Source organism: Manis javanica, chromosome X, assembly GCF_040802235.1.
Source record: "Manis javanica isolate MJ-LG chromosome X, MJ_LKY, whole genome shotgun sequence".
NCBI lineage: Eukaryota > Metazoa > Chordata > Mammalia > Pholidota > Manidae > Manis > Manis javanica.
The window spans coordinates 20,583,179-20,871,536 of record NC_133174.1 but is presented as its reverse complement, the minus strand read 5'-3'; the positions used below and the strand labels follow the sequence as shown (position 1 = coordinate 20,871,536).

Sequence of the window (288,358 nt, the reverse complement as noted above, 5' to 3'; positions counted from 1 at the left end):
GTAAGTGGAAAAATGGTAAGCTTTAATTGAGAATTTTTATATTAATACAAATTAAGTGAATGATAAAAAATGCCAGGGAACAGAAGATTGTTTCATATGGCTCCCTGTTAGATGTGGATTGCCAGTGTGGGAGAAAATCCTTGTAAATCTTAGCATTGCTCCCACACAACCACCTACACAGATGATCGCTTGACTTTCATGCTAACAATAGATATGTTAGTAGAGCTCTCACCATCTGCAAAAAATGAAGTGCACTTAAAAAAAAGTAACTGCAGCAGACAGTAGTAATTGCTTATATATTGTGATTAGCATTTTATATTTACATTTAAAAGGTAAGACTAAGCAGTGATGGCTCCTGGCTAAAATAAAGTTAGTCCCTGTGATAGCTCCCAGATTAAATAAGGTCAGTCCGAGATAACAGATAAACTTTTGTTAGGAAATGATTTTAAATTTCTTTTTACTTAAAATTGATTTCTATCCAAGAATTCCGAGTAAAATGTAAATAAATTAAATGAATCTTATATACTCACTTCTCCTCCAGTAATGCTTACAATCATGTACATTAGTTATAAACCCCTCTACAAAGTCTAATTGTTTAAAATGACCTAATTTTTTAATAGGATTCCTTCAAAGGTACATTTATTTGAGTTTTCCTGCTTTTATATCTATTTTATTATCAGTGCAGAATGAGTATTGTAGAAAATAAGCTTTATATCATTTGAAAAGACAGTCTTTGGCTGCTTTACTGATGTTTTTTTTTCAAGGATAGAAGGGTTCATGATTCTATTACTGGGACTTACTAGAGGATTCTAAGGCAAAGTGTTAGAAAATGAGTTACTGGGTTCTTCGTGGGGAACAGAGGGCTTAAGGGCTCATGTGTAGACCCTGCTATACTTGAAAGGCTGAATGTGACAGAGAACAGAACAGGCATGTATCTGATGAAGGCTCAGTGAGATCCATTTCTCCCAACTCAGCACAAACAGGTGCAATACCACTTTGTACTGGCAAAGCTTCCATGTGTTTCCAACCCACATGTTTCTAACATTTGGCCAGAATAATCTTGTCCTTTCATACAAATGACAGAGACAGTCTACATAATCTGTGAGAGCTACCATCGACCTCAAAATATCCTAAATAGCATTGCCTAAAAGTCTATGATGAAATGTTCATTTCTTTGTTATAAACATGGCCTTTTCCAAGCCTATTTTAATGCAGCTTATTTTAGAAAGAGTAGTACATTAAGGCAATAATAACAGTATGATTTAGGTTTAAGTAATTTTTTCCCTCTTAAATAAATTATACTTCTGGAAACTTAAGATTAGGAGGAAAATGAAACATAATCTAGTCCAAACAGTTCATTTTACAGATGATAAAATTGAGGCTCAGTAAAGGCTCACACACCTAGTTAAGCACAAATCCAGAATGAATCCCTAAGACTTCTAACTCTGGTCCAGTGCTTTTTCCATTATACAATCATAAAATATTAACAGAGCAGTGGTCCCTTGGTGTGAAGGTGAGGGGGTACTGGAAGGGAATAGAAAGCAAGAGAAAAGAAGGTATGCTGATCCTGTGCAATTATTTTTCTAGGATTGGTCCACATAACAGTCATTAGCAGGATTGAATTTAATTAAGTCAGTGTTAGATATGTAGTTCAGTTGGCCACACTGGTACCTTTTTGCCAAAGTTTAGCAGTAGGAAAAAGTCTCAAAATGTCAGGGCTACGAAAATTTGCACTGACATCATTCTTACCTGAAAAGCTAAGAACCTAGAATAAGATAGGAGTGGTTGTTCAAATATATTGTCTACTAGCCAGTTCTGCAAAGTCAAATTGCTTAGGATTGGAAAGTAAATAATAGGAAGATCATCTTTTCTAAGGTTAGGGTGTTAATATTTCTCCTGTATGTCAGAAAATAAATTAATTAAAACAATCAGGCTCAAAGGTGTACAATATAACAAAAAAATTCAGTTCTTATAAGTATATATATTTTTCATTTCAAAACATCTACAAAGTAAGTTAAATGAATAAGAGTAGCCAGGAAACTTGAAATATGCAATAAGTGATATTATCATATATTTAGTAATTTTTAATACATTTGAAATGATAAAATATCTCTTTTTTAGTCGTTTTATTATTCTCTTAATTAGTTTTTATTCTAACACATGAGGTGGACCCATGGGACTTCAGGAAATTAATTTTTCTTCAGTAGCTAGCTCCAGTTATACAGTGTACGATGAAAAATAAAGTCATAAATTGAGTAAACCAGTTAATGAAAACTGCATTGTGTATAGTAGCCAATTAATAGCGGTTTGTTAGGTAAAATGTTTCTTGAAAGTTGAAAGGAAATTGAAATTTTTTAGTTTTTTTTCCTTTTCCTACTTGGAAATCATATCTCTAGATTTCTTTGCTTGGGAAATTGACTTCTAATAAGATAATGAAAAGAATCAGAATACCCAAAAAATCTCAACTTAAAAATTCAGTGGCCCAGCTTTAGCCAGGAAGGTGTCATTGAAGTTCAAAGGGGAAGCTGAACTTATACTACACCCATCTGTAATGAGGCCCTACTTTTGTTAGGGTGGTGTAAATGCATCCAGTGAGAAACTGAATATACACGCCCATCCAACCCTCATGCTACATATCAATGGGAGACTACCTACTTAGAAAAGAAAATTAAATAGAATCCAGAGTCTCATAATATAGTGTCTCAGATGTCCAGGGTACAATAAAAATATGACTTGTTATACCACGCACCATGAAAGTTGCAACTTGACTAAGAAAAAATAATCAACAGATGCCAACACTAAGATGAATCAGATGTTGGAATTACCTGACAAGGACATTAGAAAGCCATCATAGAACGGCTTCACTGAGAACACATGATCATTTCAATGATGGAGAAAATGCATCTAACAAAGTTTAACAGCCATTCATGACTCAAACTCTAAACAAAATAAGTCTAGAAGGAATCTGTTGCAAAACAGTAAAGGGTATATATGAAAATCCTGCATCATAATCAGTGGGGAAAAACTGAAAGCTTTCCTTTTAAGGTCCAGTACAAAGCAAGGGTGCCCGCTCTTACCACTTCTATTCAACATAGTACTGCAAGTCCTAACCAGGGAAATTAAACAAGGAAAAGGAGTAAGTCATTCAAATAAAATGACAAAGAAAGACAAATACTTAATGATCTCACTACATACAGAATCTAAAAAAATAGAACTCATAAAGCAGAGTGGAATGGTGGTTGCCAGGGGCTACACGGAGAGGTTAGTAAAAGGGTACAATCTTTCATTTATGCAGGATGAATATGTTCTGGAGGCCTAATGTACAGCTTGGTGACTATAGTTAATGATACTGTATTATGTACTTGAAACTTGTGAAGAAAGTTGATCTTAAGCTTTCTTACCACCCACATAAAATCATAACCCTGTGAAGTGATGGACATGAAAACTTTTAGCCTCTTGATCCTTTCTGTTCCATCTGGCTGCCACCACACTACTGGTTTTAAGTGACTGTTCATTCAGTTTTGCATCAATCCCTTTAAAAGCACTTTGACTTGCATTCTCAATTTATTCATTTCCTTATTTCTTTCTTGCATATGCCTTTCTAAACTTCACCATTATATCAATCATAACTTTTAATATTCACATTCTTTACTTTTGCTCCAGTGCTGCCATGTTTTACTGAGAAAAAAAATTATACAGTTGCTAATTAGCACCATTAAACTCACGATTTCCTGTCTTTTCTGTCTCTTTAACAATACTTAATAATTTCATTTACCCTAAAAAAGTGACTTCCACTTTCCTTGTATTGATTTTACCATCCCTTTGCCACCTTCTTCAGGCCTCCTTTCCCTAAGTAAATGGTTTTGCTACATCAGGAAGAAAATGCAGGACATTGTTTACTAAATGTTTCACATGTATGTACTCTATCACCGAAGGTATGTATAGGCATACCTACTCTCACCTGTTTCCATCTGTTCTGGAAAATGTGTCTGTTTTCCTCACAAAAGCCAAACTTTCTACCTGCATCCCCCTTTTTTCTGGACTCCTGGTCCCAAGGATTATCACTTTTCTCTTTAGAATATTAAACACCTCCCTTCTCTCTTCACTCCTGTACTATCAATTACCTCTGCCTATCTTCCAGGAACCAAAACCTCAAAATATATATGACTAGGTTCATTACCTTTATTCCCAATATCATCTTCCTTCTATTTTCACTATCTTGCATAGAAATTTTATTTCAACTTAGTCTTCTCAGACACAAACCTTGCTCTAATCCCTCAATTTCCCTCATTCTCCTCACCATAAGGTGAGCTCAGGTTGGGAAATTTTCTGTTCTACTTACCATTGTACCCCCATAGCCTGGAACATTGTCTGCCATTAGTTGGTGCTCAATAAATATTTGATGAATGGATCTAAACTTCCCTTGAAAGAAGCCCTCCAGTTAAATAATTCAGCTTGACTTCCATGATTTCTCCTTAGTTTATCCCTTTCTTTGTTACCATTCTCTATCTTTTATGATCAGGTCTTAATCATCTGTCGTCTGGATTATCCACTAGCATACTAACTAGGTAACCACCTTGAGTCTTTTTCACTCTGCCTTCTCTCCTGTTTTCTTATTTTTTGAAAGTACAGTTGTAACTGCATCCCTCAAATATAGGGACTTATTATTGCCAAGAAATAAAAAGTCAGTGGTTTTATACACCATTTCTCTTCTGTCCCAATGGGTTTTTTCTTCCTTTATAAAAATCAAACTTTCACTCAAAGTTTTTTAGATAGTTGCATGAATCCACAGTTTCCTTCATGTGTATTTTTACCCTCTAAATTAATCCATTTTTTTGCTAATATGTACAATAATTCTACATAGTTGTAACGTGTACTATAAGGTCCATTTTGTAATTATTTTTGCCTTAACATTTTATTTGCACATGAGCTTTATCAATATAGCCTGCATATGGTTCACTATTCTATCCAACTAATCTTCTAAAACATTTCAGAAATAGATAAAATCATCAGTCAAATAACATAGTTGTATAATACAAATACATATCCTAGAGTAAGAGGTAATGAGTAGCCACAGGAAATGCTAATCCAAATAAATCATCAGGGGAATAGTTGATCAGGAATGTGACTATATGCTTAAACAACAAGTCCATGCAATAAAATGACTACATTACTTTTGGTCACTCTACTGTGGTTTTTAAATGTCACTTGACTAAATTAACAATTTTTCACCTGGATGTTTTTCCTTTTTTAAAAAATTATTTAGGTATAATTCACATACAATATTGTATTAGTTTTAGGTGATCAACATAGTGATTAAGCATTTGTGTGCATTGTGAAATGGTCACCAACACAGTCTAGTTACCATCTGTCACCTTACAGTTAAGATAACATTTTTTACTATAGTCCCCATTCTGTGCATTACATCCCCATATTTATTCATTTTTTTAACATTTATTTTATAACTGGAAATCTGTATTTCTTAATCCCCTTTACCCATGTCAACCTCCCAACACCCTCCCCTCTGGCAACCAATCTGTTCTGTGTATCTACAAGTCTGTGTTTTGTTTGTTTTGTTTTTTAGACTCCACATATAATTAAAAACATGTGCTATTTGTCTTTCTCTGATGTATTTCACTTAGCATAATACCCTCAATGTCCATCCATGTTGTTGCAAATGGCAAGATTTCATTCTTTTTTATGGCTGACTAGTAATTCTACTGTGTATATGTATCATGCCTTTTCTGTCCATTCATCTATCAGTGGATGCTTAGATGGTTTCCACTTAGATGGTTTGACTATTGTAAATAATTCTGCAATGAACATAAAGCTGCATATACCTTTTTGATTTAGTGTTTTCATTTTCTTTAGATAGACATATAATTATTGAATTGCTGAATCATATGGTGGCTGTATTTTTAATTTTTAAAATTTTCTAATTAAAATTTTTTTTGCTCAATACTGTTTTCTATGGTGGCTGTATCAATGTGCATTCCCATCAACAGTGTGTGATGGGTCCCTTTTCTCTGCATCCTTGCCAATACTTGTTATTTCTTGTCTTTTTTATAATACTCATTCTGACAGGTGTAAGGTGATATCTCATTGTGGTTTCAATTTGTATTTGTATTTCTCTGATGATTAGTGATGCTGAGCATCTTTTTCTTGTGCCTGTTGGCCATCTGTATGTTTTCCTGGAAATCAAAGTCCAGAAAGGGTGTGGTCTGATTAGGAAATTCAGCTACCATGCAGGAGGACATCAGGCGTGAAAGACAATGGTGAGAGGTTGGTAGTTACCACGTTTTGGTGGGTGCTTCAAATAATCCCACAGATTGTGGACATAATACCAATATAGACGGTGAAAAATGAAATCTCATTTGCTTTCCTGGTGTGTATTAAAGTAAGGGAATTAGGAATTTCTTGCAGGTGCATATGCCAGCTCTCTGGACTCAATCCCAAATCAGCCTAAGGACAGCCTGATGGAAGGAGTGAGGAATATATAGAAACTCAGTCCTCAGTGTCAGTTAGCACATATTTGTCCAAGAAACGGGATAGGATTAAGCCTCCTTGTGGGCAAGCCGGAGAGCAATGAACTCATAGAATGAGGAAGACTTAAGTAGAGGAAAAACTTCCTATGTCTTGTCTCATCATTGACACTCTACAAGTTACCTGACAAGGGAAATGGAACTGAGCTAAAATTTTAAATGAAGGTGAGAAAACTATAGATTTGAGGAAGATGGTTATAAAGGGAGGCTAGCAAGGAATGTTTTCCTGTGGGAAAGGAAGGAACAAGCTCTGAGGTCAGATTGAACTGATTTTATACCATGACCTGGCTACTTTAGCACTTTATTAACTTCCTCATAGTTGGGAGGATTGAATTATTTTTAAAAAATATTTGTACATGTCATTTATTGCTGTCTTTGACATTGGAGGCATTCAGGAAATTATTACAGTTATTCTTCAGTCAAAATATCTCATTGGAGTAGGAAATGAAGTAAAGGTTTTGTTCAAATTCTTTTTCTCTGGCAATTATTTATAGAACCCATGAGGAACTTTGTGCTGATTGATGAACAGAAACTTTTACAGGAATCAATCTTGGTGAGTCACCATACAATTAAATTCAGAACCATGGTGGGAAAGGAAGTCAAAGGAATACATAATGTAACTATTCAGTATACAAACGAAACTCTGACAAAAAGCAACAGCAAGTCAAATTTTGAAAATAAAATGTAAAAAGTCAATAACCTACAGGAAGCCAGGGGACTATTTAAAACCATCATTAAAAATTTGAGATAAATGTTTTTAAAAGTAAAACAACCAGCCATTCAACACAGTTTTCTGGATTCTTCACCTCCTTCCATTACTGGGTTTTATAGCCCAGTTCAGGCTCTTACTCCTCTTCTCATATGAACTATGGCAATATTAATCCAACAGTTACTGTCATAATATGTTTGTTTCTGCAGACCATCCACCACACTGTTGCATCCATCTCCATCTTTCTGTCCACCTATCCATGCATCCATCTATTCAAATATTTATCCATCCACAAGATGCTGTGTTCAATATTGGTGATCTATTAAAAAAATAAATCTATTTAAAAAATACATAATTTGCTATTCTCAATAAATAGTTCTGTGAGGAGGGCACATAGGTCATAAAATTATAATGCTTTGTGATAAAATAACCACTTCTATGGATTGTTTGAACCGTGCTATATCCATATATTGAAGTGTTGTCCAGCTATGCATATTAGTAAGTAAAAAGGGAGATTAAACAGTACATAATGTTGAACTCACATGTGGATATCAATTTACTATATGTGTGTTATACAATATATCTTAGATAATTATTTTTATATGTATATATGTTCACGAAAACATCAACAGTGATATTCATCCTAGTACTAACAGTTTTCTACTGGACTGTCGTAGTTGTGGGAAGTTTTCCCTACCTCTTCAGTCTTTCGCACATTATTTGAATTTTTTGTGATAAGCGTGTATGCCTGTGTAAATAGACTTATAATTTAAAAGCTGAGCAGACAGATAGTATCAAGTTATGCTTGACTTGGGGTTTAAGTGAATCTCAGCCCCACCTCTTCCTAGATATTATTTGACCTATCTCTGCCTCACCTCTTCATATGAAAAATGGAGGAAATTATAGTGCCTTCTTTGAAGAGTTGTTGTCAGTATGAAAAGATAATCCAGCTAAAGTCATGTTCCATAGTATCTAGCAGAGTTAGTGTTCAGAAAAGTTTAGTGATAGAAGAAGGAGGAAGAGGCGTTTGAGAGGGAGGAGAAGAAAAAATAATCCACTCCAAGTCTCTCCTACCAGAGACCTGCCTCAATAAGAAGTCTCACAAAGAAGCAGCAGAGTAAAAGGACTCCTCCTCTCTTTTGAGCTAGAGTGTTTTCTCACATTTTCCCAGTTGAACTTCTATTATTATTATTATTATTATTATTATTGTTATTATTATTATTATCATCATCCTGTCACTTATTTGCATCTTTCAGGTGGTTCTCATGATTGTTCCATGTGAACCAGGGACCAAATTTTGCCTGTGGAAAGAATGGAGTAATAGGAAATTGATAACAGGAGTCATAGGCCATAATGTCAAAGATCTGCCTCACCTCTAAGGACCCCATTTATCAAATCCCAACTTCACACACGAATGGAATTAGGTGTGCATAGAATAAATTTCCCAGTAAGATGTCCTGTCCCGGCGTCTGGTACCAGTTGGTGTTCTTTGTGTGGACTCTTTGAGCTCCTGAGGATATCTAAGTGTTCTGTTCTAGCAAATAAAAGCAGTATATCTGGAGTATCAGAAAATGATAACCCATTAAAATTTAAAAGTGTCTTCTAGTGATGATAAACCTCTTTCTCCAGAAGAAGATACATTTAAATTTTGTTCAGAACAATATAATTGATGGTGCTAAATAGCGGGTACCTGTGACATCCAATTATTTAAAGATAGTGGACAGTAATCTCAAAGCAAACAGTGCTACGAGAACTATGAATTACTAAACATAAGTGTTAGAACAGGCTAACAGACATTCAAGTCAGAGAACACACTTAGTGAATTTGGTAAAGATTTTCCAGGAGGCCAGGGTGTAACCATACCACATTTGAGGACTTTGGCTAAGAGGGCACTGGCCTTTGTTAACTTGGAACTTGGAAATCTTGGATCTGGCCCCTTCAGAACATATCTAGGCACACACAGAATTGAACTTGACTGTCTGCAAACTTTTCCCACATAATGGTGCTATTGCAGGAAGGGGAGAAAATTAAGGTAACTGCTCTACTCCGTGGATTGAACCAAGCATAGATAGTAGATTTCAATGATACCATATCTTGATGCAGTCTTGCCTCAAGGTGAAGCAGGGCCAGCCTCATGGGTGTACAGCGTGTGCATCTGCACTTAGAAGGGTCCCATGCTTGATTTAATTCTCTGCTGTCAGTGTCTTGAAATTCTTTATAATTTTTTTAAAAGGGGTCATACATCTTCATTTTGCACTGGGCCCTGCAAACTGTGCAACCTGTTTTGAGGAGAGGTTGTTCTATCAGGCATAAAGATCTTTTGCAAGATACTTCTATTGCTGGTTCATAGCACAGAAGCATCGGAGCCTCAAGACTAAGTGGACCATATTGGCTGGGACAACAGACATCTCACTGGTGTTCAGTGTGGCCAGCCAATGATGCTTTGTGGCAGGGGAAACCTCTGGAAATTTTATGGAAGACTGACCAGGGTGGAGAAATTGGATTTCAGACATTACTGAATTTCCCACAACCCAGAAAGACTTGGCCAGAGTCATAAATAATTGACTTAAGGAAATAACAAATTTTATTCTCTTTTGCCTGACTTTGTCGAATGAGATCCAAACCTATTATAAGACAGTAAACAGTCTTTTGCAATACGAATCCTGAACTCAATACTATATACTGTACGTATTTGAACTAGCCACTTAAAAATTTCATGAATCAGTTTAAAAGCTGGATTTGATCTGCATGTCAGAACTCAACTACATTTTAGAGTGTAGTGAAATATTGTTCATGTAAATGTTTTTTTTAATTAGAAATAATATAAAAATAAAGTAAGGGTTATTAGTTTCATTCTTGTTGCCACACTTAGACTTAGGAACGTTAAATTGATAGGAGGGAAGTGCTGTAATAAAGTGGAAGAGATTTTTAATTAAAACACCTTATTTTGGAAAGATAAAGGCTTAAAGAATATGCACTGAAATCTTTAACATCATACAAATAATGACATAAAAATAATGTGACTTAATACATCAATCATATTCTTGAGTGATAGAGCAAGGAAGCCTTCTTTGAAACATGCCAGAGGTCAGTTTCATACAATGGAGAGAAACCTTAATTCAAACAGTAGACTAATTTATTGAGTTCACCAATCCTAGTGAATGTAAAAGCTGAAATATGAAAAAAGATTCAATCTGATATGAGATAAATTAGTGGTGATAAACTAGTAAGAGTACTGAAGAGACTCCAAAATATATAGGTGTATAGTCTTAAACCATGACGACACCATCAAAAAAGAAAATCATTGGATTTTGCTAATTTTGCCTAGCACCTAACAGAGAGAATACTTGCCGAAATTGCAATAGGCATGTTTGGTAATACTTAAATTCTTAATTTGTGCTCCCTTTGAATAAAAGTATGCTCAGCAAAGTATATTTCAACCCTGCTAACACCACTTATCTACCCCATACTTAATTTTAATCAGAAAATAGTTTTGCATCCTAAAGCAGCCAGGTATATGATCATCAAAACAAAAATCTCAGAAGCAGAATTTCTAGTTCAGTAATAATATTTATAAATTGAAATGTTAGTATTCAGCAATATCACATTATACACCACATAACCCAGACAAGCATGGCAATATGTTTTTATCCTCTTTAAAGGAAAAGAAATCAAAGCTTAGAAAGGTGAACTCATTTTCTCAAGGAATCTGAGCCCTCTAATTCAGAGCCAAGTGCTTATTAAAGCCTATAAAATGGGTTTTATTAACCAGTCTAGTAGTAATTACATTCTGACTTTTAGTGGCTTTGTTTTAGTCTGTTCCACCCCTCTCCCACTCCTCACCCTCCTGGGGAGAGGCACTGCCTTCCTCAAAATTCAGTGGTATTCTCCCCAAATCCCTCTTCCTTTCTCTTCCCACTGCCCCAGCTTTTGGGAGTGTTGTCACCTGACCACTTATGGATGAGTCCCCCTCCAGAGAGTACCCTAGTTGAAGTGAACCACAAGCCTAAGATGAGACCCCATTCTCAGGAGCAATCCTCAATTAATGACTAGTAGATTCAGGAGTATAAAGCCCTGGGCCCCTACTTCAATTCAGAATAACTCTGCAGAAACATCCCACCTTCACTGCTTTCTCTGGACTGGCTGAGGTTTTTGTGGTGACTGCGTCTCAGCCCAGTATCTCCTGTTATCCAGTCCTTTCTAACCTTTATCACAGATACTGATTTTAAGAGCACTTTTACATAAACTTCTTGTACGCAAATCTCCTAGAACTTGCTTTCCAGGGAACCCATCCTGAAGCAATGCTCTTACTGTAGGGATGAGCACAAGACCTAGGCAGATCCAATCATAGTACTTCTTTCACCTATGCATTGTGATTGCTTCAAGGCCCGGCATTATGACCCAGGCTTACAGATGTTTTTCAAATTTGAGCACGGTAAAAGGCTTCCTTATCTCTTGGATATAACCTCTAAGAGTGTAGGACTCCATCTACTGCATATCATGCTCACTGCCACGTAGTGTAAGTGAATAAAAGAAGTAGAAAGAAGGGATAAAAAGTTCTGCACCCTGCCCTTTTTAGCATAGTATATAATTGAGCCCATGCATTAGCCTTTTTGCGTAAGTTAATTCAAGTTGAATTTCTATATGTAAAATCAAAGGTCTCTGATGAGTGAATACTTGTATCATCAAGGTTTATACAAATACTTAAAAGACCACTCATTTATTAAGGAAGTTGGAAAAATTCAGGTGTCTTCATATAGTCACCATTTACAGAAAAGGAAATAAGCTATTGTTCTCCAGAAACCAGTTTAAAAAGTGTACAGAACTACCTTAACTGATTTCAGACCTCAGAAAGCTGAAAACACATTGTTGTAATATGAAAGAATGAATAAAAGCTGCCGGGATGAGATAATTAGGCCCTTTCTCTTCTGCTTGGGGATTTATCTTTGTATTCGTTTGAGTCATAGCAGTTGCATAAATGATTATTTCTTTGAGAATGTAGGTAGACCTTTATCAATCCCTTTTAAAAAGCAAATTTCCTTTCCATGAATAGCTTTCCACCAATGAACTAATAGAAACATATGCCTTTAATATATTAGCAGTTTTTGTGAGTTTGATACAAAAGAGATTTTGGTGTCTTGGGCATTTGCTATCCTTTAATTCCTCTCTATAAATCTCATAGACATATTTCCTGGCTGAAATCTAAATCACTGTGTGTATCAGTAAAATAAAGTCATACTGGATGAGGGGATGGGAAGACACAGAAGAACCTACAAGTATGCCTCCTTTTGTCCCTTTGCGTTCAGTCGCACAGCTTTCCAGTTCCTCAGCACCTTTTCTGTCAACAATTACTACCTCAGTGTACATTAGTTTAGCAAATATTTCCAGAGAACCTATTATATGTCAGGAACTTTGATAAGTCTTATATTGTGTTTAGCATCTCCCAGAAATTTTTCTCCTCTAATGTGCGTCGTTTTGTGACAAACCTTCTATAGCTTTTTTTTTTTGCAAGAACTTTTACTTTATTTTACTGTAGGAATATACAAAAGAGACAAATACTGGTGGGAAATGGAAGCACTGATTCCTAAGCCAAATTGACAAAGAATCACTAGTTACTTGTCCTTCCCTCTTTCCTTCCCTCCCTTTCTTCTTTATTAGTAGTATCTATGTCTTGAATTGCTTAGGTTTTGACTCAATAGTTTCTTGCATGACACCTGGTGTGGCAGCATATCTTTGATATTTTGAGTAATATTACATGTATAGCTTTTTTTAAGTGCCTTTGACATATTTCTTACACTCTCACATATGAATATAGATTTGACAGGTTATGTATATCTTGATGAAAAAAAATATTTCCCTTCAATACTTTAAAAATGTTATTCCCTTCTCTTCTCAAAACCAAAGATACTATGATGTTAATCTAATTCTTGTCTCTTTGAAATGCATCTGCACTCTTTCTGATATTTATCTTTTCTTTTTCCTTTGGCCTTCTATATGCCTTTTGAATTTAAAGTGTCTTTCACCTATATTTTGGAAATTTTTAAATTTTTATTTCATTTAATTTTTTAAAATCTTTATTTTTTATTGAAATATAGTTGATATACAATATTATATTGGTTTCAAATGAACAACATAGTAATTCGACAATTATATACATTATTGAATGCTCACCATAAGTGTAGCTATCATCTGCCAACATTCAAAGATATTAAAATATTATTGACTGTAATCCCTATGCTGTCCTTACACCCCTGTGATTAATTTATTTTATAATGTGAAGTTTCTATCTTTTCACCTTCACATATTTCACCCAGCACCGATTCTCTCCCATGGTAACCAACAGTCCATTTTCTGTGATTATTAATCTATTTCTATTTTGTTTGTTTTCTTTATTATTTCTTCAAATCTCTCTCTCTCTCTCTCCTCCCCTTCCCTTCTAACTCCCTTTTCCTATAACTCTCTCTCTCTCTATCTCTCCTCTCTTTTATAAATTTTCCTCTGCCTCTCTTAGTATATGTTACTAGTAGTCTGTATTTTACATTTTTAAACTTTTCTTTTACACATCTTCCCCTTACTGCTTTCAGGAAGGGTAATTCCATTTGTTGTTTACTTCACAAACACATCTATTTTGTTCCTTATTTCAACAGTCATAGATTTTATGCCCTAATAACTCTATTATATACATGATTGTTCTTGTTGCATATTACTAATATTTTTAGTAATTTAAATTAATTTGCATGTGATCTCTTTTTTGCAAACTTTCAAGGTTTTCTCTTTCTCCTAGAATTTTGAATAATCTCAGTAATTTGATATAGTGTTGGGTATCTTTTATCCATATTCTAGGCTTTTGGTGGCCATTTTACTCTGGAGCTTTATCACTCAGTTTGGGAAATTTCACTGTTTGATAATGACATCTGTTGTCTCTATTCTCTCCTTCTTGTACTGCAGTCAGATGTTGGAACTAGTCAATTGTTTACCTATATTCTTATTTTTAGTTTCTCATTTTCCATCTCTGTCTTGCTCTTCCTCTTCACTTTTTTGTGAGATTTTTCTCAACTTTATCTTCCAGACCTTCTGTATAATTTTCAATTCTGAATCTTAACTGTTATTATCAAGAACTCTTTGATGTTCTCTAACATTTTTCCTATTTTAATGAAATTCTGTTTTTAGTTTTTGGATTAAATAGTGCTCTGTGGATATTAATATTTCCAGTTTGCTTTTCTATATACATTGTGTTTCCTCCATTTTCCTTTTTTCTTCAAATCAAAGTGCATATTTTTGGGAGAGGGATTAAAGATGGCGGCATGAGAGGTGAGACAGGGGTTTCCTCCTAAAACCTCATATAATATGAACATATAATTAATACAGCTAATCCTGAAAGAGCAACAGGAAAGAGGACTTCACCAGACTGCATACACCTGGAGAAAAGAGCAAACCTCATGGAATAGGGTAACGTACCAAAGCTGTGGCCTGGTGGGACCCAAGCCTTCCCCCACCCCAGCTCTGTGGCGGGAGGAAGAGAAGTGGAGCAGGGAGGGAGTGGAGGCCTGGGATTGCTGAACACCTAACTCTGGAGATCTGCTCTGGGAGCACAAACCTACATTTCATGGTGCTTGCATGATACTCTCGTGATTAGGGGGTTGGAAGGCTATGACAGGCAGAATTCCTGGAGAGACTGAAATTCCAGCCACTTGTGGAAAGCCAAGATCCATACCCGGCAGCTCTGGGACAGTGGAGACAGGCATAGCAGCTGGGAGGCAGGAAACACCACATTCCTCCCCCCAGGCACCAATACCACTCCCCTGCAACCCCGAAATTGCTTCAGGGGCTGAGAAGTTCCAGAGAGTAGAGCTTCTGGGCACTACAGGGTGCAATATACAAATATGAAATTCCAAAGGAACATTTTCAAGAATTGATCATATACTGCACAACAAAAAGAGCCTCAGTAAACTCAAAAAGATTGAAATTGTACCAACCAATCTCTCAGACCACAAAGGTATGAGACTAGAAATAAATTACGCAAAGAAAATGAAAAAGCCCACAAACACATGGAGGCTTCATAACATGTTCCTAAATAACCAATGGATCAATGAGAAAATAAAAAACAAAATATGTGGGATCCAGCAAAGGCTGTATGAAGAGGAAAGTATATTGCAATACAGGCCTACCCCAGGAAAGAAGAACAATCCCATATGAGCAGTTTAAACTCACAATTAACAAAACTAGAAAAAAGAAGAACAAATGAGGCCCAAAGTCAGTAGAAGAGGGACATAATAAAGATTAGAGCAGAAATAAATAAAATTGAGAAGATTAAACCAATAGAAAAAATCAATAAAACCAAGAGCTGGTTCTTTGAGAAAATAAACAAAATAGATAAAACCCTAGCCAGACTTATCAAGAAAAAAGAGAGTCTACTCACATAAACAGAATCAGAAATGAGAAGGGAAAAATCACTATGGACATCACAGAAATACAAAGAATTATGAGAGAATGCTATGAAAAACTATATGCTAACAAACTGGATAAGCTAGAAGAAATGGACAACTTTCTAGAAAAATACAACCTTCCAAGGCTGACACAGAAAGGAACAGAAAATCTGAACAGAATAATTACCAGCAACGAAATTGAACTCATAATAAAAAACCTACCTAAGAACAAAAGACCTGGACCAGATGACTTCACTGCTGAATTTTATGAAACATTTAGTGAAGACCTAATACCCATCCTTCTTAAGGTTTTCCAAAGAGTAGAAGAAGAGGGAATACTTCCAAACTCATTCTATGAGACCAGCATTACGCTAATACCAAAACCGGGCAAAGACAACCAAAAAAAAAAATTACAGACCAATATCCCTGATGAACATAGATGCAAACATACTCAACAAAATATTGGTAAACCGAATTCAAAAATACATCAAAAAGATCATCCATCATGATCAAGCAGGATTTATTCCAGGGATGCAAGGATGGTACAACATTCGAAAATCCATCAACATCATCCACCACATTGACAAAAAGAAGGACAAAAAACACATGATCATCTCCATAGATGCTGAAAAAGCATTTGAAAAAATTCAAAATCTATTCATGATAAAAACTCTCAACAAAATGGGTATAGACAGCAAGTACCTCAACATAATAAAGGCCATATATGACAAACCCACAGCCAACATTATGCTTAACAGCGATAAGCTGAAAGCTTTTCACATAAGATTGGAAACAAGACAAGGATGCCCACTCTCCCCACTTTTATTCAACATAGTACTGGCAGTCCTAGCCATGGCAATCAGATAACACAAAGAAATAAAAGGCATCCATATTGGCAAGGAAAAAGTCAAACTGTCCCTGTTTGCAGATGACATGATATTGTACAAAAAAACCCTAAAGAATCCACTCCAAAACTAGTAGATCTAATATCTGAATTCAGCAAATTTGCAGGATACAAAATTAATATGCATAAATCTGCAGCATTCCTATACACTAACAATGAACTAGCAGAGAGAGAAATCAGTAAAACAGTTCCATTCACAGTTGCATCTAAAAGAATAAAATACCTAGGAATAAACCTGATCAAGGAAGTGAAAGACCTATACTCTGAAAATTACAAGACACACATGAGAGAAATTAAAGAAGACACCAATAAATGGAAACACATCCCATGCTCATCAATAGGAAGAATTAATATTGTCAAAATGGCCATCCTGCCTAAAGCAATCTACAGATTCAATGCAATCCCTATCAAAATACCAACAGCATTTTTCAACAAACTAGAGAAAATCATTCTAAAATTCATATGGAACCACCAAAGACCCTGAATAGCCAATTCAGTATTGAGAAGGAAGAATAAAGCTGGGGGGATTATGCTCCCCAACTTCAAACTCTACTACAAAGCCACAGTAATCAAGACAATTTGGTACTGGCACAAGAACAGACCCAGAGACCAATGGAACAGACTAGAGAGCCCTGATATTAACCCAAGCACATATGGTCAATTAATATATGATAAAGGAGCCATGGACATACAATGGGGAAATGACAGCCTCTTCAACAGCTGGTGTTGGCAAAACTGGACAGCTACATGCAAGAGAATGGAACTGGATTATTGTTTAACTCCATACACAAAAGTAAACTCAAAATGGATCAAAGACCTGAATGTAAGTCATGAAACCATAAAACTATTAGAAGACAACATATGCAATAATCTCCTGAATATAAGGATGAGCAACTTCTTCCTGAACACATCTACTTGATCAAGGGAAACAAAAGCAAAAATGAACTCATGGGACTACATCAAACTAAAATGTTTCTCTATGGCAAAGGACACCATCAACAGAACAAAAAGGCATCCTACAGTATGGGAGAATATATTTGTAAATGACATATCCAACAAGGGGTTAACATCCAAAATATATGAAGAACTTGCATGTCTCAACACCCAAAAAGCAAATAACTCAATTAAAAAATAGGCAGAGGTTATGAAGAGACAGTTCTCCAAAGAAGAAATTCAAATAGCCAACAGATACATGAAAAGACGCTCCACATCACTAATCATCAGGGAAATGCAAATTAAAACCACAATGAGATATCACCTCACACCAGTTAGGATGGACAGCATCAAAAAGACTAAGAACAACAAATGCTGGTGAGGATGCGGAGAAAGGGGACCCTCCTACAATGCTGGTGGGAATGTAAGCTAGTTCACCATTGTGAAAAGCAATATGGAGGTTCCTCAAAAAACTAAAAATAGAAATACCATTTAACCCAGGAATCCCACTCCTTTGAATTTACCCAAAGAATACAAGTTCTCAGACTCAAAAAGACATATGCACCCCTATGTTTATTGCAGAACTTGTTACAATAGCCAAGATGTGGAAGCAACCTAAGTGTCCATCATTGGATGAATGGATAAAGAAGATGTGGTACATATACACAATGGAATACTATTCAGCCATAAGAAAGAAACAAATCCTACCATTTGCAATAACATGGATGGAGCTGGAAGATATTATGCTCAGTGAAATAAGGAAGGTGGAGAAAGACAAGTGCCAAATGATTTTCCCTCATTTTTGGAGTATAACAATGAAGCAAAAACTGAAGGAATAAAATAACAGCAGTCTCAGAGACCCCAAAAAGGAACTAGTGGTTACCAAAGGGGAGGGGTGTGGGAGGGTGAGTGGGGCGGGAGGGAGAAAGGGATTGAGGGGCATTATGTTTAGTACACGTGGTGTGGGGGATCACAGGGATAACAGTCTATCACAGAGAAGGGAAATCGTGAATCTGTGGCATCTTACTACACTGATGGACAGTGACTGCATTGGGGTATGGGTGGGCACTTGATAATATGGGTAAATGTAGTAACCAAATTGTTTTTTCATGTGAAACCTTCGTAAGAGTGTATATCTACAATACCTTAATAAAAATAAATAAATAAACAAAAACATTATTTTAGTCTGTCTCTTAAACTAAGATATTACAAAGCCTCTCTTCTGATCATCTTAACTCTAGGGTTATCAGATGTCAAATCCAGCTTTAATTATAATGGGTCTCCCCAATGTTAGTTTTAGAACATTTTTTTTCTCTGTGGAAATTAAGAAAATAATCCTCTGTTGTTCTGCTGGTGAATAGTAATACATAGGTATACCTCACATTCTGGTAGCATAAAGGGATAAGGGAGCTGAGAATACCCACAGTTCAGTGGGTAGATTTAAACTTAATCTTGCTATTTTCAACCCTGCATGTCATCTGTGAACCATGTTTTCCACTGATACTAGTGTTGTCAACCAGACCCACACTGGTTAACATTTCCAAGAGGCAAATCTCCCTGCCCCCAAGTTGGCAGAAGGGAAGAATAACAGTCAACTGACTTTACAACATGGAAAAGGGACACAAGAAGGGACTCAAAGATCTCTGGATATAGGATTTCAAAATGTCCTCAGAATGCCAGTCATGTTCTTCAGTTCCATGGGCCAAGGTATAAGGTATTTTCCAATTGCTGAGCCACTCTTGGGATTCCACAGGAAAATATGGCCTCCTTTCCCCTGTGAAGACTGTTGCTTTGTCATTTTCTTTGCTCTGCTTAAGTCAAGTATTCATCCTCCATCTTTCTGCCTTTCAACATTTTTGAAATGACTTCTGTGCTATATAGTCATGTTCTTAGTGATCTTGTTTGTCAATAATACCATTAAAAAATAATTTACTGTCAGTTTGGTGTCACTTTTAGAGGAAGAGGATATATGCACATGCAGTGAGACCAACAAGATTAATTACAATGTTGTATTTGTCACCCTGTTTCATGCTTTATGATTGTAAGCTTCTTCAGTATGTTTTATTTTTCCTCTGATCTTTTTAAGAAATATATATTAACCAATTACTCCTTACTATGAGATTGTAGAAATCATTAATTATTTTAATTCTGCTATTATTTGAATGTTTATTTTTCCATCAACACCTATAATGTATCAGTATCCTACCCTTCAGTAGGATAAGGTAGAGCATAATTCTTATCAATGAGCACAGAATAGCTTTCAATTTGTTTGTGTCATATTCAGTTTCACCAATGTCTTATAAAATTTTCAGAGTATAGATCTTTTACCTCCTTGGTTAAAGTTATTCCTAAGCATTTTATTCTTATAGATGCAGTTGTAAATGGGATCAATTTCTTAATTTCTCTTTCTGTTGGTTCATTATTTGTATATAGGGAATGCAACAGACTTCTGTATATCAATTTTGTATTATGTGACTTCACTGAATTAATTTATTCTTAGTATTTTTGGTAGAGTCTTTAGATTGTCTATGTATAATATCATGTTATCTGCAAATAATGACAGTTTTACTTCTTTCTTACCAGTTTGATGCCTTTATTTCTTTTTCTTGCCTTATTGCTGTGGCTAGGACTTCCAGTATTATGTTGAATAAAAATGGTGAAAGTGGGCATCCTTATCTTGTTCCTGATCTTACAGGAAAAGCTTTCACTTTTTGCCATTGAGTATGATGTTAGCTCTGGTTCAAAGGAGTGATCTTATCCTTCAAAACTGTCAAATAATTAAAAAAATATGAAGGACTATATCAATACCTAGGAGCTATTTAGATAGACATAAAACCTAGAGCTTTGAGGTTTACTAGCATAAATTGATACAAATATTATCTCCTTGATCACATGGATGGTCCAAGAAGCACCAAAAAAAAAAAAACCCTAAACCATCTAACAAAAACCCAGAATTCATGTAGCCAAACTAATTTGAATTTGGGAAAACTCTACTGGATACAGCTCAGTGAAAAGCTGCTAACAGTTTAGTTTTTATCTAATTTACCTAAAAGCAAGCAAACATAACAAAATTAATCTATGCAGGTTTCCCTGGGCTTCTTCATGTTAAATTCTAATGGAATATGGTAAGAAGGCAACATAAAAAAATTCTAAATATACCATACCTTTTGCAAATATAGCATCTTCAATATCAGATATTTAGAAGTAAAGAAAATGGTAATATAGTATTTATTATAAGGTAATTTCCTACTTCTGAAATACTGCAATGTGCAAAAATGAGTAATTCACAGAATTAGTGAAATACAGGGTGCCCCAGTTTTCACCAAGGAGCACTGCTGTGGCCAGAGCCTTCAGAGTAGTGTTCTTGGTTCCTTTCACTTTTCAATAAAATACCTAAGTTAAACTTAGTTGATATTTCTGTATGGATTCATTTTTTAGAAAACTACCTGAAATACTTCTAATCACTTTGATATGAACTGAGAGAAATTGGAATGTATATTTTATGTAAGATATCAAACATGCACTAAGCCATTTAGGATTTCTTTCCAAGCAGGATGTGTATGTGATTACATGTGTTTAAGAAATAAACCTCAAAAGTAGGATCAATATTGCTATACATTTTAAATTACCATTAAAAGAAAAACATCTTCAGTTGTTTCTGAAGTGTACCTAATGTTAGATAGGAACTATCCATGACTGTTGTGCTTATTAGTGAATTCAGGCAACTCAGGATTTAAATAAAACCCGAGGTGCCAAATTTGGAAAAGCACTGCATGCTAACATACATTGTTTCATAGACTATAGTGTTAGAGATGCTTCTTAAATTATTATTTTTAATTAGCTTCTTAATGTTGTTTTTTTGATGTGGTAATGAACTTTACCTTTTTTCCCCACTTTTTAACTTTACTGAGGAACAATTAGCAAATATAATTGCATACTTAAAGTATACAATATGATGATTTGATAGACATGTACATTGTAGAATGATTGAGGTGATGGGTGCATTAATTATCTAGCTTTGCTTGTGATCTACAAAATATATACACAAAATTAGTAAATCTTACTGAAGGTAAAACAAGTGAATCATCCAGACATGATTACAGTTAAAATTATTGGTAAAACAGTGAAATAAGATTTTTAAAAAGTAAATTGCAACAAAAGTTACGTACATATTTGGTGACAAAATCTGCTAAGCTGTAATTATTTTAAATCAGTGGTATGGAAGATAATTGGTAGTGGAAATCAAAGACTAGAGAGACAAATAAAAAATTAAAGGAATCTTAATGAGGGTAACTTCAAATATGTTATTTGTTAATGACTTGAGATATCACATAGAAAATGTTTCTGAAGTTTTAAGTAGATTACTCAGAATATTTAGGAGAAAATGGGACTCATTCTTTGCCCAAAATATCAATAAACTCAACCTTCTGTTGCTTCTGAGATAAATTTATGTATCTCTATTCATGTTATCCTTAGGTCTTAACCTCCTGAAACCTCATTTGTCTTAACTCTTCATTGAGCTTTTTTTTAAAATTATAACTGTGTACTGTGATTTGGTTTTCTTATTTTTTTTCCAGTGTTATTGACAAATAATTGACATATATCACTGTATAAGTTTCAGGTTTACAACATGATGGTTTGATTTACATATATTGTGAAGTGATTACTAATAACTGTCATCTCATATAGATAAGAAGCAAACAAATTTTTCCTTGTGATGAGAGCTCTGAGGACCTAATCTCTTAACAACTCTCCTATATATCACACATCAGTGTCAGCTATAGTCATCATATACATTACATCCCTAGTACTTATTTACCTTATGAAATTTATACCTTGTGACAACCTTCCTCCAATTCCCCTTCCCCTACCGCCCACCTCTGGTAAACACAAAGCTAATGTCTTTTTCCAGGAGTTAGTGTTTTGTTTTGTTTTTTTTTTTAGTTAGAGTCCACATGTAAGGAAGATAATATAGTATTTGTGGTTCTCTTTCTGACTTATTTCACTTAGCATAATGCCTTCAAGGTTCATCCATATTGTCACAAATGGTAGAATTTCCTCATTTTTATGGTTGAATAATATTCCATGTGTGTGTGTATGTGTGACACACACACACACCTACACACCCCAGAACTTATGTTTTTACCATGTCTTCGCTATTGTAAATAATGGTGCTATGAACATGGAGGTGCAGATATCTTTTCAAGTTAGTTAGTGTTTTGCTTCCTTTAGATATATTCCCATAAGTGGACTTGCTGGATCATATGGTAGTTCTATTTTTAATTTTTTGAGGAACTTCCGTGCTGCTTTTCATAGTGACTTTCCAATTTACAATCCCACCACAGTACACAAGGATTCCCTTTTCTCCACATCCACACTAGCATGTGTTATCTCATGTCTTTTTGATGATGGCCATTCTAACAGGCTTAAGGTGATAACTCATTGTGGTTTTAATTTGCATTTCCCGAATGACTAGTGATGTTGAGCATCTTTATATTTACCTGTTTGCCATTCATATATCTTCTCTGAGAAAATGTCTATTCAGCTCTTCTGTCATGTTTTAATTGGATCATTTGGGTTTTTTGCTTGCATTGTATGAGTTCTTTATATAATTTTTTTTATGTTAACCTCTTATCAGATACATGGTTTGCCAATATTTGTCCCATTTTGTAGGTTGTCTTTTCACTTTTCAGTGTTGCTGTGCAGAAGCTTTTATTTCATGTAATCCCACTTGTCTGTTTGATTTTGTTCTTTCTGCTTTAGGTGTGATTTCCAAAAACTCATTACCAAAACCCATGTCAGGGACATGTTTTCCTATATTTTCTTCTAGACATTTCATGGTTTCAGGTCTTATATTTAAGTCTTTAATCCAGTTCAAGTTCATTTTTCTGAGTGGTGTAAGATAAGCATCCAGCTTCATTCTTTTACATGTGAATATCCAGTTGTCCCAGCACCACTTATTGAAGAGACTGTCTTATCTCCACTGAGTGTTCTTGGCTCCCATGTCAAATATTAGTTGACCATACACGTGTGGGATTATTTCTGTCCTCTTGATTCTGTTCCATTGGTCTATTTGTCTGTTTTTATGCCAATACCATTACTATAGCTTTATAGGATAGCTTGAAGACAGAAAGTATGATGCCTCCTTGTTTGTTTTTCTTTCTCAGGATTTCTTTGGCTATTTGGGGGTATTTTTAGGTTCCATATAAATTTTAGGAGTGTTTTGTTTTTCTACTTCTGTATAGAAATGCCACTGGAATCTTGATAGGAATTACATTGAATCTATAGAAAGCTCTTGGTAGTATTGACATTTTAATAACATTAACTCCTCCAAACCATGGACATTCCATGGACATGGAATATTTTTCCTTTCATTTGTGTCTCCTTTGATTTCTTTTATCAGTGTCTTATAGTTTTCAGAGTAGAGATCTTTTGCTTCCTTAAATCTATTCCTAAGTATCTTATTTTTGATGCTCTTATAAATAAGGTCAATTTCTTTATTTCTTTTCCAGAAAATTCATTATTAATGTGTAGAAATGCTGCTGATTTTTATGTTGATTTTTGTATCCTGCAGTTTTACTGAATTCATTTATTAGTTCTAATTTTTTTTTGATTGAATCTTTAGGGTTTTCTATATATAAATCATGTCATCTACCAATAGAGACTATTTTACTTCTTACTTTCTAATTCTGATGTCTTTTATTTCTATCTTGGCTGATTGTTCTAATTAGGACTTCTAGTGTTATGCTGAAATGGAGTAGTGAGAGTGAGCATCCTTGTCTTGTTTCTGTTCTTAAAGGAAAGGCTTTTAAACTTTCACCGTTGAGTGTGATGTTAACTGTTATATATGGTCTTAATTATGTTGAGATGTGTTCTTTCTGTGCCTAATTTGTTAAGTGTTTTTATCACGAATGGATGTTGATTTTTTTTCAAATGCTTTTTCTGCATCTATTGAGGTGATCATATAATTCTTTCATTCTGTTAATGTATCATGTTGATTTAGGTACATTCATCCATCCTTGTATCCCAGGGTTAAAACCCCTTGATCATAACAAATAATGTGACCTTGATTTAACTTGTTTTGCAGATTCTGGAATTTTTCTTCTCCTTTTTCTTTTCTTTTTTTTTAATTTTAATGTCTTTTCTTGTGGAATGCATATTGAAAGTAAGTTAAGTATCTAAATATTACCATATTCATAAAGGAGTACCCCGTCACATACAAGGAAAATCTTTACATGGCAGGAATAACTAATACAGTTTTGACCAAGATGGCCTTGGCCTTAACGTTCCCCTTATTTTAACATTCCCCTCCCTATAGTGGCATTTCTAAATCAAAGTAAATGTATTTAGATTTAAGAGATTTTGAAAAATTATTCTTCGAATTGAGAGCACTGGTTCATTTTCCTACTCATAGTATATAAGAATAAAATGTTACCACATCCTCATCAGCACTGAGTATTATAATTTTCTACATAGTTATATTAACTCTTTTCCTGATGAATTTCTAGTAGTCTAGCTAATTTACACAATCCTTTCTTATGTCGAGATTATATATCAAATTTCCTCATGTTCTCATTGGGGGCATTGATGTTTTCTTTTTTGTGTGTTTCAATGTTTGCTCCAATAAATTGCTATTTGCATTTAAGTAGAGTTAATTTCCCAAATAATTAGCCAATTGGTTCAAACCACTTATTAAAAATATGCCATCTTTATCATATGCTAAATATCTATAGATACTTAAATATGTTTCTAAACCATGCATTCTGTTTATTTGATCTTTTCTTCCCTATATTTTCCCTTCCCTGTATTTTCCATTTAATTACTATTCATTTTCTTCAATTTCTTCATGATTTGATTTACATATTCCATAGACTTTAGTAGTATTCTTGACAATTTATTGGAATATACTATTGATATTTTCAGATCACATTGAATTCATGTATGGTTTAAGGATATTTGGTTTTATTTTCAAAAATATTTTTTCTAACAATAACAAGATACATCATTTTATTGTAAAACTCTATGTTCCTTAGTAGGATTTCATCTCTTTGAGCTTATGTTCAGTGTATTTACTGATAGTAATTTTCCTAGATATCTAATCTCCTTGTTTCTCACTGTAAATGGAATATTTTCCTTCTATTATAATTTCTAATTGGTCATTATTTGTATATAAGAAAACTATAAATGGGTTTATTTTGAGGAGAAAACTTTTTAATTTTGATAAAGTCAAATTTAATGATTTTGTGATCACCCTTTTGGTGTTAAGTCCTGAAGATATTTGCCTGTGTTGTCTAAAAGTTTTATAGTTTTACATTTTATAATTAGTTTTTCATATATTTTGAATTAAATTTTGTGTATAGTTGTGAGAATTATGTTGAGATACTTTTTTTTGCCTATGGATATCTAATTGCTCCATCACAATGTGATGGAAAGGCTATCTGTCCTCCATTGAATTGCTTCTGCACCCTTTTTGTTATTGTCATTTGGAAATTTTGTCTGTGTTTTATGGGTTGTTTTTTTTTAGATTTCTTGGGATTTTTTATGTGAACTCTCAGGTAACCTCCAAATAGAAACAGTTTTATTTCTCCCCTTCTGATTTGCATGCTTTTTATTTCCTGTTCTTTGTTTATTTCACTGGGAAAAGATTTACAGCACTAGATCGAATAGCAGGTGTAAGAGCGGGCATCTTTTTGCCTTGTTTCTTGGGAGGGAAACATTCATTCTTTCATAGTTAAGTAGAATGTCATCTGTGGTATTTTTGTAGGTATTCTTTAACAATTGAGGAAGTTCCCTTCTATTCCTGGTCTGCTGATAGTTCAGATCCTCAGAGGGGGTTGGATCTTGGCAAATAGTTTGACTCCATCAGTTGATATAATTCATGTTTCTTTTCTTTAGCTTGTTGATATGGTATATTACATTAAGTTTCATACATTGAGCCAGCCTCGAATACTAACACCACTTCATAATGGTGTACAATTCTTTTTTGCATTATTGAATTCTGTTTGTTAATATGTTGATGGGTATTTTTATGTTTAAGTTCATGAGAGATGCTAATCTCTAGTCCTTTTTGTGCTGTCTTTATTTGGTTTAGGTATTAAGGTAATACTTGCCTAATGAAATGAGTTAAAGTTTCTCTTCCGCTTCCACTTTCTGGAAGAGTGTGTAAAATTGGTGTTGATTCTTTAAATATTAGTTTTCTCCAGCAAAACCATCTGGCCCTAGAGATTACTTTTTTGAGAGCTTTTAAATTTCAAATTAAATTTCTTTAATGGTTATAGCACTATTCAGGTCATCTGTCTCATCTTGGTTGGATTTTGGTAATTTGTGGATTTTGAGGAATTTATTTTTCTTCTAAGTTGCTGAATGTATGAACATAAATTTGTAGTATTATTTTTCTTAATGGCTGCAGAACTATAGTGATATTCCCTCTTTCATTTCTGATATTGATGACCTGTGTCTTTCCTATTTTTATCTTTGTCAGAATTTCTAGAGGTTTGTCAACTTTGTTGACTTTTTTCAAAGAACCAAACTTTGTTTGATTGACTTTCTCTCTTTTTCTGTTTTTAATTTCATCGGTTGACCATATCATTTGCTTCCTTGCTTCTTGCTTTGGGTTTAATTTGCTCTTTTCTGTTTTCTTGTAGTGTCATCTTAGATTATTGATTTGAGATACTGGTTATTGGTATGAAAAGTGACTTTTATTTGAAATGTGAGCTTTTGGGGGTTTTAAGTTATGAGACTGGATCTTATTAAAATCTGCAGGTCCCCTGCACCAGAGGAAGTATGGTACCATCTCCTTATGCGCAGACTGGTTGTAAGGCTTGGGGAAGCTCCACATTCCCCACCTGGCCTCTGTAAACACCTGATGAGGGAGGGACACCTCACTACTGCTAGGCAGGTTTGGGAGTTCTTACTCTCCCCTAGGCCTCTGTTGATGCCACCCTAGCTGGGAGGGGCAGCATGCCTCATTACTGCTTCTCTCCACTTACACTGAAAAGGGGTGACGTCCTCACCACTGGAACTGGTATTGAAAGCCTTTACTCTCCACTATGCCTACACTGACTCCATGCCATTGAGGAGGACAAAAGGCACCTTGTTGCTGCTAGGCGAGAATAAAAGTCTTGGCTCCTCACTCAGCCTTTTCTGACCCCACCATGGTAGAGGTTAAGCGGAGGGTTTAGGATGCCATGTTATATCCTGACAAGAGTAGAGTTCTAGTTTGGGGTGGAGCCACAGTTTTTGCTGGGGTGTTTGGCTAGACTAGAATGATTTTTGTATAAAAGTGTTCTGTCTTACTATTACTAGACTGTCCCTTCCATGTTCCTTTGACTAAAAACAGCTGGCTTTTCCCTGGGCTTTTTTTAATTGTCTGAGCGCATTGGCATTTCTAAGTTGCCAGCCTCTTCAGGACTCAGTCTGGAATATATGAGGTTAACAGAAAACTCAGGGCACTCAACCACTGCCATTCCTTGAGTCCTGAGGTCTGTAGCTGGTCTGCTGCTCTCCACTTCTCAGAGTCTCCATATGTATGTTTTATATATATAAAGTCCAGGATTTATATGTATGTATATATATATATATGTATGTATATATATACATACATATATATATATATGTGTATATATATATATATACGTGTGTGTATATATATATATATATATGTATATATATATATATATGGCAAGAAGACGACAAATATGTCTAATTCCACCTCCAGATTTCTAAGAACTTATCTTTTTAATTTTCTACTTATGATCATGTCAAGATTTTCTAATTTATTATCAACATCTTATTATATTTAGTCTCTCATTTGCTCCTTATCCTGCATTTATTAGTTCTTTCAGAATGTTAGTTTGAATTGCAATTTTGTCCTTATCATAGAAGTCCATCATTTGATCATCTTTTTTTTAATGTTTTCTTTTCACTGAATGTATTCATTTTAATTCTTCTATATCTTGGCTGTTGTGAATAATGCTGAAATGAAAATGGGAGTGCAGATATCTTTTCCAAGATATGAAAACAATCTAAATGTCCATCAACAGATAAATGCATAAAGAAAATATGTGATATGTGCATATATATGTTATATATGTATGTATATAGAATAGTATTCAGCCATAAAAAAGAAGGAAATCCTGCCCTTTGCAACAATATGAATGAATCTGGAGGGCATTATGTAATGTGAAATAAGTCAGAAAGAAAAAACAAATACTGTGTGGTATCACTTATATGTGGAATCCTAAAAAAAGTCAAATTCATAGAAACAGAATAGTATGGTGGTCACCAGGGACTGGGGGAGGGGGTGGGAAAATTGGGGATATATTGATCAAAGAGTACAAATTTGCAACTGGAAGTTCTCAGGATCTAATGTACCGTTGGGTGGCTATAGTTAATGATACTGTATTATATATTGGAAATTTGCTAAAAGACCTAAGTCTTAAGCGTTGTAACCACACACAAAAAATAACTACATGAGGTAGTGGGTATGTTAATTTCCTTGACTGTGGTGGTAAATATTTCACAATGTATACATATATCAAACCCTCATGTTGTGTACTTTAAATATAAATAATTTTGTTAATTTTACCTCAGTGAAGGTAAACATTCTTCTATGGGAAAACCATTTATTCTGGGGATTGTATTTGTTGTTTTGTTTGGTTATGTCATAGTTACTGTTGCTCTTTTTCCTCCCCTCTGTTTTTTCCAAATTATGCTCCTGTATTTCTCTGTGTTTTTTGTATTTTTGCATATTTGTCATGGTATTTCTTTTCATTTTATTTTTAAGATGGGAAGCTCCAGGAACAACATCTGTTTGCTCAAGTTTAAAGTGTGTGAGTTGTCTCAGAGTTTCTATAGGGAAGTGTATACTAAGTGTAATATTCACATTTTTGTTTCTTAATCCAATTACCTTTCAAAATTAGTGGTGGCCAGAAAGACAGGGACAGAAACTTCCAGGAATTGGTACAGCTCTTGATTGTATTTGTCATTTTCTAGATGGCCTTTCCAAGTAGTAGTATTGGGGATTATGGAGAGGTTAATATTTCAATGTATAAAATTTCTGAAGAAATATAATTTATGGGGTTATATTGTTTTTGTTAATTTTATTAGGTCCAAGAAAAGTAGACTTCATATTCTGGAACATTCAGAGACATGATATATTTCTTTCTTTAACTCAAAAAAGAGTAAGATCACTTATAAAGTGATTTGGTCTTCCTTTAATTAACTCAGCCAATTGGTAGCTCTGTTGAACTGTTGTATGAGGGGATTCCTCACATGCTTTAAATTGTTCTTTTAAATCTATGTGGAGCCTTGGGAACTTTGTTTTAGATAGAAACAATTACCCTAAGTTCTCAGACTCTCTTCTCAACCAGTGGAGGTAAAGATAGGTGAAATCTGTCAGGAAATTCTCTGAGATTTGGAAATGGGGGAAAAAAAATACTAATGGGCTTGACTTTCTATTTTTCTTAATTGATGTGTAGTTGATATACAATCTTACATTGGTTTCAAGTATACAGCACAGTGATTCAGCAATTGCCCATATTATTAAATCCTCACCCCTCAAGTGCACTTCTATTTGTCAGCATAGGAAGATATTACAGAATCATTGGCTGTATTCTCCATGCTGTACTACCATCCTCGGGACCAACTTATATTATGATTGAGAATTTTTGTGCCCCTTTATCCCCCTCACCTTTCCCACCCACCTCCCACAACCCTTCCCCGACGGTAACCACCAGGGGCTTGACTTTCTATTGTCTGGACTGTTTTACAATTTTTCAGAGCAGAGGTTAAATTGTAGACTTTTTTTTATCTGGTAGAGATGAAAGTGACTTCCGTCCATTGCAGCAGATAAACCCCTACAGGTTCATAGCCCTGTTAGACATTAACCAGTTTTGTGTCTAACTCAACAATCTAACACTACCATTTCTTTGTTAAATTGCCCATATACCTAGCATTTCAAATGCTCTGTGGGCTTTTTTTTTTCTTTTTTACCATCTCACTGGTTTCCTCACTAATGAATTAGCATCTTTGACACTGTTCATTTTATGTTTGCCTTAGATTTATAATGTAATGTTTTTGAAATTTATATTTGAACCATTTTGGAGGTTTCTCTGAAGTTCCCCTGTAGACTCATCTGTTGAAGCCAAATAAACTAAACCTTGTGGACTGGTTAAGCCCAGTCCTGTCTTCTGACTGCTGAAGTTAATTCCAAATGGCAGTAAAACTTTCACTTTGCTGGGGGTTTTTTAGTTCCTTTCCCCCCCTTTCTATTGATTTTGTGTTCTTGTTTGTTCCTGTTTTGTATTCACCTAGGTTTTAGTCTCCCTTGGTGGCAGCAGTGCTCACAAATTTGGTCTTATGCTCTGACCATTTGGGTGATACTTGGCAAATGAATGACAGTGAGGCTATTCTTTGCTGTGAGAGAGATGACAGAATATGGTTTGTCCCACTTTTTGCTTTTTTGTGTATTTATGAGCTTAAGTCAATTAAGAATTTTGTATCCTTTAGAAGGAAGAAAAGCTGAAATTATTAATTGGGGAATTTTGGTGTTTGATGTTGACCTGTGGCTGAAGCCGTGAAATAGAAGCTATAGGTTCTCTTTGTGCTTTGGCACCTATACTTGATATAAGGACTTTACCTCTCATAATGACAGTGTGAAGTGTTTTCCTACTTCCATGGAGTACAAATAAATTCAATTATGTCCCTTAAATGTAAAGGAGTTCTGTTCTGATTTATTTATAGAGACGAATGAGCCTTTATATAAATCTAATGTCCCTCTTTACAATCACAGAGAAAAAAAACAGACCTAGTAAGTCTAATGGTGCAATAATTTAAAAAAATTCTTCTTATGCAAATTGCTAGGTCAGAAACAATTTTTAATCAAAGTTTACATAATTAAGGTGAATCTTTAGAAAAATAGACTAGATTAGTAGTATTGGCTAAATAGTAATTATTTGTGTTTCCTCTAAGTCTATCAGTATGGTGTATAATCCAAGCATTTTTGTTTTTTAGGTTTGGGCTTACTTTCTCTTGAAGTGATAAGTTAATGTGAATTTCTAGGCTTTTTATAATGGTTTACTGGTCAAATAAGTCAACATTACTCCTAGAAAATATTTAAGGTTGTGAAAAATATTAATTTATGTTCAGTTAAGTGGAATCATTTTTATGACACATTTTAATATCAATGGTGATTGTTTTTGTAGTGTTTCAGTTTAAATATATTTACCAAGATCCTTAGACAATAGACAAATTTAGATAAACATTAAGTTAATGAGTAGATGCTGATTAGATGCCTCGATAATTTCTAAATAAAATTGAATACTCACCAATTGGTTACTAAATATAATTTTAAATTTGTATTTTTTAATGATTTTTATATTCCTTATAGTGGCTGTATCTTTGGGCAATATTTTTTTGCTTTTCTTCTTTTCATTGAATTATACTTACATATAACATTTGTAGTAGCTTCAGGTGTACAAAATAATGATTCAGTATTTGTATACATTAAAAATGATCACAGTATGTCTAGCTACCAAAGTCACAATACAAAGTTACAAAAAAATTTTTCATTTTTTCTTCTGATGGTAACTTTAAGATTTAGTTTCTTGGCAACTTTCAAGTATGCACTACAATATTATTGACTATAGTCCAGCTGTACAATTACATTCACACGACTTATTTATTTTATAATTAGTAGTTTGTACCTCTTGACAACCTAAACCAGCTCTGCCTATCCTATAACTGCTTCCCCTCTAGCAACCACTGTTCTGTTCCCTGTATCTATGAATTTTGTTTTATTTGTTCATTTGTTTTGTTTTAGATTCTGTGTATCAGTTAAATCATATGGTATTTGTATTTCTGTCTGACTTACTTCACTTGGAATATGCCCTCACGGTCCATTCGCGTTGTTGCAAATGGCAAGATTTTATTTATTTTTATGAGACTAGTATTCCATTATATATATACCATATCTTCTATATCCATTGATCCTTCAGTGGACACTTAGGTTGTTTCCATATCTTGGATACTGTAAATATGCTGTAATTAACATAGGGTGCATATATCTTTTTATAGGAGTGTTTTTGTTTTCTTCAGATAGATATCCTGAGTAGTGGAATTGCTGGATCACTTGTCAGTTCTGTTTTTAATTTTATGAAGAAATTACATACTCTTTTTCTATACTGGCTACAACAGTTTACATTCCCACCAACAGTGTAGGAGGGTTCCCTTTTCTCCACATCCTTGTCGACACTTGTTATGTCTTGAATTTTGGATAGTAGCCATTCTGACTGGTGTGCTCTCACTGTGGTCTTGGTTTACATTTCCTTGATGATTACTTATGTTGAGCATCTTTTCATGGGTCTGTTGGACTCTGTATGTCTTCTTTGGAAAAATGTCTGTTCAGGTGTTCTGCCCATTTTTTAATTGGATTGTTATTTTTTGCTTTGAGTTATATGAGTTCTTCATATATTTTGGATACTAATACTAACCCCTTATTGGATATATGATTTACAAATAATTTCTTCTATTCATTAGGCTTTTTCATTTCTTTGATAGTTTCCTTACTGTACAGAGCTTCTCAGTTTGATGTAGTCCAATTTTCTTATTTTTGCTTTTGTTGCCTTTGCTTTTGGAGTCAGATAAAAAAAATCATCACCAAGACCAATGTCAGTGAGCTTCTTGCCTATGTTTTCTTCTAGGAGTTTTATGGTTTTAGGTTTTACCTTCAAGTCTTAATCCACGTTGAATTAATGTTTGTATATGATGTAATGTAGTGTCCAGGTTCCATTCTATTACTCTGTGTCTTTTGATTGGTACATTCAGTCTATTTACATTTATGTTGATTATTGATAGATATGTACTTATTGCCATTGCAGGCTTTGGATTCGTGGTTACCAAAGGTTCCAGGGTAGCTTCTTTACTATCTAACCATCTAACTTAATTCTTTTATTAAGCTATTATAAATACAGTCTGATGATTCTTTATTTCTCTCCCTTCTTATTCTTCCTCTTCCATTCTTTATATGTTAGGTGTTTTATTCTGTACTTTTTTTGTTTTCCTTGACTGCTTTTCTGGATAGTTGATTTTATTTTTTGTCCTTAGTATTTGGTTGGTCTTCTTTCTTTGCTGTGTTTTTATTTTCTCTGGTGACATCTATTTAGTCTTAAGTGTGCTTCCGTCTGGAGCAGTCCATTTAAAATTCCCTGTATAGGTGGTTTGTGGGAAGCAAATTCCCTCAACTTTTGCTTATCTGGAAATTATTTAATCCATCCATCAAATTTAAATGATAATCATGCTGGATACAGTATTCTTGGTTCAAGGCCCTTCTGTTTTATAACATTAAATATATCCTGCCATTTTCTTCTGGCCTTTGAGGTTTCTGCTGATATAGCCTGATGGTAGCCTCATAGTTTTTTGTTTGTAGGCAATCTTTTTTCTCTCTCTGCCTGCCTTTAATACTATGTCCTTGTCTTTGATCTTTGCCATTTTAATTATTGTATGTCTTGGTGTTTTCATCCTTGTGTCACTTGTGTTGGGAGATTTGTGGTCTTCCATGGTCTGAGAGGCTATTTCCTTCCCTAGCTTGGGGAAGTTTTCAGTGATTATGTCTTCAAAGACATTTTCTATCCCTTTTTATCTCTCTTCTTCTTCTGGTACCCCTGTTATGTGAATATTGTTCTTCTTGGATTGGTCACACAGTTCTGTTAATATTCTTTCAATCCTAGAGATCCTTTTATCTCTCTCTGCCTCAGCTTCTGGGTATTCCTGTTCTCTGATTTCTATTTCATTAACAGTCTCTTGTACCTTGTCCAGTCTGCTCTTAAGCCCTTCTATTGATTGTTTCATTTCTGTTATCTCCTTCTGGACTTCATCCCTTAGCTCTTGCATATTTCTCTGCAGGTCCATCAGCATCATTATGACTTTTATTTTGAATTCTTTGTCAGGATGATTAGTTATATCTATCTCACCAGGCCCTCTCTCTGGGGTTGTCTGAGTGATTTTTGACTGGACCAGACTCTTCTGCCTTTTCATGGCAATAGAAGTGGTCTCAGGCAGGTAGCACATGTGTCAGCTGGGAGAACAAAGTCCCTTGCCCTTCACCACTGCCTGTGCTGGTTACCTGCACACCAGGAGCAGACTCTGGGACAATCTCCTGAGCTGCTGTGGGCGGGGCTGCCCTCAGGCTAGCCTAGAGCACTGTAGGGGGTCACAGCCGCATCAGGTGTGTTCTCCTGGTGCCCCTTCATGCCTTCCAGACCTTGCTCTGGCTTCTGCTGCCTGTGCTAGTTACCTGCACACCAGAAGGAGACTCTGGGACAATCTCCTTGAGCTGCCATGGTTGGAGCCACCCTCAGACCTGCCAAGAGCACAGCAGGGAGTTGTAGCCATGCTGGGCATATTCTCCTGCAAGAACAGCACGCCTTCATGCCTTCTGGACCTTGTTACAGCTTCCACTGCTTGTCCCAGTTAGCTGTGTGCTGGGAGGAGGATCTGTGGTGGCTGTGGGCTCGGCCGCTTTCTGGGTGCTCTGTAGCTGTGGTGGGTCAGCTGGTTTGCTTGCAGTGCCTGCCAGGGGTTATGAATGGCAAGCTGGTTATCACTGTGATGGGCTTTGGGGCTGCTTTACCCCCAGGGGGTTTGGCGGCTGGAAGTTCCTCAAGATTCCCAGCTTGCTGGGCTGATTGTGCTGGAATGATTTTGTCCAGCTGTTGAACCCTTGTCCCTTTAATACTTTTAAAAAGCACCCGCTTTTCTTTTGTCTCAGGGGAGCCGGCTGTGGAGACCTGCTTGCAGATTTTACTCTTCCATTTCTCTGATATCCAGCACACCATGCAATGCATGTCTGTGCTCCCGGTGCAGATTACTAGGGCTGGTTATTTAGCAGTCCTGTGTTTCCACTCCCTCCCAACTCCAACTCCTTTCCTCCCGCTGGTGAGCTGGGGTGGGATGAGTCCTCGGGTCCTGCTGGGTCACAGCTTTGTGTCTTACCCCCTTCGTGTGATACTGAGTAATCACAGATGCAGATGTAGCCTGACTATTGTACTGTATCCTCTCATCTCTCTTTTAGGAATAGTTTTATTTGTTGTATTTTCAAAACTATATGTAGTTTTGGGAGGAGATTGCTGCCGCACTACTCATGCTGTCATCTTGAGCTGGAAGTCCTATTCTTTTTAATGCAATTGTAAATAGGATTGTTTTCCTAATTTCTCTTTATGATAATTCATCATTACTGTATAGAAACACAACAGATTTGTGTATATTGACTTTGTACCCTTCAACTTTACTAAATTCATTTATTACTCCTAATAGTATTTTGCTGACATCTTTAGGGTTTTCCATGTATAAAATTATGTCATCTGGAAATACATTTTCCTTCTTCCTATCCACTTTGGATGCCTTTTATTTACTTTTTTCTCCCTAATTGCCCTATGACTTCCAATACTATGTTGAGTAAGAATGTTAAGAGTGAGCATCCTTGTCTTTCCTGATATTAAAGGAAAAGCTTTCAGCTTTTCACTTTTGAGGATCATCTTGGTTTTGTTATATAAGTCTTTATTATGTTAAAGTACATTCCATCTGTACCATTTCAATTAGAGATTTTTTTCATGAATTTTGTCAAATGCTTTTTCTATATCTATAGCAATGATCATATGATTTTTGTCCTTCATTTTGTTAATGGGGTGTGTCATTTTGTTTGGTTTTCAGTTGCACCATCCTTGTATTCCTGGAATACATCACACTTGATTGTGATGTATGATCCTTTTAATATATTGTTGGATTCAGTTTGCTAGTATTTTGTTGAGGATTTTTAACTCTATTTTCATCAGGGATATTGCCCTGTCATTTTCTTTTTTGTGTGTGTTTTCTGTGTCTGGTTTTGGTATCAGGATAATGCTGGCCTCATAAAATGTGTTTAGAAGTGTTTCCTCTTCAATTTTAGGGAATAGTTTGAGAAGGATAGGTATTAAATCTTATTTAAATGTTTATTAGGATTCACCAGTGAAGCCATCTGGTCGTGGACTTCTGTTGATAGGTTCTTAATTCAGACTCAGTCTCTTTAGTACTAACAGTCTCTTCAGATTTTCTGTTTCTTCATGATTCAGTCTTAGAAGAATGTGTGTTTCTAGGAATTTATCCATTTCTTCTAGATTACCCAATTTGTTGGTCTATAATTGTTATGGTAGTCTCTTATGGTCTTTTGTATTTCCTGGTATCAATTGTAACTTCTCCTCTGATTTGATTTATTTGATCCTTTCTTTTTCTTAGTCTTGCTGAAGGTTTGGTAATTTTATTTTTGTAAGGAACTGGCACTTAGTTCATTGATCTTTTATTTCTTTAAATCTCTATTTAATTTTTTTCCCATTTGATCTTTACTATTTCCTTCTAATAACTTTAGGCTTAATTTGTTTCTTATTTTTTCATTATTTTAGACATGAAGTTAGATTTTTTACTGTTGAATTTTCAGATTTTTTGAGGTATGCCTGTATTGTTCTTAATTCCCTGTTTGAAGTGCTTTTGTGGCATTCCATAGATTTTAGTATTTTTTCATTTATCTCAAGGTAATTTTATTTCTCCTTTGACCCATTTAATTGTTCATCAGCATGTTGTTTAATCTCCACATATTTGTGATTTTTCCAGTTTTCTTCTTATAATTGATTATTAGTTTAATACCATTATCATTGATAAAAGATGTTTAATATGATTTCAGTCATCTTAAATTTACTGAGACATGTTTTATGGCCTACCATAATATCTTTCCTGGAAAATGTTCCATGTGCCTTTGAGAAGCATGTGTATTTGGATTTTGGATGGAGTGTTCTGTATACAGTGATTAAGTCCATCTAGTCTAATGTGTTAAGGCAGTGTGTCCATATCCATTTTCTGTCTGAATGATATATACATGGATATAAGTGGGATATTAAAGTCCCCTACTTTTATTGTACTGTTGGGAATTTCCCACTTTACTCCTCAATTTTATTCCATAACATTAGGTGCCCTTACAGTTGGGTGCATAACTATTTATAAGTGTTATATCCTCTTGTTGGGTTGATTCCTTTATAATTATGTGATGTGTTTCTTGGTCTTTTATTAATCTTTGTTTTAAAGCCTATTTTGTCTGATATAAGTATAGATAGTCCAGCTTTCTTTGGGTTTCCATTTGCGTGTAACATATTTTTCCATCCCTTCACCTCATTTCACTGTCATTGCACTCTCAAACTCACATCTAAACTGAGGTTCTTATTGGAAACATAATCATGGGCCTTGCTCTTTTATCCATTCAGCTACTCTGTCCTTTGATTGGAGCACTTAATGCATTTACATTTAAAGTTATCATTGATAGGTATGTCCTTATTGCCATTTTATGTATATACATTTGTGTATGTACTTACTGATTTTGATTGCTTTGTAGATTTAATTTTCTATTCATGCTCTCTACTATTGTGGTTTGATGACCTCCTTTAGTGTTATGTTTAGATTCCTTTCTCATCATCTTTTGTGTTCCTACTAGAGGTTTTTGCTTTGTGGTAATCATAAGGCTGACATATAACTGTGTAGATAGATAGATAGATAAATAGATAGATAGATAGATAGATAGATAGATAGATAGATAGATAGATAGTCTATAAAGTTGATAGGAAATTAAGTTTGAACACATTCTAAATCTCTACCTTTTTACTCCTCTCCTCCTATTTTGTTTTTGATGTCATATTTTACATCTTTTCATATTGTGTATCCCTTAACTAATTATTATATATTTTTATCACTTTTATCCTTTAATCTTCTTACTTGCTTTATAAGTGGTTAATCTACTATGTTTATTATATATTTACCTTTACCAGTGAGATTTATACTTTCATATGTGTTCTTGTTACTAATTAGTACTCTTTTTAATTTAATGAAGTTCCTTTAACATTTCTTATAAGCTGCTTAAATGGTGATGAATTCCTTTAGCTTTTGCTTACCTGGATATGTCAATCTCTCCTTCAATTCAAACCTTGCTGTGTAAAGTATTCTTAGTTGGAAGGTTTTTTCTTTTAGCACTTTGAATATATCATGCCACTCTCTTCTGGCTTACACAGTTTCCACTGAAAAATCTGCTACTTGTCTTATGGGGGTTCCCTGCTACATGACAAGTTAGTTTTCTCTTGCTGTTTTTAAGTTTCTCTCTTTATCTTTAACTTCTGACATTTTATTTATAACATGTCTTGGTGTGGATCCTTTTGGATTTGTCTTATTTGGACCTTGCTGGGTTTCCTGGATCTGGATGTTTGCTTCCTTTTCCAGGTTAGGGAAGCCATTTCTCCAAATAAGATTTCTGCCTCTTTCTCTCTCCTCCTTCTGGGACCACTATTATGTGAACATTGTTCTACTTGATGATATTCTATTGAACACTTAAGCTTTCTGCACCTTTTAAAATTCCTTTTTCTTTTTCCTACTCTGGTGTATTCCACTGGCTTGTCTTCTAATTCACTGATCCCTTCTTCCTCTTTTAAATTACAACTTAAAATAATGTGGTTGGTTGAGACTTCACTAGGAGGAGTAGTACAAGATAAATATACTTGTGTGTGTAAGGCAGCGGGATATAGTTTTGTTTATGAAGAGATGAAGAGGTTCGTTTACTTTAAAAGTTCTAGTTGTTCCAGAATGTCAAGCAAATTAATGAATGACCAAATCTAAGAGTATATGGAAAATTGTAGAAAGTTAGAAGAAAGGTAGTTTTTACTCTACTTAGGGCATAATAATTGAACATGAAAAAACAGTGAAATATATTAAAATTTTGCAATGGTTGGCTCATTTTCAATGTTTATACAAAAAAGGAACATTGAAACTTTTACTGCCAGGTATATAAATGCAAGACTAGACATCTTAACAGGAGGCAATAAAGATTATTATTCTGTAGGCAATTCCCTATTTAACCAAAAGAGTTTTATCTGTTTTCTCTTGATTATTTAAAATAATAACAAAACATTGATAATTTACTTGTCATAAAGATAAGCTTCCTCATAGCTGTTAACTTTTTATTTAATTATTTTAAGATACTTTATTGTCATTTTAATTAAATAGGTAACCATATATTGTTTCTCAGGTACCCCATCATCCTGTATTAATCACTTGACCAAATCTCTGACAATTCTTTTGATCTTAGTGTCTCAAAATAAGATCCAATTGAGAAAAAGATAAAATTTCAAGCTATCTTTCAATATTTAAAGAAATATTTCAGATTCTTTAAGGGGCCCTTGGAAAATCACAAAGATTTGGTATTTACCTTGTAATAGAAAAGATGGTGTCAGTGGGTTTATAGGTCTATAGTTCTTAATTATCTCAACACTATGGTAAGAATTGTGTGAAAAAAATCGTCACATCTGAAGTAATGCTCAGCCTTCCTAGGGTTAAGTTTGTAAAGATAAGATATTATAAATGTAAATTACAGAGATTGTACATTTTATGACAAGGCCTTAGAGATTTGCCAGTGCTTATGCTGTTGTAATGCATTTTTATTCTTAGAACCATTGATTAAATCTTTATGAAATATTTACTGCACCCCAATAGAAAATTATGATATTGGTTGCACTGTGATAAATTAACCACAGCCTCTGTCTCATTATGAAACACTTTTCTGCTTCTTGGTATTTGCCTTCAGTTCCTGGAATAGGATAGAAGCTAAAATTTGAGTCTTTAATGGAGAAGGATAGTCTCAAAACCTATGGAGAGGATTGTAACAGGTGATTTGAATGTCTGATACATCAAAGAGTAGACCTTTGACTACAGGCTTGCCACCTGACAATGCCTAAACAACTTTGATTTTATACCATGGAATAAGTTGGGATTTCCCAGACTCTTTTTAGTCCAGACATAGGCAAAGTTTACAAAAGCTGATGGTTGACCTATGACCCAATGGGACAAAATTCATCACAGAGGAAGAAAATCTTATTGTAATTATTTGTTTGGAACAGTGTTGGATTTTTCAATTTTCAATTCTTAATGGTATGTAAAGAAACCCTGTATCATTTTTCTTGAGCTATTTCTAACAGTCAGTTTATTAGACTATGCTTCTGTAAACTTATGTGAAACATTTTAGTGGTATTTCATTCTTACTGGCCTGTCATAACTTAGAACAAATATTTTTTACTTGAGTGTCTATTTTCATGGCAGTATTACTTATTTGCATAGTTTCAATAGGAATCTGTCCTCCTTTTTACCCAGATATAATGGACAAATTGATTGTACAACCATCACCATACCTAGAACATCATATCTGCAAATTATTCTCATCAAATCAGGCATATGCCTACACTTAAAGAACAATATTGATTGTATATTGAAATGCTCACAAAGCCCTCCCAAGAAAGCATGCTTGGTATCTGGGTTATAGTTCCAGTCTCACAGGTATAAGAAAGGTCACTTTTTTAAAATTTTGGTATGATTAATCTACAGTTACATGAAGAACATCATGTTTACTAGGCTCCCCCCTTCACCAAGTCTCCCCCCCACATACCCCTTCATAGTCAGTGTCCATCAGCATAGTAAGATGCTGTAAAATCACTACTTGTCTTCTCTCTGTTGTACAGCCTGCCCCGTACCCCCCACACACACATTATACATGCTAATTGTAATGCCCTCTTACTTTTTCCCACACGTATCCCTCCCTTCCCACCCATCCTCCCCAGTTCCTTTCCCTTTGGTAGCTGTTAGTACATTCGTGGGTTGGGTGATTCTGCTGCTGTTTTGTTCCTTCAGGTTTTCTTTGCTTTTATATTCCATATATGAGTGAAATCAATCGGTACTTGTCTTTCTCCACCTGGCTTATTTCACTGAGCATAATACCCTCTAGCTCCAGACATGTTGTTGCAAATGGTAGGATTTGTTTACTTCTTATGGCTGAATAATATTCCACTGTGAATATGTACCACATCTTCTTTATCCATTCATCTACTGATGGACATTTAGGTTCCTTCCATTTCATGACTATTGTAAATAGTGCTGTGATAAACATAGGGCTGCATCTGTCTTTTTCAAACTGGGCTGCTGCATTCTTAGGGTAAATTCCTAGAAGTGGAATTCCTGGGTCAAATGGTATTTCTATTTTAAGCATTTTGAGGAACCTCCATACTGCTTTCTATAATGGTTGAACTAATTTACATTCCCACCAACAGTGTAGGAGGGTTCCCATTTCCCCACAATCTCACCAACATTTGTTGTTGTTTGTCTTTTGGATGGTGGCAATCCTTACTGGTGTGCAGTGATATCTCATTGTGGTTTTAATTTGCATTTCTCTGATGACAAGAGATGTGGAGCATTTTTTCATGTGTCTGTTGGCCATCTGAATTTCTTGTTTAGAGAACTGTCTATTCAGCTCCTCTGCCCTTTTTTAAATTGGATTATTTGTTTTTTGTTTGTTGAGATGTGTGAACTCTTTCTATATTTTGGATGTCAACCCTTTATTGGATCTGTCATTTATGAATATATTCTCCCATACTGTAGGATACCTTTTTGTTCTATTGATGGTGTCCTTTGCTGTACAGGAGCTTTTCAGCTTGATATAGTCCCACTTGTTCATTTTTGCTTTTGTTATCCTTGCCCAGGGAGATATGTTCATGAAGAAGTCACACATGTTTATGTCCAAGAGATTTTTGCCTGTGTTTTTTTCTAAAAGTTTTATGGTTTCATGATTTACATTCAGGTCTTTGATCCATTAATTTACTTTTGTGTATGGGGTTAGACAGCGATCCAGTTTCATTCTCTTACATGTAGCTGTCCAGTTTTGCCAGCACCATCTGTTGAAGAGACAGTCATTTCCCTATTGTATGTCCATGGCTCCTTTATCATATATTAATTGACCACATATGTTTGGGTTAATGTCTGGAGTCTCTATTCTGTTCCATTGGTCTGTGGCTCTGTTCTTGTGCCAGTACCAATTGTCTTGATTACTGTGGCTTTGTAGTAGAACTCGAAGTTGGGAAGCAAGATCCCCCTGCTTTATTCTTCTTTCTCAGGATTGCTTTGGCTATTTGGATTCTTTTGTCATTCCTTTTGAATTTCTGAACTATTTGTTCCAGTTCATTGAAGAATGCTTTTGGTAATTTGATAGGGATTGCATCAAATCTGTATATTGCTTTGGGCAGGATGGCCATTTTGACTATATTAATTCTTCCTAGCCAAGAGCATGGGATGAGATTCCATTTGTTAGTGTCCTCTTTAATTTCTCTTAAGAGTGTTCTGTAGTTTTCAGGGTATAGGTCTTTCCCTTCCTTGGTTAGGTTTATTCCTAGGTATTTTATTCTTTTTGATGCAATTGCGAATGGAATTGTTTTCCTGATTTCTCTTTCTATTAGTTCATTGTTAGTGTATAGAAAAGCCGCAGGTTTCTGTATGTTAATTTTGTATCCTGCAACTTTGCTGAATTCCGATATTAGTTCTAGTAGTTTTGGAGTGGAGTCTTTAGGGTTTTTTATGTACAGTATCATGTCATCTGCAAATAGTGACAGTTTGACTTCTTCCTTACCAATCTGGATTACTTTTATTTCTTCGTTTTGTCTAAATGCCGTGGCTAGGACCTCCAGTACTATGTTGAATAACAGTGGGGAGAGTGGGCATCCCTGTCTTGTTCCTGATCTCAGAGGAAAAGCTTTCAGCCTCTCGCTGTTCAGTATGATGTTAGCTGTGGGTTTATCATATATGGCCTTTGTTATGTTGAAGTACTTGCCCTCTATGCCCATTTTGTTGAGAGTTTTTATCATGAATGGATGTTGAAGTTTGTTGAATGCTTTTTCACCATCTATGGAGATGATCATGTGGTTTTTGTCCTTCTTTTTGTTGATGTGGTGGATAATGTTGATGGATTTTTGAATGTTGTATCACTATTGCATCCCTGGGATGAATCCCACTTGGTCATGGTGTATGATCCTTTTGATGCATTTTTGAATTCGGTTTGCTAATATTTTGTTGAATATTTTTGCATCAAGTTCATCAGGGATATTGCTCTGTAGTTTTCTTTTTTATTGGGGTCTTTGCCTTGTTTTGGTAAGAAAGGTCACTTTTAAATAGGCCAGGATCTTAGACAAATTTGGGGACAATGCCATTTTCTCAAATTCTATTTTTCTTTATGTCTCAATGAAGAATTTGTAAATATAATTGTATTATTTGATTATTTTTTAAATACAAACTTGTAATTGTATTATACTTTTATCTCTAGATTGAGAGGCAGTTTCTGATATATAGATTTACTCAACTGTGGTTTCTTGAAACTACACAAACAGGGTTTTCCATCAGGATTCATTTGTCATGTTACAGTAGTCTTTCTTTAAATTATGAAAGTATATGTCATTTCATAAAATTGTTTCACCAATTGCTAGGTCTGAGAAATAATGCTCAATATTTTGTTGACTACTTTGAAATTTTTTTCTTTTTTTGAAAATAAGGCTGATATTTATAATAAAATAATAAACTATTTATGGAATTTTAAAAACAGGCCAACATTTAAGGGTTTGTTTTTACACACAAATGGGAGCATTTTCACTGAAATTAAGATGGCATAGTCTAGAAGAAATCCTTTCAGCAGTGAATTTGTAGAGAATTGGGACAGATAAAGTGTACTGAGACAAAATCTTTGCTTCCCTAAATTATTTGTGTATTTCACTGATTTAATGGTGAAATTCATCATTATTACAGAATAAAGGATTATTACAATCATAAATTATGATTTTCATAATTTACAGGCATTTATTCATAAATGATTTATGCATTAGTAATTGTAATTATCATTTTATGCTAGGACAGATTTGTTTGCACAAAAATTTACCTTCAAATGAATTTTGTTATCAGTAACAAAGCATGTCATATTTTTAGAAACTCTGTTACCGCACAGATTTTTTAAAGTGTAACCAACCTATATTTTGGTATACATTTTCAAACAAATTAGTTATTTCTACTTATGTTTCAGTCAAGATTAGCAGTTTTATGGGGCAGCAAGCACAATCTCAATTCAGTCACCTCCTTCAATTTTGATTCAGATACAGTTCTACCAAATTATTTTTTCATTTATTGTATTATAATATCTGCCTTCTAATTAAAGAGCCTTAAAGTCCAGAGGGAATCCATTTTTCCAATGAACAGTCTCATTAATTCAAATTCCAGTATCTTAAATATCTTGCCACGAAGGGATTTGCTCATTCATGCGAAAATTTCTCTCAATTTATTACCACATTTACAAGCAATTAAAAAGAAAAATTTCTCCCATTGCTTTGTCAATTAAATCACATTTATTTCCCAAAATAGAAATTTTATAACCCACAGTTTTATAAATTTCTGAATGCTTATGGAAATCAAAAATTCCCTTTTCCTAAAAGCAAATGTTATTTGTGTATGTAACATTTCTGGGTTTGATCATGAAATACAGTATCTTTCATTCAAGTAATGTAAGTCCCATATTTTTTTATATTTCAGCCTAAATGTATTTCAGTGTGTTTGTACCCATATAGAATTGTTGCTTGCAGTGCCACCATGACTAAGTACCAATGTAAATAGAGCTTTCAGTAAAAGCCTCACAGAGAGCAACATCTCTTGGCACATTGTCATATTTTGCAAACAGAATTTAAGCTATGTGATCTGACAAGTATGAGTGCCAGGGTATTTATGGAAGCAGTGACTGGGGTGTATGATGATAGGTCTGTATCCTTTGTATGAGGCTTTCAAAGCAAATTCTAGAATAGTGTAGTGGATGAGTATATAGTCTGTGGATTAATACTGTGTACATTTAGGTCCTGCCTGGCGGGAGGGGGTCACACTACTCATCTATACCACTCATGATAGCATAGATGAGTGGTGTGATTCCAGGTGATTGGTTGAAACTCAGCTTTCTCTTCTGCAAGGATGGGCATTTTCTTAATACAAAGTTCATAAAAGTATTGAGACTATTATACATGTAAAACATCTGAAATTGTGTCAGGCCTGAAGTCTGTACAGGTGTGCTATTTTATTTTATTTTAATTTTTTATTTTGGTATCATTAATCTATAGTTACATGAGGAACATTATGTTTACTAGGCTCCCCCCTTCAACAAGTCCCCACCACAAACCCCATTACAGTCACTGTCCATCAGCGTAGTAAGATGCTGTAGAGTCACTACTTGTCTTCTCTGTGTTGCACAGCCCTCCCCGTGCCCCACCCCCACATAGTACATGCTAACCATAATGCTCCCTTTCTTTCCCCTCCCCTTATCCCTCCCTTCCCACCCATCCTCCCCAGTCCCTTTCCCTTTGGTAACTGTTAGTCCATTCTTGGGTTCTGTGAGTCTGCTGCTCTTTTGTTCCTTCAGTTTTTTCTTTGTTCTTATACTCCACATATAAGTGAAATCATTTGGTACTTGTCTTTCTCCACCTGACTTATTTCACTGAGCATAATACCCTCTAGCTCCATCCGTGTTGTTGCAAATGGTAGGATCTGTTTTTTTCTTATGGCTGAGTAATATTCCATTCTATATATGTACCACTTCTTCTTTATCCATTCATCTACTGATGGACATTTAGGTTGCTTCCATTTCTTGTCTATTGTAAATAGTGCTGTGATAAACATAGGGGTGTATCTGTCTTTTTCAAACTGGGCTGCTACATTCTTAGGGTAAATTCCTAGAAGTGAAATTCCTGGGTCAAATGGTATTTATAGTTTGAGTTTTTTGAGGAACCTCCATACTGCTTTCCACAATGGTTGAACTAATTTACATTCACACTAGCAGTGTAGGAGGGTCCCCCTTTCTCCACATTCTCACCAACATTTGTTGTTGTTTGTCTTTTGGATGTTGGCCATCCTAACTGGTGTGAGGTGATATCTCATTGTGGTTTTAATTTGCATTTTTCTGATGACTAGTGATGTGGAGCATCTTTTCATGTGACTGTTGGCCATCTTCATTTCTTCTTTGGAGAACTGTCTGTTCAGCTCCACTGCCCATTTTTTAATTGGATTATTTGCTTTCTGTTTGTTGAGGTGCATGAGCTCTTTATATAATTTGGATGTCAACCCTTTATTGGATCTGTCATTTATGAATATATTCTCCCATACTGTAGGATACCTTTGTTCTATTGATGGTGTCCTTTGCTGTACAGAAGCTTTTCAGCTTGATATAGTCCCACCTGTTCATTTTTGCTTTTGTTTCCTAATGTCCAAGAGATTTGTGCATATGTTTTTTTCTAAGAGTTTTATGGTTTCATGACTTACATACAGGTCTTTGATCCATTTCAAATTTATTTTTGTGTATGGGGTTAGACAATGATCCAGTTTCATTTTCTTACATGTAGCTCTCCAGTTTTGCACCAACTGTTGAAGAGGCTGTCATTTCCCCACTGTATGTCCATGGCTCCTTTATAGTATATTAATTGACCATATATGTTTGGGTTAATGTCTGGAGTCTCTATTCTGTTTCACTGGTCTGTGGGTCTGTTCTTGTGCCAGTTCCAAATTGTCTTGATTACTGTGGCTTTGCAGTAGAACTTGAAGTTGGGGAGCGAGATCCCCCCGCACTTTAGTCTTCCTGCTCAGGATTGCATTGGCTGTTCAGGGTCTTTTTTGGTTCCCTATGAATTTTTGAACTATTTGTTCCAGTTCATTGAAGAGTGCTGTTGGTGATTTCATAGGGATTGCATCGAATCTGTAGATTGCTTTGGGCAGGATGGCCATTTTGACCATATCAATTCTTTCTAGCCAAGAGCATGGGATGAGTTTCCATTTGTTAGTGTCCTCTTTAATTTCTCTTAAGAGTGTCTTGTAGTTTTCAGCGTATAGGTCTTTCACTTCCTTGGTTAGGTTAATTCCTAGGTATTTTATTCTTTTTGATGCAATTGCGAATGGAATTGTTTTCCTGATTTCTCTTTCTGGTAATTCATTGTTAGTGTATAGAAAAGCCGCAGGTTTCTGTATGTTAATTTTGTATCCTGCAACTTTGCTGAATTCCAATATTAGTTCTAGTAGTTTTGGAGTGGATTCTTTAGGGTTTTTTATGTACAACATTATGTCATCTGCAAATAGTGACAGTTTGACTTCTTCCTTACCAGTTTGGATTCCTTCTATTTCTTTGTTTTGCCTAATTGCCATGGCTAGGACCTCCCATACTATGTTGAATAACAGTGGGAAGAGTGGGTATCCCTGTCTTGTTCCTGATCTTAGAGGAAAAGCTTTCAGCTTCTCGCTGTTCAGTATGATGTTGGCTGTTGGTTTATCATATGTGGCCTTTACTATGTTGAGGTACTTGCCCTCTATACCCATTTTATTGAGAGTTCAGGTGTGTTCTTGATATTATCATATACTTTGCATCCAGATGAATATTTTTTATATAAATACATGCAGAAACTATTTTTATCAATCGCATGTGTGCATATATATGTGTGTGTATATGTATGTACATGAGGTTATGTACATATATATTTTTACCTTTGCTTAACTCTCATTCATTTACAAAGACTCATTTCTGCTCTATTCATTGATGCCACTCTGGCATATTTTAATAGTCCTTACCCCAAATAACATCCAAATAGTGGTTGATTATCAAAACTGTCCTACTGAGGTGATATTTAGATATCATAGCATAAAAGAGCTTAATACCTATTTATATTCAAATGTTCTTAATGAAAGTACATCAATATTAAGTAATTCTAGTGGTAACAGTAGAAAGCTATTATAGGATACCATAATTATAATGCAGTGTGGAATCAGCAGTTATATTTCAAAATAATAGGTTTTGAGTTAAATAGAATCTAAACAAATGTATTTCTAAAGGATTTTAACCTAAAGGGTTTGAATTAGGATGTTTTAAAATGGGTTATTTTTAGAAAGAAAGAAAGAAGATACAAAAAAATGAAAGATGAGGGGATAGACAAGAAGAGAAAAGCTGTTTTATACAAAGAAATAATTTTATTATAATCTGTTCTGGCTTGACTGCACAAAGAGTACTGTAAAATTCTAAGTGCTATATTTGCCATGAGACACTGAAAACCTGGAATACTTTCAAGAGTGACCTGGATATCAAACTCTTGAAACGCTGCCCTTGATTGCCCTTAGAACTGTACCTAAATTTAAATCTAGCACTGTAGTTCAGCGCCTTACTCCTGTGGATGATAAAACGTAAAAGAATAAAATAACCTTCTGTCTTGCCAATGGGTTGCAGCCCAGGCAAGTTCACTATGGATTCAATGTGACCACAGAAATGATAGTAGAACGTTTTTGGGGTGAAATGGTTTATTATTCAGCTTGTTCTCCCAGTAGTAGGTTGAGCATTAGAGTTGTCTCCACCCAACAGTCTGCAGGTCTGTAGTCCTCTGTCGTCTCTGCCTCTGCCCAGAGCACTGGGCTGACCTCTTTATATAGTGACTCAGTCAATAATAGCTTATTGCCTATGGGTGTGGAAGCAGTAGCCTAGGAAGAGGCCAGTTACATCATCAGGTGGTTTAGGTTCAGTGAGGATCCTGGCCACAGGAACCCCAACTTTCCCCACACCTCCATACGTAAAAATAGGTGGTGAGGTTTGAGGGAGGATAAATCATCCATTTTATTCATAGACTGTGGTTTTATTTGATTGAGCAATTGCTGTTTGTGATTAATTATATGAACAGTACTAGTTCAGTGTTCCACAAGATGTAATATGCATTGTATAACACAAAGTGCTCTGATCCTAAGAATATTTTGAAACTCTGGCCTAAGCAAGCTCAAAGTTTCTTTATTGTTTCCTTGGGCCTTTACTCTGATAATCTATACAGTGACATTCCAAATAGGGAATGTGGTTTGCAGCATTTTCCACACTTAGATGATAATAGAACACTTGTTCTCTGGACAGTTACTTAAGGCTGGCTTGGAGAATAACCTCACGTCCAGTCTTAAAAGGACTTAGTTCACACTTTTAAATAGCTCAATATCCCTTTATTATTTGATTTGCACATTTTCTTTATACTTTGCCAATATATTCCACTCCAATCCCATATCATCTTATCATGAGGTATTTTAATGTCCTTGAAGCTGGAACTGCCAAATCCAATTGAATTTTTAAGAACCAAAACTGATTTTTACTTTGACTTTAAAGTATAGCTTTATACCTTTTTTTTTCCTACTGCAGCCACTCTGTTCTGTGTAAGAGATAGAAAGTGGCCAGGTTTGGCCAGGGATAGGGGTGGGAGTTTCAGTCAAGGTCAGCAGTTTTATGGGGCAGCAAGCACAATCCCAAGTGGCCACAGGGTTTCCATCTCTGGCCCAAACTCCCTTCATAAATGCTGCCACCAGTCATCCCATACCACTATATGATAGTGCTAAAAAGAATGCATCTTAGAGTGGAGTGTATGTAAATCTGGGATGGAAGCCATACCTACTGGCTCCCACTTCTCTCTAATTTCACCTCCAAAATGAGAAGAGACAATTCTTAATGGAATATTACATACGGCCTGGACTAATAATCTTGATTGCACCTAAGATGGAAAAAAAAGGCACTGAGCCCGTGAGTTTTCTTCTACACTGAGAGGTTCTCAGCAGGTAGCTGATCAACTCACATACCTGAAAACCTTTATCATCTCATTAGTTTCCAACTGTCTGCTTCTGAGTGCTCTCCCACATCATTTAGCTAAACCCTCAGCTGGTCTTTGTCAGCTCTCATCAGGAGATGGACATCCCAATGATATTAAATCAATTTTATATCACAATATAAGTCAAACTGTAAGTTTACTTGGCCAGCACCTATGAAATACTTTATAATAACTGAAATTCAGCATTTCCCAAACCTGTGCATTGAAAATGTTGCCAGATGAAGGCCCATAATGGACTTAGGAAGACCAATTAATTCGGATACCATTTCATCTGTCAGGATTGTTTAGCAATATCCAAGTGATCAGCCATGTGTTGCTTCCAGGTGTTTTGCTCAATTTCCAAACTTTGTTGGTATTTTTAGAAGAGTTAACACATCTGTCCCCAACCTTGGCTTCACATTACACTAATCTAGAGAGCTTTTAAATATATCAGTGCGTAGGCTCCATTTCCAGAAATACTGATTGAATTGGTCTGAAGTGAGCCCCAGGCATTGTTATTGTTTAAAAAGCTCCCCAGGTGATTCTGGTTTGAAGCCATGGTAGAAAACCACTGGATTTATAATAACAGCACTTGCTTGAACTACTCTATGCTTTGTAATAAGCTTCTGCTAGGTCAATTAAAGTGTATCATCAAAAAAATGATATTGTGTGCTTTAATCTTTTTTCAACCAATACATATGTGAACTACCCCTAGAAAATCTGTATTTGAATACTCTCTTTAGTCTGCTTTTTATCCTTCATATAACAGATTGTTAGCCTCAGAACATATACATTAAACAACTGATTATTTATTGAGCACCTAATAAGACTACCTTGGATTCTGTGAAAAAAAAGTAAGAAATGTTTTGGGAAGAAGGCATATTAATCTGAAATACTGACCCATCATAAAAAATTTAATGATCCTTGTCAAATTAGAAATAGAGAACAGTATTTACCAACCTAGCTAGCTAACAATTGTTGAACTTCTTTCCTCAGGTCTTAAAAGTGAAACAACCCTCAAAAGGATGAGGTGAGAAAAGCCCCAGTCTAAATTACTACTATAGATGAAGTGGGAAGGGATATTAGGTCACTAAAATTGGTCTTATTATTCAAAGACCAGTGATTAGGGATCAGTTACAGACATAAGTGCTATTGGAAGATTACAAAGCTAGTCCCAGTTATATCCTATTCCTGTATCCACACATTGTAATGCTGCTCTCCTTTCATGTTGCATTTGGCCATGTGACTGACTTCCCAGCTGTCGGTGTGCCAGCTCTGAACCTTCCATATTTCTGCTTGTCTCTTAGGCCTCTGTTGTAACCATGGGAACATGCCCTAGCTAGCCTGTTAGAGGAGAAGACACGTGGATGAGTTGCCCCAGTGAACAATCACCTGACTCCAGACATGTGAGTAAGCTCAGCCAAATTCAACAGATCCATGTAGTCGGCCCCCAGTTGACTCTGCACATGAGAGCAATACAATCCAAAAGATGAATAATCCAATAACTTAGGAGGAAAGTTATGAATAAGAGCCTGTGTCTATTATTTTATTCATCTCACTGGGTTTTAAAATGTGAAAATTTTCCAGAATAAAATCACCTAATTGCTACATGCATGAATATTTAATTCACAGATAGCTTTAGGAGTGTTACTGAGTAGTCTGTAGAAATACATCTACCTTTGTATGTTATCTGCTAGAGAACTACCGAAATCTTTTTACATGGCAAAGCTTTATTTTACGACACATATTTTCATTTGCCTTATCACCCAGAAAAATAGGAGCGAAGATGAAATAACTGTCCTTCTTAGTCTAGGAGTTGTGCTTGGAGAAAAAAAGGTAATAATATCTTCTAAACTTAATTTGCTCATTCCTTCTCCAGGGTTTTCAAACCATGCCCAATTGCTCTTACAAACAGCTCAAAACATCTAGGTTTATTAGAATATTGATACTCTCACGAATAGATCCACTAACACAGCCAGTAGATTTTTGCACAAATTCGAGGAAAAATGGTACTCAGTGAGCCTTATGGAATAAATAAGTAGCAAAGCATCAATAAAGAATTTAAGGAGGGGCACAGTACAGGCACAGAACTACTTAATTCACTCTTCTCACTAAAGTGTTCTTTTAAGTTTGTCATCAGACTTTCTCTCTATTCTTACTGCCACTAGTTATTCATATAGGCTTCACATAGCAAATGCTTGTCATACCACCTGATTTCAAGGGCATAGGACTGAGGGTTATTCTTTTTCCTTGGTTTGTAACACATGTTCATTGTTGGTCCAGGCATGACCCTCTTTTATTATTCATTTAGTTATATATGGATATGTTTATATTTACTTATTTCTTTATATTATTAACAATAACCTAAGAAATCATAATTTCACATGAAAAACAGAACCATGATAATAAATTTAAATATGTGATCCTATACAAACTCTTCTCCTGCTCACCACTCACCTAATGGAATTGCCATCTGAATCCTCTGTTCATTATTTCCTGACTTTAAATGGCATGAAGCTTTAATATATGTATTCCTAAAAAAATGAATGCAAAGATATATAGACATAAGTATAGCTATTAAATATATAGCCTGTGTGTTATCTTTCTTTTATTTTTATTTTATTATCATTAATCTATAATTACATGGAGAACATTATGTTTACTAGGCTCTCCCGATCACCAAGTCCCCTGCACAAACCCCATTACAGTCACTGTCCATCAGCATAGTTAAGATGTTGTAGATTCACTACTTGTCTTCTCTGTGTTGCACAGCCTTCCCCTTTCCCCCACCCCCCACATCATACATGCTAATTATAATACCACGTTTCTTCTTCTCCGCCCTTATCCCTCCCTACCCTCCCATTCTCCCAAGTCCCTTACCCTTTGGTAACTGTTAGTCCCTTCTTGGGTTCTGTGATTCTGCTACTGTTTTGTTCCTTCAGTTTTTCTTTGTTCTTATACTCCACATATGAGTGAAATCATTTGGTATTTGTCTTTCTCCACTTGGCTTATTTCACAGAGCATAATACCCTCTAGCTCCATCCATGTTGCAAATTGTAAGATTTGTTTTCTTCTTATGGCTGAATAATATTCCCTTGTCTGTATGTACCACATCTTCTTTATCCATTCATCTACTGATGGACACTTAGGTTGCTTCCATTTCTTGGCTATTGTAAATAGTGCTGTGATAAACATAGGGGTGCATCTGTCTTTGTCAAACTGGAGTGCTGCATTCTTAGGGTAAATTCCTAGAAGTGGAATTCCTGGGTCAAATGGTAAGTGTATTTTGAACATTTTGAGGAACCTCCATACTGCTTTCCACAATGGTTGAACTAACTTACATTCCCACCAGCAGTGTAGGAGGGTTCCCCTTTCTCCACAACCTCACCAACATTTGTTGTTGTTTGTCTTTTGGATGGTGCCATCCTTCCTGGTGTGCGGAGATATCTCATTGTGGTTTTAATTTGCATTTCTCTGATAACTAGTGATGTTATCAGAGCATCTTTTCATGTGTCTGTTGGCCATCTGAATTTCTTCTTTGGAGAACTGTCTATTCAACTCCACTGCCCATTTTTAAATTGGATTATTTGCTTTCTGTTTGTTGAGGTGCATGAGCTCTTTATATATTTTGGATGTCAAGCCTTTATTGGATCTGTCATTTACGAATATATTCTCCCATACTGTAGGGTACCTTTTTGTTCTATTGATGGTGTCCTTTGCTGTACAGAAGCTTTTCAGCTTGATATAGTCCCACCTGTTCATTTTTGCTTTTGTTTCCCTTGCCCAGGGAGATATGTTCATGAAGAAGTCACTCATGTTTATGTCCAAGAGATTTTTGCCTATGTTTCTTTCTAAGAGTTTTATGGTTTCATGACTTACATTGAGGTCTTTGATCCATTTTGAATTTATTTTTCTGTATGGGGTTAGACAGTGATCCAATTTCATTCTCTTACATGTAGCTGTCCAGTTTTGCCAGCACCATCTGTTGAGGAGACTGTCATTTCCTCATTCTATGTCCATGGATCCTTTAACATGTTTTAATTGACCATATATGTTTGGGTAAAGGTCTGGAGTCTCTAATCTGTTCCACTGGTCTGTGGCTCTGTTCTTGTGCCAGTAACAAATTGTCTTGATTACTATGGCTTTGTAGTAGAGCTTGAAGTTAGGGAGTGAGATCCCCCCCCCACTTTATTCTTCTTTCTCAGGATTACTTTGGCTATTCAGGGTTTTGGGTGGTTCCATATGAATTTTTGAATTATTTGTTCCAGTTCATTGAAGAATGTTGCTGGTAATTTGATAGAGATTGCATCAAATCTGTATATTGCTTTGGGCAGGATGGCCATTTTGACGATATTAATTCTTCCTAGCCATGAGCTTGGGATGAGTTTCCATTTGTAAGTGTCCCCTTTAATTTCTCTTAAGAGTGACTTGTAGTTTTCAGAGTATAGGTCATTCACTTCTTTGGTTAGATTTATTCCTAGGTATTTTATTCTTTTTGATGCAATTGTGAATGGGATTGTTTTCCTGATTTCTCTTTCTATTGGTTCATTGCTGGTGTATAGGAAAGCTACAGATTTCTGTGTGTTAATTTTGTATCCTGCAACTTTGCTGTATTCCATTATCAGTTCTAGTAGTTTTGGGGTGGAGTCTTTAGGGTTTTTTTATGTACAATATCATGTCATCTGCAAATAGTGACAGTTTGACTTCTTCTTTACCAATCTGGATTCCTTGTATTTCTTTGTTTTGTCTGACTGCTGTGGCCAGGACCACCAGTACTATGTTGAATAACAATGGGGAGAGTGGGCATCCCTGTCTTGTTCCCGATCTCAGAGGAAAAGCGTTCAGCTTCTCGCTGTTCAGTATAATATTAGCTGTGGGTTTATCATATATGGCCTTTATTATGTTGAGGTACTTGCCCTCTATACCCATTTTGCTGAGAGTTTTTATCATGAATGGATGTTGAATCTTGTCGAATGCTTTTTCAGCATCTATGGAGATAATCATGTGGTTTTTGTTGTCTTTTTGTTGATGTGGTGGATAATGTTGATGGATTTTCGAATATTGTACCATCCTCGCATCCCTGGGATGAATCCCACTTGGTGGTGTATGATCCTTTTGATATATTTTTGAATTCGGTTTGATAATATTTTATTGAGTATTTTTGCATGTATGTTCATCAGGGACATTGGTCTATAATTTTCTTTTTTGGTGGGGTTTTTGCCTGGTTTTGGTATTAGGGTGATGTTGGCTTCATAGAATGTGTTTGGGAGTATTCCCTCCTCTTATATTTTTTGGAAAACTTTAAGGAGAATGGGTATTATTTCTTCTCTGTATATCTGATAAAATTCCGAGGTAGATCCATCTGGCCCGGGGATTTTGTTCTTGGGTAGTTTTTTGATTACCACTTCAATTTTGTTACTCATAATTGGTTTGTTTAACTTTTGTGTTTCTTCCTTGGTCAGTCTTGGAAGGTTGTATTTTTCTAGGAAGTTGTCCATTTCTTCTAGGTTTAACAGCTTGTTAGCATATAGGTTTTCATAGTAGTGTTTAATAATCCTTTGTATTTCCATGGAGTCTGTCGTGATTTTTCCATTCTCGTTTCTGATTCTATTGATGTGTGTTGATTCTCTTTTTCTCTTAATAAGCTTGGCTAGAGACTTATCTATTGTGTTTATTTTCTCAAAGAACCAGCTCTTGGTTTTGTTGATTTTTTCTATTGTTTTATTCTTCTCAATTTTGTTTATTTCTTCTCTAATCTTTATTATGTCCCTCCTTCTGCTGACTTTAGGCCTCATTTGTTCTGCTTTTTCCAGTTTCAATAATTGTGATGTTAAACTATTCATTTGGGATTTTTCTTCCTTCTTTAAGTATGCCTGGATCTCTATATACTTTCCTCTTAAGACTGCTTTCGCTGCGTCCCACAGAAGTTGGGGCTTTGTGTTGTTGTTGTCATTTGTTTCCATATATTCCTTGATCTCTATTTTAATTTGTTTGTTGATCCATTGATTATTTAGAAGCATGCTGTTAAGCCTTCATGTGTTTGTGAGCCTTTTATGTTTTTTTGTACAATTTATTTCTAGTTTTATACCTTTGTGGTCTGAAAAGTTGGTTGGTAGAATTTCAATCTTTTGGAATTTACTGAGGCTCTTTTTGTGACCTAGTATGTGACCTATTCTGGAAAATGTTCCATGTGCACTTGAGAAGAATGTGTATCCTGTTGCTTTTGGATGTAGAGTTCTATAGATGTCTATTAGATCCATCTGTTCTAGTGCATTGTTCAGTGCCTCTGTGTCCTTATTTTCTGTCCAGTGGATCTACCCTTTGGAGTGAGTGGCATGTTGAAGTCTCCTAAAATGTATGCACTGGAGTCTATTTCCTCCTTTAGTTCTGTTAGTATTTGTTTCACATATCCTGGTGCTCCTAAGTTGGGTGCATATATATTTCTAATGGTTATATCCTCTTGTTGGACTGAGCCCTTTATCATTATGTAATGTCCTTCTTTATCTCTTGTTACTTTCTTTGTTTTGAAGTCTATTTTGTCTGATAGTAGTATTACAATACCTGCTTTTTTCTCCCTGTTGTTTGCATGAAATATCTTTTTCCATCCCTTGACTTTTAGTCTGTGCATGTATCTGAGTTTGAGGTGAGTCTCTTGTAAGCAGCATATAGATGGGTCTTGCTTTTTTATCCATTCTATTACTCTGTGTCTTTTGATTGGTGCATTCAGCCCATTTACATTTAGGGTGACTATTGAAAGATATGTACTTATTGCATTGCACACTTTAGATTCCTGTTTACCAAAGGTTCAAGGTTAGCTTCTTAGTATCTTACTGTCTAACTTAACTCGCTTATTGAGCTGTTATAGACACTGTCTGGTGATTCTTTATTCCTCTCCTTATTCCTCCTCCTCCTTTCCTTATATGTTGGTTGTTTTATTCTGTGCTCTTTTGTGTTTCCTTTAACTGCTTTTGTGGGTAGTTGATTTTATTTTTTGCCTTTAGTTAGTATTTGGTTGGTCTCCTTTCTTTGCTGTGATTTTATTTTCTCTGGTGACATCTATTTAGGTTTAGGAGTGCTTCTGTCTAGAGCAGTCCCTTTAAAATACCCTGTAGAGGTGGTTTGTGGGAGACCTGTATTCTCTCCAACATGTTGCATTATTAGACAATTTCACTTGAATTTTCATGAATCCGAATAGAAAAAAAATTATATATCATTTTGAATTTGATTTGCATTTCATTTATTGGAACACAAAATTTCAAATTTATTATCTGTCAAATGTCTGTTCTTTATTTCCCTTCATTTTTCTTTTGGTTGCTTGTGGTTTACGTAGAAGATTTTTCATATTCCTAATATTGTCTGTCTTTTGTATTTGTCAATATCATTGACTTTTCCTTTTCTTTAAGGTATCGCTTGATGGTAATTTTCAGAACTACAAAAAGTTAATAGCACCGTGAACACCATTCATTCTCCAATCCATTAATATTTTGCCACATGTTTCGCCTTCCTGGCCAGAGCGGCTGTGGCATGGCTCTCAGTGGAGGGTGCTGCTGGGGATGTGCTTGTCTGTCCCTCATCGTGGCTCTTGGCCCCTTCAGCAGATCTTGTGCATGAAACCCCTACAGAAGCAGTGGTGCTGCTCTGGGCTTTGTGAGGCTCCCGGGGAATGCCAGCAGTGGGGTAGCTCTAGGAGGTACCCCCTAGAAGAGGACAATAGGAAGGAGAGTCTCTTCCTGCTGGGCCTTACTACCCTCAGACCCTAGGGACCTTTCTCCCAGGTTGGAGCTTACTCTTCTGCCCCTGAGGCATGAGAACACTGGGCCCAGACAGCAGGCACGAGTGCGGGCAGGAGAGGATGGGCTGTGCGGTCTCCTGGAGGAGGGAGAAGCCGAGGGCCTGAGGCTCCTCGGCAGCGAGATCCCCCCTTGGCTCTGACCCAGGCCGCCTCCCTCTGCAGGATCTGGGAGGGCCCCACTAAGGTCCCCAGACGATCCCTGTTCTCAGGGTCAGCCTGTCCCCTGGGGACCCTTTGGAGGAAATCTGAGCGAGCTGTAGGTTGCAGACCACCAGCCCTGCCTGAGTGTTCCTGAGCTGATGGAAGGCACAGGCAGTGCAGCCCCCGGTGTCCTAGGGCAGGGGGTCTGCCCAGTTCTTTCAGCTCACCATGGCAACAGTTGATGGGGCCTGGGTGCCTCCCTCCTGCTTCTCTGGAATTGACAGCTCACTGCTCCCTGGGACCCACAGGAAGGAAGTGAGGGGGACCTCAGCCCACCGCCCCTGACAGGGGTAACCAGTGCCACCAGCTGTGTGGGACCTCCCTTGTCCGGGCGTTGTTGGGTCCTCAGGCCCTACTTGGCTCTCTCCTGTTGGCCCCACGAAGGGCCTGGGACCCACTCATCTGCCCTCCCGTGGCTTCACCTGCAGACCAAGGACCTTGCCTCCCTTAGATGTGACATACAGGAGCGGTCGAGGAGCCTCTGCCTCACAATTCTGCCCTGAGCTTTTAAGTGCTGAAAGGATGGCAAGACTGAACTCTTGGTTTTCCTCTGTATCCGGGGATTTGGGAGGTGGAGCCTCCTCAGTTTGTCTGACTCCTGGAAGGACCTGCGGGTCCTCTCTCCCCCAGAGTGGAGGATGTCACCTCACCTCACAGTAAGGGCCTAGGCTTGAGACCCCGTAGAAGGAAGTGAGGGTAGCTGTGCTTGGCCACACTTGCCTGTGCCCTCCTGAGGCAGAAAGCGGTGGCAGGCCCATTCAGGCTTTCTGGCGGTTGCGCTGCTTGATTCTGGGAGGGCCTGTGAGTCATCCTTCCCTTGCCCTGCCACCGACCTCACTTCTCAGTCACCCCAGACAGGAATTGACCACCGGTTTGTTGCCTGCGCTCTGCGTCCCCTCTGTCCAAGCCCCTCCCAGGACTTGGCAGTAAGGGAGTGTTGAGGCACTGCCACCATTGTTGTGGTCTTCGTGTTCTGCTCTATCCCCGGGATCCTCCCCGATTCTTGGCGCAACGTGGAAATGTTTCCTTTGTGGAGTCATCCAGCCCACAGACCATTGCCCTCACCACCCCTCATCTCTCTGCCACCTGCTCTCCAGCCCAACTTCCCTGCTCAGATAACTGCTTCTGCGGATCGACTTTCAACAGGGTTGGGGCAGAGCAAGAGGATTTTGAGAGCCCCTGATCCTTTCAGGTTATGGGACTTTGAGTATGGAGATGATCATCAGATCACTGGGTATTCAATTTTTTCCCTTTATTCATGCCACTCGTCTATTCAGCATTATTACTGTGGCTCTCTATTGCAAATCTGTGCTTTGGGAACAGGGTCGCTTTTATCTCATGGGATGCATTTTGGCATGATGAGAAGATAAATGAAAAAGAGCCACAAGCTGTGGTTCAGCCTGGGGGAATGGAAGAGTGTAGGATTGATCTAGACCACCCCAGACTAGAGCTCTAGCCCCAGTGAGGTCACTTACCAGTCTTGTGAACTTGACAACTTGGCAAGTTATTCACCTGTAAAGGAAGTTGACTAACACTTGTCCTGTGGAATGTTGTGATGTATGTACTATCTTGTAAAGTACTTGGCATACCGCTCAAGAAATACTGGGTCTTAGTGAATGGCACTTAGGATTGTTATGAACCTCCAAATTACCACCCTCCCATCAGAGTTTATTTTTAATCCAGTAGAAAGAAAAGACAATATAAGCTCAAAGAATGCAAGTATCTTTTACCTTTATTGAAATACACTAAGAGAAAAAATGCAAACCATGAATTCAACATCCTTTCCTTTTTTTCAGTTGTTTTTCTCTCTGAAAACAGCTTAATTTTGCCCACTATTTTGTGGTGGTGGGCTTTCACATTTCATGGCACTATCCCCTCTACAGACCCAGCCTATCTATCTAGATCATCAAGCAAATATAGATGGTTAAAACATTTCTTTTACACTTCACCACCACTGAAACTCTCGAGTCTGTTAAATCAAGAGCAATCAACAGAGGCTTGTTATGTTTTAACATAAATCTGAAGGCAAATTAACTATTAGGGGACTCCAACACTCAACAAACACTGAAATAAACAAAAGTAAAACACTGTGCTAGAGCACTTAGCACTTAGAACTGGGTGCACACATTGTTCCCTGCAGACCTTATTCCTCTCAGCTACTTAGGAGGCTGCCACTCTCTTCCCCCCACAAAGTGACAGAGCTACCCCAGTGCTGCCTAGATGTTGGAGGAGCTGTGGGAAGTTGCCCCAGAAGGCTCAGGGGCCTTGGCAGCAGAGGCGGCCCTGAATCCCTTCCGTTCCTGCTCATCCCTCAAAGCCTGATTGTAGAGGCTGGGGAAGGAACTTGGCACTGTGTCATAGATCTTGGCCAGGAACTCGAGCACCCTCATCTTGCTGGTTTCAGCATGGGCCCTGTCACCCCACAGGAACTCATAGCAGGGTGGGTCGCTGCCGGGTACCTGGTGGTACTCCAGGTATTTCTGCTGCACCAGCTCTTTGTTGATGAGCCTGCAGGGTTCCCCAATGATGGGGTGCCTCCTGCCAGCATAGACCCCCAGCGTGTTGAGGAACTCCCAGACCTCCTTCTTGGTGGCACGGTTGCCCTTCATGAAGATCACGCCCAGTAGAGACATGAGGAAGCCGCTGGTGGAAAGCCCCTTATCACTGCTCAGATTTTCATCACCGGCAAGGCCCGTGCTGACCAGGGTGTAGACGTGCCTTTTGTGGTTGACTTCCTTCAATTCCAGGCCAAAGACCAGCTCCATGCGCCTGGAGGTTCTCCTGAGGAGCTCGGGGAAGTAGTGGCTGTACTTCATGCCGATGATCTTGATCAGTGCAGCCTGTGTGATGGAATCCTTGGTCTTGAACTTCTCCAGCAGGGATTCCATCATCATGTTGACCTTCCTGCTCAGCAGATCCCTATGAGCATTGGGCTCAGGTGGTATTGCCTGGAAGGAGCCTGTGCCCTGCTCATCTTGGCTGGCAGCATCTTCCGGGTCTCCTGGGTCAGAGGTGCCCATGGCAGCATGAGGCTCTGTCTCCAGGGTCAGAGCCATGCGTGTGCTCACAGCAGAAGAGCTCAGGGAAGATTCCATGGATGAGGATGAGGAGGGAGGCTCCAGGACCTCTGCTGCTGCCACAGCTTCCCGGGCACCCTCCGGACCACGGGGGTGCCCCTGGCCCTTGTGGCACTTCTCCCGTTGGTGTTTCTTACTCTTGTACCTGTATGGCATGCTGGCACCGGGTAGGGACTGTAGGCAGGGTCGTGGATAGGAGGGCAAGTTGTGTGATCACCTGGAAGGAAGAGAAGAGGAGGGGAGAGAAGTAGAGGGCATGAGCGCCCTCAAGGCTGAGATGCCTGATGCTACATGGGGGCTAGCCAAGGCCGCCACCCCCTGGCCTCCTGGTCAGCCTGTCCTCAGCCCTGAGAACCTGGGGGGGGAGTCATGCCAGGGCGTCCATGGCCCATGTTCTGTGGCTGTTCAGAATGAAACCAAATTCTCATGTTTGCTGATGGTGGTCCTGGGACCCTCCCTCCTGTAGACTGATGCCCCACTGCACCTTAAGAGCAAAGCTCTAATGTCCCCCAGGTCCACTATGGGACATTATATGATGTCTCATCCTGGCAGAGCTTTGTGGTATTTCAAGGGTTGACAGGACTGGATGGGACAGGCCATGCACTCACCCCAATGCCTGGCCTGATCTGGAAATCCTCCTCCTGCTGACCTGTAACCAACCCCCTACCACCCACCAGGAACACACACACACACACACACACACACACACACACACACACACAAGGCCCCTCTCCCATGACACTGCACACACACACACACCCCCCAAGGCCCCACCGCCAGGAGCATGTGCATGCGCGTGCACACAAACACATATGTATATATGTGTGTGTATATATATATGTATATATATATATGCATATATGTGTATGTGTTACACATATATATGTGTTATATATGTATTATATATATATGTATATATATTATATATGTATATTATATATATGTTATATATATAATACACACACACACACACACACACACACACACACACACACACACACACACACAGCCCCTCCTCCGTGACTCGGCTGAGGACAAAGGGAAGAAGCGCCTGAATCGTCAGGCCTGCCCCGCACCCTCTCAGGCTGACGTCAGGAGTAGCGCTTGATTTTGCCCTGTTCTGGGGCCTGTAGTCCCTTCAGTCCTCCCAGAGGGCCCCTCTTCCCTCCACAGGGCCTGGGATTTCTCCCTCTGCTGAGCTGAGCCAGAGGCCACCAGAACTGGGACAAGCCTTGGGCCCTGAGGCCCCCTTGCGGAAAGTAATTGGACTTGGGACCTCACGGCCCTGCCGAGTCCTCCCCGGACCATGAGTTGGGGCAGGTGGGGCTGTGGCTGCCTCTTCTCTGGGGTAAGGGGTTTGGGGGTTATCGGGGGCGCATCCTCACAGTTCTTACTCCAGATGCCTGGCACCTCAGCATCTGACGAGAGACGTGGGGCTTGTCTGTGTGCTTGGCCGAGACATCAGCTCTCACCCAAGGCCTCCGCCGCCATGACCACCCATGGCCTGGATAGGCGGAAGTTAGGAAGGGCTACTACCGGTCCTGCGCACCAGGCCTCCCACTCGGGGTGGGAGGTGGGGTACGGTGGGCGGGAAGGGGTTTTTTGGCTAGAGTGGGGGCAGTCGGGGGAGGGACCAGCTTGCTTCTGCTGATAGTCCCATAAGGCTGGGCCTGGGACTTGAGGCTCTGCTGAGCTGAGTCAGCTGGCCTCCCGCTAAGCCTCTCATTCCCCTCAGCACCCCCAGGAGGGAGTATTTGGGGGCCTTCACCTAGTACCGTGACAGGGTCTCCCACAGGTCTGGCAGTCGGGTTGGTGGGTGCCCCTCTCAGCCCTTTCTATGCCTTCCCTTGACTCCTCATAGGTGCTGAGCTACCTCCTCTCTCGTGACAGAGGCCAACTCCTTACCTGAAAGATGTCAGTTCTCAGAGCCCGGCTTTGAAATGCGTGTACACCTCACCTGGCCACAGCTGCCTGTCGCCTCCCGAGCTTGGCTGCTGCAGGTGTGTGTGGTGACGGGACGGAGGGGATCCTGTGGGATCCCATACCCCCTACGGTGTGTAGCTCCGCGTCCTCCCTCAGATCCTCACAGTGACTGCGGGCAGAGAGCCTGGGGTCCCTCCCTTCTCTGATGTGACTCCATTCCTGTCCTCTACCTTGGTACACAACATCCCAAAGGGCAGAGTGAGGGGCTCCTTAGCCTGTGCCCTCACACTGTGTGATCTCTCTTTATGGACATGAGGCTCATTGCCCAGATGCTTCTGAATGAATTTCTGGCCTCATGTTAAATTACTTTGGTCTTGTTATTCTATTTTAGTTCATGCTTTATATTCTGTTAAGATGACCGTTAACTAGGGCCAGTCCTCATTCGCTGCTGAAGTTTCAGCTGCTTTAGCGCAGCCGGTGGACTCACACTGCCACCACCAACTCTGATATCTGGTTATTACCCATGCTTCTGGTACGTGTGCTCTTGAGTTTCTGCCTCCCATCTCTCCGGTGAAGTAATAGAAACTCCCTGTCCCCAGGCACTCGGGAAGAAACACGGGCTGAACTTCCACATCCTTCCTCCCAACCTGACAGCTGCCCTTACTGCAACTACAGACCTGTCTCCTCTCCAGGGCCTCATCGCTTCTGCCCACGGAGCTTGTAGGCGGGTGGAGATATGATGTCCCTCAGAGTTTCCTTTGCTGTGAGTTTCTGTTTTTGTTCATACTGGTTTTTCTTCACTCCTTTAATTTTTCCAGGGTTGATTTTGGGCATGGGGAACAGTGGCCTGAGTGTGGCTGTCATCTCAGCTGCTATGGGTGAGGCCCTAAGTCTACCAAGGAGTTAAGGGTGACTGATAGGTTTAGAACGTGTGCTCCTCGTGAGTGCGCATGGCCTGTGGTTCTTGCTGACGCTTCTTTTTCCTGAGTCGGTCAGGAAATGTTTAGACTCGCTTCTTTAAAGAGTGTGGACGTGTTTGTGAGGTGTGTTTCTAAGTATGTTTTTTTATATCGTTTCTGCTGTGTGTGGTATATTTGTCATTACACGACCTAAGTAACTGTTGATTTTCCTTCAGAACACTGTCCAGATTTTGCTCTGATGATCTTTTTGGTACCAGTTTTCTGAATCCCTTGCACGTTTCAGTATTTTCTGTGCCTGTTCCCTTAGATTTGTTGAATTAGAGGATGAAACTGTTCCTGTTATTATCTTTTCCTTTTTACTCTTCATACCTCTAATTTCTTTGGTCTTCTAGCATGGCTTCTGGCTCTGTACTAGCTCTGGTTTTCCTGTTTTAGTTCAAAGTGTTTTTAAATGTCTCGTCAGATTTCCTCCTTGGCCTATGTGTTACTCAGAAGTGTATTGTTTCATCGCCAAATACTTTTGATTTTCCTGCCGTCTTTGTGGTATCAATTTCTAGTATAATCAATTCTATCTTGGTCTGAAAGTGTTCTTTGGGTGACTTGTGCTCTTTGACATTTGGTGAGAAGTTGTAGGGCACAGAATGGGATCTTTCTTGGGGTATGTTCCCTGGGAGCTTGAACAGAATGTGTTTTCTGCTGTTGTCTTAAGTGTGCATAATTCCCAATACCATGTGCATCTAGTTAACTGATGGAGTTGTTCAGTTCAACTGTACTTTCCTGATTTTCTGCCTGCTGGAAGCATCCATTACTAATAAAGGGATGTTGAAGTTTCCATCTCTAAAAGATTTGTTTCATCAGTGTTTGCCTCATGTGGTTTAACAGTGAGTTGTGTGGTCCATACAAATTACATTTACTTTGAGAGTTGACCACTCTGTCATTATTTAATGCCCATCATTAATCCTGGTATGTTTTTTTTCTTGCCAGCTTGTTTATTTACTTATTATTAATTAATTAGTTAAAGGTGTCATTGATAGACAATGTTATGAAGGTTTCAAATGAACATCATTGTGGTTTCAACATTCACCCATATTATCAAGTCCCCCCCACCCCACCCCATTGTAGTCACTGTCTATCAGCATAGTCAGATGCTGTAGAGTCATTACTTGTCTTCTCTGTGCTGTACTGTCTTCCCCGTAACCTAACACTATTGTGACTACTAGTGTAGTGCCCCTTAATCCCCTTCTCCCTCCCTCTCCACCCACCCTCACCAGCCCCTTCCCTTTGGTTACCACTAGTCCATTCTTGGAGTCTGCGAGTCTGCTGCTGTTTTGTTCCTTCATTTTTGCTTTGTTACACTCCACAAATGAGTTAAATCATTTGGTACATGTCTTTCTCCACTGAGCATAATGCCCTCTGGCTCCATCCACGTTGTAGCAAATGGTAGGATTTGTTTTCTTTTTATGGCTGGATAATATTCCATTGTGTATATATACCATATCTTCTTTATCTATTCATCTACTAATGGACACTTTGGTCGCTTCCACATCTTGGCTATTGTAAATAATGCTGCAATAATCATAGGGGTGAATATGTCTTTTTAATCTTAGAACTTGTTTTCTTTGAGTAGTTTCCTAGGAGTGGAATTCATGGGTCAAGTGGTATTTCTATTTTTAGTTTTGTGAGTAACCTTCATATTGTTTCCACAATGGTTGAAATAATTTACATTCCTACCGACAGTGTAGGAGGGTCCTGCTTTCTCCGCATGCTTGCCAGCATTTGTTGTTTCTTGTCTTTTGGTTGTTGGCCATCCTAACTGGTGTGAGGGGTCGTAGCATTGTGGTTTTAATTTGCATTTGCCTGATGATTAGTGATGTGGAACATCTTCTCACGTCCATGTGGGCCATTCGAATTTCTTATTTGAAGAAGTGTCTGTTCAGATCATCTGCCCATGTTTTAATTGGGTTGTTTGCATTTGAGGGATTGAGGTGTGTGAGTTCTTTATATATTTTGGATGTTAACCCCTCATTGCATTAGTCATTGATAGACATGTTCTCCCATATTTGTGATGCCTTTTTGTTCTACTGATGGTGTACTTTGTTGTACAAAAGCGCTTTAATTTGATGTAACCTATTTGTTCATTTTTGCCTTTGATTCCCCTGCCCAAGGAGATGCATTCAGGAAAAAGTTGCTCATCTTTACATTCAAGAGATTTTCTCTCTGTTTTTGTCTTTGAGTCATGGTTTCGGGACTTACAGTCAGGTCTTTGATCCATTTCAAGCTTACTTTTGTGAATAGAGTTAGACAGTTTCATTCTCTTACATGTAGCTGTCCAGTTTTGCCAGCACCATTTGTTGAAGAGGCTGTCTTTTCCCACTGTATATCGATGGCAACTCTTTGCTCTAATTAGTTGAAGAATGCTGTTAGTATTTTGATAGGTATTGCATTGAATCTGTAGATTGCTTTAGGCAGGATGGCCATTTTGACAATATGAATTCTTCCTATCCATGAGCATGGGATGTATTTCCATTTATTGGTGGCTTCTATAGTTTTTCCCATGAGTGTCGTGTAGTTCTCAGGGTATAGCTCTTTCATCTCCTTGGTTCAGTTTTTTCTGAAGTATTTTGTTCTTTTGGATGCAAGTGTAAATAGAGTTGTTTTCCTGATTTTCTCTTTCTGCTAGTTGATCATTAGTAGATAGGAATGCATCAGGTTTCTCTGTATTAATTTTGTATCCTGCAGGTTTGCTGAATTCAGTTATTATTAGTTCTAGCAGTTTTTTGGTGGAATCTTTAGGGTCATCTGCAAACAGTGACAGTTTAACTTATTCCTTACCAATCTGTATGCCTTTTTTTTCATGTGTTGTCTGATTGCCATGGCTGTGACCTCCAGTACTATGTTGAATAAAAGTGGGGAGAGTGGACATCCTTGTCTTGTTCCGATTTTGAGGAAAAGCTTCCCGCTTTTCGCTGTCAAGTATGATGTTGGCTGTGGGTTTGTTGTATATGGCCTTTACTATGTTGATGTTCTTGCCCTCTATACCCATTTTGTTGAGAGTTTTTATCATGAATAGATGTTGAATTTTGTCAACTGCTTTTCAGCAGCTATTGAGATGATCATGTGATTTCTGTCCTTTTTGTTGACGTAGCATGTAATGGTGATTGATTTTCAAATATTGTACCATCATTGCATCCCTGGAATATATCCCACTTGGTCATGATGGATGATCTTTTGGATGTATGTTTGAATTCAGCTTGCTAATATTTTGTTGAGGATTTTTGCATCTGTGTTCATCAGGGATATTGGTCTGCAATTTTCTTTTTCTGTGGTGTCTTTGTCTGGTTCTGGTATTAGAGTGATGCTGTCCTCATACAATGAGTTTGGAAGTATTCCATCCACTTCTACTTTTTGGAAAACTTTAAGAAGGATGGGTACTAGGTCTTCTTTCAACGTCTGATAAAATTCAGTGGTGAGGCCATCTGGTTCAGGGATTTTGTTCTTAGGTCTTTGATTGCCAATTCAATTTCAGTGCTGGTAATTGTTCTGTTCAGATTTTCTGTTTCTGGTCAGTGTTGGAAGGTTGTATTTTTCTAGAAATTTGTCTGTTTCCTCTAGGTTATCCAATTTGTTAGAATGTAATTTTTCATACTGTTGTCTAATAAGATTTTGTATTTCCATGGTGTCCATAGTGATTTCTCCTTTTTCATTTCTGATTCTGTTTTTCTGTGTGCACTACCTTTTTTCTTGATAAGTCTGGCTAGGGGTTATCTATTTTGTTATTTTTTCAAAGAACCAGCTCCTGCTTTCATTGGTTCTTTCTATCATTTTATTTTTCTCAACTGTATTTTATTTTTGCTCTGATCTGTAATATGTCCCTCCTTTTACTGACTTTGGGCTTCATTTGTTTTTCTTTTCCTAGTTTCATTAATTGTGATTTTTAGAATGGTGGGGATTGTTTTTCTTTCTTGATGCAAGCTTGTACTGCTGTATACTTTCCTCTTAGAACTTCCTTTTCTGTATCTCATAAGTTCTGAGCTGTTGAGTTGTTGTTTTCATTTGTCTCCATATACTGCTTGATCTCTGTTGTGATCCATTGATTATTTAGGAGCATGTTGTTAAGCCTCCATGTGTTTGTGGGTTTTTTTGTTTTCTTTGCATGATTTATTTCTAGTTTCATACCTTTGTGGTCTGAGAAGCTAGTTAGCACAATTTCAGTCTTCTTGAATTTACTGAGACTCTTTTTGTGGTCTAGTATGTGATCTCTTCTGGAAGATGTTCCATGTACACTTGAGAAGACTGTGTATTCTGCTGCTTTGGGGTGGAGTGTTCTGTAAGTGTCTGTTAGGTCCATCTGTTCTAACGCATTGTTCAGTGCCTCTGTCTCCTTACTTATTTTCTGTCTTTTTGATCTGTTTGTTGGTGTGAGTGGTGCTTTATCATCTCCTAAAATGAATGCATTGCATTCTATTTCCCCCTTTAATTCTGTTATTTGTTTCACATATGTAGGTGCCCCTGTATTGGATGCATAGACATTTATATTGGTTATATCCTCTTGTTGGACTGACCCCTTTATTGTTATGTAATGTCCTTCTTTGTCTTTTGTTATTTTCTTTGTTTTGAAGTCTATTTTGTCTGATACAAATACTGCAACTCCTGCTTTTTCTCCCTATTATTTGCATGAAATATCTTTTTCCATCCCTTCACTTTTAGTCTGTATATGTTGTTGGGTTCAAACTGAGTCCCTTGTAGGCAGCATATAGATAGGTCTTGTTTTCTTGTCTGTTCTGTAACTCTGTGTCTTTTGAGTGGTGCCTTCAGTTCACATACATTTAGGGTGATTATCGACAGATATGTACTTATTGCCATTGGAGGATTTAGATTTGTGGTTACAGAAGGTTCAAGGGCAGCTTCCTTAGTATCTGGCGGTCTGTTTTAACTTGCTTAGTACGCTATTTCAAATAAAATCTAAAGGTTCTTTTTTCTTTGCCCTTTCCTCTTTTTCTTCTTACTCCACTCTTTATATATTAGGTTTTATATGCTGTACTCTTTGTGTATCCCTTGACTAACTTTGTGAGTAGTTGATTTAATTTTGCATTTGCTTAGTAATTACTTGGACTACTTCCTTTACTGTGATTTTATTTTCTCTGGTGACAGCTGTTTAGCCTTAGGAGCACTCCCATCTAGAGCAGTCCCCTTAAAATACACTGTAGAGATGGTTTGTGGGTGATGAATTCCCTCAACTTTTGCGTATCTGGAAATTGTTTAATACCTGCCTCAAATTAAAATGATAATTTTTCCTGGTAGAATATTCTTGGTTGGAGGCCCTTCTGTTTCATTGCATCAAACATATCATGTCACTCCCTTCTGTCCCATAAGGTTTCTGCTGAGAAGTCAGCTGAAAGCCTGATGGGCTTTCCTTCATAAGCGACCTTTTTTTCTCTCTTGCTGCTTTCAGTACACTCTTGCTGTCCTTAATCTTTGCCCTTTTAATTATTCTATGTCTTGGTGTTGTCTTCCTAGGGTCCTTGTGTTGGGAGTTCTCTGCACTTCCATGACCTGAGATACTATGTCCTTCTCCAGACTGGGGAACTTTTTGGCAACTATTTCCTCAGAGAGGCTTTCTATCCCTTTTTCTCTCTCTTCTTCTTCTGGTACCCCACAATGTGAATATAGTTCCATTTGGATTGGTTGCACAGTAATCTTATTATTCTTGCAGTCCTAGGGATCCTTTTTCTCTCTGTGCCTCAGCTTCTTTGTTTTTCTGTTCCCTTATTTCTGTTTCATTTATTGTCTCCTCTACCTCATTGAATCTACTTTTAACTCCCTCCATTGTATGTTTCATTTCAGCTACTGGGTTTTGCAAAATTTCTCTCTCTTTCTTGATCTTAGTTCTTGAATATGTTTCTGTAGCTTCATGAGTATGTTTATGATTTTTATTTTGAAATCATATCAGTAAGATTTGTGATTTCAGTTTCACTTTATCCTCTTTCTGGTGTTTGAGGGATTTTGCTTTGTACCAGATTCTTTTGCCATTTTTTATTTCCAATGATTACTATAATATAATAACTTTGTGTAAGCAACACCCTCTATTTCCCAAAAGCTCTACTGTCTGTTGTTGCCCAGCCCCTAGAATGATGGACGGGGTTGCACACACATGGCTCTGGTGCCTCTCAGGAGCAAAGATCTTTTTCCTGTTTCCTGGCTGCAGTGTCTCCCTTGACTGCCAGGGCCAGTTTTCCAAGTGTGTAGGGAGGAGCCCCTGCATTATATCCCTGTAGGTGCTGTAAGTGGGGCTGCCCTCTGGCTGGCCTTGTGCAATAGTCAGGGTAGCTTGTTTGTGAACTGTTGCTGGCCCAGTGGAAGGAGTGGCAGGCTGCCTATTTTGGTTGGGGGCCTCGATGCTGCATTGCCAGCCATGGGCATGTAGCTCCTGACATGCCTGAAAGTTCCAAACCTGCTTTTCTGAGTGTGCTGGGGTGATTTTGTCCACCTGTCCTTTCTACCATATAATCCTTCCTCCTTTAGTAGCTCTCTCACTGTTGGGATTTCTTTCAAAGTGCCCTCCTTTCTTTTGTCTCTGAGTGGCAGGTTGTAGGTACCTGTTCTCCATAAGTGACTGGAATCTTAGTCTCTCTGAGTGTTCTGCTTGCCTTTGCTTTCCAGCCCCTCTAATCTTCATGCACTGTGTAATATGGGTTAGTGCTCCCAGAGCAGATCTCCAGGGGTGGGTGTTTAGTAGTCCTGGTCTTCTACTCCCTCCTTGCTCTGTTTTTCTTCCTACTTCCTGTGAGCTGGGGATGGGGGAGAGCTTGGATCCTATCATATCATGGCTTTGCTACTTTACCCTTTTCAGTGAGGTCTTCTCTTTTCACCAGATGTAGGTAGTCTTTCATAGTCTTCTTTCAGGATTACTTGTATTTGCTGTGTTTTTATGTTATCTGTGGTTTTGGGAAGAGGTTTCTTCCTCACTTCTCATGCCAATATCTTGTTTAATCTGATTTGATGTCTTGACTGTATCTGCAAAGTCCCTTTACCTTTGCCATATTCTGTGGGTAGAAGGAAGTTGCAGGTTCTGTCCATACTCAAGGTGAGTGTATTACACAGAGCATGGAGTACAAGGGTTTGGGAATCACAGGAGTTAACACAACCCTTAAAAAGAATCAAAGAGAAGGTCACTTTAAAGTTTCTGAATTTGATCTATTTTAAAAATCAAATGCGCTATACCATTTTCTTAATTTCTCTTCTACAGTTCTTTTTGTTTTGTAAGCTGATTTAGGAAATAGAGTTGTATTCCTCCAGGGTAAATAAGCAGTGTATATATGTAGTGGATGGAGAGAGTATGAAGGCTAGATTTGTGATGTCATCAATAATAATACTTAACAATTTACCATGTGCCATGGATTGTTTAAGTATTCTACACACATAATTTCATTTAATATTCACAACCACCCCATGAGGTAGGTACTTTTAATATATGAAGGAGAAATGTCATAATTTAGAAGATCTACATAGGATTGCCTAGTAATACATGTGCCCTCAAAGCTTACTATGTGCATGTAGTTGTTTAATCAAGATTTGTTGGCCTAATATTTTAAAATATTTATGATTGACATTTAGAGTCTCCAATACTTATGTAGTCATTAAACCAAAGGTTCTTGGAAAGTTGTATGACTGAAAGTTGTATGACTAATAGCAAGTGGCTTTAGGTGTTCTTTGTTTCTAAATGTGACCCTGCTTTTTCATTTTTTGAAAACTCAAGTTTATCACCTCAGTTTTCAAGATCTCCAAAATCTTTCCTTTAAAATCAGGACTTATAAGTAGATCATCTGTAAGGGTCTATCTGTATTTGAGTAAACTACATTCAAAATGAATGGGGAATTTTTCACACAGGGTGTACCTAATAACTAAAAAACATTTCTAAGTATATTCACTACATATATTTACAGTAGGAATGATGCTGGGTATGCGCAGTTTATATTTGGGTAAGAGTTTTGCAACAAGACAGACTTAGGTTTGCATTACAGCCCTGAAACTTATTAGTTGCAAGTGACTTTGCCTCTTTGATCATCAGTCTCCTCTCTTGTGGAAAGGAAAGTGGAGAACTGCCTTGCCAGTCAGTTTTGGGAATCAATTAAAATAACTTACATTAAACAATTAGTGTAATGTCTGGGGCCATGATGTTGCTCACTTCCTTTTCTCATTTTGAAAAAAAAATAAAGGAAATGTAAAAGAACAACCTATAAACAAAACCAAATTAATTTTATCTTTATATAGCAATTCAAACTTTGAAAATATAAACTTAAATTTTCCTTTGGATGCTTATAAACATATAACCCCCTACAATAGGGGTGTGTGTGTATGTGTACAGCTATTGTGTGAATAAAGAAGCTCCCTTGTTAGCTGAATGAATCTTATAAGTTGGAAGACTTGAATATAAAATATCTCCCTAGGTGATTATAAAGGAAAGTCATATGTACATTTCTGAATGTTCCATTGCACACACTTTAATTGCAGTAGTATTTTAATTTCTCAGTGTTTGCAGTTTTATAACTGAGACTTATAAAAATAGTCTATGCTATACTATATTGAATGAAGCATTTCAGCATTTAAGAAGATGATATAATAAGAGTTGTAAACTACATTAAGCTCTTTTTGTAAGGCAATTGCTCTTTAATTCCACCTTCACTGCCCATAGACTGAAAATGGTTTGAAGATTAACACTGTAACTAACTAGCATGGGAGATTTTAACACTTGCTTGCAGTGTAGAGGGAAATCAGTTTCTGTACATCTTCTGAACTAAGCTAAAATCTGTATCTAGAGTATTCCTATTAAGCGGCCATCTTATCAACCTTGCCTTTATATGTTTCATTCTAATTTCTTTGTGGGATACACTTGCTCATATAATCAAAAATAAACATGGATATGTTATGCTTGTAGGATTATTCCTTTGTGGCTATTGCAGGTATTAAGAAAGCACATGGTTGAAAAATTACCTTTTTAGAAATCCTATGCCCACAGTATCTGCTTCTGTGCTTTCCCATGCTCATTTATTATTACTTTCTTTCCCATTTTTTATCTACCTGTATTCAGAGAAATTAATATCATGCTGACTCAGCTTTGTTTAAAGAAATTAAAAGACTGATGAGCACAGAATCTGTTTTTCATCCAAGCTCTCTCTAAACAGGACCACTTTTTGAATGAGTGACTGATATTTATGAGGCTCTAGCCATCAGAATTTGTCAGGATTGCACCAAATTTACTAAAATATAATAAATAGATGTTGGGACCATTTTGCTTTGAATGAACAGAATGAACTACTTGGCATATATGTTAGAAATAATTTTGTTCTCACCTTAAAAATACTAGTTTACATGTTCATAGTTTGAGGTTTCTCCTGTTCAAAACTGAAAATTGACAGAAATCTAGACCAAACAAATATATTTCAGTCAGTTTCCTAACCTATAAAATAAGGAAGTTGGGAACTAATTGGTTTGTAAGCCTTTTTCTGAGTCATGTTCTATGGTTTTAGCTTTCCAGGCTCCCATATTTCTTAATCAAATAACTGAAAAAAATTTGGCACCTTTTATTTCTTTTTTACTTTATTCATATTCTAATTTATTTATAATGAGCTTGTTTCATTATTTAATAAGAGTGCATAAAACGGGGTCACCTTCTTCCCTGAAAGTAACTGAGGACAAAAACATGGAAAAATAAAGAAGTAAATACTCAAACTTGGTGAGATAACAAACAAACAAACAAACAAATCACCAAATCCATAATGAATTAGCTTAGTATTTGGACCAAGTCATGATGGCAGCTTCCAAGAAATTACATGCCTTTTCAATTCTCAGCCTATATCTTACAGAGTTGTTCTTAAGTTGATAGCCTACTAAAACGGCCATCCGTTGACTCACAAGGTCATTTACCATTGACAGGCTAGAGAAGTGTGACAAAATTCATTAGATACTAAGAAGTTTTCAGGGGAAAATGGTGATCAAACAAATAGCTAGACATACCATCAATGGAGGAAGCAGAATTTAATTACAGTCGAGCATAGACCAACAGCGGGTGAGGATAAAGATCTATAGTTGCTGATCTTGATTAGCTGAAGAGTAGTGGAAACTAAATCATCATATAGAGGATCACTAAAGTGCTGGATTCCCTGAGAGTCAGGCCTTCTACCAACTGGTGGTAAGTGAAAAATACTACTAGCTGTGAATGTCAGAAAGAGTTTTAATTCTGTTGATCTAAATCTAAGATATTTCCTAAACTCATCCCCTGGGTCTTTTCCCCTCATAGTATTTAATGAAAATATGCTCAGTTGGCACTCACTACTCATTTTAACCACATTTTAGTTTGTTCTTCTGTACTTCAGGGTCTGAAAAACTAGAAACTGTATTTCCCAGCTGCCCTCTAGGTAGGGACCTGAAACTTAATTATTTTTTGTAAGTTAGATGCATTTATATGTATTTTGAAGTAAAGAAGAGTTCTTTCTATTTTTTCTTCTGTTAGCAACATCATGTTTCTCCTCCCTCATAACACTGAGTGTTACTTCCTAGCATCCAGGGTGTCAATAGGTAGAATGTGGGTTATCTATTTTGTGTTGATCTATCAAGAATGGCATGAGTCTAGAGTCAAGATTGGAGTCAGTTAATGACCACTCAAATAAAGCTATGGTGGTGTGTTCTTGAACAGTTTCAGTAGTGAAATCTTTCTGATTAGCTGTAGTCTTGATAATAGAATAGGTAGCAACCCCACTGATGGGTCTGTTCTTTGTTGCTCTTTGTAGAAAAATATATGCCAGCCCATTCCTTAAAATGTCCCAATTGGTTTTAAATCTTTTCTTAAAATAACTAGAGACATTTATGTTCTGTAGAACTGGAATCTGCTTGAAACTTTGACCCAAAAGGCATTTAGTTATTCAAAGATGAATTATAATTATAACATAGCCAGTATTGTACATATGCAAAAGTAATGCAAATAAATAAAAGAGTCAAAACATTTTAAAAAGAGCCAAAAACAACTTTAGAAAAAAGTTACACACATTAAAATCTCATTTAAAAAGCTACATTGAATCAAGGATATTAAAGAAAATATGCCTTCTCAGAAACTAGGCTTAAGAGATGTGATATGATTTCAAAGAAAAGAAATGAGGATAAATGAAAAACATAAACTAACAGAATGCAAAAAATGAAAGGAAGAAAAGTAATTAACAGTGATATTTGAATTGGCAAAAATAGAAAGAATGAAGAAAATGAGATATAATTGAATATCCTTAACTGACATCTGTTAATTCATGTCCATTCAAGTAAATATAAATGTGAATGGTCCTAACAGAAAATACATCAAAACCTGTACCCTAAATCAGAGACTGTATCTTCATTTGAAATGCCCACAAGACAGTTTTACAAAATCAACTGTATATTTGTTCACACACATCAGTTAGAATCTATAATTATTGTCTAGTAAAAAGTAAGCATACCATATTCTCTTTTTATAATGTAATGAAACCACAAATCAGTAGTTATAAGAAAAAAACACTATGACTTAGGAAATAAACACACACATGCATAACTTTTAAACACTATGATTGTGTAAAAGGAAATAAAAATTTGAAGTCGTTAATATCTAACAATCATAAGCAAACACTGTATATCAGTACCAATAGGATATGGCTAAAGCAGTGCTCAGTGTTCTAATAACTTAAAATATTTTAAATCTTAAAAAGTGTGGCTGATATTGTTAGTTTCCTAACCAACAGCTCCCTACCCCCTAATTACTTGCTGGCAAAAGTTTCTTTCCACACTTTAGGCTTATAATAGCAACTGCTTTGTTGGATATAGTTGAATTTGCACAAGGAGCTGGGAACTGTTCTAGCTCCATATTAGACATGAATGGCGATAACTCTTATGTGGTGAGAATGGTAGAATAGAAAGGAAATACAAGGTGGCCCTTAAAGATATCATTGAACTGCTAAACCAGCTGTGGAATCACCCTGCCTGCAGACTTCTTGTTATGTGAGATAATAAATGTCCTTATTGTTTAAACCACATGTATGAGGATATTCTTTTTCAAAAGAAAGTGATACTATAAACAAGAAAAAGTAATGAATTAAGCATTCAATTTAAAAGAAAGAGAGCAAGAAAATAAATATAAGGCAAGGAAATGGAGAGAACACAAAAAGAGCAACATAAATGAATGTTTAGTAAACCTGAAAAGAGACATAAAAAAACAAACTGAAAATTGGTCATTTGAGGGAGAATGGAGCAACCAATAAGATAATCTACTGACCAATTTAATAAAAATTAAGAAAGTACAAATATGTACATTTCAAAATGAAAATGGAGGAAATAACAGTTAAGAAATGTAAGAAAATATCTTCCTCAAATCTTTGCAAACAAGCAGAAAGTATGAATTAATTGCCTATTTTAGGGTAATATTAATTTTAATAACCCTTATCTCAGCAATAGATAATCTAAGCATTCCCATTCTTTTGAATGCTTGACATTTTTTAAATATAATTGACAATATTTTTAAAGAACTAATCTCAAAAAGGAATCAAGCTTTAGTAATTTCGCAGAAAATTGCTAGCAAACCTCCAGGGAGTATAAACCCAAATCTCCAGGGAGATTTTAAACTGTAGAAAGCATAGAGAACAAGGACACTTCTAAATCCTTTTTACCAAACTAACGTAATTTATATACCTGTTATTTCTCATTCTTGCGCAATTCCATTGGCTAAGTACTACTATAAGACTGCAAAATAATTAAGATGTTCAAAAATATATTTCACAATATTAATTGGTGAGGGAGAAAAATATATAATTCTCTCTGTTGGTGTACAAATGGATTTTATAAAATTCAAAACTAATCGTAATTTGGAAAAGGGTAAGTCACTTTTATACAGTAGGAGCATATAAATATTTTAATGTGGATATAAAAAGGTAAATTTATGATTACTTGTGAAATACTACATGAAATTTTATTTAGGAACATGAAAAGTATTTCTATTATCATCACCATTATTTTGCATTGTTACTGTATTATCAGCCAACGGAATTAAGCATGCAAAAAAATGAGAAATACATAGAATAACCAGGAGTAGAAGATCTTTTATTATTTGGTAATATGGTCACATGCTTGATGACAAAGGAAAATTAGCTTAATGGGCATTAGAATAGTAAAAATTATAAAATGGTTATAAAGTATATGATGGCAGGGGTCAGCGAGTTTTTTCTGCAAAGAACCAGATAGTAAATATTTTTGATTTTCTGTGCCATATTGTCTGTTTTAACATTCAACTGTTTTTTACATGAAAGCAGCCATTGGCAATATGTAAACAAATAAGCATGGGTGTTTTCCAATAAAACTTCAGTTACAAAGAGGAAGAAGGGCTGGATATGGCCTGAGGGCCTTAGTTTCCTGACCTCTGAATTGATGTATAATAATTAAAATCTCTCTTAGATTTGCACAGCATTCACTTAGAATGTGTAATGAAATAGAGCAACCTCACAGTAAAAAAAAGCAAATACAGTTAACAAATGTGAAAGATTTATATGAGAAAACATTAAAATTCAATTGAAGTTAAATTTTTAGAGCCCTAAGATTGCTTTAGCCTTGCAGAATTTATATATGTCATTTCTCTCCAAGTTAATCTAGAAATTTAATATAACTCTCATAAATAATCACATAATTATTTTCAATATATTTAACTTAGTGTTAAAAAAAGGAATGGTGAATAATTACTGGTACTATACTATATTTGTGTTGATAAGTGAAAGGACAGGCAGACCAATGAAACAAAATAGTTCAGAAAGATATTTCCAAAATATGAAAATTTAGCAAATATTAAATGTACTGTTTCAGATTAATAGCCCAAAAAACGTTTGAGAACAACTAGATTGAAAACAAACGATATTCTTTAAGTATCTACTTTATAATTTTACATTGAACAAGAGATTTATAAGAACACTGATAAACTAAAGCTGTAAAACAATCGACAAATCTAAATAAACAAGCATGAAAGCCATGATGACGATGATGATGACGATGTTAGCTAATATTTGCAAAGCACTTAATATGTACTAGACATTTTTCTAAACATTTAAATAGATGAGCTCCATAATCTTTCTGAAGACTTTGTGGTATTAGTCATATCCCCATTTTACAGATACAGATCTGGCACAAACAGGTCAAATAGGAAACAGTGGAGGAATTTTCTTTAAGGCAAGATAGAATATGCACAGTATCAAAATACAAATGAAACATTCAAAAAGCATTAGCTAGATAAATGGCAAAGGGCTTATTTTATTGACATATGAATTCTTTCATATTAATATTAAAAAACAATTTAAAAATGGGCAAATGTAATTGCATGCAATTTACCTAGAAAATAATATGCAATATATGAACAGGTATTTTAGAAGACTCAAATCCTAAATAAAAATGCAGAATAAAGTGCAGATTTTTGTTTATATTTACACAGATCTGAAAGTTTATATAATTCATTGTAGATAGTCTGTTGGAAAAAAATGAAAGCAAAAGAAAGAAACAATAATTTCCAGTGCAATTCGTCAAATCAAAATGTTTAAAATACACATAATGTTAGTTTAGTCATTTCATTTATCCTACTATACATTTATAACCATGACTGAAACATGTGTAAAAATATGTGAACTGTTTGTCATTTCATCATTATTAATTAAAAGCAAAATCCTGGAATGGGCCTAACAGTTTTATAGTCATAATTTGGTTGAAAATAAATTGTGATAGCTACAACTGTAATGCAAGGTGTTAAAACAGATGAGATTCCTGTCTGTACGGTGATATGGAAACATTCTAAGAAAATATAAAACTACACATACATAAACATATAAAGTGCATATAATACTCACTTAAACTTTTTTGAAAAATATGGGTGTATGCTTGGGATATTTCTGAGTGTTTCATAAGAAACTTAATAGTAGCTTCCTGTGAGGAAAGGGACTGTAGGTTTATATGTGCAACTTGGTGTATTTAGGGTTTTTTTATTTGTTGGTTTTTCCAAATAAAAAGAACTTTAAAAGATGCTAAAATAAAGGTTACTTGTATGAACTTATATAGTGGAAAAATACTTTTTGAAACAGGAATGGTTATAAAATATAGATATACCTAAATATTTGTTCGATGATTTGTTTTCTGAAGAGGTAAATCCATGGAAAAGTGAAACTTTTCTTGGAAAGAAGCAATTCTGAATACCCTTTAAGTTTCTTTTTCTATAGCTTTAGACCCTATATATACATATGTGTAACTTTTCATTCACTGAAACTTTGATGAATATAGCAATATTTTCAATATTTTCTATTTATGATAACAGTGCAAAACACTGAGCTGCTTTTAATGACTGTGAGGACAATTGTTTGCTTGGAAAGGACTTTATTGCTATTTTGTTATAGTAAACATTAGCGTGCCATGGTCCACTCTCTCTTTTCTCACTGTTTTCCTTCTTTTACTACCAGCTAAAAATGAAACACCATATGCATGTTTAACAAACACAAGATGAACACAAAAGGTTTTTGTTCAAGTACAGGGTTCAACAATAGTGCTTTGTGTTGAACTTGGTTTTAGTTCTAGCTGTTTACTGTTTTATATCATTTCTAGCAATTACCACAGTTGAAATAGATCTAAGCTTTGCCTGAGGTAATGTGTAAAATAACTTCATAGCAAAACTATAGTCTGAATATGTATAGAAGTTTATGGGAGTAGTTTTTCTGTTCTTTTGGTTTGAGTAATGGCTTAATTTAAAAATGACAGCTTTAAGAGGAAATGTTAGCAATGAGTAGAGAAAATGATAGATTGTGATCTCTAAAATGAATGCAAGAGACATATTCCCATCCCCTGTTAGTGTGGAGATTGAAGCAAGTTATCATTGTAAAACCCAAAAGGTAAGGGAGCGATCCTTTTGAATTTGTCTTCAGTATAGCGACTAGGAGAAATTTAGTAAATATTCACATGTAGGCATTTCCATAGGATGACAGCATGCATTTATGGTTACAGATAATATATACTCATGTGTTTACAAGCTAACACTTCAGCTAATACATATATGCAGTTGCAGGCCATTGTTATTATGAAATTATGGAAGACAGAGCATTAGGCCCTTAGTTAAAAATATTAATTATCTGCCAAAACATACATCTTTCAGTAAATCTTCATCACTGAAAACAAAAGTTATTGAGTGCATCAATTATAATATGAAACAGGCAGATATAACTAAGCTTTACATTATCAAGTTATGAACAAAGAACATTAGGGGACAACATTTATAGAAAAAGAAAGAAATGATATCTTTCCTTCTCTGTTTTCCTTTTCACCCACCACTAAATATTAGATTTAATTTCAGAGAGTATGAATATATGAAGAAGCATATGTTCTTCCCTGTGTGTTTTGTAAAAAAGAATAAAATTATGGTAATAGGGCATCTATGTGGGAGAAAATCACCAACATTGGATAAGGTAAATGTGGTTATTGGCCCCTTGTCCTTGGTCTGTCATAAACATAAATCTTTTATAATCTTCAAGAAAGTTAACTTTTCTTGGTCTCAGTTTCTTCATTTCATATATTATTTAGCAGAATCCTCTTAAAATTCAATTTTAAGGCTTTTCCAGCTCTAAAATTATAATCCTAGTAATATTTTGTTTATGCCTACAAAGTCTACAAAGGTATAGCAGAAGAAAAAAATGCCTTAGAAGATCTGTTACAAACATAATAAATAGCCATGAATATGTTACCCAAAGGACAGTATAAACTTCACTTTTTCCTTCCATCTTTCAGTGCATACAGGATCCCCTTCAGCTGGGCTTCCTTCTCCCTTTTCACTCTGTGGTTCAGTCTTGTCTTTCCTCACCTATCAGGATCAAGGCCCTTCAAAAGTATTACAAGGCTCCCTAGGTGCCGGATTACATTCTTTTCTCTTTCTGGGAAGGAAAAAAAATAGACACTAACTCTATATTATTCAAGGGTTTTTACACCCTTTAAGTGTTTTTGTAGCAGACAAACCCACCTTTCTTTTGCTCATATTTGCAACTATTCATAATGTAAATGCACAGCAGCATTTTATTTTCTCTGTCTCTTTGTGCTTTTTCCCCCTTAGGATGCCACACCCATCCAGAGATTAAGGAAAATATGAAGGATAGAGGAGGTGAACTAGAAAATTTCATAGAGGACCAATCATATTTCTTGGCTATACACCATAGTTTGGAAAGCCCTCTATAGGACCGACCACATCAATCATGAAAACAAGTGTCTCACAATATGTGCCTTCAAGAAGTTTGCATTCTAATAGGAAGTATATGGCATGACATAGGTAGAAATAGTAAGATAACTAAAATGTATACCAAAAAATGAGAAACAAAACACCTTGAAACTCCAGTGTCAGTAAGATCACAGTGGTTTCCATAAATATTCTGTGACTTACAAGGGAGCAATATTCTAGTTTCCCAGCTTCTCAAGTAGATTTCAGAAGTCTCTAAAGGGCAAAAAAATCCACTTTCCATTTCCTCACTTCCTCAGCACCTATCAGTGTCTCCCATATAAAAGGTGGAGTGACTCTTTGTTGATTGATTGGAGTGTACAGCTACAGAATTGCACTATGAAGGAGGGGAAGTCCTGTGGGATTGTTACTCTGCACCTACTTTGTACTGAAAGGATGCTCATGGCCCAGGCTCTTACTCCAAGCCACCATCACACAAATCAAGAGAAAATTAAAGGCTCAAAATCCCCATGGAAGACAACTCCTGGAATATACTTTAATCAAAATGTTTCATATTGAGAGAACTTTCTGTCAGTAGTTAAATTAGACATAAAATGCTAAGAACACTGGGTACATCAGCATTTGTGTATGGAGTGAGGTGGTGAGGGAAGACGACATAATTTTTGAGGGTTCTTCTTGTACAGAGTTAAAAAGTGCTTATATTTAATCTCTGATGAAGTCTAAGCTCTTCCGTAAATTGTCTTTCCCCTTGGGAAATATGTTTTATTAAAAGAACATTCCAAGATGTAACTTAATGAGTAAGGAGAAATATTGATGAGAGAGTAAGTGTATATGTGTTTGCCAAAATTTTAAATAAAAATTCAGTTAAATCAGTTCAGCAAATGTTATCCCACATCTACTATATAGAACATACTAACCTAGGTGCTCTTCTCATTAAAAAGAAGTAAATAAAAAGACAAAGCAATACCATACATACTAGTGAGGAAAACTTACTGGCATTTAAAATTTGCTTTGCTAAAGAGTATGATACAGGTTTCCTCGTGTCTTATTTGTATGTCGCTGGTCTTTTTAAGGAGTAGAATAACATACAATCTCTGGGTTTTTTTTGTTGTTGATATTATTCTTTCTTACTATTTTTAAAGTAAGTAAGCATTTTTCAAAAGAAATTTTGACTATAAAAAGAGAAGACACATATGTAGTAATATTTTATAATTATGGGATATATATATATTTATTATTATATATACTAATTATCCCTTATAAATTATGGGATAAGTATACTTATAGGCAATTTTATGTAGATTCCTAAATTTAGCTCCATTGTATGACAGAAAGGCAAGCTTAATTGTGAACACGCACATTTTCATTTTGACTTTGTTTTCACATCTTAATTTAACATCCTAAACACACTTTTGACCCTGTCTTCCCTTGCTGGACTTGTTATGAAGTTGGCATAAATTTACTGTGTCCTATAAAATTTTCAGGGAATGATCTTGGGCCTGAGTCTTAGGCACTGTAACCTGTGTCTTCTTTATGTGAAACTGTTTGCTATTAGATTTTTACATTGATAATAACCTCAACAAGGATATCTTTCTTGGGCTATTCACTACTATTCATTCTCCTTGGGACATTCAATGTATTTTTTTAAATTTTCTTCTATGTATTCATTCATACAAATATGGCTTTAATATGTAAGTTCACTGAAAAATGTTTATTAAGTACCTATCCTGTGCCAGGTATTTTTTTGTTGTGGACAAACATGACTGTCTTGTAAAATCCAGAAACTTAGAATATTCCGAATCTTGTCTGTCTCCCTCTAAGTATAAAGCATAACTTAATATTCTAAACTATGTGCTGAAGATTTTTAAATAACATAGTTTATTTCAGTCAGATAGACTAGGCTGTTCTGCAGCAACAAAAACCCCAGTTCTCCAAAGATGATGATGGTAAAGTTGATAACTTGTTTATTCTACACATCTGTAATGGATCACTGGGAGGCTCGGGAAGTGTTTTTTGTTTGTGTTAGTTGTGCATGGAGTCAAACTGACAGAGCAGCCACCATCTGGAATATTGCTGGTCATCAGCAAAGTGGAGAAAGGAATCTATGGATGGCAGCACATCTGACTTAAATGAGTCAGCTCAGTAGTTGGCACACATTACTTCTACTCAAAACCAAGCAGCTACATCTAGCCACACAGCTCCTATCCAACCATATGGAAACCTGTAAGTAAAGTCCTACCTACCATGTACACAGCTAGAGGAATCACCAGAAATATTTGTCAAAAAGCACTAGTAACCAAAGAACCAGTAATATTTGATAAATAATCCCCACCTTTTGATCACCAAATATTTGACTCATCGTCTTTCTCTCATACAAAATACATCCATATCTCCTCCCAAGGAGATGAACCAAAGGCCTCTTTTAGTCAAGGCATCAATTTCAATGTCCAGGATAACAGTTGGTTCTATCACAGAGATTGACATGTGCTTATCTTATGTAGGTTTCCTTTGTGGCAGAATCTACGAACAAAAACAAACACGAGTTATCTCTTCACCCACCCCGTGGTATACAGTGCAGGAACAAGTTTAGTAAAAGGCAATAAACACTCCTATTGGGGAAAAGTAAGAATAGAAGATGTGTTGAGTGGTTAGCAATTCTGAAATGTTACTGGGCAGACATCTGAATGCAGAGAATATTCCTTGATTAGACTTGTTTTTTTTCTCCCTAGGAGGTACACCCTGGCCATTGATTTTTAAAACCCTTTTCTGCATCCTGTGGTGGTTCTTACTTTTTCATTGCTATCTTTGTCCATATTTGAAACTGAGATTTGAGGTGACGCCCTTCTGGAGGGCTCTGCAGCTTTCTCATCCTGCTTTGTCTCTTTCAAAGTTTGGAAGCCTAAGTAATACTTTGTGTCTCAAAGAATTGTAAACATTTTTACTACAAGTTTGTGGTTTCTATTTTATTTCAGTATGTTCCATATCTAAACACACACACACACACACACACAAGGAGCTTCATGAATTCCTTACTCACCTTTGCATTTTCATTTTTGACAAAATGACTCAACCCTCTTCCCACTACATCTCGTCCCTTAACTTTTTATTTTGAATTTATAGAAAAGTTACAAAATAGTGCAGAGAGTTTCCACATACCTTTCATCCAGCTCCCCCTAATATTAACATCTTACATAACAAAGGTATAATGATCAAAACCAGGAAATTAACAGTAGTAACTAGATTACAGACCTAATTCAAATTTCATCTCTTCCAGTTTCCAATCCGGCACCCCATATTGTATTAATTGTCATGGCTCCTTATCTCCCCTTATCTGTGGCAGTATTTTGCTGTTTTTCTTTCTTTCATGACCTTGAGATTTTGAAGAGTACTCGCTAGGTGTTTTGTAGAATGTTTCTTAACTTGAGTTTGTCTGATGCTTTCTTGTGGTTAGATTTAAGTTACTCATTTTTAAGAATTTCACATTTTTTTAGGAAAATCACAGAAGTATTATCTATAGTTACTTTAGAAATAGATAGTCTGTCTCTCTCTGTCTCCTCTCCCTCTTTCCCTCTTGTTCTCTCTCCTAATTGTGGGGGCCTTGTTTTAACAGTTTTTTCCTTAGTCCTAAAGGTAATACCTTGTATTTGAGGGTTTTGTTATAGCTGCGCCCTTTCCTAGAAATCAGTTTTATGTCAAACATAATGGACTAGCTTATGTTAAGAAAACTGTAGCTTGCATATCTCAGTGCTTAAAGAAACAGCTCATTTCTCACCCATGCTACATGGCCATCATAGGTTGGCAGAGACGCTTTGCTTATGGTAGTCTCTCAGGTAGTCAGGCTGATGAAGTAGCCATCACTTTCAATGTTTCTAGTCATCAACAGCAGAGAGTATGTTACATAAGCAATTAAATGTCCCAGGCTGGAAGTGACACATCATGCTAATGCTCTCAGCTCGCTGCTTTGATCTAGTCATATATCACTTAACCATGAGGCCACCAGGAAGTCCATTCCTGACATGTGCTTAGAAGGAGGAGACCAGAAATATTTGATACGCCGCATCAATGATGACCACATTCCTACTACAATACTTTATACATTTCAAAATTATTTTACATTATTTTCTGATTTTGCACTTCATAATGGAAGAATCTGAAAAAGAGCTAAAAAGCATAAAGGATAAGCATTGAATTATTCCTAATTCAACCCTCAAATTATGCTTGAATGTTTATGTTTTACTCCCTTGTATTTGCTTTTCTCCATGCGTGTAACTAGGATCACACTTCAGAAACAGATTTATATACTGCTAAATTTCACTTGCTGAAAAAGTTTTGCCATTTCAGCACAAATTCTTTGAAGTGATTGATGTGTTAAGTAACTGTAATATTTCAGCTCATATATGCAAAGGCAAAGTCATTTATATTTTTCTTTGTTTTATATATCATTGTTTTTAATATTCTATTTTAAAACTGCTTGATGTAATCTATTTAAAATACATTCTTTCTGTTTTTCTACTTAATAACATAGCGTATGAAAACTGGAGAGATTGGGAGTTTATGTGTGGTGCTTGGTTTATTATTATTCCTGGATGTTCTCATGAATAAATAAAGTTCTTGCTACACCACACCTTAGAGCACATAGTGTTCTTACCTGTGAAGCAATTTGATCCTAATTCCAGAACATCACCAGCTGTGCAAATGAATTGTAAACTGTCTTTTAAATAATAAATGTTTTGCTGTTAATCTTCTTGGGCCAAGTATATCTGCAAATTCTTGTGGTTTTCTTTTATTTAAAAACCACATTGTGGCAGCCACGAGAATGAGGCTCTCAGATCTCTCACTGTAGGGAGCATAATTGACAGAGGGCCACAATTGTTCTCTGAAATCTATCATGATATTGGCACTGAGATCATGCTTGCCATGAGCTCCTTGCAGCCAATGACTGAGTGTGGCAGGGATACTAAGAGACCCATTCTGGGAAACACAGGACTCCTCTGACAGTTGATTTTGGCTCAAGGACTCGCCATCAGCTTTGCTGAAACTTTGTTAGAACTGCATTGCAATCAAATATATTTCCAGCCCAAATTTATCTTCTTTTCTCTTTCTTACATGGGAGTTAGAACTGTCTCATAGTGATACTGCTCGTCCAGTCCCCTCTGATTCTTTCCCCATTTTTCCTTTGTAAGTGTTTTCCCCAATAAATCTCTTGGACATCTACTTGTTTATTGGCATCTGCTTCTCAAAGCATTGTAACTAAGATATACATTGTTTTCTCTGTTGCTTTAGAAAGAACATGGTACGTTTTTTGCTTTACTGTTCCAGACTTTAATGACAAGGATTCTAGGTGTTTGCCATGTGCTGCGTGATCAGTCAGGCCAAAATGTGCAATCTCCAAAAGAATAGATTACAGGAATGGATTTTACTGGGGAAATTTACAAGGCAACAGTAGCAAGAGGCGGCATAAATATCCTGAAATTTCCACCTTTCCACAAAGAGGCATGCCAGGGTCAAGTGGAGGGACACTGCCTGCTTCTTGCTTTTCCTTGTTAGGGAGCAAATATGAGAACAAATGCATAAGTGTGGGAACATATTGGTGTAGTTCCAGGGCATCAGGGTTGTTTGGGAAAGCTAGCTTCCCTGCCTCTGGAGACACTGAGGCTCATGACAGGTGTGTTGCCCCTCCTTTCAGTAGTAGGAACTCATCCATCCTTGGAGAAGCTGAGTGAAAATATACCTCCTCCCACTGAGAGAAGAGGAACACCCTAAGTCTCAGCCAAAAAACTGTCTGGCAAACTGAAAGTAAGGCTCCCAGGGTCATGTTTGAACACTTCTACTCATAACACCTCCCCTACTTTAAAATGTTATTTGCCAGTAGTTCAAGATACTATTTTTCATGATATGGAAGTGTCCTTATTTTATATTCATAGAATTTTTAATATTAAGCTGGCCCTTCATTCCTGAGAAAGCCCTATTTTTTTCTCAGCAGATAAATCACTAATGAACAATTGTGTGTGTTTTCATGAAATCAGGTATTCTCATTTGTATTTACTTGAGATTGGGCTATCGTAGAGCCATGGTTTTATGTAGATGTGTGTATGTGGGTATGCACATGAGCTCGTGCATGTCCATTACCTTTGCTAGTTATTGACACCTAGCTCCTGCGCCATTCAAAAACAAATTGCTTGGCTTTCCATTATTTTCACCAAGACTAAAGCATTTATTTAGCATGTGAATTATCAAAACAGAAAACCACAAATCATCTTTACTGAGAACATATTTGAAAATGTTATGTATTTTACTATTTCTTCATGCCAATTTGTTTCAGTTTTGTCTACTTATGTCCATTTAGATAATTTATATTTTCATAAATATTTATTTTTTAAAATTGACAGAATATATGCATTCTCTATTTTTAAACAGCTTTGTACTTCTTTCTCTTTTTGCTTCAAATCTTATCAATTTTATTCTATCATTTGATTTGCCAATATTTTATATATGAAATTCTTTAAGAAAATAAGTATTCTATTTGGTATTCTAATTGATTTTCCATATTCTAATTTATTATTTAAATGTTCTGATTTTTTTCCATGCTTTTCTTGTTAATTTTTTCTTTCTAAAATTGAACATTTCTTTAGTTATTTAAATTCTTTTTTTGTCTAAGGAACATATTTAAGCCTATGAACCTGTTTTTCAGTAAGTAGTGCTTTTACCAATTGTCCTTTGTTTTAAAAAGTAATATTCTTATTATTTTATGGATTATCTGCAATTATATTTGCTTATGCTCTTGTAACTTACATATTTTAAATGTAAAGAATGCATGCTTGCTATAACAAGTCAAGCAATATGAAGATTTATAAAGAAATTTAATATCTTCTCTACCCTAGATTTCCAGTGTTACAAATTTCTTGAATATCCCTTGTACCTATTTTGTGCTTCTGTAGATATATTCACATATACATAAATACATAGTTCCTCCCCTTCATCAGTGCATTTATAAACATGGGATTATTCTATACGTATTACTTACTTATTTTAAGATTTTGTTTTTTTCTTCATAACATGCTATACATTAGCCTTCCATGATAACATATGCAGCTAGCTCAGTATTTTTTTAAATTAAAGTGTCATTGGTATACAATATTATGAAGGTTTCACATGAAAAACATTGCAGTTTCAACACCCATACTATCTAGTTCCCCTCCCCCAACCCTTCTGTAATCACTGTCCATCAATGTAGTAAGATGCTATAGAGTCATTACTTGTCTTCTCTCCGCTAGCTCAGTATTTTTAAATAATCACCTAACATAGTCCGTTGAAGGATTTAGGTTCAGGCTACAAACTATTTCTCAAGCAAGCTTCATTACCCTTTGTAACTAGTGAAATTCTTTACATGTTCTGCCAGTTGTTTTCAGTTAATTTAACTTGGGGATGTTAAAGGATTTTTGTTTTGCTTTTCCTTTTTCCTTTGTCTTTGGCTCAGTAGATAGTATTTGGAAAGAATATGATTCAAGATATATTGGTCATTTCTAGCCAGATCAGTTTTAAGTTAGTAGGCCCTCTAACTTTTGTATCTGTGTTATTCTTTTTAACAAGCCTTGCCCCTCCATCTTTTTCAGTTGTGACAGTGTTCTTTCTCAAAGTTAAAGCTACAAATCAAACTTTTCAGCAGGATATATAAAGATTTCCACGGCATCTCCTCTCCTCTGTCTAGCCTCATCAGCAGCTATTCCCCATTTCCAAACAGATACTAGCCAGTCACTTTCATTTCTAGATTACTTGCTCTTCTGTACCTCCTTATCTAAATTCGTGTTTTTATTTTTGCCTTGAGTATCCTTTCTCCTTTTCTATTTTTGATTATTTCTTACACACCCTCAACAATCATCTTAGAAAGCATCACTTCCATAAACCTCACTCCATCCCCTCCCCATCCAATTCTAGGCTTATTTGTTTCCTTTGCAACTGCATGTAATAGTATCTGTCATCTGGTTGTTGCTCTATTTGACAGTCCCAGAAGTGCTTCCTGAATTTCCCTGACTCCTCAAATTCTCAGTATGTATTTCTTCTTTTTTGTCTTGAACAGCAACAATCCATAGCACAGACCACAGAATTTAACATTTAAACATAAATAATGAGATACATGAAACATGTACATATACATATTTATTTATATAATAGATAGTGTAAAGATAACACATATTAATGTAGTCTTAAATCCCTAATATCTAAACACAGAATGCAATGGTAATCAGTGAATATATATTAGATCACAGATACACTTTCTTTACTTCACAGGGAAAAAATAGCCTTATATGTTTTTATTTTCTTTATATCACGTACAATGAAGTTTTTAATAGCCAAGTTTTAAGAAAGCGACATGGATACTTTATATACAGATAAAACAGGTAGACTTTTCTGCCTGTGAATGAATACCATCCATTAATTAATACACTGGCAATTCACATTCAATTATATCTTAAGAAAAAGGTAATGTTCAGAATTATTTAAGAGGTAGAAGTTTCATTTTGGAAAAAAATGTATGAGAAAAGGACAAAATTTTAATATGAATATACATTCCTTTTTTGTTTATCTTTGGAGGCATAAAAAGAATAAACATCAAGGAAAGAGAAAAATTAGGAAAGTAGATAATTTTATATATTAGGTATGCATGTATTTATTGCCTTATAAATTATAATATGAGAACTGAGGAAGATAACAGGGTTTATAACATTGAGAAAAGCTGATAAAATGGCTTGAAGACTCAGGCAAAGCTAATAGGCCCCTTACAGCCAGAAAATTTTACATTAAATTAGTAATTCTTAAGCTTGGGGAAATATGGTAGAGACTAATTTGAATGAGAATGTTACATACCTATAGAAATATAATATGAATCAGAGAATTATCACTTCCCAAACTATGCAAATTATCTGAATTTTTCTGAGCCTTAGTTCCCTTCATTATAAAATGGCACAAGATAGCATGCACATCTCCCAGGTTTGTTTGAATAAATGACATAAATACAATGCAGGCCCAGCAATAACACATATTAGTGTATAATCTGATTCTTATAGGAGGGAAGGATTATAGTCCACAGTCCATAGTACCAAAATCACTCATTGTCATCCATAGTTAAGGTGTATACTTGCAAATGATTTTTTTTTACAAATAATTAGTAAATTGTAAATCCTACAGAAATGATAGTAATTATCCCATAGAATTACTAGTAGTAGTATCTAATTTATTTAGCGGTAAATTTTTGGTTAATAAAATCAGTCTAAATTACTGAGAAAATCAAAACAAGGGCTTAAAAGATTTACTTTGTGTTAGTCAAATTAATTACATTTCTTTTTTTTCTTAAATAAAGATAGCATTGATATACCTGTTAATGGCAATGATCTCTTACATTTTGTAGTGAGCAACTTAAGCCTAACAAAGGAAATTTAAAATTTTCAGAGGTGAAATGGGAAAAGACCATGATTTTCGAAACTATGGAAATCAGCAATTCAAGCTATACCATTTACATAGCTGAGTATAATGTATATCATGAATCTTGCTCATCTCCGTTTCTAGAACATAGCCTGATGAATAGTAGATGCTTAATAAATACTGGATGAATGAACTTTGTATTGTGTATAAAGGAGAAAGAAATCACAAGGAGTACAATTATTTAAGAACAAAGCAATTCCATCAACCACGAGCAAGTACATTGCTATATATTTACCAAAAAAGGGTTACATGAGATTAACACATTGATACATTATGAAATGTGTAATTCTTTTATAGAAGACCTGCATTTGAGTAAGCACATTTGGGATTTGAATGTAAATATAAACTCTCAGTGGACTCTGGGACAATTTAGTTCAGTCTAAGCCACGGTTTTCTTATTTAAGGTCAGGAATTTGGGTCGTATATTCCTTCCAGCTGTGGCATTCTAAATTTCTAAGTTTCTGAGTTTTAGTTAAATAAAACTGATTCATTAAATAATCTGGGCTTTATGGCTATATATGGGAAAAAATATACTTAGTCACAGTATCAGTAGTATATAATAAAAATAATTTGGGTATGTTTTTTGTAGTTCATTTTTTCCTGTGTCTTACAGAAGGCAGGCATATTTTCTTGATATTTATTTTTTCTTGCACTCTACAAGCAAAAATAAGTGCCAATGACTTCTTTACAGGGTGTAAGAATGATTCAGTATAGGAGATTTGGAAGTTACAACAATAAGAGCAATTTCTCCTTCTAAATCCAGTGTCTGTTATGGTTCCCAAAGGATTGAAAAGTGTTTTTAAAACATTGTGCAAGTTCATGTTCATGACTGATTCCTATGAAGAATATTGTCCTCATACAGTATCTGTATAATACAGAAAATCTAAATTGAAGTTTGACAGTACCTATCTCTCCATTTTTTAATTGCCAAAATAAACCTATTAAATTTGCTGAAGCACAGTGTTTATGTAACCACTTTCTGAGTTTTATCTCAGATGTTGCACAGCACCACGGAAGAGTATTATCTGCTCCTCACACAGTTAACAAATCTAGTGTGCCAGCTTCAAAAAGTTACATACACTATGGAAGGAGAAATTCATAGAAAATTAAAAGAAAAAAGGGAATTTTTAAATTTTAATGTAAATTTTAATGAAGATTAGATTTTCTTTTTCTCACTTATTACAAAAATTGTGGGAGTATTTGAAATGACATTTAGCACATAAACTTTATTTGGGTGTATTTTAGTTAAATTCTTAAAATTATTCACTTTTTGGCTAAGAAGAAGTAAGAAATATCAGCCCCCAAAAGTAATTTTTCACAACAAATAACTGAAGAAAGGATTTACAAGGAAGGTACCATCTGAACTCAAATTATAGCACTGATAATTTCAAGCCTGAAGAAACCTGATTATAGTGTTTGCTCATCTTACAAGACAGGGAAATCCTAGGTAACAGGGGTGAGAAAATGTAGTCTGAAAATCTAATTGATTGTCTATGTTTAAAATAAATAACACAAATAACAAAACACAAGAGAACCTTTTTATTATCACACATTTATATGTTTTAAAATCTGTATTTAGACCCCTTGAAGTAATAGAATTTACTTGAAGAAATTCTAAGTACCTCTATCACTACAGAGAGTCCCAGTGTATACATAGGCAAAGTCAAAAGTCCCAGTGTAAAACTGCTGAAAGTATTTAATTATATCATTGCATGATTTGCCAAATGTGATAAAAATGGAGCTGCATACCTACAAGGAAAGAATGGTTCATTTTCATGTCTATTTTTAACTAAGTGTGAGAAAATAGTCTTTTTTTTAACAGAAGTTCTGAAAACGTTCAAGAACATAGAAAATTAGAACTTTAATGGTAAAAAGAATATTGAATGACATTTGACTACCTTCCACCTTTCCCTCCTCCACTTTAAAGATCTGGTAACTGAGGTTCTAGAAGGATAAATGACCAGACTAAAGTTTTCTATTAGCCCATTTGAGGGCTAAAATACAATTTTATGACACTCTGTACTTGGTTTTCTTTCCTCACTATACTGATTCCAATATTCAGCTTTCTGGTTTTTTTTCTTATGTATGTTATGTGATTTTTCTCTTCATTGCTTACTAGGAAAGCAAGATTAGTTAACCAAGCATGCATGTTTGGTTCTCCAGACAATTCCCAGGTGCTATGACTGTGTCCAGGATGTCAAGATTTTACATAGTTCTGTGAGTCTGGACAGAGGCAAAAGCCGGGTGGCAGGACCTTCTCTTTTGTTCTTCACCAGCCTGATATTGTCACATGGTCTTGGATTCCTATTGGCTTGGCTTCCATCCCTGCCTAGTGACTAGCAGCATGATGAGAAAACTCAGGTTGAGGTTTCTCCCTGGGGATTATCTCTTGATGTTTTCATTGTTGATGCCTTGGGCTGACGTTTCATATCTGATATCCTCTCGCTCTAACTTCTGCCAGTGAACATTAGTAAATAAAGTACTTCCAAACAAGATGTCAGTGTGACCCAACTGTGTAGTTTGGCAGGTCAAGAGATAGGATTTTGGTCCTTCACCTGATTTCTCATCCATCATCATTCATATTTCTGGGATGACACATGGTACTGGAACGTAATTGTTAAGAGTTCAAACTCTGGGTTCAAAGCTAGCATTATGTCCTTGAGGGAATAATTCAAGTGTTCTGTGACATTTTCCTCATTAAGCAAAGTATAGCGTAATAAAACATAAATAACAGAACTGTTGGAAGGAAAAAATGGCAGTTTATTTGAAGAGGTTAGCATTATGTCTGACAGTGTAGTGCTTGATAAAATGTAGCTCTGATTACTACTATTATTGTGGTGGCTTTCCACTCTCCATATAGTAATTACTATCACCATCTCTTTCTCTCTTAGAGTTTATTGAAATCTGCTGTAGAGAAAGGAGGGGTTTTGGTTTACTTGCATTTAAAGTATCAACTATACGGGCTGCTAGGTATATAAACTCTAGATAAATTTTCCACTCATTCACAGTCCCAGCAGTTCTCATCTGAAATAGAGATTGTATCAGAGAATTGTTTTAAAAAAAATTAAATGAGAGCTGACAGTCAAAGAGAAACTCGAAGATTGAGTTTAATGTTAAACAATATCAATGGCAATTTGCCGCTGTGAGTATGGTGTGTGTGTTAAAGAGCCCAAACATCTTTGTAAATTTGAATCCTCAAAGCTAATAAAGAACACAAATGAAAATGATAATGTTGCAGTTTCAGTAGACTGGGTTTTGGATTATTTTATAATTACGATGTTATGGTTTTCTCTTACTAAAATACTAACAATTCTAGGCCACTAGAATTCTGGCCACTAAAATACTAGGCCACTAAAGCCTAATAAGCTGGTTGCTTACCAACTATGGTGAGCACATCTTTTGATTTGCTCCTGTGCTTTCAGAAAAGTTGAGAGTGTTTTTGAAGCAGACACAGAGAAAGGAGCCTTATTTAAATGATATAATCCATAAGTGAAATAGAGAAAACAAAAAAGCTTTGCTGGTGTTCAGGGCTCCTCTATCTCTGCTTCAATATGCACACTTTTATAAAGGCCCTCTCCAGAAATAGAGCTCCTGTGAGATGCTTAAAATGACACCATCAGTGGTTACGCTTGTCTTATGTTTTTTCAAAATAAAAATATTTCTACAAAGGATAGTATATCCAATCTCTTATACTGTGATTTTGTTTCTTACTAATTGATTTTTCTTCCAGAGCTAAAGAAAGGGGCTGACAGAAGGGAAGCAGAAACAAGAACGGGAGTGGGATAGATTGTATTATTTCTCAGAAATATTTACTTACTCTCCCTATTCAAGGGGTAGAGTGTGTTTCCTTATCCTTTGATTTTTGGGTTTTTTGATGTGACTTGCTTTGGCCCACAGAATGCAGTGAAAATAACAGCATGCCTGGTCTGAGCCTTGTTCTTACAGAGTTTTGTATTTTTTTGCTTGCAGTCTTGTGCTTTTGCCATTGCTATGAGGATATTTTTGAGATAGCTTGTCAGTTCAACAAGGAGGAGGGAGATGCATGAAGCAGAGCTGCTCACCACATCTGGCCTAAATCAGGTGATCTATACCTTAAAGATTGATACATAAGAAATAAATGCATTGTGCTGTATATAACCAAGATTTTGTGTTTTCATACAGTGCGTCATAGCAATACATACTGAAAACTGGTTTTGCTTACTCTCCACAATTTTTCAAGTTCCTTTTCCCTCACCCAAGGCCTGAAGAAACTCATTGAATAGAATATAGTGCAGACATAACCTGACAAATATTTCTGTTCATTTTCCAGGCCCAAGTAAAGCCTCCATGTTTGTTTTCTTTTGGAGTATATCAAATTGCCTCCTTAAGCTTGTTGTTTTTAGTTGCTTCTATTGTTTTTAATCTTCATCTTTTCATGAAGATTCTCTTAAAACAGTGATCAATCAAGGGTGTTTTACTTTTCTCTTTTGCTCTGTTTTCTTGAATCATCGCATGGTGATTTATACAAATTGACTCTGTCTAGGATTGCTATTCAAATTCCAGGTCCTTAGTCTTAATATTTTCTTCTTTAGCTCCTTGTTACTTACTATTTTGTATTGTGTGCAGGAAAAAAATCATTATTGGAGCTTTTACAAAGTGTATGAGATGGAAATAAAGTGTATTCATCTTTATTTTGATCCTTTCAGACAGGCTCTTTCATTGCTTGTGAAACTTACCAAAAAATTGGGCATGTTGTTGAGGGCATCTCCAACCTCTTTAATCTCTGTAAACATGCATCAGTTACAAAGTAAACCAACTTAATCAGATTAAAGTATAGATTAAAACATTAAGTTTACTCCTCCTCTTTTAATTCAGGTGAATCCTACTACAGCTTTGTAAAGGGAGATTCTAGAATTTAGTTACTTGGTAAGTCATGAAAAAGTTTCAGTATGTTAAGTGGGACAGCTCAGTGGAAAAAGGCAGACCTGGCATAAGATTTTTTCCACATGTCTCTGCTATTTGTTTGGTTTATTTAAAAAATGACTCATACTGGAATATTTTTAAAACATGCTTTTTCTCTTATTCAGGCTTCCTTCTTTTATGGTATTATTATAATTTGACAATTATAACTATTACAATAGTAATCCTTTCTTACTACTCATTATTGATACCATTAGAGAGCCTCTAATCTCCAAAAGAGTCTTTCCTACGCCCACTTTCAATTTTGATACAAACTTGAGCACTCTGTTATCCACCTAATATCAAAGTTACATTTTCAAATTCAAACCAGATTATCTCATTTTGTCTTTTTTTATTTATTTATTGGTATCATTAATATACACTTAAATGAACAACATTGTGGTTACTAGATTCCCTCCATTATCAAGTCCCCACCACATACCCCATTGCAGTCACTGTCCATCAGTGTAGTAAGATGCTATAGAGTCACTACTTGTCTTCTCTGTGCTATACTGCCTCCCTGTGCTCCTCCCCCCTACATTATGTGTGCTAATCATAATGTCCCTTTTTCCCCTTATCCCTCCCTTCCCACCCATCCTCCACAGTCCCTTTCCCTTTGGCAACTGTTAATCCATTCTTGGGTTCTGTGATTCTGCTGCTGTTTTGCTCCTTCAGTTTTTTCTTTGTTCTTATACTCCACAGATGAGTGAAATCATTTGGCACTTCTTTTTCTCCACCTAACTTATTTCACTGAGCATAATACCCTCTAGCTCCATCCATGTTGTTGAAAATGGTAGGATTTGTTTTCTTCTCATGGCTGAATAATATTCCATTGTGAGTATGTACCACATCTTCTTTACCCATTCATCTACTGATGGACACATAGGTTGCTTCCATTTCTTGGCTATTGTAAATAGTGCTGCGATAAACATAGGGCTGCATATGTCTTTTTGAAACTGGGCTGCTGCATTCTTAGGGTGAATTCCTAGGAGTGGAATTCCTGGGTCAGATAGTATTTCTATTTTGAGTTTTTTGAGGAACCTCCATACTGCTTTCCACAAAGGTTGAACCAATTCACATTCCCACCAGCAGTGTAGGAGGGTTCCCCTTTCTCCACATCCGCACCAAAATTTGTTGTTTGTTTTTGGATGTTGGCCATCCTAACTGGTGTGAGGTGATATCTCATTGTGGTTTTAATTTGCATTTCTCTGATGATTAGCAATGTGGAGCATCTTTTCATGTGCCTGTTGGCCATCTGAATTTCTTCTTTGGAGAAGTATCTGTTCAGATCCTCTGCCCATTTTTTAATCGGATTAGTTGCTTTTTGTTTGTTGAGGTGCATGAGCTCTTTATATATTTTGGTTGTCCATCCCTTATCAGATATGTCATTTATGAATATATTCTCACATACTGTAGGATGCCTTTTTGCTCTGCTGATGGTGTCCTTTAATATACAGAAGCTTTTTAGTTTGATATAGTCCCACTTGTTTATTTTTGCTTTTGTTTCCCTTGCCCATGGAGATATGTTCATGAAGAAGTTGCTCATGTTTATATTCAAGACAGTTTTGCCTATATTTTCTTCTAAGAGTTTTATGGTTTCATGACTTATATTCAGGCCTTTGATCCATTTTGAGTTTACTTTTGTGTATGGAGTTAGACAGTAATCCAGTTTCATTCTCTTATATGTAACTGTCTAGTTTTGCCAACAACAGCTTTTGAAGAGACTGCCATTTCCCCATTGTATATCCATGGCTCCTTTATCATATATTAATTGACCATATATGTTTGGGTTAATATCTGGACTCTCTATTCTGTTCCACTGGTCTATAGGTCTGTTCTTGTGCCAGTAGCAAATTGTCTTAATTACTGTGGCTTTGTAGTAGAGCTTGAAGTTGGGAAGTGAGATCCCCCCTGCTTTATTCTTCCTTCTCAGGACTGCTTTGGCTATTCAGGGTCTTTTGTGGTTCCATATGAATTTTAGGGCTATTTGTTCCAGTTCGTTGAGGAATGCTGTTGGTATTTTGATAGGGATTGCATTGAATCTGTAGATTGCTTTAGGCAGGATGGCCATTTGACAATATTAATTCTTCCTACTCAAGAGCATGGGATGAATTTCCATTTATTAGTATCCTCTTTGATTTATCTTAGGAGTTTCTTGTAGTTTTCTCTGAATAGGTCTACCACTTCCTTGGTTAGGTTTATTCCTAGGTATTTTATTCTTTTTGATGCAATTTTGAATGTAATTTTTTCCTGATTTCTCTTTCTGCTAGTTCATCATTAGTGTATAGAAATGCTACAGATTTCTGTGTGTTAATTTTGTATTCTGAAAATTTGCTGAATTCAGATATTCTAGTAGTTTTGGAGTGGATTCTTTAGGGTTTTATATGTACAATATCATGTCATCTACAGACAGTAAGTTTTTTACTTCTTTCTTGTTATCTGGATACCTTTTATTTATTTGTGTTATCTGATTGCTGTGGCTAGGACCTTCAGTACTATGTTGAATAAAAGTGGGGATAGTGGGCTTCCTTGTCTTGTTCTGACCTTAGAGGAAAAACTTTCAGCTTCTCACTGTTAAGTATGATGTTGGCTGTGGTTTTGTCATATATGGCCTCTATAATGTTGTTGTACTTGCCCTCTATACCCATTTTTTGTGAGTTTTTATCATGAATGGATGTTGAATTTTGTCTAATGCTTTTTCAGCATCTATGGAAAAGACCACGTGGTTTTTGTCGTTCTTTTTTTTGATGTGGTGGATGATGTTGATGGATATTCCTTTCATCCCTAGGGTGAATTCCAGTTGATAATGGTGTATGATCCTCTTGATGTATTTTTGAATTTAGTTTGCTAATATTTCGTTGAGTATTTTTTAATCTGTTTTTTTAATCAGGGATATTTGTCTGTAGTTTTCTTTGTTTGTGGGATCTTTGCCTGGTTTTGGTATTAGAGTGAGGCTGAATTCATAGAATGAGTTTGGAAGTATTCCCTCCTCTTCTATTTTCTGGAAAACTTTAAAGGAAATGGGTATTATGTCTTCTCTGTATGTCTGATAAAATTCAGCAGTGAATCCATCCGGTCTGGAAGTTTTGTTTTGGGGTAGTTTTTTGATTACTGATTCAATTTTGTTGCTGGTAATCAGTCTGTTCAGATTTTCTGTTTCTTCCTGGATCAGTCTTGGAAGGTTGTATTTTTCTAGAAAGTTGTCCATTTCTTCTAGTTTATCCACTTTGTTAGCATATAAATTTTCATAGTATTCTCTAATAATTATTTGTATTTATGTGGTGTCCATCATGATTTTTCCTTTCTCATTTCTGATTTGGGTTATGTGTGTAGATTTTCTTTTTGTCTTAATAAGTCTTGCTAGGGTTTTATCTATTTTGTTTATTTTCTCAAAGAACCATCTCTTGGTTTCATTAATTTTTACTATTGTTTCATTCTTCTCAATTTTATTTACTTCTTTTCTGATCTTTATTATGTCCTTCTTTATGCTGACTTTGGGCTTCATTTGTTCTTCTTCTTCCAGTTTCTATAATTGTGAATTTAGACTATTCATTTGGGTTTCTTCTTCCTCTTTAAATAGGCCTGGATTGCTATGAACTTCCCTCTTGAACTGCCTTCTCTGTGTCCCACAGAAGTTGGGTCATTGTACTGTTGTTTTCATTTGTCTCCATATATTGCTTGATTTCTGTTTTAATTGAACATTGATCCATTGATTATTTGGGAGCATGTTGTTTAGCCTCTATATGTTTGTGAGCCTTTTTTTCTTTGTACAATTTATTTTTAGTTTTATACCCTTGTGTTCTGAGAAGTTGGTTGATACAATTTCAATCTTTTTGAATTTACTGAAGCTTTTTGTGGCCTAGTATGCAGTCTATTCTGGAAAATGTTTTGTGTGCACTTGAAAAGAATGTGTATCCTGCTGCTTTTGGGTGGAGAGTTCTGTAGATGTCTGTTAGTTCCATCTCTTCTAATGTGTTGTTCAATGCTTCTGTCTCCTTACTTATTTTCTGTCTGGTTCATCTGTCCTTTGGAGTGAGTTGTGTGTTGAAGTCTTGTTGAATGAATGCATTACATTTTATTTCTCCTTTTAATTCTGTTAGAATTTTTTTCACATATGTAGGTGGTCCTGTGTTGGGTGCATAGATATTTATAATGGTTTTATCCTTTTGTTGGATTGACCCCTTTATCATTATGTAATGTTCTTCTCTGTCTCTTGTGACTGTCTTTGTTTTGAAGTCTATTTTGTCTGACACAAGTACTGCAACACATGCTTTTTCCTCCCTATTAATTGCATGAAATATCTTTTTCCATCCCTTCACTTTTAGTTTGTGTGTATGTTTGGGTTTGAAGTCAGTCTCTTGTAGGCAACATATAGTTGGGTCTTGTTTTTTATCCATTCAGTGACTCTATGTCTTTTGTTTGGTGCATTCAGATCATTTACATTTAGGGTTATTATCGATAGGTATGTACTTATTGCCATTGCAGGCTTTAGATTCGTGGTTACCAAAGGTTCGAGGGTAACTTCCTACTATCTAAGAGTCTAACTTAACTCACTTAGTATGCTATTACAAACACAACCTAAAAGTTCTTTTTTTTTGTTTTCCTCCTTTTCTTCATCCTCCATTCTTTATGTATTAGGTATCATATTCTGTAGTCTTTTTCTATCTCTTTTTATTACCTCTGGTGACAACTATTTAACCTTAGGAACACTTCCATCTATAGCAGTCCCTCCCAAATACACTGTAGAGATGGTTTGTGGGAGCTAAATTCTCTCAGCTTTTACTTATCTGGAAATTATTTAATCTCTACTTCAAATTTAAATGATAATCTTGACTAATAAAGTATTATAAAGTATTCTTGGTTCGAGACCCTTCTACTTCATTGCATTAAATATATCATGCCACTCCCTTCTGGCCTGTTAGGTTTCTGCTGAGAATTCTGATGGTAGCCTGATCAGTTTCCCTTTGTATGTGATCTTATTTCTTTCTCTGGCTGCTTTTAATAGTCTGTCCTTATTCTTGATCTTTGCCATTTCAATTATTATATGTCTTGGTGTTGTCCTCCTTGAGTCCCTTGTGTTGGGAGATCTGTGCACCTCCATGGTCTGAAAACCTATCTCCTTCCCAAGATTCAGGAATTTTTCAGCAATTACCTCCTCAATGACACTTTCTATCTCTTTTTCTCTCTCTTCTTCTTTTGGTACCCGTATAATATGAATGTTGTTCCATTTGGATTGGTCACACAGTTATCTCAATATTCTTTCATTCTTATAGATCCTTTTTTCTGTCTGTGCCTCAGCTTCTTCATATTTGTCTTCCTTAATTTCTATTTCATTTATTGTCTCCTCCACCGTATCTAACCTGCTTTTAATACCCTCCACTGTGTTCTTCATTGATTGGATCTCCATCCTAAATTTGTTCCTGAGATCTTGAATATTTTTCTGTACATCCATGAGCATGTTAATGATTTTTATTTTGAAATCTCTTTCAGGAAGATTCATGATGTCAATTTCTTTTGAATCTTTCTCAGATGTATTCATAATTTTGCTTTGAACTGGCTTCCTTAACTTTCATAATTTGTCTGTGGTGCCCTTTAGTGCCCAGAAGCTCTACTCTCTGGAGCTGCTCAGCCCATGGAGCAATGTTGGGGATCACAGGGGAGTGGTGTTTGTACTTGGGGGGAGGAAAGAGCTGTTGCCTGCTTCCCAGCTGCTATGCTAGTCTCCACTGCCACAACCAGTGGGCCGAACACATAGGTGTAAGCCTCTATGCTTTGTGTTTGTAGGCAGGGCTTCCTTCTGGCTAGCCTTATACCAGGGCAGGGGTTGCCAGTTTGCAAGCCTGAGCCAGGAGCAGGCTAGCTGGGAGGAAGACCCACCAGGCTGCATATTATGGTGGGGGGCCTTGGAGCTGTGTAGCCAGCCAAGGGCATGTAGTGCCGGAAGATTGTTTAAGCTCCCAACCTGCTGGGCAGAGTGTTCCAGACAATTTTGTCTACTTCTCCTATCTCCTGAACAGTAAGCTCTGTGCAATCCTTGCCCCTTTAGTAGCCCTCTCAGTTTTAGGAAGTCTCTCAGACTGCCCACCCAGATCAGCCAGATATGAATCCCTGTTCTCCACAAGCAGCTGGAATCTCCATCTCTCCAGGTATTCTGCCTATCTTAGCTTTCCAACCCCACTAAATCACCAGAGCACTATGCAATGTAGGTTCGTGCTCCCAGAGCAGATCTCCATGTCTAGGTGTTCAGCAGTCCCAGGCCTCCACTCCCTCCCCGCTCTGTTTCTCTTCCTCCCACCAGTGAGCTGGGGTTGGGGAAGGGTTTGAGCCCTGCCAGGTCATACCTTTGGTATGTTACCCTGTTCCATGAGGTCTGCTCTTTTCTCCATATGTATGCAGTCTGGCACAGCCTTCTTTCCTGTTGCTCTTTCAGGATTATTTGTATTAATTATATTTTCATATTATATGTGGTTTTAGGATGATGTCTCTGTCTCATCTCTCACACTGCCATCTTTCTATCTCATTTTTTACTTAAACTCTTCAACCATTTCCAGTTGTACTCGGAATAAATTCTAATGTCTTAAACATGGCCTTAAATTCTCTGTTTCTCTTGCTTTTCTTTTATGTCAGCTCTGCTATCTTCTTTCTTATTCTCTGGAAAATTCCTTTTCTGGAAAACTCTTATCTTGGGCCTTAACAACTGGAAAAACATGGAAGTACAAGAATGCGTGGAATATTTAGGAAAGGAAAAATTGTTCTTTATAAATGTGACATAGGGACATATCAGGAGTAGATGCAAAGATTAGCTCATGTTTTCTCATGTTCTATACAATGTATGTGTTTATGTTTGCATAAGTATGAGTAATAATGTATGCATTATATAAATGCATGTGTTATGTGTTTCTTGGTTAATCAAGTTAAAATATAATAAATTCAATTTAGCAAGTATGATCAAATGCCCTTCAATATGGTGATATAAATTACTTAACCTATTATTTAGCTTCAGGTTGCTCATCTAAAAAAATAGTAATACCTACTTACGGGGTTGTTGTATTTCATATATTTTTTTGGTAAGGCGCACTAAGCACAACACATTGGAGCTATTCTGTGCACATCAGGGAGTTAACTGCAGTGAGAAATGTTAAACACAAAGCAGATATTTTACTCCCAATGAGGTTGTGAACTCCCTCAAAACAAAATCTTTAAAGGGCAAAAGGGCTAAGTACCCATTAACCTATTCATATTTTACTTAAATGACTAAAAATAGTAAAACCTTCTTGACCCAAAATACCATTTCACAAATGCAGACTTCTCCTATAAGGTCACTAAGGAAAGTTCTGATGGTGAGCATTGACCACAAATATTTAAATAACTAAATTTGCCATGTTTGTGTGGTCAGAACTTATTCCCCTTTAGGTTCAGCCACTGTATGTATCTCTCTGATTAAGCATATTAAGCATATGTTCCATTATTAACTAACATTTTAACTTGATTGTCTTTTGCTAATAAAGCTTCCAGGAGCTCCTTAGCCACTGCATTATTCATGAAAACAGGTTAAAATTACTATACTAATTTAGTTTTAAAAATATTATGGGCAGGTCAGGTAATGGAGAATATTGTAATGCTTAAGGGAAAAGAGTATAGAAAACATCTAAGAAAACAAGTTAAGAAATTAGTAGTCTACATACCCCTTTGTATAGAGCTTAAAAGTTTAGACTTAAAAAATAAACTGAACCTCTTCTTTATAAATTTAAGTTGCAAAACTCATGAGGACAGATTATTTTATCTGATAATGCCTCTGGTAACTACTATAAATGCAACTTGTACTATTCTAACATTCAAGGATTTTGTTTTGGCTAGAATCCATCATTGGAATAAAAGGTTATTAAAAACAAGTACAACTTCAAAATGTTGAAGATCTCCTTTGAACTTGTAAAGGCTTACTAAAGAAGAATGCAAATAGTATTTGTGAGTTTATAAACTGAGTAATGCATTTAATAATAATTTCTTCTTAGAGAAACTTTTTTATTATTCTTTAATTTAATTTATTCCAAAACAGAACTCCAACCATGGAGGTGTCTATGGCACAGTTAATCACTTGGAAAAACAGGGCTTCCCTAGGATATAAGCTTAAATATTTTATTCTCTGACATTTGGTGGCTCTTAATGAACAAGAGAGAAGTAGAGGGAGAATGAATATAGTACTGGCATAGTTCACTCCATTTGGTGTGAAATGTAGGTTTAAATCCTGGGTACTAGTTTCATGATGCTGGGCAAATTGCTTAACCTCTTCATGTCTCAGTTAACTTCTGGGTATGATAGTAATGGTCCTTGTGATGATTTGATGAGATAATAGCTATATGTTGTTGTGTTGCTGTAGCAGATTGAGTTTCCCAGGAAGCTAACTGACTTGAAGATTAAGTTCATTAATGAGTATTCTTGGGATAAATATGTAGAAGGGAATATACAGAGGTAGAATTAGGCAAAGAAAGAATCTGGACAGCAATGCAGTCTCAGTGGAAGTCTCAGTCAACCCATGGGAAGCTCTGTAAATGAACTGACTCTTCAGAGGAGTCCTGAGTTTGGATGAGAGGAATGAGTCTTTATGCCCCTTTGTATATCAGTCATTAGATCTGAGTATTGACCGACTGAGGCTGTTCTCTTTAGCTGAGGCAACCACTGAAGAGGGCTTGAGAGCTTGAGGGCTGTCAATCAGTATCAGTACTTTCAGCACCTGGAATAATCTACCCTTCATTTCTGAAGGGGATCTGGGCAGCACTTTAGTGTCCACCACAGTTGGTCACAAAATTAACTGTTTAACAATATATGCTATAAGGAGGGTCTTCTTTCATATTTCAAAGAGATCTCGGAAGTTCCATTCTGCTTATTTTATTTTATTCAGCTGCAATGTTTTTCTACTTGAATTTGCTCTTCTATACTGGCTCAGTCATCTTATGAGATATCTTACATATCTTATATCACTTAATTTTCATAATAAATGGTCAATTTTGTATCATTTTCAACAAGTTACTATGATAAAATTGATGTCAAAATAGAGTATATAAACTTTTTAATTTATAAATCTATATAGTGAAATAAAAATTCAACCAAAATATATTTTTTAATCTAAAGCCTATGAGGTATTTTATTTAGAACTTTGGTGTGGTTGGTGTTTGTTATAGTTCATAATTTATTCATTCTATTTTGACAAAATCTTCTAATGCCTACAGGATTTTACTTCAGCATATGCTGTAGGCAAGTTATCATATTAAGATTAAATGCTAGATATTTAAATTTTTTATTTAATTTTGTAAGTAGGTTAATTGCATAGATTTCATTTACTTGTTAAAAGTGTTTCATTTGAATATACGGACAGGTAGACCTAGACTTTTCATAGACATCTGATAAGTATTCTTAAATCTTACATAAAATATATTGGCTCCATAATTTCTTGCTATACTGTTCACTTATTTTGATTTAGAAGCACCGTGAACTGACTAAAATGAGGAGTTACCTACTGCCAGTATCCTAAATAGGATAAAGTGGAAATATCACAAGATATAATGTGATATGCACATATTCACTGGTCTTCAAACAAATGCATTTTGTCCTCTGAGAAATATTAGATAGAGAAGCATAAGCAGTACACCATGAGAAAGTAGCAGAGAAGAGGTGGGCTTTTTGAAATAGCACACTTGTATGAGGCAGGGAAATGGGTAGCATATTCAATGAAGGGAATGTGGAATTAAGGGCATTTCTCCATAACCAAGAGGCTAGAAAAAAAAGCCTTGGAGGTACATAAAAACTGAAAATTAGATCCAAATGAGAAACAGCACAATGTATCATGGGCATACAATTCTCAAAGCAGACAGATGATAAGAATGGCTTTTCTTCTGGCCTGTCACCAAGAATTGCAATCATATGAAGCATGTTGGAGCTGGTTATTTTAGAAGGCTTCCAAAAGTGTTGTTCTTAACAGGTTACTGGTAGAACATAACAGTATCAAGTCTCCAGGTCATGGAATCAGAGATTCCCACTTCATCACATGAGACTTACTAGAAATTTTCCCCAGGCTATGGCACCAGTTTTTCAGACACTTTTAGCTTCTGATAGTGATATGATCTTTTCTTAAATATCTTCTGTGAGTTTGTCCTTAAGGAATTTTAGAGGTAAATTAGAATTTGTTGCATTGAGACCTGGTTGCTATAGTCGGATGAACTTTAAAGAAGAAATTCTTGGAGCTGCCTAGGTCATTCCCAACTTTGCTCTCCCTCACAAGAACAACTGACAGCAATTCATGGACAAGACACCACCGAGACAATCCTAGAACATGGGGGTGAGGTTGAAGCACCCCCTGCATCACAGAGACCAAGGCAGACTGTATTAGAAGGGTAAGGAAAGTGACTTCACCCTGATAGTATTACCCTTCCCCAAGACCACTGCAGCACCAAACAGGTGTTTTTAGAGGCAAAAAATAATAATAAACATAAAGATCAATGAAACAGAATTGAAAGCCTGGAAATAAACTTTTGCATATAGGATCCGCTAATATTTGACAAGGAAGCCAAGAATTCTCAATGGGAAAAGGAGATAGTTTCTTCAATAAACAGTGCTGGAAAAACTGGATAACCACATGCAGAAGGATGAAATTGGACTCCTGGCTACCACTCACAAGAATTAGCTCGAACTGGATTAAAGACTTAAACCTAAGACTTGAAACTGTGAACTTCTTAGAAGAAAACATAGGGTGAAAGCTCCTTGACATCTATCTTGGCAATGATTTTTTCAATATTATACCAAAAGCACAAACAAGAAAAACAAAATAAGTGGAACTACACAAAATGTAAAGGCAACCTGTGTAACGGGAGAAAATACTTCAGGAACATCTACCTGATAAGGGGTTAACATACAAAATATGTAAGGAACTCATACAACTCAATAGTAACAAATGAACAAATAAAAACCCACGAACATTCCAATTAAAATATTGGCAAATGAGCTGAAGAGATATTTTTCCAAAGAAGACATACAGATGGCCAAAAGGTATATATGAAAAGGTGCTTAACATCACAAGTCATCAGGGAAATGCACCCCAAAACCACAAAGAGCTATCACGTCACACAATTAGGACGGCTATTACCAAACAGATAAAAGACAGAAAGTGTCAGTGAGATCATGGAGAACAGGGAAACTTTGTGTTCTGTTCGTGAGAATGTAAATTGTTGCAGTCACAATGGGAAACAGTATGGAGATTCATCAAAAAATTAAAAATAAAACTACCATATGATCCAGCAATCTCACTTCAGGTTATAGCCAAAACAATTGAAATTAGGCTCTCAAAAAGATATCTACACCTCCATGTTCATTAAAACATTATTCATAGTTGAGACATGGAGACAATCTAACTGTCCATCTATAGATGAACTGAAGAAGAAGGAGTGTTACATGTATACAATGCATATTATTCAGCTGAGAAAAAGGAAATCCTGCCATTTGCAACAACATAGATGGACCTTGAGGGCATTAAGCTAAGTGAAGTAAGTTCAACAGAGAAAGACTAATACTGTATGACCTCACTTATATGTGAAATCTACAAAAGCCAAGCTCATAGAAACAGAGTAGAATGGTGGTTGCCAGGGGCTGGGAGTGGGAGAAATGGGGAGATGTTAGTCAAAGGGTAAAACTTATAGTTAAATATTAATAAGTTCTGGGGATCTAATATACAATATGGTGACTATAATTAACAATACTATATCATATACTTAAAAGTTACTGAGAAAGTAGGTCTAAAATAGTCTCATCAAAAAATGAAATGGTAATGATGGGAGGTGTTGGAAATATTAACTAACCCTACTTTGGTAATCATTTTCCAATATATAAATATAAAATCACATTGTAACACCACATTGTGTCAATTATAGCTCAATAAAGCTGCAAAATAACAAAATAAAATGCAAGGCTTCCGAATTGAGGCCAGCCCTCAAGTAGACAAGGACTTGTGCTAGAATGAAACTCAGTGCACTGCTTCCTTCTTTTAGGAAGTCATACAGTGAAAAACAAAGTTAGCTGAATGAAATAATGTACTTAGTGATATAGATTATTTACATTTGGGCATAAGCTCCTTATCTCATCATAATCTGGTCATGGACAGGCAGCCATGAACTTGGTATAGCATAGTTTTACATATATCATTTAATTTAATCCTCAAATCTACGTTATGAGATATAATTATTAACCTCATTTTACAGGGACTTTCCATCCAGAGAATTAGTGTGTTTCTCTCAAGTGTGTGCACTTAGCAGTTGCTGGTTGAAGATTTTCAGTGCAGACTAACTCCATTGTCCTCTTGTTTAATTACTGTGCTTTACTGACATTTGGGATATAAGTTGGCTTTAGAAGCTTTTATACAATAACTTTTTAAATGAAATCCCATATATATCCTAACACACAAAATAGATGAAAGTAGATGTGTTTAGTTTGATTTGGGAAGGTGTGGAATTTGATATCTACTCAGACTCCATCAGCCCCATTTGCCTTATTCTGGACCCTTCTGGACCAGATTATCCTAGAGATTGGCATAATTATTAGAGGCCAAATAACTTTCATTTTGTTCACTTGAGAATATAACCAAGGTACATATGTATACATATAATCTGGGTACACAGAGTACAAAACTGTAGAGAACAAAGGAAGTCTTTGCTCAGAGGTTCAGGGGGAACACTGATAGAATCAACCCCCAAATCCAACAACCTGGGAATATGTTAGCTGCTTGTTTCAGTGTCTCCTTTAAGTCTCTCTTTGCCATATTTTTATTGGTACAAAGAATCATTGATAAAAGCAACATTAATTGTCAGTCTATATCACTTTAGCTAAGCTGATGCATGTTAATTCTATTTTAAGATTTTTTCAGAGGATGTACAAAGTATATCAGTATTTCTACCACTTTTTTTTTAACTCCTTGTTAGGGTCAGTTGCCTTAGGTTAAAAAAAAACGTGTAAATATGTTGTTTCTTTCACCGAAGTGAGCTTCTTTTAAGGCCTGGAAGGATAAAGTTTGAGTTGCATCTGTGATCACTGACGCTTGTACACTGAAGTTTGCATGCAACTAAGTTTCTACATCATACTGAAGGGATGATCAACAAATCTGTTAAGACTACATTTCTTCTAGGCAAAAGATAAAGATAAAAATATTGAGTTCACAAAGAGACTTTGCAATGTGAAAATGTATTATATGCAAATAACCATGGTATAAAAGTATTTATATGACAAAACCTTATTTTCAGTAAAATAATTTTATACCATATTTATAAATATTCTTAATAAGTGATCAAGTAAAATAGGAGCCCATTGTTGCTAATTATTTGGAAATATTTCTTAAAATATGCTTCCATTACTAAAATCATACTGAAAAAGCCACCATCATTTGAATAAATATTCCTGATTATGCAGTTTACCACCAAGAGGAAATGCATTATTAAATATCAGGGCTTTTGCTAGTTTTGCTTACATTCTGCTTGGTAGTAGTTACTGCCACCTGCCATCCCATAATTTACACTCCACTCAGACCTAATGCTTGCAGCTTCTAAAACAAACAAAACTCTTTTAACTCTTGGGTGCCTGCTGACACTTGTTTTTATCTGAGAACCACACTCTGCTTTTAATAGAGCAATTAATGCTCCCTGCTACAACAAAACCCCCACAATCTCATTGACTTAACCTATGGAGATTTACTACATTTCATCAAGTCTAAGCTGCCATCTATTGTAAGCTGCATTATTTTGGGTAATGCAAAGGAAGAAAACAATGCATTCTCCCAGTTAAACTATGGCACAGTGCTTCCTTAGCACCTTAATTTCAAGCAGCTTCCTTATTACAGAGAAGCTAAAATGTAGGGAGGAAAAGTACCTGAGAATCAATGCAATATTGCATTCTCCTTGTACTTAATGTCCTGAAGATGACCTAGCTGTAAAGGGTCTTCACCAGGCTGTAACTAAGGCATCCTGACTCTTTCCATCTTGAAGCTCCACTGTCCCTTGAGACTTCTGAGTTTTCCATAGGATCCCTTCCATCTGGATTAGCAAGAAGCCACAAGAGAAACAACATAGAGGGTGGCAGTGGTTATTTCAAGAGTCAGGTCTAGGCATGTCTTAGACCACTATCAAACACATACATCTGGCAACACTGATCACATGACCCATATATATTTTTCCCTTTTTTGTTGAGGTACATACAACAAAATACACAAATCTTAGTGTACAACTCAGTGAAGTTTGACATGAGTATACACTAATAGCACCATCACCCAGATCAAGATATCAAACATACTCACTAAATTTTTTCCCCTTCACCTATTTCACCCATCAACCCACCTCCCTCCCCTATGGCAGCCACCAGTTTGTCGTTTGTGAGACACATGATCCATCTAGATTTATGAGAAGGAAGAATGTAGTCTTCCTGTGGTCCCAGAGGAAAATGAAATGGTGTGAAAATTTACAGAGCATCACCACTCCAATTCAGCTCCTATCACTTAAATTCATTTTTTAAGACTTAGCACAAGAATTACTTCTCTATTCAATTTTTTCTTACCACTCACAATCCAAGTAAAAGTGATGACTCTTCCTTTGGTGCTGTAGTAGCCTTCTGATATAAAATTAATAACCATGTGTGTTTGCATTAGACAACATTATTGTCTGCTTGGACTGCCATCACAAAATGCCACAGACTGTATAGATTAAACAATAGAAATTCATTTTCTCACAGTTTTGTAGGCTGGAAGACCAAGATCAAGGTTTCAGTAGGGTTCCTTTCTCATGAGACCTCTCTTCCTTGCATGCAAACAGCTACCTCCTCACATATCCTTTTCTCGCTGTGTGTGCACCGAGCAACAGATCACTGGTGTCTGTTCCTTTTCTCATAAGGATACCAGTCCTATTGGATTAGGGCCCCTCTCTTATGATCTCATTTAATTTTAATTACCTCCTTAAAGGCTATACCTCAAAATACAGTGACATTGGGTGTTAGGGCTTCAAAGTATAAATTTGGGAGGGACATAATTTAGTCCATAACTGATACCATGTTCTGTTTTATCAGTGAATCCCTTTTGCATGAAAGAACTTCAAAAATTAATGTATTTGTTTAATTGAAGTGACGAAGGGAAACAGTTGGGTTTTACTTCTAGAATTTATAGTATCTGTGTGATTTTGAGTAAATTAACCTCTTCAGGGACAAGTTTTTTCAAAAAATTTTGGGAATTACAGTAGATGATCTTTAAGTCTTCTTAAATGCTAAAATTTTTATTCTGTTTGAAACCTACAATAAAAGTCAGTAAAAGGTCTTAACTCTCGGTCAGAGCTCACAATTTTGATGTGCACTCATCCGTTTAAAGCAAGAGATCGTATTCCTCAATTGGGTCACAGTTTGCATTTATGCAAATTCATGATTGAATTTGTGATTCTTATTTTTGTAACTACATCCTGGCACATGCTGAAGACACAAAACGCTATTCCAATTTCCCTTGTTATTGACTTGTTTCATGTATATATTCTACTTCCTTTTTACAATCAGGGAGTTCTTTAGCAAGTAAGTCTTTGCTCAGTTAGTCCATTTCTGCAGTATAGATAGGTAGATTGTCACATTTTAAAACACTAGTGAATGATATTCACATAAAAATAGCTTTCAAAATATAAGCAATTCATCTCCTTTGAATCCTCCCAGGGTCACCAGTGACTCTAAATGTTACTTGAAAAATGCATTTATTTTAGTTAGAATATGTTGTTGAAAAAGCTATAATCAGCTACAGCACTGTGAATGAGTCAGGATAATGATAAACGATATTTCATCATACAGTTAGAAATCATCAACAGTGGTGAGTTACTATTAGTTTTGATATCAGAGTTAGTATTTTCATAAAATACATTAAGAGAACAAAAGAATACTCATTTATTTTTCTAAGTAGGAACAAGTTAGAGCAAAATACAAATATTCAAAAGAAAAATTTATCACTTTAGATTTCAAAATGTTTTAAAATTTCTCTTTAATATATTTTGGACCTTTTATTATACTTCTCTGTTCAAATCAGTAATTAGATTTTTAAAAATCAACTTACATGCATGGCATATTTGAATGCAAATCAAACTAAAAAGACTATATATGTATACATACATATAAATATATTAAATGTACCAATGATCAGTAGCATTTATGGAGCCTCACTGTATACCAGTCTACCATATTCAGTGATTTGCATATATCACAATAAATTCTCACAGTAAGCAATTTGAGGTAGGTTGTGTTAACATCCTGTTTTGTCAGTATGGAACCCAACATACAGAGATATTATGCCAAGATTATACAATTAGGAAGTTGTGCAGCTCTGACAGTTTGACTCCAGAATTTGTGTTCTTTCAACCATATTAAACTATTTCTGCTAACAGTAGGGCATCAATTATGTGGTTCATATCTAGAGTAAATAATTCATAGTAAATTTAATATTTTTACGTATGGTTGTAAGTAATTTTTATAGTACATAATTAAGAACAGATTAGAAATCTTTTTTTAATTTTTGCAAAAAACGTACAGTTTAACCACAAAGAAACAACAGACAAACACCCTACAAAATATTTATACTCTTCAAAAATGTCGAGGTCAAGAAATACAAAGAAAGGCTGAGGAACTGCTCCAGAATGAAAAAGACTAGGGAGACATGCCTAATAAACATACAGCATGATCTTGAATTGGATCCTAGACTAGGGGTGAAGGGGAATAGATATAAAGGAGAGAGAGTATTGGGAAAATTAACAAGTTTTGAACATGAGCTAAAGTTTAGATAACAGTATTGTATCAATGTTAAATTTCCTGTGCTGTGGTTATATAAGAGAATATACTTGTGCTTAGGAAATACACACTGAAGTACTGAAATATGTGTGTTTGACTGTGTAAGGAGAATGTGATAAAGCAAATGGGATAAAAATCAAGTATAAACAACTGATTAATCTGATGAGGAGTATACAAAATGTTTTCTTGCAAATTTTCTGTAAATTTGAAATTATGGAGGACATTTTACAAAGTGAAATAAGGCAAACACAGAAAGGCAAATGTGTGATATCTAATATACAGCAGGTGACTGTAGTTAGCAGTACTGTGCTGTATACTTGACATTTGCTAAGAGCATAGATCTTAAGTGTTCTAACCACAAACAAAAAGAAAAAAAGAAAGAAAATGTTAACTGTGTGAGGTTTTATTATATATAATATGTATATATTATGTAGATATTAATACATATACATATATAATATGTATATATTTATTAGCTTGATTATGGTGATCATACAGAAAGTATCAAGTTGTACATCATACATATATACAGTTCCTATTTGTTAATTATGTCTCAGTAAAGCTGAAAAAATAGAAAAAAAAATACACTGAAAAGATGGAATAGAAGGAAATATCAATTCTTTAATTCATAAGCTTATAAAAATATAGATTAATAAACCGTCAAGCACTAAAGCAGGCACTAAGGATCAAATGAAATTGAAACTAAGTGTCTTCATCAGGAATGTAATTATCTGAGAAAAAACGTTTGAAAGTAATAAAACCTTCAGTTAAATAGAGAAATAGGATATATTAGTTTAATTGCTTTTTAATGAAAAAACTATCAAGAGAATAAAATAACAAATTCCAACTAATAATAATATTAAAATATGTTGGCTTATTTCATAGGAAATAGCCATTTTAATCGTAAGAACATTTCCTTTCTTGTGGGTCTTTGGTAACTTTTTGACTAATACAAGTTAGGTACTTCCACATTTATTATTATTTTAATTCAGATAATCATTCTCTGAGCTGCGTTATTTTCATTTTTGTAGATGAGGAAACTGAGGCTCAGCGAAATTAAATAACTTGCTTAAGGGCTCATAGACATTATGTTTCTTACATTTCACACCCACACATCAGCCTGATTTTAATTCCATATTTTTTCTACCTTAACTCTCTGGAATTTAGTGAAAGGTTTTCATTAAAATATAAAGAAAATTGAAATAGCCAAGTCCACTTTCAGTGAAAAATGAGATGGAATTCTTCTTAGTGGCAAAATAGATTTTGAACTTTGCTTTGTAATGAAATTCTAGCCCTTTACTAATTAGAAGTTGTTGATCTTTAAACCAGGGCTCATTTCAGTCCTGGTTTACTGAAGGAAAAAAATGACTAAAATTGGAAAGAAAGAACACAAGGAATACTGCTTATATAATAATGTGCAACATGTAAAAGTGGCAGATTAATTGAAAGTTTTCACTTTTGGTGTAGTTGCTCTATACTGAATAGTTTCAGAAGCATTTGGCTTGAAACCAAATGATTCCTCTAAGACTTTTTTTCTACCCCCAAAGCACCAATACACCTTAAGAAACCTTTGCTGGCAGGAGTCTCAAAGCTGCTCTAACATTTTGTATGATAAAATATCTGACAGAAACTCCTCTCACTGGGACAACCATTAGAAGCCCAGGAAATATGCCAATACAAAAGTGATCCATCAGCTTAGGAAGATGTGTCCTTGGCTTTTCCATTTTATTTTAAACAGTATCATAAAATACATGTATGTCATTGTCATTGATATCAGAAAGCATTTTTTGAAGTGTTACAGACTTATTTACTTAACTGTGGAGTAAAGAAAACGACTTATCATGTTAAACAATTATTTAATCTATTATTGAGTATACTGGTGCCAATTTAGCTATAGAGAACAGCAGGCTGTGGCTTCCTATAAGGAATACTGTATGTCCATGTTCTCACTCTACTTGCTTTTCTAAGACATTGTGTGACATCTTTGGATCTCAGTGCCTTGTTTATAAATGGAACCAATATGATTGTTGTGAAAAGAACATAAAGAAAATGTTCTTGAATATACTTAGTATACTATAAAGGCTTATGCAAATGCTGTGTATTGCATTTCTCTCATGATAAAAGTTGATATTCTTGTTGTAAAGGAAAGCTGATAAACAGCTAAACAGACAGTATGGCAGTAAAATCCCAGAAATTCTCATCTTCATCTCTATGAAATAGGGCTGCCAACACAGTGCACTTTGCAGCACTGTACAAAATAAACAACATATTTTAGCCCTTTAAAGCTTCACACATTTAACTTAGAAATACAAAGTAGATGTGATAGATAGGAATCTAAGTTGACCTTCAGTGTCCTTTGCATAGGATCACTCCTATGTGATCCTATGCTCTTGAGTATAGGTGGAACCTGTGAATATAATGAGATATTACTCCCATGATTATGTTAGATTTCATGACGAAAGGGGTTTTGCAGATGCTTTTCAGGTCTCAAATTAGTTGATCTTAACATAGGGAGATTATCCTAGGTGGGTCATACCTAATCTAGAGGAGCCCTTAAAAGACACTGAGCTGTTCTTAATGCAAGTGTGTGGGATTCAGTGAGAGGGAGAGTTTCTGTTACTGACAGATGACAATCAAGGGGACTATGTGGCAAAGAATGTGGGAGGCCTCTAGGGACTGAAAATGCCCCCAGATGATATCCATCAAAGAAATTGGGACTTCAGTCCTATAACCATAAGGAATTGAATTTTGCTACCAACCTGAATGAACTTGGAAGAGGATTCCCAAGCTCCAGATGAGAATGCTGACACTTTGATCTCAGTCTTGTGAAATTATGAACAGAGAACCCAGTCATGATAGCCCAGCTTCTAGAAACTGTGAGCTAATAAACTGGTGTTTTTTTAAACTGTTAGATTTATGGTATTTTTGTACAGAATAATAGAAAACTAACACAACAGATCAGCACTTAGAGAGTTGCTTTTGAGTATCTGTTATTTGAGAGTTGGAGACAGTTTGACTGCAACATTTTTGTATATAAAGTATTTGAAATCCTAGCATGCTGTTCATATTTAATGTGGTTCAGATCCTCAGGATTCAGAGGAGTTAAGGGGAAGAGAGTACACAGTGGGTAGACAGTGATTCCTAGGTTCTACTACAATAACTCTGGGGATGTGGCCTCCAATGAAAGCTACCAGGGAACATCTCTCAATGGGTACTGGGAAAAAGTTAATTAAATCAAAACTACTTGGTTCATACAACAAATTCTATGAAATTTTATGGATGTGCCACATGAAAATGAGGTAATGTTCTTTCTAAAACAGACTTAGAAAGATATATGTGTTTGTGTGTGTATTTGTATCACCAAAGTGTCAAAATTACCCTAACCCTTCTTACAATTCCTACAGCTTTTATTCAAAATGGTAATAACATACAATATTCTGGAGGAAAGAGAGTAGAGAAAACCTTATCACAGAGGTGGTGTCTGTTTTTAAAATATTTGATATTCCAAAATGGTCATGATCCATCTTGCTGTCATCTTGAGCTATACATCCAATATTTTTTTTAAGAACATTATGTGTACTAGGGTCCCCTCTTCACCAAGTCCCTCCCACAAACCCCATTACAGTACTGTCCATCAGTGTAGTAAGATTCTGTAGAATCACTACTTGTCTTCTCTGTGTTGCACAACCCTCCCCTTTCCCCCAGCCCCCACATTATACATGCTAATCATAATACCCCCTTTCTTTTTCCCCACTCTTATCCCTCCCTTCCCTCCCATTCTCCCCAGTTCCTTTCCCTTTGGTAACTGTTAGTCCTTTCTTAGGTTCTGTGAGTCTGCTGCTGTTTTGTTCCTTCAGTCTTTCTTTGTTCCTATACTCCACATATGAGTGAAATCATTTGGTGTTTGTCTTTCTCCGCCTGGCTTATTTATACCCTCTAGCTCCATCTATGTTGTTGCAAACGGTAGGATTTGTTTTCTTCGTTTGGCTGAATAATATTCCATGATGTATATGTACCACATCTTCTTTGCCCATCTACTGATGGACACTTCAGTTGCTTCAATTTCTTGGCTATTGTAAATAGTGGCTTTTGGATGTAGAATTCTATAGATGTCTACTAGGTCCATCTGTTCTCATGTGTTGTTCAGTGCCTCTGTGTCCTTACTGATTTTCTGTCTGGTGGATCTATCCTTTGGAGTGAGTGGCATGTTGAAGTTTCCTAAAATGAATGCATTGCAGTCTATTTCCTCCTTTACTTCTGTTAGTATTTGTTTCACATATGCTGGTGCTCCTGTATTGGGTGCATATATATTTATAATGATTATATCCTCTTGTTGGACTGAGCCCTTTATCATTATGTAATGTCCTTCTTTATCTTTTGTTACTTTCTCTGTTTTGAGGTCTATTTTGTCTGATACTACTGCAACACCTGCTTTTTTCTCCCTGTTGTTTGCATGAAGTATCTTTTTCTATCCCTTGGCTTTTAGTCTGTGTATGTCTTTGGGTTTGAGGTGAGTCTCTTGTAAGCAGCATAGAGATGGGTCTTGCTTTTTTATCCATTCTATTACTCTGTGTCTTTTGATTGGTGCATTCAGTCCATTTTTATTTAGGGTGACTATTGAAAGATATGTACTTATTGCCACTGCAGGCTTTAGATTCGTGGTTACCAAAGGTTCAAGGTTAGCTTCTTTAGTATCTTACTGTCTAACTTAACTCGCTTATTGTGCTATTTTAAACACTGTCTGGTGATTCTTTATTTCTCTCCCTTCTTATTCCTCCTCCTCCATTCTTTATATGTTGGTTGTTTTATTCTGTGCTCTTTTGTGTTTCCTTTAACTGCTTTTGTGGGTAGTTGATTTTATTTTTTGCCTTTAGTTAGTATTTGCTTGATCTGCTTTCTTTGCTGTCATTTTATTTTCTCTGGTGACATCTATTTAGTCTTAGGAGTGCTCCCATCTAGAGCAGTCCCTCTAAAATACCCTGTGGAGGTGGTTTGTGGGAGGCAAATTCCCTCAACTTTTGCTTTTCTGGGAATTGTTTAATCCCTCCTTCATATTTAAATGATAATTGTGCTGAATACAGTATTCTTGGTTCAAGGCCCTTCTGTTTCATTGCATTAAATATATCGTGCCATTCTCTTCTGGCCTGTAATGTTTCTGTTGAGTAGTCTGATGATAGCCTGATGGGTTTTCTTTTATAGGTGACCTTTTTCCTCTCTCTAGCTGCCTTTAAAACTCTGTCCTTATCCTTGATCTCTGCCATTTTAATTATTATGTGTCTTGGTGTTGTCTTCCTTGTGTCCCTTCTGTTGGTGGTTCTGTGTACTTCTGTGGTCTGATCAATTATTTCCTTCCCCAGTTTGGGGAAGTATTCAGCAATTATTTCTTCAAATACACTTTCTATCCATTTTTCTCTTCTTCTTCTGGTACCCCTATAATGCAGATATTCTTCCTTTTGGATTGGTCACACAGTTCTCTTAATATTGTTTCATTCCTGGAGATCCTTTTATCTCTCTCTACATTAGCTTCTATGTGTTCCTGTTCTCTGGTTTCTATTCCATCAATGGCCTCTTTCATCTTATCAATTCTGCTTATAAATCCTTCCAGAGATTGTTTCATTTCTGTAATCTTCTGGACATCATCCCTTAGCTCTTGCATATTTCTCTGCAGCTCCATCAGCATGGTTATGAGCTTTATTTTTAATTCTTTTCAGGGAGATTGGTTAGGTCTATCTCCTTCTCAGGGTTTGCCTCTGTGATCTTTGTCTGTATCAAATTCTTCTGCCTTTTCATGGCAATAGCAGTATTGTGGGGAGCTGGCGTGTGTGTTGGCTAAGAGAAAGTCCTTCTTGCTGGTTTGTGGCCTTCCTCTCCTGGGAGAGCAGCGACCCCTAGTGGCTTGTGCTGGGTCGCTGCGCACAGGCGGGGTTCCTAATTCTTGCCCCACCGCGGTGGAGCTCCATGGTTGCTGTGGGCGTGGCCAGCCTCAGGCTGCTTCTCCAATATGGCAGAGCCGTGTCAGAGCAGGAACAGGCGGGAGGCTGTTTATTGCTGTGAGGGGCCTCTGAGCTGTGCTGCCGTCCAGGGGGATAGGGGGCCCGGAGTTCCCTGGGATTCCCAGCTGCTGGGCTAAGTGTCCAGGGATGCTTCTGTCCAGCGGTGGGGTCCCTGTCCCTTTAAAACTTTCAAAAAGCCCTTGCTTTTCTTTGTCCCGGGTGCACGCCGACTTCAGGGACCCACTCACAGGTCTTACTGTCCTGTTTCCCTAGTATCCAGCACCTTACACACTGTGTGCTCTCCAGTGCAGATGGCTAGGGCTGGGTGTTCAGCAGTCCTGGGCTCCCTCTCCCTCCCTGCTCCGACTCCCCTCCTCCTACTGGGAGCTGGGGTGGGGGGCTCTCAGGTCCCGCCAGGCTGCGGCTTGTATCTTATCTCCTTCGCAATGTGCTGGGCTCTCACAGGTGTAGTCTGGCTGTTGTCCTGTGTCTTCTGGTGTCTCTTTTAGGAAGAGTTGTATTTGTTGTATTTTCAAAAATATATATGGTTTTGGGAGGGGATTTCAGCTGCTCTACTCATGCTGCCATCATGGTTCTCCCCCCACATCCAATAATCCAATATTTTAATCTTATGTTATTTTTCTTTCTCAACCTAAAGACTTAATTATTACTATTATTTTTATTGAGGATAATCAGTTACATTAACATATCTTTGGTATTCAATTCAATTATCTGCAAAGCCAAGAAATGAAAGAAGGTCATATTAAAAATTGCTTATTAAAAGTTATCCTGCCTTAATATCAGAGCCACAGCAATGGTTAGAAGATGAAACATTTTCTATTCTCAGTTATTTCCACATTTTCCTCAAGCATTAATATTGGACTTCCAGATGTTTAGTTATATTTCAATACTCACAAATCCATAGTTTTAATAATTCCTCAATTTGATTCTGTGACAGCTGATTCATTGATCTACCTTTGAGAATCAATTGGCATGATCACTGATGAAGGAAACTACCAGTGACGGAGAAGTAATTTGAATCTGACCTATCATAGTCAAGATGAGAAAGTTAATCAATTCTTCCTGTGGAATGAATCAGTACTGACAGTCAACTCTTGGTATAGGGATTTATTCCTCTTGAAAATTATTTCCTAGGCATACAGTGCTGTTTCTGAAGATTTTCCTGTGGACCATCACATCGGAATAACCTAGAAATCTTGCTAAAATGCTAATCTCCTAACCTGTGTTTAGGGATAAAATTGCATAGGCTTAAAGACTTTGGGAGCAATTAAATGAGCTGTCATATGCAAAATGCATAAATGAATGCTTGGCAAATATTTGGCATCACTGTATGCATCTTCCTACATCTTATGCTTGACTGCTCCAATTTAGACATTCTGCACAGGTGGAAATTCTGAAAGGGAGAGATCTACTGGTCTTCAGATTTTCCCAACTGACTGAGTACAACTTTTATAGCTAAATTGCTACTAGTTTTCATAGCTTAACTACATGTAAATTCCCATATTTGACCTTGAAAAAATTAGAAACTCAGAAAAGATGAACTAAACATTATTTAAGCCCTGAAACAGGTTAATATATCTAATAAAAATCAATGAAAAATCCTTATTGATGTGAAATATACAGTTTAGATATAAAGTATAATACAAAGGAAGTCATTTCTTTTAGGAATACCTTAAGAATATCTGAAAAACCTTATGAAATTGCATCAGAAACATTTTTTTAATGATACTTCAGGAAAACATATATATATATATAATTTTTAAACTTTATGTTATATATTTATATACATAAGTTCAGATTTACTTAGTACAATAAAAATGAGAGACTTGCTTATCATTCACATCAAGTTGTTGATTTCATTTTGAATTGTACTCTATTCGGATTAAATTAATAGAAACTTCTCAGTACAGATCAGCAAATGCTAAGTGATTTTCTTTTTTTTTTCAAAGTTCCCCAATTGTACTTTTTTCAATGTTTTTTATTGAAGTATAGTTGATATACAATATTGTATTGATTTTAAGTATACAATATAGTGCCTTGATAGTTATATACATTATTAGATGCTCTCCTCAACTAGCATAGTTACCATCTGTCAACATAAAAGATATTAAAGAACTATTGACTACATTCTCTATGGTATACTTTCATCCCCATGACAAATTTATATTATGATTGAGATCTTGTGCCTCTTTATCCCCTTCACCTATTTCTCCCACCCACTCCAAACCCTCTCCTGTGGTAACCACCTGTAACTTCTCAGTATCTATGAATCTGTTGCTTTTTGTTCATTTTGTTTTGTTTTTAGATTCCCCATATAAGTGAAATCAATGGTGTTTCTCTTTTGCTGCCTGGATTATTTCACTTTGCACAATACCCTCTAGGTCCACCCATGTTATCCCAAATGGTAGAATTTCTTTCCTTTTTATGTTTGGATAATATTCCAGGGTGTGTGTGTGTGTGTGTGTGTGTGTGTGTGTGTGTGTGTGGTGTCCATCAGTAGATGAATGGATAAAGAAGAGATTGTACATATGCACAATGGAATATTATTCAGCCACAAAAAGAAAAGAAATTCCCCCATTTGCAGCAACATGGATGGATCTAGAGGGTATTATACCCCATCTTCTTTATCCATACATCTAAGTGATTTTCACTTGTTCTCAGCAGATAATTAGGAGGACAATAATTTTTTTGGCCATCTTAGATCAAATATCCCAGTATTTTAGATGGAAAATATCTAATATTAAATAGCCTCATATACTTTGCTTTCATAAACAGAACAAAGGAAGATGATATAACTTGCCTTTGTTAATTTTAATTCATTGAAGAGATAATTTTGTACTTAAATAACTTTGAGTTTCAAGAGTGTTCTTTAATTCAAGTTCCAAATTGGTTCTCCACATACCAAGAGATTTATACCTAACAAGTGTGTAAAATTTTGGGACAGATGCTGTACTTTTTATTACTAGCCTGTGTGGTCCTCAACTATTCCCCGCTTCCAAAGTTTAGGGACTTTTATGTGAGTGGGGGTAGAGTTAATATGAAACAGGAGGCCTAGCCTGCTAAAGGGAAAATGATTTCCTCAACAATTGATCCTTTCAAATTGAAGTATGGGTAGTTGCAATTAATTGGGATCTCCTTTCCCAATCTCTCCCACAGAAAAGACCATGTCTTCTAGTAGTAGCATTGCTCCCATGGTGTCATCTCTTGGCAGTTCCAAGCCTGAGGATAAATAATGCCCTACCAATGTCAGAGGAATCACCTTGGAAGAGAACACAAAGCAATAAACAAACATTTGAACACTTCATTTTGCCATGCAGTTTTCTAAATAGTTTACATATATTAACTTTGTTTATATTCTCAACAGATCTGTGAGGTGGGTAGTTTATCCTCATTTAGGTAATTGGGATAGAGAAAACTTAAGTATTCTACCCAGTGTCATATAAGAATGAACTGGTGGTGAGAAGATTTGACCCTAGGCAGTCTGATTCTAGAGCCCCTGAGCTTATGATTTATATACCTCATAATTGTAGGGAGTTGTTTAGTCCTTAATAACTCATCTTTCTCCTGTCAATAAACTATTGCTATTGAGTGGCACTCCAGTTAAATCTGGGAGCAAAACATTTAGCCTAAATTACTGTCTTTCTTATTGTCTGTCATATGCCTTTAGTTTCCCAGCACATTTAATCATTCAACAAGTGTTTATTGAGCATCTACTACATTTTAGGGGTTATTTGAGACTTGAGGTTAAAGATACAATTCAAATGCATTTTGGTATTAGAGTCAACTATTTAAAATACAAGGTCAAGGAGGTATTAGAGGCATCATAGATAGTATTTGTTGGTGAGCAGAAACAGATAAGGTCCTCAGTTCTGACTTGGACCTTAGGAAAGGCTTTCTTTAGATTTCTTCTCTAAAGTTACTTGGTATTATAATCAATATTAACTTAAGATTTTGATTGCTAACATCAAGAATCTTATAGCAATCATATTCTGCCTTTATATCAAGACATAAAAAATGAGACATAAAATTTTTGGTATTATAAAATAGTATCTATTTATGTTATTTTGAAACTTGCCCTACCAGTTCTCATTCATAGATCTGCTAAGCAAATGCGTAACTATATACATTCTTCATCCTCATCTAGAGTCTGACCTTATCCTGATATCACTCTGGTACTCTACTTGTCCCCACTAGGAAAGAAATGTTGGAAAGGTCCTTTAAACTTACAGCACGGACATTTCTCTACCACTGTTGCTTGTCTCTCAATCTCTTCTATAAGGGTGTCTTAGTGTTTTCAGAAGGTGTTTTACATCATTCCATTTAAATGGGCATGCGCATGTTGTCTGCAGCTGTGTGCATGTGTGTACGAGTGTGCATGCAAATTGGTTTTAGGGTTTGGGAAATGCAATGGTTTTGTATTGTTAGTTGTAGAAGTAAAATTATCTGAAGTGCCTGCGATTCCCATGCCTGGTTTAAGGTATGGCATAAGTTGATACAGAACAAATATCAAACCTTGAATTATATTTTAGGTTAATATATCATCTTTATTTTACAAGTATATTTATCTTTACAGTGATTCAATCAGAAGAGAGTCAGTCTCTTCTGAGTGAATCACCTGTACAGAAAAAGATAGAAGTGGTTATATTAAATCATCTAATAGGCAATTAAATTTAGGGGCTATTGAAAACCTTACCATAATTAATGAAGTTTATAGTAGAGACTTTTGGTACTCTATATCCAGTTCTCCTCCTTCAAGAAACACAAAGGCACTATGCTTCTGTACTCTTCTGCAGTTCTGTGGGACTACTGTGAGTGGTTCTTGCTGATGGGTTGTGAGTGACAGTTACATGTCTTGGCTCACTTCTAGACTGAGGAACTTAATTGCCAGAGTGAGATTCTCTAGTGCTTTTCTTTCCTTACTAGTCTAGGAGACTACCTGTTCCAGATAGGGGGAGGAAGGTGGAGCCCTCATCACCCTGGTTTGGTATGTCACTACATGGCATATTGCTGACCTGAAGAGTTGCCCAAATCCACAAGGAAATTTGCAAATTGTGTTAAGCTAGTGATATTGGAGGTTGTGTGTATAACACCCTAACTAGTCTGTCCTGTTTAATACATATTACAAGATATCTTACATTATTCTAAGTACTCGTTTTAAAACAGTCTTAGCCACTTGGGATTCTTGTTCTGTTTTGAATGTCTGGTAAAATTTAAAATTAGGTAGCTAACAATTACAGATGTATCATTGATTATAGTTTTATAAAAGGATTCCAAAGATAGGCCAATTGATTCTCAGTCTTTAAACAAATTGAATGAGGAAACTGAGGCATAGCAAATTTAAGTGACTGTCCAAGGACTCAGAAAGAGGTGAAATAAAGATGATTTCTCTTACTTCTGTATTCCTTCTTACTAGCATTAATAAACATACTCTTATTTTTTATGTGAAATAACCATTTTATAATAAATCTGATGACAAAAGGAAGAATGGTTTGACATATTTGGATCTCTGTAAATTCTTTAAATAATCCCATAACTGTTTTTTAGTGGTATTAATCTCTTATAGTCAAACAATATAAGGATGTTGTTTATAGCTTTGCAGTGTGTTCTACATGGTTATTTGGTGTGTCCATCAATAAAGATGGTTTGAACTACAAAGAGCTCCCCTGTGAGAATTTAATTAGGGAAAATGGATTTTGATCATGTAAAACCTCAGGATCATAGCTATAGTAGTGATGCCTATAGTACATCAGCTTGACTCTATATCTTAAAAATGTAGCTGTGATCATTTGCTTATTTTCAGGGAAAGTGGCTCTTACTTTCATCATTGACTAAGGGTAGAAGAAAAAGAAATTCCCCTTTGTATTGTTTTTTTTCACCCATACAGTTTTTAGTGGTTAAATTATAGATGGAGTATTATAGCACATACACATTAAATGTACACCCTAATAAATATACCTTCCCTCCCACCCATAACAAGTGCGTGTGTGCACGGTATACACACACAGATCACAGATTCAGTAAGTGTTCATTTATAGCACAGTTCATATAGAGCAGAAAAATGCTTGTATTTGTTTTTTCCTTTCTAGTTTGCTTTTCTAAACAATTCAGGATATATGACAATGAGATGACACAGATATATTACTCTGCAGAGATATGTCCATTCACAACATTGGCAAGTGGTTTGAGATTGATGACACAGAACTGCTCCAGCAGTTGATCAGGCATTGTATGCTCTTCTCCTTTAATGAAAGAAGGAGCTACACATGGATCATAATTATCAGGAACTATCTGTGATTGTCAGTGACAAAAGGAAATCATATTCAGTTTCACTGTGTGCATAGTAGATATTACTGCTAAAGATTAAAAAAAGGTAATGCATTGTAGTTACAGAAGGAATCATTAAAAATTAGCTGAGATATTTAGAAGATGCCACAATAGGAAGCAAGAGTTCATGGCATTATCCAAGGTGATGATGATTTTGGCATTGAACATGACTTACATATTCATGCAGTGGTAAATGTATCCCTGTTTAAGAAATTATTTTTTATAGAAAAAGGCAACAAGTATGTAATCACTGGTATTAAGTGCAATAGGGGAAATAACTAAGCAGATGAAATCTTTCTAAACATTCTCCAGGGTTGTAAAAATATGCTTAGTATGGCCATATTGTTGCATGTATGGCCTGTTTCCCAAAAAATAGGAAGCACAAATACTTTAAAATGTTTCAGTGTTAAAAAAAGCAAAACAAGTAATTGTGTTTTTAGCAGGGAATAGAGCTGTACGTAATTTTATCTAAATTCTATAAATTAGGATGACTTTGTTGTTTTAAAATCTCAAGTTCAATATTATTTAACTTTAAAGTGGAAATGAAATACAGAAATGCTATTTACACTGCTGGATATAAATTTTCAAAGATTCATAATAATGGAAGGGAATCTGGAAAATGCTGTTTTCACTTAAATTTGGATTTGGAATTATAATCACTTATTCCCATCCCCAGCATACAACTAACTAGGTTTTCTATTACATTGTTCAATTATCTTAGCTAAACCAGGCAAATGTTAGAGGGCTTCGGTTTATGATAACTTAAAAATTTGCTGAGGAGAAAGCAAGTAATCTTCCATCACATTAATCAGTTGCTACAATTGATGGCACTGAACAGAAAGAACAACCAGATTCAAGAGCTGCAGAATTCCCACTGGATACTGCAGTTTCATTGCCCCAGCTGTTCTGCTTTGGCTGTGTGTACGCAGCAGCAGGGTTTGGTCTCCCTAACCACTCCCTAGTTGTATACTCATGCTGTACTCTGAAGTCCCCTTCCAGAGAATCTCCATTTGATTGTTTGGTTTGTTTATTTACTAGTGTGCCAATTACAAATATGTTTCTTATAAGTCTAGAAAGTAAGTTAATGCATAATGGGTAGTTAGCTCTAAAGATAGATGAGCCATCAATACATGTTCTCTGGAGGCATTCCAAAACAGAAGTGTCTGATGTATCCAACACCGGGCTTAACAAGGCATTATAATAATTGAAATAAATGCTATGTTTGGTATTTTTACTATTATTATTTTACCTTATGATATTTTTGTTTATTTCTCCTTTTTGTTGTTTTCCTGGACTCAGTTCCTTTACACATTTGTATTTTTCTTTGCCATTTAGAAGGCAAAAAACTCTTAAAAATTCTGCTGGAAAGAGGATGACTGAAATGTTTGACATTAACAAGTATTATAAAAAACATGGAGTTTTAGAGCACTTACATTGCTAGTGGTGATTTAAATCTGCACAACTGTTTTGAGGAAAATACGTAAAAGTATTTACTGAAGCTACACAGCAACTTAAGCAACTTATTTTACTCCTGGAGGTATACCCAACAGAAAAGTCTTCATGCATGTACATGGCATGTATGAGAATGATTACATGTTTTATTCATAATAGCTAGAAGCTGGAAGCAACCTAAATGTCCATCAAAAGTGGGATGTGTAAACAGATTATGCTACATTTATGAAATAGAACACTTCACATTAATGAAAAAGAACAAACTACCAATGGATGCAACAGCATGGCTTAATATCCAAGACTTAATTCTGAAAGATGTCAGACACAAAAGAGTACGCACTATACGTTTCCATTCACAGGAAGTTAAAAAGACGAAGTTAACCTGCTGCGATAGCTCTCAGAAGAGTATTTATTATTGCAGGAGTGTGCTACTACCCGGCGGGGACACAAGAGACTCTGGGATTCTAGAGATACTCTGTAACTTGGTATGGTTGGTGGTTACAAATGTGAATATATGTAAAAATCTATGGAAATTAAGATCTTTTTTACAATTTTATGTAAATAATTCCTCAAATTAAAAGTATATTGGTAGTTATATATAAACTTCGATAAATATTGAGTAAATATGTCCTTTATTGACAACCTTAAGAGTGAAGCTGGACCTTCTGATATTTTCCAGGCCCATATATGGAAAGAAATTGATGCCTTTTCTCTAGATGTTGTTGGTATAGTCTGGAATTTCAGACTCAGTGTCTTAATTTTAAACATTTTGGTTTCTGTGTTTTTATTAATTTAAAAATTTAAATTGCTTTTGATTTCTCTTTTTAACATTTATAACAATTATTTTAAATTAATATTTTGCTAAATGGCTTTCATTCCTGCCAGTCCATGTCACCCTTGTTCTTTTTTTATTTAATTCATCTCCAATTTTTAATTCATCTCCAAATACTCCTTCAAGGTTGAGTGATTTATTTTCTAAATCTTGCACACAACACACTCCATATGTAAACAAAGCCTCTTCTCAGGATAGGATTCTTTTTCATCCAAAATTGTTTTGTACAATTCTTTGATTTCTGCCCTTTAATTTAAAACAGGGGAAGGCAAATCAGGAAGGCTCCTCTTTAAGTTACTTGAAAGTTTCCTCAGTTTTATTGAGGTGTAATTGGCAAATAGAAACTATACATACTTAAAGCATAAAACATATTGTGATATACTATATACATTATGAAATGATCACAACTATCAAGCTAATTAACATATTCATTACCTTATATACTTACCATTTTTTCCTCTTCCTTGTGTGTGTGTGTGTGTGTGTGTGTGTGTGTGTGTGTGTGTGTGTGTGGTTAGAACAGCTAAAATCTACCTTAGCAAATTTCAAGCATATAATACAGTATTGTTAACTATGGTCACCAAGCATGATTTTCTATTTCCTATTGCAGCTTATATCCTGGGCCTAATATTTATCCAAACTGTATATTAGATCTCCAGAACTTATTCATCTTGCATAACTGAAACTTTGTACCCTTTGACCAACATCTCCCCATTTTCTCTTCCACTCTGGCCCTGGCAACCACTATTCTACTCTCAGCTTCAAGGAGTATGACTATTTTAGATTCAACATACAAATGAGACTATGCAGTATTTCTCCTTCTGTGTCTGGCTTATTTCACTCAATGCATTCACTTTTAGCATGATTCTTCCAGGTTCATCCATATTGTCTCAGATGGCAATATTTCCTTCTTTTTTTACAGATGAATGATATTCCATTGTATGTATACACCATGTTTTCTTTATCCATTCATCTGTTGATAGACACTGAGGTTGTTTCTGTTTCTCGGCTATTGTAAATAATGCTGTAGTGAACATGTGAAAGTGGGTATCTCCTTGAGATCTAGATTTCATTTCTTTTTGATATACACCTAGAAGTTCATTGCCAGATCATATGTAGTTCTATTTTTAATTTTTTGAGGCGCCTCCATACTGTTTCCCATAGTGGATATATCAATTTATATTCCCACCAACAGTGCACAAGGGTTCTCCACATTATCACCAGCATTTGATATTGCATATCTCTTTAATGATAGCTATCCTAATAGGTATGTGGTGATTGTTTTTCTCTCTTTCTACCTGGGTGGTTGTAGATATTTTTACCATGTTGGTAATAACTGTACATCTCAAACCTATATCTAGAGGTATTTCCCTTTTCAACAGCTTCATCTCAGACCTGGGATCTCTGGCTTTAGACCTATAGTTCTGTGTCTTTATTCACATTCAGAATTGGGTTTACTGTCATGTCTTTGTAATACTTGTTTTAATTCTTTTGGCTCCTTTAGTTGATCACAAATTTTATGTACATTGAATCTTCCTTTTCTTGTGTATTTATAATTTTCTCTTTACTCTATCTTTTCATTACTTCCCTGCACATTTTAAAAAATAATCTCAGATTTGTCCTCCACATTTTTGTTTCCATAATTTTGGAATTATGATTTTGCCCTTTCCTGATTCTTACATGATTTACTTCTTATCATCAGAATTCTCTTTTCATTACGATCTAGCACTACCTAATCTTTGCTTCTGCTGCTTATTCAGTCTCCTTTCCAGATAACTTCTATTTTCTCATTATTTCATTGTCTAATCTTGCTTCAAAAATCTATATTTTCATGAAATTAGTTGAGATGATATATGCTGATTACTCCTTATTTTTGTATTTTTGAAATGTTTGTTTCCTTTGCTTTTCTTATATTTTTATCGTATAGAATTTATTTCACAAGCTCCACATGTCTTTAGATATCTGATTGTTTGAACAATAGGTATCATAAACAGGTGTGGTACTTGTTTCTCCAGTATAGTAAATGGGAACTGCCTCCATCCTTTTCCTTTCTGCTTTATTTCTGTGTCTAGGTTCCAGTCATTTAGTAAGCTCTAACGTGGCTTGGTAATTCATTTATCCAGCAGCTATGGGAAACAGAGTGGCAGTGAAGTCTGTCTGTAGGACATCTAATCAGAAAACTTGTATCTGCCCTTTCTGTGTGTTTGATGATGACACTGCTCAGTGGTGTGACTCCTTGTGCTCCTTCTAAATGCCGCCCTCTTAATCAGGTAAGAAACATTATTTGAGGTGAATTATCCTTTCTATACCTGCGCATGATTTTCTATTTCCTATGGCAGCCTATGTATATCCTGGGCCTAATATTTATCCAACACAGGTATTGCCGATCTAATATAGTAAAAAGAATGCCAAAAGATGCCTTCTCCATCTGCGTGATAGCCTGCTTTTCCTTTTGCCCTTCCTCACTTTTTTAGCCTTTCTTCTTTTTAATTTCCAGATCCATACTTTATCTTATAAGATAAACTGCAAGTTATTTCTTGGTCTCTTTCTAAGATTTATTATCACTTGTACCACATTTAGCAAAAATAACTTTCATGTTATTTTTTGTTTTGTTCATGTGTTTCTTCCATGTGTATAACCCTCTCCAATAACTCACATTCCCACTATCAATAAAACAAAAAGAAATGCGTTGCTCAGAGGTGACAAAGGTTTTCTGATTGTGAGAATGAGAGTGATTTCCTCCAAGAGTTCTCAAAGGAAACATGGTATTTTGCCCTTGACTGTGCAATGTGTTTGACTTCTTAATCGTCAGTAAATATGTAAACTAATTTTAAAATCTTAATTTGAAGCATTCTACATTCTGACCACCATTTCTTATCCTTCTTGATCACTTATACCATTACCCTTAATTCAGCAACTATTTGTCTTTATGGAGGCCTCTCCTCTACCCATTTTCCATTGTCCATTGACTTCAGATAGCTATATTGCTCTCTAAGCCAGTTGACATTCCTTGATCCATCATTAAAGTCACTCCTTTGCGATTACCTGCAGTATTCTTGCTTCACTCTTTCTCTATTATACATGTTTCACTAAAGCCATCCATCCAGATACTTTATGTCTTCAGCCAGGAAAGCTGAAGTCAGCATAAAAATGCACACAAATATTTTACTTGGACATATTTTACATTCATGATCACATACTTAAAATATACGTAATATTTCCAGATAATCTTCTTTTGCTTTCTTCCTTTGACTGCCCTTTCTTCAAATTAATTTTTCATAAGTTAATGAACTTCTCTCCACAAAGAACCAATATTTTCCCATCTACACCCTCTCTCCCAGCTGATATTCTTTTCTTATCTCACTCTCTTCTCTTACCAAATGGAAGCAGTAAATGAGAAAACACCCTTTGACCAAATTTATCACTGTGACTTCTTTTGTACTCACATTACCTGCCTTCCCTCCTTTGCAGCACTTCTATTTCTAAGGCCAACCTTAATTGCTACTGTTGATATCAGACTTGCTTTTATTCTCCAGCATAATACTCTTGCAATTATGTACTCTCTTTCCTGAACAATCAAGTCTGTATCCCTACTAGTACATTTTTTTAAAATAAGCAAAATGATATTTTATCAATCATCTTAAAAACATTAGTCAGGATAGGCTTAGCTCTGCTGAGGTAACAATTGAACCTATATAACTCAGTGGCCAAACACAACAAAGGGTTATCCTTTACTTACATCAGAGTCCAAGATGAGTAGCTTAGCTCTTCCTGGAGGCTCTTTTCAAGACTGACCCAGCAACTTAGGTTGCTTCTACTTTGTGGTTACTCCATCTGGAACACGTAACTTTCAAGTTGGCCATTGAAGGGAAAAAATAAGGGGAAGACTGATGAGATGTTTTTAAAGTTCAATGCCTGGAAATGACATACATAATTTTTACCAACACCCCACTGTGAAGATGCAGTTTCTTGATGAGTAACATTTTTAGTGTCCATGAAGCCACCGTTCTTGTCTTCTGTCTGTGAATTTCTCCATCTCAGTTTGCTTTGTGGTTGCTTGAATTCATTCTCAAGATTTCTTACCAGATGCCCTGCTTTCTTCTCCTGAGGATCATATCTGGTTTCATGTTTTTAAACTGTTAGGTGTCACTCTTTCCCAGATTTATATATCCTTTCCCATCCTTATTTCAAGGTGACTTTTCCTATTTAATAGGGTGTGGTTTATTCTTTTCCTCTTTACTGGATTTTGAGGTAATCCATCAGTGAGTCCTATTGATTTCTTCTCAAAAATGAATCTTGAATGTGAACCTTCTTTATATCTTCTCTTCTCCTTATTAAGAGAAGCCTACATAGATGAGTTTCTCTCATCTAACCTATAGTAGTTTCATAACTAGTATTCTTGATTTCCTCCTGTTAGTTTCCCTAAAATCCATTTTCCAAAATTAGCCTGAGATTTCCTTAAAAATCAAATTATATCACTTCTTTGCTTAAAACCTTACAAAGGCTGATTATAATTATACTATAAGCCTGAACTCCTTAGTATCACCTCCATAGTCCTATAAAAATATCTTCCCTTCCCCTTTGACATCACTGCCTACCATTTGCCACTTAGGCTACTCCAGCCACTCTGGTCTTCTTGGTGTTCGTTGAACATTGCTCACCTCAGGACCATTGCTGTTGGTTTCTACCAGGAGCTCTCTTCCCCAGACCTTCCCATGGATGGTAACCACTTGTCATTTAGATCTCATTTCTAATAACACTACCTTAGTGTGATCTTTCTTAGTTATCCAATTAAATGTTCAGTTTACCTTTCCTACTATGTAGTTTCCATTTTCTCCAAGAGAAAATCTTAAAACAGGGACTTGAGTGCAGGTAGTTTATTTAGGAGTTGATTCCAGGTAACAAATGAAGGAGTGGGAAAAGCGAGGAAGGAAAATGAAGAAAACCTATAAAATATGTATTAATGATTAGGTCACCTCTGTCAGTAGCTGGGGCCAAATGCTTCTGGGAAACTTTAAGAAACTGTGGAACACACCTTGGCATTGTCCCGTCAGAGGAGAAGGAAGCTGTGGTATTTATATACTAATTTTCATACCCCACTGGTTAAGGATTGAGGTGAACCCTGCCCCCTGCACTTCTTACTTGTACCTGGTCAGGCATACTGCTGGGTTTCAGAGAAAGTCCCCAGGAAAACTAGCAGAAATATATGGGGGCTTGAGCTTCCAGATGGTTGTCAGCCATTGTTGTGGGTGAACTCAAAGGTAGGCCAAGGGGATACAGGGCAGGGCATTAATAGCATCACCATTTGTGTTCCCCAAATACACATACACACTACATATCCCTACACAGCTTGTCAATTATTAGCACATTTCCCTATCTTCTCATTTATCATTATCCAAGTTATCTTATTCACACATTTGTTTGCTTATCTTTGCCCTCCCCACAACAAATGTAAATTTCATAAAAACAAGGTTCTTTTGTTTCTTTTTCACTGTGACTTCCTGAGTGCCCTAGACAGCGACTGGAATGCACACAGAAAATATCTTTTAAATGGAGGGAAGAACAATGTTCTCTGCAAATTCTTACTATAAGTACTGGGATTTTCTAGAACACTCTAAGATCTACCTTCTCATTTTCTTATTAAGTCTATAATTTTCCTTCTTTTGTAAAAGCAGGAACTGTGTTTTCTAAATTGTGATTGTCTTGCATTATTTACTACTGGAGATGTCAGCACATTTTGTGCAGTTGATGATACTTCTAAAAAAATGCCATCTGCCAGCCATATCAATCAGTAAGTGACAAGGGCTATATAGAAAAATGTCTTTAAGCTTAAGGACGGGAACATATAAGTATGCACATCACCAACTGCATGTAGCTGTCCCAAGAAAGAACTAAGTGTCTATACATAAGAGGACGTGGAAAGGAAACTGAAAGCAGAGGGAGAGAGAATCATTAAGATAATAATAAGAGTGATACGTTCTAAATAGGTTTTGGCTTAGAAGCCATAAAAGAGAGATACATTTTAATTAACTTTTTGAAGGAGCATAAGGACAGGGAAGTTATAGAAAAAAAAACATCAGGAAAAGAAATATGCACTTGTTCAGAGGTGAATGAGAGTAGATTGAAGAGGTGGACATTTTAATGTTAATTGTGGAGAAAACAAACTGGGCTTTGGCTGGAATGGGGGGCCAATGCCGTGAATCACAATTTATCAGCTGTAACTCTTCAGACAGTTCAAATATGGGTAGCTGTAAATGCTTATACCTGTGAAATGATTCAGCTTCTCAGATAACTTCATAGGATGGAGTGGTGGATAACAGTTCAACTTTTTCCCCTTAAAGTCACTACCATGGTATTTTTTATTTAGGATGAACTGCTATGGTGATTCATGTCTTGAGCAGTCGTAGAGAGGACTATGATAATGCATGATCATCTGGATTGGTACAGTGGGTTATACCAAAGCTATTTCTGAAGCAAACTGTGTAGTATCTTATTGATTAAGAACAGATTACCTTTTTTTGAAGATCACTTCTTAGCTCTGTTCCTTACCTTTGTTTCCAGATCAATCTTTAAATCTTCTGCCTTGAAAGCATGAGGTATTTGAGATATAATTTCTTCAGAAAGAAGAAAAAAGAGATAATTTCCTTGAAATATTTTCTTACATATTTTGTAAGTCGTTTCATAGATGTCTTACAATATTTTAGAAGTCATTCAAGGTAGAGATTATTGGTAAAATGCCTAAAAGGAAGATGTGAACTATTTTACAAGAAACTAACAAGACAGTGTTTTTACTCATTTCTATTCATATACATGGAGGTTCATTCAAAGCAAGAAAATACAAGCATTTCAAAGAGAAGGAACTTTCATTTTGCAGACATCAGTATCCGATTGCCTACGTATAATCTTCTCTCTACATGTATGTATAGAATCACTTTGCAGGCTTGGAAACCATAACATAAACAGAAAGGGCACTCAAATCAATTTTAGTGCCCACCACATTGCAGCCTCACCTGGTGGGACATGACTGCAGATGGAAGGGGAAACCACTGGAACCTGCACTCTTACTTGATTAACTCTTTTTTTTTAATGAAAGTATCGTTGATATAGAATCTTATGTTGGTTTCAAATATACAACACAGTGGTTCAACAGTTACCCATATTATTAAATCTTCAACCCCTCTAGTGTGGTTACTATGCTTAATGAACTCTTAGTCCAAGGGATTCTGTATTTAAGAAAAAATGAAAGTAGAACTATGATGTTAAGAGGGAGAGTTCAATCATTTGCTGCTTTTCCAGAGAACAGCTACAGATACAAATAGAGAAAGAGATTTCATTGGCAGTTTAGGGTGGAAAGTCATTGGTTCTGAATTGCTCAGGCTGCACATAGGTTCTAATCACAGAGAATAGCATGAGCTTTAATAATGGAGGTTAATAATAAATGTGTGAAAAGAGATGGTCCATTGACATTCAAATCCGCAATGAAAAGGCTCTTCCAAGTGTTGGCATGCGCTGTTTTGGGACTGATTTTTGCAGTTATTCTCAAAAATAAAAATTACAACAGAATAATCTAATATTTAGATGGGGAGGAGCAGGCACAGTAGAAATTAAACACAAAAAGAATGAAGAAAATGAAAATTAAGAGAGAAGAAAAGGAAACAGTGAGATAGAGGAGGTAACTAAGAGAGGAAAGAAAGGACGGTGGCAGGAAAGAACGAACTAATATTCTTGGGATAATTATTAAGGTTTTGGGCTCTCTGATAGGTACTTCATATAAAACCATTTAAAATTCTACTTACAGCTTTACGTATAAGACTCTGAAATATCTACACCTTCATTAATCTATAATTGTGGTCCTCCACTAATTAAGTAACCTCCTTAAGGGGAAGGACTTTGTCTAAAACAGAGTCTGATACATTGAAGACATCGAGGGGACATTTGCTAAATAAACAACCCAACAAAATAGGATTTTTTTTTCCAGAAGAGGTAATAACTGAAAGTTGAGCTGCTCATGATGGGAGGAACAAAGGAAGACCTTTTCTGCCAAAAATAATTAAAATTCTGAGTAATTTTCTTCTCTTTTTCCCTGTTACAGACTCTTTTCACATGTCTGACATCCACCAAGTTCAAGGTTCTATCATCCCTGTAAGAAAAAAGTACCTTCTTGTCTAGGCTCTAGATATGTTTAATTCTAGTATAAACTCTTAAGGTAGCATTTCATTTTTTTAATGCATCTGACTCCCCCACTAATTGAGAAGGTATTTGAAGGCAGAATCCCTTCTTCTTTTTTTTTTCTTAAGAAAATAGTTGCCTATTGGCTATCATACCAATTAAAATTCCACCAATAAAGTGTGAGTGTCTTTTTAATAAGTAACTTCTACATGTTGTCCAAATGCCAAATGAAGGTATATTTAGAGAGTTGTGGAAGTTAGATTAAGGAGACAGATAAGATTTTTATATATATTTGACAAATGGGAAAAGCATAATGGACTTTTCAGAATAACTATTTGAGTTTGATATGCATATAATTTGAGTGAAATTAATGAATTTTGATTTAAGCATGTTGGCTTTTTATTCATTAAGAAAATGCAATTCAACCCTGAATAATCAAAAGAAAAAGCTTTGCTCACATTTACATCCCAAGCGATAATTCAGCCCTTTTCTTCACTTTGTCACTTAGAACTAGGCTGCTTATATTGATCAAATTAACTGGATGCCTTACAAACCCTTTATATGTGCTAGATAAACCTGGCTGATGTCTGATTAATTCCTCTAAAATCTCCATATCAATTGTTTGTAACGTGCTTTGAGCTGAATTCTAATTTCTACTTCCTTATTTCTAATTATTGATAACTGCATATTACCTATCAATAATTTTCTCATTTAAGCCTTTGCTGTAAGATACATATTTATCTTTTCTTTTGCTCTTATAAAAGACATTTTGACAGTTAATTCTATAGTCTAAGTACCATTTTGTAAAGAAATTTTGCTTGAATTGCTTATAGAATAATCCCCTTCTCAAATTTAATCAATAAAACTCTTGTTTTTCTAATTAGTTATTACATTTGCTCAAACAGCTTACTGGAATCAATCCATTCCTTTCTATTTCAAATTTCTGTACCATGCAGTGATCTTACAATTTCATTTCCTTAACTCGATCAGTCAACTCTGACTAATCTGTGTTTATAATTCATATCCACTGTTCAGAAATACTTTTATGCCTTCTTACTCAAACTTTTCAAACTCAACTATGGTTTCCCTAGTTTAAGGAGACTAGAGGTAAGCCTGATATTTCATATATGATTCTATCTCCTTTTAATGAGACGGACCTAATAAGTTCATGTTCTTTTTCCATTTTGTCCTCAGTTTGAAAAAGATACAGCTTTTTATTTGATCCATTGCTGATACCCCAAACCAAATAAATTATGCTTAATAAATCTGAAACTTATATATGGTTCAGCGTGCCACAGTTGAAATTTATTAGTAACTGATGACAAATTATCAAATTATATATTTTTCTTTCTAAATTTATTTTTTATTACATACAGTGAAATTCCCCTTTTGTGGTGTGCAGCTTTATCAGTTTTGACAAATGTATGGGGTCATGTGTCTATAACCAAAGTCATGATACAGAACAGTTCCATAAACTCAAAATTTTTCATGCTTTTCTTTTGTGGTCAGCTCTTTCTTCCACCCTTAGTCCCTAGCAACCACTGAGTAATTCTCCATCCTAATAGCTTTGAATTTTCTAGCATGTCATATAAATAAGGTCATTTAGTTTGTAGTCTTTTGATCTGGTTTTTTTCAGTTATCAAAAAGCATTCGTGATTTATCCATGTTGATGCTTGTATCAACGGGAGTTTTTTTTAGCTTTATGGCTATATAGTATTGCACCCCGTGGAGGTACTACAGTTTGTCTATTCATTGGTCGAATAACATTTGGGTTCTTTCCAGTGTTTAGTGATTATGAGTAATGCTGCTATACACATCCACATACAGGTTCTTGTGTGAACTTATATTTTCTCTCTTGTGGGGAGAAGTGGGATTTGGGGATTGCATGATTGTGTTTATTTTTATAAGAAACTGCCAAATTGCACCTTGCTACCCTAATGCACAGTGACTACATTGGGGTATGGGTGAGGACTTGATAATATGGGTAAATGTAGTAACCACATTGTTTTTTCATGTGAAACCTTCATAACAGTGTATATCAATCATACCTTAATAAAAATTTAATTAATTAATTAAAAGAGAAACTGCTGAATTGTTTCTACTTTCCAAAGTGATTGTACCATTTTGCAATGTATGAGTGTTCAAGTCCCTCTGTATCCTTAGCAGCAACTGATTTTTTTTTAGGTATTCGCATAAGCATGTGGCAGTATTTCATAGTAGTTTTAATTTGAATTTCCTTAATGATGAGGGATGGTGAGCATCATTTTACCTGCTTATTTGCCATCCGCCTACCTCCTTTGATTTAGTGTGTATTCTAACCTTTTGCCCATATTTTCATTGGGCTGTTTACTTTTTGATGAGTTTTGAAAGTTTTTATATATTATGGAAAAAAGTCCTTTCCCATATATGTGATTTACAAATATTTTTACCTTGTGTGTGGCTTGTCCTCATTCTCTTAACAGTGTGTTTTGCCATCTCATGTCCTCTACCAATCTCTGGGGTAGGAAGGAGTAAGGCCCAGGGAGAAAGTTAGGTCCTATGAATGGGTTTGAACTTCTCCTCTATGATCCCCAATGAATCCGCTTTACCAGCTTCTAGAATGGTATTATCTTGCCAGTCCCCACTCATCCTCTACCAGTTTAATAATTCCAGCTGAATTGTTTTTAGATTTTGGTCTGGTTAGTTACCCTGTGAATGAAGGTCTCTTTTGGATCTGAGAAGTTGTAAGCTTGCAGTTTGTCCAGCTTTGGTTTTTGTTATTGTAACAATGAGATAATGCTCTTTCCAACTCTCTACTTCCCAGGTGAAAACAAGAATTCATTTTGTTCTGTTTTTAATATGACTTTTCATTGACTTAGGTTGGGGAAATATAATCAGAAACAAAAATATTCTGCCAACCCAGAAAACTTCTCCACAAAGGTGGAAGGAGAGAAAGAAAACAGTTTTATTATTATTGAATGAGTATAAAACTGGAATGTGATGCACATCACAGGCAATTTCCAAAGAGACTGCAAAGATATAGAGAAATCTCACCCTTTTATGTAGCCAAGCAAATACAACCCGTTATAGGCTTGTTCCCAGATAAACAATAACTAGTTCTGAAGTATGAGGACTCAACAGCACCCTTTAGCACACTTAGTTCATCTAAAATGTACGTGCTAGTTGGAGTGACTATTTGTGTTTAGTGATTGTCTATATACAAAAGAAAAATTGGATAAAGAAAAATAAATTTCTTATATGTTTATGACAGGAATTAGCTCTGCAACTTGGAGCCAGATGCCACCCAAACTTAGGCTCTTATCCTGTCATGGAAACTGGGAGATAGTAGTGCTGTCGTTCTCCATAATTACATTTCAAACACATGGCTCCCAGGTTCTTGAGGATATGTTCCTGGGTTGTAAAACTGGCAAGTTGCTTATTTAGTTGTACCTTTCGAAGAGGCAGAAAAAGAAAAGATCCTTTAATTACAAAGTTTCTAAAGTAAATGCTTTAGGAAAGGGATTGGAAAAGAGCCTATTTCCCTGTTTTCATCAGGGAGAACTGGCTATTTTTCTTTTCTTTTTTAATTTGTATTTTCTCTTATACCGGTAAACACAGGAACACTTAGCCCACAAAAAAGTTTATACACTATTTAAGTGCTTTAATTTACTTGAGTTTCACAACAATCCTGAGAGGTAAGCCAGAAAGTTATTATTTTTATTGGTCCAATTTAGCAGATAAGACACAGAGAAACCAGATGAGTTGTCCCATTGCACATGGCTAAGAAGAAATAAAACCAAGATCTCTGAAATCCAGCTTCTCTGACACCATCTCCAGTCTTGCCACCCTAGACTATACTCCTAAATTTACATTTCAGACCAAAAAGTAAACACATGCACACTTTGCAGGTCTTGACACACTTTTAGAATATATAATCTAGCCACATTAACTGTACTCTTGATTGGTTCAATTGGTAAATTTAGCTGAGAGTAGAAGGACCAACCGAGAGTTAATATTTGATATGCTTATTTATTAATATGCATAGTCTAACTTCATTCATTCCTTCAACAAATATTTATTGAATGTGTATTATGTACCATATACCATTCTAGAAGCTGGTAAAGCAGTAATAAACCAAACTGATTAAGTTCCTGCCCCCATGAAGCTTATATTCTAATAAGTAGAAAAAAAATAATATTAAAAAATAAATAAATTGTCAGCCTGTGAAATATGTAACATAGAATGCCAAGGTAAGAGGGTATAAAGGCATTTGTTTTTATTTATGATTTTGCAGAGGCCTGAAGGAAGGTTATAGCAAGCTCGACTGATATCTAGGGTAAGAGCATATAAATGAGAAAAAACTAATTAAAATGTTCCTGAGACAGAACTATATTTCTGAATTCAAGTAACAGCAAAGATGTGACTGGTGCTGAGTTAAGGAGGGGAGAGGTGGAAGGGGCCAGGTTACTAAGAGCCTTGGAAGTGAGAACAGAAGCTTTTAAGTATGGAGAAAGTGACTGATGTGATGAAACATTTTAAAAAGTTCACTCTGGCTGAGAAGACACCAGCGCAGCACAGCTAGGGCGGAAGCAGCAAGACCACCCAGCACACAAGGCAATTCAGCTGAACTAATGATGCCACTTCAGAGGAAACTTCCCTATTTTGCCTTAAGTGTTACAGTTTTAACATTCAACTTTTTCCAAAATATTTTAATAACTTTTTACAGGGCTTAAGTTACATTTATGACCGCATGTAAATTGAAAACATTGACTAATACATCTGGACAGCACTTGCTTAAGAAACATTTCATTTGACATTTCTTATAGAAAATAACTTACCATTCACTTAGATAGGCTGAGACCATGATAGAATGAGTCAGTAAGAACTCTCTGATTTGTGATTTTCAAATAAGAATTTACTTGATAGTTTACCAAGTAAACAATATGTGGAGTGAAAGATAGAGCTTACACATCCAAATTTATTTTGTAGTAACATTGGCTATACTGTGATTAAGGAGAGATGTACTGAAGTAAATTCCTATCTGCTAAGAACTCACAAAACTTCACTTATGTTTATCAGTTTCTCAAATATTACTGAAATATATGTCTTAGTCCACTAATAAACATTTGCAGAATATCTTCTACAAATTCATTAACATTTTTCCTGCATGGGGACAAATTATATGATACATGATTCAACTTTAGGATAGTCTTGTATGTTAAGTAAAAATTTATCTGAAGTTCTTTTTAATATCTTTATAATTTTACTGAGACATGAAATGTAATTTCTAGTATCATTCTACTTTATTAAGTTGGAAAAAGCTAACTGAAAACTTTGGAAGAAAATCAATATTTAAAAATGTTTTTCCTCTTTATAAATATGAGATTAAAATAAAGTAAGTGCTGAGATCTCTTTTGTCACCTTCAGATTTATCATTACTCTCATAGCTTTCCCACTGTTTGCTATACCCTTAATTGAAGAACTGTTATAGGTACTCAAAATCATAGATCTCAGTAAACTCATATAATTTAATAGACTTCTTGTGTCGTACTTGTTCCTTTAAAAAACTTGCTCCTTATTGTTTAGCTCATTTTCATATTAATAGATGTTTGAGAAGCATCATCTGCTTTTTACTTTTTTCTTTTCTGACAGCTTTAAACTTCCCCTCCTCCACTTCGGATTTCTTCTTATTATTTAAAGAATCTAGCTCCTACTCTCAGCTTTTACAAAGATTTAACAATAAACAGTTGCTAAAATAAAGATGTCATTGACATCCTCCTGGCCACAATATGAATAAATGCAGTTCAAATTAAAAGTCATCCTTTCCTAGGCTTCCATTTTTTTGACCTACACCTTGGTATTTTTCTTTCTCACTTAAGTATACAAAGCCAACCTTCTTCACTTTCATACTCTAAGGTCACAGAAACTTAAGTCCCCATTCCATAAAATCACTCATTCAACATAATTTATATATATAGCATGTGAATCTAGTGGTATCATCAGAAAAGGCAAAGTAATACCATTGTGTCCTAGGGTTGGATATAATTTAGAGCTATAATGAACCTTCCAGATTATTTGTACCAGCAATTTTATTTTATTGGTAAGGAAATCAAAGGCCTGAGAAGTTAAACAGCACATTTCTGAATATATAATATAGTGCAAGTACTGAACTGTAATAGTGGTATCTTGACTGCCATTTGGTATTTGTACTCCTACACCACAATGATTTCACATAAGTAGTCATAGTAACAGTATAATGAAGTAATATTTTGAAAAGGAATTAAGCTAATGTTGATGGTGATAATTGCATTATTAAGCACCTATTTGGATATGCCATTCCTTCTTTTTTTTCATCCAAATTATTAAAATGGAATACAAAACCTTTAACAGATAGAATTGCTATCTTACAGTAACTTATAAAGAAGGAATAACCAGGATTATTATATAAAGAACTTCCAGAAATATACCTAATTGTGGGACATTTTCAAATGAGGAAAGTAACCATGTGCTTTATAAGAAAAATTAAGTAGCAAGGTTTTCTTTGATTTGAAAGAGAAGGAATAAAGGAGGCTCAAGAAAAGTTGAATATGCCACTTTATATAAGGAGACTGAAAATTTTAAGTGGAGACTTCTTTGTGAATTTTACAATGTGGAAAGTCATAGAGGCCTAAGGAGTCCTAAGAGAGAATCAAATAAAATGGTAATTCAACAATGAACCCCATTGATTGAATTCTTATTATATAACAGGTGTTTCTTGGCTGTGGATGTTAAAAGAAAATAAGTCCCAGTTTCAGATCTTAGAAACTTACAAGTCTAGTTAGGAGAGTAATATTGAAATGAATTCATACTATTTGGTAAACAAGATACTATAATATAGACAGAAAATATGGTACAGAGGTATAAAAAAAGGAATTGGTTTTCTCAACCTGTCAATGTCCAGAAAGGCCCTGTCAAGGAAATGATGACTAATATTGATATCCAAGGTAAGAGTTCACCACAGAGATGTGAGGAATATTATATCCCATCAGGGGAAGCAGTCTGTTTAACGGTGTGAGGGATGGAGGACATCAGACATGGCATGTTTGAGCAAGAGTCAAAATCTTTCCTTCTATGGTTGTTAAGCTAAAAATGTTATAGTAAGTGAGGATGTAGAATTAGACAGAGAGTAGTACTGGGGAAGCCTTGCTTTATGAATTCATCAGGCAACTTTTTCATGAAAAGAGAAACATACACACAAATAGGAAATACAAAAATGAGAAACAAGCAAATCTAGGTTTATTTTGGTGACATCTGTTGAAGCAAAAGCACGGGACCATGGATCATATATATATATATTGCAGGGAAAAGTAATGCTTTAGGAAGGACAGAAAGTCATTCACAATTGCATCATAATTTACTTTGACTGTCTGGAGAGGTAGTGGCATTCCACTCCCTTCTGTGTGCCACTTTTCACTTCATGTTTCCATGAAGAGTTCCCCTCCACCCAGCTCTTTGTTCTAGTGATCTAGCCTCTTTGCTGCCATCATGTCCATAATGTTGTGACCTGAGGAGATAAGGGGATTGTAGAGTAATTCCTCAGCAAAAAGTAATGCAGCCAGGAAAAAAGGTATGGTTAAATTAATTAATTCAGGAGAGAAAATAGTTTAAAGGCAATGGGAAATGAATGGGAGGCTCATGTTTAAGTTGAGGGGAAGAAGACATAGAGATGTTTGTGGAAAAGACTAGGGAACTGGTGCCTACACAAAGACCCTTAGAGTTGTATTTTAGATTAGATGTACAAAGTGCCTGTAATTTGAAGCAAAGCTAGTGGAGGAAAATATAATGAAGTCTTCAAATTGTGCCTTTTCATAAGCAAAGGTCATAAACTAGTGGCATTTTTTTTGTAATAGGAGTGCTATAGGAAATCTAAGATCAATGCTAGATATAGATTTACTTGCCTTAAATGTGCTGATTCTATACTGTTTTTGAAAGGTCAAGAAAAAATTTGAGGAGCCCAATGCAATGAAAAGTTGTTGGCTTGATTTAATTTTTGACCTGAATAGGTTGAATCAAATCCTAAACTGAATCTATAAAGTGACAGTAGTAGCAGATATAGCTGGTGTCCTACCAATTACACCATCTCAGTTCACACTGTGGACTTCAAACTGCCAGCTCTTGAATTTATGGTTTTCCCCTACTTCCCCGGGGCTTGGTTTATAGCTAGGCAGCAGGCCAGAAGTGATGAGCAATTAATAACTCCCAAAACAGCCTTGACCTAATATTTGATGGGAATTTTGTGTAAATATCCCAACTTCCACATCTCTCAATTAGAGTAAGTCTGAGATGTGTGTCTTCAGGAAAAATAAGCTCCATCCATCCACAGTGGTACATTGTTTGATATCTCCCTTTATAGCTGACTTCCCTTCTGTCTCATTTCCCCACTTGTTTACTGCTCTATCCTTAATCTCCAAATTAAATTATTTTCACTCAACCCTTAGGCTCAGGGTTGACTTCTGGTGGAACTCAAATTATGACTATACTATTTCCTTATAATAAGCTAAATCAAAGGAAGAAGATAGTACTACATTACAGATTTTCTATAGTAAACATGGAGAAACATGTTACATGTCAAGTAATACAAAATACATAAGATAACAAAGAATATCCTAGGTCTGTTAACTTATTTATTGCATGTTTACATTGCAGATGATAAACAACTAATACAATATTTGTCATTATAATTATTACAAACTCAAAGTTTCTTTTTCATCTTTAATTCCCATTGATGAACTAATTTCATTTTCTTTCTCTTAAGGATAAGAGTAAAAAAATCAATGCTGTTATGAGTTTTGCAGATAGCTGTATTTCTGTTTATTTAATCCATTATCAAAATTCTGTGCACTTTGTTTTGAATATTTACACCTGTATCAGTTAGCTGTAACTACATAATAAACCACTCTCCAAAAGTTGACCATTTAATAATATATATAACAGTTGAATTGCTATGTTGTATACTTGAAACCAATATAATATTGTATATCAACTATACTTCAATAAAAATATTTATCAAAAAAAAGCTAGCAGCTTAAAATGAGAACTACTTAGCTTACAATTCTGCAGGCCTTCAATTTAGGATAGGCTAAGATGGGAAGGTCTGGTTTCAGCTGAGCTGCCTCCGGGGTTTGTGATCAGCTCCAGATTAGCTGGGGTCTGGCTGGCTACAGTGGCCCTAGCTAGGATGACATGCCTCTGCTTCACATTCTCCAGAAAGCCAGCTCTGGTTGTTCTTGTGGCTTGAGTGGGGTATCAAGAGGAAGAGCAGAGACACAAAAAGCTTCTTTGAGGCCTAGGCTCAGAAATAACACAGTGTAATTTCGACCACAATCCATGGGTCAGAGTCAATGGGGAGACTAGCCCAGATTCTAGAGTTAGGATAATGGAATGTGTCTTCTAATGGGAGAAACATAGAAGTTACATTACAAAGAATAAGAGGAGAAGAACTGAGGTTCTATTTTTAATATGTTTACATAATACCAAATTAAAACTAAATAATGTTCAAGTGAAAAAATGAAGCAAATATACTTTTGTCTATATTTCAGAATGGTATTTTATGAAAGCTGTATCTGTTATAAAGCAATACAAAATATTTACCAAAATGATTCATAAATTCGAGATATTTTTCCATGAATACTTTTGGAATCACCTAGGTAAGGCTATGTCAGCCAAATTTAAGAAAAATAAAAAGCCCTTAATGTAAAATTTGATTTCACTTATCTGCAATTTATAAATGATCAATGAGGCACCAGCCAAATTTGTTAAGAAGAAAATGCCATTTAAAATCACTTTGAATACTTATTATATGTCTGAAGGATTATTTTCTTTTAGTAACTAAATGCTAATCCCTGGAAAAGAGGAAAATTGTGTGAAAATGGTGACAGGTCCTTTATTCTGGTGGAACGCCTGGGTACTCTCTAATTATAATCCCAGTTGGCCTATTACAGTACGAACAAAAGCACTGATTTTATCCAGGCAACTCACTATATCTCTCTTCCCTACTAATGTGGATGACTGAAGTTTGCAGTTTTTCCAATTTCTCAAAACATAGTTATATATTCTGGACAAAGGATGAGGATCACGTTAGCCTTAGCATTCCTAAACTGGCCATGCTAAATCAAAACTGTACCACTAAGGTGAAGTAGTGGGAGTGATAGGATGTTTGTAATAGTCATTTAAGTTTTGAAATATAAAAGCATTTTTGAACTCCTCTTTAATTCCTGTTATGCTCCAGATAAATCATTAGGTCTTGGAAAATAAATACTTTCTTTAAGCTGTAGAGGGTCTCCAGTAAAAATGAATTATTCCCCGGCCCCCTCCATACACACTGTTTCACATAGTGGTCTCCCTGTCAGGCATTCTGTGCCATATTGTGTCCAGTAAGGTATTTTTCTAGAATGCGATGAACTTCCTCCTAAATAAATGGGGAGAAAATATGATTATTAGGTAGATAAGATGTCATAATAATAATAGATATTATTTTACTGACTGCTGTCCACAGAGGTCACAGAGCTTGAAAGTGATAGAATAGAATAGAATAGAATAGAATTCATATTTGATTTAATCTGTGTTATGCACAGTAATCAGAGGTCTTTAAATGAGACTTAATAATGTAAATATAATTTATATTAGAAGAATGGAACCATTTTAATTTGTTCAGAGATTTCGACTTCCTTTTCCACTGAGACAAGTTTTGTTATATTAAAATGATAACTTTTCAGCTCTTAAATTTTATAGAAGATACAAATATCTTTCCCCTTTGCACTTTTGCTTTTCATGTGCATCAAACATCCATTCTGGCCCACTCCTTTACCTTCTTACATTAGAAAACATACCAACAGGCAAAATTCCCAGGGTAGTCAAGCATACTCATTGCTTAACAAGACTGTAAGTAAACACTAGTTTTGAATATTTCTAAGAACACAGAGGATAGAAGAGTAGACCAATAGGTAAAGTATGTCCATTTTTTTACATCTATCCAATATCTGTTTATTTCTGTATATATAACTATATAGACATATATAGAGGGAGGGGTTGCTAGTTTTCTGCTGTATTATATTTGCTATATGATTATTAAAAACTTTCCATTGGATGTTAAAATAATGAATTAAATTCTGACATCTATTGCTTGATTTTTTTCTTCTTGGAGCTGAAGGCAAGGGCAGAAAGTCAAGGAAAGGGATTTATACTGAAGACAATGCAGTTTGATTCTGCCAAAGGAAAATATTGTGATAGATGAGATTTCGTTTCTCTTTTTAACTGTATCTGCTTTTGGCAATGTAAAAATTCAGGAGCATCATGTATTAGTGTGAAAAAGAACAAAGTAAACTTAACATCTTGAACCTGATCCTGTCAAATTGAAGAATACCAATTATATATTTATAAGGAAAAATAGTAAAGGTACAACTTTTCTCCAAATATCTTAACATCTATAATTCAGAGCTTTTACAACTGCAAAATAATTCATTTTCTGCTAACCCACAGCAGAAATAAGAAATTTTTCCTGCATACAGGTTACTATCTAAATAACTTTAGAAGTTCTACAGATGACCTCATTTTGAGAACTAACTTGGGATATCAAAGTGTAGAAACTGCAAACTCTAGGCCTCCCAAATGGCACGTACAAGTGTGTGCTGAGTGGTTAAGTGGAAAGCGAAACAACACAGTGTTTTTGAGCATGTCTACACCATTGCACACATTGTGAACTCTTTCACTATTGTGTTTCTGACTATTGGTTAATAGAAATGCAATCATTTGGCAATTTAACTTCAGCAAATATATAAACATTCTAACAACCTTAAAGTCAGGCAAGCTATCAGCATGTTTTGACATTGTGATGAGAAATGATTGGTTTGTTAATCATTTACTTTTACTGTAAAATACAGCATGACCTGTATGTCAAAATAAGATATGATCATCAGAGGATTTAGCTTTCCTGTTGCCTTGCCAGGACTTCTGGCAGCCTGATAAAGGAATAAGAATTAGAACATGATATTATATAATGGCAGAAGTATTGTCCCTAGTAATATGTAGACCCTTGAAAGTTGATATGACACTTCTCTAGACCTATGTATAAAATGCATTAAGCCCATAGTTGCTTTGTTTCTTAAAACCTGATAGATTCTTCACTCCTTGTATGATACAGATTTCTAAACTCCAAAATCACCTCCAGAAATAACTATGGATGCCCAGAAAGTGTTGTCTACATCCCCTCAAATTCTACTGCTTGTGTACTGCTTGTTTGTGGGTTCAGTCATAAATATGAATGCAGGCAAATCTGAACTTGGTTGGCATCTACATTGCCAGAAATTTTTAAATCTATTTCATCTACTACATACAGCTAGTTTTGTTTCCTAAAATTCTTTATGGGAACAGTCAAATCCATGGATGTGCCTATCCAGGTTGCTGCTAGAAATAATAAGTTTAAATTATTTTTTCCTGATATGTCTGCAAAAATAACCAAAGCTGGCAAAGTCATGCATGTATATTCAATTTATATCAAGCAAGGGACCTCACTATTGTTATTCAGATTATATAAGTTATTAACAGTTTCCACTTTTATCCTTTTCCCAGCCATAGAAACGACTCTCATTATCTCTATATTGAAATGCTTCTTGGGAATTTTCCTTCAGTGTGCCACAATTCAATTCCTTTCCAGGAACAATTGATTCCCTTCCTTTCCTTGCCTTAAAAACACTTTTATGGACCACAATGACGCAAGGATACATGACAAAGGATTTCTCTATTGCTGTTATATCTCATGAAAGATGCAGTTTGCTTATGTAATGTTAGGAATTGAGTCCCTTGGATTGGTTTGTGGAGAGAACCCAGTTTGGATTTCTATGGGATGCTCTTCTAAATCCAGTTTGATATGATTCATGATTACATTGCAATGTCTTTTTACCCTCTGTTTATCAAATATTGATTTTCTCCCGGAGGTCTTATTTTTTGTCTAAATTCTTGCTACTTGAACTGTGGTCCACACACCAGCAGCATCAGTATTCCCTCAAAGTTGTTAGAAATGCAGACTCTCAGACCTCACCTCAGACTTACTGAATCAACATCTGTATTTTTAAAAGACCCTCTCCCCAGATGATTCAAACACATGTTAAAATTTGAGAAGCACTGTCCAAAAATATTTTCTGAAAGGAAAAAGAAAATTCCAGCTGGTTATCCTTGTTTGCGTATGTCATTCTCACTACTCTTTTGTCTTGCCTGCCACTGTTCTCTTTCATCTTGGTCTGGATACTAACTGTTCAAGCTACTTGAAAAATGTGCTAGTTTTCTTGCAAACACTAAATTGCAAAGATATCATTTCCTTGAAGATACTTTTCCTCCATTTACATCTGGCATTTTATTTTCTGGGTCTAGAGATGCTCTCCAGGGCAGCAGGCACTAACCACATGTGGCTATTTAAAATTAAAGAAATTCAAATAAAAATTAAATTAAAAATTCAGTTTGTCACTATAATCACATTTCAAGTACATATGGTGTATTGACCAGTGCAGATATTGGCCATTTACATCATCAGGATAAGTTCTATAGGACAGCAATTGTCGAGAGACTACGATATTCTAAGTTAGGCTTTGAAACTCAGTTTCAACAGCTTACAGATCGGACAGGCAGCTTCAGCTGAAAGAGAAAATCTAGTTAACTTAAGGGGTTAGTCCTTGTGCACTTGGGCTGTTTCTGAAATATCAAACTATTTCATGTAGGTTAGAAGTGTGGGAGGAAAGGTGGTATAAAATGCCTGTTCTCATATTCCTCTAAGCAGATCATAACAAGAGCATGCTACTGCAATGCAGAGATTTGGAAATGGGAGGGTAGGCTCCAGTTCCCAACCAATCACTGAATGTGTGATACTGGGTAAATGACTTTACCTGTCCAAGTTTGAGTTTACTCATCCATACAATCAGGATACTGTCTTCAGGGGCCTTTAGGTTCCCATTTATTTCTGTAAATCTCAGTTGCATGAATTAGAAACTTCCAGTGTTGCTTCCTGAAATCAGCCAGTATTATCTTTGGATATCATTTAATATATAGTACAAATATAATTAATATAGTCAATATTAATATTATAATTAATAACTAACATAGTTACTATAATACACATTTGTTATGTGTAAAAAACAAGTGCTAAGTTTACAGGTAAATTTTAAAGTATCTGTTGTCAAGAAAATAGTAATCTAAAGGAATGGTCTATAAGTTGGAGAGCTCATACCTGAGGAGAGACCAAGTTGATTCTTAAAAGTAAAGGGATGAGATATTAAAATTTCTTTGTATATTAATAGTTTATTTCAAATAAACCTTGGGAGATTTTCATATATGGATTACCAGTAGTATGTGTGTATATGAGTGAAATATTGTCAAGGGATATATTAAAATGTATACATGCAAACATGTAATAATAATGCATACATTCATTGGAAATTCATTTTCAGGTATTTTAAAAATTTTTGGAGTGGGCAGTACTAGAAGCTTGGAAAGCACTTGTCTAGAGGCTAGATAGGAAAATAATAATAGAGTGTGTGTGTGAATGAACTGCCTTAACAAGAATATAGGATTCAATAAGTGCACAAAAGAGGGCAATTAACTGTGAATGGGGGTGAGGGGCAAAACAACTTTTCAGAAGATGTGCACCTTGAATTAAGTTATCAAAGTGAGAAGAAAAGGTGGTCTGGGCAGAATCAATGGCATGTGCAGACACACATGCCTTCACCAGCATGAAAAATGTAGAAACTGCAACTGATTCAACATAGCTGGAAGCTGCATTGTGTATGAGGGAGGGGTAAGACACAGGCTGGAGCGGATGACATAAGCTATAAACACACACATATATATATATATAAAATTTTCCAGAAAAAGTGAAGGTTTCCATTTAAAAACATTTCTCAAAGTGTTTCAGCTCTACCACCTTTTTCTTTCTGCCAAAATTAATTGCTTATAACTATAAATTTTAAAAATTGGTGTTAAATATCTTTCTTTTGAATAATTTGAACCATTTCCAAATTATTGTACAGGAAAAAGGGAACACTTTGGTAATTGTGTAGGTTTCCATGTTTTATTAAGCTAGTTTAAATTCAGTGTAAACATTGAAGAAAATTTAAGACTGCTGAAAATCTCCAAAACTTTTCCAAGTGCTTCCAACCATTAACCTATTTATTCTAAGTGGTGTAATCATGCTTGCTCTTTCTAATTTCCAGTGTTTAGCATTATGTTTATTTTTACTGTCTCTAAAATTTTTTCAATTATAATATTTAAAGAAAACCAACTTGGGACTGTGATATTGATTGTTCTCAGGAGAAAAAGGGAAAATTATTTTTCTACAACACATTATACTATCTATATTCAAGAAAAATGGTTGAATATTTATGATACCAGTAAATATTCCAGTATATACCAATTAAGTATAACTACTATCCATAATTTTATTAACCTATGAATTTAACTACTATTAAATTCATTAATTTAACAGTTGTGACTGGTTAAACATAGATGCTATTATTTTTTGCTAGAGTTATTTGATAAAGATATTGCAAAAATCAGGGAAATTTCAAAATATTTATTTTTAAATGCTCTCATAGGAAATAAATATTTCCCTGGGAATATATTGCCTAATTAACTGAAATATTTGAGTTTATTCGAGGCATAAGGACATTAGATAGATAACTTACTTCTGCCAGATCCTAAATCAAAGAAGAAACACAATTACATTTCCTATTTTTTCCCCTTCACTGGTTGCAGACCTCTGGGCTTGGAACCTTAACTAGAAAGTACATAACAATAATAGGATTAAGACTTAAATTGCCCTACTCTTTTTATTTGCTGGTCAAAAACATCAGTTCATTTCTGGTTTTATATTAGAGAGGAATTATAAATACCTAGGATATTAGGAAAATATCCCCTACTGATTATTTCTAATATTCAAGTATATTGAAAATAATAATAACTGGCTAAATATTCGACATAGTAATGAGGCCAAAAATTTTACTTTAAGAAAGATACTTGAATTGTAGGCTACAAGTTAAAAAGTTGTACCAATCATGAATTTGCATCTCAGTGGCAGATTCCTTTAAATAATGTGGAATACTTCATCCTGAGTTTTGTCAACTTTGTTGACCATAAAAAACAACCTTTTGTGACATTTTTCTATTAAATTACAGTTAAATACAAGTAAAGAAAATATTCCTTTAAGAAATTGTTAAAGAACAGTTGACACTCTACTACTTCTGTTTTGATTCCAGGAACAGCAAAACTATGAAAAATTCTTATAAAGGATCAATTCTTTGCAACTTGTTTTTCATGGCACATTTCATTGTTTTCCATTCTACACAATTGTTTTGTAATATCAAAGCATTTTTAATGATGGAGGAGAATTAAATGCTTCTTAAGAGAGATTTTCACTCTCCATTAACAGGATGGATATTTGAGTATATAGAATTTCATCAAATTGACTTCTAAATTGAGGATACATGCCTTAGATGACAAGTTCTAGAAAGAAGGATGTTCTTAAATCAACAATGTGCTAAGTATAAATGATCAATACATATTTTAATTTACACAATAGGATGTTTAAAATAAGCTTATATTTAATGCAAAATATTTATCACACACCATGTGCCTGTCACTTAGTAGGCCACTACTTAAAATATCATTTTTTCATAGACCCTCTGAACAAATTGTATGAACACCTTTTCAGTAATTAAATTAACTTAGGTTTAGAGAAAATAGGGGGTGGAACAGTGAACAAATACATAAGATATGATGTGGATACCTAACCTGAGTTCTCATATACTCAGGGCTTCCTCTGTTCATTTGAATGGATATTCAGAATTTAACTTTTCTTTCTTCCTGAAACTTTAAGCTGATTGTAATTTATGGATGCCATATATGTGCACATATGTAAGAAAATAAGTTACTCTTCCTAGCAAAAAATATAATGTATTAGTCAAGGGATAGAGTACTTGGGTTAAATGAGAATAGCTAGGTTTTTTAATTGAGTGTCTTGTGACTTGGCCCTTTCTTCCTCTGTGCCTCAGTCTCCTCATTTCTCTTTATATCTTTAGGTGGTCTACTACAATAATGCTACAAAACAAATAATTCCTAAATCTCAGTGGTTTAAAAGAATAAATATTCCTTTTTCTTGCTGACAAATTGGCAGGTCATTCAAGGTGGCTTTGTTTTAGAATGTGGGTTGTGTCTAGGAGTTCTTCACATGTCTTTCATTCTGAGAGGAGCAGTTACTTTTGTGGCATATGCCCAGAAGGACAAGAGGCCAAGCCAAACCACACCAACTCAGTTAAGGCCTTCTCTCGCATCACTTCTACTAACTATTCATTGCCCCAAGTTAACCATGTGGTGAAGCTCTAGGTCAATGAGGCAGAGATGTAAAACACCTATTCTAGTAATAGGTACTACAGAGTTGCGCAGAAAAGGGAATGTATGCAGAATTCTGTTAGAGGGAGGGAGTGAAGAATTAGAAACAGTAATTAAATCTACTGAATGCCTCTTCAGACATTAGATATGTACCTGTGCTTTGCTATACAAGACTGTTCAAACAAACTTTATTTGAAGGTGCTGCATATTTACACATAGCTTTAGAAATGATGTGCATATGTTAGGATCTGGTAGTAAAACTATGGCTTATTATTTACAGGCTAGTGAAAAAATTCACATTAGAAAAATACTTTTGCTTTTAGAGGATTAAATTTTAAATACATATTATAAGTCACTAACAGCATTATTCATTTCCTCAACATTGCCATTTTATTTACATTATTTCAAGAAATAGAAATCTTTCAGATGCCAAAGGATTATATGAATAGACATATGGTTTTTAATTTAGTTTTACATGTTTCCTTTGCTAAATAGGGCATGCAGTTTACTGGACAGAGCATAAAGCAAAGCTCTCCCTATTGGTACCAAGTTTGGCAGGCAATTTGGTTTTAATCCTGTCTAGAGATTGCTTGTGCATTCCCGTCCATTTTAGCTCTGATCCTCTAATGGTCATCTGTTATACTCTGATTACATGGATGAACTGCAAAGAGATCATCTAACGAAATTGTCAAGTTAAGGGTACAATATCTGCACAAAGGAAAAATGCTACAATTCAGAATAAAATAGACTGTGATTTACAATGACGTTTGACACTAAAAATAATACAAATACTCCACTTAAAAAAATTCTGCCCATGAAAATGTCCTATGGAGTAATTCTCTACAATGTTGACAATCTCAATAGAATGGCTAGATTCAGGATGGGTGTGGGGACACAAATATCTTTCACTCGGATAGTTTGTAATATTAAAACTAGAAAGTGCCGAGAGGTCACATCGCACCTTCTACAGGAACTGACAGAATTTTGTATAGCTTTTTCTGTACTCTTAAGAAAAACTGCCCATTACAAGCTTTTCCAGAGAATATCATATTTCTTGGCTCAAACACCATCACTTCTTTCGGTGCTTCCTGCCATGTAATAATAGTCAAAGATCAATTTTAACAGAGACCCATTGATTCTTCAGTGATAGATTCAAGAAGTTGAGCCAAAATCCAAGGTATGTGGGATGCTATATTCTTTTATATAGGACTCGCTACTCCATCCCCTAATGATTACTTTGTAGAAGTATGAAATACCTTTTTCACTCATGCTTTGTCTGGAGTGTAAGCAGATATTGCATACTTCTAAACAGCATCTTGCTTTTGGCATCCCAATATCTAGTTCCCATGTATAAGACCTCACAGACCACAAGCTAACACCTGAGTTCCTCTCAGAATCTTTAGGGAAGTCAATTCCACTACGCCTTTTATCCTTTTCTCATTATTAACTAGCATTTAGTGAGAATTTTTTACATTAGCTAAGTGCTTTCCACACATCATGCCACATGTGCTATCTACTAATTAACTGACCTCTGCTTAATTGTCTTCATTTGAAAATTGGAAATTATCATAGTACCCATCTCCTGGGGTTGTTTTAGGAATTGAATAAAATGATGGATGTAAAGTGCTTAGAAAAAAAGTACCCAGTATAAAAAAATAAAAAAATAAAGTATTTATATTCATGCACTCAAAAAATATATAATACACATGTGTTGCATGCCCACGCACTGTTCTAGAGATTGGGAATTGAGTTTTGAACAAGACAGAGAAGGATCGTATTCTCATGGAGTTGACTTTTCAGTGAAAGATGAAAAACAATTAGCTGATAAGCAAGGTAGGTACTCGTAATAAAACCACTTTATAAATGAGGAAATTTAATCTGAGAGAAGGTAAATTGCTCAAGATCACAAAGCTGAAATGTGGTAGAGCCTGAATTAGAATCTAGGACTATGGCACCCCAAAGCACAAACTTTCAACCTGCCATCATTCCCAGGCTGCTGTGCTCATTATGACCTCTGAAACATTTTTCCACTGTAGCCTTCCTCTTTTACTCTGTACTTCATCCTCTGAAATCACTATACCATGACTTTGCCTTTACTGAACCTTGATTCTTCTTAGAAGTGAGAGTATCAGTTATGACTGGTCCTCAAACTTCACTGCATATTAGAATCACTCGGGGATCTTTAATTTAATAACGATGTCTGGATGGTCCCAGAGATTCTGACTGAATTATTCTGGGTTGTGGACCAAGCAATTTCAACGTGCAGCCTTTGAGAATGATTACTCTGCAGGTATCCAAAAAGGTTATCACCAGGTTGCCTACCTTTTAACTTTAACTTTTCTCTCGGGACAATTTCCTGAGTTCTTTGGAAAGACCTGTTATTAGGGATCACTCATGCATTTCTCTTAATCCAAGAGGATTTCTCTCTCTTCCAGATCACTTGCAGCTCTTTTCCAAGCCCTAAGTATACAAAGTACATGCAGCACTTGATGATGGTATCTGCCTCTGTCTAGATGGCTCTATTGCATAGTCTCTTGATCCCATTATTTAATCCAGTCTCTTCACTACATTAAAAAAAATCCTCCTTACATTTTCCTCCAGTGAGCACCCCATTATTCTGGCCACATTGCAGCCAAATTTCAAAGAAGTGTCCCTCCATTGTGTCTACACTTATTCATCTGCCAGTCATCTTCAATGGATGCATTTCTATTCAATCTGTATCTTCATGTGTTACCAGAATATATAACACACAACCCAAGGGATGTGAACAAAATACAATGTTATTTTGGTCTCACCTTGCCCATTTTATTCAGTGGGATAATGTAATGCTACCTCTGAGTACTCAATATAACATCATGTTGGCTCTTTTATCTAGTACACAGGACACACTTGAACATTTCATGCTCCCAAAGATTGTAGGCTGATCCCAGTGCAGCCATCTAAATCCTGTGGTGACAGGCACTCAGCTTTCTCAAGCAGGAGTTCAGTACAGGTTCTTCATATTTCAGGACTGCAGACATGGACTGAGTGTCTACATGGAAGTTTGCATTGCTAGACCCATGACAAAGAAGGGGAAAGTGATGAACCACAGATCTCCAAAGAAATCTTTTCCTTCTCTATTATTTGATTCACTTTTATAATGGAATGGAATATATTCCACATTTATAATGGAATGAATACATTCTCACATATTTCTTTCATTGCTTCACCTGAGCCCACTAAGATCAATCTTAGCATCACTGTAAGTGGTGCAGCCAGGCATCATGCAACTTATGATGTGATGTAATGAAGTATCCTTGCTTAACAAAACTGAACCTAAATCAAGTCAGCCTCTAGATTTAATACAGTGTTTATAGGAAATGCATGGCTTTAAGGAACAAGTTAAATGATACTACTAGAAAGGTTTGAATTATAAAAAGAAGTGTAAGAAGGTTTATAGGACAAATGACCTACTTTCTCCAGAAAATCAATTGCAAGGGGAGAAAGAAGTGGCAATGTGCAACTCTTAGAGAATAAAAGATATTTAAAGCACAAGAGAGCCAAACATGATAAGCAGATCTTGTTTGGAACCTAATAAAAAGAAAAAAACTGTAAAGATCATCTTTGAGAGAGTCAACATCTGAATATCATTTGGTTATTAGATGATACAAAGAAATAACTATATATTCTGGAAAGTATGAAAATAGCATAATCATTATGTTAAAAATCAAATATCTTTATCATTTATGCATGTATAATATTTACATGCATAATGAGATAATGTCTGATATTAAATTTTTCTATTTCTAAAATTTTAGAGATCAAAAAGTGGGTGATTAGTGATCTTGGGACTGAACTTAAGATAATGGTTTCTCTAAGCTTGTGTTTGCTTGAAAATTTCTATAATGCATTTATAATACCACTTTTGCCTCCTTAATTTTAGTTTTGCTACTGTTCATTTTGTTTATTCTTTCATAGCTCAGGGATCAGTATATTTAAAACTCCTGTCAGGTGAGTCTGCCCGTTGGCCAGATAGAATTACTCATGCAGGGGATGATACTCAACTGGGTGTTCAGCATCATTTCTTTACCAGCTCAGGTCTTACACGTTTAGCTGAAATTACACATATTTAAATCTTTAGGAACGAAGGAAGATCTCTGGATGTGTGACTATGAAAAGCACCCCACTTTTATTTTCTGAAATTAGGAAATGGTTATTGGAATTCTCCTGGCATTGTTTTTTCTATGAATTGATACACAGTGCACAAATCATAAGTATATATGTATGTTTTTCAGCAGTGTTTAAAAATGAAACTAGCTTGGTCTTTCTCTTTAGAATAGGTACCCTAAAAAGAATTAGTCATATTTGTTACCTCAGCCCTGCAAAGATTGCTAAAGCCTAGTCAGAATGTGGCATCCATCCCACTAGCCTTTTGACTGTTTGTCTTGGCTTTACCTCAAAAAGTTACCAGACTTTACGGAGGGTAGACTGTGTCCATATTCTTAGGTGATAACAGGATGTCTTTTTAGAATGACAAATGTAGGGAAAATGAAAGTTCCTATGGCCAGGATCCTCACCTGACACTAAAGCACTTGATGGTGTAATTGGTCTACTGCTAGGCTAATACTTACATATCTATTGGCAGTGAGCAATTATTGTCAGTGTTGCTATGCAAGGAGCTCCGCCCAGTACTCTTTCTGGGAGGCAGAGGCAGATTGTGAATGCCTCAGAGGCAGATGTGATTCCAGCACTTGACCTGCCACCCTGAAAATAAAGCTTGGTATAAATCGTTTTACTTCTAACTTTCTGTTGTTTGGTCTCACCAAATCCAGGGTGAACCTGCCCAAGGGCAATCCCCCTCAGGCGAGATGTCTTTGCCAATGGGTTTCAGCCCCAGGCAAGTTGGCTATGGATTCAATGTGACCAAAGAAATTGATGGGCAAACGTTCTTGGGGTGACAGGCTTTATTACCCGGCTTGTTCTCCTGGCAGTAGGTTGAGTACTAGCATCTCTGCCTCCGCCCAGAGCACTGAGCCGATCTCTGTATGTAGCACAGTAACAGCTTATTGCCTAAAGGTGTGGAAGCAGTAGCCTAGCAACAAGCCAGTTACCTCATCAGGTGGTTTAAGTTTAGTGAGGATCCTGGCCATAGGAACCCCAACTTCCCCACAGACAAGTTCTCTGAAATTGAGGAGATTGAAGGAAGACAAAGGCGAGAGGTTGGAAATGAAAAGGTTTATTCTCGTGACTCAGTTTCTCCTCACTCTTAACCCTGACTGCTGGGCTCTACCTCTCCTCTCATTCTCAGCCATGCTACCACACTGGGTGGGGCTGCATGCGTGTGTCCCCAGTGACTGGCCGGTGTCTGACCAATTACATACTAGGAAGTGAGGGGAGGAGAGAATGGGTGCATCCTCTCCACCTCTACTCTGGACCAGCAGTCCCGTGACTGACCAATGGCTCTGCTGCTGATAACATCCCATAAATATGCAAACATTCTCTTATTATATACACAGTGGGAGCTGTTAAGTCCAGGCAGGAATCCTAATCAGAAAGTTCCATTTTCCCCACATTAGGTATTCAAATTAACTGAGGAATTCAACCTCTTTTTGCAGTTTCCTCAATCAAATTTTATTAAATAAAAGCAGGCTGACCTGAGAGGAGGTGAAAGGACTGGTTTGATGCCTAATGACTTAGAAAAAAATCTTTACTTGAATGATCTTAAAATACTCAGCTACTCTATTGCATTACTTGAATATCTCCTCTTCTCTGTTCTTGGGGGTGGAAAGCCAAGCGTAGAAAACCAAATCTGGAATTTCCCTATTCCTTTAAATGAGATGAAGCTTAGCTCAAAAGACCATTCCATGGTATGTAGAAAGCCCAGTTTGCAGTTCTGTGAAGCTCCTCATGTCCTTCTGAGACAGAAATGATCATTTTCGACCCTAAACTCCGTTTGCTTTCTCATTTGGTCCAGATGATAATGATCTAAAGACTTACTCATATTTTCCCTTTTCCAGCTTAGATATAGAATTCACCTCACTTCATTCATCTAAACTAAAGTTTGTTGTGTAGCAAAATATATTGAATTTTATTTCGGCAAATGGAAAGGGTGGTTACAGAGCTGCAATGCAAAAGTAAAAGCAAATAATGGAAAACTGTTCTTTAGAAAAGTTTCTCCAGAATTCTTCCAACTCAAGCTTCAACCTCCCACATTTTATATTCTATAGAATACTGCACATATTGCCTATCCCTGTGGTGAATAAGTTGAAACCAAATATACTTTATAAAATCTATCTCTACCTATCATCTCTATCTAAATTGAAAATTTTTGCTATGTAGAAAATTTAGCTTTAAAATTTGAAAGTCTAAATATTTTCTAAAACATATAGGTTTCCAAAGACTGCAGTGCATTTTGTCTTCTGAATACCTGGGTTTTAATATGTAAGATTTGAGAATATTAGACAAAATCAAAATTTATCTATATGAGCAAGATGAGGAAAAAAAGTTCTTCAATGCTAAAAGAACATTTAAAATGTACAAAAATTCCAAAGACAAAACTAAGTACAAACCACAAGATGGGAGAGTTCATAGAAGGGAAACTCAATAGCCGATAAACATGAACAAATGTTCAAACTCACTACTTATTGGGGAAATGCAAATTAAACTCCAATAAAATGCCCGTTAAAAGCATGGTGAAATAACTATTTTAGTGCCCATTATGCTTAGAAAAAAGTTGATGTTATTAGGTTCCATCAGAGATGTGAGGAACACATACCTACCTTTCAGGGGAGATACCATGATCACGAAGGTGGTTTTCCCAGGGCGAGGCTTAGCCATTGCACTCCGGATGTGCTGACCCCTGCGATTTCCCCAAAGGTGGGAAACTCAACTGGATAACTTGTGATAGTGGGGGACTGCGTTCGTGTGAAAAATCTTAAAAGATAAAAAGAAGATGTGAGGAGCGCAATTGACTTGGCACGAACTTCTCTTTAATGACATCAGAAATTCCCCCCACTGGATTAACTCTGAGTCAAGGTAAGAAGCTGCCTGGATTCAATAGACACTAATTTATTTATTTATTACATAGAAATTATCATATATCATAATTATCCTGGTTTTTTAAATCTCTTTAATTATCATCAGTCTTCTTCTCAAGAATATGAACCCTGTGAAGTCAGTAATCATATCGATTTTGACCACAGGTGTGTTCCTATCACTTTGCAGAGAAGCCTTAGCAGAGAAAAGGGTTACTAATAGAAAATATTTTTAATAAATAAATGATTAATAATTTTGGAAATGAGTATTTTGTGGCAGGAAAATGAGGATATTCTGAAGTATGCATTGAAGCTAGTTGAGAAAATACATTACATTTCTCTTTCAACATGGAACACAGAATTTTTAACTGACAGTTCTGCTCAGTTCAATTAATACAATCCCTGATTTTTATCAACAACATAACTTTTTAACTATTTGAGAAACCACATATCCCACTCCTAAAAATGCTTCCTGAAAGAAACCACCAACTTAAGGTCTCCCAATAAAAATGTGTTTTGCATTCTATGACAACCAGGAGTTCACTCCAATATCTTGTTAGCCTCATGTAGAAACAAGATGAAAAGAACATCTAACATGTGCAGCTTGCATACACTGTTCTTGCTAACTTGATTAGCTGGTCCTGGAGGACCAATATGAATTTTATTCTCAGCTTACCTTTGTCATCCCTTCAAGCTTTTGTCCTTCATCATGACTTAGAAGTAAAGATGAGTCTTCAGAAAGAAGTATTCTCCTTACAGGCCTTGCCATTAGCTTTTCTTTTCTACATCTCTGTATGCCAGGAGCAGTACCTGGATCATACTAAGTGTTTAACAAATGTTTGTTGAATGAATGAATGAATGGATTAACTTAATATGCCAAGAGCTGAATGGTCTCTGAAGCATTCTAACATCACATCATAGTTGGATATGTTTCTCTGGTACCTTTCTTTATATACTTAAAATAGCATATACCAGTCCAAAAGCCAATAAGGGACATGCCGTGTTGTAAAATGAAAATTTAATGTTGAATTTTATACTTTCTTTTTCTTAGGTGCAATTAACACCTCCTAGAATACCTTATTGTCTTTTATTAGGTCTTTGCAGCCTCCTGCATGGAATTTATTGAACTAATATTTTGAATGGTGAATTTTGATGGTTTTCTTTCTTTTCTAGCATACTGTTTATTCATGCTTTGCATTTGATTAGGAATCTCATTTTGAATGAGGATTTTTCCCTTCTTTGTCTCTTTTTCCTACTAGAGCATTTGTAGTTGCCTTCTCAGAGCCTCCTCAGGAATTTTCCAGTATGTTGATGATTCAGCGTTCCTGGATCCACAGAAATTGTGGGTAACACAGAAGTAGTCATAGAGTTAAAGAAATGTCACTATTCTGGTGTTCAGTATATATATGTGCTAAGGGATATATATTTATACATATATATCCTTTCAAAGCCTTAGGTTCACAACTTACTATCCAACATTATGTTATAAAATATCTCCAGCATACAGAAAATTTGAATAATTTTATAGTGAACATTCACATACTCAACACCAATATTTGACAATGAATGTTTTGCTCTACTTAACACCTATCTACCTATCCATCTCTCTACCCATCCATCAAGCCACATTATTTTTTGTAGGCATATTATCATAAGTTGCACACGTCAGTCCTAAGCACTGTGACATGCAAATCATAGGCTTGAGTTCAGTATTTGTTTACATTTTTAAATTTGAAGTGAAATTTGCTTACAACAATATGTATAAGTTTTAAGCATGCAGTTTGATGAGTTTTGACAAATAACATGAACTCCTATGACAATACACCATTGTCATTGCCACAGAAAAGTTTTCATATGCCCCTTTCAGTCGGTTATTATCTGGAATATATAAAGAGCTGTAATGCAACAACTAAAAGCTCAAACAACCCGATTAAAAAATGGGCAAAGGATTTGAATAGACATTTCTCCAAAGAAGATACAGAATTGAACGAGTACATGAAAAGATGCTCAATATCACTAACCATTAAGCATATGCAAATCAAAATCACCATGAGAAACAATTTATACCTATTAGGAGGGCTACCATAAAAAAGTAAAAATTAATAAAAGTTGTTGAGGATGTAGAGAAATTATAATCCTTATGTACTGTTGGTGGGAATGTAACATGGTGTATCTGCTATGGAAAACAGTATGGTGGTTCTTCAAAAAATGAAAAATAAAGTTACTGTATGGTTCAGCAATTCCACTTCTGAGTATAAACCCAAAATAATTGAAAGCGGGATCTCAAAGAGATATTTACATACCCATGTTTGTAGAAACATCATTAACAATAGTCAAAAAGTGGAAGCAACTCAAGTATCTGCTGATGGATAAATAAGATAAACAAAATGTGGTACATGTATACAATGGAATATTATTAAGCCTTAAAAAATAAGGACATTCTAGGGTATGCTACAATGTGGACAAACTTTGAAGACATCATACTAAGTGAAATAAGCCAGTCCAAAAATACTATTTGATTCCATTTATGTGAGGTATCTAGTATAGTCCAAGTTGTAGAGGCAAAAAAGAGAATGGTAGTTGACAGGGGCTGGGGTAGAGAGAATAGGGAATTGGTATTTAATGGGTGTAGAGCTTCAGTTTTGCAAGATGAAAATAGTCCTGGAGATTGGTTGCACAGCAATGGGAAGGCACTTAATACTACTGAACTATGTACTTAAAAATGATTAAGATGGTAATATTTGTGTCATGTACACTTTACCAGAATTTAGAAATTATTTAACAACTGTCATTGTCTTTATTGTCAGGAATGAATTATTGGTAAGATAATTATATGGTAAATAAATTTGGTAAAGATAAAATTAGCTTCTCCTTTACGATAAGCTTTCTCTGATACCAGTGATTCTGAAAAAGAATAATCCTAGTGAAAAATTATCTAATGAAACAGCTCTGAAGACTATTGCCAATTAAATATTAAGTATCTTACTAAATTTGTTTTATTTAGGATTGGGATAATCTTTGGGTAAAAGTGAACTGTTTATTATTTTTAGAAAATTCTAATGCCAAAATACAGGCTGGTTATATTGCAGATAAAGCATACTCACTCCCTGGTAAAAAGCTTGTTTGTACCAAAAGCCTTCTGTAACCAGTAAGAAATGGCAATATGTATATGGGAAATGAAAGGAAAGCAGAAAAAAAATGTTAAGGTGATACATAAATCTAAGTCTTAAAAGGAAATCCAACATTTCTAAAAGGCTTAGTGGTTTTCAAAATCACACTGAAGTATGTAAATTTTGAATTGTTTCTGCTCCTGTATATCACTTTAAATAATGAAGGTTACATATGTTATAATACAGTTTGTTTCTACATGGTCACAGCTGTCACTTTGGTCGTACTGTGTTTGTTCACATCTTCCTTTCTAGACAAAGGACTTTTGGTTGACATTGGCATCCATGTAATTCTTACTTATATTTTTACAAAATTTGGATAAAGCATTATTATGTAAATGCAGAGATTCAAAGGCATTTTGAAAAGATCAGTATTATAAGATATATTAAATAATGTGAAGTGTGGGTCAATTTAATGAAAAAACACAACATAGCCATTTGAATATATTTACAAATAAAATTCTAGAACAGTTGTTCCCACCTGGAGTCAATTTTGCCCTCAGTGGATATTTGGAAATGTCTAGAGACATTTTTTAGTTGTCAGAACTGGGCGGGGAGGCTACTACTAACATCTACTAGGCAGAGACCAGGATGGTGCTCAGCATACTACAGTTCAGAGGACAGTCTCCAAATAAACTGTTGTTCAGCCCAAAAACGTTAATAGTGCCAAGGTTCAGAAACACCTCGCTCTGGAGGAGCTTTTTATTATAATGTGTAAAGACTAACATATATAGTTCACAATAAAGCAACTGTCACATAACTTGGAAACCACCTCTGGAGATTATCAAACTACTTGTGGATGAATTCAACCTGTAGACTCAAAACAAGACATATTAAACAATTTCTCTGGCTAGCCCAAATCATAAGGAGGTCTGGTGTGTAACCACTGCAGAGACAGTGGACCTATCAGAACATCTCATTATGAATCAATGTCTAGCTGACTGGGTCTTCCAAAGATGACCTTCTAGTATAGTACTCAACAGCCAACTGCAGCACGATATACTATCCTGACTAAAATGTTTAAAAGCCTTTGAAGATGGTGTCATCTGCTTGGTAGCCAGAAAGGTAGTAGTGCTCTCTGGAAATCCATGATGGCTGCCAGGACATTTACAGGCATCTCATAAAGATCTGTGAGTTTACCCTCTACAAGTGTGAGCCCCCTGGCATGGTCAGTGTAGGCAACTTAGTGGAAGCTGTGGATGAGATATTTTCACGTTCATGCATTGCTGCCATAAACATTCCCTTGGTTCTGGAACAGGGTTTCCTCAAAACTATCTCACAGTGGTCTGTAGATCAGGACAAGAGGTAGCAACATTTAAACAGATGTACAGTCAATCTGTGGCTCTATGCAGAATGGAGGGACTGTTGTATTGTGCCGTTTCTGAGACCGTGGCTGTGCGCTAATGCCTGGGCTTCTGTCGCCTCCTCCTTTTGAAGTCCAGCATGAACACGGTGTTTCTTTGTGTGCAGCTTAACATCAGCCAGGGTGATAGGCTGTACGTGCAGAAAGATGGGTGAGAGGCTTTGACAGAAAGACTGACTCGAGGTTTTTAAACAACTTGATTTCCTTTTATTAAGCACATGAAATTATTGTAGTAAGGTATACTGATTGGAAATGAATGTGTTGGTATTTAAAATCTTGCATTAAATAATAAGCTTTTTAAGAAAAAGCAATTAAATAGACATCTATTAAATATCACATCTGCCTGTGATAACATGCAATTCTTTTTTTTATTATTTTGGTATCATTAATGTATAATTACATGAGCAACATTATGGTTACTAGACTCCCCCCATCAAGTCCCCACCACAAACCCCATTACAGTCACTTTCCATCAGCGTAGTAAGATGCTATAGAATCACTACTTGTCTTCTCTGTGTTGTGCAGCCTTCCCCGTGCCCTGCCCAACATTATGCCTACTAATCGTGATGCCCCTTTTTCCCCCTTATTGTCCCTTCCCACCCATCCTCCCCAGTCCCTTTCCCTTTGGTAACTGTTAGTCCATTCTTGGGTTCTGTGAGTCTGCTGCTGTTTCGTTCCTTCAGTTTTAGCTTTGTTCTTATACTCCACAGATGAGTGAAATCATTTGATACTTGTCTTTTTCTGCCTCGCTTATTTCACTGAGCATAATACCCTCTAGCTCCACCCATGTTGCTGCAAATGGTAGGATTTGTTTTCTTCTTATGGCTGAATAATATTCCATTGTGCATATATACCACATCTTCTTTAACTATTCAGCTACTGATGGACACTTAGGTTGTTTCCATTTCTTGGCTACTGTAAATGGTGCCGCAATAAACATAGGGGTGCATGTCTTTTTCAAACTGGGCTGCTGCATTCTTAGGGTAAATTCCTAGGAGTGGGTTCCTGGGTCCAATGGTATTTCTATTTTGAGTTTTTTGAGGAACCTCCATACTGCTTTCCACAATGGTTGAACTAATTTACATTCTCACCAGCAGTGTAGGAGGGTTCCCCTTTCTCCACATCCTCACCAACATTTGTTGTTGCTTGCCTTTTGGATGGTGGCAATCCTTACTGGTGTGAGGTGATATCTCATTGTGGTTTTAATTGGCATTTCTCAGGATTAGCGATGTGGAGCATCTTTTCATGTGCCTGTTGGCCATCTGAATTTCTTCTTTGGAGATGTGTCTGTTCAGATCCTCTGCCCATTTTTTAATTGGATTATTTGCTTTTTGTTTGTTGAGGTGTGTGAGCTCCTTATATATTTTGGATGTAAACCCTTTATCAGATCTGTCATTTATGAATATATTCTCCCATACTGTAGGATGCCTTTTTGTTCTGTTGATGGTGTCCTTTGCTGTACAGAAGCTTTTCAGCTTGATATAGTCCCACTTGTTCATTTTTCCTTTGTTTCCCTTGCCCGGGAAGATATGTTCATGAAGAAGTTGCTCATGTTTATGTCCAAGATATTTTTGCCTATGTTTTTTTCTGAGTTTTATGGTTTCATGACTTACAATCAAGTCTTTGATCCATTTTGAATTTACTTTTTTGTATGGGGTTAGACAATGACCCAGTTTCATTTTCTTACATGTAGCTATCCATTTTGGCCACACCAGCTGTTGAAGAGACTGTCATTTCCCCATTGTATGTCCATGGCTCCTTTATCATGTATTAATTGACTATATATGTTTGGGTTAATATGTGGACTCTCTATTTGGTTCCACTGGTCTGTGGCTCTGTTCTTGTGCCAGTACCAAATTGTCTTTATTACTGTGGCTTTGTAGTACAGCTTGAAGTTAGGAAGCGAGATCCCCCCTGCTTTATTCTTCCTTCCCAGGACTTATTTGGCTATTTGGGAACTTTTGTGGTTCCATATGAATTTTAGAACTATTTGTTCCAGTTTGTTGAAGACTGCTGTCGGTATTTTGATAGGGCCTGCATTGAATCTGTGGATTTCTTTAGGCAGGATGGCCATTTTGACAATATTAATTGTCCCTACTCAACAACATGGGATGAGTTTCCATTTGTTAGTGTCCTCTTTAATTTCTCTTAAGAGTGTCTTGTAGTTTTCAGGGTATAGGTCTTTCACTTCCTTGGTTAGGTTTATTCCTAGATATTTTATTCTTTTTGATGCAATTATAAATGGAATTTTTTCCTGATTTCTCTTTCTGCTACTTCATCATTAGTGTATAGGAAAGCAACAGATTTCTGGGTATTAATTTGTATCCTGCAACTTTGTTGATTTCAGATATTCGTTCTAGTAGTTGTGGAGTGGATTCTTTAGGGTTTTTTTATGTACAATATCATGTCATCTGCAAACAGTGACAGTTTGACTTCTTCTTTACCAATCTGGATGCCTTGTATTTCTTTGTTTTGTCTGATTGCTGTGGCTAGGACTTCCAGTACTATGTTGAAAAAAAATTGGGAGAGTGGGCATCCCTATCTTGTTCTCGGTCTTTGGTGAAAAGGTTTCTGCTTCTTGCCGTTAAGTATGATGTTTCCTGTGAGTTTGTCATATATGGCCTTTATTATGTTGAGGTACTTGCCCTCTATACCCATTCTGTTGAGTTTTTATCATGAATGGAAATTGAATTTTGTCAAATGCTTTTTCTGCATGTATGGAGATGATCATATGGTTTTGTCCTTCCTTTTGTTTATTTGGTGGATGATGTTGATGGATTTTTGAATGTTGTACCATCCTTGCATCCCTTAGATGAATCCCACTTGGTCATGGTGTATGATCCTCTTGATATATTTTTTAATTCGGTTTGCTAATATTTTGTTGAGTATTTTTGCATCTATGTTTATCAGGGATATTGGTCTTTAATTTTCTTTTTTTTGTGGTGTCTTTGCCTGGTTTTGGTATTAGAGTGAGGCTGGCTTCATAGAATGAATTTCAAAGTATTTCCTCCTCTTCTATTTTTTGGGAAACTTTAAAGAGAATGGGTATTATGTCCTCTCTATATGTCTGGTAAAATTCAGCAGCGAATCCATCTGGACCAGGAGTTCTGTTCTTGTGTAGTTTTTTGATTACCGATTCAATTTTGTTGCTGGTAAATGGTCTGTTTATATTTTCTATTTCTTCCTTGGTCCGTCTTGAAACATTGTATTTTTCTAGAATCCTGTCCATTTCTTCTAGGTCATCCAGCTTGTTAGCATATAGATTTTCATAGTATTCTCTAATAATTCTTTGTATTTCTTTGGGATCCATTGTGAGTTTTCCTTTCTCATTTCTGATTCCATTTGTGTGTGTAAATTCTCTAGGGATTTATCTATTTTGTTTATTTTATCAAAGAACCAGTTCTTGATTTCATTGATGTTTTCAATTGTTTTATTCTTCTCAATTTTATTTATTTCTTCTCTGATCTTTATTATGTCCCTCCTTCTGCTGACTTTTGGCCTCATTTGTTCTTCCTTTTCCAGTTTCAATAATTGTGACTTTAGACTAATCATTTGGGATTGTTCTTCCTTCTTTAAATAGGCCTGGATTGATATATACTTTCCTCTTAGAACTGCCTTTGCTGCGTCCCACAGAAGTTGGGGCTTTGTGCTGTTATTGTCATTTGTCTCCATATATTGCTTGATCTCTATTTTAATTTGGTCATTGATCCATTGATTACTTAGGAGCATGTTAAGCCTCCATGTGTTTGTGAGCCTTTTTGTTTTCTTTGTACAATTTATTTCTAGTTTTATATGTGTGTGATCTGAGAAGTTGGTTGGTACAATTTCAATCTTTTTGAATTTACTGAGGCTGTTTTTGTGGCATAGTATATGGCCTATTCTGGAAAATGTTCCATGTGCACTTGAGAAGAATGTGTATCCTGCTGCTTTTGGCTATAGAGTTCTGTAGATGTCTGTTAGGTCCAGCTGTTCTAGTGTGTTCTTCAGTGCCTCTGTGTCCTTACTTATTTTCTGTCTGGTTGATCTGTCCTTTGGAGTGAGTGGTGTGTTAAAGTCTCCTAAAATGAATGCGTTGCATTCTATTTACTCCTTTAATTCTGTTAGTGTTAGTTTCACATATGTTGGTGCTCCTGTGTTGGGTGCATCTATATTTATAATGGTTATATCCTTTTGTTGGACTCACCCCTTTATCATTATGTAATATCCTTCTTTATCTCTTGTTACTTTCTTTGTTTTGAAGTCTATTTTGTCTGATACAAGTACTGCAAGACCTGCTTTTTTCTCCCTATTGTTTGCATGAAATATATTTTTCCATCCCTTCACTTTTAGTCTGTGTATGTCTTTGAGTTTGAAGTGGGTCTCTTGTAAGCAGCATATAGATAGGTCTTTCTTTTTTATCCATTCTGTTACTCTGTGTCTTTTGGTTGGTGCTTTCAGTCCATTTACATTTTGGGTGATTATTGATAGATATGTACTTACTGCCATTACAGGCTTGGGATTCATGGTTACCAAAGGTTCTAGGGTAGGTTCTTTACTATTTACTTGTCTAACTTTAACTCAGTTATTAAACTATTATAAACACAGTCTGATGATACTTTATTTCTCTCCCTTCTTATTCTTCCTCCTCCACTTTTCATATGTTAGGTGTTTTATTCTGTACTCTTTTGTCTTTCCTTTGACTGCTTTTGTGGATAGTTGACTTTATGTTTTGCCTTTAGTTAGTATTTGGTTGATCTGCTTTTTTTGCTGTGATTTAAATTTCTCTGGTCACATCCGTTTAACCTTAGGAGTACTTCCATCTAGAGCAGTCCCTTTAAAATACCCTATAGAGGTGGTTTCTAGGAGGCAAATTCCCTCAACTTTTGCTTATCTGGAAGTTGTTTAATCCCTCCTTCAAATCTAAATGATAATCTTGCTGGGTACAGTGTTCTTGGTTCAAGGACCTTCTGTTTCATTGCGTTGAATGAATCATGCCATTCTCTTCTGGCCTGTAAGGTTCCTGTTGAGATGTCTGATGATAGCCTGATGGGTTTTCCTTTGTAGGTGTTCTTTTTTCTCTCTCTGGCTGCCTTTAATACTCTGTCCTTATCTTTGATCTTTCTCATTTTAATTGTTATATGTCTTGGTGTTTTCTTCCTTGGATCCCTTGTGTTGGGAGATCTGTTGGCTTCCATGGTCTGAGAGACTATTTCCTTCCTCAGCTTGGGGATGGTTTCAGTAATTATTTCTTCAATGACACTTTCTATCCCTTTTTCTCTCTTCTTCTGGTGCCCCTATAATGCAAATATTGTTCCGTTTGGATTGATCACATAGTTCTCTTAATATTCTTTCATTCCTAGAGATCCTTTTTCCTCTTTCCACCTCAGCTTCTCTGTATTTTTGTTCTCTGATTTCTATTCCATTAATAATATCTTGCACCTCATCCAGTCTGCTCTTAAGACCTTCTGTTGATTGTTTCATTTATCTTATCTCCCTCTGGACTTCATCCCTTAGCTCTTGTATATTCTCTTGTTTCTCTGAAGGTCCATAAGCATGGCTATGACTTTTATTTTGAATTCTTTCAGGGAGATTGGTTATATCTATCTTGTCAGGCCCTCTCTGTGGGACTGTTTGAGTGGTTTTTGACTGCACCAGATTCTTCTGCCTTTTCATGGCGATAGAAGTGATCACCGGGAGGTGGAGCATGTGTCAGCTGGGAGAAAAAAGTCCCTTCCTGCTTGCTGGTTGTCTTGTCCTTCTCCACTGCCTGTGTTGGTTACCTGCACTGTGGTTGGTGCAGCCCTTGGAATAGCCTAACACGCTGCCGGTGGTCGCAGACATGCCAGTGTGTTCTCCTGCAGAAACGGCACCTCTTTGTGCCTTACAGACGTTGCCCCAGCTTCCTCTGCCTGTGCTGGGCAGCTGCATGTTGACTGTAGCCTCTGGGTCTGTCCTGGTTAGCTGAGTCCTGCGAGAAGACTCTGCATGTTTGCTGTGGGCAGTGATTCTCCCCGGCTTCTCTGCAGCAGTGGCAGGTAGGGGAATGAATGGCAGGCTGCTTGTCACTGTGAGGTGCTTTGGAGCTGCATTGCTACCCAGGCGGTTAGGGTGCCTGAAGTTCCTTAAGATTCCCAGCCTGCTGGGCTGAGTGTGCCAGGATGATTTTGTCCACCTGTTAAACTCTTTTCCCTTTAAGACTTTTAAATTGCCAGCTTTTCTTTTGTCCCAGGGGAACTGGCTGTGGGGACCTGCTCGCAGTCACCATCTCAGATTTTACTTTTCCATTTCTCTAATATCCAGTAGACCATGCGATATGTCTGTTCTCCTAGTGCAGATTTCTGGGGCTGGTTATTTATCAGTCCTGTGCTTCTACTCCCTCCCCATTCTGATTCTTTTCCTCCTGCCAGTGAGCTGGGGTCAGGGGAGTGCTTGGGTCCTGCCAGGTCACGGAGTTGTATCTTACCCTTTTCATGAGATGCTGAATTCTTGCAGATGTAGATGTAGCCTGGCTGTTGTACTCTATCTTCTGGTCTCTCTTTTGGGAATAGTTGTATTTGCTGTATTTTCAAAAATATATATGGTTTTGGGAGGAGATTTCAGCCGCCCTACTCATGCTGCCATCTTGAGTGCCTCTCAACATGCCCTTCTTTGGGGCATAGTTAATCCTGAGGCTGTCTCTGAAATCTGAATTTTTAGCCCCCAAAACATCCATTTGTTCACCAAAAACTATATGTTTTAACATTAATCAATTCCATAGTCTTAGGAAGGTCAAGGTCAGCTTTCTGGGTTTCAGTTTTTTTGTTTCTAAAATGGGGAAAAGGAAGGAAACTAAAAATACTGGAATCCTGTTATATTACATTTTTTTCTCTTATTGTACTCTCACTCTAATTTGTAAAGCAAATGATAGTGATTTTTAAGATGGTTTATTACCTAGATTATAAACTCCCAAAGAACTGTGATTAACATCTACTTATTTTTGTTTTCTTTAACATCTGTCACAATGTGTGGCACAAATATGGTAAAGCCTCAGATTTCAGTCTCCAGTAACCCCAAATGACCCTTGTTTCCTTCATATACTATGTAGTTTTGCTTTTCTAAGACTTTCCTTATAATTCACTAATGACCAAGAATATCTCCTGCTCAATCTTTTCCTCATCTCTTTCCTGTCCCCACTCCCATAAGCCAGTTTATACTCACACCATTACCCAATAAACAGGCGATTTCTTTTCTGAATTCCTCAACTTAAGCACTGTTACATGTCTCTTCTAGGTGCCTAATAATACCATGCACAAATTTCTGTTACTACATTTACTACATTGTTACTTATCTTTGCATCTTCAGTATTTATCACAATGAATTATAATGGCCACTTAATGCTTATTGATTGCATATATCCTCAATAAATGAAAGAAAGAAGGAAAGAATGGGAAAGAAAAAGAAAAGACTGTTCTTCTATAGACCATTTTTGACATTAGCCTTTTTTTCCTTCGTTTATAAGGTCTTTTGTTCATTCTTGAATTCTGCCATTTGGAGGAGGTTGGAAGATATTCTATCAATGGATTGATGTTTTGCTTTTTGTACCACAAATTTCTCATCCTAGATATCCCAGATTTCCTCATCCATCAAATCAGATGGTCTGATACAAGCATTATATATGCTAGTTCTCTCTGCTGTGTTAATAATTTGTATTCAAAATGCTGATTTCAAAGATCAGGACTTTCCCAACTATTACTTTTCTCTGGTCTCTTGATTGAAAAGCAGTAGTGCTTTTTATGGCAGGTAGATTTACTTCTTAAATTTATTGTCCAGCTATATTCTACTTGCAAATTGGGCACCATGCTTGCAGAAGGAGATTTTTTTAGTACTCATAGCTCCACAGCCAGGTCTTCTTTTATTCAGAAGGTAATGCAGTGAGTGGTCCTCTGCAGCCAGAGGGATAGTTCAATGCTCAGGGCTTCTGTTTCATATCCCAAGCTTTCATTGTTAAAAAATATGCAGTCTCACAGCTTATTTATTGCCAAACACATCCTTTATTATACATTTTTCTATCTTCAAAGACAAGTATAAATATAAATAAAACAACAGATAAAAATAATTTAAAACAGCTTGACAGATAATTTAAATGGAGAAATAAAATAAGGATTTCTGAGGGGAAAAGAAAAATAAGTATCATTTCTATACTTTGAAGATTTCAATTATACATTCTATTTTTATACTAGATATGTTATAATATAAAACTATAAACTTGCTTTAAATCCACAAAAGCAATAAAATTTAAACATCAACATTGACAGTCTCATTATGTAGTGTATTTGCCCATCCTCAAGAGTGCTTCATAGATGGCCAAAGAAAATGTATTCTTATCAGCCATTTCTGGTCTTCAGCCACTTCTCTGGAGAGTCCATAATCCAGTAACTACTTATTTGAGAAATCCAAGAAATCAGCTCTCGCTAATTGAAGAAATTATATTCTTTCTCCCTGTCTGGATTTCTGCTGCATTATTTCCATTAAACTTCTTATTCAAGCCAGCTCTCATTTTTCCATATTTCAGAGGACTGTAATATCACTCTGATAATTAAAAATGCCAAGTATTGCAAGTTATTCTGCTTTAAAATTTTTATAGCAACGTTTAGAAAGAAATTCATTAAGACTGTTTATTTTCACGTTTGACTAGTGAACAGTTCCTTAGGGAAGGTAGAAGTAGCAATGAAATTACTTCAAGATAAAGAACATAATGAGGTGTGAAAATTTCTTGAACTAGATAACAGTGCACTCTAGCACACTTAATGATCTTACTGAGCAACCGGTTTTTGAGAATTGGAGGCAATCAGAAATTAGTACACTATTCTTACTTGAAATTAAATGTTCTTTGCAACAGTCAGGAACTAAATCTTTTAGTTCACTTCACTACTTCATCCCAATATTTATTGTTTCTATGAAGAGATTCATTCTCTTTTCTCTATAATCATAATAATACCCACTCATACTCCAGAAAGCAATTTGGAGCTGAACATCCTAACTCAAGTGGTCTCTTACAGAAAGCCTGCATCTCTCTATCACCTACCATCCATTCATCTTTCCACCTATTAATTTAATTAGGATATAAGTATATATTCAACATCCGCAGTATATGGGCAATGGATTGTTGCTGATCAGCAAACAGCAAAGGCCCAGACAGTAAATACTTTAAGCTCTGCAGGCCATATGATCTCTGTCACAGCTACGTCACAGCTAATCAACTGTGTCATTGTAGTATAAAATTAGCCAAAGCTAATATGCAGTGGGCTTGGCTGTGTTCCAGTAACATTTTATTACCCAAAATAGGCAGTGGACTGGATTTGCTCTATGGTAGGTAGGTAGTTTTCTGAGCCCTGGACAATATGTTACACACTTAATCCTAGATAGTAAGCAAATATAATAATTGAAATAAAAATGATACAGAAATTTTTTTTTATATAAGAAAAATTTAAGGCTTTTGGAAGTTGATTATAAGTCCTAGACATATGAATATGGGGCAGTTAATGTAACATATTCATATTTCAGCCAGAATCACAGAAGGGGAGGGAAGGAGAAAGAGAAAAGGAGAAAGAGGTGACTGGTTGGTTAATATAACAGTATCATGGTTTTCTTCAAGATTTAAAATTAACATATTCCTTATTTACTAAGAACAGAACATTAAACGTTCATTTTTGTCTTAGAAAAATTAACCCAGTATACAATACAATATACAGTAACATAAATATTTGGCAAAAACTAGGATTTTTCAGAAAGTGTATGTGTGCATACATACACACACACACACACACACACACACACACACACACACATTCCAAATCATATATATGTATATATGATTGGAAAAGTAGTTGGCCTTCTAAAATAGTCTAAAAAATGATAATTATGTGAAGTGAAGTGTTAACTAACCTTATTGTGGTAATTATATTACAATATAGAAATGTATTGAATTATCACATTATATTCCTTAAACTTATACAGTGTTATATGCCAATTATATCTCAACAAAGCTGGAAAAAAATCATTTAAGGGGCAATATTTTCTGTGTGAGAGGTACTTTGTTCTTAAATCATTTTTGTATAAGGCTTTTCTGCAATAAATTTTAGGTCAAAAAGCCTCTGATTGTATATCAGTAAATGAAATATATAAAATTTAATTTGAAATTCTCTTTTTTAAAAAAATTCAAGTAACTCCAAAACATTTACAGATAAATAACACAGGATTAAAAGATTTGAAACAGATTTGAATAGTGTGATAATAATGCCAATTGTGAAGAGAAAAGAACAAGGTAAATATCATTCATTCTTTATATTATCAGTTTTTAACTATAATATTATTATATGCCAACCACAAATGTTGGTTGGCAGTGAACTATTTAAAAACATTAAAGTGGTTCTGTGAAGCGTTGCGTAATGTAGAATTCCTAAAGAGCAGTTCTTGTTGAATGTGAAAATGAACTAGAAACAGATCAAGCTTACCAAATACCTGAAGAATCTCAGTTGGGAAAATCATCCAATTCAAGCTTAAATAGTGGAGTTAGGTTTTAGGAATAAGGTTTCAATTGCCACTTTCGCATTCTCTTGGTTTCATTTAATATTTGCTAGCTATCCTTCTTAGGATAGTATCTCCTCAACAACTAACTTCCTTTTATTTATTAAATACAGTATATAAAGTGCCTAGGATATGTTAGGCCTACAGTTCATTTTAGTTATATTTAAATAAGATAATTTATTTTCTTAATATGTCTCATTTGAATACTTTGTTTTTCATAATTACATCTTTTTTTGAATCAAAAAATTCTTTCTGACGTTCGGTGGAAATACATACCAACTCTATTGACCACATACTTTTGGAACATCCTTTAAAACTGATATGGTACATTTAGGTTATACCACTTTTATTTATATTTTATTTTGAAGAATGTGGGGGATTGGGTTTCTGTTTTGAAAATTAATAACATATAACACATGGAGAAAAATCCATGCTGACAACTTATAAAATGTTCCACTGTGCTATAGATTGTTTTAAATATGTATTATTATTTTAAAGGAACAAATAGTACATTTTAGAAAATTTCCTTAAAAAACATGGTGAGGAGCAAAAGGAATTTACCTATCAGTTTAAGAAACAATGAGTTCATGATACCATGTTAAAGCTTTTAAAATAATCATTGAATACTTTACTTTTGCCCATGTGCTAACTTAGAGGCTAGAGACACAGCAATGGAGGAAAAAAAGTTGTGAACATTCATGCCCTTGCGGAGTTCACAGCCTACTAGGGCTATAATTTTTTTAAATAAATACTTATGCAAATAATTAAATAGTTGCAATGTGATAAATGCTTTCAAATGCAGATTGTTCTGAGTAAATGAAAATGGGAAACTTGCCTTATTCTGGAGGTAAAACAGTTAAAATCCATACTGTTGGGTGTAAGAGAAGAATAACACTATAGTCATATGAGGCTAAAAGAAAATGTTACTCAAACACCAGGTGTCTGCTTCATGCAAATTCTCTTTGAGATGACCCACTTGTCTGGGAACTTCTCCTACTCTGTGAGCTTTTGGTTCAAAGATTTACTAAGGTACTTTATGTATTCTGTTTATAATATCCCACTGAAAAGAGCATCCAGTGTCTGGATTAGCCCTCCTTTAAGTTTTAGTGTGCTATACAATGTTCTGCAATGGTATTTCCCTCCCCACAAGTTGATTGTGAATTTCTAAAATGCAGACTTTGCCCTCAGACTTGACTCACTATAGTATAGCTATGCACTCAGTAAGTGCTCTTAGAAAATCTGAAAGTGAATAAATCTTGTCCTAATTCTATTGGGTTGATAATTAAGTGCCATTTTCCACTCTTTCTTCTTTCCATTAACCACTACTGGGTTTCTTGAGGTTGCCAACCTGAAAAAAAAATGGCAGTATTCTAAGCCCCAGTTAGGGTTATAATATGGGTAATTGGGTTATATGAGGGGGCATGATATTTCTCAATCGGATATTCCATTTGCTGACTGAAATTCAAATCAGAATATATTGTTCCCAGCAATTTAGGCTTAAAATGTTCTAGTTCACTGGCACTGACCAAGACAGCCTTAATGCTCCCCTCAGCTTAACTAAACTTTAGATGGGCTTCTTCTGAGTGTAAGCCCTTGACTTCCTTTTTCATGGAGCATTTAATTTAGAAAACTTGTAATTGTACATTTTTTACTCTTCCCCTTTGAGATGCAAATCTTCTGCAACCCAAGAATGTCTTTCTCAAGGACCTGGGAGCCATCCCTTTGAAATGTAATCAAGAAAGCAACCCTTGCCTCCCAGACATTGTGTGATAGCTAGAGACTAACTTAGATACCCACCAATTAACAAACACAGCCTAATCACATCCACATACTTCCCTTCAGTGTCCTCCAGTATTTCTCCATTGCCTCACCCCAGTAAAAGTGTCCTGCCTTTTGTTTCAGTAGAGCTGAGTCAAATCTCCCCCTGATTGCAGTAGTCTCTCTCCCCTATTATAATAGTCTTGAATATATTCTCCCTTGCCTGTTTAAGTGGTATGATGCAGTTTTTCTTTTACAGCACAGAGAATGCTGTTTTTCCTTAATTTTACATTTAATAAGATCAGATATTGCAGCTATACTGAGGATCACAGTCAGGGTTAAACCAAAAATATCAGAGGTATGCAAAATTTTTTTAGAGGGAGTACACAGAGTTTATGATTACAGTCTCTTCTTAGAAAATCTAGTAAGGCTTGTGTACACAGTCAGATCTATGAAGGAGCAATATAAATTATAGTGTTAACTGCATGAGGTGGGCCCAAAGCAGCTTTTGACACTCAGAAGAGGAAACCAACTGCTTAACTATTATCTTCACTTCATTCATTGATTGAGAAAGAAATAGAAATTGATACATCCTTTATTGGCTGTCAAACATATATGTACATATTAAATTATATAATTTAAATTCTAGAGATTGGCTTCAATCATTCTCAAGAAAACTTTAATTTTATTTGACTCTATTTTTGGTTATCTTTCTTAGTTTCTTAATCTCTCTAGATATTGTTGTAGCTGCATGATTGATCAAAAAAGTAAAAATATAAACCAGAATGGATAACATTTCCTACTGCCTCTTCCCCCACCCACATGAGATATCACTGAGTCTACTATATATATATTTCACTGTCATTGTGGTTCATATATGGAGTCTAGATTAGCACTGTGCAGTAGAACTTTCTACAATGGTAGAAATGTTCCCATAAAGTAACCTCTAGTTGCATGTGTTTATTGAATATTCGAAATCTGGCTACTATGACCAAGGAGCTGAAATTTTAATTTTATGCAATGACAAATTTAAATGGAACTGTTCACATGTGGCTGGTGGTTACTATACTGGACGGTATACTAGATCACGTTCAGTCATAAATCTATCTCATTGCCAGTGGGGTAGAGTTTGCTCGAAAGTTAATCATACAAACCTTTTACAAGATTCTCATAGTAGAAAATGAGATCCATGCCTACCTAGGTCACAGCTTCTCAGGATCAGCACTATACTAATATTTTGGGTCACATAATTCTTTGTTTTGTGTGTGTATATGTGTGAAGGGGTGACCTGTCTTGTGCACAGAGGATGTTTAGCAGCATCCCTAGCCTCTATCCCATAGATGACAGAAACGCCTCTACTCTAGTTATGACAACCAGTGTATTCAGACATTGCCAAATGCCATTTGGGACTTTTAAGAATATCCACATAAGCACAACCCTTAAACCTGATTATTCCTAGCAGAATTCTGGCTACTCTTTCAGACAGTCTGTCTCCAAGATCACCTGGCTCAATTAAGGAGGCTCATTGACATGTACCTTGGGCTGGATATCTGAATATGTAACTGTCGTGTAAGAGGTGGAGAGAAAATAGTACAGAAAAAAAAGGAAGCAGAAAACTACTTCCATTACAGACACAAGAAAAGATTAATTTTTAAATTAGATACTTTGAGTTTTTATACTTTTAACTTTGCAAAATGACCTCATCAGTATTGCTTGATGTGTTTGATCACTTGAAATTACCACCCATTTAAAGAGTTTCTAACTTCATATTATTTTGGCACATTTAATTTAAAAAGTTATTTAAATAGTATTCTTAAATCTCACCCCTGTGAAACAAGAATATAAATAAAAATCTGTTCTAAATATGTCAAGGGTTCGAGTCTCATTTCCTACTTCAAATGGAAGCTAATTTGCTCAATACAGGTGAAAAAGGGATGCATGTGGCAGCAACTAGGGAGGGGGAGGAGGGCATCATCTATGGGTGTAGACCTGGATACAAATCTTCTAGAAGCAACAGTCATATACAGTCTTAAAAGAGTCTCTGAACTCAGAAGATCTGAGTACTAGTTTCTGGTCTGGCATATTCAAAACTATGTGACTTTCGGCAGTTATGCTCCTTCATCCTGAATGTGGTCATTTAATTGTACAAAGGCATACCCTAGCCAATTACTTCATCTTTGATTTAGCATGAGAATGAAATGAAATGCCATGAGAGTTTGGTTTGTATCAGTATTGAGAATACAGGTAGAAAGTATGTCTTTACAAGCTTGCTGATATAGTCTGGGCTGTAATAACATATTCATGATGAAGTCCTACACCAATATTATAACTGTGCTTTTCCTGAATGTATAGTACATATTCATCTTCAATAAGCTATTTCTGACTTACCTGAAAAGTTCTACCTCAGTCTACCAATTCAGAATTGATCTTGTAGAATGCACCATTTATCAATGTGCTCATGTCTTTATTTTTTTAAGCTAAATATAAATACCATTGCTAGTTTTTTTAATATAACATTTGAAGCTTTTTTGTTTAGTGTTTATTGAAGTGTAGTTAATATACAATATTATATTGGTTTCAAGTATACAACATACTGATTCAACAGTTATATACATTATTAAATGCTCAGCCAAACTATTGTAGTTACTATCAACATAGAAAGACATTACAGAATGATTGACCATACTATCCATCCTGTACCTTCATCCCCGTGACTAATTTATATTATGATTGAGATTTTGCACTTCTTTATGCCCTTCACCTATTTCACCTGCCTATCCCATCCCCTCCCCCATGGTAACCACCAGTTACTTCTCAGTGTCTATGAGTCTACTGCTATTTTGCTCATTTTGTTTTGTTTTGCTTTTAGATGACACATACAAGTGAAATCATGTGGTATTTGTCTTTCTCTGCCTGGCTTATTTCACTTAGCATAATACCCTCTAGGTTCACCCATGTAGCCACAAATGGTTGGATTTCTTTATTTTTATTGATGATAATACTCCATTGTGTATATGTACCACATCTTCCTTATCCATTCATTTACTGATGGACACCTTGGTTGCTTCCATATCTTGGCTATTGCAAATGATGCAGCAATAATCATAGGGGGGCACATATTTTTTTTCAGTCAGGGATTTTGTTTACTATGGGTAAATTCCTAGAAGTAGAATTGCTGGATTGTATGGTATTTTCAATTTTAGTTCATTGAGGAACCCCCATACTGTTTTCCACAGTGGCTGTACCAATTTACATTCCCTATAACAGTGTAGGAGGGTTCCCTTTTCTCCACATCCTTGACAGCACTTGTTATTTCTTGTCTTTTGGGTAGTGTCCATTCTGACTGGTGTGAGGTGATACCTCGTTTTGGTTTTGATTTGCATTTATCTGATAATTAGTGATGTGGAGCATCTTTTCATGTGCCTGTTGGCCATCTGTATGACTTTTTTGGAAAAATGATTCTTCAGGTCCTCTGCCCATTTTTTAATCCATTTGTTTGTTGTTTTTTGGTGTTGAATCATGTTTTTTTTATATATAGTGGATGTTAGGCCTTTATGAGATACATCATTTGCAAATATATTCTCCCATATGGTATGTTGCCTTTTTGTTTTGTTTATAGTTTTCTTTGCTGTACAGAAATTTTTAGTTTGATGTAGTCCCACTTACTTATTTTTGTTTTTGCTTCCCTTTCCCAGAGAGACATATCCAGAAAAATATTATTCATGTGTATGTTTAAGAGATTCCCCCTGTGTTTTCTTCTAAGACTTATGGTTTCATGTGTTATATTTAGGGCTTTAATCTGTTTCAGATTTATTTTTGTGTATGGTGTCATGTAATAATCCAGTTCTGTTCTCTTTGCATGTAGCTGTCCAGTTTTCCCAACACCCATTATTGAAGAGACTGTCTTTTTCCCATTGTATATTCTTGCCTCCTTTGTCATATATTAATTGACAAAGAGTTTATTTCTAGGCTCTGTTCTGTTCCATTGATTTATATGTCTGTTTGTGCCAGTACGATGCTATTTTGATTACTGTAGCTTTGTAATACAGCTTTAAGTCAGGAAGCATAATACCTCCAGCTTTGTTCTTCTTTCTCAAAATTTCTTTGGCCATTCGGGGTCTTTTCTGGTTCCATATGAATTTTAGGATAATTTGCTCTAATTAATTGAAAATTTTCCTTGGTATTTTGATAAGGATTGCATTGAATCTTTAAACTACTTTTGGTAGAATGGCCATTTTCACAGTACTAATTCTTCCTATCCATGAGCACAGGATAGATTTCCATTTATTTGTGTCTTCTTCAATTTCTTTCACTAGTGCCTTACAGTTTTCAGTATAGGGCTTTCACTTACTTGGTTAGGTTTCTTTGTAGGTATTTTATTCATTTTTATGCCATTGTAAATGGGATTATTTTCCTGATTTCTCTTTCTGCCAGTTTGTTGTTAGTATACAGGAATGCAACAGATTTCTGTATATTGATTTTGTGTCCTGCAACTTCACTGAATCCAGTTATTAGTTCTAATAGTTTTTTGGATTCTTTAGGGTTTTCTGTATATAGCATCATGTTTTCTGCAAATAGTGACAGTTTTCCTTCTTCCTTACCAATTTGGATGCCTTTTATCTATTTGTTTTGTCTGATTGTCATGGCTAGGATCTCCAGTACTATGTTGAATAAAAGTTGTGAGAGTGGACATCCTTGTCTTGTTCCTGATCTTAGAAGAAAAGCTTTCAGATTTTTGCCATTGAATATGTTGTTCATTGTGAGTTTGTCAAATATGGCCTTTATTATGTTGAGGTATGTATCCTGTATACTCATTTTGAGAGTGTTTATCATGAATGGATGCTGAGTTTTGTCAAATGCTTTTTACGCATCTATTGAGATGATCATGTGGTTTTTATCCTTCTTATTGTTAATGTGGTGTATCATATTGATTGTTTCATGAATATTGTACCATCCTTGCATCCCTGGAATAAAGCCCACTTGGTCATGATGAATGATCCATTTGATGTATTTTTGAATTTGGTTTGCTAATATTTTGTTGAGGATTTTTGTATCTATGTTCATCAGGGATATTGGTCTATAATTTTCTTTATTTGTAGTGTATGTGTTTTTGATATTAGAATGATGCTGGCCTCATATAATTGTCGCGTGCCCTGTCCTCGCCGGCAAGAACAGCATGCAACAACAGCAGGATTCTTCTGCAGAAAGCTTTATTCTTCAGCTCTTTGTGAAACAAATGAGTTGGGCAGGACCCAGAGGGGAAGGAGAGGCTTGCTTATATAGTTCTCATGCTCTGACCTGGTTGGTGCGGCTCCATATGCCTTATTAGCATAACCATTTGGTGGGTCTCATTGGTCCTTATGCCAAGGCGCAATTAGCATGTAGTTTAGTGGTGTGGGATGATTTGTCATTAGGAAGTTCGGGGCCTTCCGGCTGCCCTGCATTGGGCGCTATTTTCTGAGCGCGGCTGCCAACATCTCCCCCTTTTTTGTCTAACAGAAGCTCAAGGCGGAACTTGCCAGCAGAGGCGGAGACAGAGGCCTGACCTCCATCATACTTCCTGATGCCCCCTTTTTGGAGAGGGGTTCTGGGCATCTACCCCTATGCAGTCAGGCATGCCTCTCAGAGGGGTCCAAGACCTCTTGCAGTGCTTTGCCTCGCATCCTCTGGCTGGCGTTGGGACCGCTTGGTACAAAGGGTTTGGACCCTTTTTCTCAACCCTCTTGCACCATGAGCTTCTTAAAGAAAGCTGTGAATAAGCATTGAGGTACTCGGGCCTGGTGCAGTGCCACATGGGCTCAGGGTGCAAGAGCTACCTCAAGCTAAAGCTGAGCTTCTTTCTTAAGCATATTGAGCCACACTTGGGGAGAGGCGCCAATGTCTATCGCCATTAGGGCTTGAGCAAGGATCACCTTGTCCTGCTTATGTTGGTTGCGGAGTCTGCATAACAACCAGAGTAAGAGCATGAGACCTCCAAGCAGGAACACGCCCATCCCAGCCATGCCCGCCCACTCCTTGACGTGGGAGAGAGCTCTGAGGAACCAGGAAGAGAGTCCTTCCGCTACGGAGATATCTAGACGGGTGGAGTTGATGTGGATAATTTCTCGCCGCAGCTCTTCTAGTGTCCCATCGAAGTCTTGGGACCAGTTTCCTGAAAGATACTGGGACAGGTCTCGTGACAGATTAGCTGCCCGTGTAAAATTTTTATATTGAATGCTAGTGATGCAGAGGGCACGATATTTCCGCTCACATCCCAATTGGGCCATTTGCCAGAGCACCTCCATTTGTTCCTCCACGAGATCTATGCATTGATTGAGGATCATTATTCCTCCTTTCAGTTTGCCATCAAGTGTGGACTGTTGGTCCAGGGCAGAAGCTACTGAGGCTGCAAGGTTATTGAGCTCTGTAGCCGATTTGATGGAGGTGTCTAAAGCTATACCAGCGGCGGTGGCTGCGACCGCGGTCGCGGAGATCAGGAGCACTATGGCGGCTGTAACACCGAAATCGCGCCTTTCTCGAAACAGAGTCATGGTGTTAGGGGCGTCTACGGGAACAGGGACCCAACGGGGGATGCGGACTACCAAAGCATTGGTAAAGTTACGCGCATCCCAACACTGAGACAGAAAGCAGGTTTCATTGGAGCAGGAGTTAAAGCTACTATTGGATAAGATAAACAGAAATGGGGGGTATACGCATACTGGAGAAGGTGGAAAAAGGGAATTAGGTGACTCTGGACCTGATTTTGCTGAACACGTGTAGTTCTCGTTGTTATGGGTCATGATCATGTTCCAGTGTGCGCGCATGTGGTTATTCTCGCACCAAAAGGTGATATTTTTTACACCGATTCCCCCACCCTGGAGGGCGGAAAAGGGGGAGAGGTCGGTACACGAGCCATTGACTCCACACAGCATCCATTTATGGAAGGGGTTCATGCTCAGCTGCTGACGAAACTCGCCTTCGAGCACCTTTACTGGCCACCAAGCCTCATTGGCTGGCCGTCCCTCCATATCTGGGGAGATGGTAAACTCCTGCCTCTCAGTTGCCCACGTTACTACAGTTGACTGACAGTCAGTCCAGGGCCACAGCTCTCCCTCATAGTCGCCTACACAATGGGAGGCATATTTGGGTTGACGAGGCCTGTCGGTGGAATTGTTCCTGGGAGAGTGTACAAATGTGCCATTGATCCAGAGAACCATCTGGTGGATAGTCATGTTCTTATAGGGCGGGCTCCCTTCCTTATTAGGCCCTTCAAATTTAGCTGACATAACGGGGAGGCTACTGGCCTCTAGAATTATGTCACTGAACCATTCGTATTTCCTCCGTTTCAGGGAGATACAGCCAGCTAGATTCTGAGTGGTGAAGCATAATGACCCATTAGTTACGAAGGATCGGTTTTCTCCCAGGGGAGCTACTAGGGTGTACTAAGTAGGGCAAGTTCATACTAGCATTGGTAGTGAAAAAGCGCGGAAAAACGGCTGCATTGAAACGGACAGGCATAGGTTTAGGAAAGGCAGACAGGATTCCCCATCTCAATACTCCCTGAGTCGGGGTCTCCAGTGTCAGGAGCAGGGTCAGGAGGTATAGCGAAGTCATCTCCTTTGTTTAGGACTTTCCTCGTTAGGCGCTCCGGGATCCAGAAGGGATTTTCTTCACCCTGGGGGAAAACACACACAGCTCCCCTGGATCTGATTATGATTGGATCAGGGCCCTTCCATTGGTTAGATAACACGTCCTTCCATTTTACTAGTTCTTGTGGGTCTTTTGGCCACTGATTATGGCGATCCGCTGCTGTATGGCCTTGAGCATCCAGATTCAAAAAATTTATAGTGAAAAGTGCTAGGGCTATGGCAGTTTTTGGTGTGGGGGGTATATCTTCAATTCCCCCTTTTTGTTTAAGTAAATAGGATTTGAGCGTGCGGTTCGCGCGTTCTACAATCCTTTGACCTTGTGGGTTGTAGGGAAGGCCAGTGATATGTTTTATCCCCATGTGATGACAAAATTGAGCAAATTTTGTAGAGGTATAGGCTGGGCCATTGTCTGTTTTCAGAATCTGCGGTAACCCCCATGCACTCTAAGCTTCAAGGCAGTGCTGGATGACATGGGAAGCTTTCTCTCCTGACAATGGGGAGGCAAAGATGACTCTTGAACAAGTATCTACGGATACATGTACATATTTCAGTTTCCCAAAAGACGAAATATGCGTCACATCCATTTGCCAAACTTGTAAAGGCCTAATACCTCTGGGGTTGATCCCCACATGAGGTGCGGGAAGGAAGCTGCAGCAGTGTTGGCAGCTAAGGACAATGTTCCTAGCTTCGGCCCTGGTTATGCTAAACCGCCTGCGCAGCGTTTCGGCAGTGACATGAAACTGTGTGTGGAATATTGAAGCTGTGGTGACAGGGTCTAGCAGGGGAAAGGCTATACTTCTGGTTGCGAGGTCTGCCAGGTGGTTGCCTTGGGTCATAGGCCCGGGAAGGCTTGAATCTGCTCTGATATGAGTTATATACAAAGGAGATTGCCTATGAAGTAGTGCTGATTGTATCTGTTTGAACAAAGTGGCTACTGGGCTGGACGCTTTGATTAGCCCGGCCACTTCTAGAGATTTGACTGCATTAACTACATAACAGGAGTCAGACACAATATTTAAAGGTTCAGGAAAGATTTGTAGGACCTCTAAGACTATGCGACATTCCACTATTTGTGGAGTGTCAGGCGTGTAGCCTTTTGTCACAACTTTGCCATCATGGACATAGGCACCTGTGCCTGTCTTAGACCCGTCCGTGTAAACTGTTTTTCTATGAGGCAGCGGGGTTAGGCTAGTGACCCGAGGAAATACTAGGAGATGATTTTTGGCGAAGTTGATGAGGGGATGTTTAGGGAAATGATTATCAAAGGTTCCTGAGAAACTGTAAGCAAGTATGGCCCAATCATCGTTCATAGCACATAATACTTGTATCTGTTCTACGCTGTAAGGGGTTATAATTTTAGCTGGAGCCTCTCCGAAATGTGTCATGGAGGTTTTTACTCCTCTCAAAGCAAGTTTGGCCACGGCTGCCGGATAGTACTCTATTGTCCTAGCCTGAGAGGCTTGGGGATGGATCCAGGTCAGTGGGCCGTGCTGCCATAAAACTGCTGTTGGCAGCTCCGGGGTGGGAAGCACACACAACTCAAAGGGTTCATTCGATTGCACTCTATTTAATTGTGCTGTCATCAAAGCCTGTTCTACTTTGCGAATGGCTTGTAATGCCTCAGGTGTGAGGGAGCGCGGTGACGTTAGTTGTGGGTCTCCTTCTAGGGTTTTAAACAGTGGTGTCAACTCAGTGGTGGGTATCTTTAAGTATGGGCGCAACCAATTAATATCCCCTAGGAGTTTTTGGAAGTCATTCAAATTTCGCAATTGATTATGTCTTATCTCAAGCTTTTGGGGGCAAATTACATCTGTGTAAATGGTTGCTCCTAGGAATTTGCTAACACTAGATTTTTGGACCTTCTCGCTTGCTATATTTAGTCTCTAATTTTCTAGGGATCTAGTGAGATCTATATATGCTTCCTCTATTTCCGCTGGTTGTGGGGAGCAAAGAAGGATGTCATCCATGTAATGGATGATCTTTAGCGTGGGATAGGTCTTACGAATTGGGTCTAGCGCTCGCTGAACGTACAGTTGACATATGGTGGGGCTATTTGCCATTCCTTGAGGGAGGACCTTCCACTGAAATCTGGTATCGGGTTGTTCATGGTTAATAGCTGGCAAAGTAAAAGCAAATCTTTCCCTGTCCTTGGAGCTTAGAGGTATAGAAAAGAAACAATCTTTAATATCTATTATGAGCACTTTCCATTCTTTGGGTAAGGCAGAGAGGAGTGGCAGTCCCCGTTGTACGGGTCCAAGCATTTTCATTTGAGCATTTACTGCTCTCAGATCATGAAGCAACCTCCATGATTCTGACTTTTTCCTGATTACAAATATGGGTGTGTTCCATGGGGACACAGAGGGTTCTAGGTGTCCCACTTGGAGCTGCTCTTGCACTAAGCAATGAGCTGCTTCTAATTTTTCAGAGGATAGGGGCCACTGAGGAACCCATACGGCCTCCTCTATGAGCCAAGGTATGGGCATGGCATCTTCAATGGCCCCTATGAAAAACCCAGGCCGTGACGGTCATTCTTTACTTTGGGCGGGATGGGCTCTATGTGTCCCTGTTGGTGTTTCCCCAGCCCCTTGCCAGGGATGTATCCCATGTCCATCATCATGCCTTGGGCGGGGGTGGAGTATTCATTAATGAGTTTGAGGCCTAAGTCTCTCATGACATCCCTCCCCCATAAATTGACCGGTAGAGGGAGTACATAAGGGGTGACTGTACCCTCTTGTCCTTCAGGGGCTCGCCATTTCAATGGTTTGGCACTAATTGAAGGGCTTGACTCATATCCTAAACCTTGTAATGAATGTGAGGATTGGGTCACAGGACACTTGGAGGGCCACCAGGTTGCAGAGATAATACTTTTATCTGCTCCAGTGTCTAGGATTCCCTCAAAGCTCTTTCCCTCTATTTGAAGAGTTAATTTTGGTCTGTCTGCTAAATCTAATACTATGAAGGCTGAATCCCAGTCAGAGGAGCCGAAGCCCCTTTCTCCCCTCTCCGTGTTGGTAGCAGGATAATTGGCGTGGAGACTAGGTAAAACTAAGAGCTGGGCTATGCGGTCTCCCGGGGATATAGGATAGATTCCTCTGGGAGCCGAACACATGATTTTTACCTGTCTTTCATAATCTTGATCTATAACTCCGGGATGAACTACCAGGCCTTTCAATGCAGCAGAAGAGCGCCCTAGGAGTAACCCAATGGTATTTGGTGGTAGGGGGCCTTTAAAGTCTGAAAGGATAGGCTGAACTCCCATCTGTGGAGTCAACACTATTCTGGTGGTGGCACGGATGTCCAATCTCGCGGAACCTGAAGTGGCTCTCCATGGGGGGCCTGGTTGTTCCCGAATGACACTTGCGTGCTGGTTGCCCCATATATTTGCGGGCCCTGGTGACGGGGGCCCCTCTGGGCGTTTTTTTGGCAACTCTAAGGGTTTCCCTTCTATATCTTTAATAGACCGGCACTCATTAGCCCAATGCCTGCCTTTCTTACACTTAGGGCACAACTCAGGGGTCTTTTGGGTTGTTTGTTCTGAAGCTGGGCTCCTACACTCTCTCTTTATATGTCCTAATTTCCCGCATTGAAAGCATTTGATACTTCTGTTAGTGATCCTGGCTTGTTTGTGGCTCTGTAATATGGCCGCGGCTAGGCCTGCATTGGTGAGTGGCCCTCCTATTTCTCTACAGGCTTTCAACTAGGCATGTATCCCTTTTTGTTTCCAGGGTGTTATCGCCTGTCTGCATTCCTTGGTACATTGTTCAAATACTAATTGCTCCACTAGGGGCATTGCTTGTTCCTGATCTCCAAATATTCTGCCTGCGGCCTCCATCATACGAGCGACAAAGTCAGAAAATGGCTCGCTCAGCCCCTGAATAATTTTTGTCAAATTGCCTGATACTTCTCCTTTGTTGGTGAGGGCTTTCCATGCCTTGGCGGCGCACGTGTTTATTTGTGCGTATACCTGTAAGGGGAAGGCGGTCTGGTCAGCTACCCACTGTCCTTGGCCCGTCAGCATATCATATGACCACGCAGGCTGTCCTTCGGCCGCGTTTGCGCGTGCCTGGGTCATACTGATATCATGCCACAATGCCTTCCATTCTATGTATTGCCCCATACTAGAAAGGCATGCCTTAGTTACATATTGCCAGTCTGCGGGTGTCATGGCTGTCTCTGTTAATCTCTCAACTTGTGCTATGGTATAGTTAGCACTGACTCCATAAGCCCGAACGGATTCTGCTAACTCCTTAACTTGTTTATGGCTCAGGGGCTGGTGAGAGCGTACGCCATTATCCTCAAATACAGGAAACATTTGTCTAATTGCCTGAAGAGTATCTGGGTGGCAAAAGGAGAGTGCGCCACTCACGTAAGGTGGCGGGGCAAAGGGCGTCGGGGGACACCCTGCTTTCATTTTTTCCTTGGTCCGCTTTTCAACTTTGCTGGTTCCCTTACTTCTACACTCTGCGGTTTTATTTTCTTCCCCTTCCTCTGCGGACGTTAATTCCTCCTCAGATTCCCTATTGGAGAGTTGGAGGTCCCTCAACTCTTTCCAGGGGTATTTACTATTTTCTCTGAGGCGATCGTCACTCGCTTCTCGGGGCTCTTTCGCTTTTGCCCTAGGCGGGCTTTCTCCCTCACTCTGAGGTTTCTTTACCTTCGTTTTTGTGGCCTTTTTTCGGCCGCGCGCGCTCTCTGTTTCCCGTTCCGTTTCTGACATGCTCTCTTGGATATCTGTCAATGCTCTCTGACCTTCTTTTATTACCTTTTCACATCTCTCATCTTGCAGACAAGCTCTAATCAGTTTCCAGAGGGGCCTGGTGCCTCCCCTCAGGCTACCCTCCTCCTCCTCTCTATCAAGATCTTTCCCCAGTTTGTCCCAGCTCGGGATTGAGAGGGACCCTGAACAAATGAACCATGGGGCCACACGGTCTATCTCCTTCACAAAAGATCCTAAGACTTTACTGGAGACCTTCAAGTTTCGCTCTTTGAGAGCTGTCTGCAGCGCCGTGACTAATGACGGTGCATTCCCCATGGTGCCTCCTTATTTACAGAGAACCATCAACCATCATCCTAAAAAGCAGGGGCCTCTCGGAACTTACCCCTCCGGGCTTTCTTCTGACCTGCAGTTCTGAATCCTCTCCAGATGCCTGAAGGGTCCTCCCTGTGCCGGTGATGTTCTGGTTCCCAGGATTCGGCACCACTTGTCGCGTGCCCTGTCCTCGCCGGCAAGAACAGCATGCAACAACAGCAGGATTCTTCTGCAGAAAGCTTTATTCTTCAGCTCTTTGTGAAACAAATGAGTTGGGCAGGACCCAGAGGGGAAGGAGAGGCTTGCTTATATAGTTCTCATGCTCTGACCTGGTTGGTGCGGCTCCATATGCCTTATTAGCATAACCATTTGGTGGGTCTCATTGGTCCTTATGCCAAGGCGCAATTAGCATGTAGTTTAGTGGTGTGGGATGATTTGTCATTAGGAAGTTCGGGGCCTTCCGGCTGCCCTGCATTGGGAGCTATTTTCTGAGCGCGGCCGCCAACATATAATGAATTTGGAAGTATTCCCTCTTCTACCTTTTGAAATACTTTAAGAAGGATGGGTATTAGCTCTTCTTCAAATGTTTGGTAGAATTCATTTGTAAAGCCATCTGGTTCTGAAATTTTGTTGGGAGGTTTTGACTACCATTCAATTTCATTGTTGATAATTGGTCAGTTCAGATTTTCTGTTTCTTCCTAGGTCAATCTTGGAAGGTTTTATTTTTCTATGAATTGGTCCATTTCTCCTAGATTGTCCAATTTATTGGCATATAATTTTTCATGGTATTCTCTAATAATTCTTTGTATTTCTATGGTATGTATTTTGACTATTCCTTTTCCATTTCTGATTTTATTTGTGTAGTGTCTCTCTCTCTCTCTCTCTCTCTCTCTCTCTCTCTCTCTCTTTTTGATAAGCTTGGCTAGGGATTTGTCAATTTTGTTTATCTTCTCAAAGAGCCTGCTCATGGTTTCATTGATTTTTTTCCTATTGTTTTGTTCTTCTTATTTCTGTTCCAAAATTTATTATGTCCTTACTTCTATTAACTTTGGGTTTCATTTGTTCTCCTCTTTCTAGTTTCTTTTACTGTGAGTATAGACTGTTTATTTGGGATTGTTCTTGTTTCTTGAGGTATGTCTGTATTGCTATGTACTTTCCTCTTAGAGCTGCTTTGGCAGTATCCCCAAAATTTTAGACTGTTGTATTTTTGTTTTCATTTGTCTTCATGCATTGCTTGATTTCTGTTTTAATTTGTTCATTGATTCATTGATTATTTAGAAGTATGTTGTTTAGCCTCCTTGTGTTTGTAGGCTTTTTGGTTTTCTTTGTGTAATTTACTTCTAATTTCATACCATAGGTGTCTGAGGAGTTAGTTCCTTGATGCAATTTGAATATTTTTTAATTCATTCAGGCTCTTTCTGTGGCCTAGTATGTGATCTATTCTGGAGAATGGAGGATGGCCATTTTCACAGTACTAATTCTTCCTATCCATGAGCACAGGATAGGTTTCCATTTATTTGTGTCTTTTTAAATTTCTTTCAGTAGTGCCTTATAGTTTTCACAGTACAGGTCTTTTACCTCCTTGGTTAAGCTTATTCCTAGGTATTTTATTCATTTTGATGCCATTGTAAATGGAATTATTTTCTTGGCTTCTATTTCTGCTAGTTTGTTGTTAGTATATAGGAATGCAACAGATTTCTGTATATTAATTTTGTGTCCTGCAACTTCACTGAATCCAATTGTTCTAATAGTTTTTTGGTGGAGTCTTTAGGGCTTTCTATATATAATATCATGTTATCTTCAAATAGTGGCAGTTCAACTTCTTTCTTACCAATTTGGATGCCTTTTATCTCTTCACCTTGTCTGGTTGTCAATACTAGGACCTCCAGTACTATGTTGAATAAAAGTAATGAGAGTGGACATCCTTGTCTTGTTCCTGATCTTAGAGTAAAAGCTGTCTTCTTTTCACCATTGAGTATGATGTTAGCTGTGGGTCGTTTCAAATGGCCTTTATAATGTTGGAGTAAATTCCTTCTATATATATACCTATTTTGTTGCAAGTTTTTGTCATGTTGGATATTGAATTTTGTCAAATGCTTTTTCAGCACCTTTTGAGATGATCATGTGGTTTATCCTTCTTTTTATTAATGTGACATAGCACATTGATTGATTTATGAATATCATATCATTCTTGCATCCCTGGAATAAATCCTACTTGGTCATGATGGATGATCCCTTTGATGTATTTTTTAATTTGGTTTGCTAATATTTTGTTGAGGATTTTTGCATCTGTGTTTATCAGGAATATTTGTCTGTAGTTTGGTTTTCATACTGTTTTTGTCTGATTTTGGTATTCGAGTGATGCTGGCCTCATAGAAGGAGTTTGGAAGTATTACCTCCTCTTCTGTTTTTTGGAATACTTTAAAAAATGATGGATATTAGGTCTCGTTTAAATATTTAATAGAATTTACCCATCATGTGGTCCTGTACTTTTGTTTTTTGGGACTTTTTTGATTACCAATTCAGTTTTGTTACTCAATTCAGTCTGTTTAAATTTTCTGTTTCTCCCTGGGTCAGTCTTTGAAGACTGTATATTTCTAGGAATTTGTCCATTTCTCCCTTGAAGCTTTTTTGAAAAATGCATGCATTTATTAGTGGCTTAAGTAAACATTTCATTGGATTTATTCCCATTAAATATATCAAGATACCTCTGTGGTTTATTGGGGCTTATCTTAGATGTAGAGAAACATGTGATAATAAGGAGAATAACTCAATTTAGCAATTACCAAATGCCTTTTATTTGCAAGTGATTGTAAATAAAACAGTACAGGCATACTTTGTTTTATTGTACTTTGCAGATACTGTGTTTTTTACAAAATGATGACTCATGTCAAGCCTGCATTGAGCAAGCATCATTTTACCAACATCGTTTGATCACTTCATGTCTCTACGTAACATTTTGGTAATTCACATAATATTTCAAACTTTTTCCTTTATTTTTGTATTTGTCATAGTGATTCATGTTGAGTGATTATAACTATCTGAAAGCTCAGTTGATGGTTAGGAGTTTTTAGCAAGAAAGTATTTTGAATTGAGGTATGTACAGTCTTTTAGACATAATGTGATTGTACACTATAGACTATCATGCACTGAGAAACCAGAAAATTCATTTGGCTTGCTTTATTATGACATTTGTTTTATTGCAGTGGTCTGGAAATAAACCCATAATATCCCTGAGGTCTACTTATATAGAACATGCTACAATTCTATTCAAAAGACTTTTAAATTGTTGATAGATTATTTATAAATAAGTCTTAGATTTAAAATTAGTTGTCCTTCTATTTCCAAAACAAAATATGAGGGAGGAAAATACCCATAATGTAAGCCAGAAGGAAGTTTTCACTCTATGGCAAGTTAAAGAATATCATTTTGAAAACTGTGATACTTTTAAATAAAAATAAGAATGCTGGATATATTAATTACCTTAACTGTAGTAACCATTCTACCATGTATATATACATCAATACATCATGTTGTACCCCTTAAATATATGCATTTTTATTTAAAAAGCAAAATTGCTGATTCTCAGAGAGGGGGTAGGGATTGTGAAAAATGTGATGATTTTAAATAGAATAAAGAATCATGCTATTGGGAAACAGGCAAGGTATTGTGTATGATAAATCAAATGGGTACTCACAGTAGTAAAACATGATGTTTGAAATTAAATACACATCATGTATCTTTAAAAGGTGGACGGCTTTAAGAATACGTAAGAGTAAGTTTATGACCGTCATTTCAAAAATAGCACTGATTTATTTTATTGATAATGTTAGCATCATAAAGAAAGTGGGGATCTCCTTGAATAATTTTTTGGAATGAGTGGAGAATTACTGAGCAAAAGAGTTGGCCTCATTATTTTCTCCACTTGGATAAAAAAATTTGGCTTGATTTACTGCACTACTATGATGTACGCAGGCTGAGTCTGTTAATAAACATTGTCAGAAGATGGAGTATTTGTCACAGAATTAATATTTATTAGTGTTACAATAATTTAGGAATCCTACTATATAAATGTTTTGATAGTTAGATGATTTAAATTAATAAAATACATCTATGATGGGATATAATCCCAAAATTCTGGGATTGATAAAATTAAGAACAATTTTCTTTTAGTGCTATTGGAATACACCAAAATATTTGAACTGATAAGTGTTGATCAGCCTTAAGAATTCAGTTCATGTCATGAGAACAGAAAATAGCTCTAAAATATGAAGTCACTTGAATTTAAAAAAAGATTATAATAGAACTGTCGTATAATTGTAAGGAGACTCTTTAGAGTTGAGGGTATCAATTGGGAGTTTGTGCTTTTCTGTGAATAGAAGCCCAAGAGAAACCTGAAGATTCCAACCACACAAATAATGCAAATTCTATTTTTTCCCCTGGGGTGAGTGGAGGAGGAATTGGATAAATAGCTGACACTTACTGAGTATCCACTTTCTGTCAGACACTATAGAGATATTTTACATGCAGTACTTTATTTAAAGTTTCTGGAGCAGGTGTGACCTGCTTCTTTAACTTGAAATCAAATCAAGTGCTCAAGTCCTCAAATATTTATGTAAGCAGGAACTTAATTTCTGTTTTTTGAGTTGAACAGCCCTTCTCCTGATAGTCTAGGTCTTCAATTTCTTTACCCGTTTTTACAATGCTTGATTTTGTGCTTCCTGGCCTTTTCTTCCCAAGAGATCTTATCTGGAACTATCACAAACTACCATTGTTTCTAAAACTGTTTGGCCTCCAAAGGGATGTTGCAAGAGTTTTACCCCTTTCCAGCCACGTGACTCATTGACTCTCAGGCACTTTTATCTATCTCCTCCCCAGTAAATAGGATCTGCAACCAAAGGATATTGAGAGGAGCCTTCTTTGCTAGGCTAATTATACTGCAGATGTATATGTCTCTCAAGATTACAGGTACCTCCTTTCTTCATATTTGCATATTGGAGATGGGACATGTAAGAAGAAAGGGAAGGTGAAGAAAAAGAAGAGATAAAAAAGGAGAAGTAAAAGGAGGAGGAAGAACTCAAAGACGAATAGCTTTATAGAAGGAGTTTACAAGTTTTTTCTTAAAAATGAGGAATTCAGTATACTGTAAATATAATATCCCTGCAAGTTGGATCATATTCTCTCAGTTTCCAATATTCTTAAAGCTACACATAAGGATATACAGTGAAGAAAAGTGTTATGTCCCATGGCATTAGGCATTATGTCCTTTTAGTAATAGTAGTGGTAGCTAGTGGATTCTCAAAATCATTTTATTTCTGTATCTCTAAAATGTATGCTGTTTTTTGTTTGTATGCTATTGATTTAAAAATAGATGTTATATGATGTACCAGAGAGAGATCAAGGAAATGGAAAATTATTTTTTTCTGTAGTAATAGAAACACACAGAACCACATCATATCTAGAGCAAGAATGAGACTAATTTAGATAACAAATAGAAATACTGGAAGAAAATATGTATTAGTCATAATCAATCAAAAATAAAGTGCCTTTCTATTAAAGAGAGATCAAAGGCTAATACACCAATTGGAATGATTGGTACAGTAAAGATAGGAGACAGAAAATTTAGAATTACTACCACCGGGGTAGAAATTGCAGGCACCACCGTCAACTATACCATGCTCAACTGACTGATTTTCAAGAGAACACTTGGTCAGATGATTTGGGGACTGTTTGAGATCTGTACAATCTCTTCACAGCATTATCTAAATTCATGTTTTATTGACTAACTGGGAGAAAGCATGTACATAACGGGATGAGAATCTTGGGGAGACACCTTAGTATTCTGCCTGTCACAGTGCCTATAGCCTATATGTCAATAATTTTTCTCCTAAAGGAGCTCTTACAAATGTGCCCCAAAACACTTGTATAAAAATGTTTATAAAAACGGACAAAATGGAAACAACCTTAATGTAAATATTTGTCAACAAGGTAATTTATATAGAAAATGTGTTATTTTCATGAAATGTGAAACATGAAATTAAGCTACATGTTTCAATATGGATGAATTGCAGAGTCAAAATGTTGAAAAAATTGCCAGTTATAGAAGAATTCATAAAATATGAATCATATACAACAGATATGATGTGGAAAAAACATATCATATGTTAGGAATACCAAAACAACAACTCCTATAAATCATTAATAAAAACCTAATACAAATAAGAATATGGACAGGAATTTCACAGAATAGGAAACTCGAATATAACATAAAAATATATTTTCACTAGGAATTTACAAAATGCAAACTAATACAACTGGATGCTACTTCACTCTCCTCTGAGAACGAAAAACTTTCAAGTGTGGAAGGCCTAGTATTGGTTAAGAACATTAATGGACATGTGTATTGATGCAACTACTTTGGTTCAACATTTGAAAATCAATGTAATCCGCCAGATCAACAGGCTAACTAATAAATGTCCTATCATCATATCAATTGACACATAAAGAGAATATAAGAAAATCCAACTTCCATTCATTACAAAATTTCTCAGCAGACTGAGAATAGAGTGGATCTTCATTTTGATAAAGAACATCTATTTAAAAAAACCTACAGCTAACATCATCTTTAGTGGCAAAAAACAATATTTTCCTCCTAATATCAGTAACAAGACAAGGATGCCCACTCTGACCACTTCTATTCAACATAGTACTGGGCAATCTAGCCACTTAAATAAGGCATTGTGATGATGATGCTAAGTAAAAGACATACACATTGGCTGGAAAGAAGAAATAAACTTGTTACTATTTGCACATGACATGCTTCTCTATATAGAAAATAGCAAAGAATCTAAAAGAAAAAGTGAAAACCTAGAACTGATAAATGAAATTAGCAATGTTGTAGGATACAAAATTAACACCAAAATCAGTTGCATATGCATACAGTAGCCATCAATTGCATATCTGTATACTAACCATGAATAATGTGGAAAACAAAACTTAAAAGAGAATATCATTTACAATTATGAAGAAAATGAACTCCTTTGATATAAATCTAGCAAGTCACATACAGAATATATATGCTGCAAATTCCTGTGAGAGGTCTGCATCCATCCTGGTCAACAGCCTCAGGATGCCATGGCAGATGAAACGTCGCCTCTATGATCCCTCCTTGTCAAAATGTTACGACCTTTGAATCCCTCTCCTGGTTTCCCCTTACTGTTTTCTATCATTGCTTTTTAGAGGGCTGGCTGGTATACCTATCCATCGTAGGGCTTACATTTGCATTTCCCTGGAATTTGAAAAGACTTCTGATGCTCAAGAGCCTTACTTTTTCATCCTTTTGTGCCTGATTAGCATACTAGACAGAAATATGTGGACTGTTGTCCACAACTCTCCAGTATTTTCTCCACTTTATTTTTCAAAAAGAAGCAACTGATAGATATTACTCTTCCACCTGAGTGTCTGGGTCATGACTTCCCAGTACAGCCTCACTTCCCCTGCCCCTCCTCCTGCCTTTCTTAACTACTCTGAAGGGGTGAGAGGGGTCCCACTGTGCCTCCTGTGCATGTTTTGTAGGACTGAAATGTGGTGTGTTTGTGTGGATCTGGTAGGCCCAGCTGAGTGAATGGTAGATTATTTGTGTATTTCATAATGGCTGTGATCCCCTTGATAGGTACTTGGATATTTTTTAGTGTACCATGTGTGTCTATGTGAAGCATTATGAAACGTGTTCTCTTTTTGAGATTTAGCAATAGCCAGCTACAGTAGGTGCTGCTACAGGTTTTATTTAGCATGGTAATTGCACAGTGGCCAGCATACTGGACATTGAGGTGGTTCAGATGAATCAGAGGGGAGCAATGATCATTGTCTCCACAAAATACTTACAAATACCTTGCAAAATACTGATGATATAAATCAAGAAGACTTCAATAAATGGAGATACATAGTGTCTTCATGGTTTGTAAGACTCAATATAGTAAAGATTTAAGTTCTACCTAAATTGACTGATAGGTTAATGTAATTATTATCAAATTCCCAGTAAGGTTTTCTGTAGACATAGAAATGCTTATTCTAAATTTATGTGGAAAAGCATAATAGACCACAGAGTAGCTAAAACAATGTAAAAGAATAAAGTGAAAGACATTTTTCTACCCAATATTAAGGCCTACTATATAATTACAGTAACCAAGACTGTGTTGTATTAGCAAAGGAGCAGAATAGAGAACCAAGAGGCAGGCCTACATAATACGCCCAACTTATTTTTTACAAAGGTGCAAAAGCAATTGAATAGAGGAAGTATAACCTTTTCAACAAATAGTGCTATAGCAATTGGACATCACTTGGCAAACAACAACATTAACAAAGAATCTTGACCTAAACCTCATACCTTCTACAAAAATTACCTTAAAAACAGAGTACATCTTTAAATGCTAAATGAAAACTATTAAATGTTTATAAAAAGATAGGAGAAGATCCTTTGGAATCTAGGGCTAGACAAAGAGTTCTTAAATTTTAGACCAAACCATGATCCGTAAAAGGTAAGATAAATTGGATCTCACTAAAAAAATATTTTGCTCTGTGAAAGGTCCTCTTAAGAGGGTGAGAAGACAAGCTATCCAACAAAGGACTAGTATCTACAATATATAATACACTGAATATTCAACAATAAAATCAATTGATCCAATCAGAAAATAGGAAAAGATATGAAGCGACATTTCACTGAGGATGATGGATGGCAAATAATCACATGAAAAGATGTTCAACTTCATTAGCCATCAGGGGAATGCAAATTAAAACCACAATGATATATCATTACACAACTACCAGAATGGCTAAAATAAAATATAATGACACTGCCAAATGCTGGTGAGAATTTGGAGAAACTAGCTCACTCCTACATTGCTGGTGTGGATGCAAAATGGTGCCAACTATTCTGGAAAACAGTTTGATAGTTTCTTATAAATCCAAACATGCAAATACTGTACAACCCAGCAACTGTACTCTTACTGAATATATCCAAGAGAAATGAAAAGTTAACATTTACACAAAACCCTGTGCACTGATTGACTGCTGACAGTGGCTTTATTTGTAATAGCCAAAACTAGAAACAACCCAGATGTCCTTCAGTGGGTGAATGGTTAAACAAACTGTCATTTGGAATCTCTGGTTTGGAATATCTCCAGCGTAAAAAAGAATGAAATATTTCTGTGCAAAAAGAACTGGATGATCTCCAGGGAATTATGCTGATTGACAAAAAACCGAACCCCAAAATATTACAAACTGTATTGTTCCATTTGTGTGATGTTCTTGAAATGGCAAAAGTTTTAAAATGAAGACAAGACTAGTGTTTTCCATGGGACCAGGGACAAGAGGGTGGTAGCTACAAAGGGCGACATGACAGCTTGGTGGTGAAGAAATTTTTCTGTGCCTTGACTATATATTTTACTATCCAGTTTGATATAGGGCCATAATGTTTTACAAGTGTTACCATGGGGGTAACTGGGAAAAGCATATACAGGATCTTTCTGTATTGTTTCTTACAGCTCCATGTGAACTTATAATTATCTCAAAATAAAAATTTAAATTTTAAAAATTAATGTAACTCATCATTAAAATTTCAGGCTCCAGAGATAGACCATCTCAGATCAAATCCTGCATCTATATACTATCATCTTGGGTAAGTGTATTTACCCTTCCTATACCTTATTTTCCTCATCTTTAAAATAGTAATAATAGAATTTACTTCATAAGTAGTTTCACAGGTTAAATAAATTAATGCATGTAACGTATATAAAACAGTGTTTCTCCCAGATTTATGCTCAATCAATGTCAGCTTTATTTACTCTGATTATTATGGTTGTATGTATGTTCATGCTTATGAAAAAATTTTGAACTTGCATGGGATAGATACATAACAATTGCAATATAAAGGAGTACTTTTGGAGGTAGAAATGGGAATTAAATGAAGGTAAGAATTCAGTTGTGCCTATATTATATCTTTAAAACATAATAGATGTAAAGCAAATATGTATTCTGTAGAAAAATATGTGCTTTACTTTGTTATGTGGTTATATGATTTACAAATTTAAATTTTATTCTTAAAAAGCAGATGCATATAGTTTGTCTTACATATATTTTATCTATTTAAATTGTTTTATATATTTTTTATTTGATTTTGAAGGACACTATCACGTAATTTAGAAATAATATGTTATTTGATGAACTCATTGCATAATTAAGTCTTCAACATTTTCTAGAAATAAACTTTTTTCGGTGCATGCTCTTGATTTTCAATTACATTCTAACACTGATGACACTAAACCTAATCTTACTTTTTATTAATGACCAGGAAAATATTTTGAAGTTGATTACTTTTATTATGTTAGAAATCAATAATATTTCCCAGCATTATTAAATTTTTCAGTTTAAATTAGTCTCTGAACTAAGTGTAATGTTTTTTGACATAGTTGTTAACATCTCTGCTTTCTCCATTCTTGTCAACTGTCATTCCCAGTTGGAGGTCTCTCTCATTTCTCTTTCATCCATACTTATAATGTTCTCCTTATTATAGAAAGATAATGTTTGATAGAAAATAAACATATCAACAATCGTATTTAATATTTCAGACATCATTCTAAAATGGTGTCATTGTCCCTGCATATACCTTGCCTTCACCCCTGGAAAATTGTTCGTATAGATTATTTACACTTATTCTCTCACCTCTTAGACACTGATGCCACTAACCTACCATGTTTAGGTAGCTAATCAATACCTGATCAGTATTATTAAAATTTTTTGCAAATCTAATTAAGGTATAGTGTACCATTTGCTAAAATATGTTTTAGTCTTTAATATTTGTTTTTTCAGGTAATTAAATCAGAATTCAGACCTTCAATGAATGGTAATCTACTCATACTAGCCCACATATAATGTGTTTATATGTTAGGGATATCCTTGTCCTTTTTCATGCAATTCATTCTTGTTCATACAATATTTATGGAGTGTACAATACAGGCTAGACAGTTTTCTAGGTATGGAATATACCTAGATATACCTGACAGAAACCTGAAATTCAGATGTTTACCATTTTGGGTGTTAAGTGTTGCAAGCTTTGCTTATTTTAAGCTGATAATTAAAGAAATGGAAAATTATGATTATGTTTATTGTTTGACTTAAAATTCTGAAATTGTTGCTTCATATCTCCTTAGAAAGTAAGGGAGTAAATTTTAGACAATATATTCTGTTTAACTCAGAATGCTGTAAAGAAAGGACTAGGTGAGAAACAAAATCTGTATAAAATCAAATTATGCATAATCTATTGCCTTAGTTATAAGAATCTCTCCTTATGCCTAATAAGTGGTAAAAAAAGAAGCAAGATTTATAAATGTAAGTTTATCCATGCAATTTTGTAAATCATACTTGTGTGAAATATTATTTACTTATTAGTAAATATTTATTTTAGAAACATAAATTTATCACTTGGCATATAAAATAACCCACTGGGCTTGTATAAATTTGATACAACACTATTTCTGTCTAAATCTGCCTGTTCTCTCTCTCACTCAACTTCTTTTGCTATTCAGAACACCTCAATCCTCTGAGTCCATTTGTTCCATTTGTAGACTTGCAAGCTACAAGTAAATATAGCATGCTTCCTTTAGGTTTCTATTCAAAAGCAATGGGAAGATTTTGTTCTTCCACACTGTCTTAGGTTGGGCTGCTCTATCAAAAATACCATAAACTGGTTGTCTTGAACAAAAGACATTTCTAACAGACCTGGGAAAGAGATATATTACACTGGGTGCCAGCACAGTCAGGTTCTGGTGAGGGCCATCCTCCACGTTGCAGACTTCTGACTGCTGCTTTTATCTTCGCATGGTGGAAAGAAATCTAGAGAGTGCACTGGGATCTCTTTTATAAGGGCAATAATTCATGAGGGATCCACCCTCGTAACCAAGTCACCTCCCAAAGGCCTCATCTTCTAATACTGTCATCTTGGAGTTTAGGATTTCAGTGTATGAATTTTAGGGGGATGCAAACAGTCATTCCATTGCTCACACGCAGTAGTTGGGTAAACAGATGCTTAAAAAAAGTTTATGATGTGGTAAGTGCTGTGATAGAGGGATGTAAATAGTCCTATAGGTTAGCAAATGTAGCGTATTTAATAGGACCTCCAGTAGTTATGGTAAGCTTGTTTACCTGGAGGAAATGATTCTTGAGTTAGGCCTTAGAAGTAGATAATGAATTAGTCAGGAAAACGATGACAGAGGGTTTGTAAGAAGAGGAAACTAAGGAGAAATGACACAGAGGTATATAGTTGCTGGGTTTTTAGGTCTAAAAAAGTCTAGTATTTCTATTGTATGAAAAGAGAGCTGAGAAGTAGTAAGAAATAAAGCTGGAGGAGAAAATAAAAGGTTTCGTGTTACCTAAGACTTTTTACATCACAGCAAATACTTTACTTTATATTAATGATGAAGCAGCAGCATTGGAGGTTTTGAAGTATAAAAGTGGAATGATTAATATGAATTCTACGTAAAGTGGTGTGAGGAATGGATTTGAAAACCACCACACTAGAAGAAGAGATCATTTTAATAACTAAATGCAAGCCAGAGTTGATAAGGACGTAAGTAGAACAATAGAATTTTAGGATGAAAGGATGGATTCCAGAAATATTTGAGCAATATTGACAGAACTCAGTGACTAGTAAGGAATAAGAGTCGCTGTACTGGTTAGGCATTGCTGGGTAGCTACTATCCCAAAGCTTAGTGGCTAGAAACAACAATAAACATTTATTATTGTGTGCGTCAGGATTCTGGAGCAGCTTAACAACGTGGTTCTGGTGTGGGTCTTCTCATGTGATTGCAGTCAGGATGGCAACTAGCGCTGCATGTGAGCTGGTGTGACTGGAGTTGAACGATCTGCTTCCAAGATAGCTCACTCACATGCTGTTGGTGGGAGGCCTGTGTCTTGCTGACTACAGCAGGAGGACTAATTTCCTTGTCAGTGAACATCTCCATAGGGTTACTTGAGTGTAGTCATGAAATGGCAGTTGGCTTTCCCTCCAACCACTTATCCAAGAAAAAGGCAGAAGTATAAGCTATAAACCTGTTTATGATCTATATTTGCAGTCATTTGTGTAATATCCTGTTGGCTTAGTAGGTGGGAGATGACTGCACATGGGCATGAATAACAGGAGGCGAGACTCATTGCAGATGTAGTGGTCAATAATAGATTCCACATTCTCTTTCTTGGTGTTTAGTTGGATTATGGTAACAACTACAAGATAGGCAATAGAAGAGGAGCAGGGTTATTATGGTTTGTTTGTTTGGGGGGGGGTGTTTCTACAAAGTAGAATGTAATCAGTTCAATTTTGGAAATTATCTAGCAAGTGGGAGCTATTATGCTTCTGAAGTGCAATAATATGTTTAGTGATAGAAAAATAGATTTGAGGACCATCAGCATTTAAATGGAACATTAAATCTTAACACGAGGAAGGTTCATCCATGTAGAACATAAAAATGAGATGAAAGGAAAACAGCATTGTTTTTAAAAAATCGAGCAAAGAGGTTGAAAGGCATGGAAGAGATCAAGCAAGATGATCAAAGAGGTAGAAATAATAAATATTAGCGCTGTAGAAATAAAGAAGATAAATAGTTTAAGAAAATGAATAGTCTGCAGTGTCAGATGAAGCAGAAGTATCCAGTGAACTACTATATATCCATTAGATTTAGCAATATTTATGCCACTACTGATGTTGTCAGAGCAACTTCAAGTGTGGGAGCGTGGGAGCAGAAAATGTACAACAGGCAAATTATTAAAACTGAGTTTAAGTATGAATCAGTTATGTTCCATTCTGGAAAGAGAAACTCTTCAGAACATTTAAGACATGGAATTTGGAAGTGATTACGTAGGTGATGGAATTGCTGAAAAGCCACACAGGAGATGATGAGGCTGAGTTCACAGATTAGGAACATCAAAAGCTGCTGCAGTGCTTTTGCTGAAGGAATGAAGGGAGGTGGTGGGGTTACTGAAGCCCAGAATCCAGGGTCTCCTGAAGTAAGCTGGAATCAGTTCTTGTAACAACTGCAGCCACAGAGAAGCAATTGCTGCTGAAAATGGCCCATTGGCAGGCAGAGAATAAGAAATACCCTTTATTCTCCTTCCTTCTGAAAATGCTTCCCATTGGCAGACTATGGCTGAAGCTAGCTGACCCAAGAATATGGGAAAAATTGTTCTCTTGGGGTCAGCCCAGTGTCCTATAAAATGGAAAAAGGAGAGGAATGTATTTGAGGACAAACAGGAATAACTGACAATTTTTTTTTACTTGCCAACCTTGAAAATACAAACAAAATTAGTATCTCCTCGTGAGAAACTTCATAGACCTTTAATGCATAATGAAAAGTGAATTTCACTTAAAATATTTCAAAGACTGAGGCCTGTGCACGAGGCAAAACACCCATAAATTGAAGAGCTTTCATCTCAGCACTTTTAAAGTAGAAAGGTTTAGCCTGACTTGAAATTATTGGGCTTGACATTATTTCTCATAATACAGGAAATCATCAAGAATCCCTTGCATAGAACACACTCATGAAAGATATATAATTCATTTTATTTCTAATTAAATATTTCCTCTTTGATTCTGTGAGTTTTTCATTTTTTAAAGATATGAAATAATAATAAAATGAGATGTATTTAGAAATTCACCATAGCCACAAGACAGAACAGCATGGAAAATATAATCTTACACTTAAGTTATTATAGATACTTGTCCATCAAAATGTTAAACATTATCAATCTAGTCAAATATACAGAAGTGCACAATTGCGGTGGGCATTGTTGAGGTGCTCACAACATCCATTCCCCTCTCCCTGAATCCTAACAGAATCAGAATGTGTGATTTAGGTCACACATTCATTACTTTCACTCCGTGACCCTCAGAGGAATCTGACTCCACAAATCTCATTGGTGTGAAAGCCTGATTGGCTTAAACTAATCAGCACATATGAAACTGGACAGAAGTGGGCAAGTGACCTAAATGTGTAATTGGTAGGAGGGATAAAAAGGTCTCTTATCTTCTGCAAATTGTTACATGCAGTGGTGGATCCGGAACTGCTGAAGATGTCTTGATACTACACTAAAGAGGAAGAAGAGGGTTGGCTAATGTTAAGATTATTTCAAGAAAATGAAGCAGAAGTTATTGGCATAAGCCAAACCTGAAGCCTGACTTACAGTTTCACTACCAGTTACATGGGAAAATAATATTCTTTATTTTTTAGTTCAGTTTAAGTTGTGTTCTCCTTCATTGGCTGCCCAAAGTATCTTAAATCAGTATACAAAGTGTGTGGATGCATAAATATGCATATATAAATACACCAATATATATTAGTTCCTAACCTTACTATATTTAAAGTTCATTCTCACATATATTCTATTTATATATATAATTTTAAATATTTAAAATAGTAATAGATATTTTTTAAATCTTCACATAAAAATCTATATGCTAATTCTATTGATTGTCTCATAGCAATTATATGTCATGCATTAATTTCTTGGAAATAAATTATTTTAATTCAGTGTCAGTATTTGCCCTTTTTCACTTCATGTTTTAATACCCAAAATCAAATGCTTCTTCACACATGAACTGACCCTGGCTGCCTCTTTGTCAGTTGTTCTAACCATATACAAATGAGTCAACTTTTCCTTGTAGAACCATTAACAAAATAACAATGAATAAATCTTAGAATTTAACTTAAAATTCTAGTAGTATCATAGATACCAAGGAGGAAGGTCTCAATTCTCTTGGAATCACTAACTCTTTTTAAAAATAATGAAAGGCACTGAGCATTTCCCGTGGAGGAAAACTACAGTATACCAATATGTACAAAAACTTGCATACACTATCCTGGATTCCCAGACTGAGTGATTTCAGTCCCTGAATAGGGTATCATTTATTCAGTAGCAAGAGACAGTTTAAGAAAAAAAAACCACTAGTGTTAATGCACATGATTTACAAATTTTAAATAGGTCTAACAGATGCCCCTGTTCTTTAGAGAGGGGGAATCTGTTTTCAATGTGGCATGCACATAAAATAGAATATTATTTAGGTTTAAAAAAGAAGGAAATCCTCCCATTTGCAATAACATGGATAGATATGAAGGACCTTAATGCTAAGTGAAATAAGCCAGACACAGAAAAACAAATATTACATGATGCTGCTTCTATGAGGAATCTGTAAGAGTCCAACTCATAGAAGCAGGGAGAAGAACGGTGGTTACGAGGGCCTAGGGGAGGAGGAAACTGGGAGTTATTAGTTAAAAGGTACAAAGTTTTATTTATACAAAATGAATAAGTCCTAGAGATCACTATATACAATAGTGCCTATAGTTAACAATACTGTATTGTATACTTAAAAATGTGCTAAGACAGTACGTCTTATGTTGAGTGTTGTTATCACAAAATGATACATAAATAAATAAAAGGGTAGTAGGAAACTTGGGGAGGTAAGGGGTAGATTTATGGCAGAATCATGGCGGTGAGTTCATGGATATATACATATCTCTAAATTTATCAAGTTGTATACATTAAATATGTACAGCTTTTTATATATTTGGTCAATCATACCAAAATGAGCTTCAGAAATATATGGTTCTTGGTTTGAGGCATTGGCTTGGAGAAATGAAATGTTGGCTCAGAGATGAGTAAATCTCATTTGCTCTTCTATCCCTGATCATGTGACTTGAATACATTTTGTTACTGGCCTTAATACTGGATTTTATTTTTGCGTATTTGAGGTTAGAGCTTTTCAAAAATATTCATCTCATATATGTATGTGATGTGTGTAAAAGAATGTGCATCTAAATACCCCCACGGGAGGGGAATGAGAATTAATTTGTGTTCATCATGACTACAACAAATAGTTGGGGTAGCTTTTGAAAATGCTGTATCATATATTTGTTCAGGTATTTGATAATAAAACAGCACATGGTATTTAACTGTCTTTTAGGAAGATTGAAAAGGGAGAATTTTAGTTATTCCTGGAAAGGCTGTATGAATAAAGATGTCAGTATTTTTTAACACATAGAAACATTTAAAAGTAAACCTGTGCTTTAAAGAGGAATACATCAGTGTTACTGGACATCTTAAATTCCTATAGTATTCTTTACTTGTTTATAATAGAGTAAAACATATGCATTAAATGCTCCATTCAACAATAGAGCAAGATTGTCTCTAACTTTGAACAAAATCCAAGTCATGAAAAGAAATCTAAAAGCATGAATTTTCTAAATTTCCATGTCATATGAAAAAATTAATTCTTTTATAAAAAGGAATTAAATGTCAGATGAGAGTTCAAGTCAGTAATTTTATTCTTGAAGAGATCACTGTGGAATGCTAGGAAGATAAGTTTTGAAAGAGGTTAGTGTCTCTGCTTCATGGGCCTCCATTTTTACAGGCTATTTTTCATAGAGCTGAGCTATGATACTGTTTTACTATCTGATACTTTTTTGACATTCTTGCAGCAAATATTTCAAATGGGACATTATATCTTGAGAGGATAGATAGCTAAAAAAAAAAGAGTATGTAATCATCTCTTATTTTCACAATAATCACAACTTGGCCTTTGATCTGACTTCAGACTTTTTATCTTTCTCTGCGACACAGTGGAAGGAGGCTTATTCTGCTGGAATTAAGTAGGGCAAGATGCCATGTGATAGTAATAACTGCTTCTCTCTCTCCTAATGTGGAGTTTTCAGATACCAACTATTTGGTTAAGACAGATGTGTAATACATTTTCTGGATTTTTTCTTCATTTTTTCTGCCAGTTAACATATTATTTTTTCCTGAAAAACTCTAAAAGTTTCATGTCAGTGAACAGGAACAGAATATTTTAGAGAAAATATTCAAAGAGTTTTTTTTGTAAAGATGCACCCCTAGTAATGAAGTGTTTGTGCTGGGAATGATAAGGGTAGTTTGCCTACTGTTCCCACAGCAGGTTGTCATCTTTTTCTTCTTAATAGGGAGAGCTCTTATCCTCGGCAATGCTGCATGTGTTTTTCAGTTACTTGGCAACAAAAACAAAAAAAGACACAAGCAGCAAAGGACCCATCTTCGACATCATGACAAATAGTAGTACCTCAGCTGGTTTTAACGGCCATATGGAGACATCAAATTCCTTGCTTTCAAGAATTAAGCCCAGTGCATATGAGTAGGTTGAACCCTGGTATGTGCAGCAATGTGAAGCATTTTAGCTGTTGTGTGTTAATTCATATGTGGAAAAAAGTGAATTATGTGGGGCATTCACCTGAATAAACAAAGTGCCCCTGGAATGCACAAGACAGATACAGACTTTTCTAATGTGTTTCTCATTGAGATATTGATAAGACATTCTGAAACTGATTTATGTGTATCCTTGAATTGAACAAATAAGTAAATAAGTTGTAAATAATAAAGCTAAGATTCCTTACAGTTGGAGAAATTATAAACAAAGAAAGTGGGAAAATTAAAATGATTCCTGCAGTGTTGAATTACAATCTGAGGTATCAGTATAAACTCATTATACACATACACACAGATATAAAAATTGGTATGTGTGTATACATGGGTTAATATACAAATATTTTCCAGCTCTGTCTGCTGAGAGGGCCTAGAGACAATGACATTCCAGTATTAATTAGTAAGTCTAGTGCCAAGATCTTGGTTTCTAAGCATCATTCTTCTATAAAAGGAACCAGGGAACCTTGGAGAAGTGGTTCTGCCAAGTCTGGAAGTGGGAAAATCAAGTTGAGCTTGGAACATCTTGTGGAACCAGGAAAAAAGAAAGTTATCAGAAAATATGGGGAGGGGAGCATTGTTGAAAGAATGCAAAATAGGAGAAGGAACAACTAATGGCCAAAGCTTTGAGCAACTAAATAAATAATGCTAGTATCAGAGTATAACCCCCAAAATAAAAAATAATTAATGAGTCCATAATGATAAAAATAAACACTTAATTAAATATAAAGATGGATGAGCCAACATAGATCCTCCTGGTATTGGAATTGCAATTAATAACTGTGTAAAGAAGGGATATAGAAACCACTATTAGGCAAATACCATACTATTGCATGCTTGATCTAATGGGTGCTGGAATCAGTGGGTTTGAAGAATGACATATTTACACAGTCTCAAAGTATCTCCCCCCATAATACTTATTGACTGTAGGAGAAGTCATAGTAACTTTACAGTGGGAATGCCCAGCAGAGACCACATTGACGAAGTGATAAAGGTCAGTGTCACCAGTAATATGATATTCAAATCAGCAACCCTGTGATATGTTGCACTGAGAAAGACATGGTACCATTTCTATGCTTCTCTTTCCAAGGAAACAAGACCTTAGTCTAATAATAAGAAGATACCATATATGCCCCAAATGGTGGACACTCAGCAAAATAATTGGTCAATATTCTTTGGAGCTGTCAGTGTCATGAAAAGCAAGGGAAGACTGAGGAACTATTGTAGATTGTAGGATTCCAGAGAGAAATAACAACTGAATACAGTGCGGGACATTGCTTAAGATCCTTAAAAAGGATAATAGTCTAAAAAAATGGTGGAGCTTGAATGAAGCCACTAATTTGGTTAATGTTATTAGGACGATGTTAATTTCCTGGTTCTGGCAATTATATGATGGTCATCTAAGGTGTTAACATTGGAGGAAACTGAGTGAGGAATATATTGAAATGCTGTACTATTTTTACAATTTTTCTATGTCTAAAAGTAGTTTGAAATAAAATGTTTTTAAAAATTGGCCTTATAAAAAAATCAAGAGGACTTCCACTTCTAGTTGTGGTAAAAAACTTTTAAAATAGGCAGAATATACAAAGTGACTTGAAAACAGCACAAGATTATGATCCCTAGCAGTAGGAAAACAAAACAAATGAGGTAGGCTCCCAAGCCACCCTGTATTTCTGCTTGGAAGCAATGCCTAGACGTGATACAGAGAGGATAAACCAAAACATAGCACAATGAACTCACCGAACTGAGGACACAGTGATCAGTTTGGGAATAGTAAGGCTGCTGAAATTTGCAGGGAAAGTTGTTGGAAAAAAGAAAGCTGGGTAGAGTTAATGCTCCAGAAATCTGTAGAATGGTACCATTGTGTTTTTCACAGAACATTTAGCTGCTCACATAAAGGGCAGGACTTCATGAGGCTTGGCAAAGAGCAACTACCAGGAGAATTTTAAAAAAATAATGGAAAACAGTGAGCTGAACAATTACTGGAAGACAAACATGGCTGGGAGACTTTTAAGTATTGATTAGCTAGAGGGGAGAGTACTGTTTGAACACCCAAAGTAATTCAGTAGAGTCTCAGACAATTCTAAGCTGCAGATGTAAAGGATAATGTAATTCAAGAATGGCTACTATATACTATCCTAACAAAGCTTGAAAACAGATCTCAAAAGGAGCAATATAATGGTTAAATGAATTATATGAATTTCCTTGCCTGAACAAGGAAAATAACAAGATCTAGACATTCACAGTTTGGCATTCATAATGCCCAAGGTAAAACAAAACAAAACAAAACAAAACAAAAACCCCCTAAACTACTAAGTATGTGAGGAAGCAGGAAAATATGACCCATATAGGAGAAAATACAATTTGTATTCAGGAGAAAAATCAGAGATCATGACACTAGCAGACAAGGACTTAAAATATCCGTTATAAATGTGTCTAAGGATTTAAAGGAGAACACAAACATATTGAAGGAGCAAGTAGTTATTTCAGTAGGGAAATCAAAACTATAAGAAAAAACAAAATGTTAGTCCATAGATTCAAAAAAATTCTTATTAAAATTATAGCTGTCTTTTCTTATAGAAGTCAAAAAGCTGATTCCAAAATTTATGTGGAAAGTAAAAGGAAAGATATGTTAGCCAATGAATCTTGAAAAAAGGAAAACAAAGTATAGTTATACCATTTGGTTTCAATATTTATAATAAAGATGTAATAGTCAAGTCATGATTGTCCTAAAGACAGGCAAATAGGTTAGTGAAACAAATACAGAATTCAGAAATAGAATTAAATTTATATGCTCAGTTAATTGCAAGCAAAGTAGCAAACAAACTTAATGGGGAAATAAAATTTTATCAACAAATGGTGTTGGAGCAACTGGATAAACGTGAACCTCAGCCACTACCTAACTCCATAAAAAAAGTTAATTTGTGTTGGATCATAGACCTAAAACTTACAGATAAAATTAAAGTACCTACAAGACAATATAGAATAATATCTTCATGAGCTGCAAGTAGTCAAAGAATTCTTAAACAAAAGCCAGAAAATATTAACAATAAAAGAAAAAAATGATAAAATGAAATTTAACAAAATTTTAAAAATCTGCTAAACAAAAGAAATCATTAATAAAATTAATTAGAAAACAAGCCAGCAACTTACATAAGATATAGATGAAACACTTATGTCTAGAATATATAAACAACTTCAACAACTCAATAGTAAAAAGAAAATAACTAATAAAAATGGACAAAAATCTTGCATAGGCACCTCACAAAGGAAGATAAATAAATAGTCAATAAGCCCTTGTAAAAGTATTCAAGCACATCAGGAACATTGAAATTGAAATCACAATAAGACAAGACCACCTACTCCCTAAAATGGCTAAAATTAAAAAGATTGATGTCATAAAATGTTAGCAAGGATGCAAAGCAACCTAAAGGCACATACATTGTTTGAGTGCAAAATGTTGCAAAGTACTTTTGAGATTGCTTTAGCGTCTCATAAAGTTAACATATACCTACCTCAGGGCCCAGAAGTTCCACTTCTAATAATATACCCAGAAGAAATGGAAACGTGTGTCTACAGAAAGACTTGTACCTGAAGGATCATAGCACATCTATTCATAATAGATAGAAACTGGAAACAACCCAAATGACCATATCGTCATAAACATGTAAAAAAAATTGTGGAATACTTGTACCTTGGAATACTACTCAAGAAAGAAATACTGCTCAGTGAGGAAAGGAGAAACCTCTTTTACATGCTACAATGTGGATGAAACTCAAAAACATGCTATGTGAAAGAAGTCAGACACAAGAGAACATCCTATATAGTTCCACTTATATGAAATTTTAGAAGAGGCAAATTCTGCTTCTGGTCAAATTTAGTAGCAAAGACATTATTTACCCTCCTTTCAGAAACAACAGCAAAAACAAAATATATGCAACAGTGATTTGTAAGACACTATACATCAGATAATGAAGAATAATGATCCCTGAGATTTGGGGAAAATACAGAGTGAGCTCTCTGGTTGCCCCGGCTTACTGCTTAGCAGACTTTCCAGGCCTTAGGGCGGGCAGCGGAACACCTGACAGAGCTTGCCATTTCCCTGGATTGAAGAGATGGAGCTTGGAATTTGGGAAGTCCACCAGCACCTAGAGTTCACAAGACAAGGTACCAGGGAGGTGAGAACCTAAACTCCAGAGCTCACATACGACTGACAGAATTCATGCACCACAGGATACAGTACTCAGAAGCATTATGACTCAATAGGCAAGAGTAGCCATATGCTAAATGTCGCTTTAGTCCCAACTAACAAAACTTAAAAGCAAGACCCGTAAGGATTTGTGGAAAATGGTTTTCTGGCACCCAGCCTTCTTAGCAGTGCTTGGGAAACTCCAGAGTTGTGTGAGGTTTCAGGGCCCACTGCCCTGAGAGGGATAAAGGGTGCCATGTGGGTGGGACAATGTGCATCTAGTCCCATGTTCACCCAGACTTGTCTGGATTAAATTTCTGAGGAAGGCTTCAGTTGGAGTAAACGGTCCCATATCTAGAATGTACCACCACTGTAGGACAGTTAGACACAGGTTGTGTCGTGGATTCCTGGACTTCAGGGACCTGTGCTCTCATGGACTCTGGTCATTCCACTCTCCCCAGGTCCTCCTGATGTCCCTCACTGAGAGCATTCTCTCTGCACTCATTCCCTGCCACCTGGTCATTCTGATCAAATCCTTCTTTCTCAAAGTAAGGGGGAAAAAATATCACTGACATTTCAGAATTTTAAAGCATGCCCAGAGGAATTCTGGTACTCAAGGCATCACTGAAGAAATCCTGCTTTCAATGGATGAGAGATTAAGTTAATTTTCTGCTTAACCTACTTAGAAAACCAGGAAATTAAAATAACTGTGAGACATATTTTTTCACCCAAAAGTTTGTCCAAAATTTAAAAGGTTGATAAAATGCCCATGAGAGTGTAAATTATTTACAGATACTAATATATGAGAATATGAGTCAGTACAGCTTTATTGAAACAGAATTTCAACACTATTTATAAGATTTACAGTTACCACGTTCTTTCCACTTTAATCCACTTTGCACTTTGCTATCTCTTACCTATAAGAAAACATATGTATTTGCCCAAGAATTCATGCTCAGTGACATTGATATCAGCTCTATTAATCATAGCAACAAATAGGGAAGAATTTGTGTCTATCAGGAGGAGAAGGGTTAAATTAATTATGGCACATACACTATTAGAATTCTTGGGAGTAGTTAAGAGTAAGGTGGATCCTAACTACTGTGTGCCCTCATGGAAAGACCCTAAATTCATTTCAACAAGTGACAAGGGCAACCGTCAGAAATAATATATATACTGCTATCCATATATATTAAACACACATTTAACACACATCGATGTAAGGAAAAGTTTGAAATTCCATGAAGTTTTAGTTGTGGTTGCTTTTGAGGATGGGGATGAAGTTTTGAGGAATGTAGTTAAGGAAGTAGAATTGTGATTTATTCACACTGTTAGAATTTGAGGGCAATAAGAGTATTTGTACTGTTACCTGAAGCCAAAATTTTCCTCTGGGGCAAACATGGAGACAAGCAGCAGTGAAAGAATGCTGACTTTTTCTTTTCCTATCAAGGATAGTGCATCTGTCATAGAACCACTTTCCACCTCCTGGAAGGACTCCTGGGTGTTTGGAATTCTGTCTGTGTAGATATTTGCTTACACAGTGATTTCCATGATCTTTTCTCATCTACTACTTATGCACAAGGCTTTGTTTTTGGCTAACAAGGTAAACTCACTCATTGGTGTATGTGGTAAATGGCCAATCTCAAATAATTTAGCCCGACCCTCTACTCCAAAGATCAGGGTAGTTCCCAAAGCCTCCTCTCTAACTTGAGAGTTGTATCCCAAGAACCAGTAGATTGTGCCAAATCAGACTCTAGTCACCAACAGATTTGAAAACACTTTGAGAATGTAGTGGAGGCACCCAGGGGGGATGAGGAGGTGTCTGAACTTCCCCATCAGAAGTGAGCAATGACACATAAGGCAGTTGCTTTCAGAGACGTCTACAGTGAGGGATGGGATTTGTGGGCATCAGAATGCTCTAAGCCATGGGGTAGCAGGTATGGGCTGTGTCTTCCATGGGGAGCAGGTGTAGCCTCCAGAGGAGGACGCAGACAAGGGCTGGCCCCAGGTCTGGTTTCAGTTGGGATGTGAGGGCACACTGAGGTGGCCCAGGGGAAGGGAGCTGTCATTTGGGGGAGTGCTGGGGCTGGACACACGTGCTGGGACCAGGGCAAAGTCAGCTCCCAAGGAACTGTGGGCGAGGGGCAGCAGGATCCCGAGTACATGAAGCCCACAGACAATCCCCAAATGGTTTATTCTCATGTTTACCTTCCTTCTGTAGGCCTGCTTTAGCACTTTGGCCCCAGGATTTTCCTTCTTAGCACCTGGCAGACACCATGAAATAATGAGAAGAGAAATGAATTATAATAGACACAAGGTCAACCTCAAGCTGGGCAGAGTGGCATAGTGTAGGGTCTAGAGAATGAGACCAGGACTAGTCTCAGACCTTTCACTAGCTGTGTGAACTCAGCACATTCCCAAACTCTGAGTCTTAGATTCTTCATCAGTGAAGGGGTATGACAAGCCCTGCCTTGTAGGACTGTTGGAATGTATATCATGTTTGTAAAGCACCTGGCACAGTGACTGGTGTGCATGGAAACTTGAAAGAATGGCAATGATTACTCTTTTTTGACCCCTGAAAATGCCAACCTCCTGCTGAGATTTTTGGGTTTTGTTTTGTTTTGTTGTTTTAATCCAGGAGATGTCTGAGACTATGAGGTGCTGTAGGGCACTGAACACCAAGTCCACCAAAAATTCTGCTCAGCAAGAAAAATACCTTAGTAAAACATCCCCCATAGAGGACATACTACTTAATTTGGATGTTAGGGAACCTTCCCCATCTGGATGCAACTCCAAACTCCTAAAATGTTTGTCAAGATCCAATTCCTTCCCTCTCTCCTAGCTGCCCTTTGATCCAAATCACCTATATTTTCATTTATTAACCTCAACCAACATTGAGCCCTTCCTTAGAGATGGCCAAATTTTATTCAGGATAACCCAGTTAAAGTGCCCTTTTAATGGAGTGGGCTCTGTTTTTCCCAGTTCAGGGCAAAGAGTGAGAGCACAGTGGCTTCTTGGCATCCCATCTCAAGGAAGTATTACCCTTATTTTCAGAAAGTCCCTGGTGATGATGTGAATAAAACTCCTAGTTTGTGCACTGTGGAAGGAAGCACAGGGTTCCTTCCATCCCTGGTCCAGGAGGAGATTCTCTCTGGTTTATCCACGATCCTGAAGTAACTGCTAAAAGCACGTCTCGATTGGAGGCTTAGTTTCTTAACTTTGAGACAACCCCCACCCCAAGACATGGCCCTTGCTCACCACTCTCACACCCTCACTGACCTTCCAAAAGGCAGATGCTCCATTAATGTCTAAAGAATAATTTTTAAAAGTGTCAGTGAGCAATTTATTATGATTTAATTTCTCTTACATTCTAGAATAAATGAAGCAAGTTCAGGCAAAAAATTTTTATTTTTCAGCCCAAGATTAAACAAGGAATAAGGGAAACCAGGAGTTGATCATCTTTTTACTTTTTTCTCTATTTTTTGATCCCAACTATTTTAGTACTGATTTCTTTCACATTTCTTAGGAAATGCCTATTTCAATGTTATGTTTTCTTGTTCCATATCACTAAATAAGATGGAAGGTTACCCAATTTGTTTTATAAACTAGCAAGACTGTTACTCTTAAACTTCATAAACAGCATTAAATATGTAACCTATATCATTTATGTATTCAGATTCTGAAGCTAAACTTTTAAAAAAATATTTGAAAACTTTCAACAACAAAAGATGAATCTACAAGTTACTCATGTAGAACATATGATATGCACTGTGTTTCCTCCAGCACCACCTAAGTACCCCCGCTACTTCAAACAGAAAGTGAGGAAAGTGCTTTCATTACATGTGGGGGAAGCTGCCAGAATTAACCATGGAACACACACTGGCCTGGCCACCAGTATGAAGCATGGCTGCAAATCTGGCCCGGACTCCTTCCACTTCATCTTGCAAAGCCTCTTCATACCAGGATGGGAAGGCACTGGGAACCGTATTGTGCATCTTGGCCAAGAACTCGAGGACTTTCATTTTACTGGTTTCGGCATGGGATCTCGGGCCCCACAGGAACTTGTAGCGTGGAGGGTCACTGTTGGGCACCTGCTGGTACTCCAGGTAGCTCTCCTGCACCAAATCTTGAGTGACGAGCTTCTGGACATCTCCATGGATGAAGTGCTTCCTTCCAGCATACATCCCCATCACATTAAGCACTTCCCAGATATCCTCTTCGGTGGCACAGTTGCCCTTTATGAAGATCACACAGAGGATGGTCATCAGGAGGCCGGTCTTGGGCATGATCTCCTCACCCCTCAGCCTCTCATCAGAGGTGTGCTGCAACTTCCTGCCAAGGGCATAGCAGTGCCTGGTAGGGTCGACTTCCTTCACATCAGTGCCAAAGGCCAGCACCATTAGCTCGGAGGCTTTCCGGAGGGATCCCATGGAAGTGCTCCTTGTCCTTTTTGATGACATGCTTCATCACATCTTCCTTCATTACGGTCTCCCTCTTGTGATACTTTCGCAGCAGGAATTGCACCAGCAGAATTGCCTTCTCATCTAGAGGGGTTCTGAGGTGATCGTCAGTGCTGGGTGGTGCCCAGGAGGTACTTGGTCTTTCCTTATCTTGGTTCTTGGCGCCTTTATCAGATCTTGTGCATGAAACCCCTCAGAAGTAGTGGTAGTGGATGGGGCTCTCTGTGACCCCTGGGAGGTGCTACTTTTCCCAACAACAGAGGCACTCTGGGAATTATCACCAAAAGGAGGAGAGAGGGAGAAATGGGGCTCTTCCTTCTCTGCTGCAGTGGCCTCAGCAGCCTGGAGGCACTGAGCCTCACTCTGGGCCTGGCGGCGTTTCTCACGCAAGAGTTTACTCTTCTGACCCCGAGGCATGATGACAGTGCTCAGAGACAGCAGGCAGGGGTGTGGGCTGGAGGGCAGACAGTGAGGGCACCTGGAGGAGGAAGAAGGAGACTGCATGCACCTTCAGTGGGGAGAACCCACCTTGGCTTTAACCTTGCAGAGGAAATTATTATGTGCCTTGGGCTGCAGCCTGCCAAACTCTTGTCTCAAGTGAGCTGGAGCTGAGAACAGGGTTGGCAGGTCTAGACTCTTTGGAGTCCCCTCTGTTCTCAGGTGGAGAATCCTCTCAGTTTACATTTCGAATCATCCTGTCAGCTGTTGGCAGGACCCGAGGCACCTCCTCTCTGCAGCTCTGAAGCTAAACTGTCTTAACTATCTCTCTGAGACCCCAAAGGAGGAAATGAGGGAGAGCCTTTAGTTGAATACACTTGCTGGAGCCTTCCAGAGCTGACAACAGCAGTCTTTGGTGCCGTCCTGATACTACCGCAGTTTTGGGGCTCTGGCTCTGAGGACCTCCTTCACATTTCTTCAGTAAATTAGTAGAAATCAGTACCGGAAACATGACAGGAAAACTTCCAAACAATACAAAATTAAACACTATGCTTCTATATCATATGTAAACCCAACAGTGTTTCTCAATGAACATTTTATATATATGTGTGTGTGTATGTGTGTGTGTGTGTGTGTGTGTGTGTAATTAAAAGAGGAAAATTAAACATTTTAAAATCAGTGGAAGCTAGGGAAATACACATCACAAAATGTTTATATTTTTTAAATATATCTCAAATCAATTATCAAAGCTTCCCTCCCAGGAAATTAGAAAAGGAGGCAGGTGTTAGGAAAGATAAACCACTGTATGAACATAAACTTGACAACACATAGAGAAATGACCCTTTCTCTCCTTGAAAACCACAAACTGCCTAAACTCATCCAAGTTAAAATAGCCTGAATAATACTATAAATATTAAAGAAATGGAATTCATAGTTGAAAACCTTGTTAGAAAAATAATTCTCCCAAGGGGGTCATTGTATGGTGATGGATGGTAACTAGATTTTTTAAGGTAATCATGGTGTAGTGTCTACCCATGTCAAGTTATAATGTTTCACACCTATCATTTTGTTTGAAGTACAAATTTGAGCTGACCATACCAAAGTTGGTATACTGTGGAAATGTTTTGATACATAAAAACTTAAGAATAGAAAAAAAATTCTCTCAATTAAAATGGTTTTGCTGACACATTCTACCAGGTAGTTAAAGAAGAAATAACATCACTTATGATCTCTTCCAGAAAATAGAAAAGGCAGGGATACTTCTCAACTCATTAATGAGGCCAATATTACTTTTATACTAAAGCAAGGCAAAGATAGTATAATAAAAGAAAACTATGGAAAAATACCAATATTAAACAAAAATCTGCAACGAAGTATTAGCAAACTTAGTCCATTAGACTTTGTGGTGGAAAACTGAATGCTTTCTCATTAAGACTGGGTATAAAGCAAATAATGTCCACTTTCATCACTCCTATTTGACATAGGTTTGAAGTCCTAGCCAGTGTTAATAACACAGGAAAAAGAAACAAAGGACATGCTAATTGGAAATAGTGCAATAAAAAAGTCTCTGTGTAGATGACTGGTTGTCAAAAAAAAATTCCCAAGGAATTTAGGGAAAAAAAGAAACCCATTTTGTATATCAAGACTCTGATAGGTTAAAAGTAAAAAGTTGAAAGATATTAGGACAGTGAAACTTTTTTGTTTGATACTATAATGGTGGATATATGACATTACACATCTGTCAAAATCTATAGGGTTCATACAACACAGAGGATGAATTCTAATGTATACTATGGATTTTAGTTAATAAAAGTATATTAATATTAGTTCATCAATTATAACATGCTAATGAAAAATGTCGGTAATAGGGGAAACTATGCATGTCAGGGTTGGGGTATATGAGAACTAGTACTTTGGGCTTAATATTTCTGTAAACCTAAAACTGCTCTAAAAAATAGCAATTAATTTTTTTAAAGCAAATAAAGTTGATAAGTCTTTAGCCAGGGTAACCAAGAAATAAAAGAGAAGATATAAACCACCAATATCAGAATTGAAAGAGTGACCACTACTATTGATTCAGACATTAAAGGATAAAGATGGAATACTATGAACAACTCTATGTCTGCAAATTTGGTAACAGGTGACATGGATCAATTCCTTGGGAGATACAAACTACCTAAACTCATTTAAATTGAAATAAATAATCTGAATAGTCTTACATCTATTAATGTAATTAACAGTTTAAAACCTTCCAAACAAAGACCCCACCTAGTTTCATTGGTGAAGTCTGTCAAACTTTTAAGGGTGAAACAAATATCTGCAATCTTTTTCAGAAAATTGAAGAACAGAGAAGCATTCCCAGTTCTTTTCTTGAGGCCAGCATCACCCTAAGCCCAAAGCCAGATAAATACATTACTGGAAAAAGAAACCACAAATATCTCTCAAGTATATAGACAAGAAAAAAAAATCCCTAACAAAGTAATAGCAAAGAGAGTCCAGCATATGTAAAAAGAATAATACATCATTATCAAGTGGAGCTCATTTCCAGAATTCAAGCCTAATTCAACATTTGTAAATCAATTAGTGTATTCCATCATATAATGGACTGAATAAGAAAATTAATGAGATCATATTAATAGATGTAGAAAAAGAAGAAAATTGTAATACCATTTATTATAAAAACTTTAAAAATTTGGATTAGAAGGGAGCTTCCTTAACCTGATAAAGGATATATAAGAAAATCTATAGCTAACATACTTAATGATGAGAGTGTGAATACTTTCCCTCTAAGATTAGAGATGAAACAAGGATGTCCTGTCATTACTCTTATTCAGTATCATAATGGAAGTCCTATCTAGTGCAAGATAAACAATAACAAGCCATACAGATAGAAAAAGGATAAATAAAAATTATATTTTTTTGCATAGGAAGTGGTTGTCTATGTAGAAAACCTCAAAAAATCTATAAGAAAACCTCTTGGAACTAATAAACAAGTATAATTAATTGTTTTGCTATATATAAGCAGTAAACAACTAGAATTAGAAATTTAAAAAGGCAAAAACATTTACAAGTGCATAAAAAATGTAATACGTAGATATACATCTAACAAAATACATAGATCCATTTGTGGAAAACTACAAAACATTTATCAAAGAGCATGTAAATATATTCCCTGTTTTGAATTGGTAGACTCACTATTATAAATGTCAGTGATTTCTAACTTGATCTACAGATAATTCAATCCCAATAAAAATCCCAGCAACTTTTTTATAGCAATCAACAAATGGAGTCTAACATCTATATGGAGTTGTCCTAGAGCAGCCAGCACAATGTCGAAAAACTAAACCACATTTGAAGAGTCACATTACTGTATTTCAAGACTTAAAGTTATAGTAGTCAAGAAAGCATAGTATTGGTGAAAGAATAAACAAATAGGTCATTAGAACATAGAACTGAAAGTGCAGAAATAGACACACGCACAAATACAGTCAAGTAACTTATGACAAAGGAGCAAAGACAAGTAAGTGAAAAAAGAGTAATTTTTTCACCACATAGTGCTAGAAAATTTGGGTGTCTGTATGGGGAAAAAATGAACTTGGACAGATACCTCATACCTTATGCAAAAATTAATTCAAAATGTATTATAGATCTAAATGTAAAATGCAAAACTTCTAGAAGACAAAATAAGAGAAAATCTGTGACTTTGGGTGTTGTGATGAATTTTAGATACAAAACCAAACACCCAATCTATAGAAGAAAAAAATGGATAAATTGGACTTGATTCAAATGAAAAAGTTTTGCTCTGTTAAGGGAATGGAAAAACAAGCCACAAACTGAGAGAAAATATTTGCAAATAACATATCTGATAAATGACTTGTATCTGAATGTACGAAGAACTCTTAAAACTCAACAACAATGAAACAAGCAAGCAGTAGTAGTTTGAATGGTGTCTCTAAAAAGATATATCCATTTGCTAACCCCTGGAACCTGTGAATATGAACTTATTTGGAAAAAGCCTTTGCAAATGTAATTAAAGTAAGGATTTCAAGATGTGAAGATCCTGGATTTAGGGCATGCCTGCTATTCAAGAAGGAAGACAGAGGGAGAATTGAGACAAAGACCTGCAGAAGGGAAGGCCATGTAAAGACAGGGGTGGAAGCAGAGATTGGAGCAAGGCATTTACAAGGGTAGGAACACCAAGAATTGCTGAGTAGCTACCAAGAAGGTAGGAGAAAAGCATGGAATGGGTTCTCTCTCAGAGCCTCCGAAAGGAACCAACCCTTCTAAGAACCGCTAGGTTTCAGACTTCTGACCTCCATTACTGTGAAAGGTAAATTTCTTTTGTTTATTACAGTTATTCTAGGGAAATAATACACAACCCTATGTTTAAAGTGAGCAAAAGATCTAAACAGATATTTCTTAAAAGAAATATACAGATGGCAAAGAGGCATAGGAAAGGATGCACAACGTAATTAGGCATTAAGGAAATGCTAGTTAAAACAATTAGTTACCGTTACACACCTATTAAAAAAGCTAAAATACCAATTACTAGTGAGGATGCAACTGAATCTCTCATACACTGATGCTGAAAATGTAAAACAGTGCAGCCATATTGGAAAGTTTGGCAGTTTCTTACCAAGTTAAACATAATCTTATCACATGATCTAGAAATTATGCTCCTACATATTTATCCAACTCATTTGAAAGCTTATGTCAACACAAGTAACTGCCCGTAAATACTTACAGCAGCATTATTCACCATCACTGAAAACTAAGCTGTCTTTAATAAGTGAGTGAATAAATAATCTGTGATACATGCATACTTCAGAATACTATTCAGCAATAAAAAGTAATAAACTATCAATTCATGAGATAACATAGATGACTCTTAAATGCATGTTACTAAGTAAAAGAAGCCAGTGACAAAATGCCACATACTATTTGATTCCATTTGTATGTCATTCTGGAAAAGACAGACCTATAGAGACAAAAGACAGATCAGTAGTTTCTAGGGTTTTTTTTTTTTTGTCTTTTGGTGGGAGTAGTGTTTGAGAATGTGAAGCCCAGGGGATTTTTTTTAGGATGCTGGAACTGTCTTTTAATTGTAGATATGGGACATTATGCATTTTTTTTCAAATCCCAGAGAACATTACAGCAGAAAGAGTGAAGCTTAATATATGCAAATAAAAAATAAATTCAGAGATTTAGGCATCCCAGGATGGAAAGCAGAGCGTGACCATAAAGTCTAGCTGTATTACAAATACATGAAATAACATCAAAGGAAAGGATGGGGAAAAAGAGGTACTCACCTAAGTAACTTTGGAAATGAATGGATACTATAAGATTAAAGAAAAATGGAACTATATACAGATACTCTAATTGGTAAAGATTTTTCTCAGTAGGGTATGGGCTAATAATCTGAAATCAATATACATGTATACTAGGACCAAATACTTAAGCACATGGATGGTAGATAGTTGGAGCCAATTTTACCGTAAAGGTAAGCAAAAGGGGAAAGCTAGAATGAATCATGTGATACTAGATTAGAATTGGAGACATCAGTATGACTCGTGTTTAGCTTAATATAGGTACAGATGCACAAATATAGGAATAATTATAGATGCTTGTGCATTCATGGGTTAGGACACAGGCATTTTCCAAGCTCCGTCTTCTGAGAGGGCTTAGAAACAACAAGACCCCAGTAGCAATGGAGCAATTTGAGCAGGAAAATAAATAACCTAATATTGGATTATAACCTATGGTATAAAATAAATATCTATAAGTTTATACTGCTATAAATAAATGACTGAATAAATACATAAATCAGGGAGAATAGGCAAACCCTATGTAGAGAATAATTCCAAATCAATAATTATATAGCTACTCCACCCTGAAGGAGGTGGAGCATAACTCCTCATCCCTTAACTATAGGCTGAACATAGTAACTTCTTTCCTTTGTATGGAAAGGAGGGGGAAAGAGTAATTTGACATAAACTACCTTAGGTAGGTAACCAAGGTGATATCATCAGTTGACAAGTCATGTTGATAGTATGTGCCTTTGATACAATGTGATGAAAATGGCACTTCACTTTTAAGGCTTTCCTTCCAAGAACTCATAGTGCCAGTCTAATCATGAGAAAAACATCAAACACATCCCAGCTGAGGGACATTCTGTGAACTACCTGACCAAAGTCCCCCTGCCTTAAACAGTCAAGGTCATCAAAAATAAGGAAAGTCTGAGAAAGTGTCATAATCTAGAAGAGCCTAGGAAAAATGATGACTGAGTGCAAAGTGGTGTCATGGATGGAATCCTGGTCCGAAGAAAAGACATTAGGGACAAGATGACCGAAATCTGGATGAAATGTGGACTTTAGTTAATAATACTGTATTGATACTGGTTCATGAGTTGTGACAAATGTATCATATTAATATAGGATACTAACAGTAGTGGAGAGTGAGTGCTGGGTATAAGGGAACCCTCTGTACTAACTTTGTAACTTTTCTGTAAATATAAACTTTAAAATATATGAGTTTATTTAAAAATAGTTTATTTTAAGTAAACATAAATACTGCAAGTTATGATAACCAGTGTCCACCGATGTCCAGTTCTCCCATTCAGCCACCCCTGCCTGTGGCCTCCTAGGACTGACAGGATGGCAGGGCTCTGTGGAGACCCCTCTGTCTAGTGTGTGTGGTTCCTTTAGACGTCACTCAGGGTCCTCTTTACTTCTGTTAGCACATGGCTCCCTCCCTCTGCTGGCCTGAGGCCAGTACCCTGGTTCCATACTCTCGGTGCCCAGAGTCCCAACAGGGGGCATTCAGAAGGTGATCCTGAATCAGGTGATCCTTGCCCTAGCCTAGCTGGGGTGGGTGGTCCTCTCAAACATCAGTCTGGGTCTTTCGTTTATCTCCTGGCAGGGCCTGGACTCCTCTTGTATCTGCTGACCTGATGCCCCCACACTCATACTTAGTCTTAACTACTCTGCGATACCAAGGGTGGAAGGAAAAGGAAGCTCCCTGAGACCCCTGCATAGGACCTCCCAGAGCTGACAGCATAGGTGGGGCTCTGTATTAGAGGAGGAAATAGCCTCAGTCCTCATTCAGGTTTCTAAACTTGACTCAGAGGGCACTAGGACTCCCTCCCCTGCTGAACTGAGTCAGCCAGCCTTAGACCAAATTCCCCACCTCTACACTAACATACCGCCTGAGACTCAAGAGGGTGCAGTGAAGGGATGCCTGCACTGAACAGCCACGCCCAACACTCCCAAGCTGACACCAGGTGTAGACTCTGTGCAGGGCCGTCTGTTCTGGGGTGGGCAGTTCCTCCAGACTTGCCTCCTGCCCTTCATCTTTACTTCTTTTAGGGTCTGAGATCCTCCTCTCTGGAGCCTGAGGTTGACACTCTGGTCCAATGACATTACCTTTCATGGAAAGGTAGTAAAATTTACTACAGATCATGTGAAATGTTGAGAATAGCTGATACAGAATTTTTTAATATTTTTAATTCAATCAAGCCAGAGTTATTACAATAATAAAGAGCTTTAGACACCGCATATCACCATTGACTCCAGTCAGTTTAAGAAGGAACCACACCATCTGCAATGTTTCTGTCCACCCATTCTGTAAAATGCTTATACACCTGGGACCAGCCCTCTACCCTAGGGAGTATCTGGTGGTAGCACATACCACCAAACAGAGCCACAGGACATTTGTACTATGGCTGCAAAGAACTCAGGAACTGAGAGAGGCATTCTAAGGTGACGATAGCATTTAGATCCTGTTTTAATGATCTAGCTCAAATTTAAATGCTGGAAGGACCTGTACACAGGAGAAGAAATAGCCTTCTCCATCAGGCATTAAGACAGCTCTCGGCCCTGGTACACTGGCAAGGATGCACAGAACCACCAGAGTAGTTAAGAGAAGTAGGTTGCTCAGAATTCATTAATATTATCACTGGGTGATGCAGGGGAGCCAGCTATACTCTGCCTGACAGGGGGCAAGGAGGGTTCTAAGGGAGGGAAGGATATCAGACATGCCTCTGGTCCTTTAATCCAATAGATCTGCCCACTCAGATTTCTCTGCAGCTTCAGGCTGGTAATGATTCATAGATTCCCCAAGTCTTTGCATGGGGGTTGTCCAGGACCCCCTGAGATTCCACACCTTTCCTTCTTCTGGTCTCTTTTCCACTATATGCTAAATTCTAAATTCAGAACCCTGATTGCCAGCCTGCCCTGGGCTATCTGGATTTGGAGTTAGATGTGGTCTTTCTCAAGGACTCCAGAAATTTCTTTACCCACCAGGCCTCCTGGTGCTCTTCACCAGCTGAGGGTATCCTGTCTAGACTATTCCCTGAGACCTAGTCATTCTGACCAAATCCTTGCTTCTTAAAGTAGATGGAAAAAAATCTTATTGGCATAGAGATTTAAAACACAATATAGATATATGATCCCAATACTTTAGATATCTTGCCAAACTCTTGCTATGTATGGATGAGGAATTAATGAGGAATTAAATTTTGAATAACATATTTAGAAAACATGGAAATACAAAATAAAATATTAGTGAGATTATATTTTCACAGGAATGATTGATCAGTCTTTAAAACATCAAAATGCCTATATGTAAGTTTAGGATATTCATATCATTAATATGTAAGAATATAAATTGGCACAGCATTATCGAAACAGGTTATCAATAATTTCATACAAATTTATAATCATCACATTATTTCTGCTTTAACCCGATGATCACTTCTGTGTCTTTCAGAAAACATCCATGTATGCCCAGTAATTTATGTTTAATGATATTGATATCAGTTCTATTAGTTGTAGCAACCAATGGAAAACAACCTGTGTGTCCATCAGGAGAACTGTTGAATTAATTGTGACACATAGACGTTAGAGATGTTAGGAGTAGTTAAAAGACAAGGGTCTATATGTGCCCTCATGGAAAGACCCTGCATTCATTTCATTAAATATAAGAGCAAGAGACAAAACAATATAATCTTTACCCATGTATGTTTTAAAAAAAACCCTCACATTGTATTTTTCTAGTATACCCATGTAAGGAAAAACCCAGAATATATTTTAGCATATATAATATTTTAAAGTTGTGGTTACTTCTGAGGACTGAAATCTGGAGGAGAAGTAAGGAACAGGACTTATGCTATATCTCTATTTTTAGAATTTTTTAACATCAAGAATATATGGAGTATTTATTTTGTGGTTAGTATATTCGAGTAAGACTAATAACAGAAATAGTAGCTCTGTGTTGTTCAGATAAAGTAAACTGCTAGTAGATGTAATAGAAGAAGCCTGAAATCTGAATAACTTAATACTACAGAAGTTCACTTTTTATGCACATAAAATATGACATGGATAGTTGGGGTCTCTGCTGTCAAGTGACCCAGATATCCAGGCTGCTTCTATCATGTGACTCCACATCTCAACACAGGCTCTGCATGTTTACTGCTGAATTGAGCAGATAGGGTGGAGGTATCATACTGATTCCCAGATGTCTCGGTCTGGAAATCACATTGTTGCTGTTCATATTTCAGTGGCAAGGGTAGTCACAAAACACTTTCTAATACAACTGAACTGAACAATATAGTATTCCCCTTCATGGTCAGGAAGGAGAGCAAGGCATGATGGATATGAGCCTCCCCATAAAAGTTACAGGGTAGGTAATCAGTAAAGTACAGAACACAATTTGGATGACAAAAGCCCTCTTCATTGTGGGAGAAGTTTCTGGGAAGGCCAAAATTGTCTTGCAAGACTCCAAATTTTTCTAGTGCCTACTTTGTGACAGGCGTTTTCAAATACACAATCAACCCAGTTTCTTAAAGGACACTATAAGTCTCAGCAGGAAGGGCTCACCCTTCTTCACTCTGTAGCACTTTTCTGTACTGACCTTTCCAATAACCTCTACAATCTCAATACACTGAGAATCTTCTTTTGCTGTATGGTCAAATCACAGCTTGTGAGTCTGTGCTACCCACCACCTGATGAACATGCCTGACCATCTGTGCAGGTGTCCTTAGGCACACTGAAGAACCAGAATTTCCCTCTGGGGCAGAAACAGGACTTAGGAGAATGGTGGCCAGTTTGTTTTTCTGTTCTTATCAAAGCTGGCATGTCTGCCATGGAGACATTCTCTACATTGGTGGTAGGCTGAATAATTGCTCCAGGTGAAGATACACACACCCTGTGTCTGAAGCCTGTAAATGTGTGATGGTACATGGCCAAAAGCACTTAGCAGATGCAGCAAGGTTGTGAAACTGACTTTTAAGTAAAGATATTATACTCAATTATCTGGGTGGGCCCAATCTAACAATGTAAGGTGTTAGGTGCAGAGAAGTGTCTCTGGCTGGGGGCAAAAGAGATTCAGCAAAGGGGGGAGTTAGAGAGATGCCAAGCATGAGCAGGATTCAGCGTTTAATGGCTGATTCAAAATGCATGGGCCCAGATGTAAGGACTGACAGAGGCCTGGAGAAACTATGTCAGCTGCAGCTCACAGCAAGGAGAGAGGGCCTCAGTATTACTACTGGAAAAAACTGGATTCTGCCAACAGCCTGAATGCTGCGGAAAGAAGAATCTTCCCAGAAGTCTTGCTGAGAAGCCTGCCAGCTGAAAGTTTGACTTGGGCTTGTGAAACCCAGAATGGAGAAATAAGCAGAAGCAACTTGGGTTTCTCACCCAATGACAAGTGCAATAATAAATGTGTGTTGTTGTAAACTGCTGAATTTGTGGTCATTTGTTATGGCAGCTATAGAATACTAACACAGCCTCCTGGAAGGTCTATTGGTTTATTAGAATCCAACCTCGGCAGATGGCTGCTACACAGTAATTTCCTCGGTCCTTCCTCATCTACCACTGAGGAGGGAGGCTTTAGTTCTTGGCTGCTTAGTTAAGCTCACTCATCAGTGTATGGCTTCAGTGGCCAATCTCACATAAACCACCAGATTAAATTCTCTTTTCTTTCTAACTTGATGTGCTTTCTAAAACCTCCTCTCTAACTTCAGGGTTCTCTTTCCAGAACCCGTAGATCCTGTGCCAAATCAGACTCTGCTCACAAACCAATTTGAAAAACTGAGCGTGTGGTGGAAGCAGCCAGAGCAGATGAGCAGATGTCTAAACATCACTGTCAAGGTAAACAACCATGTGCACGGGGCTGTCATTATCAGAGGGGTCCCATGCTGAGGGTGGGACAGACAGAGGATGTCGGCAGGGGCTGGGAATGCTGTAAGTCAGGGGAAAGGCTGGTGCTTCTGGGCTTCCTGTTCCACTGGGAGCAGAGTGCAACCTTATGACCGGGAAGCTGGGCAGCAGGTCAGGATCCAGATTTGCGCATGAGGGCACACTGGGGAAGACCCAGGGGAAGAGTGAGGTGATTGGGAAAGTGCTGTGTCTGGTCTCATGTACCAGCACTGGGCAGGCAGATCAGCTCTAAAAGAACCCTGTGGAAAGGGGCAGGTGCACCTTAGGCAAATACAGCCCACAGACAGTTCCCAGGTAGTGGTGAGTGAATTCTCATTTCACTGTATTAATACACATGCATTTAGTACAGTGGCTGCAGGTGACTTCTTTTTATTTCCTGGGAGTAGTGAAAAGAGAAATGAATTTAAAGACAGAAGGTCAGCCTCACTGACCTGGGAGGAGTGGGGCAGTGCGGGCTTTAGAGGAGTCAGACCAGGTCTCCAGTTCCAGCTCTGTCACTTAGAAGCCAAGTGAGCTTGGAAAAATTGCAAAGTTCTGTGAGCCTCTGATTCTTTATCTGTGAAATGGGTTTCATAAGGAGTCCTCTTGGCTCACATATATCTTGCAATTAGGAATGTTGGAATGGAGCTAACTACAACAACATAGGGCACAGTGTTGGGCTTGTATTTGGTTTTGATAAAATTCATTATTACTATTATTTTTACTCTAAAATCTACCAAACTCCCCTCTGGCAATCTTTTTCAATCCAGGAAATGTCACAGAATTCATAGCTCCCTAGATATGGCACAGTAAATCAGCCAACATGTTGTTTAGAAAGTTAAACTATGTTACTTGCTGTATAACTTTTTTGAGGATATAACTTTTTTTGTCAGTGTGGGGGAATCTTCCCCAGTTTGATGCAACTCAGAACTCCTGAACTTTGTGTCAAAGTCTAGTTCCATGCCTCTACTACATCTGCCTTTCTATCCCAAACACTTGTATTTGCCATTATTTCACCTCCATCACAAATCTAATACTAGCTCAGTTTGCCAAATTATATTGTAGATAACTTAACTCAAATGCCCATTTAATGGACACGCGATGTCTCTCCAAGCCGAGGGCAGTTATTGCCAGCACAGTGGCTCTTGAGCATCCCCGCTCCTGTGAGTATCACACTTATTTCTCAGGCACTCCCTTGTCATGGTGTGTACATGTCACCTATTTTGTGGACTGTGTTCTCCTACACTGGGACAAGAGCACAGGCCCCCTTCCATTCCTGCCCCAGGTGGAGATTTCTCTACTTCATCCATGATCTTAAAGTAAGTGTTAAATGCAGTTTTCCATTCCAGGCTATAGCCTCTCAATCTGAGATATACCATCTAAATGTCTAGCTGCTGTTCACCACTCAAACTCATCTGACACACCATGCAGCTTAACTGAAATGACCTCACACTGAAGGACTTGCAATTTCCCAAGGTCTCAAACCCCCTTGCCACAGGGCATTTGCATGTGACTGCTCAGACCTAAAACCCCCAAGTCCTCACATCTTTTGACTTGTCCTTTTGGTCATAGGGAGTATCTCAGGATGTGTTCCTTACATCACAGCTGCTCCGAGACTTTAAAATTCTATGAGTAGGGACAATTCCTATGCATCTTAGCATTCCCAGTACTAACACGGAGCTTCACAAAGAGTATATGCACAATTACTGTTGGAGAAAAAAATGGGCCACAGAGAAAGAGGCCTAATTAATTACAGTATAATTCCTCTAACATTCTCAAATAAGCTAAATATATACAGGTGTGTATATAAGATATATATGTAATGTTACAACAGAACAGACACTTAAAAGTAATAAATGAAACCAAGAATTTACCATATTTTATTTCTTCATTTTTTCATCCCTACTGTCACACTGCTGAATTTTTTCACACTTCTAAGGAAAAGCCTCATCTGCTGCCATGTTATCTTGTTCCAAATCACTAAATAAGGTAGCATTTTTCCAATTTTATGAAATAATGAAACTCTTAAATCTCATTCAGAGCAATACATTTTTGAGAAATATCACTCGTAAAGTTGGATTATGAAGCTACTTAAACTTTCTATTAAAAGGAACAATATTCTTGAAAACTACCTAACTTACCACATAGAACAGAGACACAAATACGGTATACGCTGTGTTGTCGCCAGCCCCACCTGACTTTCTACTATTTAAAACATGGACTTCTCTTTGTAACAGCAAAGTGAAGACTCTGCCTCAGATGTTATGAGGGGTGGGCAGAGCTGCTGGCATGGCCCTGGAGCACATGCTGGCGACGGCCCTGGCGCGTGCCCTGGCCCTGGCAGGAGTGCCAGCCCTGGCAGTGGCTCTGCCTCGGGCCCTCTCTTTGTCATCTCACAAAGCCTCTTCATAATGCTGTGGGAAGGCAGTGGGGGTGCTACCCTTGATCTTGGCCAGTAACTCTAGGGCTTTCCTCTTGCTGGTTTTGGCGCGGGCTTTCAGGCCCCCACAGGAACTCATAGGTCAGGGTATCGCTGTTGGGCATCTGGCGGTACTCCAAGTGCTTTTGCTTCACCCAGTCTTTGGTGATGAGCTTCTTTGGCTCCCCATAAATGAAGTGCTTTCTCCCCTCATATAGCCCCATCATATTCAATATTTGCCAGACTTGCTCCTCAGCAGCACAGCTGCCCTTCATGAAGATCACACCCAGCATAGTCATCAATGTGCCAGTCTTGGGAACCCCTCTGTCATTACTCAGCTCTGCGCTGGGACTTAGATCCACTTTATTCACGAGGACACAGGTGCTCCTGTTGGGATCCACTTCTTTCATGTCGAGGCCAAAGACCAGCAGCAGGTGCGCAGAAGCTCTCTTGAGGATCTCACAGAAGTGATTCTCATGCATTTGGATCACATGTCTCAGCATATCTTCTTTGGTAATGGGCTCTTTCATTTCATACTTGTACAGCAGGTAGTACACCAACATAGTGACCTTCTGGTCTAGAGGGCCTCTGTGGAAGGGCTCAGTGGCAGGCTGGACCTGGGAGGACCTTGGCCTTTCCTCCTCTTGGTTGTTAGCACCTTCATTTGATCTTATGGATGACACAGCTGCAGCAGCAGTGGCAGTGGGGGTGGCTCTCTGAGGACCTTGGGGATGGCTGTGTAACCCAGCAGGTGGCCAGCTCGTGACAGGAGGAGAATAGGAGGGGCAGAACTCTTCTCCCACTGCTGCAGTGGCCTGAGCACCTGCCAGATCCTCAGGCTCTTCTTCGGCCTGGTGGTGTTTATCACAGGCATAGAGTTTACTCTTCTGACCCCATGGCATGATGACTTTTGACCATGGCAGCGGGTAAGTGGACAGGTGACTCAGAGACCTAAAAGAGAGAGGAGGAGTTGGCCTCCTTAAACAGGGAGATACAGCCTCGGCTCCATCAAGGGCCGCCTCCGCAGGTTTCTTGGTGGGCGCAGCTCTAGGAAGCCCCAAGGCCCCTATTCTCTGATTTGCCTCTGCCCTGAGGGCCCTTTGGCAATAACTGAGTTGTGCCTTAGCTCCTGTCTACCAGATCTGCCTGGGGCTCCCTGGGAGCTTAGAGCAATAGCTCTGTTCTGAGTTAGGGAGTACTTAATTTCACATTAAAGGTCATCACTTCACTTTTGGCAGGACCTGGGGTCCCTGTGCTCTATTGTTCTGATGCCGAACCCTCATGTCAAAGCCCTCATCACTTCCACTGAGTAGAACTTCATCTTATCACGCCTGCCTGGAGATGCACAAGGAAGAAAGGGCAGGCAGAGCTCTGGGGGGCCCTCTCTATCCTGGGGTACTTAGGGGTCTCAGTCCTCAGTGCACTCACTTTCACTTCCGGTAGGGCCTGGGACTCCTCCCTTTGCTGATATAAGACCTTTTCCCTCAGAGCAAGGCCCTCAAATCCTTGAAAGCCTTGAGGAGGAAATTAGGGAGGCCTCAGTCTAGCATATCTGCCCCAGGTACCCTCAGTGCTAATGGCATGGATGGAACTTTGTAACCTTCACTGTTCTAAGGCGGGTGGTCCCCTCAGACCTTGCTCAGGGTCCTCACATTGACTGCCTTCAGAAAAGCTTGCATTCCCTCCTTTTAATGACATGAGACTGCCTTCTCAGGCTACACTTCATCTTCCTGAGACTGCCCAAGGACAATGTGAGGGGTGCCCCAGAATCACACCCTTACCTGGGGCCTCCCAGTGCTGTTAGCAGGCGTGGGACTTTGTGACTCACCCTTTGTTGGGAGGGGGTATCTCCGCGAGACCTTACTCAGTGTCCTCAAGGGCAGGGGCTGGGAGCTCCTCCCACTGCTGACTTGGTGCAGTCTGCCTCCCACTCACTTCCCCTGAGACTCCTGGGAAGAAGTCAGGGAGCCTTACTTACATCAATCCAACCTAACCCGTGGCCTCTCAGACCGAAATATGGGTAGGGCACTGTGAGGCCCCCTTATGTTCTGGGGTGGGTAGTTCCATCAGACCTTGTTCGGGTTCTCGTCTTTCCTCCTGTTAGGGCCTGGGACCCGTCCCTCCTTTGGTCGGAAGCTCATATCCTAGTGGATGCCCTCACCCGCCTCACTCCCCTCTGGGGAAATTTAGAAGGTTGGAGGTTGCTAAGTCAGATAATTCCTGTCTGGGTTCCATCAGGGCTGATAGCAGAGGCAGAGGCAGACTCTGGAGTGGCTGCTCCCTTCACACCTGACTCAGGGTGCTTATCTTAATCCCAGGCATGGCCTAGAGCTCCTTCCAACCTGACCTGCTGCCATCTGTTCACATCAAAACTGTTTCATTCCTCAGACACCAGAGGCTGAAGTCTGGGTGTGTCACATCTTTAATTCCCACCTGGAACTTCCCAAGACAGACAGCAGGGGTGGGGTGCTGTGAAGGCCCCCTTTGTTCTGGGGTGGGTGTTTACTTCAGATCTCAGTTACAGTCCTTGCCCTTATTCCCATCAGTGCCCGGGACTGTCCCTCTGCTGGTCTGAAGCTCACACCCTGGTCCGAAGCACTCACCCCCACCCACCATAGGGAACTTGGAAGGTTCTCAAAGATTGCTACATCGCACAATTCCTGCTTGGGTTCTATTAAGGCTGATAACAGGAGGTGACTCTCTGGGAGCCTCTCTACTCTGGCATGAGCAGTAGCCTCACACCTGACTCAGGGTCCTTACGTTAATTTCAGGCAGAGCCCAGAGCTCCTCCCTCAGTGTACATGACACCACTCCCCTCAGACCAATGCCTTCACTTCCCTGAGATCCCAAAGCAGATATGACAGTGCACCACTTCTAGCCAGCTTTGCCTGCGGTCTCCCAGGGCTGACAGAGGCCTGGGGTTCTGGAGGGTCGATTTTGTTCTGGGGTTAAGGGATTCCTTTGGAACTCATGTAGGGCTTTTTCTGTTTTGTGTTTTGTTTTTGTTCTTAACCCAGGCTGGTTCTGTGTATCTAAGTGGTCTTAAACCAAGGCCCTCCCCATGTTGCTCTCCAGTTGCCAAAGGGTAAAGTAAAGGGGCTTTTCCAAGCCTCACTTACCAGGTCTCCCAGAGCTGACACAGGAGCAGGCCACTGTGCCTCCATCTGTTCTGAGGTGATTAGTTCCTTCAGGATTCAGACAGAGTGCTCACCTCCACTTCTGTTAGTGCCTGGGAACACACTCTCTGTGGTCCTGGAGCCAACACCCAGGTCCAAATGCCCTCCAATTCCTGAGTCCCTAGAGGGGAAATTAGAGGACAGTACTTCAGGCAATCCTTGCACAGAGCCTGCGGGGCTGAAAGCAGGGGTGAGGCTCTGTGGGGTCTACGCTCTCCTGGGGTGGGGTTCTCCTCAAATGCAATCAAGGACCTCAGCTAAACTCCAGGTAGAGACAGGAACTCATAGCTCTGCTTACCTGATGCTGCACACCTCAGATCAAAGTGTTCACTTCCCAGAGACACCAGAGATAGAATTCAGAGAAAGCCATTTCCAGCCACCCCTTTCTAGAGATTCCCGAGGTTGACAACAGGGATGGGGCTCGTATGTGGTGGCACCTTGTGGTCTGGGATGAGTAGTTTCCTCTGTCCTCACATTTACTTCTGTTAGAGCCTGGAATTCCTCCCTCTGCTGGCCTCAGTCTAACAGGCTGTCTACTGTTCTCACTTCTATTTTTTACGTTTTAATCACTTTACTACAGTTCGGATGACTGTGGGATGGCTACCACAGACATTATTTTTTTTCAGTTTAATTCAATCAGGTTAAAGTTATTACAGTGAAAACGATGCAGGTTTGGACTCCGAATATATCTGTAACCCCCAGCCAACTTAACAAGGAACTATACCAACCATAATGGTTCTCCATCCACCATGCGAATGTTTGAATTATGGGCCAGCCCCCTACTCCAGTCAGTATCTGATAGCAACAGAGACCACCAAATACAGCCAAAGGACGTCCACACTCTGGTGTGGTAAGAAGTCAGCAACCATGGGAGGCAATCTGAGTGGGAGGTAATATCAGGATTGTTTTGCGAGACATGTCCACACTCAGCCCTTTACTTCTAGAGTCGCTGAGGTAACTAACCTCAGCATATTCCTCCTCCTTGCACCTGCACCCCTCTTTCCACCACTCTTTGGTAACACTTGCCCTATTCTAACGTCCTGAGTCACCAACCAGTCCCACCCACTTGCACAGCCTCAGCCTCAGCCTTAGTGGTAGGATGGCCTCATATACAGGGGAAGAAATGGCCTTCTTCATCGGACATCAAGACTGCTCACAGCTCTGGTGCCCTGGTAAGGATGTATGGAACCATTAGAGTAGTGAAGAGACGTAGCTGCCAGATTCCATCAGTAACATCACTTGGTGGAGCCAGCTATGCTCTGCCTGACAGGTGGGCAGGGGGCTTTGTAAGGGAGGAAGGGCTACCAGGCATACCTCTGGTCCTTTCATCCAATAGATCTATCCACTCCTATCACTCTACAACTTCAGGCTGGTACTGATGATTTAGAGATTCCCTAGCTTATCCAAGTAAATGGTCCAGTACCTCCACCAGATTCTCTACCTTCCCTCCTTCTGGTATCTTTTCTACCATTTCCTGAAGTCTGCATATCCCTGCCTGCCAGCTGCCCTGGGCTCTCTTGACTTGTGTTAATATGTGATCTCTGTCATAGATTCTAGAAATTGTTCTATAGCTTCCACCCCTGGTTCTCCTGCTGTTCCTCATTTGCTGATGTTTTCCTGTCGAGGCCCGTTTCCTGGCAGCTGGTCATTCTGACACACCCTTGCTTTGCAAAGTAAAGGGAAAAGTCTAATGGACATATCAGAATTCTAAAGCATGTACCCAGAGGAATCCTGGTAATTAAGAGATCACTGTAGAAATATCACTTTATATGGGTGAAGGATTAAGTTAATTTTCTGTTCAGTCTATTTAGAAAATTGGGAAATACAAATTAAAGTAGCAGGGAAACAACACATTTTCATTCAAAAGTTTGACCAACATTTAAAAGGTTGATAAAATGCCAGAAAGCTTAATTTATTCACATACATAAATATGTGGGAAGATAATTTGGTACAACATTATTGGAACAGAATATCAGCATTATTCATAAAAGTTTACTGTCATTGCACTCTTTCCATTTTAATCAGATTGCACTTCTCTACATCTTTTCTATAGAAAGCATGCACATTTGCTCAAGAATTGATGTTCAATGATGTTGATAACAGTTCTATTTACCATAGCAACAAACGGGAAACAACTTGTGTGTCCATCACAAGGGGAATAGTTAAATTAATTATGGCACATACACACTTAAGAATTCTTGGGAGTAGTTAAGAGTGGGGTGGATCCATGTTTGACCTCATGGAAATATCCTGCATTCATCTTATTCAATAACAAGGGCAAGAGTCAGTAACAATATGCATGCCATTATATGTGTATTTTTAAACCTCACAGTATATTTTTCTAGCACATGTATGTAAGAATAGGCCTGGAATAAATTTTAAAATTCTGCACACAATATTTTTTAATGTGGTTACTCTGGGAAGGGATGGATTTTAGAAGGACATAGTAAGGAAGCAGAACTGTGATTTATTCCTATTGGAACTTTTTGGCAACAAGAATATCTGCTCTATTTCCTTTGTAATTAAAATATTTAAATAAGGGCAACCACAGAAATAGTAGCTGTGTATTATTCAGCTGAAGTATTTATGAGGTACAATGGGAAAAGTTTGACTTCTGAATGGCTTAACATAACAAAATTGTATTTATCACTTAACACTCATAGAATCTGATGGGTGTTGGCAGGGGGATCTCCATTATCAGGTGACTCAGGAATCCAGGCTGCTTTCATCATGAGCTTCCACATCTCCACACAGGCTCTCCATGTTTGCTGCTTAATGAAACATGGACGTGGCATACTGGTTCTCTAATAACTTGGTCTGGAGGTGACAAGCATGCTTCTGCTCAGATTTCAGGGTCAAGAATTGTTAAATGACCTTCCTAACTACAAATGGACTGGCAGGTAATCTCCACATGAACCAAGAATGGAGAGCAAGACACAAAGCGATGAGCACTTGCAGATTTTCCCGTGAACTATTACTTAGCAAGCGCTCCCAAAACAACAACTATTATAATTTGGTATGACATTAGCCCTCTTCATTCCTGGAGGACTTTCTGAGAAGATTCTTTCTTTGCATTTCAGCAACTTTTTCTAGTTCCTTAATGTGACAGGTATTTTCAAATACAGGATCACACCAACATTCAAAATGATCTGATACATCTCAGCAGGGAGGGCTCACTCTTCCGTACTCTATAGCACTTTTCTGCACTGACCTTTCCAATAACGTCTACAATCTCAATACACTGGGAATCTTCTTTTGTTGCATGATCAAATCACAGCTTCTGAGTGTCTGCTACCCACCTACTGATGAACTTGCCTGAACCCTTGTACAGGTATCTTTGGGCACATTAAAAAAGATCTTCCTCCAGGGGTCAAAACAGGAGTCAGGAGAATGACGGTGAATTGTTTTTCTTTTCTTATCAAAACTGGCATGTCTACCAGTGTGACATTTTCTACTTTGGTAGTAGGATGAATAATTGCTCCAAGAAAATGCCCATACTTAACCCTGAAACTTGTGACTATGTTATGTTTCATAGCCAAAGGCACTTTGTAGATGTAATTAAAATTGCAGAATAGGGAGATTATCCTGGAATATCTGGGTGGGCCCAATCTATTGACATGAGCCCTTACAAGCAGAGAACTTTCTCTACCTGGAGGTAAAAGAGATAGGCTGCAGAAGGAGAAGTAGGAGAGTTTCCACAGCAAAAAAGACCCAGCATGCTGCTTCTGAAGTAGGACCCACATGCAAAAACTGGAGAGAGGCCTTAAGGAAGTATGGCAGCTCCAGCTAGCCATCATCAAAGAAACAGGGCTTCGGTTTTGTATCTGCAGAGAACTAATTGAATTTCTCATGAAACTGGATTTTGAGAGCAACCTGAATAAGAGTGGAATGCGATTCTTCTCAGCACCTCTTATTAAGAACCCAGACTCAGACAGCTTGATTTGGGTTTTGTGTAACCCTGAGCAAAAAATTCCAACACAGCCTATTTCTTAGCTATAGAAATGTGAGATAATGAATGTGCATTGTTTTAAGTTCATTAACGTACGGCAATTTGTTTGTCGACAATAGAAAAATATTAGGTCCTCCTGAAAGGACATCTGAGTTTACAGGAATCCAGCATCTGCCAAAAGTTACTATGCAATAATTTCCTCTGTCCTTCCTCATCTACCACTTAGGAGGGAGGTTTGGTTCTTGACCACTTAATCTTTCTCTCATCAGTTTATGAATTCAATGGCCAATCTCAAATAAATCACCAGATTAAACTGTACTAATCTGCTGTGCTTTCTAAAACCTCCTTTCTAACTTCAGGGTTATCTTTCCAGAACCAGTAGGCCCTGTGCCAATCAGACCTGCTCACAAGCCAAATTGTAAAAAACTGAGCATGTGGTGGAAGCAGCCAGAGCAGTTGAGCAGACGTCTAAACATCACTGTCAATGTAAACAACCACGTGCACGGGGCTATTGTGAGGGGTCCCATGGTGAGGGTGGGACAGGCAGGGGATGTCTGCAGGGGTTGGGAATGCTGTAAGTCAGGGGAAAGGCTGGTGATTTGCACATGAGGGCACACTCACTCGGGAAGACCCAGGGGAAGAGCGGGTTGATTTTGCATAGTTATGGAACTGGTCCCAAGTACTGGTACTAGGACAGAGTCAGCTTGCAAGGAACTTTGGGGTTTAGAGACAGCAGGAGCCTAGGTGAATTAATCCCACAGACTATCCTGAAGTTTTTTTTAATTCTCATTTTCATCTTTATTGCAATTGTGGTTAGTACACTGGCAACAGGGTCCTTCATTCCAATGAGAGACATTGTGGAGTAGCAATGAATTAAGAGACAGAACATCAGTTTTATTCAAATGGAGCAGTGAGGGACCCTAAATGAATTCAGACCAGAGGTCTAGTCCCAGTACTGACACTTACGAGCCATGTGAAGTCAGGAAAATTGCAAAGCCTTATGAGGCTCTTCTATGAAATGAACTTGATAAACTCTGCATTGTAAGACCCCTAGGATATATGTGATGTGTAAGAGTACCTGGCCCAGTATCTGGCATATGAGTCTTTCACAATTTACAGCTATTGCTATTATTATTTTGACCCCGGAACCTACTGAAATCTGCTCTCTGATTTTTTTTTTTTAATCCAAGAATATCAGAGAATATGCAGCCGTCTGATACAGCACAACAAATTAGCCAATACGGTACTCAGCAAGGGAAACAAACTACTCAATTTTTGAGGATATGTTTATTCTGTATGGTGGAGTCATTTCCAATTGGATAGAACCTAAGGATCCTAGAATTTGTGTCAAGAATCAAGTCTTTTCATCCCTTCCAACTGTCCTTCCATCCGAACTGCCTCTATGTAATTTATTGCAGCCCCATTAAAGATCTACCCCTCACTTGATGTTTGCCAAATTACACACAAGACAACCTAATGTAGTGAACTTTTAATGTAGTGCACTCTATCTCTCGCAGGCCAGAGCACAGATTGCTAGCACAGTGGCTTCTGAGCACACCCATGTCATGTAAGCATCACCCTTATTTCTCAAACACCCTGGGGATGATGTGCATACAGCCCATAGTTCATGTGCTGTGCTCATCTGCACTGGGAGAAGGACACTGGGAAAAGTTGAAGGACACCTTCCATTCATATCCCAAGTGGAGAATTCTCTTTGCTTTATCCACAACTCCAAAGCAACTGCTAGACAAGGTTTCCATTTCAGGCTTTAACCTGTCAACTCTGGACACACCTTCTGAGGTTCTGACCCCTGCCCACCACTCCCGCAGCCTCACCTGACCCACTGACTCACACCAAAGGACTTGCCATTTCCCAAGACCCAAAACACACAGTTGCCCCAGGGCATCTACACTTGACTGCTCACATCTGGATCCTCCCATGTCTTCTCCTTTTTTTGAGTTGTTCTTAGGTCTTAGGGTGTATCTCACCCTTTTCCTTACTTGACAGCTGCTCCTAGATTCTAAAGTTTTATGGGCACGGTGGGTCTGGTTTATCCTGACATTCCCAGTACCAGCACAGATACTCCCAGAGAGTAGTCAAGGAATGTTTGTGAAATAAATGAGACAGGGTGCAAGAAGTCTTATTTATTATAACTGATTCCACCTCCCACACTTGCTCCTCAGTGGCACAGTTGCCGTTCATGAAGATCACACCCAGGATAACCATCAGTAGGCCTGTCTTGGGCATACTGTCTTCACTCTGCATCCCGTCATAGCTTGCTTCCAGTTTGTTCATGAGGACCTAGGTGCCCCTGTTGGGATCCAGTTCCTTCATGTTGAGGCCAAAAATCAGCTCCAGGTGCACAGAAGCTTTCTTCAGGATCTCACTTAAGTGATTCTTGTACTTTTGGATCACATTTTTCACCATATCTGCTTTGGTAATGGGCTCTTTCATTTGATACTTGTGCACCAGGTAGTACACCAACATAAAGACCTTCTGGTGTAGAGGGTCTCTCTTCCACGGCTCAAAAAAATTCTGAGCCTGGGAGGCACATGGCTTTTCTTCCACTTGCTTCTTTGCACCTTCTCTAGATCCTGTGTTTGAAGCAGCTGCAGCAGTAGTGGTGGTGCTGTGGACACTCCCAGGCCCTTGAGGATTGCTGGATATTCCAGTGGCAGGTGAACTCTTGGGAGCATCTTTGCAAAGAGGCGATGGGGGAGAAGAGGACTCTTCTTCCTCTGGTACAGTGGCCTGAGCACCCACCGGATCACTGGGCTCTTTTGGAGCCTGACAGTGTTTTTCACGAGCTCGAAGCTTACTTTTGTGACCCTGAGGCATGATGACTCTGGTCAGGGATGGTGGGTAAGAGTGTGAGAAAGATGGTAGATGATTCAGTGACCTGGAGGAAAGAGGATGACCTGGTGTGAACCCCTTTAGCAGGGATATACCACCTTAGGCTTTAGGGACAGCCATCTCTGCAAGTTTCCTAGAGGGCTGTGCTCTAGGAACTACTAGGCTCCTCCTCTCTGGTCGTCCTTTCTCCGAGGACTCTGCGTAAGTAACTAGAGCTCATTGAGTCCACGCTCTCTAGCTCTGCCTGGTCTTACTGGGGCTGATACAGGGTCTGGCAAGCCCTGGCCCTGTGGGACCTCCCCTGTGCTGGAGTAACAGTTCACACTTAGGGCCATCACCTGGACTTCTGAGAGGACCTAAGGTCCTCTGCTCAACTGCTTTAATGCTGACCCCTCATTCCAAAGTTCTCACCTCCCAAAATCTGAGTCAGGGAGCCTCATCTGAGCATACCTGCTTGAGAACCCCCTGCAGTGACACAAATGGCAGAGTTCTGTAGGGCCCTCTCTATCCTGGGATAATTAAGGTTCTCCCTCCTCACTCAGTCCTGACCTTGGGTTCTTAGAGTGCCTGAGATTCCTCCTTCAGCCGCCCTTATACCTAACCTATCAGGGCAAGGCCTTCATATCCCTGGAAGTCCTCATGAGTTCAGTGTGGCCTCTGTTTAAAATATCACCCCTTGGATCTCTGCCACGGATGACACCATATGTAGGTCTCTGTGAAACACCCTCTGTTCTGTGACGAGTGGTTCCCTCAACCCTCAGGTTTCTCATTGTGGATCCTCCCCTTAACTGTCTGGTATCCTCCCTTCTGTAGACTTGACTATAATAACCAGGTCAAGGCTCTCATCCACCTAATAACCTGGAATATGCAGGGGATTTAGGGGGAGGGGCATTCAGAATGACAGATCTCCCAGGGCTTCCCACAGATGAAGGGCCTGACTCTGTGTACCAACTTCAGTCTCCACTTTGACTTCTAGAAGAGCCTGGGTCACCTTCTTCTGATAGGACTGTCATCTCCCTGGGACCCCTGAGGATAAAGTGAGGTATATCTTAGCCTGACAGCCCTACTGAGAGGCCACCAGGGCTTATAGAAGGGGTGGTACTTGGTAGGGTCCTCATTATCCTGAGAGAGAAATTCCCCTCAGTCCTTGCCCAAGGTTCTGAACTTCACCAAAAGCCACCCCTAGGACTCCTTCTCCTTCTAACCTGCATCATGTAGCCTTAGACCAAGGCTCTTATGCACCCCCTCCCCATGCACTCACCAAAAGGTAAAGTGGGAGGGAACCTAGGCCTTACAGCCATACCAGGGGCTCTCCAGCACTGGCAGCAGCAGCGGGACTCTGTAGGGCCTCTACTGTCTTGGGGAGGTGGTTTCTCCCAGGCTGTTAAGCAGGGACATTCACTGACTCCTGGTAGAACCTGGGATCCCTTTCTCTGCTGGCGTGAGGCAGACATCCAGGTCCAATACCCTCAATTCCTGGAGCGGCCAGATAGGTTTGCCATTTCCAGCCACGCCTACCTGGGGTCTCCCAGGGCCGACAACAATGGCAAGCTTTGTCAGGGACACATAGTATGGGGGCGGGGACGTTCCGCTGAACTCACACAGGGTGCATTATTGATTCCGGACCCGGCCTGGATTCCCCTCTCCGTTGGCTAATTGCCGATACACTCTAATACAGTGCTCTTGCTTCTCAGTTTCCAGACCGAGAATTCAGACGGCAATACATTGGGCAATCCCTGCCTGGCACCTTCTGGAACTAACAGTAGGGACAGGACTGTGGGTCCGTCTGTCTTTTGTGTTAACGTTCCCGCAAACCTTAATATCCTTTTACCTTACGCCGGCAGAGGGTGGATGTGTCTGGATGCGTCTGGATGCGTCTGGATGCTTAAGTGAGGCCGCGTCTCTCACACTCAGAAGGTCTTACGTTGTGCAAATTTGAAACGGAAGTCGCTGTGAGACACATATGACTGTTCCCCGCCCCGCGCCACTGTGGGGTTTACCAAATGTGACCCTGGATGTGGAGCGGAAAGGGGCATGACCTCTGGTGCACCTTCTGTTACTGTGTGGCTGGTAACTTAAGTCATGTCTTAGGAGGTAGGTCCTCATTTTGGCTCCTGGTTCATCACTTAAAGGCAGCTTGGGAAATATCACCTCCCTGTACCCTCTGGACAGTTTCTCACCTTAAACCTGGCAGACAGTGGGTCCTCGTCTCGGACATGATGTGAAAACTACCACACACGTTAAGGGGGCCAGAACAGCTTATGAGTTGTCAGAGAAATGCGTAGTGATGATGGGTTCTCTTCATCAGTCAAAACTTAGATTTTTGGGAGCTTTCTGTTTGAAAAAATCTGCTTTTTACACGGAAGATGCAGATCTGCACAGTTTTTTGAGACCCAGATCTTTTGACATTAGCAAACATTGCGCAGTGTAGTGAAATTCTTATAATTTTGATTCTCATTCATAACACATAGATTATGTGCATGTTCTAATTACTACTTTGTACAGCAAGACTCTTGATTTTAGTATAGTTATCTATACACCAGCTTTCCAAAGTCACTTATTTCATTTGAATAATCCATGGCTTTTTGCTTTTTTTTTTCCAAAATGGTCATCATACTTACAACACGTGCTTTCTCTTTCTTTGTAATATTCCTAGCTTTTATTTATTTTTGTATTTTTATCCTCTGGCTATGCATTCCAGTCCAGTTTTGTACAATAGAGTTGGTAGCATACGGCTATGTCTTGTTCCTTATGTTAATGGAAATGCTATTAACATTTCACATTTAAGTTCATTTGCTTTAGATTTGGGGAAATGAAAGTTCTCTTCTAATATTAGTTTGCTAGATGGGATTATCATGGATTCACGTTGAATTTTTTTTCAAAAGCTTTTTGTGCACTTCAGTACATAATTAAATGCTTTTTAAAATCTTATCTGTTAACATGGTAATATTTTAAGCAGTTTTTTTCTAATGTTATGTCATCTTTGCATTTCTTGGATTCAGCCCCTTTTTCCCCATTTAATTCACTGCTACACTGACCATTCTATGAATATATTTAGGAACTTTGCCTGTATGTGGGTGGGCTTGGCTTAAGTGTTGCATTTTCAGTGTCCTCAGCTGGGTTTCTTATCAGAGAGATCTAGCCTGGGAAAATGGGTTCAAACATTTCCCATCTTTTTGTATGCTTTGGATATATTTACATATGATGGTGGTTAATATTTTGCTTATTTTTTGGTAGAACTGGCCCTCAACTGCATTGTCCTGAAACATATGAAGGTGCCTAGAGCACTGAGGACAGTTTCAGTTTGTATTTCTCAATTGCAGTTTTCTATTTCTGTTTGTACCAATTGGGTAATTAATATTTTTTTCTAAATAATGGTCTATTTTCACTTGAGATTTCAAATTTGATGGCTACATATATATTTTATTTATTGTAGAAAGTCTCAAACATATACAACAGTAAAGAGAAGAGTATAATAAAGCCAATATATCTGACGTCAGACTCAGTAGTCATCAATACATAGCCACTCTGGTTCTTTATACCCACACCCACACCCATACCTGCCACTAAAATAATGAGAAACAAGTCTTAGATATTGTACCATTTCATTTTTAAATATTTCCATATCTATTTCTAAAATATAAGCATCCTTTATGAAACATAAACCAATAACACATATCCTCCTTTAAAAAAACTAACTCCTTATATAATCAAACCTCCAGTTATTTTTCACATTTACCTGACTGACATATATTTTTTAATGTTTTTTTTCCTTGAATTAGGGGAAAAAAAAGTCTATTCATTTTCATTACCTTTTATGTCCATTAATTTATAGATCCTAACACTGCCTCCACACATCTATACACCTTTTCCTTATCATTTTTGTCTTGGGAATAAAGCCCACATCTTATGTTCTGTCCTGCTTCATATGGCCTGGATTTTGCTGATTCCAATATCAGTGTCCTTCTTCCCCTGTATTTCTTTAAATTGGTAGAAGTTTGATAGATTAAGGTTTAACTTTTTTCTCTCTGCTTTTTGTTTGGAAAAACCACTCTGTGGGTGATTCTGTGAACTTTTATTACCAGGAACCTAATGCCTGTCTCCCTTTGTGTTGATGCTTGCAGTCTTTGAAGATGAGCATATTTATCCATTAACTAACTAAGATTTACACATTGTTAATATTCTATTTCTATCATTCTTTTTTAATTTATTAGATGAAATATGTGTTTATGTAACAACTATCCTTGTCCACAAATTTGGTAATGATGTTTATAGTCTTCTCATAATATTTTTAAATTCCTTCTGCACCTATATTTTTTACAATACTATTTAACTAATATCACTTACTTCTGTTTTTTCTTTTGTAATCGATGATACCTGTAAAACTGTCAGTTATATCAGTCTTTTCAAAGAAAAGTCTTTTGTTAGTTAGCTCCATTGTCTTCTAATTCATCATTTCTGGATTTTTCTTCATTACTTCCTACCTATTTCTTTGGGTTTAATATGGTATTCTTTCTTGTTTCTTAAACATTTTAGCATGTTTTAAATACTTCTGTTTTTTGTCCAATGGGATTTCAATTTCAATAAGGATATTTTTTTGTCCAGGTATTGCTTTAGTCCTTTTTCCAAATTCACCTTTTCTTTTTCTAATTTTTTGTCCTTGTGGTCTCTATGCTTTCTTTTCTCTTTAATTGACCTTTTTTGTTGAGGCATAATTGATACATAATATATTAGTTTTCGATGTACAACATAATGATTTGATATTTGTATATATTGTAAATGGATCACCATAATAAGTCAACATTTATCACCACTCATTGTTTTAATTTTTTCATTGTGATGAGAACTTTTAAGATCTACCCTTTAGCAGCTTTCAAATATACAAAACATTATTATTAACTGCAGTCACAAGGACATAATTATTTTATAACTGGAAATTTGAACTTTTTGACTACCTTCACCCATTTTATCCTCCCCCAACCCCTGCTTCTGGCAACCACCAATCTGTTCTTTTTATGAGTTCTTATATTTTTATGATTCCACATTTAATGGATCATACAATAGTTGTCTTTGACTTATTTCATTTAAGATATTGCCCTCAAGGTCCATCTGTGTTGTTGCAAATGGCAAGGTTTCCTTCTTTTTTAAGGCTGAATAATAGTCTATTGGGAAAAACATATAGTATATATATATGATACTCATATATTTTCATTATCCATTCATCTGTTAATGCAAACTTAAGTTGTTTCCATACCTTGGCTATTGTAAATAATGCAGCAATAAACATGGGGGTGCAGATATTTTGTTGAGTTAGTGTTTTAATTTTCTTCCAATAAATACCCAGAAGTGGAATTGCTGGACACATGGTAGTTCTATTTTTAATTTTTGCAGGACCCCCCCTACTGTTTTCCATAATGGCTACATTATTTTTTTAAATAAATCTATTTAAGGCTGCAAATATCCCTGAGTACAACTTGGGCTATTTCCCATAAGTCATGCTATAGAGCTTTATGGGTAGTGCTGGAATTTTTTACAGGCTTTATATGTCTCTATATTCATTATGCTTTTAGAATTTTTTGAACACACACAGAAATGCTAGTGGATGCAGAAAATTATTTTTAAAAGGGATGTGAAAAAAAAGAGAAACAGAATTATTTAGAGGAAGTTTCAGGGCCCCAAGGGTGTTTTGCTCTGTTTTGTTATGGTTATATACGATAATAGACTTGAACACATTTAACTGCTTGTAACTAGTTGAGTTTTTCCTAGGAATGAAAAGATGGTTTCACATTAGAAAATCAAGCAATATAACTAGCTAAGTGTAACTGTTGAAGATTTATTCAGAGAAACAGAAATTAGTCTAAATCTTTAACTCAGGTTGAATTTAATGCAAGAAATTGGCTACTCAAGGGACGGAAGCCAAACAGGGTAAAGTCAGCCAAACCAACACATAACAACTTGAGGAAGTCACTCCCGTCTCTAGAGAGGAGAAGGTAGTAGTGCTGGAGACTGGACATTAGGGTCAACAAGCTCTAATACCATGGCTAAACCTCTATGGTAGGGGCTAGACCCATGGAGAATATGTAGCCACTGAAGGAGACGCCACCTGATGCAGAGAGGGAGGAGAAAAAACTGACTGTTTCTGTCCTCCTGGGCTATAATTTGCTGGTGTCCTTGTTGCCTGAACCATGATAGCAGCCAAATATTGGAGAACCTAGGAATTGCTCCCTGCAAAAGTTACACCCTGAACACTAGAGAGCAGAGCAAAGACAGAAAACCTTTAAGATCTACCCCTTAGTAACTTTCAAATGTATAATCCAGTATGGCCTGGTATGCATTCAAGTTCATAGTATCTTTATTTGTAATACTTAAATACTGGAGAGAACCCAAATGTCCTCCAATAGGTGAATAGATAATAAACTGGTGTATACAAACAATGGAATGTTATTCAACAGTAAAAGGAATGAGCTGTTGATATATGCTTTAACATGCATAAATCTCTAAATAATTATTTTGAGTGAAAGAAGCCAAGCAAAATAGCACATAATGTATGTTGCAATTATATAAGATTCTAGGAAATGAAAGCTAACGTATAGTGATATAAAGAATATCATTCAGCAGTTGACTTGGGACTGGGAGGGCTGCAAAAGAGATTGCAAAGGAACATGAGGAACCTTCTGAGGGTGGTGGATATATTCCTTATGCTTATTGTGGTGGTACTTCCATAAATATATACATATGCCAAAACTTATCAAATTGTGCACTTTAAATATATGTAGTTTATTGTATGTCAGTTATACCTTACTAAAGCTGTTTAAAAATTCTAGAACAAACCAATTTAATCTATAGTTGACATCCGAACTATGGAAGACAAGTAAGGTGGAACTGGTCTGTTGAAATCGACTGAGGCAAGAGTAAGTGATTGTAACTCTGAGGGGGAAATACGTTCCCAGCCCAGGGCAAATTACTTTTGAAGCTGAAATCACTCAAAGGGAGAAATAAAGTGGGAGAAACCCACTTATTGCTTACAAGCAGTCATCCACTTCTGCTAGCCCATGTCTCTCGCAACCCGGCTCTACAAAGGGACTCCACTAAACCTCTCTGGTCCAGATATACCCTTGATGGCTCAGCCCTTGTAATCACCTATTGATATGGAGATGGACTACTTCTCTCCACCCCTTGGAATAAGGCCAGGCAACAGATTCTGGAAATACTTCAATTTTACCCGCACTGATCTTTGTGAGGTGGAGGAATAATGCCATATCTTGATAAGGATGGGTTATTCATGTATATGCATCTGTATACTTAGTTTTTACAAATGTGCTCTGTGAATATTGTATAAAAATAAAGATATAAATATGATTCAGAATATCATAAAATGAATTTTAAGGACATGAATATCCAGTTTTTAGTAGTAATGCTTAATTATCCACTTTTGGATCCATTGATAAAATGAGTCAAATGTTGCTTAATTATTCTTAGTTTTGTATACACCAAATATCTGAATAATTTTACATGTATTTTCACTTTTCATATGGCTGTGATGGTATTATATATATTCTTCAACTGATCTTTTTTATCTCTTAAGATATTTTTTTCCCTTACCTAGAATCAGTTCCTAATATTTGTTGGTCATAATTAACCCAATCCCAAATCTCACAATCACAAAAAGAACAAGGTAACAATGCTTTGTAATTAAGGCTAAATAAATTTTGGATGATTAATTTTTGAAGCCAGAATGGTTTAAAAAAAAAACAAGGATGCAGATAGTTTAAACATGTTCAGTGCTGCTAATAAACATTCATTATTACCATAATGGAAGCACATTACTGTATGATTACCATAAAAGTGCAGAAAAATTCAAGAAGTTATTTTAAACAAAAGAGAATAATAAACTAACTTTTGACAAACATATTTATGTGATCTAAAGGCATAAGCCCCAAAGAGAGTAAGATGTAGTATATGAGAAATATGTATTGCCTAGACCCTGTTTGTTTAGAAGGATAAGATTTTTGACTATTCATCTCACAGGTAGGTGGTAATTGGTTCAAAATAGTCTACTCCTCTTTGAGATTGGTCACCACATTGGTCACTGTACTTTCCCTGTGCATTTGATCTGGTCATGCTTATGCAGATCCTATTTTGATATTCACATTGATTTTTTTTAACCACAAACCATCTTTTAAGATCTGACTTATTATTTTGGCAAGTACTTCATGCAACAAGCATCCTTACCCCATCTCTGCTACTTCTGTCATCCCTAAACTTCCTATGTATTCAGTAACTCTCCACCCATCAGCCACACCTGATGCCACACACTACTTCACTAATAATATCTCATCCACTAATATTCACCACATCCTTAATTACTAAATCTTGACCAATTACTAAATCTGTTTCTGTATCTTGTCTCCAGGCATTGGACTTGAGGATGAGTTGAGATTTTTGGCAATATACAATTAATTTTAAAGAATAAGTAAATACTTCTAATCATCATATAACTTAGATATAACATCAATCAACATCTTTGTTTTAATTTTTTTGTTATCTTTATTTTTTAGCATACTGCCTAGCAATTTGGGACAAATGGTAGCATTGCCTTTTTCAAGTTTCGTGGTATGAAAACAGGACTAATAGAAGAAGCACAGACTTCCTCAAACTAAAAGCAATCTAGAGAATGTCCAGAATTCCTCTTTTTCATGTCTACTTATATGTGGGGTTTTAGGGCCCAATCCTAGGCATTGTCTGAAGGATATTTAACAATATTCATAGTATACTGAGCTAGAAATGTTTCTTAACGGATCAAAAATGTACTCTAATTCTAGCTTCCAGGTTTCCCATAATGATATCAAGTGCAACTGCATAAAAATGATCTAGTAAAACTGTACCTAATCTTTAGGCTAGTCCTTGTTCTTTAATGATAGAAATAACTTGGTGATGTTGTCCAGAGCTCTAATCCCACCATCGCCAGTATTCTGGTCAACATTGGGGCCAGCAGATTAATCCTGATTCTAATAGAATTCAGGGGCAATATAGTCCCTGCTCTAGCAAGCAAGGTGCTGGAGATAACCGCAGTGTGAGATTTGTAATATTGCTGCCCACATGTATGTGGGACTCAGTGATGATATCTGCAGCATAGAACCTTGATGTAAATCCCACTCCCTCCACAGAAGTGCTGTTTGGAATTGTGCAGTACCTAAAATTGAGAAGAAAAAAGACTTGAAGAAGAAGATAGGACAAGAGCCTTTGACAAAGAGTCGTGAAAATTTTCAGTAGTTAAATACCTTTGTTTCTCTCTGTATTCTTGCATATAATCCCATACAGACATTGTGTGCAACTATATTATATAATTATATAAAAAAATCAATGCAATTTATGAGTAGAATGAATTTGTTTCCTACATTTTAAAATTGTTCAATCTGGTTAAATATAGAAGAAATTCAGATAAGTAATTAGCAAAGGAGCTTATAGTGATGTGGCTTAAATATTCACATTAATTCTTCAAACATATGTGAATAAAATACATGTAAATTTTATATAACAAATATATAAATAATGCCATACATAAATATATATAAATTTGTATCTATATGTAAGTAATATGTAAATATATAATATATACACATATTATTATAGTTATGACAATTTTAAAGTAAAAATGTGAATATAAACAAGTAAAAGTAATGTATATGTAGCAACATAGAATTTACTTTTAGCATTATTTCTTAACCTCAGTGACTTTGATATTCTATTACAAAATGAATGCAGTGCTACATGTACACAAATTAAAATGGTTGTAGAGTCACTTTGATAAAAACTGATATTGAAAGTATATTCTTTGGTTTACTATATTACATATGGTGAATCACATTTACCATATGTAACATTACATATCTCACTTTTTAATAATATAGTTGAAGCTAGTTAAATGATTTTAAGAACTTCAAACTGGTGATGCATATTAAAACTTATCTAAAACAAAGTATGAACAAAATGAAAAATTTAAATGCTATCTATTTTTATACCTTTTACAGGCTACATTAAAGGCTAATTTTGTTTGCTTTTTATTTGCAAATAGGAAAAATGGAGATATATGGCCATGGTCAAGAATTATGAACAGGCTAGGATTTTTATCTTTCTTCCAAGCTATCAAGTCAGCCTGTCACAGTTTCACTGATGCCGGCAGAAAACAGAGGCTCTTGGGTAAGAGACAAATAACCTTATTACTCATAACAATGCTAGTATCCAGAGTACCTGCATTTTCTTATACTGGTTATCTAAGCCTCAGTAAGCACGGAGTGACATGAAAGGGGTCAGGTGACTCCAGAACATACAGTGAGTTGCATTGCAGGAGAGGAACTCTGTGCTTCTGAAACCTGAATCTTGTATAATGGGCAGTAAGCAGGAAGCCTTCCCCTGCTCAGAAACTATATATGTATCTTATATATATGTGTGTATAAATATCTTCCAAGGCTGCTTGCTATTACAGACTTTCTTAGATCGTCTGTAACAAAGGGCAACTAGTGCCTCACAATATATATAGGAATGTAAGGGCCCATGGGGAACTGTCCCCTAATCATTACATACATATTGTATTTAATAGTTTAAGTTATTTGTATAGTTGATTTTCTCCTTCTCAGACCTACACTTTTGGTGAAATGATATAAATGGATTTATTTGGGGGAAAAAATCTTTACAAAAATATATTGTCTCACCCAATCCATTTTCTTAACATCCATCTGGTTTGTATTTTATTTGGAGAAAATAAACAGTAGGACATAAATTAAAATCCACATAAACAAACTGGTTTCAGGTATTGTAATGTTTAAGTGACAATTTACTCACAAAAATGTGGCCACTATTGTAAACCTTATTCCAGATGAATTTTCTTTGATAGGAAGTTAAAGCTTAAGCAAAATGAGAAAAGACCCTTTGATTTTAAATTTTGTGTATTAAAATAGAATATTTTGTGTAATGTCTATGCACCCCTAAATGGAATTAATCAAAGATGTAAATATATATCTATATATCTTATATATCTTAAAGCTACAAACAGGGGAATATAACTAAAGTTGGAGGGTTAGGAAAAGTCTTCCTTCTTCATACATTTTACACATGCCATAGTATGTGATTGTTTTGACTTCAAGGTCCTAAGCTTTACAATGATGCAATGGTAAGTATTCATTCCCTTCTCTAATGAAACATATTGGATAGTCTCTAGTATCTTGTGAATAAGGAATCAGTGAGATAATAATACATGAATCCTTACCAGTGTTTTAGTGGGAGGAGCTTCTGGTTACAGGGAGATCTTTGAAGTATTATATATAAAATTAGATTTAAAGATTTAACATTTAATATTCAAAGCACTGTAATAATCTCCTTACAAAAACCTGAAGAGTGGTCATCATTACCTTAGAATTCAAAAGAACATGCCTCTATTTGCATTTTTGAAGACAAAACCTACTGTTCCAACTGATGAAATATATTGTCAAGGGGGATCACATAGTCTTTAAATCAACTCAAATCATGGTACAAAACTACTAAAAATCTTCTGGTTATTGTATCACTTATCAGAATGTGTTGAAGCTATGTTTCAAAACCAAATTTAGTCATATTAAAACTCCCTATAAAATAGTCCAAAACATACAGCTCTGCCTCTAAAAATTCAAGAGAGTGTAAAAATAAAAACATTAAATATGCCATGTTAAGTTGAAGATCCCTTATGATTAATTTCTATTTCTTGCTACAAGTTTATAAACATGCCAGTAATTCCTGCACTACATTAAAAAAATCTTTCCTGTGAACTGACCATGGTGACCAGAATACAAAAGTTCACATTTTAAAAATATGAATTTGAATATCTCCTTAATACTGACATAAAAACAGGCAGTGACTAGAGTTGCATCAATCCTTCCCAACTGTCTCAAAAAATATGTGCACTGTTACAATAAAAACAGTTCACCAGCTGTTTATGTAAAAATTATTTGACGAAAAACAAGCACAGCCATATGGCACTGAAGCTTTGCTGTGAGAGCATGAAGAATAATTTTATAGACTGAAGTACATAATGGTCATGCTAAGTAGGGTGTCAACTATTGCAGGCACATTACATTAATAGTTAATCTGTCCTTTTATCCTCTAAGTGCTTACATTTCTTAACAGCTTGTAGTTTGGAAACAAGTTAACTGATTATGAATTGAAATTTTGGAAATGACAAAATATTTGATGCAATGTGGACATACACAATATTCATTCACTAATTAAAGATATTATTTAAATAATACACTAATTAGATGATAGGAATGTGATAGGGGAGCTGGTTCTCATTTCTAACCAGAGGTTCCAAGAATATGAATATGTTGAAGGTACTATACTACTGATTTAGAAGAAAAGAATAATTAGAAATGGTACTTCATGTATGAACCAAATCAACATACCCACTTGCATCCTTAGAGTGTTAAGAATTGTATCTTAATCACCTTTATATTCTTTGCAAAATACTATAGCTGTGTTTTGCACATAGTAAGCAGGTAATAAATATTTGCTGAATAGAACACTCTTAGAAAAAAATAAATTATAAATGCCACTGGCAGACCCTCAAGTCCTTAAGTTTATTTAGAACTTCTGGAATACATTTGGGAATAACCTCTATCTATCTGTTACATAGACTGCATACTGGAATGATGCTTATTAGCTTATAAAACTGCAAGATTTTACTCTCACATTAATTTTCTCTTTTGAGTTGTTTACATATTAGGAGCTAGAGTCAACTCAAAGACAAAACTGTGTGGCCTAGCTCTGATTCAGCAAATTAGAGTATTTAATTTAAGATCCTGGAAAAGAAGGTAGAAGAAAAAAAGCCAGGCTAGAATCCAATCATTCACATGTGTTTTGGTTGATACTCTGACAAAAAGATATTCACTGACATGTGGCTCTGTCATTAATAACTTTAAAATGTCAACTGAGTGTCATGGTGACATCAATAACTGAGAGAGACATCACAGTAGATAAGGTTCTGTAAGAAAAACGTTGCACATATACTGTCTGTTCCTACAATGCTTATCCTCTGTGATTTTTGTGGTTCGTTTGATACATGAATGACTACTTTAAACTTATGAGCTATGTGGTTCCCCCTCCCATACCAATTCCAAGACAAAGATCTTAACCTTTTAGTTCAGAGACTTAGCCCTCCACATTAAAGAATTTCAGATTGGTTATGATTTCCTTGTTTACAAATGGTAAACACAATTGGTGTGTAGATGCTTTTATGGACATTCGAAGAAGGCTACAAATTCTGGTATGGATATGTAGCTGGTATTGGTTCATGGAATATAACAATCAAAATCAATAAGGGTGTATAATGAAAGTAATTCGAAAGATATTCAGGGGAACAAAGTCTTTAAGTTAGTATAGACGCAAATAGTGAGAGTTCATGGCTTAATATTTGAATGATGGGACAGTTAAATACCGGAATCACCCAACTTGTCAATGCTTCTCTCCACAGTAGTTGCAATGGAGTAAAGCTCACAAGATTGGAAGAGACTAAGATATAACATCATTAGTCCTCTATGATACTAATATTTAGGAAAGATTAAACTTTTTTTTAGTTGAGTTTGTTTCACATGTTACACAAAATCTAACAGAGAATCTTCCAGGGGTGCTCAACTTTTTTTTATTGTTTTTTGCTATGGCCTGTGATTAAGTAACTGATTTTTATCACTTTAAAATATGTTTTTTACAAGAAAGTCTGCTTGCTCATTTGTCGACTATGAGAAGTAATATTTTTAGTAAATTATTAGATATATATATATATATTTAAGATTTCAAGGATACTCACTATATTTGAGAAGATAATAGTATGAATATTGAGAGAGATGCTCACCCAGAATGGGTATGGGTAGTGTGAATGGGTGATGAGAACTGGTGGACTAAAATGCTAATTTGTGAAATAAAACTCAACTGGTATTAGCAAATAACAGTACAATTGAGGAGGAGTTGATGTTTCTTGATTTATGGATATGTATGTATTACATATCTATAACTACTATGTTTAAAAATATTAATTATATGCAACGAAATATTAAAACTGAGCATGCTTGTTTTTTAAAAGTAGGGAATTATTCAAAGAAGAAATAAAAATCACCCATAATTTCTTATGAAGAGATAGCCTATATAGACATATGTTTATTCACAGTATTTTAAATTTTTCATAATATCTGTTGTAGAAACTTTCCCCATCTGTACTTTACTTTCTTCATTTACTTTTCTTACAGAATTTTAATTTTTCATAGTTGAATCTATCATATTTATTATTTATATGATTTCTGAACTTGGAGTCATCATAAAGGTTTCTGTCTCTCCCAAGTGATCTTTAATATTCTTCCAATTTTTTTAAACCCTTAAATTTATAATATATATTTAACAGGCAAAATCATAAGCAACTGGCCTACAGTTTGGATTTGGCCTGGAATATATTTTTTTAACTTTCACAGTGAAGTTTTTGTTGTTGTTGCATTATTCTGTCAGTGTGTGTGTTTATAAACTTATTTTTGAAGTCAAATGTATATAAAACCAAAAGGTGAACTCATCATAGATACAGCTTTGTGTATTTCCACACACTGAACAGACCCGTGAAACTGTCATTCAGTTCAAAAAAAGAGCCACAGCAGAGACAGTACTGTGAAAAAAAGATGTTGCACACAATTTCTGACATTCAGAAGCCCCCAACATACCTCCTTCCATATACTACACCTTCCAAAACTTAACTATGACCCTAACTTTTAAAACCTCTACAAGAGCCAGTTTTTGAACTTTATTTAAATTGAAGCAATGAAAATGACAGCTTTCATGTGATTATTGACCACTTGAACATCTTCTTTTATAAAGTGCTTAATCAAATCTTTTGTCTATTTTCTATTAGGCTGTCTCTTTTTCTCTTATTGTTTATAGAAGTTCTCTGTGTATTTTGGAAATGAGAACTTTGCTGGAAGTTTGTGCCAAATTTGTCCTTCCCACTTCTTGGCTTGCTGTTTCATTGTCTTACTAGTGTATTTTGAGACCAAAAGTATGTCAGTCTTACTGTACTCTACTTCATCCATTTTTCTGATTTTTGATTATTGTTTTTTGTGTCCTGTTTAGGAAATTGTTGCCTGTTCCATGGTTATGAAAGTGTTCTACTGCATTTTCTTGTAACTGCTGCATTGTTTTCACTTTCACAGTTAGATATGCAATTCCTATAGAACTGATTTTTTTTTTGTTTATGTGAGGTAGAAATTAAGGTTTCTTTTTTTTCCTCAAAAATAACCAATTGATTCAGGGCCGCTTACAAAAAGACACTTCTTTCCCTCCTGCATTCAGTTGTCATAAATCAAGTAACCATATATATGTGGGTCTATTTCAGAACTCTAGTCTTTTCTGTTGGCCTAGTTCACTGTTCTGCAACTACCATATTGTCTTATTTACTGTGACTTTGCAATCATTACTAGTACCTGGTAGTGCAAGCAACCAAGTTTTTCTCTTCTTCAAGGTTGCTTTCACTATACTTGGCCCTTCAAGTTTCCATGCATATTTAGAGTCAGCTTCTTAATTTCCAGTAAAGAAAAATTCAGTGATTTTGATTGGAAATGCACTGCATCTAATTTTCAGTTGGAGTAGACTTCACATCTTTAAAACATTCAGTTCTCCAATCACTGAATAATTATTTACTTCTTTAATTTTTCTCAGCTACCTTTTGGAAGGACATCTTATACGTACTAGTTGAATTTATTTCTGGGTATTTTCTGTCTTTTGGGTGACTTCGTAAATGTTTTATTAATCTCATTTTTATGTGTTTATTTAAATGATAATACTGGGATACAACTAATTTGTCTATGTTTAACTTGGATCCCACAACTTTGATAATTCTACTTACTATTAATATTTTGTCTAAAAATTTTAAAAAATTTTACTGCAAGGCTCTATTGGGTTATTAATGGCAATTAATAATCATTTAATTCTGTCTTTCAAATATTTATCTTTTAATATATGTATATATGTATGTGTTCTTTCCTCATAACACTGGCTGGGATGACCTTTAAAATGTTAAATAGAAGTGTTAACAGTGTTATTAATGGGCATATTTGTCTTGTTTCTGGTATCAAAGGGGAATTTTCAATATTTCACTATTAACTAGAATGTTTAGTCCAGAAATTTACTTCTTTATTCAATTCAGGAAATTTCCTTCCTTTTCTACATTGTTTTTACTAATAATGACTATTAATTAGCTTTTGTTATATATGTTTTCTTCATACATATGATTTCTACTTTTGACCCTATTCATTTTGTGAGTTAAAATATTTGATATTTTTAATATTAAAGAAATCATGTATTCCTGGAATAAAACCTCACCTAGTCATGATGTATTAATCTTTATAACTAGATTTATTTGTTATTTAATTTATCCTTTTATTATCACTAGATTTAATTTGTAGATGTTTTAAGATTGCTGCATCTGTGCTTATAAAAGAAATTAGATGTAATTTTTTAAAAAGTGATGCTCTTGTCAAGTTTTGATTTTACAGTTATGCTCTTTTTATAAAATGAGTTGAGAAGTTTTCCCTCTTTTTCTCTTCTTTGGAAATGTTTTGTGTAATATTGTATTTTTCCTTTCCTTGATGAAGCCATGTGGTTCTGGAATTTGCTTTGAAGAAAATGAAATAATGGATTCTATTTAATTTCATTACTACTAAGACTTTCTATTTCTTTTTGTGTCAGTTTTGGTAAGATGTACTTTTCTAGGAATTCATCTATTTAATTTTTTTATTATTTTATTTTGGTATCATTAATCTACAATTACATGAGGAACATTATGTTTACTAGACTCTCCCCATCACCAAGTCCCCCACCAACAAACCCCATTACCCCATTACAGTCACTGTTCATCAGCGTTGTAAGATGCTGTAGAATCACTACTTGTCTTCTCTGTGTTGCACAATTCTCCATGTGACACCCCCCCAATATACATGCTAATCATTATGCCCCCTTTCTTTCCCCCCCTCCTTATCCCTCCCTTCCCACCCATCCTCCCCACTCACTTTCCCTTTTATAACTGTTAGTCCATTCTTAGGTTCTGTGATTCTGCTGCTGTTTTGTTCCTTCAGTTTTTTCTTAGTTCTTATACTCCACATATGAGTGAAATCATCTGGTACTTGTCTTTCTCCGCCTGGCTTATATCACTGAGCATAATACCCTCTAACTCCATCCATGTTGTTGCAAATGGTAGGATTTGTTTTCTTCTTATGGCTGAATAATATTCCATTCTATATATGTACCACTTCTTCTTTATCCATTCATCTATTGATGGACATTTAGGTTGCTTCCATTTCATGGCTGTTGTAAATAGTGCTGTGATAAACATAGGGGTGCATCTGTCTTTTTCAAACTGGGCTGCTGCATTCTTAGGGTAAATTCCTAGAAGTGGAATTCCTGGGTCAAATGGTAAGTCTATTTTGAGCATTTTGAGGAATCTCCATACTGCTTTCCACAATGGTTGAACTAATTTACATTCCCACCAGCAGTATAGGAGGGTTCCCCTTTCTCCACAACCTCAATAGCATTTGTTGTTGTTTGTCTTTTGAATGGTGGTGATCCTTACTGGGGTCAGGTGATATCCCATTGTGGTTTTAATTTGCATTTCTCTGATGATTGGCAATGTGGAGGATCTTTTAATGTATCTGTTGGCCATCTGAATTTCTTCTTTGGTGAACTGTCTGTTCAGCTCCTCTGCCCATTTTTAATTGGATTATTTGCTTTTAGTTTGTTGAAGTGCATGAGCTATTTATATTTTGCCTGTCAGCGCTTTATCGGATATGTCATATATGAATACATTCTCCCATACTGTAGGATGCCTTTTTGTTCTATTGATGGTGTCCTTTGGTATACAGAAGACTTTCAGCTTGATGTAGTCCCACTTGTTCATTTTTGCTTTTGTTACCCTTGCCCGGGGAGATATGATCATGAAGAAGTCATTCATGTTTATGTCCAAGAGATTTTTGCCTATGTTTTTTTCCTAAGAGTTTTATGGTTTCAAGACTTACATTCAGGTATTTGATCCATTTCAAATTTACTTTTGTAAGGGGTTAGACAATGATCCAGTTTCATTGTCTTACATGTAGCTGTCCAGTTTTGCCAATACTGGCTGTTGAAGAGGCTGTCATTTCCCCATTGTATGTCCATAGCTCCTTTATCATTTATTAATTGACCATATATGTTTGGGTTAATATCTGGAGTCTCTATTCTGTTCCACTGGTCTGTGCCTCGGTTCTTGTGCTGGTACCAAATTGTCTTGCTTTCTGTGGCTTTGTAGTAGAGCTTGAAATTGGGAAGCGAGATCCCCCCACTTTATTTTTCCTTCTCAGGATTGCTTTGGCTATTCGGGGTCTTTGGTAGTTCCATATGAATTTTTGAACTATTTCTTCCAGTTTGCTGAAGAATGCTGTTGGTATTTTGGTAGGGATTGCACTGAATCTGTAGATTGCTTTGGGCAGGATGGCCATTTTGACAATATTAATTCTTCCTACCAAAGAGCATGGGATGAGTTTCCATTTGTTAGTGTCCTCTTTACCTTCTCTTAAGAGTGTCTTGTAGTTTTCAGGGTATAAGTCTTTCACTTCCTTGGTTAGGTTTATTCCTAGGTATTTTATTCTTTTTGATGTAACTGTGAATGGAATAGTTTTCCTGATTTCTCTTTCTGCTAGTTCATCGTTAGTGTATAGGAAAGCAACAGATTTCTGTGTATTAATTTTGTATCCTGCAACTTTGCTGAATGCAGATATTAGTTCTAGTAGTTTTGGAGTGGAGTCTTTAGGGTTTTTTATGTACAATATCATGTCATCTGCAAGTAGTGACAGTTTAACTTCTTCTCTACCAATGTGAATGCCTTGTATTTCTTTGTTTTGTCTGATTGCCATGGCTAGGACCTCCAATACTATGTTAAATAACAGTGGGGAGAGTGGTCATCCCTGTCTTGTTCCCAGTCTTAGAGGAAAAGCTTTCAGCTTCTTGCTGTAAAGTATGATGTTGGCTGTGGGTTTATCATATATGACCTTTATTATGTTGAGGTACTTGCCATCTATACCCATTTAGTTGAGAGTTTTCATCATGAATGGATGTTGAATTTTGTCGAATGCTTTTTCAGCATCTATAGAGATGATCATGTGGTTTTAGTCCTTCTTTTTCTTGATGTGGTGGATAATGTTGATGGATTTTTGAATGTTGTACCATCTTTGCATCCCTTAGATGAATCCCACTTGGTCATGGGCCTCTTGATATATTTTTTAATTTGTTTTGCTAATATTTTGTTGAATATTTTTGCATCTATGTTCATCAGGGATATTGGTCTATAATCTTCTCTTTTGGTGGGGTCTTTGACTGATTTTGGTATTAGAGTGATGCTGGCTTCATAGAATGAGTTTGGAAGTATTCCCTCCTCTTCTATTTTTTGGGAAACTTTAAGGAGAATGGGTATTATGTCTTCTCTGTATGTCTCATAAAATTCTGCCGTAAATCCATCTGGCCTGGGGGTTTTGCTCTTGGGTAGTTTTTTGATTACCGATTCAATTTCATTGCTGGTAATTGGTCTGTTTAGATTTTCTGTTTCTTCCTTGGTCACTCTTGGAAGGTTGTATTTTTCTAGGAAGTTGTCCATTTCTTCTAGGTTTTCCAGCTTGTTAGCATATAGATTCTCATAGTATTCTCTAATGATTCTTTGCATTTCTGTGGGGTCCGTTGTGATTTTTCCATTCTCATTTCTGATTCTGTCGATGTGTGTAGATACTCTTTTCTCCTAATAAGTCTGGCTAGGGGCTTATTTATTTTGTTTATTTTCTCAAAGAACCAGCTCTTGGTTTCATTGATTTTTTTTCTATTGTTTTATTCTTCTCAGTTTTATTTATTTCTTCTCTAATCTTTATTATGTCCCTCCTTCTGCTGACTTTGGGCCTCATTTGTTCTTTTTTTTTCAATTTCAATAATTGTGACTTTAGACTATTCATTTGGGATTGTTCTTCCTTCTTTAAATAGGCCTGGATTGCTATATACTTTCCTTTTAAACTGCCTTTGCTGCATCCCATAGAACTTGGGGCTTTGTGTTGTTGTTGTCATTTGTCTCCATATATTCCTTGATCTCTATTTTAATTTTTTCGTTGATCCATTAATTATTTAGGAGCATGTTGTTAGGCCTTCATGTGTTTGTGAGCCTTTTTGCTTTCTTTGTGCAATTTATTTCTAGTTTTGTACTGTGGTCTGAGAAGTTGGTTGGTAGAATTTCAGTCTTTTGGAATTTACTGAGGCTCTTTTTATGGCCTAGTATGTGGTCTATTCTGGAAAATATTCCATGTGCACTTGAGAAGAATATGTATCCTGTTGCTTTTGGGTGTAGAGTTCTATAGGTGTCTATTAGGTCCATCTGTTCTAGTGTGTTGTTCAGTGCCTCCGTGTCCTTACTTATTTTCTCTCTGGTGGATCTACCCTTTGGAGTGAGTGGTGTGTTGAAGTCTCCTAAAATGAATGCATTGCATTCTATTTCCTCCTTTAGTTCTGTTAGTATTTGTTTCACATATGCTGGTGCTCCTGTGTTGGGTGCATATATATTTATAATGATTATATCCTCTTGTTGGCCTGAGCCCTTTATCATTATGTAATGTCCTTCTTTATCTCTTGTTACTTTGTTCTTTGTTTTGAAGTCTTTTTTGTCTGATACTAATATTGCAACACCTGTTTTTTTCTCCCTGTTGTTTGCATGAAATATCTTTTTCCATCCCTTGACTTTTAGTCTTTGCATGTCTTTGGGTTTGAGGTGAGTTTCTGGTAAGCAGCATATAGATGGTTCTTGCTTTTTTATCCATTCTATTACTCTGTGTCTTTTGATTGGTGCATTCAGTCCATTTACATTTAGGGTGACTATTGAAAGGTATGTACTTATTGCCATTGCAGGCTTTAGATTTGTGGTTACCAAAGGTTCAAGGTTAGCTTCTTTACTACCTTACTGTCTAACTTAACTTGCTTATTGAGCTGTTATAAACACTGTCTGATGATTCTTTATTTCTCTCCCTCTTATTCCTCCTCCTCCATTCTTTATATGTTGGTTGTTTTAATCTGCGCTCTTTTGTGTTTCCTTTAACTGCTTTTGTGGGTAGTTGATTTTATTTTTTGCCTTTAGTTAAGTTAGTATTTGGTTGGTCTCCTTTCTTTGCTGTGGTTTTGTTTTCTCTGGTGACATCTATTTAGTCTTAGGAGTGCTCCCATCTAGAACAGTCCCTCTAAAATACCTTTAGAGGTGGTTTGTGGGAGGCAAATTCCCTCAACTTTTGCTTGTCTGAGAATTGTTTAATCCCTCCTTCATGTTTAAATGATAATCGTGCTGGATACAGTATTCTTGGTTCAAGGCCCTTCTGTTTCATTGCATTAAATATATCATGCCATATTCTTCTGGCCTGTAAGGTTTCTGTTGAGAAGTCTGATGATAGCCTGATGGGTTTTCCTTTGTAGGTGACCTTTTTCCTCTCTCTATCTGCCTTTAATACTCTGTCCTTGTCCTTGATCTTTGCCATTTTAATTATTATGTGTCTTGGTGTTGTCCTCCTTGGGTCCCTTCTGTTGGGAGTTCTGTGTACTTCCATGGTCTGATTGATTATTTCCTCCCCCAGTTTGAGGAAGTTTTCAGCAATTATTTCTTCAAAGACACTTTCTATCCCTTTTTCTCTCTCTTCTTCTTCTGGTACCCCTATAATGCAGATATTGTTCCTTTTGCATTCGTCACACAGTTCTCTTAATATTGTTTCATTCCTGGAGATCCTTTTATCTCTCTCTGCGTCAGCTTTTATGCGTTCCTGTTCTCTGGTTTCTAGTCCATCAATGGCCTCTTGCATCTTATCCATTCTGCTCATAAATCCTTCCAGAGATTGTTTCATTTCTGTAATCTCCTTCTGGATGTCATCCCTTAGCTCTTGTATATTTCTCTGCAGCTCCGTCAGCCTGGTTATGACCTTTATTTTGAATTATTTTTCAGGAAGACTAGTTAGGTCTATCTCCTTCTCAGGGGTTGACTCTGTGATTTTGGTCTGTATCAAATTCTTTTGCCTTTTCATGGGGATCAAGATAGTTTGCAGAACTGTTGTGTGATGGCTGGGAGAATGTCCCTTCTTGCTGGTATGTGGCCTTCCTCTCCTGGGAGAACAGCGACCTCTAGCGTCTTGTGCTGGGCAGCTGCACTCAGACGGGAATTCTGATTCTTGCCCGGCTGCTATAGAGTTTATCTCCGCTGTTGCTGTGGGCGTGGCTTGCCTCAGGCTGCTGCCCTGATATGGCAGAGCCGCATCGGAGGGGAAACGGGTGGGAGGCTGTTTATCTCTGTGAGTGGCCTCAGAGCTGCGCTGCCTCCCAGGGGTTTAAGGTACCCGGAATTCCCCGGGATTCCCAGCTGTTGGGTAAGTGTCCCGGGACACTTCCGTCCAGTTGTGATGTCACTGTCCCTTTAAGACTTTCAAAAAGCACTTGCTTTTCTTCGTCCCAGGGTTGCTGGCTGCGGGGACCAGCTCACAGGTCTTACTGTCCTGTTTCCCTAGTTTCTAGCACCCCACGCACACACTGTGAGTCTGCACTCTGGGTGCGGATGGCTAGGGCTGGGTGATTAGCAGTCCTGGGCCCCCTCTCCCTCCCCACTCTGACTCCTCTCCTCCCGCTGGGAGTTGGGGTGAGGGGCAGTCTGGCCCTACCAGGCTTTGGCTTGTATCTTACCCCCTTCCCGAGGCGCTGGGTTCTTGCAGGTGTAGATGTAGTTTGGCTGTTGTCTTGTGTCTTCTGGTCTCTCTTTTAGGAAGAGGTGTATTTGTTGTATTTTCAAAAATGTATATGGTTTTGGGAGAAGATTTCCACTGCTCTACTCGAGTCACCATCTTGGCTCTGCCCCTCTTATTACATTTTTTTTTTCATATTCTTTGAGTTTATTTTTCTTTTGTTTTCCTATTTTCTTGAAATGGATGCTGTTTTTTTGTTAGTTCAATTTTTACCCTCTCCTCTTCTCTAATTATAGGTTTTAAACCTTTAAACTTTTAAACCTTCCCTGTAAACATATGTTGAACAATAGTTTCTAAATGTTATGCTGTATTTTTATTTTTATTCACTTCAAAATATATTCTAATTTCTGTTTTGATTTTTCCTTTTCTCAAGTTTATTGAAAAGTATATCAATTTCAAAAGTTAGAGATGTTTATTATTCATATTTTATTTAATTGCATTGTGATTAGAGACTATAATTTACATTTTTTCAATTCTTTGAAATTTCTTTGAAGTTATTTTGTGGCCTAGCATATGTTCAGTAATGTGAAATGTTCCTTGTGTGCCTGAAAAGAATGTGTGTAGTCAATTTATTGGGTAAAATGTTATCCTGTACATCAAATTTAAAACTACTAAAATGTTCTATGTTTTATAACTGTTTTACCTGCTTGATCTATCAGTTTGGAGAAATATCCTGAAATCTCTATTTCTGTATATTTTTCTATGCCTTGTAATTTTGTAAGTTTTTGCATATGTATGTAGAGTTCATATTATTTGAGGTATAATGATTTAGAATTGTTGCCTCTTCCCAGTGAATTAAACTTTTGATCGCTCAGAAGTAATCTTTATATCTATTGTTGCTTTTTTGCTCTAAAATGTATTCTATCTAATATTAATGTAGCTATGCTTGACTTATTTTCATTTGTATTTATGTGGCATAATTTTTTTCCATTTTTTCTGCATTACCTCATCCTTATTTCAGATAACTCTTGTAAAATAGTTTATAGTTGTTTTCTTAAATCAAATCTGAGTCTGTTTTCTTTTAATTGGTGCATTCATTACATTTCCTTAATAACCTACTATATCAGGTTTATAAATACTAAGTCATTATTGGCATTCTTATTGTCCCAGTTGTGTTATGAATCTCTCGCTGTCCTCTCATTCTTTTGAATTAAGTGTTTTTCCCTTTTTATGACATTTATAGCTTAATAATTTTTATTTCTTCAAGTAGTTTTTCCCTAGAAGTTACAACATGCACCACTGAATTGCCAAAGTCTAGTATTTGTTTTTAACCATTCTCTCAGAAAATGTGGGAAATGTAATCTACTTTAACTACAATTACCTCCATCTTTGGTTTATGTATATAATATTATTTTTGTGGGTTTTAATTCTTTATGTTTTAAACACTGGCAGCTACTATTATTTTTATTTCAAGCACTCTATGTTGATTTAGATATAACCATATTTATAGGTTTACCTCCTTCCTGCATCTCAGACCTGCCACTTAGGAAATTTTTTTTTTACCCATATAAGCACTTTTAGTATTTTCATATTATGAGATAGCTGGCAATGGATTATCACAATTTTTGTTTGTCAGTCTGTGTTTATTATCTGTAATTCTATGTTGGTAGTTATTTTAACACTTTGAAGCTGTACTTCCATCAGCTACCAGCTTTCATTGTCAGTGTTATGAAGCAGCTGCCCTTTTAACTGTTGATCCTTTAAGTGTGGCCCTCGCATTAGTTTCTTTAAAAGATGTTTATTTTTTGCCTTGATTTTCCACAGATATATTGTACATATGCCTGAATTTCTTTTGTTTATTTTTCATAGCATTCATTTGGATTCTTGACTATGTGGGTTGATGTGTTCTTTAGTTTTGAAAAATTTATAGCCACTTTTTAAATTCCATCTTCTCTTTCTCTTCTTCTAAGCACCAATTAAATGTATTGCATTGTATTCTCTATGTCTTAGCCTTTCCTCTATATTCACTTTACTATTTTCTCTTCATGATTCATCCTGGGTAGTTTCTCCTGACCTATCTTACAAATCACATTTTTTTCCCACTGTATTAAAAATGCTATAAAATCTACCCTTTAAGTTCTTGATTTTGGTCATCATATCTTTCAGTTCTAGAATTTCTGATTGGTTCTTTTTGAAATCATATTAATTTTTACACTTTGCTCTTTCTAAACTCAGTATTTGAAGTTCCATACTTAACCTCCATGATCATGGTTGGTCTAGCTGATTATCGTCTCTGTCAGTTGTATCTTTACTACTTGTGGGACTGTCAATTGTTTTGTCTTCTCATGTGCTGGATTATTTTTTATTGTGTACTGATGATTTGTTTACATATTATTTAGATACTTTATTGTGTTCTGGACATGAATTTCATGATTTTATGCATTTATGGTAAAAGCCTCTAGGGAGGCTGGGCTTCAGTCCATGTAAAGACTGGTTTCTTTCTAGTTCTTACTTCTACTTCACAGGCTCCCAGGAACTATCTTAAATGAGGAGTAGGGTACAAAACTGTTCGCTGCCTTGGCAGGATGTGGAATTCGTCTTTTGGTCACTTAGCCTTTGAGCTAATTGTAGGCATTGTTGACCTTTCAGCCACCTACGAAGGATAGTATATAGTATTGCAAGTACTGCTTTCATGTCTTTGGATTTCTCTATTCTCCAGGATATTGGCTATTTCTTTATCATCTTGTTATCATTCCAATTACATTTTTCTGTCTCTTCTCTAGATATTTTAGTTACATTTTTCTTGGGTGTAGATTCTGGATTATGCAGTCTACCATTTAAATAAACTTTATGGTGCCTTCTTAGTCATCATCTTACAATATTGACACACGAGTGCTGACAAAAAGGACTTGTTCATTCTTTAGTTAGGCTTCCTTTGCATATGAATTTTCTAGGACAAAGACTATGTATGAAGGTCTCAATAGAAAATACAGAAATTGGTGCACATTTTCCAATGATTATATATTCAATCGTACGTAAGGAAGTTCTTTGTAAGTTTCTGATAGTCATTTAATTCTCTTTCCTCTCTCTTTGGCTGTAAGAAGATTTATTATTGTAAGGTTAATCCTTTTAAGTGTAAATATTGAAATATGTAACTTAATAAAAAGACAAAGCAAAAAGCTTAAACACACTTGGGTGCTTGGCAAGGTGGATGGTTATCCATGTCTGCCTTTAGAAAACTGTACTAGAAAGCATTCTAGAACCAACTCAGAAAAGAAAAGTACTAACACACCAGAAATATTGTACCATGCTGCACTTCTTAGCTGAGTATTTAATCATTTTATTTAACAATTTTATTAAATATCATGTGGCAGGCACCATCATATGTAATGTGGGTATAGAACATGCTGTCCCTATTCTCAAAGACACTGAGTCCCTTGGTAACAGTTATCTGAAAAAGAGACTTGTGTAACAGGGTGGTGAGTTACCCAGTAGAGACAATGACATTAAGTTCTCAGAGTCCTGAGGTTAAAATGATTAACAACAGTATAGCTTTGAGAAATTAGTGTTTCTTTCACCTCATCCCAGCTAAGGAGGTGCCTAAAAGCCAATTTCATGTCCAAATCCTCCTTTCCTCTCTCTTCTGTTTCCCAAGGAAGAATGGCATTATTTCTGGTTTTCTCCACCACTGCATGCCTCATTTTTTAATAGAATTACCAAATGATTCGAATAACGGGCATAAGTGGCATGCACAAATGTGGAAAAAGAGGTGAAAGTAATCATGTATATCTTTTTGAAAAATCATCAAAGAAAGAATAATGGATTAAGGAGATAACAGCAGTTGTTTCTTTTGTGTGACAATCTTAGAATCCTGAAAGTAACTTTCAAATACACTTTAGAAATATTTCAGGTTTTATTTCCTTTTAAGAATTATGAAATTTATATGTTGATCCCATTTAAAAATATATTGACAGTTATAATTCCTGATATTAAATTTGTTATAATACACAATATCATGAATTCAAAATCTTTCAAAAGTGAACCTTCGAATAAAAATAAGTTTTCTGAAATAAACTAACTCATGGCATTACTTCAGCTCAGAGGTTTATAAAGTATGTTGTTAGAATAAGTTCAATTAATTTTAATGAGATTTAGTCCTAGACAAGTTGAATATATTAGCAAAAGGTTTTGATTACTTAAATAAAGGTAAGGGACCAACCTTTTTTTATATGAATATAGTTGATATTCTATATTATATTGGTTTCAGATACATAGCATAGTGACTTGACAACTATTTACATTACTAAATGCTTGCAACAGCAGATGCAGCTGCCCCTGCCACCACACCAAGATATTACAGTACTATTGGTTATACTTGCCACATTGCACTTCCATTCCCATGACTAATCTATTGTATAATTTGAAGTTTGTTTGTACCTCTTTGTGGGGTAAATTGTGGAATTTCTAGAATCTGCCACCTAGCCTTAGTTCATTTACATATCAGTAGGTGTTTACCACTGCAGAGCCTTCTGTCATTCTGGGGCAAAGGGTGGAGAGGGAGCATCTTTTCTCTCCTCCCTCTCTTCCTGGTATATGTAATTGGTCTGTTGTCTGCCAGTCACCAAGGACTGGCTAATGGAGTTCCTCCCAGTAGGGTCAGGCAGGAAGTAGAGAGCATACTGTGGCGGGAGAGTGGGAGTGGTGGTGGGAGAAGACAGATAGGGCCAGGCCACCTAGCAAATTCAAGCAAGCCGTGATCATTACAGCTTCTCCCAATCTACCCTTAACTCTTGACGTATTTCAGTTTCACTGGTTTCCTAGGGGATTCACCCTGGTCCGGGAACACCGTTTCCCCTGGAGCTATACTCCTTATCCCCTTCACCCACTTCACCCATCCCCCCACTCACCGCCCTATGGTAACCACAGGCTGTTGTCAGTATTGATAGGTCTGTTTATTTGTTTGCTTGTTTGTTTTTGTTTTTTTAGCTCCCACATATAAGTTAACTCACATGATATGTCTTTCTCTACTGATTTATTTTGCTTAGCATGATACAAGAAGCCAATATTTTAAGGAGAGTACAGGTTCAAAACAAATGTACTTTCATAAATAAAGGGATATGAAACCAAATTATTTGTAATCTTGCCCTGAAACAAAATAAAAGTAATAAAATGAATTTGCTTAGATCAATGCTGATACTCCAACTAGCCATGTATTCTTACATATTAATTTCTTTCCATTCTTCTTCTAAAAAAGAATTAGCAAATGAATATAATTTTAAACTGTACTTGCATTTGTTAACTTCAGTTTGCCTTGCCAATAAAATATGAAAATGGGCCTCTTAAAAAATTAACATGACTAATCTAAGAAAAGTATGTTAAAAAATAAAGGTTCACATATTTAAAAGTGCAGAAATAATATCATTGAGAGTTATTCCTTTTTCATCCTATATTTCTTTTGTTTACTTATATATCCTGAGGACTTTTGGTGAAAATATTCTTTTAAAGTAAGAAAGCTTTTCTAAAACTCATGGCCTCACAAAATGTTCTGGTACCACCGATTATATGTTATTTATCAAATGTAAATAGAATTAAGCTGAATTATTTTTCTGGAATATATGAGGCAATCTACTTTATACACCTAGGCTGAGAATTAAGGTACACAAATCAATATATATGAACTGGTAAATCTCCCTTTTTATAGTGTTATTTCATTTACTAGATATTAAAGTGCTGTTTTAGTTAGATGATGGAATTATAAGACTTAAGAGGAATGGAAGGAAATGTTTGTGTCTTGATTTTCAAGTTGGATGTTAGTTTTTTCTTGCAATTATGACTTTTGGGTGATTTCTGCCCTATCATCTGTGCATCTGATTATAAAATAACAATTTTAATTAAAAAATATTTGTCTGGGGGACCAGAAAGAAAGGGAGAATTTAAGCTGTGAAGTTTAATAGAGGGAATTTAATATTGGGAATATTATGTTCAAAAAGTTTCAGGAGAACTGAACGGGCGAACAGGGGACCAGAAGGCAATCAGCTATTAGCATAAGAGGAAGCCACTGCTAAACCAAGTGCAAGAAGGGCAAGGGCAGGAAGCAGTGGTACAAAGGAACAGGAATAAGGCCTTCTGATAGGAACTGAGATTTAGGAAGAAGGAGTGCTGCTGAAAGTTAACCAGAGAGATGGCAGCCACACCAAGAAGTCAATATGAAGCAGAGAGGTGGGAGAAATTACCCTAGAATCTGGTCTTCTCTCTGAACTCACCCTTAAATGTCCTGCTAGGGGCTCCCATTGACAGAGCTCAGTCAGACCCTCATTAGTAGGGGAGCATGGGCTGTATAGTTGTGGGGCTAAGCCCCCTGAGGAAAGAGTATGGCAGGAGGAAAGTAGGAAATGGGCCTTAGAGTATAGTGGCCAATAAACAGATCAATATATTCTAAATAGTAGATCTAATATTTTTCTTTTCAAGCTTAACATTACATTCTCAAATATGTAGAAAGTTGGAAAATAATCAGACTAGAGATGACAAACTTTCAATACTTACAGGAGTTTTTATTAGTGGGGGAAAACTAAAAATGAAACAATATACATAAAGGCATTTGATGAAAGGAAATATTAACTCTACTTAAAAAAATGAATGAATGGAAAATAGGTTTCTTACTTACACAGTAACAAATACCTTTGTATTATCTATATTATAAAAAAGTGAATTTGCATCTAATTCTGAAATTAGACAAGGGGGATTTTGCTACCATATTTCTTGGCATTGCTGTGCTAGTCCTGGCCTATGGAATAACATGGGAAAGCAATATATAGCTGTTAGAAAGGAGTAAATAAAATTACCATTATTTGCAAACAATATTTTCTACATAAAAACCCAGAAAAATTATCTGAAAAAATTATCACAACTTAAAATGCATTTTAATATTGAGAGCAAAAAATAAGTACTATGAAAAATTGTATGTGTCATCAACCCTAACATAGAAATATAATGAAAAATATACCCCATAACAATAACAAAGAGTAATATGTGCAACTCTAAAAACTGAATGTTAAGTTCATAAAAATTCTATACAAGTTTATGCTGAGAACAAAGATTTGAGTAAATCGAGACTCATATCAGGTTTGTAATGGTTAATTTTAAGTGTCAACTTGACTTGCCATGGGGTGCCCAGAAGAAATATAATTTCTGGGTGTGTTTGTGAGAATGTTTCCAGATGACGTTAACATTTGAATCAGTAGACTCAGTAAAGTAGTTGCCCTGTCTAGTGTGAGTGGGCATCATTGAATGTGCTGAGGGCCTGACTAGAATAAAAGGTTGAGGAAGGAAGAATGTGGCCTTTTTACCCACCCATACCACACTTTGTCTTGCTGTTTGAACTGGGACATCCTGTCTCATCTTCTTTGGACCTTAGACTGGGATTTATAACATCTGCTTCCCTGGTTCTCAGGACTCAAGACTCAGACTAAATTACACCACCAGTTTCCATGGGTCTCCAGCTTTCAGATGGTGATTGATGGAGTTTTCACCCTCCATAATCACCAAAGCCAATTCCTCAAAGTAAATTGTCTCTCTCTCTATGTGTGTGTGTGTGTTGCATATATGTGTGTGTGTATACATGTACATGTTTATTTCTATATAATTATATATGTATATATTATACATAAAGCATAATTGTCAATCAAGAAAATTTTCTGTTTTTATATTGGGGGCTATTAGATAGAAGCCAATGGGTTCAGATTGCTGCCAAATTCAGAAGTGCTAAAAGTGATGCTAACCCCAGATGTAAGTAGATCTTCCCAAGGAATCCCTGGGAAGGCTAAGCTGAGATGCCAAAAATATCAAAGCCAGATTGAGTTGTGGGTCAAGCATCAAGATAATTATTTTCAATAACTTTATTGAGAACACCTGGTATTTTTGTATTCCTCTGTCTACTCATAAAAGGAATGACTGGCTCTAAGTGAATTTTGTCCTCAGAATGAAGTCCAAGAATTTTTTTGGGTGAAATAGTCTGTTCTGGGACAAAGTTACTAATAAGTATATTGTGACTTGAAGGAAGCTAAGCTGAAGTTGAGACAATCTTCAAGGTATTATGAAAGGAAAATATTGGACAAAAAGAGAGAACTCTATTAGAGATATTCATTCCCAGAGTAAAACTGTTTGGTTTAACAATTATGGAGTCTTCAGGGATGGCTGCTTGCCTGCTTACCATCCATACAAAGGTCAAAAACTGTCACAGAATAGAACTTGCTTACTCACAGAGAATCGCGGTCAGTGTTATTATGGGGAAGTCCTATTGGAGAAGTACAACCACCACCATTGTGGAGCCCAGCATGCCATGTACCAGTGCCAATTAATGCTATACTTCATTTATAAATATTAATAGGCAACACATATGACAATACATTTGAGCAAAACACAGAATGTGAAGGATACGGATAAACAGAAGAAACAGAATAACAGATTTAATGGACAAAAAAATCAAGGAAAATAATTCAAAGAAGAGAAAATAAATTAAACCTGAAAGGAAAGGAGCGACACATAGCAGCAATTCACCGGAGAGTTCTGCTTTATTAGGGAAAGGTGCTGGGTTATATAGGAAGGGGCATGAATTGATTGAGGTGTCACTTCTACGGGGCTGTTGGCTGTTGGCTAGGTGCTGGGATTGGGAGGGGGGCGAGAGGTGATTGGGCTTCAGGTGGCGCTGGCGGGAACCGAGGACCCCGAAAAGCTGGAAGTTTGCCATCTTACTGGTGGGGACCCTTCATTCCCCCCTTTCTCCTCTATGGGTTTGTGGACATTGCTTTCTCTCTGACTGCTTCTTGCTGAACAGGGGCATAGAAGGGAGTGAGGGTTTGAGGATTGGGAGGAAAGGGTTGATAGGACTCCTCACAGTAAGGATGAGTAGATGTGGACCTCTTCAGGTTGAAAATCAATGAAGGTTCTCTGTAATCATAGGTCGAGGACCTGTTGATTCCAATGGTGCCAAGAGGATATGGGTGTCAGGAGCCAGGCGTCTGCGGCCATTGTTTCTAGGAACAGTTTCCAGTGGAGAGGTCCATCTCAGCATGTGGTGAGGAGGTCACATGAGGGTGAGGGATCTTCTGTGGCCAGAAGCTGGTAGTTCCTGAGTAAAAGCTGGTTGAAAGCTTGATTAGAGATTTTTCTGACTTGGGATTTGATGAACTTTATTATACAGGGTAAGAAGAGACAGACGAGAAGAATGACTATTATGGGGCCTGCAATGGGCCAGAGCCAGGTGAGGAGGGGGTTTGTTAGTATTGAAGAGAATGGGTTGGAATTGGAAGCAGAGTGGAGACTGGAGGTAAGGTCGGTGAGTTTGGTGATGTCAGTTTCTACAATGCCGGATTCGTTGATGTAATAGCAGCACTATTCCCGGAGGAAGATGCAGGTGCTGCCCTTCTTGGCTGTAAGCAGATCTAGGGCCCGCCGGTTTTGAAGGGTGACCTTAGATAGCGAAGTGACCTGTCTTTGGAGAGAGGCTAGGGAATTGGCAGTGGATGTCAGGGCTCCCTCAAGTTTGGCGTCGAGATCTCTAACTGCCCATAGAGAGTGACGCAAGGCTCCTCCTGAAAACCCTGCCCCAATGGCTGAGGTGATCAAAGAGATACCAACCATGATGGGAAGGAAAGCAGCCCTTTTTGTGCGCGAGGGCAAGGGAGGTTGGAGCTCAAGGAATTCTGCCATGCTGTAAAGTGTAAGCTGTGGGATTAGGGTGACGAGAATGCAGGGTGTATCGGAGTTGAGAGGCAGTGAGTTGAAAAGACTGCCATTACACCAAAAGAAGTGTCCCGGTTGTGTAAAAGTCTTAGAGCCGGAGGTAGGGGTGTAGATAGAGAGGCAGTGAAGTGCACTGGAGGGGGGGTGGAGTTGGGCCTACACAGTGGTGGATGGTGAGATTATCTACGTATTCTGGTTCCCATAGGGGCATGTCTGCCAGGGGGCGGAGGGGTTGTCCTTCTGCATGGAAAGAGTAGTTGGAAATATTGAGGGGCACGGCGGCCAGCAGTGGGCGCTGTAGTGATGCACACAAGAAACAATTGGCGGTGTTGAGAGTGTGGTTGAGAAAGATGGTGGTGTCCTGAATGAGCTGTAATGAAGAGTAGGAGGAATAAGAAGATGAAGAGGTGCCATCAAGAGTTTGGATAATGACTTTCTCGGAATGTCTGATATCTGATGCAACTTGAGAGATCTGGGAGCGAGAGGGAACATACTCTCGAGAGATATGAAGGGTACCGTGGGGGGTCAAGGACCCCCTGTAGTAAACTGAGGCTGTTACTCCAGCAGCCCATCGAGAGTCCCAGGGATCTGGGATTGATAAGGAGAATGAGCCGTTGGGATATTTCATGAAACGGTTGGAGGAGTAATACTGTGGGTACTGGAAGTCACCCATATAGTGAATGGCACAAGACCAGTAGGGACATCCCCCGTAGGTGTCTTGCCATCGCCTTCAATAGGCTTGTCTTTGGTCATAGAGGAAGCAGAGGTAGGGAGAATAAAGGTAGCTGTAAATGAATACTTCGGTGGAGGGAGGAAAGTGGACATACAAAGGCTCAGAGCAGCCTTTCAGAGGGCAGTCTGGTGTGGCAATGAGGGCAGTAACTTTTGTTTGATGCTGTGTGTAAGTCTCTCTGACTTTGAATCGCCATACAAAGGAGGCTGGGGTGGCGGGGAAGACAATAGGAATGAGGAAAAAAAGCGAGAGAGCAGTAAAGGAGGAAAAAGTCATGATTCGGGTATGGATGGCAAAGGGGGTGAATGGGATTTTGGAGGAAAGAGGACAGTCAGGTGAGGAGTCTGGAGGGAGGGAGAGTCTGTAAACTTTTGTAGGTTAAGAGATCTTTTAGGTGATGTGGGGACAGAATGGTAAGGGGTGCCCTGAATGTCAATCTATGTATGAGCTGCCTTATGCAAGAGCTGTCTAGCGGCTAATGCTCGTAGGCAGGGGGCCCATCTCCAAACTGTGGGGTCTAATTGCTTGGAGAGATAAGCTACTGGGGCAAAGGATGGGGAGAGATAAGCTACTGGGGCAAAGGATGGGCCATAATATTGGCCTAGGACTCCTAGAGCTTGACTGGACCTCTCATGAATGTATAATGAGAAGGGCTTCGACAAATCAGGAAGATGGAGAGCTGGGGCTTCTACAAGGGCTTGACGGAGCTTAATGAAGGAGTGTCGGGGTGAGGAGGATAATGGTTTTTTAGGGGGGCCCTTGCTGAGGTCGTATAGGGGTCTTGCCAACAGGGAGAAGTTAGGGATCCACGCTCTAAAATACCCAGCCAGGCCTAGAAAGGAAAGGATTTCTGTCTTGGTTTTGGGAACGGGCAGGTCAGAGAGGAGTCGTTTTCTGTCTAAGGTAATGGACTTTCTTTGTTGAGACAGAAGGAATCCAAGGTAAGTGACAGAAGGGGAAGAGATTTGAGCTTTGACGGGGGATACCCGGTAACCTCTGGAAGCTAGAAGGTTAAGTAGAGACGCAGTGTCAAGTTGAGACTGTTCCCACGAGGGACTGCAGAGTAGAAGATCATCTACATATTGTAATAAAGTGGACTCGGGGTGATCATGATGAAACTGTTTGAGTTCTTGAGCTAGGACTTGTCCAAAAATATGGGGACTATCTCGGAAGCCTTGTGGCAAAACTGTCCAAGTAAGTTGTACAGAATGTCTGGTGTATGGGTCCGTCTAGGTGAAGGCAAAAAAATCTTGGGAGGAGGGGTCTAGAGGGATAGAAAAAAATGCGTCCTTGAGATCTAGGACTGAGAAGTGGGATGCAGAGGCAGGGATCTGCGATAAAAGGGTGTATGGATTTGGAACTAAGGGATGGATAGGGACAATGGCCATGTTGATGAGGCAAAGGTCTTGGACAAGGCGGAAAGATCCATTGGTTTTTTTAACAGCTAATATGGGGGTATTAAATGGGGAGTGAGTGGGTCTGAGGTAGTTTTTGTTTAAGAGATCTTGAATGATGGGTTGGAGGCCTATGAGGGCTGAAGTGGTTAGGGGGTATTGGGCCTGACAGATATACTGAGAGGGATCACGTAATTTGATAGAGGCAGGGGGACATAGGGCCATGGAGGGTCTTGTAATGTCCCAAACTTTGGGATTTACAGGGTGTATGAGGGCGGAACCGGAGCTTTCATTGGGTAGAGGGGGGTTGTCGGCTATGAGGCCCATCAGAAAGGGAGTACTGGGGGCTGTGGGAGTGGATATAGTTATGGAAACGTGGAGGAGGGAAAGGATGTCTCGTCCTAGTAAAGGGATGGAACACTGGGGCATAACTAGGAAGGAGTGGGAGAAAGGTATGGGACTGTCTAGGATTGTGCATAAAAGGGGGGGTTTTAATGGGAAAATCTGTTTACCTCCTACCCCGACTATAGGAGTAATGGCTGGCGTGGTAGGGCCCCGGTATTCTCGCAAGACTGAGAAGGTAGCTCCTGTATCTAGGAGGAAGGAGATGGGGCGACCGTCTACTGTTAAAGTAACCCTGGGCTCCTGTTTGGTGATGGAAATGTTCGGGCGAGAAGCCCCCGGGCCCCGTCAATCTTCTTCTGCCAGCCCAACTACGGCGGGCTTAGGATGGGGGTTGTTCATCCAGACTCCCCTTCGGGTGGTTGGGCAATCAGACCCCCAGTGGCCCTTTTTGTGGCATCTGGGGCATGGGGTGGTAGGAGATCTGGGGGAGCGGCACGCCCTTGAACAATGTCCCTCTTTTCCGCACTTGAAACAAGCTCCTGGGGGGGGCTTGTCTGTAGAGGGGTGCCCAGGTTGTGGTTTTATCAGCTGGGCCAACATCTGGAAATTGGCCTGATCAGCTTTTTGTTTATGGCGTTCTTTCTCCTCCTCCCGGTTATGGAAGACGACTTTAAAGGCCACTGTTAGGATCTCAGTCTGTGGGGTAGCGGGGCCCTGTTCTAACTTTTTGAGTTTAGCTTTAATGTTGGGGTAGCTTTGAGCTAGGAAGTATGTCATAAGGACTTGTCTTCCTTCAGGTGTTTCTGGGTCCAGGCTGGTATACTGTAATAGGGCTTGAGTGAGTCTGTCTAAGAACTTGGAGGGGGTTTCATCTCCCTTTTGAATTATGTCTTGGAGCTTTTGAAAATTGACTACTTTACGAGCTGCCTTTTTTAGACCTGCTATTAAGCAGGAGGCAAAAATATCTCGAGAGTGGAGACCCACGGCGGTGTTATAATCCCAGTGTGGGTCTTGTTCGGGGACAGCAGTGGGGCTAGGGGGATAGGTGGGGTCAGTCCTGTGGGTTTCGGTAGCGTGTGTTTGGGTGAAGTCCCAAACTCGTCTATGGTCTTCAGGGTGGAGAGTATTGGCCAGGAGCATGAAAATGTCATGATGTGTGAGGCTGTAAGACTAGAGGGTCCACTGAAACTCGCTGATGTATGTCGTGGGATCAGTGGAAAAGGAACCTAGGTGTTTCTCTAGTTGGGCTAAATCTCCTAAGGAGAAAGGGACGTGAACGCACACGGTGCCTTTGGATCCTGCTACTTCCCGGAGGGGGGCGATAATTTTGGGAGGCCCTCGGGACTGAGTCTGAGGGGGACTGAAGGGTTCTGGCTCAATCTGTGCGGGGGAAACAGGTGATGGGGTCAAAGCCCCGATAATTTTGGGAGGCCTTCGGGACCGAATCTGAGGGGGCAAAGACGGACGAGGCTCTTGGTACTTAGTTAGAGGGGGGCTGAAAGGCTCAGGCTCGATCTGCGGGAGGGGGGAAGGTGAGGGGGATGGAGGAGGGTGGGGTGAGGGGGAGGAGGAGATGAGGGAGGAGGGGGAAGGGAGAGGATGGGAGGCTTCTGCCGCGGGGAAAGAGGCAGCGGTGGCGGCGGTAGAGGAAGGGGGAGGGGCTGTTGTAGGAGAAGAAGGGGAAGGGAGAGGACGGGAGGCTTCTGCTGTGGGGAAAGAGGCAGCAGCGGCGGCGGAGGATGGAGGGGTTGTAGGAGGGGGAGGGGCCGAAGGGGGAAGTCTGTATGGCGGAGGCTCATCGTCGGCCGGGTCAAAGGTAATTGAAGAGGGACTGGGAGTGTGTGGAGGGGAGGGAGACGGCTTGCAGGCTAGGAGAACTTGGGGTGGGGAGCAGGTGGTGCAGAGGCTGGGATTTTGTGCTAGGAGGCAAAAAGCTTTGATATAGGGAATCTCCTTCCATTTTTTCAGGCACTGGCAGTAGTTAAAGAGATTGCGAGTGATGTTAGGATCAAGAGTTCCCCCTGCAGGCCATTGGTTGTTATTGTCTAGGGGGTATGTCGGCCAATCTTGGGAGCAATATTTACGGAGAAGTTTTGGTTTTATATCAGGCGTCAGGGAGAGGGTAGCAAGATGCTTGAGCAGGCATTCAAGAGGTGAACTTTCAGGGAGGGATGAGGAGGCTCCCATGGCTAAAGGACAGAGAAGGAGACAAACAGGGGAAGACAAACGGAGATCCTTGGACTGGAAGCAGACCGCAAGGAGACAAAGGGCGTCCCCGATGATCCTTGGTGGTCTGCGGAAACTCGTATATGAGTCGGAATTTCTTAGGAAGTGTGGGTCGTCACCCAGACTTCCCTAAGAAGGCAGAGTGCCGGAGTCACGAGGTACCTAGCACTAGGCGTTTTCGGCAGACAGTTCGGCAGACGGAACAGAAGGAGGAGGGGGGGGAAGGGAGCGTTCTCATCCGCAAAGGAGTCACCTCGTTTATGGCTGTTGGGGGGGGGGGCTGAGAGTCTGCTGCAGCTGTGAAGGCCTGAGGTGGGGATTTACGGCTGTCAGAGGAGGGACCTGAGGGTCCGCTGCAGCCGTGAAGTCCTGAGGCGGGGATTTATGGCTGTCGGAGGAGGGGCCTGAGGGTCCGCCGCAGCCGTGAAGGCCTGAGGCGGGGAGAGTTCCCTCCTCATCCCCGAGCGTCAGGGCCTTGCCGGACGATCACGGTCAATGGCACTGCGATAGCTCGGGGAAGAGTGGCCCACCCCGGGGAAATTTTGCTTAAAAAGTTTCAGCACTGATGGAAGGGATGGTGAATGCATTTATGACTGTTGGAGGAGGGGCCTGAGGGTCCGCTGCAGCCGTAAAGGCTTGAGGCGGGGATTTATGGCTGTCGGAGGAGGGGCCTGAGGGTCCGCCACAGCCATGAAGGCCTGAGGCAGGGAGAGTTCCCTCCTCATCCCCGAGTGTCAGGGCCTTGCTGGACGATCACGGTCAATGGCACTGCGATAGCTCGGGGAAGAGTGGCCCACTCTGGGGGGAAAACTTACCTAAAGGCCAGAGAGGAGTTGTGAGTGTGATGAGCCAGCGCCGGAAAAAGAGGATGAGGGCAAGCTGCTGCTGGTGTCGGGGGGAAGACGGGGCCCAGTTGGGGTGTCCCGTCTCCCGGGTTTCAGCACCAATGAAAGGAAAGGAGCGACACACAGCAGCAATTCAACGGAGAATTCCGCTTTATTAGGGAAAGGTGCTGGGTTATATAGGAATGGGCATAGGGTGATTGTGGTGTTACTTCTATGGGGCTGGTGGCTGTTGGCTAGGTGCTGAGATTGGGAGGGGGGCGAGAGGTGATTGGGCTTCAGGTGGCTCCGGCGGGAACTGAGGACCCCGAAAAGAAGCCGGAATTTTGCCATCTTACTGGTGGGGACCCTTCAAAACCTAATTCATATCCTGAGAGACAACTGAGATGAATATTACTTCCACGAATACTGGCCATGAAAACAGAAAAGATTTAAGTTGTAGACTACATTCTTGGAAATGTAAAACTCAATGGGCTGACTAAGTTACAAATGTACATATGTTGGAATTGCAGTTATAGAAGTTCTGTCATTATAATTGAGACAAAGTCAAGGAAAAGTATGAGACATGGTGTATAGATTCAGGTAATCCTGGAAAGAGGAACTAATCAACTGAAAAAAAAAGGTCCCTGAACTATACAGACACATACATTTTCACATTTAAAGGGTCCATTCACCACCCAACTGGATGAATAAGACACCATTAACATTAAAAACTCATCATTAACATTAAAAATAAAACTCCCACAAATTTCATAGAGGAAATGAATTTTATTTACAAAAAAAGGAGAATTGTAGAGATGTAACATCTCATCAAAAATATAAGCTGTTGAAAAAAAATGAAACATTATCTTTAAATTTCTATGAAAAATAAGTATTTTGAAACTAGAATTCTGTGCCCACTCATATCAAAAATAAGCCATGAATGTCAATTTCAGACAGCTAAGAACAGGGAAATCTAATATCTATGAAAAAATTGCCCAGAAGATATTTCAAAAAAACAAGAAAGGTATCCAGGAAGGGTGTCAACACGCAGTATAAGAAACGCTGATATCACAGCATGGTCTAGAAAATTATTAAAACTAAGAGTGAACTAAAAGAAAACATTATGTATTTATAGTAATTTTTTTTCCTTTCAGCAGGAAATAATGATTCAAGAACCAGTCAGTTGTACTACTTAGTTCAATGGTAAACATTTGTATAGTTGAATGGAAAGTGCTTTGTATTGTTTTTCATACTTTATTATCAACACATAGAGAAAAATCTCTAAGAATTAGAGTAAATGAGTAAATGTTAGAAATGTTGCATCAAAAATATATGAACAATAATTGGAAAGTATGGGAAAGAGTGGGGTAAAGAAGGAAACATTCATTCTAATTTCCTTTTTTAGTAACTGATTTACTTTCTAGAGGTAAGATATTAACAAATGCAAATTCAAGTACATTGTTTAAATTTTTAAAAAAGCACCAAAAGAACTGAAAAGATTACTATGATGACAGGGAGTAGTAATGTCAAAGCAACACATCCTCTACTTTTCTAGAGAAGAGACAATAGAAACTATACATTTCATATTTGGTAAAAACAAACAGGTTTTGAAGTTATGGTAGTCATTGTAAGAACTAAGCTCAAAAACCGTTAACTGTGAATAACTCTAAATTGTGTGTGTGTGTGTGTGTGTGTGTGTGTGATATGTGAAAGAAAAGAAGAGACTTTTTCCATTTTAGTCTCTCCTGTAATATTTTATTTTCTTTAACATATACATGTATTTTCTTTACAAGAAAACATAATTTAATAAGATTTGAACTTTCTAATATATCAAAAAAAAAAAAACCCACAAAACTGCTGAACAAGTGGACCAAGAAGAAAAAAGTTCCTGTTACAGTCTAGAGTTGTAGGGAAAGAAAGTATTATGAAGTACAAATTGCCAGGGCACTTAGAAAAGTAATAAATGTCAAGCTATTTCTCATGAAACATATGTGAATATTTATATTTTTTTACGTGGGAAATGCAGTGCATGAACACAGTGGAAGGTGACAGAATGGTAAAGATTGTTAAATGTAATTTTAATAAACTACCATAAATAAAAATAGCAAATACAAATGTATAAAATAATCTTTTTTACCAAAATGAGTAATAGATGTTCTCATTATTAGAGAATACTTACAAAGCAATGGAAGCTAACCTTCATTAAATAATTGGAACATGACCTCTCAATTTATAAAGGAATATAGGTGACCAGTAAATTATGTGAAAAAATATTAAATTTCAATAATGCCCACATATTTTTTTAAAATGCTACCTAGGATCATTGGATTGGCAAATTTTAAAGTTAAGAACACATTTTTTGGCAATGAGCATTCTTTCTACTTTTTTGTAGGGGTATACTTAAGTATAACCTTTCCAAAAATTCATTTGCAATGAATATTTAAGAGCCATAAGAGGGGTATTTCTTATCAGTCCTGTGAAATACAAAGAAATGCAGCCAAAGACACGCATCAAGTGGCCATTGCATTGCTGTACTATTTATAATACCGAACAATGGAAATAGCTTCTCCAAGAAATGAAAATGTTTAAATATATTAAGAAAAATCTATTTTCTTAAGAAAATGGAACCTGAAACAAGTATTACCTTGCTTCAGTTGGAAGGTGTCAGCCCAGTGCAGTGGGGGTGAGCAGGAAAAAAAAAGAAAGAAATTCAGATCCAAAGCAATGTTAAGCGATGCACCGCTGCATCTGCCACTGCTTCAAATAAGCCACAGAGACGGGACAAATCACTCAGGGGCATGTTCCCTTAGCATATGAGACCTCTCTGGAAGGGTAGCCAGTCCTGGGTGTAGTCTACAGAAGAAAGGGGAGGCACTCATTTGCCCTGCTCTCTTGTGTTTCTTATTTCCTATTGACCAAAGTTGACCTCAAGTCAGGATAGCTAATCCCTAACCAATTTCGCGACCACCCTGGAAAGCTGGATTCTGCTCCTCACAGTGTACTATTTCATCCAAGTTCAAAAAGGGGAGGCACGACCTGGAATGCCTTGGCCACCAACTAATAAAGTAAAAAGAGAGGTCGAAGACATATGAAAAGGCACACAAGGTTGAAGTTTCCATAAAATCCTGATGAATAATTATCATGGAACCCTTATAATGAAGTTTTCTAAAAATACAAAATGGCAACAAAATGTTCGTGGAATTATATTGTTTTAGAAAAGTAGGAAAAATGACTATATGTTTCTTAGGACCTCAAGGTTACAAAATAGATATATGAATATATATAGAGAGAGACTGAGGAGAGATCAATAATCTAGAAATAAATCTACTACCAATACATTGCTTCCTGTGTAAGGTGATTTTTAGTTTAGGTTTTTTTTTTCCCAAATAGTGCCTGCAGTGTTCAAACATTTTACTATGACTTTGTATTCGTTTTATAAATTAAAGTGAATAAATAGCATGTATTTTTAAAAATTCAGTTGTTATGATTATACTAAATTTTCATAAATTATTTTTCAATATATATTACATTTCAGGAAACTTCAGACACCAGAATAAAGACTCCATGGGGATGCATAAAATACAGAATTTAAGAAACCAGTTGATGTGACAGCTTTTCCCTTTCCATCATGTCAGATGAAAATAACATACCTTTTTTAGGAAGTAAAGCTTTTTGAATAAAGCTCACTAAACACATCATCTTTGTTGGTTTCACATATTAATAGATAAAATAAGAAATTATTTCACACTTGTCCCGAGAACCTTTAGATATACAAAATCGGATCATTTGTCTGTTGTAGTTATGCCTTTATTAAAATAATCTGTCACTTTGAATTTAGATTATGTAAAAGCACTGGAGAAAAATTAAAGGGCATTAAATAAAGGTATATCATGGCATTTACTTTTAGATGATGGATGGAAAAGGAGACCAAACATTTTAGCATTTTTATAGTCTAACCCAATCTATATTTTTTCATCTTTTTTCTAATCAGATTTACATAAAACTAAGCTTTTAACACAAAATAAAATCTACCCTTTTGCTTAGATGATTTTGGAATTAGATGGTGAGAATAATTTTCAAATGTCAGTAAAATCTTCTCAAGTCTGGTTACAGGTGTTTATTTTGTTGTATTTTCCTGTCCATTTGTTTCATTTGTTTTCTGAAATTTTCACCAGCATGCCATGAGCCCTAGATAATGCTTCTGAAGCATGAGAATATAAATGGGTAACAAAAAAAGGGATCATCCTAATAACAGGAAATATTTAAAGAACACGTAACTGTCAGTGCTTCACACACAATAGTAACTCATTTAACATTGAGAAACCTGTATGAAGTGACTTCTATTATTGTCATTCACATTTTTCAGATGAGAAACTGAGGCAGAGAGGTCAAACAGCTAGTGAGTGGCAGATCTGGGATTTGAAGTAGAGAAGGCTGGCTCCAAAGGCTCTTCTACCAACCATTAATAGCACATACTACGTTTCACTGTTATTTAGGCAGTTGCTAGAAAGTCAGAATTATACGTCACACAGCAAGAATCTCTTTGACTTCTCTCTGGTACAGATGCCTAATTATAGCTGACTGTTTATGGTCCAGATATTTATGGAGCTGAGATTTTACATATGCTTTATGGTACTTCCTTTTATGAAGTATTGCCCAAATCATGAAAAAGAAGTAATTATGTTGATTTGCCTCATTGCTCTGTTTTATTTCTTAGTACACTTTTCATAGGTAATGCTACTATTATAACCTTTTAGTCTTTTGATTTTACCATTCCAAAATTTAATGCCAGAACATACGACATTGATGACGGCAAATTTAGCAATAACATATTTACAGTTTACTATTCATTTCAGAGAAAGAAAACTTATAATGTATCATTTGTTCTTCTTAAAGTCATACATTTTACTACCATTAACATGCAAACATCTAAGAAAGTATGTAATTTTCACTTATGCAATAAATACAAATTATAAGCTAATAAATTAAAAATCATTAGATTATAAATTTATCAATGATTTAGTGATATTTCAGTAACTAATATTTGGTAATTCCTTTTAATTTAAATGCAGAGAGGAAGATAAAATATAACTGGAATGAAGTGATAGAAGTAAAGCAGTACTTTCAGAGACTGGCATGGCACTCACATCTTCAGTCCAATCTGGCTGGACAACTAAAACAATGGAAAAATTGGTAAGATCAAATAAAACTGATAACAAGATCTCCTCCCTTTAAAAGGGAGCTATTGAATTCTATTGTTTAATCAGAAGGAAGTAGACTCAGAAATAATGGGCCTTGATATGCTCTTTGAATTTATGTATATAAATAGAGAGGGAAAGACAGGTCTAATAGTACATTTTACTTTAACAGGGACAGGAAATCCTTGTGATTGCTTTGTCAGCTTTCCAAGTTTTGAAATAAAATTAAATGCATGTAAACAAAAAAAGTCCAGTAAGTATCCCAAAAAGACAATGCAAGTGTTTGTATTCCTGAAATCAAGATTAATAATGCTAACATCAGAAAAGGGAAATGTCGGACTTGCCAAATTAAAAGTTGAACTTCTTAAAGAATGAAACTTGACAGCTTGGTATACCTGAATGGGAAAACAAAAAACACAGAGAAGATTTCATTCTTTCATTTTATATTTAGTATATTGAATATTCTTGAACATTCACTATCACGGTATTACTTCATGATACTGAATAGCAGTATTTTGATTTTTGCTATGTTGGGTTATTTGGATTTTGTTCAATTTTCTTTTATTATTTAGGATAAATATCTTTGAAGCTACATCTTCCTCCATATCTCTGCTTATTTCCTTAGGACATAGTGCAATAGACTTACTGGGATACTTAGTATAGACAATATAAACATAATTTTCAACGGCTGGTCGGAGGACTAAGTTGTGACATAGTCATCATTTTTTGAACAACACAACCTAACCATGCAAAAAAAATTACCTGGTATTCTCATTGTCTCTCCAGTTGAGTCATTTAGCTTAGAAATCTCTACATAGTTGAATTTGCAATTTCAATTTGAAGGATCTTCACAGACATTTTTCTATAACACCACTGACTACACTGATTTGAAAAGTTGTTTTTCTTAAAATATGTTATTAAAAGATCTTTTATTACATTTTTTATAGAACGTGTCTGTCACCTGTCAGGCAACGGGATTAAAGGCAGGAGAAATGGACAATTTGCTTGATGCACAGCATATTCTAAACTGAAAATATGTTTGTGATCAAATTCATGTGCTATGAACTGCTAATCTTAATAAAATTATACACTTTATATTTTAACCTATTTTTATTAAATTTAGAATGCAAATGAGACCTGGTTATACTTCAGTATGTATGCCCTGAAATTAAGCTGTCAGTCCTAAAAGTAGTGACACTGTGCAATGTTTATGAAAAACATGACACTGGTTAAAAGAAACAAAGCTAAGGAACAAACACGAAAAGAAAAATTCTCAAAGGTCCACACATATTGAGAGTAAAACTCCAGAGCTCTTGTTCAGGTGCACGCCACTGTACCTGGCCACATGATCTGGCTCCTGGACCCTGTCTCAAAGTCCGGCTACTGTCGCTACTGCCTGCATTCTCTCCCAGTACCTCTGCCTTTCTCACAGTCCCTCTATCACTTGTTCTCTTTATTAGGGCACTGCTTCCAGGTTGTCAACTGGCCTCAGTCTCAGTATTTTCAGAACTTCTGATTAAGCCTTCCCTCACTACCCCCTCCATTCTCTAAGCTTTCGCCTGCAATTTTTTTTTTTCCGGTAGCATTTATCTGTACCACCTGACATAAAATGTGTATGCTTCTTCATTATCCTCCTTCCCAATGAAATCTAAGCTTCATCAGGACAGAGACTCCATCACCTGGAACGTTTGTCATATAATAGGTTCTCAGTATATATTAAAGGAGTAATACAATGCACTCACTGCTGGTGAGCAAAAGTGACAAAGTAGAATCATTGTATTCTCCATGTGAAGTCAGCTAATACTAAAACTTTGATTGCAATCTGGAAAAAGAAATCTATATGGTATTGCATAGATGAATTTATGTAATCAAATGATAACATTCTTAAAAACAAATTGAACACATTTAGCATAATAGCTTAAAATTAGTGGCATCTCTTACATGTTGGAAAATATACAGTTAGGCTATTTAATAAATTTTAGCCACTTATTTCCCTGATAATTATCCACTGCTTCCCATACCACTTTCTCCCCGTACCCCATTCAAGTTCCTAAGTTCACTGTTTTAAGGGAGGAATAAGAAAGAAAAGAGACTTCAAATTTCTCTAGATCTTGACACCTGAAATCTAAAGTCCTTAAGTAGAGAACATGTTGAGCATTGATGAAAATGAGGGAAAAAATCATAAGAATAAGCAGCATTTCTTCATTTAAAAATTTTTCACTACACAAAATATCTTCCAAGTTTTGGAGTTGGGAAGAAAACAATAGAGTGATATTCAAGAAAGAATGGTCTGATGCCAACCTGCAGGGTACATTGTTGGTTGTAAAAAACTCGTATGAACTGTTCTGGGGACAACCTGCTAGATGAGAGTCTATGCATTGGAGTGTCCCAGAGAGAGTGGCCAAGCCCTGGGAAAGAAAGAACCAAGGAAAAGAATGGCTACACAATGGGCCTAGAAACCTTGGGTCTTCAGTGACCTTGCCAAGAATTACCTGTTCTAATTCTTTTGCACCTTTGAGTCCTTAGGGAATTTGACCAATCTCTAAGAAAAAGGGGCAAGCCCTAAATGACTGAGAACAAGATTCCACCATGCCAGTGGAATGGAGATCTTAAATAGAAATTAAATGGGTAAGAGGGGATGAAATAAAAGAGTGTTTATCTAGCACAACTAAGCTCTATACACTGGCTACCCACACTACAAACAGCCAGTGGCAGATTTTCTATGCAGCTTCAGGATCTCTCTCTTGAACAAGTCCCTGAGGAGTGCCTCGAGTTGTACTATATTCTGGGAACCTACTTTTTCACACGAAGCATTTCTCTGTAAGAATTTCTAGAAAACTGTCTAAGGAGACATTCAAAAGAAATAAGTCTGGATTTTTAAGGCTCCAGCGTTTCAGTGTGATATCTCCTTTCATTAAAAAATATGTACACTTTTCTACTCGCTAAGTTTGACTTTTTTAGATTCTGCATAAAAGTAAGAACGAACAGTATTTGTCTTTTATTTACCATAATGCCCTCAAGGATTATGGTAATTTCACAAAATGTGTGTCAAATCATGAGGTTGTACACCTTAAGCCTATAATGTCAATTATATCTCAATAAAACTAGGGGAAAATATACACACTTTTGAACCTAATTGTAAACATATAGTGTTGTATTTATTTTCTTAATAAGGTTGTCATATTGTATAGACTTTAGGTTCTACCTAACCTGGACCCATCCTTGTAAATACTTCTATATACATATAACTTTAGAATGATACACACCAGGCTGGTAAGTCTATTGACCTTGGAGAAGTAGTTATGACAGAAGAAGTAGGGAAAAGTTTGTCAAATCTTACTTCACATACCTTCATAATTTTTTACTAATCATGTTTTATATTTCTTTTCTTAATTCCCTGACAAAGATAAACAAGATTCCATTCTTCAAAATAACTTAGCTTCCAGTAAAAACTGCCAAGGTAAAACAAAGTAAAGAAGGAAACCAAAAACCAAGTGTTTGACTTTGGCAGTGGGGGAAGAAATGCCACATCTTTATCATTTCCTTCACAGCCAGATTTCTAAACAGGTTATTATCATTAGTTTTATGTTTAGGTTTTGTTGAGATAAAATTTACATATCAAAAAATTCACACATTGCGTCAATTCAGTGATTTTTTTAGTGAACTTATGAACATGTGCAACTAGCAGCACAATTCAGAAACATTCTCATCATACCCCAGAATTTCTTGAGCATGTGTTCAGTCTACAAAATTATTGTTTTATTTTTAAAAATCTGTTTCTATTTAAGAACTATTGTCTTCCCTTGTTTGCCTCTTAGTAGTATACTTAACTCACCTCCCTTAATTTCTGCTGCATCACTCATTGAACTTTTCCTTGCCATGGTCACTAATAACCTTTTTATTCTTAAAATTAATGGACATTTCTGTATTTCTTTCTTGCTTGATCTTTGAGCTGTTCTTGACATTACTGGGAATTCCTTGTCTTATGAAAGAAACATTTTGGCTTTTGTGACATTGAATCTAGTAGGGATCTATACTTCTCTTTCCTTCCTGTTTACTAATAGGACTCTTTAAGTTAGATGTGACCATGTGATCAGCTAAAATATATAAATTTTCAAGGCCATTGGGACTTGGCAAGGTGATGAGATATAAGAAGTTGACCAGGTACCTGTGGGAAAGATTTGAATTCCTGATGTAGGTCTCCCCTATCCTTGCTTCCACTTTGCCCTTCTTACCTGGAACATATTGAAATTTCATAGAGCATCTCCAAACCATGATTAGAATGGCAAGGCACAAAGCTGTTTAAGCGAGGAAACAAACGTGCAGTTTGTTTAAACCCCTAATATATGTTATCATTTATAAAGGAAAGCCCATGAAGCTATCATCAGATTCTCAGCTGAAACCTTACAGGCCAGAAGGGTGTGGCATGATATATTTAATGCAATGAAACAGATGAAACAGAAGGGCCTCCAACCATGAATACTCTACCTAGTGAGATTATCACTTAAATTTGAAGCAGGGATTAAACAATTTCCAGATAAGCAAAAGTTGAGGGTATTTACCTCCCACAAACTGTCTCTACAGTGTATTTTGGAGGGACTGCTATAGACGGAAGTGCTCCTACCTAAGGTTAAATAGCTGTCAACAGAGAAAATAAAACCACAGTAAAGGAAATAGGCCAATTAATTTCTAAGCAAATACAAAATTAAACCAGCTACCAACAAAGTCAGTCAAGATACACAAAGAGTACAAAATATGACATCCAATATATAAAGAGTGGAGGAGGAAGAAAAAGAAGGGAGAAAAGAAAAAGGAACCTTTAGATAGTAAGGAAGCTGCCCTTGAACCTTTGGTAACCATGAATCTGAAGCCTGCAATGGCAATAAGTATATATCTATTGATAATCACCCTAAATGTAAATGGACTGAATGCACCAATCAAAAGACATAGAGTTACAGAATGGATAAAAAAGCAAGACCCATCTATATGCTGCCTACAAGAAACTCAATTCAAATGCAAAAACACACACAAACTAAA

At 37.0% G+C, this 288,358-nt stretch overlaps 3 protein-coding genes, 1 long non-coding RNA gene, 1 other non-coding gene and 1 pseudogene across 5 annotated transcripts; 2 read left to right on the top strand and 4 right to left on the bottom strand.

Annotated features, from left to right (window-relative positions):
* Positions 1-59,790: 59,790 nt before the first annotated feature.
* On the bottom strand, positions 59,791-62,625 carry LOC108403853 (melanoma-associated antigen B4-like). Its single transcript, XM_017671209.3, has 2 exons — positions 62,507-62,625; positions 59,791-61,338 (listed from the first exon to the last, which is right to left on the bottom strand). Exon 2 carries the CDS (start codon positions 61,275-61,277, stop codon positions 60,261-60,263), a length of 1,017 nt encoding a protein of 338 aa, XP_017526698.1. The 5' UTR covers positions 61,278-61,338; positions 62,507-62,625; the 3' UTR covers positions 59,791-60,260.
* Positions 62,626-63,696: 1,071 nt separating this feature from the next.
* Positions 63,697-283,316, top strand: LOC140847328 (uncharacterized). The gene is made up of 6 exons (XR_012127305.1): positions 63,697-63,807; positions 94,662-94,772; positions 198,763-198,818; positions 227,534-227,646; positions 250,167-250,291; positions 283,196-283,316. It is a non-coding gene; the product is annotated as an uncharacterized lncRNA (long non-coding RNA).
* Positions 159,390-159,556, top strand: LOC118967327 (U1 spliceosomal RNA). Its single transcript, XR_005054246.2, has one exon. It is a non-coding gene; the product is annotated as a U1 spliceosomal RNA (small nuclear RNA).
* On the bottom strand, positions 215,438-216,478 carry LOC108403854 (melanoma-associated antigen B10-like). Its single transcript, XM_017671210.3, is given in 3 exon segments — positions 215,438-216,022; positions 216,024-216,226; positions 216,328-216,478. Coding segments are annotated over 3 exon segments (939 nt in total).
* On the bottom strand, positions 229,950-231,015 carry LOC108403852 (melanoma-associated antigen B10-like). Its single transcript, XM_017671208.2, is given in 2 exon segments — positions 229,950-230,192; positions 230,194-231,015. Coding segments are annotated over 2 exon segments (1,065 nt in total).
* On the bottom strand, positions 239,267-240,076 carry LOC108403851 (melanoma-associated antigen B10-like; annotated as a pseudogene).
* Positions 283,317-288,358: the final 5,042 nt, after the last annotated feature.

Bases quoted from the DNA above. Each gene is read 5' to 3' on its own strand.
- LOC108403853 (XM_017671209.3), bottom strand. From the start codon at position 61,277: ATGCCATACAGGTACAAGAGTAAGAAACACCAACGGGAGAAGTGCCAC.